At 36.3% G+C, this 288358-nt stretch overlaps 12 protein-coding genes and 2 long non-coding RNA genes across 32 annotated transcripts; 7 read left to right on the top strand and 7 right to left on the bottom strand.

Moving 5' to 3' along the window:
* The first annotated feature begins 27676 nt into the window (after positions 1-27676).
* LOC121235195 lies at positions 27677-28718 on the top strand. Its single transcript, XM_041131476.1, has 2 exons — positions 27677-28143; positions 28488-28718. Exons 1-2 carry the CDS (start codon positions 27935-27937, stop codon positions 28579-28581), a joined length of 303 nt encoding a protein of 100 aa, XP_040987410.1. The 5' UTR covers positions 27677-27934; the 3' UTR covers positions 28582-28718.
* Positions 28719-39835: 11117 nt separating this feature from the next.
* On the bottom strand, positions 39836-47011 carry LOC121235194. The gene is made up of 3 exons (XR_005934530.1): positions 46560-47011; positions 45200-45267; positions 39836-39848 (listed from the first exon to the last, which is right to left on the bottom strand). It is a non-coding gene; the product is annotated as an uncharacterized LOC121235194 (long non-coding RNA).
* Positions 47012-85720: 38709 nt separating this feature from the next.
* On the top strand, positions 85721-87482 carry LOC121234100 (alkane hydroxylase MAH1-like). The gene has a single exon (XM_041129913.1). It carries the CDS (start codon positions 85816-85818, stop codon positions 87397-87399), a length of 1584 nt encoding a protein of 527 aa, XP_040985847.1. The 5' UTR covers positions 85721-85815; the 3' UTR covers positions 87400-87482.
* Positions 87483-90658: 3176 nt separating this feature from the next.
* Positions 90659-92637, bottom strand: LOC121234581 (protein FAR1-RELATED SEQUENCE 4-like). 5 transcript variants are annotated; one of them, XM_041130551.1, is made up of 3 exons: positions 91284-92637; positions 91049-91190; positions 90659-90937 (listed from the first exon to the last, which is right to left on the bottom strand). In XM_041130551.1, the coding sequence occupies exons 1-2, from the start codon at positions 92635-92637 to the stop codon at positions 91168-91170; spliced, it is 1377 nt and encodes a 458-aa protein (XP_040986485.1). In that variant the 3' UTR covers positions 90659-90937; positions 91049-91167. The 5 variants fall into 5 exon arrangements, with proteins under 5 accessions (XP_040986485.1, XP_040986484.1, XP_040986483.1 ...); XM_041130550.1 differs by having other exon boundaries at positions 90659-90935; positions 91054-91190; XM_041130549.1 differs by having other exon boundaries at positions 91049-91194; positions 91287-92637.
* LOC121234582 (sine oculis-binding protein homolog A-like) lies at positions 92375-184888 on the bottom strand. 9 transcript variants are annotated; one of them, XM_041130555.1, is made up of 13 exons: positions 184591-184888; positions 184434-184476; positions 183964-184018; positions 183681-183724; positions 183250-183322; positions 94236-94328; positions 94068-94157; positions 93867-93995; positions 93708-93797; positions 93543-93632; positions 93380-93469; positions 93119-93308; positions 92375-93044 (listed from the first exon to the last, which is right to left on the bottom strand). In XM_041130555.1, the coding sequence occupies exons 1-13, from the start codon at positions 184601-184603 to the stop codon at positions 92695-92697; spliced, it is 1350 nt and encodes a 449-aa protein (XP_040986489.1). In that variant the 5' UTR covers positions 184604-184888; the 3' UTR covers positions 92375-92694. The 9 variants fall into 9 exon arrangements, with proteins under 9 accessions (XP_040986489.1, XP_040986494.1, XP_040986493.1 ...); XM_041130560.1 differs by lacking the exon at positions 184434-184476 and having other exon boundaries at positions 184591-184887; XM_041130559.1 differs by lacking the exons at positions 183681-183724; positions 184434-184476 and having other exon boundaries at positions 184591-184886.
* On the top strand, positions 136252-137981 carry LOC121234578 (alkane hydroxylase MAH1-like). The gene has a single exon (XM_041130546.1). The coding sequence runs from the start codon at positions 136361-136363 to the stop codon at positions 137942-137944; it is 1584 nt and encodes a 527-aa protein (XP_040986480.1). The 5' UTR covers positions 136252-136360; the 3' UTR covers positions 137945-137981.
* LOC121234584 lies at positions 139528-142623 on the bottom strand. 4 transcript variants are annotated; one of them, XR_005934419.1, is made up of 6 exons: positions 142546-142623; positions 142383-142472; positions 142123-142312; positions 140291-142048; positions 140061-140204; positions 139697-139952 (listed from the first exon to the last, which is right to left on the bottom strand). It is a non-coding gene; the product is annotated as an uncharacterized LOC121234584 (long non-coding RNA). The 4 variants fall into 4 exon arrangements; XR_005934420.1 differs by having other exon boundaries at positions 140068-140204; XR_005934422.1 differs by lacking the exons at positions 139697-139952; positions 140061-140204 and adding an exon at positions 139528-139594.
* On the top strand, positions 151250-152996 carry LOC121234577 (alkane hydroxylase MAH1-like). Its single transcript, XM_041130545.1, has one exon. It carries the CDS (start codon positions 151335-151337, stop codon positions 152916-152918), a length of 1584 nt encoding a protein of 527 aa, XP_040986479.1. The 5' UTR covers positions 151250-151334; the 3' UTR covers positions 152919-152996.
* On the top strand, positions 179288-180979 carry LOC121234579 (alkane hydroxylase MAH1-like). The gene has a single exon (XM_041130547.1). The coding sequence runs from the start codon at positions 179378-179380 to the stop codon at positions 180956-180958; it is 1581 nt and encodes a 526-aa protein (XP_040986481.1). The 5' UTR covers positions 179288-179377; the 3' UTR covers positions 180959-180979.
* Positions 184889-195266: 10378 nt separating the features above from the next.
* LOC121234615 (coenzyme Q-binding protein COQ10 homolog, mitochondrial-like) lies at positions 195267-200233 on the bottom strand. Its single transcript, XM_041130615.1, has 5 exons — positions 200093-200233; positions 199642-199988; positions 198432-198627; positions 197340-197471; positions 195267-195561 (listed from the first exon to the last, which is right to left on the bottom strand). Exons 2-5 carry the CDS (start codon positions 199923-199925, stop codon positions 195439-195441), a joined length of 735 nt encoding a protein of 244 aa, XP_040986549.1. The 5' UTR covers positions 199926-199988; positions 200093-200233; the 3' UTR covers positions 195267-195438.
* A 5259-nt stretch (positions 200234-205492) lies between these two features.
* LOC121234614 (protein IWS1 homolog 1-like) lies at positions 205493-210493 on the bottom strand. The gene is given in 12 exon segments (XM_041130614.1): positions 205493-206007; positions 206742-206895; positions 207033-207098; positions 207191-207282; positions 208140-208217; positions 208301-208363; positions 208459-208588; positions 208694-208911; positions 209045-209164; positions 209627-209977; positions 209980-210112; positions 210201-210493. Coding segments are annotated over 12 exon segments (1524 nt in total). The 5' UTR covers positions 210221-210493; the 3' UTR covers positions 205493-205908.
* Positions 210494-214585: 4092 nt separating this feature from the next.
* On the bottom strand, positions 214586-217949 carry LOC121235094. Of its 2 annotated transcripts, XR_005934510.1 has the most exons (3): positions 216007-217949; positions 214984-215249; positions 214586-214864 (listed from the first exon to the last, which is right to left on the bottom strand). XR_005934510.1 is itself a non-coding variant. In XM_041131327.1 (2 exons), the coding sequence occupies exon 1, from the start codon at positions 217872-217874 to the stop codon at positions 216012-216014; it is 1863 nt and encodes a 620-aa protein (XP_040987261.1). In that variant the 5' UTR covers positions 217875-217949; the 3' UTR covers positions 214586-215249; positions 216007-216011. The 2 variants fall into 2 exon arrangements, 1 of the variants encoding a protein (XP_040987261.1); XM_041131327.1 differs by having other exon boundaries at positions 214586-215249.
* Positions 217950-224492: 6543 nt separating this feature from the next.
* On the top strand, positions 224493-238337 carry LOC121234753 (bZIP transcription factor 16). Of its 3 annotated transcripts, none has more exons than XM_041130839.1 (13): positions 224493-224870; positions 225191-225311; positions 225416-225472; positions 225561-225635; positions 229697-229786; positions 229864-229923; positions 230022-230191; positions 230732-230786; positions 233215-233257; positions 233370-233659; positions 237103-237180; positions 237284-237409; positions 237881-238337. In XM_041130839.1, exons 2-13 carry the CDS (start codon positions 225231-225233, stop codon positions 237995-237997), a joined length of 1242 nt encoding a protein of 413 aa, XP_040986773.1. In that variant the 5' UTR covers positions 224493-224870; positions 225191-225230; the 3' UTR covers positions 237998-238337. The 3 variants fall into 3 exon arrangements, with proteins under 3 accessions (XP_040986773.1, XP_040986771.1, XP_040986772.1); XM_041130837.1 differs by having other exon boundaries at positions 225137-225311; XM_041130838.1 differs by having other exon boundaries at positions 225117-225311.
* Positions 238338-256095: 17758 nt separating this feature from the next.
* On the top strand, positions 256096-259447 carry LOC121235283 (probable xyloglucan endotransglucosylase/hydrolase protein 30). The gene is made up of 4 exons (XM_041131606.1): positions 256096-256529; positions 256752-256852; positions 257261-257469; positions 258913-259447. Exons 1-4 carry the CDS (start codon positions 256322-256324, stop codon positions 259436-259438), a joined length of 1044 nt encoding a protein of 347 aa, XP_040987540.1. The 5' UTR covers positions 256096-256321; the 3' UTR covers positions 259439-259447.
* The last annotated feature ends 28911 nt before the right edge of the window (positions 259448-288358 follow it).

Here is a 288358-nt window from a genome sequence, read left to right as displayed (position 1 = left end):
TGGCCGTATCTTGCAGTTGTGTCTTATGATCAGGAGGGGGTAGACCAGTAGGTTCAGCAAACACTCCCTTGAAACTGTCCAAAACTGGTTGTACTTCTGGTGACACTTTAGCCTTTAAATCTTCTCTGTTTCCATCCATAATTTGCAACCATAACGCTTTGGCAGTACCCTTTTTGAGCTCTTTAATTTGGTCCTCATCTGCAATACTATTGGTAGGTCTTTGGATTCCTTGCAACTTCATAGTTTGATTTCCCCACTGAAATCTCATGGTTAGATCAGAAAAATTCCATAGAACTGAGCCCAAGCCTCTTAACCAATCAACACCAACCACTACATGAAACCCTCCAAGGGTTAACAAATAAAGATTAGCTATGAATGCAAAAGCTTGTAACAAAAGAGAGTATGCCTTACAGTGACTAAAGCAAGGAAGAGTGGCCCCATTGGCCACCTGAACTGTTAAGTGGCTATCCTCCCATGACAGGTTAGCCTTTCTTGCTACATATGGATTTATAAAACTATGAGTACTACCTGTGTCAATCAAAACAAGCACTTTTTGATGATTAATTTCCCCTAGCAGCCTCATAGTCTTATGAGCTAGAGATCTAGCTATAGTATGTAGTGATATACCCAGTAACTCTCCAACTTCTTCATTCTTAGACCCATTAAATTGGATCATAGCCAAAGCTCCCTCTCTCTTCTTTTTCCACTTCCTCTTCTTCTTCTTCCTCAACTCCCATACCCTCAAGAAGGAAAGTTTTTGGTCTATTACATCTATGCCCTGAATGAAACTTTTCATCACAGTAATAGCATAAACCTTTCTCCCTTCTCTTCTGCATTGGAGTGGGGGTAATTCTTTTGATAGGAAAGTCTGGTTTTCTGGTAGGGTTGGATGGTGGAGCTCTCGGGTTTTGTATATTAGGTAGTGGAGGTAGTCTAAGTATGGGGGCTGGTGCAGGCAGTTTGAGTTGGGTGTTTGAACTGAGGTTGTTGTAGGGTTGGTATCTAGGTAAGTGACCTTGGGTACACCTCACTAATTCTTCCTCTTGTAATCTGGCTAACTCGAAGGCTGCTGATAAGGAAGAGGGTTTGAACATGGTCACTATGATTCTTAAATCATCTCGCAACCCACTCGAAAATGTACTGATTCTAAATTCTTCAGTTATGTCACTTATTTTATTAGATAAAGCCTTAAACTGAGTTTGGAACTCCTTTGCAGTCCCCTTTTGCCTTAGTTTTGTGAACTCCCCCATCGGATCCTCATTGGCTGAGGGTCTAAACCTTACTTTCAAGGCAGTGACAAACTCATCCCATGATTGCACTGGGCTTGAGTCCATTAACCAATAGTACCACGAGAGGGCCTTGCCCTCCATGTGGAAAAAAGGTATATGTAGCCTTTGGTCATCTAGTGTGTAATAGTAAGCAAAAAATTGTTGTGCTAAACCCATTCTATAGGATCTGCTCCATCAAACTTAAGAAAATCCAACCTAAGTGACCTGTCCTGTATTCCCTCATTCCCTTCAAACAATGGATTGTTACTAACCTTGGTATTTTGATTCGAGGACCCCTTTCCAAAATTATAGTTTGCTGCCAATACTGCTAACTGCTCATAACTTGCTACCAAATTTTAATATGTTGCAATACTGCCTCTAATGTATTCTTCTGTCTCTCTTACTCTTCCCGCAGATGCACACCTTCCCCTTTCAAGGACGCCACTGCTTCTACCAACTGGGCCTACCGAGTGCCACCTGCCATGTCGCAGGAACGCAGCTTTGAGACCACTATTAGGATTGTAAATATGGAATTATAAAAACTTGTAAAGATGTATTGGAAATTCGAGGTGTCAAGGCCTCCTGTGCTCTCAATTGAACTGAAAATACCACGATACTTCATTCATTCATCTGCTGGCAAAATAAATAGACTACAAATTAATTGCCCACGTGATAGACGTGGCAACAGGCCCACTAAGTAACTGACTCCAACTAAGTAATTGACCCACTAATGCTTAACTTACTAACTGACCATGTTGTGGAAGACCCAGTGCACTGACACAATACAATAATCAAATGACACCGGTTAAGGAACATAAGACACATCAATGAAACATAAGGGTCAAAACCCTAAGTCACATAACAGGCGTGTGGCAGAGAGGATTTGAACAACCATTGTTGAATGAAAAAGAAGATGAGAATGCATTCGATGGAAGGATTTGTGTATTTGTACACATTTATTCACGTTCAAACGACGTATTAAACATTCAAACAAATCATTTGAAGTAGTTCGAACGGTCTAAACCAATTCAAATATATGTAGATATATTTATATAAATATATAGATATGTATATATCTAATATATAATGAAAATATGTTGAATAATTATAAAGATTAGTGGAAATCATCTTCCTAATATCAAACATTTTGAGAAAGATTTTCATATTTTCTTGCCAACGCTTAAAATTGACTCCTCCAAATTTTTCGTGTACAATAAGTTCTTTAGAAGTCATGATAATAACCAATCAATTAACAACCTTAGTTAATTTTTTCCAAGATTCAACAACGTTGATTCTTGATAATCTCATATTCGGTGCAAAAAAAAAATATGATCCTCGAACCCAAGATAAAACAGCTAAAGTCTAAAGAAAGAAAGACATAAAATGAAGGAGGAAGTGTTTCTCTAATTTTCTAGAGATTTTGGATTGTTTAAATTCGTGTGTGAGGTTTCTTATTTATAGAAAATGAAACCGCACTTATAAAAAATACAATTAAAATGAAAGAATAGTTGTGAAAAGTTAAACTTTTCAATTTAACAATGACACATTTAAAAGGTTTATAATTCACCAAAGGGGGCAACTTCTCATTTAGTGGCCAAGCGGTTGAGGCTCTTATCCCCAAGACTCAAGAGGCATGCATTGATTCAAGTTATAATGATATATTTTCATTTAAAATTTCGACTACCAAATAGACATATTGAACAATGACAATGGTTCACATTATTTTTTATTTAACAATAAAAACCTTTCAAACTTCTTTATGGATTACTGTAAACCAAAAAAAGAAGAAAATGTTGGATACAATACTTTAGTATAGTATAGTACTTTAATACAATATAGTATCTAATATTACTAAACCATGCAAGAGGCAGGCTATCGAAATTAATTATATCTAGTCTCGAACATTGAGTTATATATATTTAAAAAATAATATTTACATAATTACTTCATAATTTTGATGCAACTCTTCAATAATTTTTTTTTTAAATTTTAATTTTAAAATATATTTAAATCTTGTTTTATTTTGATGAATTTCAATTTAATAAAAAATTATTAAAATCTTGTAAAAAATGATAAGATAATTATATTTGTGCCATTTCCCAGTAAATTTAGATTAATTGGAATTCATCGAGTGCCTGCCAAATCTATATACACATGACCCCATCAAACACCAACCACCATCCATCATCATCCGGATTCAGAAACAACTGTCTCAGTGGCAAACATTGGGAATTTTCTCAGGTAGAGTTACTGGGAAATCCGGGCCCCACGTTAGATTGATTTTTATAAAATGATGACATGATGTGATGTCAATGCATTGGTGATGGTTTGCGTTTAGTCACTTTTAGATGTTGGAATGAACGATCCGATCAAATCATGATAGAAGTTTTAAATATTAATTATTTTATTTTTTATATTTTAAGACTTGTACAAATTAATTTTCTTGAACAAATAGTATTGACTAGTGTTCTTTTCTTTTCAAGTTACGTTGATTTGATTTTTATGTAATGTTCCTCTAAAGTATTCTTGGTTGATTCGTTTAGAACTTTTTTTTTTTTTTTTCTTGTATAGAGTTGAGGTAAGAATTCTTGAATTTATTGTAAGGTGTTATTTGGATAATGAGATAAGATAAGATAATTTTAGATGAAATTAAAAATTAAATAAAATAATATTAAAATATTATATTTTAATATTATTATTATTTTAGAATTGAAAATTTTGAATTATTTATTATATTTTATGTGAAAATTTAAAAAAATTATAATAATTAGATGAAATGAAATATTTTTACCATTCAAACGAGACCTAAACCTTCTAAAGTAAAAAAATGGTTCATACCATAATAACTTATTTCGACTAACGTTCTTACCAATATTTATATTCTTAATTTATTGCCTATTAAGATTGAAAATTCGTATTGTCATTTAAAAGGTTACTGAATTAGCTTCAATTTGATTATTTGAGTCGTTCAATTAAATGCTGAATAAATAGGTTAAGAAATAATTTATACAAATTTCAAATAGATAAATTTTGCAAAAGTCTTTGTAAAATGATGGATCTATTTTAAAAAAAGAATTTTGTTATTCATCATTCTCAAACACCACACACCACATACCACATTTATTTTTATTTTTTTTAGTTTTATTATTCCTAAACTTATTGAATTGATCTTCTACGTATTATCCATACATCATACATTTGATAATAAAAAAAATTAAAAATTAAAAAATTATATGTGGTGTGCTGTGTGAAGATAATGAGTATAATTTTTTATTCTTTTAAATTTTAACTCGTGCTTACAACTTGTTTGTTGAAAAAATAAATAAATTGTAATCAGCGAACAATTGAAATGATAATTATATACATATATATATATATATATACACGCACATATTACTCCAACGAAAAAAAAATGAACTAGATTGAGAAATTAATAGGAAATATATAAATTATGATTTTATGAGTGGAAACAATCATAAAATTGTCACTATTATCAGTTTGAGAGTGTGTAAACTCTCTCAATCTCTCTCGCTCTCTCTCTCTCTCACTCTCTCATGCACAAGCGCCAACACACCAGCTCTCTGCAATGATGATTTCTCACCTATTTATTCAGCATTCATATCTATAATTCCTCTTTTCAGATGTTAGATAAGGGCAGGGTGGATCAATCCAAAATTAGCTATAAATAATTAAATTGTTTTTAAGAAAAGAAAAAGATTTCAAGAAACTAATTTTGAGAAATATATTGTGAGAATATAAAGAAAATATTGCGAATCAACCAAACCATTAAAAACATAGATTAGACATAGCCTCCACTTATTATCGACAAACATAGAAAACAATTCTATCATACATTTCATATATCTTATTCGCCGGTAGGACAATACCAAACACACATCGTGGAGGATCACCGGCCGGCCGCAAGCTCACTAGCTTAATGTATCAAATCAAACGTTTCAAAATAAGGAGGATAATGATAATCAGAACCACAACAGTACGGATCACGATGGCAACAAGGATCTTGTGCTTGCGTGCTTTTGATGAAAGCAATAAGTGCCATCAACACAATGATCACGAGAAATTTCATCAAAAATTGCTTTGATCCTTCCATTATCACAACTTGTTCTTGCACTTTTCCAAATAAATGGGTTTATAATATTGGACCCCAACAAGAAGAATATCTAAAACTTTTTTGGAGCTCATCATGTATGGGAGACATGAATAAATAGGTGGAGACAAATGCTTACAATGGAAAATTCTTGGGTATAATTAAATAACTTGCTTGATATATCGTATACAACCAATTATTCTTGTCATCATTATTCCATTAATTAGAATTAATATTGCTACTATAGCACATAACGGCATAATATGAAGATTAATAATCCAAATCCATTTGTATAAATTTAAGTTTTTCCTCAAAATGTTAATGCATTAATTGTTGTAATTTATAATTTGGATTTAAATCCTGATTAGAACAAGTAGGAGCTATTGATGTAGGAGATTGCTCAATCAAATACCAAAGGGGAAAATGTGATATGGACTAATAAAGTGTATTTAGCCAAATCATGAGTAATGAACTTATCAAATTTGCCTCATGATTTACATAATTATTGACTGATGAAATTTGGGTAGAAATTATATCGTTTTACCTTTCTAGGTTTGCAAATATTTTATATTCAACCTAATTTTAATTATTCGTAACAAATTGGGTAAGGCACAAGGATTCTCCTATTCAACTTGATCATGACTAGAGGGGCACAAATTAATTTAACCGAGAAGGCCTAAAGACACTTAATATAAAAGTTCCATCACACCATATATAATGAAACTTCACGGGGTAACTTGAAGGGCTTTAATACCACCATAAGGGCTCATGGGGTTCCACCCTAGGCCTGGGCCATGAGAGCCAACAAGCCACTTAAGGCCTAGACACCCCCTGACCCAATAGGTCCCAGGTCAGTTCCTTAAAGGGAACGTCCGCCCACTTTTCCTAGGACCGTTAATATATTCACTCATTCAAAACAAGTGGATAACCTAAAGGAACTGAGATTCAAATTACAAATAGTGGGTAAGGAAGTTAATCTAGGTGATCTTAAGAAGATAAACCCTCTATTTAAAGCGGCCAGGTATGCTATTGAAACTCTCTGAAAACAATTGGCTCTAAGACTACTGATATCCTTACTGACTTAGGCATCAGGAGGGTTCCTTTCAGCCCCTAAGCCCTCTTACTCTTTGGTTGTAGGAGATAGTGAGTGCGTAGCAGTGAACACGTCCTCAATTATTGGTGTCGTCTATGGGATATTCAGCTATCTTGCAATTAATGTGCTTTCACATGCCCACCACCACTCAATTTTAGGCAACTAGAGATCAGGAGGAAATGTCGCGGAACATGGAAGGAAGGCTTACAGAAATGGAAGAAGTAGTGAGGAGACTCACCACCGAGATCGAGTCGTTACGAAAGGAGAATGAGGTTCTCAAGGCAAAGAACGGGCCATCAAGAGAAGACACGACACCTAGTTAGGCTGACAGGGTGGAGATGGAGGCTCACATCGTAGGTACAGGTAAAGCCCCTCGGGAGAATGAGGAAATAAAGAAGATGCACCAGGATCTACGCAGCCTGATGAATAAATACGAGGGAATGGCCAAGAAGATAGGAACCTCATCTTCAGTTGATCAGCTGCTGACTAGCACCAACTTACCAAACACCTCAGACATCATGGCAGTGCCCCTACCACCGAAATTCAAGCTCCTATCGATAGCCATGTATGACAATTCTAAGGACCCGTGGAACACTTGAAGACTTTTAAAGCGCACATGATTCTCCATGGATTCCTATGAGAGATCGCATGTAGGGCTTTTCCTTTGATGTTAAAGGGAGCAACTCAATGTTGGTTAGGAGCATTGCAGTCAAGCTCTATTGAGAATTTTGAGGAACTGTGCAGGTAGTTCATCACCCAGTTTATGGCCAGTCGACAATGGAGGCAACTTGAAGCACACTTATTAACAATAAAGCAGAGGGAGGAGGAGAGTTTGAAGGCATATTTGACACAATTCAATAGGGAAAGAATGACTGCTGGAGATCAGGACGAGAAAATCATGTTGGCGGCGTTGCTCGGGGGAATTTGGCCAAGGAGTTCTTTCATGAACGAATTGGCAAGTAAAACCTCATCCACTTCAGGGGAATTTATGGATCGGGCAGATGACTTTGTAAACGTTGAGGATATGTTATCACCCTCACTGCCAGGCCAGGGCCAAAGGAGGAAAGTACGTCGAAGGAAGGCTCTAGGAAGGCCCGAGAAAGTAGTCTAAGGCCAAGGAAGGATCAGTACGAGGGAAAATGAGAGGCACACACGGGGTGATACAATAGTAACTATGTACACTATTCTAGTGTGCAAGACATGACAAGGTGAAGGGAACTAGGCATGAGGAAGACTGTGGGCGAGGACTCTAAGGTATTGTACGTACCATAGGGTGAATGGTAACCAAAACGAGGACTGCCACACACTCAAACAGAAAATTGAAGAGATGGAGATCAGCAGGGAAATAGAATGCGTTGTCACTGAAAACGCCTTTCCACCACGGCGTCTAGATGATAGGAGATAGGAGCGTAAGACTAGACGAAGCGAGAGCCCGAGGTATGAGGAAGTATACATCATGGAAAGGCCTGTCAAGCAGGCATGAGTGCAAACCTCACCCCCAATTTCTTTTGGCAATGAGGACACTCGAGGGATAGTATATCCACACTATGATGCAATGGTAGTAACAATGTTGGTAGCAAACTACATGACGTGGAGGATATTGATAGATAATGGAAGTTCGACATACATCCTATTTTGGGATGCTTTCACAAAGATGGGGTTGAGTATGAGTCAACTTCGTTTGAAAAATGAAGTTTCCAACGAAAACGGGAATTGTCGAGGTGCTTGGCAAACAGGTGCTTGCCCGAGAGTGTTATGTAATGGAACTGAGGAAAGGAGAGCAGGATGTAAAAACAGCAGAGCCGAGGGGAATATGGCTATGGTACCCTCCCACCGCCTCCACCTAAAGTCTTCATGACGAAGAAAGAAACAAAGGTCGAGGATATGATGAGACAAGGAGAAGTCAATGAGCCACTGGAGCTAGTTCCCTTTGATCCGACCTAGCCAAATAACCACGTGAGGATCAAAACTACAATGATGAAGGAAGAAAGGACTCGGTTATTCCAGCTCCTCTTGAAGTACAAAGACATCTTTGCATAGAATCATCAGGATATGCCAGGAGTAAGCAAAGTGGTGATAGAGCATCGACTGAATGTCAACTCGAAAATAAAGCCTGTCAAGCAAAAGAAGAGGAATTTCAGCACTGAGAAATACAAAGCGATTGTAGAAGAAGTGGATCGATTGTTGGCAGTAGGATTCATCAGGAAAAATCAATACCTTGATTGGTTGTCAAACGTTGTGTTAGTAAAGAAGTCCAATGGTAAGTGGCGAATGTGCATAGACTTCAAGGACCTCAATAAAGCCTCCCCAAAAGATAGCTTCCTTCTCCCCCGGATAGATCTAATAGTTGATGCCACGACGGGTCACAAGGTGTTGAGTTTCATGAACGCCTACTCTGGGTATAACTAAATTAAAATGGGCCGTGCTAACCAGGATAAGATGGCATTCATAATCGATCGGGGCCTGTACTGTTACACGATCATGCTTTTTGGACTGAAGAATGCATGAGCAACCTACGAAAGGCTGGCCAACAAAATGTTCAAGAATCAGATAGAAGGGAACACGGATGTGTATGTGGACGACCTTTCGGTGAAGAGCATAGAGTTTGGGCAACACTTGGAAGACTTGAAGGAAGCTTTCAGTGTGCTGCGATAGTACAAAATGAAGCTTAACCCAACCAAGTGCGCATTCGGGGTTTAGTTGGGCAAGTTCTTGGGCTTTATGGTATCTAAGAGAGGCATCGAAGAGAATCCCGAGTAACTTAGGGCGATCAGCAAAATGAAGCCACTCATGACTCTTAATGAAGACCAAAAACTGGTAGGGAGAATAGCGATGCTCAGCAGGTCCGTGTCCCGCTCAATGGACAAATGCATGCCCTTTTTCTAGGTATTGAAAAGACTTAAGAATGGGATGTGCGATGTGAGGAAATGTTTGTGCAGCTGAAAGAATACCTAACCCACCCACCGCTGCTTAGTCAAACCAAGCAGGGAGAACCCTTGTCGCTGTATCTGGCGGATGCGGTTTCCGTTGCTCTAGTTAGAGATGAGGGCAAGGAGCAAAGGCCGTTGTATTATGTCAGCAAAGCCTTGAGAGGGGCTGAGAAGAGATATCCAAAGATAGATTTGATCGCTTCACCCTTGTGATGTCGGCATGGCGATTACGACCTTATTTCCAAGCCCACCCCATAAAGGTCATCACTTCCACACCCTTGCAGAAGGTGCTTCAAAGGCCTGACACTTCGGGGCGATTGGTGAAATGGTCCGTCGAGTTGAGCGAGTATGACATCAGTTATGTTCCCAGAACCACTGTCAAGGGACAAGTCTTGGTCGATTTTGTTGCGAAACTAACGAACTTCCCTAAGGAGACACCGAAGGCACCCAAGAAGGAATAGTGGCCAGTGCAGGTCGATGGCTCATCCTGTCGGGTAGGAGGAGGCGTGGGCGTCTACATGATAACAAACGACGGTGTGGAGTCATTTCACGCTGTCCAATTGAACTTCAAGGTGATGAACAATGAAGCGAAGTATGAGATAGTGTTCAAGGGATTGGCCGTAGCTGAAATATCAAGTGGAAGGTCAGTAGTAATGAAAGCGGGCTCCCAGGTGGTGGTTGGCCAAATCATGGGAGAATATTCAGCGAAGGGACCAAAGCTAATAAGGTACCTCTGTCATGTCCAGGAGAAATCCCGTCAGTTCCAGTATTTTTGGATTGAATGAATTCCTAGAGGGGATAACTGGAAGGCAGATATGTTGGCATGAGCGGCGTCGGTAGAGTAGGAGCAGATGTTGCCATGGGAAGTAACCCTTAGGACAGTATATACTACATCATTAGGGGAGGAAGTTTTTGAGATCGAAGGAAGCTTACCAGGATGGGCAGATGACATCACTAGGTACTTGAAGGATGGGGAGCAATCCGCTTCCAGGGAGGAGGAGAAGAAAGTTAGAAACAGGGTTGTTCGGTTCACCTTGATAGATGGAACACTGTACAAGTGGGGTTTTTTGAGTCCTTTGCTAAGATGCATATCAAAGGAGGAGGTTGAGTACGTAATGAGGGAGATACACATGGGCATTTGTGGGAACCATTCAGGAGGAAGATCACTGGTGGCGAAAGTCATGAGAGCAGACTACTATTGGTCCAATGCCCTACGAGACTCAAAAGAGTTCGTGAAAAAGTGTGTTGAGTGCCAGTTGCATGCACCAGTCCCGAGCATGGCCCCTGAAGAACTAAGTTCGGTAACGGCCCCATGGTCGTTTGCCCAATGGGGGATAGATTTGGTTGGCCCTATGCCCTTGAGTAAATGAGGAACCAAACCCATCATCGTCGCCGTCGACTATTTCACAAAGTGGGCAGAAGTCGAGGCAATGGTGACTGTAACTGCTCAAAGTGTGACGGAATTCATATAGAAGACAATCGTGTGCAGATTCGAGATACCACAAAGCATCGTCTCTGATAATGGCAAGCAGTTTGATTCAGTACATTATTGTAGGTGGTGTTCAGATCTCAGGATCAAAGTCAAATACTCATCTTCCGGACATCCACAAGTAAACGGAGAAGTCGAAGCAACTAACAAAACCATAGTAGGGATATTAATGAAGAAGGTAGACGAAAAGAAGGGGGCTTGAGTGGACGAACTCCCTGAGATCTTATTGGCGTACAAGACAACACCCAAAACATCAACGGGAGAAACTCCTTTCACCTAGCGTATGGAACTGAGGCCATGATACCTATAGAAGTGGGAATGTCAAACCATAGGAAGCTCCACTTTGACACTGATGAAATGGAAGAAAATTGGAAGAGCATCTAGACCTGCTAGAAGAAAGAAGAGGGAGCGCCGAGACAAGGGTGGTTGCCTACAAAAGGAAGAGAGTGCAGTATTTCAACAAGAGAGTACGACCGAAGTCTTTAAAGGTTGGCGACCTGGTGTTAAAAGAGACCGGGGTGACCAATGCAGAAGAAGGAAAGCTGGGCTAAAGTTGGGAGGAGCCATACGTGGTCATAGACACTAGTCGCGAGAGAGCCTATCGCCTAAAGGACACAACAGGGCGTGAATTGCTTTACCCATGGAATGCTAAACATTTAAGAAAGTTTTATGTTTTAAATATTGTTGAAATATTATTCTTACCAAAGGATTTTATTTTTGGTAAGCTCAGTTATTCATATCGTATTCTTGTTTTTATTATTATCTTGACACTTTAGAAACCCCACCACACCTTCCCGCCAAAGTTAAGTGGTCGAGCAACTCTCTCGCTATACTCTACTCTCCAAGATTATGCGGTCATGCAACTCTCTGGCTACACCTTCTCACCAAAGTTAAGCGGTCGAGCAGCTCTCCCCCTATACTCCACTCGCAGAAGTTATGCGTTCAAGTAACTCTCACACCACACCTTCTCACGAAAGTTAAGCGGTCGAGTAGCTTTCCCACTATACCCCACTCGCCAAGGTTACGCGGACGAGCAACTCTCCCGCCACATCTTCTCGCCAAAGTTAAGCGGTTGAGCAACTCTCCCACTAGACTCCACTCACCAAGGTTACGCAGTCGAACAACTCTCCCGCTACGCCTTCTCGCTAAGGTTACGCGATCGAGTGACTCTCCCGCTACACCTTCTCGCCAAAGTTAAGCGGTCGAGCAGCTCTCCCGCTATACTCCACTTGCCGAAGTTACTCGGTCAAGCAACTCTCACACCACACCTTCTCACCAAAGTTAAGCGGTCGAGCAACTCTCCCACTATACCCCACTCGCCAAGGTTACGCGGACGAGCAACTCTCCCGCCACATCTTCTCGCCAAAGTTAAGCGGTTGAGCAACTCTCCCACTAGACTCCACTCACCAAGGTTATGCGGTCGAGCAACTCTCCCTCTACACCTTCTCGCTAAGGTTACGCGATCGAGCAACTCTCCCGTTACACCTTCTCGCCAAGGTTACACGATTGAGGAACTCCCCGCCAATTGCCAGACCATATACTGAATTTCGGATAAGTTAATTCCATCTTTAATTTTGGTTTCTTTGTTTAACTCAACTCCACATGACTAAGACTAAAACAGGCTACGCTCATACTCCATAAATCAATTAGAGTCAGCTTAAAATAAACCATGGCTCAAAATTCTTCAATTGCAAATATCCATCTTACTTAAAATAAACCATGGTTCAAAATATACAATTACTAAAGGGCAGTTGCCTGAAATGTAACAAAATCAAGAAGTGCTAAAATAAAACATCAAAGTAGATGAGGATGGGGGAAGGCATTCGGCATAACATCTCCCCCAGTAGAATCAAAGTATGGTAGGTGGCAAGACAAACTCCGATCTCCCTCCACCTCAAGTTGTGGAGATCTGTCCTAGGATGTGCAAGTAGAAGCTTCTGCAGTTGCTTAATCCCGAGCTTGAAACCAAGGCCAAAACCACGGTCTCAAGTTGCGCAGATAGAGTTGATTTGAGGAATAAGGCAATTAATCTACTCCTGCGAGTGGCCTTGCTCCTAATTCAGCTCAAATACTTTTGATTCAGAAGCAACCAAGGTTTTCTTGTAGGTCTCCCATCTCTGATTCAATGTTAAAAGATGGTGATAATGCTCTTTAAGAGAACTCTTAGCAATGGCCAAATCCTGCTCTGCTTTAACTTTCTCACCTTGAGCTATGCTCAGCCAGATATTAGTTTCTCGGCGTTCTTCCTCGGAGGTAGCTAGGCGCCTACTATAGTAAGCTTTCACCACCTGCAGTTCCTCTACTTCTTTTTCCACCTCACTGAGGGGCGGCTAGACTACCTCATTCAGCCTCTTTATCAGCAATATTAGCCTCGTCCAGTGTAGCTTCTCCCAATGCACTCACCAACTGGGATTGGAGAGAGGTAATCTGATCTTGAAAGGTAGCTTCAACTTTAGAAAGCTCCCCAGCCATCTTCTATTTATTTGCTCGAGCAGAAACAACAGGCTCGTGGGCTTTACCAAAGAATGAGTGCATGGAATCATTTTCCTCCTCGAGCTCCATACGGTCTTCCACCAGTACAATAGCCAACTTGTCAACTCCTTATAAAAACCCGGTCAGGACAAAGAAAATAATAGCCCAATGAAAAGTTAGACTAAAAGGAGAATGAAGCTCACTGGTGAAAGGATGCTACGTAAGTTGAGGACAGTGGTGCGGAATGCCTTGTCGTGACGCGATCTGAAGGCTTGAGAAGAGTCATCAGGCCGAGAAGAGGAAGCACTGCACCTAGCACCTGGAATCTGAAAGGAGACCCCAGCAGCATCCTCCGAGGTCAATGGCTCCTGAGTAATGGGAGGCCATGGGTCACTACTCACTTGAGCTGACGTCCCAACTGTTTGGTCGACTTGGGGAGCAGTGACACCCTCTTGGAATGGAGACCTGCTGGGAGGGCTAATTCGACGATCACTGACAAGAAAAGTTGGAAAAGGTTCCCCACCCCCTCTCGGGGAAGTGTTGAAGGGCAAGGAAGGAATCGACACCCTGCTCCCGCTAGCGAAAGATAGGTTTGGAAAAACTAAGGGCAACTCAAGAGTGTCCCCACCCGAAACCGTCAAGGTAGCAGGAGACGGCTCACCAGCATCTCCAAGATGAAACGAGTTGCCAAACTCATCTAGTAAGGAAGGAAGGTCACCCACAGGAGGTGCATTGAGAAAGTATGGGTTCATAACAGAGATAAGATCATCCCCCTCTTGAGGAGGAGCATCTTCGGGTTTGACTACTAGCCCAGAAGTCTTGGCTTCTTTTAAAGAATGAGCCTCTTACCTCAAGGCCTCCTCAACTTCCAGAATAAAGTCCAACTCAGCGTCTGCCTGATCTATGATGTCATCTAACAAATTAGACCTGGCTACTTGAGGGTCCCTCGACCCCTCCCCTTGCCTGTTCGCGGGGAGGGGGTGGGGGGAGGTGGAACATCCTTGGAAGAGCTGGATGCATCCGATGACTTCACCACGAGGCGAGCTTTCTTTTTCTTTCCCCTGCCTCTAGGGGTGGTCCCCTTTTTAAGTTTTCCACCGGCAATGGGGCACCAAGAATTTTACGACCAAGCACATGGGCTCAGCTGGGTACCATCAAGAATTTATCAATATTAATAGGCATCAAGACGACGTCAGACCAAGTGGACCTAAGGTTAGCCATTGTCCAAGATTGAACCAAGCGGATGTGAGCTTCCTCTCAGGGAGACAACAAAATCTCAAGACGGCGTCAGACCAAGTGGACCTAAGGTTAGCCATTGTCCAAGATTGAACTAAGCGGATCTGAGCTTCCTCTCAGGGAGACAACAAAATCTCAAGGTCACGTTCGTCGGGAATGGGCGACCAAGATGCTCGAATGGGGAATTCTCAATGTGAGACCTCATTCGCCAGAAATTCCCACCCCCTTCCCGAAACAAAGAAAAATTTCTTTGACCAGTCCTTGGCATGGGAATATTTATGCTCAAGCTGCACCATTTTGCTATGTGATCTAAAGCTACACAGATTCCCATCTAAATGCCTAAACCCATGAAGGGAGAGGAATTCCAGAGTGGTAAGGACGGGATAATCATCACCAGTGGGCTCTAGGACCTGCCGCTACAGAACGAAGCAGGCCATCAAAATACGCCAGGCATTGGGCACCAATTGGGCCGATACAAGACCTAAGATGTCTAAGATGTCATGAGTAGGCCGCACGAAGGGCAGACAGAGCCCCATTGAGAACATAGCCAGATAAAAGACAACAGAGATGGCCATACCTCTAATGTCAACGACTCCCTGCCATTGGCCGGGCAGCAACAGCCCCACCGAATCGGGGATATTGAAATGATTCCTTGCACCATCCAGTTCGCAACATGAAAGGGTGCAAACCCAGCGATGGCCCTCAAAGATGGAACGGGAAACATCTCCTTCAACACTAGGGCTAGTCGTGGCGCCTTCACGATGGGCAGAAGGCTCGCAGGGTCGCGAAGAACCACCACCTTGAGAGGGGCTTGCACCTTGGTCCTTGCCAGAAGCCATGGAAATGCCGAGAACAAAGGAAACTAATGTAGGAAGAAGGAGGAGAAAGTTGGAAGGCACGAATGATTGGATGCAAAAGAACATGAAGCTTGCGCGAGAAGACAGAAAGTGAGGGAAAAGAAAAACAAACAGCATTCCACAATAAATATTGGCAGCATCTGATAAAGGGAAGAATGTGTATCAGCTTCTAACATACATACTGGGGGAATAACGAAATAGAACCCCAAACGTTGCCCCAAAAATGAAGCGCATGGAAGGGACTCGTGGGGGTAACCGGAGTGGGTTTTGGCCCAACTAGGGGTGCTACCGGTATTCGGGGGTGGGGTTGAAACCGCACCTCGCCCTATCCCCTGCTCAACCCAATGACCCATTGGGTCTATAATTTTTTTTTGGATCAAAAAGATTTTTTTAAAACCAAATTATAATATAATTTAAATTATAAATTAAAATTTATACATTCAAAAAGAATATAAACTAGAGTTGTATTGGATTGCATTTGCATTCTAGGCCAACCTTTATATAGGAGATCAATGCAATACAATAATCATATTTAAGTAATGTGAGACTTACTGTTAAGGGGTCAAAATTTTTTGACCTTTATATAGGAGGTCAAAAATTTCCAGCTGGGGTTAGCCCGCCCCCGCTGGGGATCTTCCATATGGAGCGGGGCCCTGCTACCCACCTCTAGGCCCAACTCGCAAGGCCCAACACCTTGTGGTTTAAAAAGGCCCATCGCAGGGCACACGATGAAGCTTCGCGGGGTAATTGGAGGCGCACAAATTAATTTAACCGAAAGGGCCTAAAGATACTTAATATAAAAGTCTCATTACACCATATGTAATGAGACTTCGCGGGGTAACTAGAAGGGCTTTAATACCACCATAAGGGCTTGTGGGGTGCCACCCTAGGCCTGGGCCATGAGGGTCCAACAAGCCATTAAAGGCCTAAACACCCTCTGACACAATAAGGCTCAGCTCAGTTCGTTAAAGGAAATGCCCGCCCACTTATCTCGGGACCGTTAAGATATTCACTCATTCAAAACAAGTGGATAGCCCAAAGGAACTGTGATTCCAATTTCAAATAGTGGGCAAGACAGTTAATCTAGGTGATCTTAAGAAGACAAACCCTCTATTTAAAGGAGCCAGGTACGCTAATGAAACTCTTCGAAATCAATTGGCTCTAAGACTACTCATATCCTTACTGACTTAAGCATCAGAGGGGTTTCTTATATGCTGTTTTTTTATGATCTCAAGTTGGTGAAATTGTTTGCCCAGTTGTTATGATGTTGTAACGACCAAGTTCTTTGTCTAGAACATATTGATTCTATAAAGATGTAATTTGTTTATTACTCATGATTTGGCTAAATACACTTTATTATATAGTCCATATCACATTTTCCCCTATGGTATTTGATTGAGCAATCTCCTACATTAATAGCTCCTACTTGTTCCAATCAGGATTTAATTTAAATTATAAATTACAACAATTAATGCATTAACATTTTGAGGAAAAACTTAAATTTATATAGATGGATTTGGATTATTAATCTTTATATTTTGCCGTTGTGCTATAGTAGCAATATTAATACTAATTAATGGAATAATGATGACAAGAATAATTGGTTGTATACGATATATCAAGCAAGTTATTTAATTATACCCAAGAATTTTTCATTGTAAGCATTTGTCTCCACCTATTTATAGGTCTCCCATACATGATGTGCTCCAAAAAAGTTTAAGATACTTATTGGGGTCCAATATTATAAACCCATTTATTTGGAAAAGTGCAAGAACAAGTTGTGATAATGGAAGGCTCAAAGTAATTTTTGATGAAATTTCTCGTGATCATTGTGTTGATGGCACTCATTGCTTTCATAAAAAACACGCAAGCACAAGATCCTTGTTGCAATCGTGATCCATACTGTTGTGGTTCTGATTATCATTATCCTCCTTATTTTGAAACGTCTGATTTGATACGTTAAGCTAGAGAGCTTGTGGCCGGCCAGTGATCCTCCACGATGTCTGTTTGGTATTGTCCTACCGGCGAATAAGATATGAAATGTATGATGAAATTGTTTCCTATGTTTCTTGATAATAAGTGGAGGCTACATCTAATCTATGTTTTTTAATGGCTTGGTTGATTTGCAATATTTTCTTTATATTCTCACAATATGTTTCTCAAAATCAGGTTTCTGATCTTTTTCTAAAAAACAATTTAATTATTTATGACTAATTTTAGATTGACCCTGCCCATATCTAACATATGAAAAGAGTAATTATATACAGGAATGCTGAATAAATAGGTGAGAAATCATCATTGCAGAGAGCTGGTGTATTGGCGCTTGTGCATGAGAGAGAGAGAGAAAGAGAGAGTTTGCACACACACAAGCTGATAATAGTGACGATTTTATGATTATTTCCACTCATATAATCATAATTTATATATTTCCTATTAATTTCTCAATCTAGTTCATTTTTTTTTATTTCTTTAGAGTAATATATATATATATATATATACACACACGTATATAATTATCATTTCATTTGTTCGCTGAATACAATTTATTTATTTTTTCAATACACAAATTGTAAACTCGAGTTAAAATTTAAAAGAAGGTAAAATTTTATTCATCATTCTCACACAATACACCACGCATAATTTTTTAATTTTTAATTTTCTTTTATTATCAAATGTATGATGTATGAATAATGAGTAGAAGATCAATTCAATAAGTTTAAGAATAATAAAACTAAAAAAAAATAAAAATAAATATGGTGTATGGTGTTTGAGAATAATGAATAGAAAAACTCTTTTTTAAAATAGATCTATCATTTTACAAAGGCTTATGCGAAATTTATCTATTTGAAATTTATATAAATGATTTCTTCACCTATTTCTTCTGCATTTAATTGAAGGACTCAAATAATCAAATTGAAGCTGATTCAGTAACCTTTTAAATGACAATACAAATTTTCAATCTTAATGAATAATAAATTAATAATATAAATAATGGTAAGAACGTTAATCGGAATAAGTTATTATGCTATGAACCATATTTAATTTTAGAAGGTTTAGGTCTCGTTTGGATAGTGAAAATGTTCCATCTCATCTCATCTTATCATTATAACTTTTTTAAATTTTCATACAAAATATAATAAACAATTCAACTTTTTCAATCTCAAAATAATAATAATATTAAAATATAATATTCTAACAATATTTTATTCAACTTTTAATTTTATCTAAAATTATCTTATCTCATCTTATAATCCAAACAACTTTAATAAATTCAAGGATTCTTACCTCACTTTATACAAGAAAAAAAAAAGTTCTAAAATAATCAATCAAGAATACTTTAGAGGAACATTACATAAAAATCAAATCAATGTAACTTGAAAAGAAAAGAACACTAGTCAAATACTATTTGTTCAAAAAAAATTATTTATACAAGTCAAAGTATTAAAAAGAAAAATTTACATTATTCTAATAACATTTAAATATTTTAAAAAAATTTATCTATTTAAAATTCCTGTCAATCGTTCCTTGCTCTTTTCGCGTTATTCCCATGATTTGATTGGATCATTCATTATTCCTACATCTAAAAGTGACTAAACGCAAACCATCACCACTGCATTCACATCACATCATGTCATCATGTGTGTACCTTATATTTATAGAATTGGTGTAGGCCCCACGCACTGAATTGATTGAATGCCTCCAAATGATAAAAATCAATCCAACGTGGCCATCAATTCGATATAAGGAGTGGCAATATATGACACGATCTGTTAATTTAATATAAACATAATAAGATAAAAGTGAGTTAGAATTTACCCTTAACGAGTTCGGATCAAAACGGGTTGACACGTTAAGACACGATAGTTTAACGGGTTGATCCGTTATGATCCGTTAAGAAAGTTAAAGTTACAATTATACCCTTATACCTAAAAAATAAAATTGTTGAGATTTTAACTTTGATATTTTTATTGTTTAGATTGTAATTTTAGATTTGTAGTTAGTTCTATTTTTTTTTATAAATATTGTGATTTTAACATTTATACAAAATTATGTTAAACTTAACTAGATCAAATGAATTAATTTTGAGTTTGTTCAATCCATTTACATAAATGGGTCAAAACGGGTTGACACGACACGACCCGTTATGTTAATGGGTCGTGTTAGGGTTTGAAATTTTGACACGATAAGTTTAACGGGTTGGGTTAGGATTGACCTATATAGTATAATATACATGTCTTAACACGACACGAACACAACCCGTTAACACGATTTGACACCCCTAACCTTATATCGCTTATGCCTCTTGGTGGTGGCGCATGGAACATAATTCCCAATGTTTGGCACTGTGATAGTTGTTTCTAAATCCGAATGACGATGGATGGTGGTTGGTGGTAATGGAGTCATGCGTATGTAGATTTGGGAACCTAATAATTTATCGGACGTCGATGCTGTCAAATGGACATATCATTTGGAAAAACATGAAATGGATCGATTTTTATTGGTTCTGAGAAAAATGAAACCGATACAGGACTGGGCAGAATTCGGTACCCGTACCGGCATTGGACAAAACCCACCAATTTGGTCTAGTATGGCTCATTTTAACGATTCATTAGTTTTTTTTTTTTTCATCCCTAACCACTACCATGTTTTTCCGTATAAAACACAATTTCTATAAAATTGTGGTGGATCAACCAGGTTACTAAAATGAGCAAATGATAAGAAAAAACATTATGTTTTAATTTTTGGAACTCGAATTACTCAAATCAATCAGTGAACCCGCAAGTTAATCCAACACAACTTAATTGTTAATAAGGTCAAGTTAGAATCGATCCAAATTGATCCAAACCTGATTATACGTAATCTTAATCATATATTTTACATTTTGGATTAGCGGATCATATTAAAAGCTGATCACAACCTTAGTATGAGAGTAATTGTAACATCTAGAGCTAAGCTTTTGTGAGAATGAACTTGTTAAATGGACATGAGTGGAATGCAATCAAAGAAATTGATATAGTTAGAGGTGTAAATTGATATAGAAGGAAAGACTTGTGGCAGGCACTCGATGAAGTCCAATTAATCTAAAATTACAGAGAAATGGCACAAATATAATTATCTTATCATTTTTACAAGATTTTAATAATTTTTTATTAAATTGAAATTCATCAAAATAAACAAGATTTAAATATATTTAAAAAAAATAAAAAAAAATTATTGAAGAGTTGCATCAAAATTATGAAGTAATTATGTAAATATTATTTTTTTAAATATATATAGCTTAATGTTCGAAACTTGATAGAATTAATATTGATAGCCTGCCTCTTGCATGGCTTAGTAATATTAGATACCATACTATATTAAAGTACTATACCATCCTAAAGTATTGTATCCAACATTTTCTTTCTTTTTTTCTTTGGTTTACAGTAATCCATAAAGAAGTTTGAAAATTTTTTATTGTTAAATAAAAAATAATGTGAACCATTGTCATTGTTTAATGTGTCTATTTGGTAGTCAAAATTTTAAATGAAAATATATCATTGTAACTTGAATCAATGCCTACCTCTTGAGTCTTGGGAATACGAGCTTCAACTGCTTGGCCACCAAATGAGCAGTTACACCCTTTGATGAATTATAAACCTTTTAAATGTGTCTTTGTTAAATGAATAAATCTTTACATCAGCCTAGGGGTGGGCTCCGACTCCGACGGAGTCGGAGTTGTCGTTTTCAACTTCTGGCTCTGACAAAAGTCAAAGTCGAATTGCAACTCTGACTCTGACTCCGAACTGGAGTCGAAGTCCGACTCCGATCGGATGTCGGAGCTCTGACCACAGTTCGGAGTTCCGATAGGATGTAGGAGCTCCGACCTCCGATAGGAACTCCGAACGGTGGTCGGAGCTCCGGCATCCGATCGGAACTGCGAACTGTGGTCGGAGCTCCGACTCCGAATTTAATTTCCGAACTCCGTTCGGAAATAAATTTCTAGTTGTTTGCTATTTTTTTTTTCATTTAAATTTTGTTGTTCAATTTTGTTTCAGATAGTGAGCAACATATATATTTTTTTATAAGTGAACCATCTACACATATTTGGTTTATTCAAGAGTTTTCAATACTTTAAATATTCCTTCTGATTTTGTTACTGAATTTTGATTATATCTTTAAATTGTTTTATGTCCACCTGAAATTTAGCATTAAAAGTGCTCATGACTCATGAGTCGAAAATTACACAAATTTTTAACTGACTTTAACCCTTGGGTGCACTACAAATTGCAATTGTTTTGTTGTAGTTAATTTACTAGATGAAAAAGCAGTGGTTCTATCCCATACAACACCTAGAGGGGGTGAATAGGTGCAGTTTAAATTTTCTAATCTAATAAAATTTAATGACAAGAAGCAATTAAAAGATAACACAAATCATACAAATAATCAACACAAAGATTTGGTCACGAAGTGAAAACTCATTTGAAAAATGTCTTCAAATTCTAAAACCACTTCGGGTGTAAGTCACCGCCTAAAATCCACTATAGAAAAAGTTTGTTACAACCAATATAGAGACACTAACAAACTTTTGTAGTTCCTAAACTTGGCTTGCAACATCACGAGTGACCCACTCGATCTCTACACGCATGTAGTGTTGGAACTCCGACCTTTCTATAGCATCCCACGAGAACCTCTCGATCTCTGCATCAACAGCAGCTCCGGAAACCTTCCGGCCAAACAAAACGTCCACTTCAATAGACTTTGAATAAGATTTGATCTTGAGTGTGGTGTGGTGGAGATGTGTTTGTCCAAGAGAGATTCACAATGTAAGGAAAGGTTTCTCTCTATGACTCTTGAAGTAACTAGGGTTTTTGCTCTGTTTCTTCACACCAAAGAACAAAAACAAGCTGTTCTATTTATAGTCCCAGCAAGACACAGCGCTCAAAATCATAAATTTTAGGTTGTCTTGAACATTGGTTCAAGCGAAGTGTCGAGCGAAGGTCGAGCGCACGTTGTCTTCTGAAACCGCTCGAGTGAGAATTCGAGCGCACATCGAGCGAACCACTCTGTATAGGTTGTGCTCGAGTGCCACGTCGAGTGTATATCGAGTGAACCTCTCTGGATGGGTTCTGCTCGAGCGCCACTTCGAGTGCACATCGAGCGAACCACTCTGTATGAGTTCTGCTCGAGCGCCACGTCAAGCGCACATCGAGCGAACCACAATTATGGGTTCCGCTCGAGCGCTGAGTCGAGCGCACATCGAGCGAACCTCTCTGGATGGGTTTCGCTCAAGCGCTGATCGAGTGCCAGTTGAGCTATGTTGAGCACACTTCAATCTTTTTCATATTACACTGCTTCAACACTTGTTACAACTCAATTTTATACAGATTTTTACAAGAATATGCCAATCAACTAATTTTTCCCTCAACACTAGAGTATGGAGGCTTGTTGTTGATGCAACACTTGCTTTTTCAAGACTTTTGATAGGCATAATTTATCCCTTCAAATCTGTTCACATCACTAGTTGTACTTTTAGACCACAAGTATGCTCCATATGCTGAGACAAGCTTAGATGATGTATGTATATATAGAGAAGAATGATGGTACAAATTTGTATAATTCGATTAATTTCAGTTGGATAATAAATTATAAATATTTGAGAGAGGATGGATAAATACTAATAGAAATTATAAAATAAAGAGTACTTATCCCACGGCTTTGCTCGGGACATAACTACATAAATAGTTTAAAAAGTAAATAACATGTATGATGTAGCCATAAGTTATAACAGTCTCATTTATAACGTAATAACAATATGACTCAGCCTTGAAATATAACTACATAAAAATTAAACACGGATTTCACTCAAATACTTTTTGTTCCATTGGTCATGCCTGAAATGAAGATAGAAAGTTACAATCAATAAATGAAAAAAAATTGATAATAAAAAATTGAAAAGGGTAAAAAAATAATATGATTCTTACCAATAAAGGGGGTTCTCTCAACTCCATCCCAACTCTCAAGTGGCGTCCGTTCCATACTCTCAATCATCGGCAATTATATTAGGGTTCACAATTAGATCTATAAAATCATAAAAAAGTAGAAGTTAGAAACATTAAAAATAATTAAATCATCATTTAAAAGTATATAAACTTACCCGATTCAAGCCTATAGCTCTCGGCATCAACGCCAACGATATCTAGTCCAATGGGTGTTTCACTTATCCAATTCTGTGTGCAAACGAAGGCCTCCACGGTTGACGGTGACAATGAACTCCGATAAGCATCCAACACGTGACCTCTAGTGCTAAGTGCCAACTTTAAGGCAACCGTAGTGACAGGAATGGCTAGCACATCTCGGGCCACACGGGAAAGGACTGGATACTTGGTGGAATTAACTTTCCACCAAGTTAATAATTGAAATACATCACTAGGTGCCTCGACAGCTTCCATAAAATATCGTTCAACCTCAGATGTACAATGCATAATATTCCTTGTTGACATGAGCTGATGATACTGCCGTATAATACGATTGCCTCTAACCCCTACAGATGGGTCAGTATCACCTGAGGAAACTGTCGATCCCGTCGGCCTCGAATGTGAGGAGCTACCAGCTGCGGATGAAGGCTGACAACTATTACTGTAGTGATTATATAAGTCATCAACATCACTTTTTAGCAATCTAATAAACTCTGCAGCCTTCACTGTCCTGAGGATGGAATTTACCCAAAATTCTCAAACGGCCAACTTAACTCGGGGGTCAAGGATCACAGCCACAAGTAGCAATCTATTTATCTTCTCAATATTCCTCCAATATTTATCATATTTGATCTTCATCCTCGTAGCCATAGCAGATAACAATCCAGCAGAGTCAGTACAACTATTTTTCAACTAGAAGTGAAGCTCTGAGAGATCGCTGAAGAATGAGTTCGTAGTCGTATATTTGGATCCAGATAGCCGCATTATTATATCATAAAAAGTTCTTAAAAATTCAACAAAGTAGCTCACACTGGTCCAATCATGTGCGTCCGGCGCACTGAGCCCCTGTCCTGGTGGCTCCAACAAAGCATACCTCAGGCCCCCATCCTCGACCTCCATCCGCTCGAATGCTTTTTGATACTTCTGTGCCACATCCAACATCATGTATGTAGAATTTCATCGAGTCGGAACGTCCAAGCACAGCATACTAGAACATTCAATCTTAAGATCTTTTGCTATTGCCTTAAACTTGGCAAGCCTTTGAGGGGAACCCCCCACATATCGTACAATGTTGCGGACTTGGGTTATGGAATCATCAACCTCTTTTAACCCCTCAACAACTATGAGGTTAATGATATGAGCACAACATTGAACGTGAATAAACTCGTGGGCCCGAATGACGTCATCTCTCACCATCGTGTTTCGCTTAAACCAATCAATTGTTGTTTCATTCGCACTGGCATTATCAATTGTAATACACAACACTTTTCGAATTCCCTAGTCCTTTAAACTATCATCCATCTTCGCCCCAATGGATGCACCTTTGTGATCCACAATTTCTTTAAAACCAATAATTTTTTTATGCAAAATCCACTCACTGTCAATGTAGTGTGCTGTGATACACATGTAGTAGATGTTCTGTATGGAAGTCCATGTGTCAATCGTAAACGACACTCTCTGGCCAGTAGTAATAAACATCTTCCTCATCTCCTCCTTGTCCTTCGCATGCCTCTTCATACAATCTCGCATCACTGTATACCATGATGGAATAGGAAATCGTGGCTCAACAAAATTTAGAAACTTTCGAAAGCCTATTTTCTCGACTGTGGTAAATGGCATCTCATCAGTAATTATCATCTCTACAAGCACATCCCTCAACATCTTCTCACTATATTGAAGGATGACCAATTTCTTACTTTGTGTATCATCAGTGGCTGTAGAAGTTTGGTAACTGAGGTTGGTCTGATCAGTGACTTGCAATCCATTGACTATCTTATATCGTTGGCAACTATTTAGATGTGCTATTAACACATTGGTACCTTGCTTCTTCGAATGGCATCCACAAAGTGATCCACAGTAATGACATCTTGCTACTGGATTCACAACATCACCAGGAATTTTGGTAAAATGCTCTCATGTCTACGATCTCTTTTTAGAAGGCCGTGGTGGTTGATCTTGCTCAATAGGCATCTCTTCCTCTTCGTTGAACATATCCTCATCCTCTATATCAACTGGGAGTGGGAGTCGACTACTCGCACAAGAAGTAACTGCTCTAGATGTAGCTGCTCTAGATGTAGCTGTCCTAGATGTGGCTATAGGGGTGGAAGTACCCACCGGTGTAGGAGTTGTAGCATTGGCATCCACTACATCTCCTTGTGGACGATCCATGTCACAATCAAAGAAGTTGAAAAAATAATAATGAAAAAAAAATAGTCTAATAATCCAAATGAGATTTTAATCTCGTCACTTCAGAAAACGCCGAATAAAACATCAACTAATGTTTCCTACTTCTTTTTGGAATTATGCCACTAGCAACACATATTTAACTAAAAAATGTCCTCTCCTCCAATGTCGATGTTAAGAGGTTACACTACTCACTTCAGGCCTCAAAAGTTTATGCATTAGGACATTATGAAGGAGATCCTATGCGATACCCCATTATGATAAGTGATAAGAATTACCCACACCTTCATATTTATGCCACTTCGTTGTCATCACATTTGCCACAGGCCTCTCACTTGTCACATAATTTCGTTTAATTTTAATTGAAAAATTTTATGAAGTTTACAGTAACTTCATCTTCTATATTGTAAATATGTAGTTGCAAATAATCCAGCCAAAGCAATAGGAATTAGACCTAAGACAATTCCAAATAGCAAAACTTCAATCCTTTCAATTTGTTTGAAAGGAGAAAGAGAGGGGTAATATCTATTCTTAAATATTATTATGTATTGCACATGAAGCTTTTTTTTTAATCAGTAAATAATAATTTTACTAAAAATAGGCAAAGCCAATTGCACATGAATCTTAATGATCAAGAATTTGAAATTGACACGGTAAGAAACAAACGATTGATTCAATAAGTTCTCGTTCTTGTCATCAACCATGTCAACTAATTAGAAACATTAAACTAAAAGCTCATACAAAATGAGCTCCAGAGACGACCAGTGACAAATGTGTCCACCCAGCTATAGGGTAAAAGAAATGGCTGTTCTTGGTAATTCTACCAACACCTATCTTACCAAAATTGATGGTGCACTTTTTGTGAAAACCATTTTAAACGCTCAGTACAATCTTCCACACACAAATTAGAAGTGATAGGCAAATAAATTTTGGCAGAACTTGGAAAATAAGTCTTTTCATACCCATCCATGTCAACACACTATGATCATCGACATAAAGACACTACCAGCAGTTGGGTGGTTTCAATGACTTTTTTTATTTGTTTTACATGTAAAGAAAACAACGCAAATGAACCAGCTTGACTCTATGCCCATCTCTTGACTCTTATACATCTCTTACACATTTTATCAAACACTATGCATGCATACAAAACAAATTACAAACACATCATACATTTCATTAAATACATTTCCTTACTACAAATTTACAAAATCAATTCATAGAAATCACAACAAAATATCAATTCACAAGAGAGTGAGAGACGTTTACATAAAATTAATTAATTAATATACTAAATTTAATTCTAGGGCTCGGAAGTTCGGAACCCGTCACTCTCACCGTATGCTGAAGCTCGGCTTGAAGTCGCATGGAGGAGCAACGACGAATGGCGGCAACGGAGATGCGAGACACGAGAGAGACGTGAGATGCAGCACGGCAGCAGATCGCGGACGCAGCAGAATCGCAGATGCCAGACGAGAGAGAACAGAGAAGTGAGAAGGAAGAAAGAAGAAGGGAAGGGGGCTCCTGCGTTTTGGCCCCCTCCGTTCCATAAAATGACGTCGTGGTGTCGTTTCTTTTAAGAAAACCCCAGATGCAAAACGACGTCGTTTTAAATCTAGGTTTTTTTTTTTTAAATTTCGGAGTTGGAAGTCGGAGCTCCATAGAGCTCCGAACTCCGACTCCGACTCCAAAACTGAGTTCGGAGCTACTCCGAACTCTGACTCCGAAATCCGACCACTCCGACTCCGTCGGAGTCGGAATCGGATCGGATGTCAAGCGGAATCAGAATTTTTGGAATTTTGCCCAGCCCTACATCAGCCTACTGTTAACGGCAGCCATAACACACCTGACGTGTGGACCGGATTCAGTAAACACACTGAACCGGGCTCACTTACACGCACATTCACAGGCTCTCAGCCCTCACACGGAGATGAAATCGTCTCTCCTCTCAGTCCTAATTCTTGTTCGAGAGTCTTCTCATTTCACACCTCCTCCGTCGTCTTCGATCTCAGCGCAATCAAGCCAAGTAACAAACCACCCTTCAGCAATTTGGTGTATGTATCCTAAATTATAAAATCACCTCTCAAAAATTTCAGATGGGTGAGAACGAGTTGGGTTTCTGAATGATGCTCGCTAACACAATGAGCTCCTCTTCTGCTGCTGCTTCATCAACTTCTTCTCAACTCACTTCCTCCAAAGACGAATTTTTCTGGGGCTACCTTTTCGTTGCAATCGGCTTTGTCTTCTTTGTCAATTTTCTCTTTGCAGCCGTTGTGTCCAAGCTCCTTTCCTCGTCCAACAACGCCCTGATCTCTGCCATTCAAAACGACTGGTAAACAATTTATTCCTACAATTTGATCTTTCTTTCTCCTCTCCTTACATTCTATAAGGTCTAGCTAATAGGCACAAATTACAGGTTTTCTTAGATCGGTATGTATTTCTTGGCGTATAGTTTGCTTTCTTTGTTTTCGATTACTGTTTCTTAAAATCCGATTGTTTTGGAGTTGCTAAAAGTTATTGCTGCATTTTGTTTATGCCGTTCTGGGTTTCATAAATTTTGGTGCATTTTGCTGTGTTGAATTACCTATGTAAACACTTCAATTATTGGGTCTATTAAACTTTTTTGTCATTTATATTTGCTGGAGTTTCATTTTCTTTTTGTTCATGCTTTGATAGGTTTTACTGCTTCTTAGTGCCTCTGACTCTCCCTGTCCTTGTGGTTGCTGTATATTTTCATTGGCTCAGTATGAAATTGTTCAAGCACGCATGATTTTTACTTGAAGCCATCAGGTCTGAAATCTCTCTGCTTATTACTATTTTTTGAAGAACAAGAAACTAAAATTATGTCTACTTATTTCCTTCACAAAGTACGCAACATTTAATTTCATACTCATTGATATTTACATCTAATTCGGGATTTATTCCTCCGCTTTATGATCCTATTATGTTGTGGTGATGGGCTTCCTGAACGAATCTTATATTTCTGCGATTGTGCTTCTCAACTTAAAGTTTGGTAGAAGAAAAAGTTCTTACTACGGCAGTTTTCATAGAAACTTCCAACTTTTCTTCTCTAAAGGGATAGAGCGTATGGTTTGTTACATGAAAGTTGTCCAAGATCTTTACTTTGATTTGGGTCATCAGACTGATTGTGTTTGTTCTGCCTGAGTGTTGTGGTCTGCTGTACTCAATGCTCTGCTGATTCCCTCTCTCTTTCAAACCATCTTTACTGAGGAAATTTTAATGAATATGGTTTCATCTTCATCTATCTGTCTTACTGTCTAGGAGTTCGACCTCTTCTGTATAAGATGCCATGCTGTCTCTTTTGCATGTGTGAGAGCTCTAAAGCATTTTACTAGACAAATCTTATTTCTAATCTTTCCTTTCCTAGGTACATTAACATTGCAAAAGGAGGATTTGAAGTTCGATCCCTTGACAATAGACCCTTGACAATAGAAGCATAGATATCCTGATTATGAAGGCATCCAAAAGAATAATTGCAAAACAATTTGTTCTGCACAGTAGCTAGATGACATTACATACAAGTGAATCAAGTAATTGTTCAGCGTGTGAGTTTCATGCCAAAAGCAGATGTAAAAATTGTTTATCTGTGGTTGGAGGTAGATTTGGGCAATAATTCTGCTTGTAAAGCAGTCGATTGGTCTATGTTCAAACTTCCACTAGAAAGCCTTCAATGAGTCATGTACTGTTGGACCGGAGTGCTGAAGGCAATGAGACTGAATATGAGAGACTCAAGGAGAACACAACAATTCAATCCCTATAGAGACCGAGATCCCAAAATAAATACCCACATTGAGAGAAAGATGCACCAATATTTACATGGCTCCAATCAACACACAACACATATCAAGAACATGTATCAACAGAAAGGTATTCTGCTGAGTAAATTTCTTATTAGCCTATTTAATTAAAAATATACTAGTGAGAGAATGTAACTACCATGTTCCTTATACCACTTTGGGGTTAGCCTTTCCTCACAAATGTTTCCTTTGAACTCCATTTTTGCAAGAACTACAAACTACCGTAGATCTTTAAATGGACTTATGAGAAAAATGCTGATATAATTGACCGAGCTTATTTCACAAAATTGTGGGATAGGTTTGGATATACTGAAAAAGTGATAAGAACATCAGGAAAATTTAATCCCACTTCACCCAAAAGTGCTACCCTAAAACTCCAGGATCATCACCCTTGAGGTTGTCATAGCAGAGTCTTGATACCAATGAAGCAAGAGCTTCCAGGTGAATGATCAGCTTATTCACTAGGTTAATCCCACTCTATTTTTTGGTGATTTAGATTCCATGATATAATTGAATAAGCACTACAGCATGTCATTGTCGTTTCATTTTTCCAAAAAACCTTCATTTTTTTGTTATAAGAAAGAATAATTTTTCGTTTTTTTTTTGGGAAAACCTTCATGAACAGAACTGTAGCTACAAAGTTCTGTGATTTCTTAATAAGAAACTGACATACAACCCAAAATTAAAAAATAAGGAATAAAGATCTTTGCTTTCCATTTCATCTATTTTTTGTTAGCCATGTTCAAACCCTCTACCTTATCAGTGGCCTTCGAGTTAGCCATATTACAAGAGAAAGAAGTAGTGAGGCGTACCCAAGGTCACTTACCTAGATACCAACCTTACAATAACCTCAGTTCAGACACCTAAATCAAACTGCCTGCACCAGCCCTCAGACTACCTCGACTACCTAATAGACCAAACCTGAGAGCTCCACCATCCAACCCTACAAGAAAATCAAACTTTCCCATCAAAAGAATTACCCCCACTTAAATGCAGGAGAGAAGGGAGAAATGTTTATGCTATTACTGTGATGAAAAGTTTCATTCAGGGCATAGATGTAATAGTCCAAAAAGTTTCCTTCTTGAGGGTATGGGAGTTGAGGAAGAAGAAGAAGAGGAAGTGGAAATAGAAGAGGGAGCTTTGGCTATCTAATGGATCCAAGAAGGAAGAAGTTGGAGAGTTACTGGGTATATCACTACATACTATAGCTGGATCTCTAGCTCCTAAGACTATAAAGCTGCTAGGGAAAATTAATCATCAAAAAGTGCTTGTTTTGATTAACACAGGAAGGACTCATAGTTTTATGAATTCATATGAAGTAAGAAAGGCTAAGCTATCAAGGGAGGATAGCCACTTAACAATTTAGGTGGCCAATCTTCATAGCTAATCTTTATTTGTTAACCCTTGGAGGGTATGATGTAGTGCTGGGTGTTGATTGGTTAAGAGGCTTGGGCTCAGTTCTATGGAATTTTTCTGATCTAACCATGAGATTTCAGTGGGGAAATCAAATTGTGAAGTTGCAAGGAATCCAAAGACCTATCAATAGTATTGCAGATGAGGACCACATTAAAGAGCTCAAAAAGAGTACTGCCAAAGGGTTATGGTTGCAAATTATGGATGGAAACATAGAAGATTTAAAGGCTGAAGTGTCACCAGAAGTACAACCAGTTTTGGATAGTTTCAAGAGAGTGTTTGCTGAACCTACTGGTCTACCCCCTCTTGATCATAAGACACAACTGCAGGATAAGGCCAAACCGACATGTGTAAGGCCTTATAGGTATCCGTATTACCAAAAGGAGGAGATAGAAAAGCTGGTGGCTGAGATGCTACGAAGTGAAAATATAAGAATCAGTTAAAGTCCATACTCCTCACCTATGTTACAAGTGAGGAAAGCAAATGAGAGCTGGCGATGTGCATGGATTATCGTGCCCTCAACAAAGATACGGTTAAATATATGTATCCAATTCCTAACATTGATGAATTGCTTTGATGAGTTAGCGGGCTGAAATATTTTCTAAGTTGGATTTACGATCGGGATATCACCAGATAAGAATGAATCCTGATGACACCCATAAGACTGCCTTTAGGAACCATGAGGGTATTATGAATTTTCGGTAATGCCCTTCGGGCTTACAAATGCACCTTCAACCTTTCAAGGGTTGATGAATGGAGTGTTTAGGCCATATATGAGGAAGTTTTTACTTGTATTCTTTGATGATATCTTAATCTATAGCAAGTCTATGCAAGATCATGTACAACGTCTTACACGAGTGCTATAAGTTTTACACAGGCTGAAATGTTTTTGGCAAAAAGGTCAAAATGCATATTTGGTAGTAGGGAGGTGTAGTACTTGGGACATCTCATTTTAAAAGAAGGTGTAATGGTAGATCCCTAGAAACTTATTACAATGCAAGACTGGCCCATTCCTAAAAACTTCAAGGCATTGAGGGGTTTTTTAAGGCTTATTGCGTATTACAGGATATTTGTACAAGGGTATGGAGCTATAGCAGCCCTACTTACTTCTCTCTGGAGGAAGAATGCTTTTCTTTGAAATGAGAAGGCCCGAGAGGCATTTGATAGACTCAAAGAGGCCATGGCAAGTCCCCATATTCTAAGGATGCCTAATTTTGCTAAAACTTTTATTGTGGAATGTGATGCATCAAGAGAAACTTTGGGAGCAGTATTAATGCAGGAAGGGCAGCCTATAGCATACTCTAGTCAAGCTCTTAAAGGGAGAAATTTGAGTCTTTCTACCTATGAAAAAGAGTTGTTGGTTATGGTAATGGCACTGAGGAAATGAGGGCACTACTTATTGGGATAGTCCTTCAAAGTACGCATTGACCAACAGGCACTTAAATACCTATTGGAACAGAGGGTTGGACACCAGCACAGCAGAAATAGATTTCCAAATTACTGGGGTATGCGTTTGCAGTGGAATATAAAAGTGGAAAAACCAATGTAGTGGCAGACGCCCTCTCACGTATCTAGTACCAAAACCCAACAGATTTAACCCTATATCCATCCCAAACCTCAAACACAACCACCACAATCCCTTCCACCAAAAACCAAGCCCCAAACACCACAACCAGAAAAGGTACCATGCAATTTTAGGCACTCAGTATATTACAAGCACAGTCGGTAGATGAGTTGAATAAAGTTTACCAACAGGACCCCATATTGCAGCACCTAATAAGCTACTACCATCATGGAGCCCTGGACCAATCTCGTTACCAAATCCGAAATGAGCTCCCTTTTTACAAAGGGAGGCTACATCTCAGATCCGTGATTCCTTTTCAGCAGCAGATCCTGCACCATCTTCATATCAGTCCATTTGGGGGCCACACTGGAGTACAGAAGACATAAGCCAGAATAAAAAAAATAAAAAAAGAAAAAAAGAGGAGTTTTACTCACTTGGCTTAAGAAGTGATGTTCGAGCACATGTTCGAGCAAGGTTGAAACCCTCCACCCAGCGGGATTGCTTCATCCCGTGCCAATACCTATAAAAAACTAGAAAGATATCAGCATAGATTTTATTGAGGGAACGCCTCTTTCAGGAGGTAAAACTGGTGGTTTTGGTAGTAGTGGGCAGATTGAGCAAGTACGCACATTTCATGGCCATTACACACCATACATAGCAATGACAGTGGCTAGGATTTTTATGGACAATGTATTTAAGTTGCATAGGATCCCTCAGATCATTGTAAGTGATCGAGATCCAGTGTTTACTAGCAATTTTTGGAAGGAGTTATTCAATATTTGTGGAACTGAAATTTTACTCAATACATCATATCATCACCAAATAGATGGCCAGATAGAGGCCATGAGCAAAGTGCTCGAGTGTTACCTCAGGTGTTTTTCAAGTGATAGACCAAAGGACTGGGCAAAGTGGTTACCTCTAGCATAATACTCACACAATACCTCAGTTCACACATCAACAAAGGTTTCACCCTTTGACGTTGTGTATGGCCAACCTCCTCCCCGGATGTTGCCATACAAGTTGGGATCTACAAAGGTACAAGATGTGGATGAGGAGTTAAGGACCAGTGAGTTCATCGTTTCGCTCATCAGAGAGAACCTGCAAGAAGCACAAGGAAAAATGTTTTTTTTTTGCAGATTTAAAAAGAAGGGACAAGGAGTTCGAGGAAGGAGACTTTGTTTACTTGAGGTTACGACCCTACAGGTAGATGACGGTGGCCATGCGACGTAACCTCAAAATCGCGCCGGGATACTACGTGCCCTTCAGGGTGGTTTGCAGAGTTGGGAAAGTGGCATAAGAGCTAGATCTACCTCGTGAGGCACGGATTTACCCCATATTCCATATTTCTTGCCTCAAGAAGAAGCTAGGAGAAGGGATTCAACCGTGTGCAACCTTGCCAATCGTCACTCCAGAAGGGGCTCTTACGCCCGAACCAGAGAAGATCTTACAAAGGAGGCTTAAAAGAAGATGAAATACAACAGGGGTAGAGGTTTTGGTGCAATGGACAAGTATGAGAGAAGATGATGCAATGTGGGAAGACCTCATCTATCTCTGATAGCGTCACCCTAACCTTGAGTGCAAGGTTTTCTAAGGAAGGGGATCTGTTATGTGCCTTAGGGTTTTGACCCTTGTGTTTCAATGATGTGTATTATGTTCCTTAACCAGTGTCGTTTGCTTATTGTATTGTGTCCGTGGACTGGGTTATAATGGGCCAGGGGCTTGTCGTGGTCAGTTAGTAAGTTAAGCATTAGTGGGTCAGTTACTTAGTTGGAGTCAGTTAGTTAGTGGGCCTATTACCATTTCTATAATGTGGGCAATTAATTGGTAGTCTATTTATTTTGCAAGCAGATGAATGAATGAAGTATCGTGGTATTTTCAGTTCAATTGAGAGCACAGGAGGCCTTGGCACCTCGAATTGCCAATACATCTTTACAAGTTTTTATAATTGCATATTTACAATCCTAACAACACCTCCATTCTCGCCCCCGCCGTCATCCTTCATTGCTGCAATGAGATAAGTTCTACCTCTATTTTTGGATAAATGCTGCATATTGAATGATTTTTCGGCCACCAAAGAAACATGGAGATTCGTTGGTGTTTGTTTTGGGAGAGATTTGACTCAACCATTGATGTCTTCTGGTGCTTCCCGTTCGAACGTATTTTTCGGGTGTTTTATGGCACCCCTTGTAGTTTTCTGGCGAGGAACCATGGTGCTTAAGATGCGAGCCAGTCAGCTGTATCCCTTACGTTCTCGTGAAGATTTTGTGCGCATCAGTTGTGCTCACTTGTTTAATGCGAATCATAGTGAAAATATGTAAAGAGGATTAGTTGGAGACTAATCTATTAGCACTAGATAAGTGCACAAGTACTATTTTAACAGTAATAGTATCAATATGTCACTACTTCTTCATCCCAAATATAATAACACCATCATAACATAACGAACCATAGAGTGTTCATCATCTAATTACAATAACCATTAAAAATACAACAACTAAATGAAAGCAGGCCTCTGTAACTATTTCTCAGGTTGGGCTTGTCTTTCTTCGTCGAGGACCCGTGATAACTCTCTTGGGCTAAATTTGTATCAAAGTCTATGATTCCAAAGAATGAAACCGTATGTGGGACCACCACAGTAAGATTTTCATGAAATCTTAGCAGGTTAAAACCCATAACAGTACTAAAATGAGAGACAGTGTGATGAATATGCATGCACAAGCTCAAATAAATAAAGCTAAGATCACACATATTTTAGAATGGTGATGAGTCACCTTATGAGCAAAGCACATGTATTTATAAGAATGACAATGAATCACCCTCTAAGAAAAACACATGTATACATAAGTATAGAGATGAATCACCATCTGAGCAAAACATACACACACATACATATAATAAATATGTATATATATATATATATAAGCATGGCAAGGAACTAGCCTCTATGCAAAATACATATACATAACAATCACAAGAACACTAAGGATGCTAATCACTCCACTCATCCGATTGGTTAGATTCCGTTAAATCTTAGTCTAGAGATGAAAAAATTATAGGTTTACAACGAGAGAAACAAACCAACCAACCCCAAGCCCTAGAGAGAAACAATGAGAGATTAATGGAGAGTAAGAGATTCAGAGAGAGTCACCAGTGTCGAGAGGAGGGGAGAAGACACAGCAGTTGAACCGACAACATACGCGAGGGGGATTGGTGAAGAAGGAGGGAAAAATAAAATGCAAACAATAAATTATTAAAAACTTATTGCGGCGGTTCATTTGTCACTATAATAAGACTTTTAAAGTAAAATTAGTTCGGCGAAGTCTTTTGCGGCAATAAAATGTCGCCGCAATAAAAATTTTCTGCGGCAACTTTGGACTTGCATTGCAATTTAGCAAGTATCTGCCGCAATATAATACTTATTGTGGCGATACAATTTGTCACAAAAACTATTTTTAACGGCAATTTTTAACTGTTGCCGGAAGTTTTCACGCAAATAGTAGAAATGGCCTATTTCTGGTGAAATTTTACTCGCCGAAAATAAAATGAGCCAGAAAAACCCCTTTTCGTTGTAGTACCTCATGGACTTGGGCTTAATTTTTTAGGAGTGTTTAATAACTTTAATTAGTGAAGCTAGAAGGTTAAGACTTTTTCTAAACACATATATAAAACGTCCTTGAAATATTTGGATGTGTTTATGTGACAAACAATTTAGATTTACTCCCAACCCCCTTGATGGGAGTTCAGACAGGTAATGCTTGGTACAATCCTCAAATAAACAAATCTCATATAAGCCATTTGTAAAAAAAGTTGGACCCACTAATAAAGAATAGCTTTTTTTAGGTAGGGTCTACTTTTTTACAAGAGCTTGTCTATTTTAGGCTTGTACAAATCATTTCTGTTCACATTAGGGTAAATGTTGGTTTAGGCTACTAGATATTTGTTTTTAAATTTATTGGATATCTTATGGTTGTACAATAGAAATTGCTTCTTAATTTATGATTAATTTTTATGGCTATTGTTTGTCATTTTGGCCATTTTAAAATCTATATATAAAAGTAAGAAATTATTTTATTAGACCAAACAAAATGTTTTAATTGCTAATAAATGAAAGAAAAATAAAATATATAGTTTTATATTTCAAAATGAAAGAAAACCCTCAAAATGAAAGAAAACCCATAGTTTGTATATAGTTTTTATTCTCTTTAATCCTTATTTAAGTGTTTTTTTTAATAAACAATGCATACTGTTTTATTCATTAGAAAAAAGAGATTACATCATTGCATCATGTCAGACGACTTGTGAAACAATTTCTAAAAAAGAGTCTCACCAAATCACTAGATCATCAATATGCCATGAATGTCTTGCCAAACAATGGGCAACTACATTGGCCATTCGACCTCTATGCTGGACTATAACCTTTGGAAATCTTTGTAACATTCTCCTAGAATATAAACTAGAATATAATTGACAAAAATGAATTTTTTTTTTTGTGATTTAGTGATTTATTCATTATAATTCATTCGTGCTAAAATAGGAGGGCGTTAATCATCATCATAATGTATTTTACAGTACCATTTTGTATTGAGTTTAGTCATTTTAATTAACCTATTTGTTAGAATAATTTGTTAAAATAATCATTAACTTCATGATAAATAGTATATTAAAAGACTAAAAGTTGGACTGAAATTGAAATCTCAACTTCTCATTCTCCATTATGATCGATGATTCCTAATCGTCTATCGTCTTTAACACAAGAAGTTCTTCTCGATCGTAGCCAGTCAATGAACATAGTTGGATTAGAGCAAACTGTAACACTATAGTTCTCAGTGTATAAGTTTTTATCTGTAAAATGGTGGTCTGTAAATGATAATTGGCTCACTTAGAGGTTGAGAACCTCCTTTGATAGAGTAGAGAAGAGAGAGAGAGAGAGAGAATGTAGGGAAGGAATAACAAACTTCTCATATGATTTTGCATAAAGTGTCAAGGGTGCAGACATTCCACCCAAATAGGTCTGACACAACAGATGTAACAAACTAAATTCCTTCTAGAAGATTAAAGCTAAAAATGACACTGCTTAATACAGGAAGCGACAATTACAATAAAAGATAACTCGGCTGTAAGGCCATAACCACTTACTGCAAATGGGCCCTACTTCTACTTAAAACAACCCAACATCTTTCAAAGAAGGCCCACGACTTGGCCCATGACCCCACCTGAAAGATGCAAAACATAACCCACAACACCTAGGGCACTTCAATCCTCCAAATTTCTTCTGAAAGTCCCGAGTTCTTCGTGTTCCTCCTTGGAAGTGTGACAAAGCTTCCCCCATCAGAGCACCTTGCCCACAAGGTGCGGGTAAGATGGCTTTAGTTCTTTATAAGCTTCCCATGATGCGTCTTCTGCATTTTGACCTTGCCATTACACCAAACATTCGGTCAAGGGTTGATTGTGGTGTTTCTAAATCTTGCGATGGAGGATCTTTTCAAGTTCAAGCTTAAGGTTTCCATCCGTGGGTTGAAGTGTAGGTAAGTACACATGCCTTTGTCCCAAAGTTTTTTTCAACTGTGACACATGGAACACTAGGTGTATTGTCGAGGTTGGAGGGAGTAGAAGCTTATAAGCCACGGATCCCACTTACTAGATGATGGGAAAGGACCATAAAAACATGGAGAGAGCTTGAGGCTTCTGCGATGAGCCACACTCATCTGCCTATAGGGTTGTAGGCGTAGGTAAACGATATCTCCCACTTCAAACTCTTGCTCTTTTCTTTTCAAGTCATAATAATTCTTCATGCGATTCTGGGCCTTTTGAATATTGTGCTTGAGTAAGCTGTTTATGTGTTCCCTTGTTTGTAAATTTTCTTCAACTGCCTCCACTTTAGATAGGCCTGGTATGTAACTGATTAACTTGGGAGGTTCACACCCGTATAATGCTTGAAAAGGTGTGATTCAAATATATGAATGTTGGGTAGTGTTGTCCCACCACTCGGCTAAGGGCACTCATTGGGACCAATCACGGGGTTTGTCACCATCATAGCACCTGAGAAAGTTCTCCACACACTTGTTCACAGGCTCAGTCTGCCCTCCTGACTATGGATGGTATGCAGTGCTGAAGGCTAACTGCGCTCCCTAGGACGGACTTGAACAACTCCTGCCAGAAGGGGCTTGTAAAAGTACTGTCACGATCAGACATTATAGAGTTGGGTAGTCCATGCAGTTTTAGGATGTGTTTGGTAAAAAGTTGGGCTATAGTTTTGGTAGTATAAGGGTGGGTTATAGGAACAAAGTGGATGTATTTTGTAAACCTATCAACAACTACCTATAGGCTATTAAAACCATGTGAGGTTGGTAAACCCTCTATGAAATCCATAGAGATTTGGGTCCATGGTTGAGAAGGGATTGGAAGGGGCTAAAGTAGGCCACTCGGCTTTGTCTGATCAATTTGAACACTCTGGCAGATTTAACAGTTTTTGATGTACTACTTCACAGTTTTCTTCATACCCTCCCAATAAAAATCTCTTCTAAGCCTGTGTAGGGTCTTATCATACCTGAGTGTCCCTTCATAGCACTAGAATGCACAAGCTATAATAGTTTTTGTTTAAAGGCCACATCCTCTGCCATTACTAGTCTCTGCTTGTAAAAAAGCAGGCCTTCCCTTACTGAGTAGCTCTGAGGTAAATCACCTCTCTCAAATCTTTCCACCAATTCCATCACTTTAGGATCCTTCTTATACCCTTCCTTAATCTCTTCTATCCAATCCAATGTTTGTAAGAAAATGACAACATGGGTGGCTTCCACTCTTTGCTCTTCTCCATTTCCTCTCCTAAACAAGGCATCTGCTGCCTTGTTTTCCTGGCCTTTCTTGTACTCCACCAACATATCATACCCCAGCAACTTCGAGGTCCATTTTTGCTGCATAGGATTTCCCACTTTCTGCTCTAACAGATATTTTAGACTTTGGTGATTGGTCCTCACCACAAAGGGGTGGCCCAACAAGTACAGTCTCCACTTTTGCATTGCCATAACCAGTGCATAAAGCTCTTTTTCATATATGGACAGATTTAGGATTTTGCCCTTTAAAGCCTGGCTGTAAAAGGCTATGGGCCTGTTCTTTTGCATCAAAATTGTTCTAATGGCTCCTCCTGAAGCATCACATTCTATCATGAAGGGAAGGAAAAATTGGGAGAGCCAACACAGAGGGTTGACTAACTGCCTTTCTGAGAAGCTGAAAAGCTTCCTTTGCCTCCTCATTCTAAGCAAACTAATTTTTTTGAGCAGTTGAGTCTAAGGGGCAGCTATGCTTCCATACCTCTCTATGAATCGACGATAATATTCTATCAATCCTAGGAACCCCCTCAATGACTTCAACGAAGTTGGAAATGGCCAATCTGTTATAGCAACCAGCTTATCTGAATCTGCCCTCACACCTCCAGTTAATATCACATGGCCAAGATAAGACACCTCTGAAACCTCAAACCTAAATTTAGAATTCTTAGCCAGTAGGCTATGCTACTGTAAGACCTCTAAGGTTAGCTGTAAATGCCTGAGATGATCATCCAAGTTAGCACTATAAACCAAAATATCATCGAAAAAAACTAGTATGAGTTTTCTCAAGTATGGTCTGAAAACCTCATTCATGAGACTTTGAAAAGTGCTAGGAGCGTTTGTTAACCCAAAAGGCATAACTAGGAACTCATAGTGCCCTTCATGAGTACTAAAAGCCGTTTTTGGAATATCTTCAAATTTGACCGTTCTTTGGTGGTACCCAGACCACAAGTCCAGTTTTGAAAATAGTCTAGAACCGCCCAATTCATCCAATAATTCCTCCACCACAGGGATATGAAGCTTGTCCTTAATTGTTACTTTGTTCAAGGACCTATAGTCCACACACGTGAACAATGTCGCATCTGCCTTTCTCACTAACAACACTGGTGATGAATAGGGACTTTGACTCAGCCTTATTACCCCTGAGGACAGCAGCTCCTTCATAATTTTTTCTATCTCATCCTTTTGAAAATAAGGATATCGATAGGGTCGGACTGAAATGGGCTGAGTGTTTAGTTGTAGGATAATGTTGTGATCATGGGTTCTTATGGGACGTAGGCCTTTTGGTTCCCCAAAAACTACTTGGAATTTGTTTAGCGACTTCTGGACAACTGGTTGTAATTCTAGTTTTGGTTCTTGACTTTCCTTCGCTTCCACTAACTGTAACAATACTCCATTTTTCTCCAATTTATTGTTTTTGTTCAAATTGCCTTCTTCAATCAAATTGGCTGGACACAAGCCCTGCAATTCTATCACCTTGCTGTTATAGTTAAACTTCATAAAGAGTTCCCTAGAATTCCAAAGGATGGAATCCAACTCATGCAGCCATAGCACTCCCAACACCATATCACAACCTACTAACACCAACACAAATGCTTCAGTGACAAAGGCAGTTCCTTGCACCCTCACTCGTAACGAGGCACAACTTCCCTCACTCAAAATTATCCCTCCATTGGCCACTTTTACCTTAATTATTTTGCCACTGTCCACTAGAATTTCTCCCTTTTTAATCACAAAAGGGTTTATGAAATTACGGGTGCTGCCCAAGTCGATTAAAACGACCACCTCTAGGTTCTGAACTCTACCCTTAACCCTTATAGTTCTAGGGTTGACTGAGACAATTAAAGCATCTAATGATATTTTTGGTTGCACTGAATTTGTAACAAAATCCAGCATCTCCCCTCCATCTGCCACTTTTTCCACCATCAAGAATCACTTGGATCATCCTCAATCTCCTCAATGAGGAAAAGCTTGGGTTGTTGGCACTTACGACCCATATTCCACTTGGAATCACAATAGTAACAAAGACCCTTATCTCTATGGTCTTTCATTTGTTGTGGTTTGATTTTATGGACTGGTATAATGGCTTTTTGTTGGTTATTTTGGTGGTTATGGAAGCTGGAGTTAGGGATGTGTGGGGGTTTTTTGGTTATTGTGAGCATATGCACCGGCAGCTTATCTCGTCCCTCAAACCACTGAGACTACAACTCAATTTATAGCCCTCATACAGCCCTTTGAGTCTATTGTACAAACCCTCAAAACTGGTTTTATAATCTTCCACCGAACCAGTTTGCTTGAGTTTAGTAAGAGACTCCATTGGATCATCATAGGAAGATGGTTGCTATAACAGAGCTTCGAAGAACTAAAGAGAAGGTTAACCACAACCCCTATTTTAGCATTACTGGTGCCCCACAAACCATTCGTGGTATATTTTGAAACATCTAAATATGGACTAAGATGTGTCCTGATCCAAGAAGGAAGGGTAGTGGCTTATGCATCTAGGTAATTGAAGGACCACAAGAAGAACTACCCCACTCATGATATGTCGTTAGTAGTTGTGGTGTTTGCCTTGAAGATTTGACGACATTACTTGTTTGGAGAAGCGTGTGAAAAATACATGGATCATCAAGTATGAGGCATCTCCTTACCTGAGATGCATGAGACAATAAAGATGACTGGAGACTATAAGCGACTATTGTTGTGAGGTCAAATACCACTAAGGAAAAGCTAATTTAGTAATAGATACGCTAAGTCGTAAGTCTAGGTCTAAGGATGTAGGACGTTCAACATATGTGAGCTCACTTCTTGAAGGAATGAGGTAATTGTTAGTGAAGGACTCACCACAGGAGGAAATTCTAACCGCGATGCACGAATTGAGACTGAGTGACTTCGATTAACTTAAAAGTCAATAAAGGAAGGATCCAAAGCTACTAAAGATTCGGCAAAGAGTCCAAAGATGGAAAGGACCTTTGCATTGTAGTTGGGCGAGAATGGAACCTTCTTATATTAAGGGCAAAGAGTAGTTTTGGCTAATTAGGGAATTCTAGAAAGAATACTAGCTTAAGCTCATTCCTTGCCATATTCAATACATCTTGGAGCCACAAAGATGTATCGAGATCTCAAGAAGGGTTTTTGGTGGGAAGGAATAAATCGAGATATCACTCACTTCATCAAGAAGTGTGCAACGTCTAGGAGAGTAAAGGTCAAGAAACAGAGATCATCCGAGAATTTAAACCCTTACCCATTATAGAGTGGAAGCGGGAGGACATAATTATGGGCTTTGTGGTCGGATTACCCCAAACCCCTGTGGTAAGGATGTGATTTTGATAATTGTGGATAGATTGACTAAGATTGCCCACTTTCTACCTATTAGTACGATGGACACTTTGAATAAGTTGTAAATTCAACTGTATATAAGGGACATAGCTAGACTTCACGGAGTGTCCAAGACCATAGTGTTAGATCGAGACTCGAGGTGCACATCTCATTTTTTGAGAAGTTTGCAAACGGCAATGGACACTCAGCTAAGGTTCAATATTGCATACCATCTCCAGACCAACAGACAATTGGAAAGGACAATTCAGATGCTGGACGACATACTAAGAGCGTGTGTGTTGGACTTTAAGGGACCGTTTGGGAACACAACTATTCTCAAATCTCTTACTATTTTACTACTATTTACAAATATTTTAAAATATTCTTAGTATTCAAACAGGCTCTAAAGGTCCATGTTAAAGCCACGTCCCACTCATCGAGTTTGCCTACAACAATAGCTACCGGGCGATCTAAATATAGAATAACATCATGCGTCTTGATGAATGCTACCGACAGTGGGACGCCGCACACCAGGGAGATAAAGGGCACAAGAGACAAGGGCACGCTGAATGAAAGGGGAAGAGGGAAAAATAGGGTTATCTGGGATTGAAGAATAATTGGAGTTGCTTTCAGCTTTACAGTTATGTTTAATTACAACTAAAATAGGCTTATTTTAGTTCTTTTTATTGTGATTAGTTTATTAAATTAATTATTTCTTGCCTTGATTAATTTATTGTTTAGTTCTTAATTTCTTATTTTATTTTACAACTCATCTTTTTAAACTAGTTTAGAATTTATGTGGTTTATATTTGATTGGTTTCCTACGTTTTTGAAGTCTCTATGGTTTCGACCTCGTTCTTGCTAAACTATATATCGATACAGTTCGTGCACTTGCAAATACAATTAAAATTTCACAAGACTTAGTATGCAAGTTTGTTTAAATATGAAGTTATTGAGTCTGCAACCATTAGGATGTGAGTTTTGATCAAATCTAAATTATAGATTTAGAGACTTTAAGAAAAGACTTTTTTTTTAATAATATTTAAAGGTATTGATTCTGCAGGCTTTTAAAAATGATTGTATCATATACAAAGTTATAGAATGCACATAGTTTGGAAAATGATTATTATCAGATTTGAGGTTATAAGGCTGACAAATTTTAGGAAATGATTCTGATCATATACAAGGACACCTCTGGCATAAGCTGATCGTTAGTATGTATGTAGGCATATGTAGAGTTGAGGAAACAACTTCAACTTTATTTGCTGCGAATGCTTTAAACGTCACTACCCTTGGAAATTGCCCTAATTGATGTCAGCTTGACTCTTTCCCACTATTCAAATATTCTTACGCTCATACTTGTTACACTCCTCAAAACAGACCCTTCCATGAATTCTTTGCAAAATGGTCCGTGTGGCATGACTTGGCATATTATTGGGTTATAGTCCATTTCTTTTAAAAAAATGAAAAGTTTCCAAGTAGTAATTTTTTTATTTCCTTTGGAAATTGATAGGAAGGAATCAATGGGAATGAAAAAACTTTTGCGTCGGTTATTGTGGATGAAAAAGAAAATTTTAATGTTTCCATCTCTGTCGCAAATAAGGAAGTAGGCGCTAGAAAAAAGGTCTCCAACTGTCGCGCCCATTTCGCTGCAAAATCCTTTTTGCATTGTCAATAAATCGCTAGGAAAAAATTTTATGCGGCGAAATAGAGGTTCTGTGGGGATAAAAGATCGCCAATAAAAAGTTTATTTATTTCCGACGAATTTTAATCGCCAGAAAATGTTTTTCCAAAAATTAAAAAAAACAAATGCACAAAAACGGAAAATGATCTCCTAAGCAAAAAATACAAAAGAGACCTCTTTGCCATATCACCTAGATTTTAATGAAAGCATACTTTGTAACTAGAAATGAGGGATGAAGTGGATAGCAGACAGACGTGACAACACAGTAATATAAAGTCAGAAATCATAATCTGCATTCACTCACAGCCATAGAACAGATCAATGAGAGCATAGGAAAATGATATGTAGGCACTCTTATTCACAATAAACATGAATGGAAGAAATATTTTCAGGCAACAGAAAACCAGAACAGCAGCAAGTTCTTTTCTTTCTCAGGTTCTTCAAGTTTTCAACATTCTTCCCTTGATTTCTTAATGAATTATAGCTATAAAACATCCAGAAATGATTGCTAATGGATGCAGCACGAAGCAGTATTTGGGAGTGTTAAGAGTACCATCGTTACTTCAACTCTTCTAAATCAATTACAGTCAAGCAAGTCTTTAAAAGAGAAAAGAACAAAATCAAGTACTGCCTAAACCATCACAAGCAAAAACGAGTTTATATATTATTATCCATGTATGTATTCCACCCCTTTCTAGGTGACTGAAAGTTAAATCCATGACTTGAATATAGATATCAATGAAGACAATTTAGCATAATAAAGCACCAACCTGTGTATATCCTATTTGATTCAACATTAAAACATCAGAGGAGACACATCCCTGTAAAGAACACCATTCTGAAATACAAGAAAAAAATAGGGAAGAAATTATAATAAATATACAGCAACAAACAAGAAAATAGGAAAAGTAAACAATATATAGACATCAGACCTCGTACAGATGGTCCTAGCATAAATTTTTAGTTTGTGATCAAATCAAAATCATCTTAATAGGTGATATTGCATAATCCTCCCCAAACCTTCAGATAAAAAAACGCCATACACCATGTGACTTACATCTTATAGGCTGACATTGCAACCAAGGGCATAAGCAATGGGCTTTATCGAATTGAAATTATTCAATCGCCATAGCATGTTCTATCTATGGAGAACATAATAATGAACAATAAATAATAAAAATTGTTTCCATCCAATGATTCAAACCTTTGACTTGAAGAGGATAATTTCCAAGGCCAAGACCTTACCACTTGGGCCAACCCCTAAGAGTTAACAATATTAGATGCATTATATTCACAGAAGTCCAAAAGAAAAATGTATTCGCCCAGGACAGAGAAAAATAACTTCAAAATCCAAACATCTTTATAATTAGTCCATTTTAAGCAACTTACAACATCTTCAATTCTATCAACTCTCCAATATAAACTAGGATTGAATAAGTGATTAAGCAATTCCTAAGCACCTTGAGGGCACAGAAATAAGAATTCTTAGTATTAAGTTTTTGTAATTTTTTTTTTCCAACCTAAACAATTGATCTCTATGATAATGGCAAAAGAGGCATAGGCTTTGCGGATCCAAAGAAATTATCCATAGCAATTGTAACAATAGTGCTAGTGAAATCAACAGAAGAGGAAAAAAAAAATAGGGAGTAAAGAATAGTTCACAATCTGCATTAAACTGACCATTCGTTTCATATTCATATATAAATAAGATGTTAGCAGACATGTCTTCATGCACCATACCAACAGGCAACATTCTTGTCAACACAATGGGAAAAAGAATGATATGATCCTAAGAGATTGTCTAATCAAAGATATCATTATTGATAATAGGTCCAATTATCAGAGACAAAATATGAAATTTCAATGTACTCTCAACCTCAATGAGAGTAAACCACAGCTTGTTCAAGAATAATAGATGTAACTGCACTGGGAGGAAGCTGAGAAAGAGAGGATGAGGGAGGGAACACATTAGCTAAAAAGGAAAGTGGAAGGCATTGCCATAATAAACAAGTATATTTTGTATAGTTCAAGAATATATTGCCAAAAGAAAAACAAAAGTTCAACAAAAAATAAAACCAAGTTTTCTAAAAATTGAGGTAAACAAAATTAGAGATAATACAAGAAACTTACCATCAGAAGTGTGGATAATCAACTTCCTACAAATTCATTGGCCTAAAGTATACTTGTACAACCGATCCTTCTGACATATCCTCAACTGCATAAGCATATGCAGTAATACCAGATGAGTAATGTAGTATTAAAAGCTTGATAGCATCTTTGATTGCATATAGGACTGAGTTAAAAGCAAGAAAATTGCAACAATACAAAACGTAATTCAAGCATCTATACAGCACCACACAACCCATCTATCAAGCAAGGAAAGTGAAAACATGAAGAGTATGACAAAAAACGTAATTCATATAGCAATAATACAAAACCATACACATAAAGATTGTAGTACCACTGCAGGTATATATTATGAGCAGCAATAGAAGAAGAAGAGCAACAACAATAATATCAAAGTTCAAGGTTTTAGAAGTGGCTCACCAGTCCTCATCACCAACAAAATTGAAGGAGTTAGAGCATTCATACCTGCTGAGTTCTTGAGCTGCATTCTATATAATATGTAGCACCAATCTGTTTAGAGAGTTCGACACCCTAATTATATGAAAACCATTACCATGAATGGAACCAAACATTACCATCAAGGTATAGAGAGCAACTGATGGGGAAAAAAGCACACCTGTGTAGTTGTCACAAGCATCAATCCAGGGTGATCAGCCAAATAGTGCTTATCATCATCACAGAGATTTATTTGTGCATTATAAACCACATTAATTACAGAATTTAGTTAGTCAACATAACAAAAAAGATGAATGCCACTACTAATGAGAAAGCTAATACAAAGACATCTGCCCCTCTTTAGCTCAATGGTCTTAATCTATTGTAATCCTCTTGCCCTATGAATTTTAATGAACACAGATGAAAAATTAACAAACATGCCCATTTTGCCAACCTATTTAATAGCAAAAACAAATCTATATGTGCAAACTCAAGGATCAATTCAAGACACAATAAAAAAAACACAGCAGATAAATGATGAAGCTAAATGCGCGATTATAAGCATCAAAGAAATTACACCAGTCGTGCCCCAGAGACCTAAGTTGACAGTGGTGCCTTCAACTACCACATTTGCAATGAAGTTATCAAACACCGTTGGTATATAATCTTGATTAATAGAAGGCAAAATCAATTTGAATCTAGAAAAGCTAAGAATGAAAGAGTTTAAGATAACAAGAGGAACAACAACAGCTACATTTTTTTCCTCATTTTTAGAGTTGAAAAATTAGTTGAAACCAAGATAACTATTTCATTAAGAATAATGAAGTCCTAAGAATACCAATAATCATCTAGTAGTAGACGTGGGTCGCGAACAAAGCAAGGGAGAAAGGGAAGGCCTTGGGTTGCTGGGCCAGGCGTGGAGGAGAATGGGGCTCCAACGGAGAACTGGCGACGACGTCGAGGTTGTTGGAATCAAGATAGAGACAAAACAATAAAAGAGGAAAGAAGCACTCTATACGTCGATACTCTGTTTTTCTACTTACATCAAATATTGTTTTAGTACATCAACATATAAAACCAAAAGAAAATTCTGGAAATTAAATTAATGACATTTATGGCCATTCAAATTTACTAGACAATACACACCTAGGTACAATGAAAGGAAACTTTTTCTAGTTTGTACATATCTTGTAAATGATCAACTTAATAAATTGTGGCCTCTTGCAATAAATCAAGTTTAATCTTCAACACTCTCCCCTTAAACTTGACATCTTTCCAACACCGATCATCATCCTCAACTTCTGAAATGTATCATATTTGAGAGGCTTTGTAAACATATCAGTAGCTTGGTCAAGTGACTTCACATACTCTACCTCCACGTACCTATTCTCAATGCATTAACGAATAAAATGATACTTTGTCTCAATATGCTTGCTTCGATCATGAAACCCGAGGTTCTTTGCTAGAGCAATAGCTGACTTATTGTCCATCATGATCTTGGTAGCTTCACTTTCCTCAAAATGGAGTTCCTTCAATAATATCTTTAACCAAATTCCATGACAAGCACAAGTAGTAACAGCAACGTACTCAGCTTCACAAGTTGAAAGAGTGACTATGGGTTGTTTCTTAGAACACCAGGAAATTACATTATTTCCCAAGAAAAAAAAAACCCAGTAGTACTCTTCCTATCATCAATATCTCCAGCATAATCACTATCACAATAGCCCATTAACTTGAACTTATTTGAAGCAGAGTAAAAAATTCCATAATCAAGAGTACCTTTAAGATAACGAAGGATCCTCTTGGCTACCTTCATGTGTGTTTCAGATGGATTTTCCGTAAAGCGACTCACAAGTCCAATTTAAAAAACAATTTTAGGTCTAATACAACTCAAGTATCTCAAGCTTCCCACGAGACTTTTGAACAATGTTGGATCAACTTTCTCCTGTTTTGAAAGTTTAACTTCACACTCCATAGGTGTATTAACAGGATTACAATCCAACATCTTGAACTTCTTTAGCACTTCCTTTGTATAGGCTTCTTGCGAAATGAAAATCTCATCCTTCATTTGCTTAACTTCAATTCCCAAATAATAAGACATGAGTCCCATATCACTCATCTCAAACTCTTGAGCCATAGTCTTCTTAAAACTTTCAAAAATCATTTGATTGTTTCCTGTGAATATAAGATCATCCACATAGACACAAACAAATAATAAATCTTCATGTTCCTTTTTCACATAGAGTGCATATTCATGAATGCATCTAGTGAAACCATTCTTTTTAAAATACTTATCAAGATGGCTATTCCAAACTCTTGGAGCTTGCTTTAATCCATATAAGGCATTTTTAAGCCTAAGCACTTTATCTTCATAACCTTCAATAACAAAACCGGGAGGCTGTTCAATATAAACCTCTTCCTCAAGATAACCATTCAAAAATGCGGACTTAACATCCATTTGATGGATCTTCCATTGATTTTGGGCTGCAAGTGATAGTAGTAGTCGAATTGTCTCTAAACGAGCAACGGGAGCAACAATTTCTTCATAGTCAAAGCCATGTTTTTGCTTGTAGCCCTTTACAACAAGTCTTGCTTTGTATCTTTTCACTTCACCCTTGGAATTCTTCTTGACTTTATACACCCATTTGACTCCAATTACTTGATTACCACTTGGAAGTGAGGCTAGCTCCCAAGTGTCGTTCTTCTTAATGGCTTGAATTTCTTCCTCCATGGCTTGTATCCATTTTTTTTTTTTTATCTTTCATAGCTTCTTCAATATTCAAAAGCTCATCACTAGAGTATAAGCTTAATAAATTCTCATCTTCTAAGCTTTCGGTTTCTTCATAGAAATCCTCAATGCTTTGATATTTTTTAGGACCTTCACTTGAGCTAGATGAAGAGGATGATGATGCTATTGAGGATGATGTTGGCATCGTTGGAGATACAATTTCATCTTGGGCTTCTTGTGTTGAAGTTTCTTCATCAAAATAGGGGAGAAAATCATAAGCAGTTTCATTTTTTGTACTCCAATCCCATGTTGCATCTTCTTCAAATTCAACATATCTACTAATAATGACTTTGTTGTTGCTTGGATTGAAGAACTAATAGCCTTTTGAGTTCTCATCATAGCCGATAAACACAACCTTCATATTCCGATCATCAAGCTTTGATCTCTCTTGCTCTGGAACTTGAATATAGGCAATAGACCCAAAAACTCGCAAGTGTGTCACATTTAGCTTCCATCCATTCCATGCTTCTTGTGGTGTCACATCCTTCAAACTTTTGGTAGGTGAGCGGTTAGAGATGTAAACTGCACATGCAACCGCTTCAGCCCAAAACTCTTTTGGCATCGACTTGCTTTTCAACATGGTCTTTGCCATATTGAGAATTGTTCGATCCTTCCTTTCAACAACTCCATTTTGTTGTGGCGATCTAGGAACGGTCAAGGGACGACGAATTCCATGTGTCTCACAAAAAACCTTGAATTCTTTGGAAGTGAACTCATCACCTCTCTCGATTCTTAGAGATTTGATTTCATAGCCACTTTTTTTTTCAACACGAGCTTTGAACCTTTTGAATGCCTCAAAAGCCTCACTTTTTCTTCAAAAAATAAACCCACGTTTTTCGTGAATAATCATCAATAAAGAGCAAGAAATAAGAACTTTTACCAAGAGATGGAGGCTTGATTAGACCACAAACATCTGCATGTATAAGTTGAAGCGGCTCGGTAGCTCTTGAATTGGATTACTTGGGAAAGCTCTTTCTTGAATGCTTCCCTAGTAAACAATCTTCACATAAATGATCAGGATGATCAATCAATGGAATACCTTTCACCATCCTCTTTGCTCCCAAATCTCTAAGCCCTCCAAAATTAAGATGCCCATATCTCATATACCAAATCCATGATGGATCTTTAATACAGGTCTTTAAGCACATGGCTTCGTTAGTCTTCATATTCAACAAAAACATTCGATTTCTTGTCACAGAAGACTTAGCAATAAGGTTCCCTTCTTTATCTCTAAGCCAAAGAAAACGATCTTCCATGTTTATTTTGCAACCATTCTCCATAAGTTGCCTAATACTCAAAAATTATTTTTCATCTTAGGAATGTAATAAACATTAGGAAGAATCTTATGGCTCCCATTCTTTGCCTCAAACAAAATTGTACCTTTGCCTTTAATCTCCACCTTTGATTCATCACCGAAGCATACATGGCCCATCACTTTGGTGTCAAGTTCCACAAATTTGCTTCTATCGCCCGTCATGTGGTTGCTAGCTCCATTATCTAGATACCGCGTATTCTTCTCACCATTGTGTTCTTCATTAAGCACGAGGAATAATACGGGCTCCTCAACATCTTACTTGTGCAAAATGAGCTTTGTCTCATCTTCTACTTTCTTGGTTTGAAACTCCCATGTTAGAAAACACAGTGGAAAAATACCTCAAGCTCAGCTTCCAAAATTGCTCCACAAGTTTCTCCAGATTGACAAATCACAAGCGTTTCCTCTTAGTGGCAAAGTGTACTACGTAGTATAAAATTAGAGTAGCACTTAACAAATCCATAGCTTAAATATCTTATCAAAAGAGAACAAAAAGAGAGATAACTTTTATGTATTTCAAATAGTTCCAAAAACCAATTAAGGATGACTATATATAGTCCTCCTATACACTGCTGGCCTTAAAGGCCAGCCTTCAATTGTCAAATTGAATGGTAGTAACGCATGCTTTACACTGCAGTTAAGGAGAGGTCAGCCCCACGTGGGCGCCCCTCCATCTAACATAAGAATAATGCCCATATTTTCTACAAGAATAACATTCAATTTGACTTTTGTCATTCTTTACCTCATGATTGCCTCTTCCTCTTCCTCTTCCTCTTCCTCTTCCACAACCTCTTGAAGAATTTTGATTTCTTCCCTCTTGATAAAAACTTTGCTCTACTTTTCCTCTTCCACAACCACATCCTCCTCCATGGCCTCGACCTCTTCCACGTTCTTGGTCTCTTCTACCATTTTCAGAAGCTTCTCCTTTATCTTTCAAGGAAAGCCTTGCTTGCAAGGTTTGCTCCACTTGCTCTTGCTTGCCTCGGTTCATCCTTTCTTCATGAGCCCGTAAGGATCCATTTAATTCATCAATGGGCATGATCTCCAAATCTTTAGATTCATCAATGGCTACAACTGTACGGTCAAATTTGAAGTTGAGAAAGCGGAGAATTTTGTCAACAACATGAACATCTTCTAATTTTTCTCCAAGCCTCTTCAATTGATTCACCACCATCAGAACTCTTGTGAAGTAATCTGAGATGGATTCACTCTCTTTCATCAAAAGAGATTCAAACTCAGCCCTTAGAGTTTGAAGATGCACTTTCTTCACTCTTTCAACTCCCATGACGGAATTTCGAAGAATATCCCATGCTTGCGTGGAGTTTGTTTCGTTGGCCACTTTCTCTAATATGTCATCATCTAAACCTTGATAAATGACTTTGAGGGCACTTTGATCTTTCTTCCTTTCTTTCTCCAAGGCTTCCTTTTGGGCTTGATTCAAAGACTCCTCATTTTGAGGTTGAACAAAACCTTTCTCAACAATCTCCATAATCCTTGGGAGCCAAGGATAGCCTTCATTCGGATTGCCCAATTCTCATGATTGAGCTTAGTGAGTTCTGGATATTGGAAAGAAAGAGAGGTTCCTTTAGAAAACATTTTCTTGAACCTATGCTCTGATGCCACTCTGTTGGAATCAAGATAGTGACAAAACAATAGAAGAGGAAAGAAGCACTCTGTACGTTGAAACTCTGTTCTTCTCCTTGCATCAAATATTGTTTTAGTACATCAACATATAGAACCAAAAGAAAATTCTAGAAATTAAATTGATGACATTTATGGCCATTCAGATTTACTAGACGGTACACACCTAGGTACAATGAAAAGAAACTTTTTTTAGTTTTCACATATCTCGTAAATGATAAACTTAATAAATTGTGGCCTCTTGCAATAAATCAAGTTTAATCTTCAACAGAGGTGTGGGTGGTGGCGAATGGCGCCCCTAGCGGGGACAATATAAAGAAATCTGAGAGAGAGAGGTGAGCCCAAATTCGGGGGAGATCGGCATCTGCTGGAGGGGAGGTGGCCGATGAGGTGGGGTCATTGGCGATGGGCTCTGTGCTTGAGGGAGAAAAGGGATTGGGGGAGAGAGAGGGGGTAGGGGGGAGACGGCTGGAGGGAAATGTTAAAGGAAAAATGTGCAGGTGAATTAAATTTTATTAGCTTTTTGCGGCGAGTTAATATCGCCGAAAAATCTCAAATCAACATTGCAAAAGACAAAAAGCTCATTTTCAACAAATAAAAAATGGTTGAAATTGCTCATTAGCGGCGACTAAACTTCAGTTGGAAATAATCTTATACAAAATTTCCATAAATTTTGTATAAAGCTACTTCCAGCTTTTTTTATTCGTCACTAATAAGTTTTAATTGGCCGCATAAAACTTTTACGGTGACAACATTCACCGCAAAAAGTATCTATTGTGATGATTATCTTATTCGATGGAAAAAGTATCAAAATAGTTTTTTGCGGCGAAACAAATCGCCACAATAGGTACATTCTCCCTCAGCATTTTCCAAATTCGTACTAGAATTTAGCGGTGAAATTGAAATCGCCGCAAATAAGGACTATTTGCAGTATCTTTTTTTTTTTTTTTTTTGCCTCGATCTCAAAGTCATGGGAAATGACATATTTTCTTGTTGTGAATGGAATAGACAAGCTTATTACCAGCCCTAAAGATGTATTCTAATTTAAATGGGCAAAAACATCATTAATTAATAATTTTTCCGATTAAATAAGTTTGATTTATATAAGAAGTTTGGGTTGTTTTATCTATATTAATGTTGTCATTCTTTTGCCGACGTTTATGCCTTATTGTATTTATCCGTTATCGTTCAACATATATACTTAATGAATCTGTATTGCCTAGGCAAGATTGTATGCAAAAACATTAAAGATACATTGAGCTAAAATTAGAGAAATATTTTTTTTTAATATTTATATTTATATATCGTTCCTGGCAGGCTTGGGCCCAGCCCAAACCTCATCCCTCGGCATCTAGATGCACATCTACCCGCCCCAAGTAGGGGTAGGACTTCCCGGAGGAGCAAACGGACCGGATGCGGTGGCCTGCCGCCAACCCCTAAAGCTGAGCACATTTGTCTCTAACTCTTTTGTCAATCAACTAATTGGCTCTGCTGAGCCATCGATCCGATACGTACATTGCGATAGCCATGGTGCAATGAAGGGAATAGCCAAGGTTAGCCGACGTGGAATTGCTGCGATCAGGAATTAATGCCAGTAGCCAGCTGATTCCACCATTTTCAAATATGGGAGTTATAAATCCTCGAGAAGATTATTGGTTATATGAGAATTTGTTTGATCTCGTGGAGATCAAAATTTCCTGCTACGTATGTACCTTGAAAATGTGTGTGTGTGTGTGTGTGTGTATATATATATATATATGCATGTCACCTTATATATAATTCCTCTTTCAGATGTTAGATAAGGGTAGGGTGGATCTATCCAAAATTAGCCATAAATAATTAAAATTTTTTTTAGAAAAAGAAAAAGATTTCAGAAAACTAATTTTGAGAAATATATTGTGAGAATATAAAGAAAATATTGCGAATCAACCAAGCCATTAAAAAACATAGATTAGACATAGCCTCCACTTATTATCAAGAAACATAGAAAAAAATTCCATCATACATTTCATATATCTTATTCGCCGATGGGACAATACCAAACACACATCGTGGAGGATCACTGGCCAGCCACAAGCTCAGTAGCTTAATGTATCAAATCAGACGTTTTGAAATAAGGAGGATAATGATAATCAAAACCACAACAGTACGGATCACGATGGCAACAAGGATCTTGTGCTTGCGTGCTTTTCATGAAAGCAATGAGTGCCATCAACACAATGATCACGAGAAATTTCATCAAAAATTGCTTTGAGCCTTCTATTATAACAGCTTGTTCTTGCACTTTTCCAAATAAATGGGTTTATAATATTGGACCCCAACAAGAAGAATATCTTAAACTTTTTTGGAGCTCATCGTATATGGGAGACTTGAATAAATAGGTAGAGACAAATGCTTACAATGGAAAATTCTTGGGTATAATTAAATAACTTGCTTGATATATCGTATACAACCAATTATTCTTGTCATCATTATTCCATTAATTAGAATTAATATTGCTACTATAGCACATAACGGAAAAATATGAAGATTAATAATCCAAATCCATCTGTATAAATTGAAGTTTTTCCTCAAAATGTTAATGCATTGATTGTTGTAATTTATAATTTGGATTTAAACCCTAATTGGAACAAGTAAGAGCTATTGATGTTGGAGATTGCTTAATCAAATACCAAAGGGGAAAATGTGATATGCACTAATAAAGTGTATTTAGCCAAATCATGAGTAATAAACTTACTAAATTTGCCTCATGAATTACATAATTATTGACTGATGAAATTTGGGTAGAAATTATATCGTTTTACTTTTCTAGATTTGCAAATATTTTAAATTTAACTTAATTCTTAATTATTCGTAACAAATTGGGTAAGGCACAAGGATTCTCCTATTCAACTTGATAATAACCGGAGGGGCACAAATTAATTTAACCGAGAGGGCCTAAAGACACTTAATATAAAAGTTCCATCACACCATATATAATGAAACTTCGCAGGGTAACTTGAAGGGCTTTAATACCACCATAAGGGCTCATGGAGTTCCACCCTAGGCCTGGGCCATGAGGGCCCAACAAGCCACTTAACGCCTAGACACCCCCTGGCCCAATAAGGCCCAGGTTAGTTCGTTAAAGGAAATGTCCACCCACTTTTCCTAGGATCGTTAAGATATTCATTCATTCAAAACAAGTGGATAGCCCAAAGGAACTGGGATTCAAATTACAAATAGTGGGCAAGGAAGTTAATCTAAGTGATCTTAAGAAGATAAACCCTCTATTTAAAACGGCCAGGTATGCTATTGAAACTCTCTAAAAACAATTGGCTTTAAGACTACTCATATCCTTACTGACTTAGGCATCAGAGGGGTTCCTTTCAACCCCTAAGCCCTCTTACTCGTTGATTGCAGGAGATAGTGAGTGCATAGCAGTGAAACACATCCTCAATTGTTGTTGTCGTTTATAGGATATTCAGCTATCTTGCAATTAACGTGCTTTTCATATGCCCACCACCACTCGATCTTAGGCAACTAGAGATAAGGAGGAAACGTCGTGGAACATGGAAGGAAGGCTTACATAAATAGAAGAAGTAGTGAGGAGACTCACCACCGAGATCGAGTCATTATGAAAGGAGAATGAGGTTCTCAAGGCAAATAACGGGCCATCAAGAGAAGACACGACGCCTAGTCAGGCTGTCAGGATGGAGATTGAGGCTCAAAGTGCAGGTGCGGGTAAAGCCCCCCAGGAGAATGAGGAAATAAAGAAGATGCACCATGATCTGCACAGCCTGATGAATAAATACAAGGAAATGGCCAAGAAGATAGGAAACTCATCTTCAATTGATCAGCTGCTGATCAGCACCAACTTACCAAACACCTGAGAGATCATGGCGGTACCCCTACCACCGAAATTCAAGCTCCTGTCGATAGCCATGCACTATAGTTCCAAGGACCCGTGGAACACTTGGAGACTTTTAAAGCCCACATGATTCTCCATGGATTCCTAAGAGAGATCACATGTAGGGCTTTTCCTTTGATGCTAAAGGAAGCAGCCCAAGGTTGGTTAGGAGCATTGCAGCCAAGCTCTATTGAGAATTTTGAGGAACTAGGTAGGCAGTTCATCACCCAGTTTCTGTAAGTGAGAGTTTCATACCCGTATAATGCTTGAAAATGTGTGATTCGAGTAGATGAATGTTAGGTGGCATTGTATCACCACTCTGCTAAGGGCACCCATTGGGACCAATCACGGGGTCTCTCACCAGCATGGCACCTGAGAAAGTTCTCCACACACTTGTTCACAGCCTCAGTCTACCCATCTGACTGTGGATGGTATGCAGTGCTAAAGGCTAACTACACTCCCTGGGACAGACTTGAACAACTCCTGCTAGAAGGTGCTTGTAAAAGTACTGTCACGATTAGACACTATAGATTTGGGCAATCCATGTAGTTTTAGGATGTGTTTGGTAAAAAGTTGGGCTATAGTTTCAGCAGTATAAGGGTGGGTTATAGGAACAAAGTGGCTATATTTCATAAGTCTATCAACAACTACCCATAGGCTATTAAAACATTGTGAGGTTGGTAAACCCTCTATGAAATCCATAGAGATTTCCTTGGCTGGGAAGGGATTGGAAGGGGCTGAAGTAGGCCACTGGACTTTGTCTGATCAATTTTAACACTCTAGCAGATTTCACAGTTTTTGATGTACTCCTTCATAGTTTTCTTCATACCCTTCCAATAAAAATCTCTTCTAAGCCTGTGTAGGGTCTTATCATACCTCGAGTGTCCCCCCATATCACTAGAATGCATAAGCTGTAACAGTTTTTGTTTAAAGGCATCATCCTCTGCCACTACTAGTCTTTGCTTGTAAAAAAGTAGACCTTCCCTTACTGAGTAGCTCTGAGCTAAATCACCTCTCTCAAATTTTTCCACCAATTCTAGCACTTTAGGTTCCTTCTTATACCCTTCCTTAATGTCTTCTATCCAATCCAATGTTGGTAAGGAAATGACAACAACAGTGGCTTCCACTCTTTGCTCTTCTCCCTCTCCTCTCCTAGGCAAGGCATCTGCTACCTTGTTTTCCTGGCCTTTCTTGTCCTCCACCAACATATCACACCCCAGCAACTTCGAGGTCCATTTTTGTTGCATAGGTGTCCCCACTTTCTACTCTAACAGATATTTTAGACTTTGGTGATCGGTCCTCGCCACAAAGGGGTGGCCCAACAAGTATAGTCTCTACTTTTGCACTGCCATAACTAGTGCATAGAGCTCTTTTTCATATGTGGATAGGGGGTTGACTAACTACCTTTTTGAGAAGTTGAAAAGCTTCCTTTGCCTCCTCATTCTAAGCAAACTGATTCTTTTTTAGCAGTTGAGTCAAAGGGGCAGCTATGCTTCCATACCCCTTTATGAATCGACTATAATATCCTGTCAATCCTAGGAACCCCCCTCAATGACTTCAATGAAGTTGGAAATGGCCAATCTGCTATAGCAACTAGCTTAGATGAATATGCCCTCACACCTTCAGCTGATATCACATGGCCAAGATAAGACACCTCTAAAACCGCAAAACTGAATTTAGAAAATCTTAGCCAGTAGGCTATGCTGCTATAACACCTCCAAGGTTAGCTGTAAATGCATGAGATGATTATCCAAGTTAGCACTATAAACCAAAATATCATCGAAAAAAACCAGTATGAGTTTTCTCAAGTATGGTTTGAAAACCTCATTCATGAGGCTTTAAAAAGTTCAAGGAGCGTTCGTTAACCCAAAAGGCATAAGTAGGAACTCATAGTGCTTTTCATGAGACCTAAAAGTCGTTTTTGGAATATCTTCATGTTTGACCCTTATTTGGTGGTACCAGGAGCGCAAGTCCAGTTTTGAAAATAGTCTAGACCCACTCAATTCATCCAGTAATTCCTCCACCAAGGGGATAGGAAACTTGTCCTTAATTGTTACCTTGTTCAAGGACCTATAGTCTACACACATGCGCCATGTCTCATCTGCCTTTCTCACTAACAACACCAATGATGAATAGAGACTTTGACTCGACCTTATTACCCCTAAGGACAGCAGCTCCTTCAATTCCTATCTCATCCTTTTGAAAATAAGGATATCGATAGGGTCGAACTGAAATGGGCTGAGTGTTTGGCTGTAGGATAATGTTGTGGTCGTGGGTTCTTATGGGAGGTAAGCCTTTTGGTTCCCCAAAAACTACTTAGAATTGGTTTAGCAACTTCTGGATCGCTGGTTGTAATTCTGGTTTTGGTTCTTGACTTTCCTTCACTTCCACTAACTGTAATAACACTCCCTTTTTCTCCAATTTATTGTTTTTGTTCAAAATGCCTTCTTCAATCAAATTGGCTGGACACAAGCCTTGTAATTCTATCGCCTTGCTGTTATAGTTAAACTTCATAGAGAGTTCCTTAGAATTCCAAAGGATGGAACCCAACTCATGCAGCCATTGCACTCTCAACACCATATCACCACCTACTAACACCAACACAAATGCTTTAATGACAAAAGCATTTCCTTGCACCCTCACTCACAACGAGGCACAACTTCCCGCACTCAAAATTGTCTCTCCATTGGCCATTTTTACCTTAATTATTTTGCCACTGTCCACTGGAATTTTCTCCCTTTTAATCAGAAAAGGGTCTATGAAATTGTGGGTGCTGCCCAAGTCGATTAAAATGACCACCTCTTGGTTCCCAACTCTACCATTAACCCTCATAGGTCTAGGGTTGACTGAGCCAATTAAAGCATGTAATGATATTTCTGGTTGCACTCAATTTGTAACAAAATCCAGCATCTCCCCCCCCCCCTAATCTACCACTTCTTCCACCTTTAAAGAATCACTCGGATCATCCTCAATCTCCTCAATGAGGAAAAGCTTGGGTTGTTGGCACTTATGGCCTATATTCTACTTGGAATTGCAATAGTAACAAAGACCCTTATCTCTACAGTCTTTCATTTGTTGTGGGTTGATTTTATGGACTGGTACAATGGCTTTTTGTTGGTTATTTTGGTGGTTGTGGAAGCTGGAGTAAGGGATGTGTGGATTTTTTTGGTTATTGTGGAAGCAGGAGTTAGGGATATGTGAGGTTTTTAAAATCCCAGGGTCATGGTTATAGCCAAGTCCTCTAACACCATTTCTAGCCAACCCAACATTCTCTTCCTGAAGTTTTGCTAAAGTGTAAGCTGTCAACAAGTTCTTAAGACTAAACATATGGATCGATAGCCTGATCTCGTCCCTCAAACCACTGAGAAAACAACTCAGTTTATAGCCCTCATACAGCCCCTTGAGTCTATTGGACTGCCCCTCAAAACTGGTTTTATAATCTTCCACTGAACCAGTTTACTTGAGTCTAGTAAGAGATTCCACTGGATCATCATAGGAAGATGGTCCAAATCTCACTAATAAGGCCTTGGTAAACCCTTCCCAATCTTGGATGTTCCCAAATTCTTCTAAATCTTGGAACCGTACAAGGGCTAGACCTACCATGTGGAAAGAAGCTAACCTTAGCTTGTATTAAGGCATTGTATTGTAGTATGTAAAATAGTGATTGGTTTTGTACAACCAACCATTGGGGTCATCCCCATGAAAGTAAGGAAAATCAATCCTTACCTGTCAAGGTTGCAGCTCCTGCTCATGGTCACGTTCGTGAAAACTTTGCTGCTAGTTGTCCGAGGTACTCCCTTCCCTCTGCTGCTCATTAGTACATATTTGTAATTCCACAGTAATTGTAGCTAGCTATTGCATGACCAAATCAGATTGCCTTTTCAAAGCTCATGTTTCTATTTATAAATTTTAACAATCATTTGAATGGTATTATATTTCATTCCAGCTGAAAATACATTTGGCGCCAGATCTTTTACATGGGCGGGAAGATTACCCACTTTAATGCACGACTCGAATGGAATATTCAAACGAATATGACTTTCTGTTGGTTCAAACATAAAAGCAGTTTGGTTCAAATGGTTATGACCCTAAAATAAAGCGTGCATATCTTGGTACAATAAAGGAAAAACTTTTCATGTTCGAATTGATAAGTTAGTGTTCAAACATCAGTCTCATCTATGATGGCAATGAGAGTGGAAAATTTTGTTGCATTATATATTGATTTGGACTAAAACGACGATGTTCAATTATTAAGTTCTCTCACAATGTTGACTAGGAAGAACACCAAATTCATTTGGACCGAGAAGTGTGAGCAGAAGAGCTTTGAAGATCTAAAGAGAAGGTTAACCACAACCCCTGTGTTAGTATTATTGGTGCCTCACAAACCATTCGTGGTATATTTTGACATGTCTAAATATGTACTAAGATGTGTCCTGATGCAAGAAGGAAGGGTAGTGGCTTATGCATCTAGGCAATTGAAGGACCACAAGAAGAACTACCCCACTCATGATATGTCATTAGCAGTTCTGGTGTTTGCCTTGAAGATTTGATGACATTACTTGTATGGAGAAGCGTGTGAGAAATACATGGATCATCAAGTATGAGGCATTTGCTTACGCAGGAAAACCTCAACATGAGACAACGGAGATGACTGGAAAATCTAATTTAGTAATCAATACGCTAAGTCATAAGTATAGGTCTAAGGATGTAGGAGATTCCACAGGTGTGAACTCACTTCTTGAAGGAATGAGGCAATTGTTAGTGAAGGACTCACCACAGGAGGAAATTCTCACCGCAATGCAAGAATTGAGAGTCAATGACTTCGATTAACTTAAAAGTCAGTAGAGGAAGGATCCAAACCTACTAAAGATTCGGCGAAGAGTCCGAAGATGGAAAGGGCCATTGCATTTTAGAGAATGGAACCTTCTTATATTAAAGGCTAAGAGTAGTTCCGACTAATTAGGGAATTCTAGAAAGAATGCTAGCTTAAGCTCAAACCCACTGTGGTAAGGATGCAATTTTGGTAATTGTGGATAAATTGACTAAGATTGCCCACTTTCTACCAATTAGTACTATGGACACCTTGAATAAGCTGTAAATTCAAGTGTATATAAGGGACATAGTTAGACTTCACGAAGTGTCCAAGACCATAGTGTCAGATCGAGACCCGAGGTGCACATCTTATTTTTTTAGAAGTTTGCAAACGGCAATGGAAACGCAGCTAAGGTTCAATATTGCATACCATCTCCAAACCGACAGACAATAGCTACCAAGCAATTTGAATATAGAATAATGCTATGCGTCTCGATGAATGCTACAGATAGTGGATCTCGTTATTATTTTTTACTTAGTGAATATTTTTTTAATGATATTGTAAATTTATTTTTTTTAAAAATATATTTAAGATTATAAAAAAAATGTATGAAAAAAAGGCCAAATATATATACACACAAAAACTCATAGAGGAGGGCACGCCGCACACACCAGAGGGATAAAGGGCACGAGAGACAAGGTCACGCCGAACGAAAGAGGAAGAGAAAAAAATAGGCTTATCCGGGATTGAAGAACAATGGAGTTCTACTTCCAACTTTACAGTTATGTTTAATTACAACTAAAATAGGCTTATTTTAGTTCTTTTTATTGTGATTAGTTTAGTAAATTAATTATTTCTTGCCTTGATTAATTTATTGTTTAGTTCTTAATTTCTTATTTTATTTTACAACTCATCTTTTTAAACTAGTTTAGAATTTATGTAGTTTATATTTGATTGGTTTCCTACGTTTTTGAAGTCTCTATGGTTTCGACCTCGTTCTTGCTAAACTATATATCGATACAATTCGTGCACTTGCAAATACAATTAAAATTTCACAAGACTTAGTATGCAAGTTTGTTTAAATATGAAGTTATTGAGTCTGCAACCATTAGGATGTGAGTTTTGATCAAATCTAAATTATAGATTTAGAGACTTTAAGAAAAGACTTTAAGAAATTTTAGGAAATGATTCTGATCATATACAAGGACACCTCTGGCATAAGCTGATCGTTAGTATGTATGTAGGCATATGTAGAGTTGAGGAAACAACTTCAACTTTATTTGCTGCGAATGCTTTAAACATCACCACCCTTGGAAATTGCCCTAATTGATGTCAGCTTGACTCTTTCCCACTATTCAAATATTCTTACGCTCATATGAAGGAAATCCATCATTTTTATAAACCTTTTTTCTTAGGTTGGACTTGGGGGAAACAAAAACAATATATTCATTATTTTGTTTTTGTCTGTTCACTTTATCTATTTATTTTTGAGAAGTCAATATCTTTGTCCAACTTAATGAAAAAAATTTGGCATCTCAGTTTGTGCTTTGACAATAGTTGTGGGACTAATTTTGACAAATTGTAAGAACTTTATTTTCCTTATATTTGTGAAAAAATGGGCTTTTCGTGGAAGGACCAACCTTGATCCCAACTACTTTGTTGCAACTATCCCATTTCCGGTGCAAATCCATCTGTTTTTTCGTTGCTTGCTGAACACACCTTTGGTACCAATATATGATGAGCTCCTTGAAGGGGATTTCATATAATGTTGACTTCATTCATTAGATTATGTTTTTTTTTTTTTTAATCTAACTGATAGAAAGCATACGAGTAAATTCTAACTCTTGATGCCTTGTTTGGTTTCGACCTACTCCTTTCAAACCACACAACCCTATTCACCTCTTGTGCTTGACTATAAGTGTGTAGATTTTTGAGTTCTTAGATCACTTTAAAGAAAATCGTTGGCAAGAATGTAATGGGTAGACCATTTTAGATCACCCCTTTTAGCGTCAAGCTTTACCCCGTCGATATGGCAATATTGATTTTTCCATGCTTGTCGTGCTTGGGTTGATGAATTACTGAGCATGGGGTCATTAATCATGGAGGTGTATTTAAAGATTATTGAATATAGCTAAGGATGAAAGATACCATCTAGGAATATATGTGAGTGTGTATGAATTTGTGAGACAAGAAGTCTTTATTTTATTAGAGCTTGGAAGGAGTTTCCTTGATTGGTGTTAAAGTGGATTAGACATAATAGTGATCTATTTAAGAGATCTTAGCCTTAGGCATTATGGTGAAATTACCAGAGTGTACAATAGAAGCATGGTTCTTAGTAATATGATGGTGTGAGAGTAAATTTGTGAAGATATTGAGAAATTAGTAGTTACTTGAGACTACTTAGGAATTAAATTTGAAACAATACAATTCGTGGTAAGTTGATCATATTGTAGTACAAATTAATAGTTATTAATGGTTAACATTGGAAGAGATTAGGAGATGACCAAGGTAAGTGCAATAGAGATTTAGAAGTTGAAGCTTAGGCGTCAATAGTGGACAACTTAATGTAAATTAAGAGGTAAATTCATCGAGATTGATGGGTGTTGTAGGATATGTCCAAGCGAAATTGGGGATTTTGGATTGCATAGGCTACGTTAGGACTTTAGATGTGATACACTATTTAAGGAACTAGTTATGGTCATAATGGAAGAACCTATGAAAGTAGAGGTGGAGTTTATTGACTCTATAAGTCTCTAGGGATTAGTTATAGTCACATGAAGCAAGTTTTGAAAATGAAATTTTTTTATGGGGGGAGAATGTCATGACCCAGCCCAAACCCTAGGCCCAAGACCTGCTAAGCCCAGCCCAATTTTAAGGCCCAAATCCATCAAAAATCCTAAAAAACATTTCTCTTTTCCTTTTCCCCTTCCTCCCGAATCTTCCTATTCCCTAGCGCCTGACCTCTCTCTATCTATTTGAGAAAATCCACACTCTTTGTGTCGACTGGTTTTTTTTAAAACAAGAAAAAATCAAAAAAAAATTTCTTTTATTCGAATCTCCCCCCTGCATTCTCCCGCTCGTTGCAATTGGTCTCCACCCCCTGTGTTCTCCACTGTCATTTTCTTTTGACCGATTGCAACACCCTCTCCCCAAAAATCATCGCTCATCTCACAGACAATGGCTACTCCTCATTGGTGCACGCGAATTTTTCCCTTATTTTTTTTTTGGTTCATTACGAAGAATGTAAAGCATGTAATCATTAGTCATTGAAATGGTTGTAGGATAACGTTCTTAAGTTCTTTATTCCAAATTACTCATCTTCAACGATGCAAATGTTGAGAAGCAAATTACCAAGCACTACAAATAGTAAGAAGGTGAAGACTTCCCCCCTCCTTAAGAAGGTTCTAAATGGAATAGATTATTTTGTTTTGGGATAACAGGTTTATGAAAACTATGACATACACAATTATGAAGGGTTTTATTTCGAGTTAAACCTTTGGATTTCATCTATGATTTGTCTATTCACGGAATGATTTCAAAATGACAGGGGAGAACACTGGGGGTGGAGACCGATTGCAGAGGGAGGGAGAACGCAAAAGGGGTGTCCTCGAGTTGATCAAGTATATCTCAATTTATGTTTGATGATTTGGAACAAGCGAGTTAGCTTGCGCATTGGCTAGGTGAGAGTAAGTCCCCGAGTTGAACGATGAAGTGATTCCCTACAGTATTTATATGATGAGATATGATGAATTTTATGTGCTTGAAAAGATGGTGAATCTTTGCCTTGGTGATAAATACGTATACTTGAGATTTGCACAGCAGGTAATTCTTCAAAGGGTGATTCCTCGTCATGCTTATATACTTGTGTTTTATTCCGAAGGTGGTTCCTCACCAGAACTATGAATGCATGTGTTTTTGCCTAGAAGGTGATTTCTCGCCACATATAAATATGTGTTCATAGATCTTTTACATGAGACTATGCATTACATCTTTACGTGCATTATCTGTCATTAGTAGTTTTGTTTATCGGAACCGTAAGCTATGATGTAGAGGCAACCACAATAAAGGTTTCTGAAGAATAAGGACTAAACCCGCCCATGTGATAGTAATGGGGGCTTGTCTCTGTTAATAATCATTTGTATTTTTGAGATGTACTATTTAATTAGGCAAAAAATCATGTTTGGTGTGTCGTATCTAGACGTAGGAAATGAACAGATGGTACTGTGTAATATTATTTGAGAGGTGATAGTGATATTTGAATATTTGTGTTTTAATGGATGACATGATTTCCGGTTTAAACCTCTGGTACAAATGGTATGTAGTCTTTGACTAAACCTTTACTTATTTCGATGTGATATACATACACATGTCTATTTGCTTACACATGGACTTCTTTGAGAAAATTGAATGCATATTCCCGATCTAAAATCTGGAGTGTTGCTAACCGGCTGACACCCTTGGCACCACGGATCCTTGCCAAGTTCTATACTAAGTAACAAGGTGTTATAACTTTGGTTTCAAATTGTGTCCATAACTAGTTTTACCCTTATTGATATTTGGACTTCTGGTGTAATATGTGTTATTTGGCTTTCTACAATATTTGGCTTTGACTGGAACCCATAAACCATGGGTGGGTTAGAATCATTTTTCACGTGTTATTCTTAGATCCTAATGGATGAGATCAAGGTTTTCGTAGTCACAACTTCAGTCTTATTTTTTAGAGATAGGCCAAAATCTTTTAATGAATGATGCAACTTGTCTATTGAACAAGCAACTAGAAAATGCTCGGTAATACCCATTTCTCATTGGTCCAATTCATGATAAATGATAGCTAACTCATGGGCTTACTCTACCATGGATTTGGAATCATCAATCATAAAGTCAAGAAATTGGCTTGCGGTGTACTTATCTATAGTGTACGCTATATTTCTTATCAAAAGCATTCCAAATCTCTTTTACAGATTTATTGTGTAGATAAACATAAAAAATGTATCACTTCATTGATTTGAAACTTGACATCTACACAAACTATCTTCTTTGTGTAAGTTTGCAAATCAACAGCACGTGCAGGTTCATGTAAATAAAAAGAATGATGCTCATTTTTAATAACAAAATATAATCTAAGCATGGTAAGAAAGATTTTCAACTATTCTTGCCAACGCTTAAAATTGACTCTTCCAAATTTTTCAAGTGCAATAGATTCTTTAGAAGTCATGATGATAATCAATCAATTAACAACCTTGGTTAATTTTTCCAAGATTCAACAACGTCGGTTCTAGATAATCTCATATTTGGTGCACACAAAAGAATGATCCTCAAATCCAATATAAAACAGCTAAAGTCTAAAGAAAGAAAGAGAGAAAATGAAGGAGGAAGTGTTTCTCTAACTTTCTAGAGAATTTGGAGCGTTTAAATTCGTGTGTGAGGTTTCCTTTTTATAGAAAATGAAACCGCACTTGTAAAAAATTTCAATTAAAATAAAATAGCACTTGTGAAAAGTTAAACTTTTCAATTCTAACAAAGACACATTTAAAAGGTTTATAATTCATCAAAGGGTGAAACTCCTCATTTGGTGGCCAAGTGATTGAGGCTCCTAATCCCAAGACTCAAGAGACATGCATTGGTTCAAGTCTTCATAATATATTTTCATTTAAAATTTTGACTACCAAATAGACAAATTGAACAATGACAATGATTCACATTATTTTTTATTTAACAGTCAAAACCTTTCAAATTTCTTTATGAATTACTGTAAACCAAAAAAAAGAAAATGTTAGATACAATACTTTAATATAGTATAGTATCTAATATTACTAAGCCATGCAAGAGGCAAAGTGTTGATATTAATTGTTTCTAGTTTCGAACATACTATATATATTTAAAAAATAATATTGACATAATTACTTCATAATTTTGATGCAACTCTTCAATAAGTTTTTTTAATTTTATTTTTAAAATATATTTAAATCTTGTTTGATTTTGATGGATTTCAATTTAATAAAAAATTATTCAAATCTTGTAAAAATGATAAGATAATTATATTGGTGCCATTTCCCCATAATTTTAGATTAATTCAGTGAAGTTCTATTTATAAAAAATAAATAAATAAATAAATTTAGATTAATTGGAATCCATCGAGTGCTTGCCACAAGTTGTCAAATGTATAAAATATAATTGAATAGATTCGATAAGGCATCGACATCCGATACATTATAAGATTCTCAAAGAAAAATGATAAACTTACGAGTAGTTTATAATTAATTTATTATTTTACTTAAAATAACGAGTAGTAAATAAAATTAAAATTAATGTTTAATGAAGTGCCACAATTATATTGGTTGATTTAAAATAACTTATAAACTAATTGTAATTATATCACCCTAATCTATATACGCATGAGTACATGACCCATCAAACACCTACCAACTCAGTCATCTCAGCGCATGGGGCCTACAACAATTCAATAACTATAAGGTACACCCATTGACATGATGTGATGTCAATGCTTTCTTTTACAATATTATTTTCAAATAAATGTAACATGTTTAAAAGTGCTTTAAATATATAGTCACTAAATAGTAAATAACTTTTTAATAATAGAGCTTATTACTTAAAACTCTATAACTAAAAGCCCTAAAGCTAAAAGCTATATTACCCACATCAATCCCAAATATGCACTAAATTACATAATAGTTTTGTGCTTCAATTACCTCACTTCTCATATTATCATTCAATATATATATATATATATATATATATATATATATATATATTATTGTGTTTTCTATTAGTGTTATATTTTTTTTTAATCACAATGAATAACAACAATTGGTGCATTGAATATGATAGGCTTACAAGTAACAAAACCCTTTATAAATATAACATTCTTTATTCTCGTATAAATCATTCAATATACTATGTCTATTTGGGTTTTATTTTAAATTTTTTAAGTCATGATGAGTACTAGTAATGAGTTATAATGATGCGTGGGAATCTCAACTTGCAAGTAGCAAAACTCTTGAAAAACATAATTAATGTGGTTAACTGAGTAGGGGTGCTGGGTGCCCTATCTGAATGCTGGGAATGGATTGACTAGTCGAAATCTACCAAACAATCTAGAATTTTCATCAAATCCATAGATCTATCCCTAAAATCTACAAACCCATCATCAAACAACAAATATACAAATATAGATCCAAAAAGTATCATCTTAAACAAAAAAAAAAAAACTGCAAGTGGCAAGACTATGACGTCGTCGTGGGTCTGAGCAAAGAATCACAACCACGACTGGTCGTTGGTCTCTTTGCCAACCCACAGCCACGACTGCATGGCTCGTGGGCGTCTCACAACCTTCAAGAAGAAAAAGTGGAGGAGGAGGAGGAGGAGGAGAAGACGACTCCTACCTGCTGCTAGGTTGGGGCGGTGATAGAGGAGGAGATGAAGAATAGAATAAGAGAGAAGGGGAGGTAGAAGTTGAACAACAGAGGGAGAGAGAGAAGATATGAGAGAAAATGATTTAGGATTTTGTGACTTTTTCTTAAAAACAACTCAAGTAAAATACCAAAAAATGTCGTTTTATTAAAAACAAATATATTTAGTATATATTTATATATATTGGTTCAGGCGGGCTTGGGCCCAGCCCAGACCTCGTTCTTGGTACCCAGATGCTTGCTCACATCTGGGTTCTTGGTGCTCGTCCTAGGTAAGGGTTGGACTGGCACGCGAGGCGGGGGTGGGGGGAGGTGGACGGGCTGGATGCAGTGGCCTACAGCTACCCTTAAAACTAAGCAGTTGTCTATAACTCTTTTGTCAATCAATTATTAGTTGTAGCGAGCCATCAATTCGATACATTTTGATAGCCATGGTGCAATGAAGTGAATAGCCGAGGTTAGTCAACAAGGAATTATTGTGATCAGGAATTAATGCCAACAGACAATAGATTCCACCATTTTCAAAGATGGGAGTTATTCTTGAGAAGATTATTGATTATATGAGAATTTGTTTAATTTCTTGGAGATCAAAATAACTTGTTTCCTGCTAAGTACGTACCCGCTTTGTGTATATATATATATATATATATATATATATATGCATGTCACCTTATATATAATTCCTCCTTTCAGATGTTAGATAAGGGCAGGATGGATCATTCGATTGGATCACAGCCAAAGCTCCCTCTTCTTTTTCCACTTCCTCTTCTTCTTCTTTCTCAACTCCCATACCCTTAAGAAGGAGAATTTTTGGTCTATTATATATGTGCCCTGAATGAAACTTTTCATCACAGTAATAGCACAAATCTTTCTCCCTTCTCTCCTGCATTTGAGTTGGGATAATTTTTTTGATGGAAAAGTTTGGTTTTCTAGTAGGGTTGGATGGTGGAGCTCTTGGGTTTGGTCTATTAGGTGGTGGAGGTAGTCTAAGTATGGGGGCTGGTGCAGGCAGTTTGAGTTGAGTGTTTGAAGTGAGGTTATTGTAGGGTTGGTATTTGGGTAAGTGACCTTGGGTACACCTCACTACTTCTTCCTCTTGTAATCTGGCTAACTCGAAGGCTGCTGATAAGGTAGAGGGTTTGAACATGGTTACCATGATTCTTAAATCATCTCACAACCCACTCAAAAATGTATTGATTCTAAATTCTTCAATTATGTCACTTATTTTATTAGATAAAGTCTCAAACTGAGTTTGGTACTCTTTGCAATCCCCTTTTGCCTTAATTTTGTGAACTCCACCACCAGGTCCTCATAGGTTGAGGGTCCAAACTATACTTTCAAGGTAGTGACAAACTCATCCCATGATTACATTGGGCTTGAGTCCATTAACCAATAGTACCACGAGAGGGCCTTGCCCTTCATGTGGAAAAAAGGCATATGTAGCCTTTGGTCATCTAATGTGTGATAGTAAGCAAAAAATTGTTGTGCTTTCATAACCCATTCCATAGGATTTGCTCTATCAAACTTAAGAAAATCCAACCTAAGTGACCTGACATGTATTCCTCCATTCCCTTCAAACAATGGATTGTTACTAACCTTGGTGTTCTGATTTGAGGACCCCTCTCCAGAATTCTGGTTTGCTGCCAGTACAACTAAATGCTCATAACTTGCTGCCAAATTATTAATCTGTTGCAATACTGCCTCTAATGTATTCTTTTGTCTCTCTTGCTCTTCCCGCAGATGCACACCTACCCCTTTCAAGGATGCCACTGCTTCTACCAACTGGACCTACCAAGTGCCATTCTCCATGTCGCAAGAACACAGTTTTGAGACCACTATTAGGATTGTAAATGTGCAATTATAAAAACTTGTAAAGATGTATTGGAAATGGTGTCAAGACCTCCTGTGCTCTCAATTGAATTGAAAATACCACGATACTTCATTCATTCATCTACTGGCAAAATAAATAGACAACAAATTAACTGCCCATGTTATACACGTGGCAACCCACTAAGTAACTGACTCCAACAAAGTAACTGACTCACTAATGCTTAACTTACTAACTGACCACGTTATGGAAGATCCAGTCGACGGACACAATACAATAATCAAATGACACCGGTTAAGGAACATAAGACACATCAACGAAACATAAGGGTCAAAACCCAAAGTCACATAACATGCCTGCGGCAGAGAGGATTCAAACAACCATTGTTGAATAAAAAAGAAGAGGAGAATGCATTTGATGGAAGGATTCGTGTATTTGTACACATCTATTCACATTAAAATGTCATATTAAACATCCAAACAGATTATTTGAAGTAGTTCGAACGGTCTAAACCAATTCGAATATATATTGATATATTTATATAAATATATAGATATGTATATATCTATTATATATAATGAAAATATGTTGAATAATTATAAAGATTAGTGGAAATCATCTTCCTAATATCAAACATTTTGATAAAGATTTTCATATTTTCTTGTCAACTCTTAAAATTGACTTCTCCAAATTTTTTGGGTGCAATACGTTCTTTAGAAGTCCTGATGATAACCAATCAACTAACAACCTCGGTTAATTTTTTTCCAAAATTCAATAACGTCGGTTATTGATAATCTCATTTTCGGTCCAAAAAAAAAATGATCCTCAGACCCAATATAAAATATCTAAAGTCTAAAGAAAGAAAGACATAAAATGAAGGAGGAAGTATTTCTTTAAATTTCTAGAGAATTTGGATTGTTTAAATGAAACCGCACTTGTAAAAAGTCACAATTAAATGAAACCGCACTCGTAAAAATTCACAATTAAATAGCATGTTTCCTATTGATAGAAAATGAAACTGCACTTATAAAAAGTCACAATTAAAATGAAAGAGCACTTGTGAAAAGTTAAACTTTTCAATTTAAGAAAGACACATTTAAAAGGTTTATAATTCACCAAAGGGTGTGCAACTGCTCATTTGGTGGCCAAGCGATTGAGGCTCCTATTCCCATGACTCAAAAGGCATGCATTGATTCAAGTTACAATGACATATTTTCATGTAAAATTTTGACTACCAAATAGACACATTGAACATTGACAATGATTCACATTATTTTTTATTTAATAATAAAAACCTTTCAAACTGAAAATGAAACCGCATTTATAAAAAGTCACAATTAAAATAAAAGAGTACTTGTGAAAAGTTAAACTTTTCAATTTAAGAAAGACACATTTAAAAAGTTTATAATTCACCAAAGGGTGCAATTGCTCATTTGGTGGCCAAGCGATTGAGGCTCCTATCCCCATGACTCAAAAGGCATGCATTGATTCAAGTTACAATGACATATTTTTATGTAAAATTTTGACTATCAAATAGACACATTGAACATTGACAATGATTCACATTATTTTTTATTTAACAATAAAAACCTTTCAAACTTCTTTATGGATTACTGTAAACCAAAAAAAAACAGAAAATGTTGGATACAATACTTTAGTATAGTATAGTACTTTAATATAATATAGTATCTAATATTACTAAGACATGCAAGAGGCAGGCTATCGATATAAATTATATCTAGTTTTGAACAATGAGCTATATATATTTAAAAATAATATTTGCACAATTACTTCATAATTTTGATGCAACTCTTCAATAATTTTTTTTTTAGTTTTTTTTAAATATATTTAAATCTTGTTTGATTTTGAAGAATTTGAATTTAATAAAAAATTATTAAAATCTTGTAAAAATGATAAAATAATTATACTTATGTCATTTCCCCGTAATTTTAGATTAATTGGACTTCATTGAGTGCCTGCCACAAGTATTTCCTTCTGCTAGTAGGGACCCCACAGCATGGGCATTTGATAAAGTAGAGCATTGCTATTCATAAGCTTCATACATCATAATTTCTTTTATTTTTTTATTATTATTTTTTTATTTTTTTTTTTTTGCTTTATTTTTTTTAAAATAATTGAATTTTTCTACTCATTATTTATATATCATACATTTAATAAGAGAAAAATTTAAAAAATATCGAAAAAAAGTAGCATGCGGTGTATTTATGTATAGAATTTTTCAATAAATTATAGGCTCCCAAATCTATATACGCAAGACCCATCAAACACCAACCACTATCATCGATTCAGAAACAACTTGTTCTGTGGCAAACATTGGGAATTGTGTTCCACGCGCCACCACCAAGAGGCATAAGCGACATCAGGTAAAGTTGTTGGGAAATCTGGGCCCCACGTTAGATTGAGTTTTATCATTTGGAGACATTCAATCAATTCAGCGCGTCCGGTGATATCTTGCGTTTAGTAACTTTTAGATGTTGGAATGAACAATCCAATCAAATCATGGGAATAACGTGAAAACAGCAAGGAACGACTGAAAGAAGTTTAAAATAGATAAAGTTTTTTATAAAAAGATTAAATGTTTCTAGAATAATAATAATAATATAATTTTTTTTTTTTTTTAACTGGCTTTTACAAATTATTTTTCTTAAGCAAATAGTATTGGCTAGTGTTCTTGCTTTCCAAGTTACATTGATTTGATTTTTATATAATGTTCCACTAAAGTATTCTTAGTTGGTTCTTTTAAAACTTTTTTTTTCAAGTGAGGTAAGAATTTCTGAATTTATTATAGGTGTTGTTTGGATAGAGAGATGAGATGAGATAATTTTATATAAAAGTTAAAAATTAAATAAAATATTGTTAAAATATTTTTTTTAATAATTTGATTTTTATGTAATGTTCCACTAAATTATTCTTGGTTGGTTCTTTTAGAACTTTTTTTTTCCTTGTATAAATTGAGGTAAGAATTCCTGAATTTATTATAGGTGTTGTTTGGATAGAGAGATGAGATGAGATAATTTTATATGAAAATTAAAAGTTAAATAAAATATTGTTACAATATTTTTTTTAATAATTTGATTTTTATGTAATGTTCCACTAAAGTATTCTTGGTTGGTTCTTTTAGAACTTTTTTTTTCCTTGTATAAAGTGAGGTAAGAATTCCTGAATTTATTATAGGTGTTGTTTGGATAGAGAGATGAGATGAGATAATTTTATATGAAAGTTAAAAGTTAAATAAAATATTGTTAGAATATTTTTTTTAATATTACTATTATTTTAAAATTTAGAAATGTTGAATTGTTTATTATACTTTGGATAAAAATTTAGAAAAGTTGTAATGATAAGATGAGAAGAAACACTTTTACTATCTCAACGAGACCTAAACCTTCTAAAATAAAAAATGGTCCATACCATAATAACTTATTTTGGTTAACGTTCTTACCAATATTTATATTATTAATTTATTTCCTATTAAGATTGAAAATTCATATTATCATTTAAAAGGTAATTGAATCAGCGTCAATTTGATTATTTGTGTTGTTCAATTAAATGTTGAATAAATAGGAGAAGAAATAATTTATACAAATTTCAAATAGATAAATTTTGCATAAGTCTTTGTAAAATGATGGATCTATTTTAAAAAAGAGTTTTGTTATTTATCATTCTCAAACACTATGCACCACATTTATTTTTATTTTTTTAAGTTTTATTATTCCTAAACTTATTGAATTGATCTTCTATTCATTATTCATACATCATACATTTCATAATAAAAGAAAATTAAAAATTAAAAATTAAAAATTTATATGTGGTATATTGTGTGAAGATGATAAGTAGAATTTTTCCTTCTTTTAAATTTTAACTCTGAGCTTACAACTTGTGCTTTGAAAAAATAAATAAATTGTATTCAGCGAACAAATGAAATGATAATTATATACGTGTATATATATATATATATATTACTCCAAAGAAATTAAAAAAATAAACTAGATTAAGAAATTAATAGGAAATATATAAATTTTGATTTTGAGTGGAAATAATCATAAAATTGTCACTATCATCAGCTTGTGTGTGTGTGTAATCTCCTCTCTTTCTCTCTCATTCGTGCACAAGCGCCAACACACCAACTCTTTGCAATGATGATTTCTTCACCTATTTATTCAGCATTCTTATTTATAATTTCTATTTTTGGATGTTAGATAAGGGCAGTGTGGATCGAACCAAATTATCCATAAATAATTAAATTCTCTTTTAGAAAAAGAAAAAGATTTTAGAAAACTAATTTTGAGAAATATATTGTCAAAATATAAAGAAAATATTACGAATCAACCAAGCCATTAAAAAACATAGATCAGACGTAAACTCCACTTATTATCAAGAAACATAGAAAACAATTACATCATACATTTCATATCTTATTCGCCAGTGGGAGAATACCGAACACACATCGTGGAGGATCATTGGCCGGCCACAAGCCCGCTAGCTTAATGAATCAAATCAGACGTTTCAAAATAAGAAGGGTGATGATAATCAGAACTACAATAATATGGATCACGATGGCAACAAGGATCTTGTGCTTGCGTGCTTTTGATGAAAGCAATGAGTGCCATCAACACAATAATCACGAGAAATTTCATAAAAATTTCTTTGAGCCTTCCATTATCACAGCTTGTTCTTGCACTTATCCAAATAATGGGTTTATAATATTGAATCCCAACAAGAATAATATCTTAAACTTTTTTGGAGCTCATCATGTTTGGGAGACCTGAATAAATAGGTGGAGACAAATGGTTACAATGGAAAATTCTTGAATATAATTAAATAACTTGCTTGATATATCGTATACAACGAATTATTCTTGTCATTATTATTCCATTAATTAGAACTAATATTGCTATTATAGCACATAACGGCAAAATATGAAGATTAATAATCCAAATCCATCTGTATAAATTTAAGTTTTTCCTCGAAATATTAATGCATTAATTGTTGTAATTTATAATTTGGATTTAAACCTTGACTGGAACAAGTAGGAGCTATTGAGGTAGGAGATTGCTCAATCAAATACCAAAGGGGAAAATGTGATATGGACTAATAAAGTATATTTAGCCAAATCATGAGTAATAAACTTACCAATATCATATTTAATTAGTGTATTTAACCAAATCATTAGTCCATATCACATTTTCCCCTTTGATATTTTTTACATCCCGCTCTCCTTTCCTTAGTTTCTATACATAACATTCTCGGGCAAGCATATGTCAGTGGGACAAAGTTATTTCTCACCAAAACATCTCGTGGCTAGCTTGTGGGAAATAATCCACAAATATATATATATATATATATATATATATATATTATTTCCCACGAAAACTACATTTTGTCTGAATTAATGACGTTTTCTTTTGAGACTAGTAACGGAAAAAAAATAATTTCATGGTGGGAAATATAATATCATTTGGTTGTGAATCATTGGAAAAATGTACTTCTCACAAAATACTTTTATAATGAGAAAAAACTACTACAAATGTCTCATATGAAGAAGTGATCATCAGATCATCACCGGTAATAATAAGATTTAAAATTAAAAATAATATTTCTCTTAGTGTATACAATTCACCAATAAATGGCCTCAAAATCTTATTGTACATTGGAGGGACACGTAAATGATAATTGGCTGAAGCTTCCGATCATATTCTCTCGAGTCATGTAGTATCAACGTACAAGATCAATAATAAAATTCTACATAAAAAGCTTTTGCAACATTTGATTATGATATCAAAGCTAGTTTGTGTAGATGTAGGGTTTTAAATTATTTAAGTGATACATTTTTTTAATGTTTATCTACACAATAAGTCTCTCAAAGAGATTTGGAATGCACTTGATAGGCCAATTTCTTAGCTTTATGATTGATGATTCCCAATTCATGGTAGAGTAAGCCTATGAGTTAGATATCATTTATCATGAATTGGACCAATGGGGAATGAGTATTACCAAGCGTCTTCTAGTTGCTTCTACAATAGATAAGTTGCATCCTTCATAAAAAGATTTTGCCTTATCCCTCAAAAATAAAATTGAAGATATGACTACGAAAATCTTGATCTCTTACATTAGTATCTAAGAATAGCACTTGAAAAATAATCTTATCCCACCAGTGGTTTATGAGTTCTAGTCAAAGCCAAATATTGTAGATGGCCAAAGAACACATACTACACCAGAAGTCCAAATATCAATAAGGATAAAAATAGTTATGCGCACAATTTGAAACCAAAGTTATGGCGAATCATTCCTCAGTAAAGGACCAGGCAAGGATCCTTGGTGCCAAGGGTGCCAAACGATTAGCAACACCCCAAATTTTAGATCGGGAATATGCGTTCAATTTTCTCAAGGAAGTCCATGTGTAAGTGAATAGACATGTGTATGTATATCACATTGGAATAAGTAAAGTTTTAGTCAGAGACTACATACTATTTGTACCAGATGTCTAAACCAAAAATCATGTCATCCATTAAAATACAAATATTCAAATATCACAGTCATCTCACAAATAATATAACAGTACCATCTATTCATTTCTTACATCTAGGTATGACAGACCAAACATGGTTTTTCGCCTATCTAAATAGTACATATCAAAAAAATACAAATGATTATTAACGGAGATATGCCTCCGTTATTATCACTTGGACGAGTTAGTCCTTCTTCCTCGGCAACCTTTATTGGGGTTTCCTTTGCATCAAAGTCTATGGTTCTGATAAACAAAACTGGTAACGAGAGACAATGCACGTGAAGATGTAATGCATAGTTTCATGTAAAAGATCTATAAACACATATTTATGTGTGGAAAAAAATCACCACCTAGGCAAAAATACATTCATTCATAATTATGGCGCGCAACCATCATCGGAATAAAACACAAATATATAAGCATGACCAGGAATCACCCTCTGAGGAATTACCCTCTGTGCAAATTTCAAGTATACATATTTATCATCGAGGCAAGGAATCACCCTCTTCTCAAGCACATAAAATTCATCATTTCTCATCATATAAATCCTGCAGGAAATCACTTCACCGTTCAAGTCGGGGACTCACTCCCACCCAGCCAACGTGCAAGCTAACTCGCCTGTTTCAAATCATCAAGCTCAAATTGAGATATACTCAATGAACTCAAGGACACCCCCTCTGTGTTCTCCCTCCCCCGACAATTGGTCTCCAATCCTTGTGTTCTCCCCTGTCATTTTGAAATCACTCCATGAATAGACAAATCATTGATGCAATGCAAAAATTTAATTCGAAATAAAACCCCTGTTAATTGTGTATGTCATAGTTTTCATAAACCTATTATCCCATAACAAAATAAACTATTCCATGTAGAACCTTTTTAAGTGGGTGGGTGGGGGGGGGGGGGGGGGGGGGGGGGGGGGGGAATCTTTACCTTCTTACTATTTGTAATGCTTGGTAATTTGTTTCACGGCATTAGCATCGTTGAAGTTGTGTAGTCTGGAATAAAGAACTTAAGAAGGTTATGCTACAACTATTTCAATAACTAATGATTACATGCTTTACATTCTTCTTAAGGAATAAAAAAAAATTGAGGGACAGACTCGCGTTCACTGCAGAGGAGCAACGATTCTCAGTGAGATGATCGGCAATTTCTGGTGAAAGGGTGCAGCAATCGGTCGGAAGAAAATGATAGGGAAGAACACAAGGGGTGGAGACCAGTTGCAGTGGGAGGGAGAACGCAGGGGGAGATTCAAATAGAAGGAAAAAAAATTTGATTTTTACTTGTTTAAAAAAAAAGCCATGTCAGTATAAAGAGTGCGGTGTAGGAATAGATGGGGAGGCTATGTAGATTTTCTCGAATAGATAAAGAGACGTCAAGCACTAGAGAAGAGGAAGATTTCGGGGGGAGAGGGAGAAGGAGACGAGAAATGTTTTGAGGGTTTTTGATGGATTTGGGCCTTAAAATTGGGCTGGCCTTAGAGGGTCTTGGGCCTAGGCTTTGGCTTGGTCATGACATTCTCCTCCTTTAAAAAATTTCAGTCTTCAAAATTTGCTTCAAGTGACTAGTTAATCCTTAAGGACTTATAGAGTTAATAACCTCTACCTCTACTTCCATAGGTTCTTCCATTATGACAATAACTGGTTCCTTAAATCGTGTATCACATCTAAAGTCCTAAGGCAACCTATGCAGTCAAAAATCCCCAATTTTTCCTGGACATATCCTACAACACCTGTCGATCTTGATGAATTTATCTCTTAATTTACATTAAGTTGTCTATTGTTGATGCCTAAGCTTCAACTTCCAAATCTCTATTGCACTTACCTTGGTCACCTACTAATCTCTTCCAATGTTAACCATTAATACCATTAATTTGTACTACAACATGATCAACTTACCATGAATTGTATAGCTTCAAGTTTTATTCCCAAGTGATCTCAAGTCACAACTAATTCCTTTGCACTTACCTTTGTCTAATCTCTTCCAATGTTAACCATTAATAAGCATTAACTTGTCCTACAACATGATCAACTTACCATGAATTGTATTTGCAAATTTAATTCTTAAGTAATCTCAAGTCACTACTATTTCCTCAATATCTTCACAAACTTACTCTCATACCATCATATTACTAAGAACCATGAATTGTATACTAATTCCTTGGTAGCATTCATCGAGATGCATGACATTATTCTATATTCAAATCGCTCGATAGCTATTGTTGTAGGCAAACTCGATGAGTGGGATGTGGCTTTGGCATGCACCTTTAGGGCCTGCTTAAATACTAAGAATAATTCAGAATAACTGTAAATAACAATAAAATAATTTGTGAATAATAATGAAATAGTTTGAGAGATTTGAGAATAGTTGTGTTCCCAAAAGGTCCCTTAATGTCCAACACACACGCTATCAGTATGTCCTCCAGTGTCTGGATTGTCCTTTCCAACTGTCTGTCAGTCTGGAGATGATATGCACTATTGAAACTTAGTTGAGTGTCCATTGCCATTTCCAAACTTCTCAAGAAATGAGATGTGCACCTCGGGTCTCGATCTGACACTATGGTCTTGGACACTCCGTGAAGTCTAACTATGTCCCTTATATACACTTGAGTTTACAGCTTATTTAAGGTGTCCATAGTACTAATTGGTACAAAGTGGACAATCTTAGTCAGTCTATCCACAATTACCAAAATTGCATCCTTACCACAGGGGTTTTGTGGTAATCTGACCACAAAGCCCATAACTATATCCTCTCACTTCCACTCTGTAATGGATAAGGGGTGTAAATTCTCGGATGATCTTTGTTGCTCGACCTTTACTCTCCTAGACGTTGCACACTTCTTGATGAAGTGTGTGATATCTCGTTTTATTCCTTCCTACCAAAAACCCTTCTTGAGATCCCGATACATCTTTGTGCCTCTAAGATGTACTGAATATGGCAAGAAATAAGCTTAGGCTAGTATTCTTTATAGAATTCCTTAATTAGCCATAACTACTTTTTGCCCATAATATAAGAAGGTTCCATTCTTGCCCAAATAAAATGCAAAGGTATTTTCCATCTTCAGACTCTTCTCTAAATCTTTAGTTGCTTGGGATCCTTCCTTTACTAACTTTTAAGTTAATCGAAATCTCTCACTCTCAATTCCTACATCGTGGTGAGAATTTCCTCCCATGGTGAGTCATTCACTAACAATTGTCTCATTCCTTCAAGAAGTGAGTTCACACCTGTGGAACCTCCTACATCCTTAGACCTGGACTTACGACTTAGCATATCGATTACTAAATTAGCTTTTCCCTAGTGCTACTTGATCTCACAATGATAGTTGCTTAGAGTCTCCAGTCATCTTCGTTGTCTCATGTTGAGGTTTTTCTGGATAAAGAGATGCCTCATACTTGATGATCTATGTATTTTTTACACGCTTCTCCATACAAGTAATGTCGTCAAATCTTCAAGACAAACACCATAACTGCTAACGACATATCTTGAGTGGGGTAGTTCTTCTTGTGGTCCTTCAATTGGCTAGATGTATAAGCCATTACCCTTCCTTCTTACATCAGGACACATCTTAGTCCATATTTTGATGTGTCAAAATATACCAAGAATGGTTTGTGGATCACTAGTAATGCCAACACAGGGGTTGTGGTTAACCTTCTCTTTAGTTCTTCAAAGCTCTGCTCACACTTCTCGGTCCAAATGAATTTGGCATTCTTCCTAGTCAACATTGTGAGAGAACTTAATAATTGAACAATGTCGTTTTAGTCCAAATCAATATATAATGCAACAAAAATTTTCCACTCTCATTGCCATGATAGATGGGACTGATGTTTGAACACTAACTTATCAATTTGAACATGAAAAATTTTTCCTTTATTGTGACAAGATGTGCGTGCTTTATTTTAGGGTCATAACTGTTTGATCCAAATTGCTTTTATGTTTGAACCAATAGAAAGTCATATTCGTTTGGATATTCCATTCAAGTCGTGCATTAAAGGGTAATCTTCTTGCCCATGCAAAGATCTGTAACCAAATGTATTTTTAGTTTGAGTGAAACATAATACCGTTCAAATAATTGTTCAAAGTAATATGTATCTATTGAATAGATAGTGTTGGGGTGTTTTTTAAGACTTTCTAGCAAACATAGTTGTTTACAAATCATTAATGTATAGATTAATAAAATGTTGGTATTAGGAACATGTAAAATGTTCACAAATGTTTGGTATTTGAAATGTTTGGCATTAGGAACATATAACACATATATGTTATATATGTCAAATGTTTGGTATTACATATACGTGTGTGTGTGTGTATTATAACAAACATAGTTATAATCATTCAAGTACAATGTTATGTATAGATTAGTAAAATGTTTGGTATTAGGAACACGTAAAATGTTCACAAATGTTTGGTATTTGAAATGTTTGGCATTAGGAACATATAGCACATATATTTTATATATGTCAAATGTTTGGTATTACATATATATATATATATATATTTGTATGTTATAACAAACGGTTATAATCATTCAAGTAAAATGTTTGATATTAGGAAGATGATTTCCACTAATCTTTATAATTATTCAACATATTTTCGTTATATATATTAGATATATACATATCTATATAGATAAATCTATATATTTATATAAATATATCTACATATATTCAAATTAGTTTAGACCGTTCGAACTACTTCAAATAATTTGTTTAAATGTTTAATACGTCGTTTGAACGTGAATAGATGTGTACAAATGCACGAAGCCCTCTATCAAATGCATTCTCCTCTTTGCTTTTATTCAACAATATATGTTTGGATCCTCTCTGCCGCACCCCCATTCTCGCCCCCGCCGTCATCCTTTATCACAACAATGAGATAAGTTTTACCATTATTTTTGGATAAATGTTACATATCGAATGGTTTTGATTGGGTATTTGGGGGTTTCGAATCTCATGTATGGATTCGAAATCTGTTAGTTGATTTTTCAGCCACCAACGAAACATGGAGATTTGTTGGTATTTGGTTTGGGAGAGAGTTGACTCAACCATTGATGTCTTCTAGAGCTTCTCGTTCGAACGTAGTTTTTGGGTGTTCTGTAGCACCCCCTGTAGTTTTCTAGCGAGGAACCGTGGTGCCTAGGATGCAAGCCAGTCGGTTGTATCCCTTGCATTCTCATGAAGATTTTGTGCCTGTCGATTGTGCACACTAGATAAACACGAATCGTAGCGAAAATATGTAAAGAGGATTAGTCAGAGACTAATCTATTAGAACTTGATAAGTGCACAAGTACAGTTTTAACAATAATAGTATTCATATGTCACTATTTCTTTGTCCCAAATATAATTACACCATCATAACATAATGAACCATAGATTGTTCGTCATCTAATCTAATTACAATAGACATCTAAAAATACAACAACTAAATGAAAGCAGACCTTCGTGGTTATTTCTCAGGTTGGGCTAGTCTTTCTTCCTCGAGGACTCGGGGTAACTCTCATGGGCTACATTTGTATCAAAGTCTATGATTCCGAAGAATGAAACCACATGTGGGATCATCATGTTGAGACTTCAATGAAATCTTAGCAGGCTAAAACTCATAACAGTACTAAAATGAGAGACAATGTGATGAAATGCATGCACAAACTCATATAAATAAAGCTAAGATCACACATATTTTAGAATGGTGATGAGTCACCCTATGAGCAGAGTACATGTATTTAGAAGCATGACAATGAATCACCCTCTAAGAAAAACACATGTATCCATAAGTATAGCGAGGAATCACTATTTGAGCAAAACATACACATACATACATATAATAAATATATATATAAATATATATCTAAGCATGACAAAGAATCAGCCTCTAAGCAAACCACATATATACATAACAATCACAAATGAGTCTTTTATCATCTTAATTGATTGATATAGGACTTTGGTTTCAAATTGTGCCCATAGCTAGTTTTATTCTCATTGAATTTGGACTTCTAGTGCAATGGATTCCTTTGATCTTTGGTCTTCTACAATATTTGGCTTCGACTGGAACTCATAAACCAACGGTGGGATAGGATCAGTTTTTAAGTGTTGTTCTTGGATCCTAATAGTAGAGATCAAGGTTTCTATAATCACATATATTCAGTCTTATATTTGAGAGATAGGCCAAAATCCTTTTATAAATGATGCAACTTGTCTATTGTACAAATAACTAGAATATGCTCGGTAATACCCATTTTGCATTGGTCTAATTCATGATGAATTTGAGACGTTATTACTTTTTTATAATAAAACAATTTATAATCTCACATCAATTTATAAAAAAATTTTTTATAAATCATACATTTCATTTAAGAAAATAGAAACATATATTAGAGGTACTTACACTTTTACAATTTCTATAAAATATATATATATAAATCATACTATTACATATACTTACATTTTTATTTATAATTTTTTCTTAATTTTTTTAAATTTAAATTTTTATAATTTTTTAATATATCAACAATTGATATGTTAAAAAATAAATTTTTGTAAAAAAAAAAAATTAACTACATTTAACATTTTTTATATTAAAAGTACTTGTGCCATATAATTGCCGCCACGTACGCACGGTGTATTCAAGGACCTATGCCATTTGTCACCCACACAGAATTCTGTTGCGCGCGAGACTGGCCCGACTTTGGTCAGAGACTTGTACTTAATAGCCTGTCTCCCAACTTACACTCAAATATTTTTAAAATTTAAAGAGACTAGCCAGTCATAAAATATATGGTTATTGTAACTCGCCTGACTTGGATACAATTCCTTGATGATTTTAATATATAACATCAATCCACACGTAAATTTAAAGAGACTAGCCAGTCATAATATATATTTAATTAGAGAAAATAAAAAATTAAAAAATTATATGTGACATGTGTACGTGAATAATGCATAGAAATTTTCTTTTATTTTAAAAAAATTAGAAACATATATTAGAAGTAGTCGTGCCGTATAATTGCTGCCCACGTATACATGGTGTATTCAAGGTACCTGTGCAATTTGTCACGTACACAGAATTCTGTTGCGCGAGAGAGTTGCTAGCTGTAAGTTCAATGCACGGCCCGACTTTGCTCAGAGACTTGTAATTAATAGCCTAGCGGTTTCTATATTGATTTGATTTTGCAGTACCATTTCAAGATAAAAATAAGAAAAATTTAATTGTAAACGATTCTGTGTATTAATAAGTGTATTTATTTAATATGATTGATCAGAAAATAAATTTTAATAAAAAAAATACTAATTTGAATTTAAAATATGAAGAAAATAATATTAATATATAGATTAGTATCCAAACTTGCTGGTACATAGCAAAGCTCTAAGAATAATATTAGAGTTGGTGGAACTACCGCAGGTTCTGGCGTGTATATTTTTGTGTAGTTTTTTTAATTTTTTTTTATATAAGTTTTTTTAATAATTTTAAATATTTTAAAAAAATAAAAAAATTCATAATATTATTAAAAAATACTTCTTTATTTAAATAATTTTTTATTTTACTTTCTTATTAATGAAGTATTTTTAATGATTTTTTTTACTTTATAATTAAGAAAGTGTTTTTTAATAATGCTCTAAATTTATTTTATTTTTTTAAAATATTAAAAAAATTTCTATAAAAAATAACTGAAAAAATGTATAAAAAAAACACATATTAGAGCCAACGAGAGCTACCAACGGTGGCTCTAGCAGTAGTGCTCTTCAAGATAATGAATTAAAATGAGATTTTGAACATTTATTTGTATTTATGAATTTTTTTAAATAATATTAAATATTAACTAAATAGTATGAAATCCGCGTTAATGAATTAACGATCGAGTAGTGTTTTGTTGTTGTATTCTTTCTTCTTATTAATGTTTTTGATAACTTAATTAATTTGATCGCAGCATTCCAACAGATCTTTTAAAAAAAGAAAAAGGTTCCAGGGATCCCAGGAAACCCAGCCTCTGGCTAGCTAGCTTGATCCCCCAGGAGTTGAATCATGTTTCCCCTAGACCCTACCAATCAAGGAATTCAAACATCGAATTTAGATCGTAAGGAATTAAGACAACTGTGAAATTATACTAAGAAAAAAAAAAAAAACGTACGAGATTTAGATCGTAAGACATATTTAACATTATCGTATATCTTTAAACATTTGACTTAGCTCACGCTCGATATATATCAGTTCTCTGAATGACGTAATATGTGGTGCTCCTTTCAAATATCGGTCGATCATTAATTGGTTTGAATCTTGACTTGTTTATTTGCCCTTACTTGTACGTAAATAATGGCCGGCATAATCCTCAGCAATAAGCTGCTTAAACAAAAGCTGCGCCGGTCGTAGTAATCAACCGAACAAGGTCAAACAACGCGCGCTACCTACCGGTCATACTCCCGATGCTATGACATAATATGAAACCCCAGGGCCAAGGGGCCAGGCCACGACAGATGCACTATAAATAGAGGAAGTTCGGAAACCAAAAACATCTTATATCCCCAAGTTCAAAATTTAAGAAACCCAGGTGACGTACCTAGCCTGCTTTATATTTCACCTACAAACATTCATCAAAAGCTTATATTGTAATCATGAGCGCCATGCTAATTGATGTCGACTTTCTTGTTCAGATACTTGTGGCGTTTCTTTGTTTTCTCCCTCTCTACCTGATCTGGAGTTGGAAGAGAACAATTACTCCAGTCACGAACTGGCCTCTTGTTGGAATGCTGCCTGGACTTCTTTCTAAGTTATCAAATATCCATGAATATGCAACCCAGGTTTTGAAACAAAATGGTGGTACTTTTGAGTTCAAAGGGCCATGGTTTGCTAACATGGACTTTTTGGTCACTTGTGACCCCATGAATGTGCGCTATATATCGGCAAAAAACTTCACCAACTATCCTAAGGGACCCGAGTTCAAGAAGCTTTTTGAGCCTTTTGGAGATGGGATTCTCAACTCTGACTCGGAGTTGTGGAAATCCTATAGAAAGTTGATTCACTCGCTCATTAAACACAGGAAGTTCCAGCTGTTTCAAGAGAGATCTATGCGGCAAAAGGTATCGCAAGGCCTGTTCCCTGTCCTTGAGCATGTGTCGAGACAAGAAACTATAGTTGACTTGCAAAATGTCTTTCAGCGGTTCACCTTTGATAATACCTGCCTTTTGGTGATGGGTTTTGATCCAAAGTGCCTCTCTGTTGAATTACCCGAAGTTGATTACAGAACGGCATTTGACGAAGTAGAGGAGGCCATATTTTACCGACATATTGTGCCGAAAAGCATTTGGAAGTTACAAAAATGGCTTAACATAGGAGAAGAGAATAAGTTGAGAAGAGCCACGGAGATCTTGGATCGTTTCTTGTACCAGCACATTTCATCAAAGAAAGGAGAATTTCTAAGACGCAGAACGTCCCAAATGGAGCAAGTTGAGTATGAGAAGGACGAGGACTTTGATTTACTAACAGCTTGCATGGCAGAACAAGAAGAAGAAGAAGTGAAAGGAGAAGTAGCACAGACGGATGATTATAGAAGATCTGACAGATATCTAAGAGACATTGCATTCAATTTCATGGCAGCTGGGAAAGATACTGTAAACGCAGGTCTCACATGGCTTTTCTGGCTTATTGGCACACACCCTACAGTAGAAGAAAAGATACTAGAAGAGATCAAAGAAAATTTGTTGGCCAAAGATGATGGAAAGTGGAGGCTTTTCAGCATAGAAGAGCAAAGCAAACTAGTTTATCTCCATGCAGCCATCTGCGAGGCTCTTCGGCTATACCCGTCAGTACCTTTCAATCACAGACTTTCTGTTGAACCAGACGTTCTTCCGAGCGGCCACCACGTTGTTGCGAACACAAAGATTATGGTGTCACTTTATTCAATGGGAAGTATGGAAGGAATATGGGGAGATGATTGCTTGGAGTTCAAACCCGAGAGATGGATTTCTGAGAAAGGAGGAATAGTGCACATACCATCTTACAAATTCATTGCATTCAATACAGGACCTAGGAGCTGCTTGGGTCAAGACCTAACTTTCTTTCAGATGAAAACTATTGTTCCTGCAATTCTTTGGAATTATCGTATTCAAGTGGTTGAAGGGCATCCTATTTCTCCATGTCTCTCTGTCATGCTGCATATGAAACATGGCTTGAAGGTCAGGGTTTCCAAGAGATCATGATGATCAAGTACGTACGTACTAGTGTTGGACCATGAGGAGGAGGAATATTATTATAAATAATTTTGTTATCATCTTCACACATCACATATGTAACATCCTTTTATTATGAATAATTTTCTTTTCGTCAAGTCTTTGTAATAGTTTTAATTTGTCATTCATTAAGATTCTTTTACATGCAGTTATATTTATATCCATCCGTCTCAAATAGTTTAGGATATATAATGTTGTAAGTAGACAACATGTTTCTCTATTTTTATATTAAAAATGTATGGGTCGTATATATATATATATATATATATATAGAGTGATTCGACGAAAGTAGATTTTTTAAACGAATTTTCGATTTTTTTGATATATCAGATCGTAGAAATGCATGACTTTCTATCGTATAAAATTCTAACCCCGTATCGCACTTAATTTAAAAAATCGGAGTATATACTATTAGGCCATCAAACTAAGGCCTCGTTTATTTTTAAGAAACATCTCATCTCATCTCATCTCATCTCACTTCATCATTATAACTTTCTCAAATCTCCACACAAAATAAAATAAATGATTCAACTTTTTCAAATCCCAAAACAAAAATAATATTAAAAAATATATTCTAACAATATTTTATTCAACTTTTTAACTTTAATCTTATCTCATCTCATATCTGAAAACAAACGAATCTTAACTTTCCTATCAAAAATTAATATAACTATTTAAAAAAATAGTAATTAATTCGGGGTTATTTAGAATTCATCTATCTATCTTTCCTAAGTTTTTTTTTCTTTATATACATATATAAGCAATATGTTTAAGATACAAGTTATCCGCGCGATTCGTTCCTTTCCTTTTTTTTTTTTTTCTCTCAAATATAAATATTTCTTGACCAATATTTAATTTCTAGAAAAATTAATAAAATCTCAGACCGAGTTTGCGGATCAGTAGGGCAGGCTTTCGTCTGTATTCGTTTGGGGCTTTTCGCTTGAAAAGTGAGACCGAGAATAACCAGATTGCGTATCGCACTGCTGTCGACGTACGTGACTCCAGAAAATAGCAAGAGCGTGTTGAAGTCTTTGCCGCAAACCCGGAAAAAGAAAAAGAAAAGAAAAATGCTCCACTTCTACATACTTCTCTCTGTGGTGACATCATGTTGACTTGTCTAAAAAATATGTACTGCTACTACATCTTCCGAGAGATATAGTTCGAGAACCACCGAAAAGGTAAAAATGATTTTTTTTTTATATATTTTTTTAATCATTATAAATATTTAAAAAAATAAAAAATTCATAATATCAATAAAAAACACTTCTTTAATTATTATATATAAAAAAATTCATTAGAACATAAATTCGAAACCCAAATTCGAATTCCAAAGCATTGCTAAAAAATACGCAAAAGTCACTTCCCACATTTTTGGATGTTGACATCATTTTAATTTTATTTTAATATTTTAACATCACTCAAATATAAATATTTTTTAATTTTTAAAATTTTCATTTAATGATTACAATTTTTTCAAACTTCTAAACAAAACAAAAAAATTAATTTTTTAAAATTTCAAAATAAAATTATATTAAAAAAATTATATTTTAATAGTATTTTAACTTTATATATTTTTATTCAACTTTTGTTTTCTTCTTTCTCAAAATTCTATAAAACATCTTAATTCAATTATCTCACTATTATTTACAAAATATTTTATTACTATTCACATGATATTCACCATCGTATCTCATCTCAACGTCCAGACAAGGTTGTATATGATTAACTTGTCCAAAAAAATAATTAAGAGAAATGATATTTACAATCTTAGATGTGTAAGTTTCACGCATTCTTTTTATAAAAAATAAATAAATTTAAAGGTCACCTAAAAAATTATTTTTTTAATAATAAACTTTATTTTTTTTTTCAAAATAAGTACACAAAATTTATAAATCTTAAAATTATATCTTTACTCAAAAAGTAATTAAGGCGAATGGGTACTATTGATGTTTTGAAAAAGCAAAAATGATTATTGTTAAAAGACTGTCCAAGCGATACAAGTTGAGTCAACTATCAATGTGGGAGCTATGCTAGAGTGACCCACAAACAAGGCTTATTGTCTCAAGGAAAAGTCCGTCCAACGTGGCTTTTATTTTATTTTTTGTTTTAAATTTTTAAATCAAAACATTAGGTCTACAAATTAATGAACATAGCAGTTGAAACTCAGCTTGTATATATTCGATTTGAATTCGGCTCATTCAATAAATGAGATATTCTTAGACATTAATATAGGTCTGAATATTAAACAAGTGATACTCGTATAAACTCGACTCGACTCAATTTAGACCCTAAACAACATTCATATAAACTCGACTCACTCGTTTGAGTTAATTTTGGAGCCCGTACTATATGTTATATATGTATGTGATATATTTATTACATGATAGTTATATTTTATATACTATTAATTTATTTATAATTTATATTATTTAATATATTTATTATTTTTCCAAAGTGTGTATAAGATAATAGCATAATAATATATCATACAGTTAGAACTTTTGATTTATTATATATATTAAATAGTTTAGTTTATTACATTTATCTTATGTATTATTATTTTTTGATTATAACTATAAGTTAATTTATATTATAAAAATTTGTACCATAAGTATTTTTTAATCAAACCATTTGGTTGAATAGTTAAACCGTTAAAGAGTTTTTTTATAATTTTTTTTTAAAAATTATTAATTAAAAGATAAGATTCTAGTTTTTCCAAAAAATCTTTGAATTCGAGCTTAGGTCATTTGTTTATTTATAGTCAAGTTAGAGTCAAATTCGAACAACATTAATGGTTAACAAATCCAAGTTAAAATTCGAGTTCGAGCGAGTTCCAACAAATAAACATGCTAATCGAACACATGTATCCTTATTCAAATTCAAGTATGTCGAATAAATTCAAGACTAGTTAACAAATCCAGGTAAATAACAAATTTCAAATACGATCACGATCTGTTATGATCCAGGGGTAATCACTTTATAATAGAGTCGGTTGGGGGAACTCAGTTTCCTGCCACAAAACAGCTAGATTTCATATTATGCCCAAAGACAAATAAAATAGGAGTACTATTAGGATGTAATGTCATTCTGGGTTAGTTTGCTTCCAGCATGCTCTTTGGTGTGGATGCTAATTTATGACATCCTGGACCCTGAATAATTACACTACCCATTACAACGGGCCAACAACTATCAAACGTCAAAATCAAAATCTAATCACACAAATATCATGTTTTGGCATACGGTAGCAAACACAAGCTAGAACATAAAACCCTGCCACTAAAGAGTATCAAAATACAGTGGCAAAGTTAAACAAGAATTACAACTACAACTATAACAAATTACAAAGAACAAGCTACTAATTGCAAATTACATTGCTACCAACTACTCCACAATAACAATTTGATGAAAACAACATAGATTCTAAAATGGCCTCAGCTTCTCCATGAAATGACACCTTTGAGCTTGGAATGTCGATAGTATTACACATGTACAATTTAGTCAAATTTCTGAAACACAAACAAATCAACAATTTCCAACTTTATTAATTAATCAGCAAAAGTTATTAATAATTTCTTGAAAATAATTAATCAAAGAAGAAACTAATAGTAAATGACAATATCACACCTCCTCATTGTCCGATAATGTTAGTTGTGTGACAATACCATGTTGGATTCCAACAACAAAACCATCAACACTAACACAAGTTGAGATAGCAGAAGCTTACTTGAATGGGATTCATCAACGAAGATTTTCCTGCAAGTTTATATTTCAAAAAAAAAAAAAAAAAAAACAAGAGAGACATTTATTAGAAATGATTTCAGTATGTATACAATTGCAAATAAAAAAATTACTACCTGTTTTTTCTCTCTTGGTTGCAACCTTTTCTACAACCGGAACCTTCCTTTTCGTTGGGGTTGTCCCCTTCCCACAGCCAACGTGGGGGCTTAATATCTTTTTACCTTTCTCCACGACCACTTTTTCTTTAACATTGGTTGAAAAGGGTCTTGACTCAAATGTTAAGCCTTCAAATTTATGCTCAAATTCATCTAACTGGCGTAACAAAGCATTGTAATGCTCATCACTTTGGGACACACGTGTTGCTAATTTTAAACATCTTTTCACTACAACCTCATACCTTTGTGCATCTGCATTGCTCCGCAAGTCATCATAACTACTTTTGACCAGTGTGTATCTTCTCTTTAAATCCTTTCTCCATCGATCCAAAATATATTTTTCCGGTAGCACATTAATTTTCTTCATACGACAAACAGCAAATGCATGCCTACAGAAAATTCCCTTCATCTCAAATAATGCACACATGCATTTGAATTCGCATTCCTCTTCGTTGTAGTCAACTAAAAAATGCACATTTTTTAAATCTTCGTCATCAAGCGAAATTTGATCCAAAACAGCAAATGTGGAAACACAACCTTTAGTGCTGACAAGTGTGCAATTACATAAAATCAACCCAAACACCTCTTCTTGGACCTCCTTAAATTTTGTATTTGTATACATCATTTGAAACTGCTTCTCAATGCCAAATGGAGATATGCATGGAATTGTTTGGTTGAAGGAATTGAAATCAACTGTTGCCTCGACTTTCACCTTATTAGTTAGAGCATTGTCAAATTGATCAACAAGTTCCTTCAACGTTGTACTAGAATGCAGAAACCCGTCAAAAAAAGCATTCGTGCTTTTAGACCGTTTTCTAATGCTCATACCAGCCAAAAATACATTTTTCAAGTAAACTGGTACCCAAAAAGTCTTCTCGTTATACAACCCTTGCAGCCATGTATTAGAACCAAGATTGTACATATTAAGTAGTTGCCTCCACTTGTCCTCAAATTCTCCACAAGTTTGTGAATCATATAGAGCACTCTCAATAGAAGTCTTCAACCCAGCGTTGAATTGGGTGTGGGATCCCAATTTTTCTGTCAGCTTTTGCATGACATGCCAGAGACAATATGTGTGGCGAGTATTTGGAAATACAGTAGAAATAGCACTCTTCATTGCCTGATCTTGATTTGTTATAATAGCTTTGGGAGCTCGACCATTCATGCACGTTAACCATGCTCGAAACAACCAGACAAATGTACTTGTGTCCTCACTTGAAATCAAGCTAGTCCCTAACAATATAGATTGTCCATGATGGTTTACACCCACAAAGAGAACAAAAGGCATACCGTACCTATTTGTTAGGTACGTCATATCGAAAGTGATAACATCTCCAAAATACTCATATGTTGCTCGACTACATGTGTCAGCTCAAAACACATTATTTAGTTTGAACTCGTCATTCACATCCATAACAAAAGTAAAACCATCATCCATCTCCCTCATTCTATCAAAGTAGTCATTAAGTGCTTTGACACCTCCTTTTCTAAGCCTTAAGTGTCCGACTTTGTCTATAAAGTTCCGACAATCAACGTAGTCACTAAATGTTTCGCCGCCTCCTTTATCTGCTTGCTTGGCATATTGTTTGTAATAAGGCAAAAGCACTTTCTCAGTGGCAAGCTTCATACCAGATTTTGGTATTTCAACTTGTTCATCCTCATCAGATACATCATTAGTCCCCTCTAACTCTTTAAGTACCTCGGATGTTGTTTCTTTATCCTCTACAAAATGGATGGGATTAGCATTTATATCATATACATTGAGTATGACAATCATTGGGTTTAAAGTGTAATACCGCTATTAATATCATAGCTTTGATCACTTGCGTGTGATGTACCTCCAACATCTGTTTCACTTTCTACACCATTAGGCATGGTGGACGAATCACTTACGCTTTGTGTGGTCTCTTCAGATCCTCTGAACGTTTCCGAATTACTCGATGAATGGTATGGCAAAGTTGTTCCAACAGGTGGCACCGACGGATGCTGCAATTATTTAGATGTGTTAGTTCATTGCTAATGCACAGAGAAAAAAAATTTAAAAAAATTCCATCTACCTTGTTAGTCTCTTGAAATCTTTTGAACTTGTCTGGATTACTCGACAAAGGATAGGGTATAGTTGGTCCAAGAGGTGGCATCAATGGATGTTATAATTAGGCACGGTGTTAAGGGTATTTCTAATGCACATAGAAAAAAAATTTCAAAACAAATACCATCTACCTGACTAGTCTCTTGAAACCTTTTTAACTTCTCTGGATTACTCAACAAAGGGTAGGGTAGAGTTGGTCCAAGAGGTGGCACCGACAGATGCTGCAATTATATAGATGTGTTAGTTAATTGCTAATGCACATAGATTTGTTTTTTCTAAAAAAAAAATTAATCTACCTGGCTAGTCTCTTGAAATCTTTTCAACTCCTCCGGATTACTCAATGAAGGGTAGGGTAGAGTTGGTCTAAGAGGCGGCATTGACGGATGCTGTAATCAAGCATGGGGTTAAGAGTATTTCTAATGAACGTAGAAAAAAATTAAAAAAATTCCATTTACCTGGCTAGTCTCTTGAGATCTTTTTAACTCTTCCGGATTACTCAATGGAGGGTAGGGTAAAGTTGGTCCAAGAGGTGGTATCAACGAAGGGTAGGGTAGAGTCGGTCCAAGAGGTAGCATCAACGGATGCTACAATTATATAGATGTGTTAGTTCATTGCTAATGCATATAAAAAAAATTTAGAAAAAAAGAATTATCTACCTGGCCAGTCTCTTGCAATTTTCTTAACTCCTTGGGATTATTCAACGAATGGTAAGGTAGAGTTGGTCCAAGAGGTGGCATCGATGAATGCTACAATATAGATGTGTGAGTTCATTGCAAATGCACATAGAATTTTTTTTTTTTTTTTTTTTTTTTAGTTCCATCTACCTGGCTACCCCAAGGGTACGGATATGGATTTGGATATATATTTGGAGGCATCATAAATGGTGGGTAGTATGGATTTACGGGACCGTAATATCCCTATAATACACAAATAAATAATAGATTATTTAAATGGAAATATCATACACCAAGACATACAAATGACTAATATGTATCATACCTGGATCAATGACATCGATGTAGTAGGCCTGGGTGGCCTTCCATCATCCCCTTTGCCCATCAGGCTATTTAAACTGAGAATTTAGTTTTAGTCAACTCACAATTATTCAATAGAATCACTTCAGGCAACATAAAACTCTGACCAATATAAAATTCCTAAAATTTTAGGCCATTCAAAACCCATCTCGTCCATTTCATTATATGAGTTGAAACAAGGCCCTTGTAAAATGGTACTCCCTTCCCTGTGTTAATGCAAATATGCTCTTGAGATTTTGGAGGAGAAGAGGTTAACTACTGAAGCAATATGTCGCATTGACAAATAATATCTGTTTTCACTTCCTTGCTTTCTGTTTTTTCTTCACAATATGAGTTCGTGTATTAAGAGTAACCAAGGTATACATTCAAGTGAAATTTTAAAAAACAGGGCCCAGTAAAGACCTATCTGTGGGAAGTTGAAGAAGCTCCAGGATCCCTTCACAACGGTTTAAATATGCAAATAATCTCAAGCTGTGTTTGGTGCAGTACTTCCGTCGAACAGATTGTGGACAAAAACTAAAATATAACCAACTTACAGAGAGGCAGGAAATTTGCATACAGAGAGGCAGGCACACGGGCAACCAACTTACAGTGTAATACCAAGTTCCAAAGCTGTGCCTGAGACCCACGCGTCAGTTAGTCTGTCACTGTTTCAATGCGTTTGTGAGTGAGAGATAGAGGCGAGTTTTCCGGTGAAGAAACCACAGACGCCGTCGGAAGAGGAGATTTGGGGGAGGGGAGAAGAGGGTAAATGACTCGGACGAGGGAAAGACGAATTCGAAATGAAATTTGCTTCTGTTATTTCTCTTAAAAACGCGTCGTTTAGCTTACATACCGTCCCAAAAGATCGCGCGGTTCGGATCGGTTTGTAGAACGGATCAAGAAACAGTTCAGGTCGGTTTGTAAGTAATAATATTTATTTTTGAAAAATGATATTTGCATGGTGTTTACTTCTTAGTTCGTTCCATATATATACCACTTTCTAGCATTGTTCACCCTGGATCCATATTAGGGTATCTAAAAAAAATTTGGATCAGCATTCAGGTATCGCGATTTATAAAATTTGGAAACAAAAACTAGAAATAAATATAAAAACAGAAACTATAATTCAAAATAAAACAAAAAACCATCCAGAGAGGTGGTCATCGAATTATAATAAATTTTCATATGGGTCATCTCTTTCTTTGAAGAATGAGATGAATTAAGTAGGCTATAGGAAGGATTCTTTCTCACTAAGAAAGAGAGTACGAAGTTATTACTATCTGAGGAAGTACTGGCTGAGGCACGAGGTCGAGGAAATGTTTAATGGCATATGTGGTTGATAAAAAACTTGTTAATAGGGAAGCTTCTTGATCGACTATGTCAAAAGTGTGGAAACCAAATAGTTGGATCAAGTTCAAAGAAATCAGGGATAACCTTTATCTTTTTGAATTCCAATTGGAAGAAGATAAAGGGAGAGTGTAAATGGGCAGGCCTTGGAGTTTTGATAAGTTTCTAATATGTTATCAAGATTTTGCTGGTAGTACCCCTCCAAAAGAAATTGATTTCCACATTAAATTATTCTGGGTTCAATGTCATGATTTGTCATTAGTAGTGATGACAAAAAATGTGGGTGACCAAATTGGATCGATATTAAGCAAGGTGATTATGATGGATGTTGATGGTAAGGGTTGTGGACGGGGTAAGTACCTTCTGGTAAGAGTAGAGATGGACATTACTAAGCCATTGGTAAAGGGCCGGAGGCTTCCAATAGTTTGCTTTTACTATGGTGTTATAAAGCACAAGTCAATGAACTATCCCAAGTTCTCTAATGGTGCTCAATTCATGAATTCTCTACAAGAGCCTGTAATGTATCTTCGGCGTTAACGAAGTTATCCGCCTTATCCATGAATTCTCTCAAGATAAAGGGGGTCTTCTCAACCATAAACGGGCTGCGTGGCTAGATCCCACCTAACAGGGTGACTAGAGTAATCTTCTTGTCTTGGACATCTATCGTCAACCTTTCTCTATTAAAGCGGGTGATGTATGTCTTTAAGCTCTCCTCTTCCTTCTGTTTGACGGTCAGGAGGTACGTCGTTGTGCGCCTACACCAAATTATGTTAAGAATTGTCTGGCTATCTCTTCAAAGCTATTGATCGATCACAGCCCGAGTATTCCAAACCATCCTCTCGCAATTCCCCTCAGAGTTAGGGGATAAGATTGGCAGGCGATTTCTCCCGAGAAACCATAGAGTGTGATATGCACTTTGAAGTTCTCAAAGTGATCTACTGGCTCCTTGGACCCATCATACATCTGTATCTGTGGCACTTTAAACTTCGATGGAGCAGCATAGCCATTACTTTGGCGCTATTAATTGAGCTACATTATTGCATATTTTATACATTTAGAATCAATATATTTTTATTTATTTCATTATTTTACTATTGGTTTTAGATAAAAAAAAAATGGTTAAGAGGCATAAATCCAAGTTGTGAATTAAATTGATTCATAGCATAATTTATGCTTGATTTTAATACTTGTGATTTAATTGTGTGATGTTTCTTCATAAACCAAAGGGCCACGAGGAACTTATAGTGTCCCTCATAAGTTCTAAATGATATTTTTACCACATCCCTGGGTACCACTTGGATTTGGTGGTAACCGAACCTCAAATCCAACTTCGAAAAACTACCGACTCGTGCAACTCATCCAAGAGTTCATCAATAACGGGTATAGGAAACTTATCATTTATGGTTTCTAGGTTAAGTGCTCGATAATCGACGCATATACGCCAACTTCCATCCGCCTTGCGGACCAAAAGCACCAGTGACGAGAACGAACTTGTGCTGGACCTTATTACACCGGATTCTAGTAACTCAGTCACCATCTTTTCAATTTCAGACTTTTGGAAGTGGGGGTAACGGTAAGGTCTAGCGGTAATGGGTTGGGTTCCTTCCTTAACGGGGTATTTTATGGTCTTGGGGCCTCGAAGGTTGAAGTCTTTTCGAAATGTCAAACACCTGCGCAAACTGTGAAATCAAATTCTGCACTTTCTCTCCTCCTCCCGAGGGCTTCCCCACACTGGTTTCAGTAACCAACTGCAAAAACAACCATTTTCCCCTTTGCATGGATGTAAGCATGGCTTTCCCCCCTTTTCCATGGTTAGGCCTTCTAACTTCAGTCCCAACATGTAACACCCCGCCCCTTCCTTCTTACGTACGCTTTTTCTTTCTGACGTAAGCAAATTTTGAGGACGAAAATTATACAACAGTCCGTCCTTTCCCTCTAACGACTGCGAGCCTCGTTATGCGTGTCGAACCCCAATGGTTGTTTTCAAAGATACTATGTGACTTCTAAAGTACGCCTAGTGTTTCAAATGCACTGAAAATATTTATATAAAGTATTTCCAGTGTTATTGAACTAAGCTTGATTTTAAATAAGACAATTAAACTATTTTTGAAGAGCTCCAAAAATATTATAATTGTCGAAAATCATTTTAATATCATTTATTAAAATGATTCCAGTTATTTAAAATACTATGTGATTTAAAATTATGTTTAAAACTCTAATTAAATTAAATTATATTATTCCTTAAAGATATTAAATAAGATTTCATCATTTTATCTATGTAACGTCCGTCCTTGTGGTGTGACTTTTTATAAAATGATTTTAGAAAGGACGACGGGAATTACCGTTCGATTTAAAACTTTTTGCTTCCATACTCAGGGTGCAAGACTCTACGTTATAAAATAAAATGTGCTTTGAGAATAAAAGAGGTTTACAACGAAAAACATCAATTTTAACAATAAAAGGCCTCTCATACATTTAAACACTCATGCCTAGACTTCCGTGCTCTTCCCCATGGGCCGTGTCCGTCTTGACCGTACTTCTCATTCAGTTCCTATGGGGGAAGGGCATACATAAAAACTAAAATGAGTCAATGACTCGTAAACATTACTTCATATAGTTAAAATATAATAACATATGATTTCATTCATGTATTCATCATTCCGTAGATACTATACGTACATGCATACGCTTTTCAGTTAGGGGGCAACATTAGGTGCACTACCAGTGCTACTTACCCGGCATTGCAATCTGCCCATTCATTGGTACCATTTCCATTCATTCATATGGTTGTTACGTATTTTCATACATTAAACGTTCAGTCCTTTCATTCAGTTCAATTCTTTCAGTCCTTTCAATCATTTTTCAGTTCATTTCAGCTTTATCCTTTCAGTTCACGAGAAAACGTCATTTAAAAGCATAGACTTAAACATCATCTTTCATGGTATCCGTAAAACATCAGTTCATGGTATCCACAAAAGCATCTGTTCGTAGGAACCTTTTAAAACAACATACTTTTTTCGCATCGTTTAAAGCATTAGTTAAAAAAACATTGATTTTCTTAGAAAATATAGACAATAGATACAGTATATAGTCATCCATTCATATGCGTACAATTAATACTTTGGGTGCGTAAACAGGGGCTGCCAAAGAGGGGCTGTACATACTTATACCTTTGAACACTTAGCATGTTTTCTGTAAAATATATTTCGTGTCGTTTTGCAAGGAAAAAGAGTTTCATTTTCATTTCTCGTATTTTAGAAAACTCTAGAAGAGTATGAACGTAATACTTACCTCGACTCCATGCTACTTTTATATCATGCAGTCCATTCATGTGCGTGTCAGATGGCAACCTACATGCATACACATAACCTTAATGTCATTCTCTATCTTGTGCATAAACAACTTAAACTTAGAAGAGATAAGCTACACTTCACTTGGATCACTCTCCTTCTATCTCATGCTCTTATGTGCCCTTTACTATGCTAAATCCTTCGGGGACCACTTACGGTCACTACCTCTTCCAAACTCAAGGTCTTAGCTTGAGTGTCCATTCACTAAAGTGAACCCATAATTCACCTTAGAATTAAGACATTAAGACCTTCATCTTACTCTTCTTGTTGACCACATTCCGACGCATGATTTCGACCGACGGAATCATGCATCCCAATCCTGGATAATACACCCGTTATTGTCTTCATGCACTTGAGCTCACACTAATCCTCATTCCCATCCATACACGCCACACAGCTCTAAGCCAATTCTGAGGCTTAAGCACTGTTTAACTATGTTTAGGACAGTTACCCATTACATATGATAAATCCTTCTAGCACATGTGTCTAAACAGATTACATACGTACTTTACCCCCTTATCACTTAAGACCAACATATAACACGTTGATCACCTGCTTGTGTAAATAAGCACCATACTCCGATACCAACCTTCTCTTAACTCGACTACGTGACTTTTCATGCTACCCATCCCTTTTGACATTTCATCACAACACTTAACACGACAAGACTCCATTCACAACCACGCCTTACGTCACATCATATAGCTCGAGATTACTCCCAAGCTACACCGTGACCGTGTCACGTCACCCGACATCCTGCTACGTCATTTCTACGCCAACTCCTAACTCATCACCAGTACGGTTCTTCACGTACTTCTACACATCGTGATATCTCGTCACGATCCCGCTACGCCATTCCTACACTAACTCATCACCTATCATAAGCACGACTGCTAGTAACTATGTCACTTCGTGACATTCCCCAGTCATGCTTCCACTGCGCACTCTTACACTTGTTCTTCTACTTTACCCATACTCCCAACCATGCGTAAACTACACAGTGACACCTGTCACCTCAGACTACAGGCTGCACCATAACTACTTCAAAACACTGTTCCACAGTTCCCGACATTACTCATCACGCTCTACACCTATCAACTACACAATCATCCTTATCTCTGTGACACGCCATACGGTGTGTCACTGCACCTCTTGGAGTACACTCCACATGTACTCCTTTTCACACGCTATGCCACATCACTACTCTGGCGTACAGGTCATATGGTGCATCACTCCATCACATGGAGTACACTCCGCGTGTACTCCCTTGATACATGCTACACCACATAGAATACACTTAGCATGTACTCTTCTCATTCCACATTATGCCAAGAAGGTATATTTTACATATACTCTCCTTCTCCCACACTATGCCACGAGAGTACACACTCTCTTCCCAATCCACATGATGCCACGCCACCATTACATCACATATTCTATAACCACACTACACAACACAATCCACAACACTTCACAGCACACTTTCCAACTACGCCCAACACTTCACTACATAGCACATCACAATACAACGAATTCCAAAATACTAATAGCACAGTCCACAACCTAATCAGCTAATTAACATCTAACATAAATAACGAGGGATATAGGGTTAAACCACCAACAGGATAACCCATGCATTGTTCACTAACCGTCATGGTTGATGATGTCGGAAGGGTGCATTGTCTGTTGACCGTCACGGTTAATGATGTCGGAAGGGTCATACGTGGCGGCTAAACTGCGTATGGTGGCTATCTTGGCCATTGGAGGTGGCTAGAGGTGCGGGTCTAAGTGTAGACGTTCGGGTCGTGGTTCTGGAGTGGTGGTCTCATGGTGGTGCCGAGGTGGCACATGGCAGCTCGTGGAGGAGGTAAGGTTGTGGGTCTCAACATGGGAATTCGGAGGGAGGCTCGGCTGGTCATGGCTGGCCATGGAGGAGCTGAGGGAGGTGCGGTGCGGTGCTGTGGAACTTGTGATGGCGCTGGGGTGGCGCCATGGTGGTCTACGACGGTGGATCTAGGTCGTGAAGTGGAGAGGAGCCGTGGGAGAGTGAGAGAGAGTCAGGGAGCTAGGTGGCTTGGCTGGACATGAGGGTGGCTAAGGGAGGTCGTGGGTGGAAGGGGAAGCCCTTGGTGATGGTGCAGTGGGTATGGAGAACCCGTGCTTTGGAGGAGCTCCGTGCAGCTGAGGAAGAGGCTACTGACTTCAGGTCAGAGGAAAGAGGAAGGGAGAGGTCAGGGGAAGCCCATGGTGGTGCTCGGTGGGGCTGGAACTGGTGCACGGTGGCACTAGGGTCGTCAGTGACCTTGAAGCCGTGCGAAACCCATTTATGGGTTGGGTGCGTGCGTGCAACGGAGAGGAAGAGGGTGGTTTCATGGTGGTTGGGTCCATAAGGGGTGGTCATTGTTGTGAGGTGGTGGAGGTGCGGTGGCCTGGGTGGCCACGTACGGCGGCGTTAGAGGAGACTGGTGGTGGTGGGGGAGAACAGTTGCAAGGTGGGAGCTGGGTTTGCCAGCGGGAGCTCGCCAGCGTGAGAGGAGACTGGTGGTGGTGGAGGTGAGAACGGGCGGCGGACGGCGGCGTCGAGCTGACCTATGGAAGAATAGGGTGAGAGGGGGGAGGCGTACGTCGTACGCGTGAATGAGAGGGAGGAGAAAGAGAGGGGAGGGAAAGTGAGGGGGCTGGGCATTTAATCCAGTCCCTTTGTCTTGGGATCTACAAAACGATCTAACGATGAGTTTTCAATACTGATTTGAAAATGCATAAACATTAACTTAATTAAAAGTACAAAGAGGAATTAAAGTAAATATTATTTAAACTAAACTTTAGTTTATAAAATAACATTCTTTCATTATTAATAAAATGATGAAGTCTTATTTAATATCTTTAAGGAATAAAATCATTTAATTTAATTAGAGTTTTAAACATAATTTTAAAGCACATAATATTTCAAATAACTGGAATCATTTTAATAAATGATATTAAAATAATTTCCTACAATTATAATATTTTTGGAGCTCTTCAAAACTATCATAATTGTCTTATTTAAAATCAAATTTAGTTCAATAACATTGAAAATATTTCATATAAATATTTTCAGTATATTTGAAACATTGGACGTACTTTTGAAATCACATATTATCTTTAAAAACATGCTTTCGGGGTTCGACACGCATAAGGAGGCTCACAGTCATTAGTGGGAAGGGGTGGACTGTTGCATAATTTCCATCCTTAGAATTTGCTTACGTCAGAAAGAATGAGCATACGTAAGAATGAATGAGTGAGGTGTTACACAATAGCTCCACATTCTTCCTAAATTACACAAATTTCATAGACAGTTCATGGAAATCCTAAACAATAGGCCCAAGTGTCTCCAACCAATCCACCCCGAGAACTATATCGCAACCACCAAGGGGTAAAACATAAAAAGAGGGTTGAAATGATATACCTTGCACCTTGAGTTTGGCGTTGCTGCAGAAGCCTAGGCCTTGTACCATTTGCCCGTTAGCAACTTTGACAGCAAATTTTTTCCAGCTTGGCTGTTTGAGCAATAGAGAAGTCCACAAAACTATGTGTTAACCCAGAGTCGACCAAACAAACCTCTTATTTGCGCCACATCCACCCCATGAGTCACATAGTCTTAGAACTAGGGGTTCTCGTAATTGCATTTGAGGAAATCTCTGGTTCAACCACAATCCCTTTTTTGTTTTAAGTCCCCTTTAATAGGTAATTCAGCAACCATAGCAATTTCCTCTTCACCTTCCTCCATCGCCTCCAACTCCTCAACTCTTTGTAGAAGGTATACCTTAGGGTTTTTGCAATTGTGGTTGGGGTTCCATTTTTCATCGTAATGATAGCACAACCCTTTTTTACACTTCTCAACCCACGTCGTAGAGAAAAAGTTTTTGATAGGAGGGCTGTATTTTTTGTTGTTATTCCCACTAACACCACTATTCCCATAAGAAGTATAAGTGTTATTGAACTAAACTGCCCCTTCTCATCCAAGAACTTCATTGGCTTCTTAGCACTATTAAGGTATTCTTCTTGAGTTCATGCTAATTCAAATGTTATCGTTAAATTGTGTGGGTTAAACATGCGAAGAGGTAACTGTATCTCATCCTTTAAGCCGCTTAGAAACAACTTAGCTCATGGTGTTCTGATAGGCCCCTCACTCTATTTGATAGTGCCTCAAAGATGGCCTTATAAGTTGCCACCATAGTGACTTGCTTCAACCTAGTTAAGGTCTCCATAAGGTCGTCATAGGTGGTTGGTCCAAAACTAATCAACATAGCCTGCACCAAAGTCTCCCAACTCACAAACTGGGCTATGTCTAAGGCCTCTTGATACCATACCAAGGCATCCCCTTCCATGTGATATGAGGCTAACAGTAGCTTTTGGGCAGGGGTGGTTTGATGGTATTCAAATTATTGGGAAGCTTTAAAAATCTATGCGGATGGGTCTTCTCCAGTAAAGTGAGGAAAGTCTAAACGAATACCTCTTAAGTTTGGCCCTCTTTGCGGCCCATGCTCATTATCTTGCTGGTTTTACAAGTCTCGCGCCATGTTCCCCTGATGAGCAACGAAGGTTTGAGCCATTTTTGTGAGCTGGTCCAGCCTCTCATCAGCCATGGTTGAAGGCTTATTGGTTTCTATTATGGCTGTGTATAGTTTTTCTGGTTTGTATGGTCTAGAAGCTGTTTGTGGTATAGTTTATGGGATGAGATTTCTAGGTTGTTGGGATGGTGTTTGGTTGTATGTATAGTTGTAATTTCTGGGAATGTGGTTTGTATGGTCTAAGTGGTTAGAAAGCTGTTTGTGAGGATGAGATTTCTGGGTTGCAGGGAAGGTGTTTGGCTATATGATTGGAGCTCTAGTATTTAGGAATGGATTTAATATTTGGAAGGATCATCTGATATATGATACCAATTGTTAGGACCTTTGTAATGTCCACTGTGACTTACGGTAATGTAATAGGAATGGGTAGAACAGAATGGTTGCTGCGATGCACCAAGGAACAGATTGCACAATGGATGTTTGATGAAATGGAGCAGAGACAATAAATGTGGAGAATTCATTCATTCATGGATAGAAGGTCAACTTTGGAACCATTCGAGGTGTTCCTTCCTCCTACTACAACTTATTGCTATCACTACACGAATTATGGCCTTTTGCCATGAATTTTTTTTCCAAGACTCACGGTCGTGGTAAATAATTACCAAATCACATGGAAACCATTCATGAAAAATAAAACAAGCCTTTTCCCACGAAATATTGTCGACAAGTAAACCTTTGTGGGGAAAAGATATTTTTACAGCAAAAAATGATTTATTGCGGCAACTTTTTATCTCCGCAAATAGTTTGGTCAGAAATTTTGTCCGTTTGTGGGTTATTATCTTGTTACGATGAAGTTATTGACTTTTTGTGTCACCACAAATGAACTTACATGAATTAATTATTCTATTATGGGTTATTTGGTTTTCACAGTGATATTATCTTATGTTGCGGCAATTAAAATTCGTTGCAAAATATAATAAAATTAATACTCATGTTTTTCCCTTTTCCCTTTCTTCCCCATCCCTCTCACCCCGCGTCGCTCTCGTCTCTCTCTCTCTCCCGGCGATTGCGAGCCACAACCTCACCTCTCTCTCCCTGCGACTACGAGCCTCTCCCCCTGCCGCGTGACCTCACCTAGTCACCTAGAGCCAGTCCCCCCCTCCAATCGCGACCTCACCCAGTTTGCCACCCTTCCCCAACCACCTTCGCCTGTCGTAGTCTAGTAGACGCACTAAGTCGACACAGTGAGCCTCTGTCTCTTCTCCCTTCCTCTTCTCTCTTTATAATTTGTAAATTTGTGAAATTTGTGTTGATTCTATTGTGAAATGTGTAATCTGTGTAATTTGTGAATCAGTATACATGACAATTTGATAGATTGGATTAGAGAAAATTCTTTAGAAAACAAAAAAAAAACTCAGTATAAAGAAGACTTTTATCTAAATATAAATATCTAACCATGGTTAACACCCATGACAATTTTGCAAAAGTCATAGTGCCAAAAGACATAGTGCTCAACTGCTACTTGCAATGAGAAAGCTTGGGTTATGAAGTAACCGTGTATTATCTATCCTTCCTTGTATTAGCATTGCACACAAACGAGGAATCTCAAGTACTCTTCTAGAGCTAGATTTTATCCGTATACCTAGCATACTTGCGAGAGATCCAAAGTTGGAGATATGCATTTTTGAGCTTTTTGAGTGAAGATGACAATGGCGTTTTACATTGGTAAATTTAGATTTTAATTTCAGTTTAATTTGTAGTTAGAATTTTATAGATTTCATCCCAAAGTCTGGGTGATTTTTTTATTTTATTTTTCACGATCTAGTTCAAAACATCTACGTTATATCAGTTGAGCATGCATTAAATACTATCTTGAAAAGGACCTATAAAAAACGTAAGAATTATAGCCATTAAAAAATTAAGAACCTCCCTGTCAAAAAAAAAAAAAATTGCAGAACCTTGCTTGGGGAACAAAACTATATACATAGAAGCACTGGAAGCTTTTGAGAAGGACTAATTTTACTTGCATCATTAGACTAATGGCAACCTTGATTTCTTGTTTGACCAAACTATTATCAAATGAAAACAGACGAGCCATAATATGACTTAGTTGTTTAAAATCTATCTATGAAGAGGATGATATATGGTTGTGTAAAACATATTTCCATAAATTTTGAAGACTGAAATCCTGTATTTGTTTCTGATTGAAAGGTTATATACTAGGGAAGGACTGAGTCTCATATTATTGCCAGTTTTGTGATGCTTTGTTTCTACACGTTTCTCCTAAAGACAGATCCTTCAACCATTTTGCTTGTACCTGACCCCAAACCATTTTGTTGCATTTGCCCATTCCCCTTCCAACCTTTACCACACAACTCTCATACTCTTTCTACAATAGAATCGTAGGGTACAATACAATAATTATAGACAAGATCACATGTATCTTACCAAATTTCAAAACAGATTGGTACCATAATGCAAGGTTTTCAATTTTAGTATACTCCATGTTAGATTGCTATGAGGGTTTATCTCTATACTTGGACCACCAACCAGATGAGGCTTAATGTGTCTCTTAGGGACCGGTTAACTTACCTAGTTATCTTCGCGGATGATTCAGAACAGTGGCATTATTTTTTTATTTCTTTTGGGTGGCTATTGTTTAGAGCCTACCATCAATTTGAACTGGGAAATGTACATAGGATCTAGGATACGAGCATTATAATACTAGAATGAAACCTAGCATGTGAGATAGATGACTTTGACAAGCTTATTACCTGGCAATTTGATATCAAACCAGTTTATTTCCAGCAGTAATCCACAATCCTCTCTTTCTAGCACCAACTTTGAATACGTAAAGTTTAACCAGCAATGCCTTAATTAACATCCACTGTTTTTCATTAACATCCATTGTAAAAATAACATTCCATTCAACCCTTAATTCTTTAATCCCCAAACCACCACGTTTTTATTTGACAAACCTTCTTCCCACTAACCAAATGAAACTCTTTTTCCTCACCTTTGCACCCCATAAGAAGTTCTGAAATAAACTCCCAACTCTCTTTTCAACCCTTGCCGGAGGAGGAAGATCAGCTTGAATTCCTTTTGGTGAATGCTCATCAGTTACATTGACTCTTGTCTGTATAAAAAAAAATGTGGGATTTCATGTCCCTTATTCTCATGTTTGAAGAATAACAAAAAAAAAAAAAAAAAAAAAAAAAACTCCCCCTGCGGTTCTACATTTTATACCTTCCTTTTTACCAATATGTACATTATTGGGGAGTATGCAAAGCATGTTTTCACACAACAGATTTTTTAAGTCCTGAAAATACTACCTAGGTAAAACTACTAAGCATAAATCACACAGAGCATACCTTCCTTATTACCAATATGTACAATACGTGCAATAATCTTATAATTAGTGGATAAGCTTTAAAATGAATTAAGTTTAAATTACCACCCTCAATGGGACTCTCGTTGTCATATCATCCACCACTAGTATTATTTGTTTAATATATGACTCAGCTGTTCATATCACAACTCAAGTGAAAAAAAAAAGGGATCAATGGTGTATTCTAACTCATAAAATTAACACAAATTTATACAAATATTTAATCCACTAGAGTGTTTGTTGCATTGTGATTCACGATTTGTCTTCTTTAGGTCTATGTACTTGTTAAGCTATAGTAGTCATTTATCCACTTCAGACATTAGACTTACAATTGAGCTAATTAACTTTATATAAAGAAAATGCTGTAAACTATAATATTATCCCACCATTATCATATTTATTAATGTGATCATGGTGTTTAATAACTTTCAAATGATTAATTAATCCTCGTTTGTTTTTAAGTGAAAATCTAATTAAATGCTGACTTATCAGCCAAGGTGAGATTATTGTGAGATATATATATATATATATAGTGGTGTAGTACTTTCTAGCTACGAAATACTTAATAAATAATTTTTTTGTGAAAATTATCCTCAAAACGTATTAATAATAACAGATGGTTTTCCTGGTTCTTATGCTTGTGTAGATTGTTCTTCCCTCTATTGAAAATCATACTTTTTTCCCTGTGGGTTGGGTTACATAGTAAATACTTCGTACACCCACTAGTTTTGAAATCTAGAGCTATTACCCAACGAAATAGCTATCTCAACCAAATTACTGTGTCTATTTTCCATCAATATCATTATATTTCTTGTTCTACTGCAGCCCTTTCTCAATTGGATTTTCCATCTTAAAACTTTAGTATTCCAAATCAATATCATAGGACGGATGGAGCTACCTTATTTCATCTCTAAGCAAGACGACTGTTGAATTTGTGGTTTCCCTTCAGATTTGTCATCCACCATGTCCTCGTCATTGTGTTTAAAATTTGTAGTTTAACCTTGTTTCCCTGTGTCATATGTTGTTGTTTTGGTACACAAACTTTTATTAAATTGTACCCATAATAGTTATCACTTATAAAGCATTTTGGAAGAAAGGAAAAGCGTGCAAAAGACAAATGTGCAAGGCCATCTTAAATACTCTATGTTTACATCATAATTCATGAACCATCGACTAACTTCGCCAGAAGCTACAACTACTAAGTTGGGCATATCATCAAGAGACAATTATTTGCCTTCTCTATTCTGAAACAGCTTTTCACTTAATTTCGTGAAAAATTATTAATTTAATACTTACTAACTTGAACAATTACCCGATGGATGAGGTTTGGATGCATATTGAAGATAGATTGCAAGACAACAAATACGCTGAAGGCGTTAAACAATTTATAGATATGGCAAAGGCGCATGCACCTGGTAGAGACTACATTAGGTGTCTATGTAGGAGATGCCGAAATGGAAGTTTCCATCCTCCTACTATGGTTAAGGATCATTTGTTCATCGTAGGAATAGATCCAACTTATACAGAATGGATTTTCCATAGTAAGAAAGAAACTTTGCTAGACGCAACATTTTTCAGACGAAGAATGTGATGGTGTGAATAACTATAATGACTATATTGATGATGTCGACGAGATGCTAGATGACATCCGTATGGGATCCTTTATGGAAAATTCTGGTACACCATCTGCTAATGCAGACAACGGTCACCAAGGTCACACTTCTAATGCTCCAATCAACCTTAACTTTGAAGAGTTGCTTGACGACACAAAATGTCCACTTTATCCAACATGTGATAAGTTCCCAAAGTTGTCATTCAAAGTCAAGTTGCTACACATAAAGACAATTGGTGGTTGGACTGTGAAGTCATTCGACATGGTTATAAAGCTTTTGCAAGCTGCATTTCCTGATACATTGTTCCCAGCCTCATATAACGAGACTCGCCGCTTACAGCATAGGTTGGGCTTTACTTACACGAAGATACAAGTATGTCCAAATGATTGTACCTTATTTTGGAAGGATAATGCTGAGAAAGATGAGTGCCCTAAATGTAAATCATCTAGGTGGGTATCAAGTACATCATACCCACAAAGAATTCCCCGAAAATTCCTCCGATATTTCCCTTTGAAGCCATGGTTGCAAATGTTGTTTATTTCAAAAAAGACTGTCCAAGCCATGAGATGGCATGTAGAAGATCGTGTTGACGATCCAAGCTATATGAGACATTCGGCAGATTCTAGGGTATGGAAAGACTTTGACAACAAATATGGTTGGTTTGCCGCAGATCCACGTAATGTCAGACTTGGTCTAGTGAGTAATGTGTTCAACCCATTTAATAACATGAGCAAACCCTACCGCATTTGGCCAATGCTACTTGTCCCTTACAACTTGCCCATTTGGTTATACATGAAAGATCCATATTTGATGATGTCATTGTTAATCCTTGGACCTAAGGCACCAAGGAATGATATTGACGTGTTCATGCATCCACTAATCGATGAGTTGAAGGAATTATGGCATGAGGGAATTCGAACATATGATGTACACAAAAGACAAATGTTTTCATTGCATGCAGCGTTACTTTGGACTGTCAATGACTTTCCCGCATACGCCAATCTTTCAGGTTGGAACACAAAGGGTAAGACGACGAGCCCTACATGTAAGGCTGAAACAAATTCGTTGTGGCTGGTGTATGGTCGTAAACATTGTTATTTGGGTCATTGTCAGTGGTTGGCTTCAGATCACAATTGGAGACGAAAAAAAAATATTTTTAATGGCTAGGAAGACCATCATCTCGAACCAGAAATTATCACAGGACAGACATTACTGGATCAATTACATGAAGTCTCAAATGTGCAGCTGAGTAAATCTGCAAAGAAAAGGAAACATACGCCCACTAAACTTAACTGGACGAAAAAAAATATTTTCTTTGAGCTTCCTTACTGGTTAGACTTGGGATTGAGACATAACTTGGACGTCATACATATTGAGAAAAACATATGTGATAACGTGCTGGAAACCTTGATGAATATTGAAGGCAAAAGTAAGGACACCGCCAATGCACGAAGGGATTTGGAAAATCTTGGCCTAAGGAAAGATTTTCATTACAACATGATGGTAATCATATGTCTATGAGTCTTGCAGTTTACATGTTAAATGTAATTGAGCGAATGAGTTTTTGTATGTGGTTGTCAAAAGTCAAATTCACTGATGGTTTTGCCTCAAATATTGTTCGGTGTGTCAACGTTAAGGAAGGGAAAATCATGGGAATGAATAGCCATGATTGTCATATCTTTATGCAAACATTGTTGCTGGTTGTAATTATTGGGTACTTACGACCTGATGTGTGTCAAGTTTTGTCCGAGTTAAGCTCGTTTTTCAAAGAATTATGTTCACGAACACTGTAGAAAATGACATTAGAATGACTTCAAGCTAATATCCCCATAATTCTTTGTAAATTGGAAATGATATTCCTACCTGCATTTTTCGATATCATGGTGCACCTTGCTATTCACCTGCCAGAAGAGGCATTACTAGTCGGCCCTGTGATGTACAAGTGGATGTACCCTTTCGAGAGATATATGGGTAAGTTCAAGAGGTACGTCCGCAATAGAGCAAGACCAAAAGGCTCAATTGCTAAGGCATTTGTTCATGTCGAGTACTTTACATTTTGCTCTATGTATTTTAATGATATCGAGGCTAGGCACAACCGAGAGGAATGCAACAATGATGTTCAATATGTCTCTCTACAGCCAAGTGTATCCGTTTTCTCCCAAAAGGTTCGCCCGTTTGGGGGAGCAATCTTAGAAAATATGCCCAACACACTGTTGGCCAAGGCCGAGTGATACGTGCTTAACAATTGCACAGAGATTGAGCACTATATAGAGTATGTGCACCGTCAAGTATTTTGTTAGCAATTCATTTTTTTATATTGTAAGTGGATCACCTATTAACACATGTATTCCTATAGTGAACACTATAACAAGATCAAAGAAGAGGACCCGAATAACATCGAGTGTAGGCATCAAAGTGAATTTCCAACCTGGTTCAGATCACGCATAAGTTTTTATATTGCCCTTCCTATACATACATATCTCTCTATTTTTTATTATAATTAGTAATTGTGTTCTCTTTTGTGAAATATCCATGTTAGATTGTCGATTTACATGCAATGACTCCCCCTGAGGTGACCGATGACTTATATGCATTAGCATGTGGTCCAGATCCAGTAGTCGCATCATATTCCGATTGTATAATGAAAGGAATTCGGTTCCACACGATGACCGATGACTTATATGCATTAACATGGCGACCATCAAGGTTTGGCCGTTGACTTTTAACGATGTGTTGGAAGATATTATAGAATTACGCTACATGGGTTGGCGTAAGGTATACTTGTTTAAATGTCATTGGTGGGACATGGCGACACGAGAAGGGGATACATGTTGGGAATCACTTCGCGAGTGTGAATACTTCTAGGCAATGGTACAAATATGAGCCTTTCGCCTTAGCATACCAAGCGTTGCAAGTGTTTTACCTAAAGGACCCGAGTTTGGTCGGAAGTTGGCAAGCCGTACACAAGATAACAAATAGGAATGTTTATAACATTCACCATAAGACCTCAATGGAACATGAGGATGATGATGATGAATTCTCTAATGTTGTTGCAGAAGACGATGATGACACTTATCTTAGCAACTATGGTTTAGTTGATGAAACTAACCCAACCATGGTCAATCCACTGACCCAAGTCGATGAAGAGCACTTGTCTGTTGATCCGTCAACCATTGCACGAGAGGTGCTATCCAGAGAAAGTGACGATGAGGTCTTCATTGATGATGACCTAGAGTATAACGAAGATTTGAGGATGGAGAACATAGATGATGGGGAGGACAATGATAGTGAAGCAACACGTCATTTTGATGATTATGCAGATGATGATGATGATGGTATATCTTATCATATATGTTTATTATGAGTTCTCTAATTATATATAATGTTTATCTCATCCACAAAGCTATTTAGTTAAAAAACATAGCTTCCATTTTGCATCGACCATACATGCAAACTGGAAATGTGGATTTGACAAATAGACAAACTAATTTTTTAATAGAAATGTAAATTCCTACATGCATTTCCATTAATTAATGTTTGGTCATGGATTATATAGCTCTCTGACTTGGTGCAAATTAATTATATTTGTAGAAAGCTCGTGTTAGTTGCTTTGACGGACTCGACGAATCTAGATAAGCCACTGCATCGATGTTGACTTTAGACTTTAGCACCCACAGCTACAATCCTTGTCATGTCTAGTGCTTCCCCATTATGGTGTAAATTTACAATCATGTGGCCTGGGTTTTAGTGTTTCCACATGCTTCATAGAATTGGCACCAAAATTGCATTCACCCATATTTTTTTACATGTGCCCGTGGAATTTATTCGTGTTCATGTTGTCTAACATGCTTAGAATTTCTAATAACATACCCAATATATAACATTAGAAGAAAAATCGCAGTTGGTGAGCAAATTTGGCTAGCTGGGAAAGTATAAAGTGATGATTGGGTCATGATAAAATTATTTGTGACAACCAAAATGGATGTAAGAAATCTGCCAAAATTAAGGTGATGATTGAGTCATGATAAAATTACTTGTGACAACCTCAATGGATTTGAGAAATCTGCCAAAATTAAAGTGATGATTGAGTCATAATAAAATTACTTGTGGCAACCTCAAAGTGTTGAATGTACTAGTATTCTTCCTCTTTTGCCTTGTTATCATGCCCAAATAATGATAATATGCACTGGCAATATCATAAGCAGTAGTAAAAACGGGTGTGTATAACTTGTACATGCAAATGAAAAACTCCTACAATTATAAAGACCAAATCTATTCACATGCAATCTATTTTATATATATATATATAAAGCAACATGCTTTTATTTAGTGCAAATATTATATGGTACAACATGAACCAGAAAAAGTTTAAAATGTAAGAATAACAATTTCCATGCATTTATAACTTAAAGATATGTCCAAAAAACTCCATAACCATAAGGTTTTATAATAGAAAAAGTTTCAAAAAAAAATTTGGTGCAATTATAAGTCCTTGAACCACTAGAACCTAATCTTTCCAAACAATATTAGAAACATCTCCACATGAATCCACAAGTCACACGTACAAGTCTCCACAGAAGTAAAAGGTAGGATTTTAAGAATAGGAAATGTGAACTGGCGGGATCTCTGATGGTACAGTGGTTACATCAGTAGCTCTTGGTTACAGTGTTGAATCTACTAGTATTCTTCCTCTTTTGCCTTGTTATCATGCCCAAACAATGATGATATGCCCTGGCAATATCATAAGCAGCAGTCAAAATGAGTCCTCTTCAGCTTGTACATGCAAACGAAAAACTCCCACAATTATAAAGACCAAATCTATTCACATGCAATCTATTATATATATATATATATAATGCAACATGCTTTTATTTAGTGGAAATATTATATGGTACAGCATGAACCAGAAAAATTTTAAAATATAAGAATAACAATTTATGTGCATTTATAACTTAAAGATATGTTCAAAAAATTCAATGAGCAGGTTTTAGAACAAAAAAAAGTTTCATAAAAAATTCAGTGCAATTATAAGTCCATGAACCACCAGAACCAAATCTCTCTAAACAATCTTAGAAACATCTCCATATGAATCCACAAGTCACATGTACAAGTTCCCAAAGAAGCAAAAGCCAGGAATTTAAGATTGGGGAGTTGTGAAGTGGCGGGATCTCTGATGGTACAGTGGTTACATCAGTAGCTCCTGGTTACCTTAACTTACTTGTGATGTCATGCACAAAGGGTAAGTAGGCTAAAGAAATAATCGGCTGAGGGTTCTTTAGATACTCCAGAGGGTTGTTGACAGTGTTAAGAGTACTATAGGGGAGTGTATGCACAACCTAGCCCTTTCTGGAGTTGAAGTGGAGCATCTAATTTGTTCTTCATCCAATGTGAGCAGAGGCAGTTTCGAAGGAAGGGAAAGGTAGATTTTTTTTTACTCATCCTCATCTTATTTCCTTGCATATTTCAGAGCCTTTAATCTATGGTATTAATGTGTGTTTTAACCTAATAAAAATCAATACTTTCAAGAGGAATGTGACAAGTGTGAAAACATGTGAATGTTTACCTCTGGGTAAAAAATCTTAGGGACTGTTGTTGTGGGTTTGACAGTCAGTGAAATATTTAGAATATTGTTGTTGTTGGAGACAGTAGTAGCCCAAATATTTTCACCTTGTTTGTTTGCTTCAGCTGAATAAGGCTCATGTGATGTTCAACGTCAAAACCAAAATTTGTACCTTGTTTGGAATAAATCTTTCAGCTATCTCACTTTCATAACAGTGTTCACCAGTTGACTTTACTCCCAGTGCAAGGGTTTTATTTTATTATATCATTAACTTTGATCAGACCAGATTTTGTAATACTTTTGTTTGGATTTTGATTTATTCAAATATATGTGCCTGTATTCCCTGGTTACCTTAATATTTGTACATTATATATTAAAGTGTTGAATCATATTCATCTTAAAACTCTAGCCAGAGGAAGTATCATATCATATTCCTCTTGCCGTTTCATTACATTGATTAATAAGTTGAATCGTGCGACCTTCTAGCCACTCGATCAATAAGTTGTTTTGTAAGGCATACTATGGTTTATTTGTAGTAGGCTTGTTTTGTTTGATTATTAACTTGACAAGTTTATGATATTACAACAATGATGACATTTGTAACTCGAGGACAGAGGGACTACTCTACCCCGACATCCATTTCGACCCCGGCATTCATTGATAGTATCAAGCCATATCGATGAAGCTCCAGCTGCACTGCCTCCGACAAGGAGCCTAATAGATGAGGCTGAGGATCCCCAAGCTAATGAGTCACCTTAAGTGGTACCTGAAGTGGGCCAACAAGAGTTGAACGATGTACAAAATGATGAATTTCAGGGGGATATTATCACAGGTGCGGTAGTTAAATACATGATGTCATATTGTTTTTAGCTTGTCAATTTATTAGTTAGGGGATAATATCTTCTTGTACATATCCATAACTCAATTACTAATTTCTTATTATAGTTACACTCATAAAAAAAAAGAGGCCGATGGACTGCGAAGGGTACAACATTTGAAAAGTTACGTAAGTTGGGTAAAATTCCTTTAATTATAAAGGATGGGCACACGGGTCCATCATGCTATAATGCTGCTGTCTTCAGTAGTCGAGTCAGCTGGATAGTTAAAGTACATGCAGAAATTTAGCATGCAAGTTGGAGCACTGTAGATGACAAGGAGAAGCACAAGCTCGTCAATCGTGTTAGAGTAGGGGTTTATAAAATATACCCATATTTTGAATTTTATTCACTACAGAATTTTATTTTTTATTGTGACAAACCATATGTGATTCAGATTTTAGTTTTGTAGGCAGATTTGGTGTTGGACTGGACAAAAGAAAACCACCGTGAAGCTGTGGTAACAGCTCTCGCTGATAAATACAATGCATACCACTACGAACTGCACAAGCACTACCTCAAATATGCATCGCATGAGGAGGCACTATCTGGTGAGATGTCCTTGGTAGAGAAACCTGTTTGGAAATGATTATGTGAAAGGTGGGCTAGCGGCCCATTCAAGGTACTTGTGACTAGTATGGATTTTGGAATTATCATGGTCATGCCATGGTGAGGGCTTTTATTTAATTGATATGTCTTTGATGATAACTCTGATGTTCTATTAATGGCGTGGAACAATCATGTACAGGAGCATATTGACTTAATAAAAAATATCAACTCCATGTTGTTTCAATATGTAAGTTGATTTAATATTGCCTCATAGTACATAAGAACCAAGACATGGTTATGTTTACATGGTTTATTTGTTCCCAAATGTTTGAAGAAGCTAATAAGCAACAAGGCATAAGGCCCCACAAGGTACTTGGAGTGTTTTGTAGTTTGACTTGGATTATTCAAGTATATTCAAAATGATTAATATGCCAGTTTACATGACCATTACACTTGAGTCTAAAGATAAAACAAAAGGAGTTGTCATCTTGGGACCTGAAGTAAGAGACACAGTTGTGTATTATGTTATCTTAATACTAATTACCACTTCTCTTTGCTTTAATCTTTGGAAGTTATGATTTGGCTGGTGTGTTAGACTATGCTTCGAAGTTGCTATCCAAATTTTTTGAACCAGATTTTTTTACTGTTATAGCAGCCCATATCCAAGCATTATTTGTTGTATAAGTGTTCGATTTCAAAAGTGTTGGTGCATGACTTTATTTATCTTGTTTCACAATGTTTCGGGAGAAGTCCCGAAGAAATACTACTAATAGGAAAAGACAAAAAGTGAAACATACCGGTGGGACAAATTCATTTGTTAGAATTATGGAAGAGAAGGTAAGACATATAGTGTGCAGTATAATATAAGTGTTTTAATCAAAGTGGAGTTTGATAGTTACATTTTACATACATTTTCTGTGAAGAGTGAGGAGGCACCAAATATGATTGCTTTTTATAAAGAAACACACTGGTCTAGGTAGAAAGGGAAATTCATAAATGCAGCAAGTGAACACAATTATGTGAGTTTGTAAAAAAAAAAATTATCTATTTTAGTTTCAGCCTAATTTTTAATGGACTATGCGTGACTAACAAAAAATGTTCAATTCTTCTTGATGATATTCATAATCTTATGGTAGAGAGATTGAATGAGATAGAGTCTGAGGATGATGTTGATGCTACGGCTGCATCTATTTTCAAAGAGGTCTTAGGGTTCAAATCTAGATATGAACAAGGGATGGGGTACTCTATGATTCCTGAGCCCTTTCCTTCGCTAAAAAAAAAAAGGCATTTGTGCGATTGGCGAAGGAAAATGAAAGAAACAAGACTTCTGCAGACATTTATAAGATAAAATAAAGTCACTTTTGGCTGATATAGCTGCTCCGAAGAACAATTTTCTAAGCATGACAAACAACTAAACATGATAACATCACAGTTGGAGTCAAGTAGGGAGTCTCAAGAAGAGCCTCAGGGAGATGCTTAGGCATCTCTAGACTTGGAAAGCTTTTTGGAGTGTAGGGCTTTTGTGTTTTGTATTCCCCCTGTGCACATGACAGTGTGTCAAATGTACATAAATTTTGATGTTCCCTGTGGGAAGTGTAGGGGTGTTATATTAAGGGAAAAGTGGCAGGTGGTTGTATAATATATATTTTGTGTTGGGAATATATAACTTGGTATCACCATGGAAGTCTTTTACAATACTTTGGTGTTGGTATAGTGCAGGTAATGGTATTTGTGATGATGTGAGTTATATTCTCCTATATAATTCGTCACCTGATTTGTGAAAGTTGATTTAATTTTTTACCTGAGTCCAGCTGGGTCAAACTTACAGATTTTTTTGTTGCAGGGATATACCAAGATGCATGTACGTAGCTGTTTTTGGCAAGGGTTCCAGTAAGGAGAGAAGCAACTCGATGGAACTACACTGTGTCGTACCAGATGGAGAGAATTGACAACCACCAATAGAAGTGAAAAATATAACTAGATAGGAGTAAGTTACCAATATTCCCAATGTTACTTTGAGCTAAAATTTCCCCATTTGCGGTTCATAGTTTATATAGTTGGGTTGTAATGCATCTAAGTGATTTTAAAAATAGTTTGTTTATAATATAAATAGGTTGGTCATGGCTGATGTATACCAACACCTTTTGCAAATTAATAAAACAAATTGATGGTTATGTAACTGGCTAAGCTAGCATTAAACTCCAATGCCACATATTATTTATAAAGTGTAAACAACTAGGTGTTTGCTAAGGATTGGTTTTGCATCAAATCTAAAGGATCTGTTAAGGTGCACATTGTGGTCCATGTTTATTTATGCCTTAAAAAATATTGGAGTGATGGTTGGAATTATGGGAACTTTGACTTGATAGTATACTATCTTGTTTAAACACATGGTCTGAAAAGCTACAAATGAGAATATTGATATTAAGCCATATTTTTTGGTAGTGGAATCCATTGTACAAAGATATTCCCCATTATTTTATATAGGGCTTGAGCTAGCCAATACTTTTCAGGGCCTAAAAGATAATTTTTCTTCAACACCATGCAGATTCGGTTGACACAATATTAAATATTACTTTAAAACCTTTCAGTCATATACTTGTTATTTGATTTTAAGTTTGCTGGAGGATCTTGACCCCCTCATCGTGAGTTTGTCTGTGGCTATAAATGACCAGTAGTATAACTCAGAGATTTATGCCATGAAATATGTGGATACAGACATTTTAAGCAATAATAGCAGTATGGAAGCCTATTATTGCTGAGGCACACCTTGCTTTCATGGGCTAACATATTTTTGCTTTATTTTCAGGTCTCTATCAACCCTCTCATGTGTGGATGAAGAGGATATTTGGTGGTGATCTGGGCAGATCAAAAGTTGTTGAAGTACATCACAAATTCAATAAAGCTGTGTTTAATTTAGAGTCAAGTTGTAGTATCATATATGCATATTGATGACCTTCCTGTCGTTCCCACTCAAGAAACATTAATCATGTATTTCCATGGCCTTAATTGAACAATAGTCCTTATTGGAATTTGTTATAACATATTGATATATAATTATGTTATAGTCTTGTGAGTGTTTATTGCAGTATGTTACATAATAGATTGAATTTGATACTTAAGTGATCACATAATTTGAGTGTTTGCATAGATTATTGTTGTCTAGAATATTGTTTGCAAAATAGATTTTATCGTGTATATATGGGTGGTCTTAAGTGAAAATGCAAAGCTTGAATGCATTGATATAAGAATATGGAAAAAGTACTAATTGGCTAACAATTTGTGAGAAATGTCACAAATCTAGGCTATTATTTATGCACGATAATAGTTTAAAAAAAAAAACCCTTTTTCCCACAAGCTACTGTTTGTACGTAAAAAGTAGTAGCTAAACTCAACCATCAAAATTATTTCCTAGAACATTTATTCATGGACATTAACTATCATACCCACATAAGTGTCTATGGTAAGAAGATAAATAGGTAGGAAATGTAGCAAATTATTTCCTATAGGATAAATTCATGGTAATTAATTATTACCGACGGATCAACTAGTTTGTGAGAAAAAACTATTTCAGATCTATGAAAAACTATTACCTATGGGATGTAATCATGGAAAATACAGTATTTCCTACAAAAACCTCGGTGGGGACAAGTTTGGTCATACGTTTACTGACGAACCAAGCCGGTGGGACAAAGTGTTTTCCCCACCACATAATCACGTGGGTCATACTAATACCCACGAAAAGAACCCATAGAAATTGAACATTTTCCACGAAAATCGATTAAGTCGAATGTGCTAATTGTGGCGAGCCACTTGGATTTTGCCTCGAGATGTCTCGTGGGAAAATATATTTATTGGCCACGACTTAAACCTTTCGTGGGATATAACACTTTTTCTTGCGAGTTTTATCCCACGAGCTTCCCACGACGAAATTTTGGATTGAGAACTTAGAAGTATTATATATTGAGTTTTATAAATATGTATTTTAACTTTTTAATACTTGCATTGATGTTATTTTGAAATATAATTTATATATATAATTAATTTATTATATATAGACTATCCCAAAATGGTACCCAAAACGGTATTAGTACCGAAATATTTCATTTCAGTGCCTTAACTGAAACGGCCACCGAAACGGTATTTAAAACTTTGTCTGGGACACCTCCGATGCTTAAATCAGCAATAAGTGAGAGATACTAATTCAAGAGTGCTCAATCAGATCATTCGAGGGTTACCAGTTGCCCCTATATATATAGGCATGGAGAATATTGAATGAGTACCATAAACTGATTAACTTTGCATAATGCTGAGCCATTAGAATGTTTATCCCTCATGTATCGAAATTATCTAATCACCACGTTACCCATATTGATAATGTGATGTTTATCCCTCCCTAATAACAAGGCGGCTAGGGTCTGTGTTAAGTTACACGACTCCTTTGAGTAGCTATCCTTCATGGGCCTTGGGCCCCTAGTTTGGGCCAGACCAATATTAACTCCTCCACTATAGTTATGAGTTTTTGAAATAGTATTAAATATTAACTAAAATTGTATGAAAATCGCATTATTCTATAACTATATATCACTCTCTTGTCGTTGATCTACATTTATTCAAATATAAATTCTAAAAGGCCAAATCTTGATAATAAGTGTTTTGTAGGACTGTTCATCTGGGCTGAATTTTTTCTCGGCCCAATTCGAGTACTAGGTTTTAAACCCGGAACTCGATTTTACAACCCGATACCTAGTTTTTTTTATTATTTACTTTTTATTTTTTATTATTTTTATTACAGAGAAAACATATGTCTATAGTTTTGAACTGAGACGCAAACAAGACGGATGGGCGATTTTCTAAATGGTCCAAATCAGAAGGATAGATTGAGACATAGATACACACTTTAGCAACGCTATACCTGCTAGCTGCTATACCTACTCATATATGCTTTATGAGCATAAATTTATATAAGAGACGATGGAAATGAAGCCACGTGACGAGAGAGTAGCCTGGGATTGCGCTATTGATGGGACCTCCTACTCCTCTCACACCTCCTGACCCTTGTCTTGTCTGTCCCTCTCCCTAGTGATCCGAGGACTCATAGATTTTGAGAGCCCAATTCTCGTACCTGTGGCTAGGCCCGCACAATGGTCTACCCAATAAAATTTTGGCCTGACCCGACTTGGCCTGTAGGCTAATCCAAAAAAAATCTAAATCGAGTAAGAATTATCGGTTGTTGTTGTTTTTGTTTTTGTTTTTTTTAAGACCAATGGAAATGACTGGTGGTTCGAGAATGTTGGGGATAAAATTGTTATTATCCTAACAATAGTTAGGGTTAAATCTTTATCCTAGCTGTACATGATCTAATATCAGTCCCTAAAAACGGGGTAGCCTGGTTAATGAATCGACTAGGATATATATGCAAATAGCCTCCATTATCCCACAATAACCAAAAAAAAACTTGTTAAAAGGAAAAAGCAATTCAATCTAAAATAGAGAGAAAAAGAAAACCGAAAACCATATCTCTTATAGACACTCGAAGTTCATAAACGAGTACAACCCAGAAAAGTGACAAACTCAGCCTCACAAAACTTCATAATTTAACACAAATGGGTCCCAAATGATTGAACAATAAACCTCCATCACATAAGAAATTCATTCATTATTGTTAGAAATATTAGGACCCATCAAAGGAACCCCACATAGCTTTTCAGTGTCAACAAACAATCCTCAAACAGGAATCTTTAACAACAAAAATAGATTGTGCAGACCAAATGCCTTGAATCACTCCTCACCAACATAAATAAAGTTTGATTTGGAATCAAACTCTGAAAGAAAAATATTATTAAATGATACAAAAAAAAAATATTATGAAAATTTTTAATAAATATGTAAGTAAGAAATGTGCTCATTACCCGATTCTGCCTCAAAACTTTCAACATTGTCCTAGGTGGCACGAAGATCAATAGGTATTAGATCTTTTAACCAATTCTAAGTACAAACAAGTGCCTCAACTGTTCTTGGAGATAATGAACAACGAAATGAGTCAAGCACACGACCCCCTGCACTGAAGGCTGACTCAGAAGAAACAGTAGAAATAGGAATGACCACCACATCTCGTGTAACTCTCGCCAAAATAGGATACTTCATGATTTTCCACTAATCCAAAATATCAAAATTTGGAACTCGGGCCTCACAACCATATTCTAAGTATTGATCAATCTCTTATTTGTTCCTCAAATCACATTTAATAATTTCTTACTCATACTCAACCCAAAAACTTTGCTGAGAATCAGAATCAATCGTATTAGGATCAACTGAGGAAAGAGGCTCAGAGTATGAAACTTCACTTGAACTCCCATACATAATACTATACTCCACGTACATGTCAATCATCAATTATTTCACTTTTGCAATTATTTCTTCAACTAAATTACCACCATATATTTTTTTGAACAAAAAATGTAAAAGACTAAATTTGCATCTTGGATCAAGAACTACAACAATGAATATCAGCAAGTTACTCTTTTAATTAATCCTAAATATTTGTCATACTTATTCTTCATGCTCATAGCCATACCTTTCAACACTAGATCATTACTTTGACTCATTTTTTATAAATGTGATTGGATGCCACAAAGCTCTTAGCAATATGCATTAGATGTAACATACAAAGAGTCAGAAAGTCTCACAGTAGCATTATAAAAAATCTTAAAAAACTTAACCATTATTTTAAGTCTCACCCAATCACTAGAGCTTTGGGGGCTCAAGCTACCACAATAGTGAGAAAAATAATCATCATCATTCTCCAATTGCAAAAATGGCTTTTGAAATGTTTCTGCAACTTCTAGCATAAGATAAGTAGAGTTCCATCTGGTGGGAACATCAAGGCACAACAATTTTGAACAGCTGATTTTCTCCTTCTCTATACACTTTTTTTTTAATTTTTACATTCTTGCAAGAGATGATCTAACATACTTAATCGCATTGCGCACCCTTATGATTGAATCATTACAATCTTTTAGCCCATCATTCACAATAAGGTTCATAATATGGTCGCAACACCTTATGTGAATATACTTCCCCTACAACAAATGACCTCCCACAAACTTTTTTAAGTAATCGATGGCAACATTGTTTGAGGAAGCATTGTCAACTGAAACAGTAAAAATCTTATGAATTCCCCAATCCTATAGACATCTACATGCTTTCCAATAGTATCCCCTTTGTGATTAGGAATCAAACAAAAATTTATAATTTTTTTGTGTAATTTACATTCACAATCAATAAAGTATGCAGCAAGACACATATAATTGAAGTTCTAATTGGACGTCCAAGTGTCAATAGTTAAATTAACCTGCCCAACTACCTTAAATACTTTCTTCAATTTCTCCTTCTCTTTTTTAAATAGTTTAATATAATCTCTCACTGTAGTGGTTCGAGATGGCACTTGGAATCTTAGTTCTAGTGATTTACATACCCTCCTAAATCCTTAGGCTTCCACCACTCTAAACGTAACCTCATCACAAATTATCATCTCTGCAATTGTCATTTGTACATCTTCTGGATCAAATTTATGTGTAGTTTGTTGATTCATGGGTCTAATTCTATTAGGATTTTTCCTACAAACACCAACATGATGCAACATACTTGATGTACTATGTTTTTTGGGTTGACAAGCGTAAGTCTTGTAGCAATAATTACACCCCGCTTTTGTGTCTCTTAATGAACATCCAGCTATTTTTGTGAAATGTTCCCACACCACTAAGGGGTTCTTACTTGCCTTCCTTTTGGGAGGGAGGATGGTGTTACTACTACTAGACAAGTTAATGTTTGAAGCTAAAGAAGCAGTAATCTCATCGTCTCTTAAATATGTAGAAGTGTCACTTCTGAAGGAATCCATGATATGAACTAACATATAATTATCATATAAAAACATGAGAAAATATAATAATTTGACATGAGCATGCATTATCTAAAGATTATATGCCTAGAATCCAAGAACACAAATACCAGCAAAACAAAATGGTTAATGACAAGTACCTAGCTAGTTAATGGATTCTCTAGACAGGTACCTAGAATTTAAACTCGTCTCTTATTTTCCTAAAATTTACATTAGTTTTCGTTCCGAAAAGTTTTGGTTCTGTACCCTTATCGCCATGGACTTAAGTTGTTTTATATGCCTAGTCCCAACAATTCCACATGTTTGTGGATTTTGAATGTACCAGAACTCAATGCTGCAGAAATTTTCTTCAAGCTGCTATTGGCTATATTTTTCATGACCTGGAGTAACTTTCAAAGTAAGTTATGGCATCACCAACTAGATATCATTTATGGAATAGAAAAAAAAATCTATTTGTAAATTCACCTATTGCAAAACCAAGCACATTGCTGCTGTGAAAGCATTGTCACGTGGTAATTGCATTTGACTTTTCTTTAACTGTTGTCCAATAGTAAGTAGTGTGTATACAAAATACTAAACTAGCACACTCAGGAGATGCTCTTGTTAATATACATAGGCTTTTGCCTGATCAACAATATTTTATTTTATTTACCAATACAAAAAGTAGTATGTTTACGTACAAGCTTACAACCAACAGAACTCTTCTCTGTCTAAAATATGTCTTTGAGGCACCAATCCTAAAAACTAGATATATAAACATTTCTGTAAATCCAAAAGTGAGGCTTCTAAAATGTTATTATGTTATACATAATTTTGTTCGATCTAAAATGCCCTAATCAAAACTCTAAAGATTTGTATACTTTATAAATCCGCACGGTGTTTGAATTGTATCCTTCAAGAAGTGTACGTGCTGCTTAATTAGTTTTGTTTGGTTCTGCTTTTATTGTTGGGTTTGGTCATAGCTGCGAAGTTTCTGTTGGTTTTTTAACTTAGAAATGATTAAAATATTTAATGTAAAGTAAAAATAGTATGAACCATTATCTTTGTTCAATGTATCGATTCAGTTATCTAAATTTAAATGAAAATGTATCTTGGTACTTGAACCAATGTATGCCTCTTGGAGATATGAGCTTTAACCGCTTCCCAACCAAACAAAGGGGTGTCCTTTAGTGAATTAGAAACATTTTCAATATATTCTCTAATATTTGAGAAGTTGTGACTTCTCAAAAGTGCTCCTTTATTTAAGTTGTGACTTTTCACAAGTACCATTTTATTTATGTGATGTGACTTTTCACATGTACCCTTTCATTTTAAAAAGTTGTGACTTTTCACAAATACCATTTCATTCTCTATAAATAGGAAACCTCACCCACAAATTTATTAACTCCAAATTCTCTACAAAATTAGAGAAATACTTCCTCCTTCTTTTTGTCTTTCTTTCTTTAGGCTTTGGCTATTTTATATCGGGTTTGAGGATCTCCTTTTGTGTGCACTGATAAGGAGATTAACGGGAACCGACGTTGTTGTATCTAGAGAGGAGACTGTCAAAAAGCCTAGTGCATGTTTAAATTTGGAGGCGGCGGAATCTACTATAAGGAAAGCATCTATCATAACATGCCTCAACATCGGGTTCTCTCTTTCTAATTTATTCTTGTTATTTTACATATTCTCTAATTTACAAAGCATTTCAAAATATTTCCCAACAGTTTCCACACAAAACTCTTCCGAGTTTTGTTTCCTCAATATTTTCTTAGCAGCCCAACAAAACTTGAGACAAGCCTTGTGGTCAAACAAATTGGAACCCTAGGAAGTTTCTTATAGTTAATCTTTCCAACAACTTAAGCAAGAATAAAAACTCTAAGAGAGAGAACAAGTCACCGGGAAGGAATTGGAGAGCTCGCTCGAATCGGTGGGGCTGATCATACACGGCACAGACCCAAATTTGAGCTCGCTAGAATCGCTCGAATCACTCAAAGCAAGAATAACAACACAAATATCTAAACTAGTCTTAGAGAGCACAGACCTAGAAGAACAAGGTGGCAAAAAACAACAAAAAACAATATGGGAATTCAGACCCAGACAAGCTGGAGAAGTCGACACTAGTTTCTTAGGGGTGCGATCGAGGAGAGAGAGAGAGAGAGAGAGAATTTGTGGCGCCCCCAATCCCCCTTATATAAATACACAGGGATCGAGACGCCAGGATGGTGACAACACGGTCACACATTCCAACGAAGTGCCAGTGTGTGTACATGCAACAGTGTTCAAATAAAATAACGCAGCGGATAGTCAACTAAGTACCAGAATATAATTACAATCAAACATCAGTAAAGATTTAAATAGCAGTTATACAGTCATCCATAAAATAATTTACAATAGTTTTGAATGTACAAACGAGTGATCCCAGATCACTTCTCAGGCGGAGCCGTCTCCTCAGGCTCGCCCTCCTCCTCCTCATCAGCATCAAAATCTGCGACACCACAAAATGGTCTCGCAGGTAAGTATAACCCAAACAACAACGTAATATAAAATGCATTAAACGCAACTAACATGCATGCACATGAAAACATGCATTTTTCCACAAAACATCATTTTCTCCGAAAATGATAAATTTCCAACACACACCAAAATCTCATTTTGGTCCAAATTATCCGTAAATCATTTTCCCAGAAAATGATTTACCCAAAAATCAACTCGCACTATTTTCCCAGAAAATAGTGCATTAATCCCAAATGCACCATGCATTATTTCCATATGCACCATGGTCTCCCCTATGGACCATCCGCACGTCCTGGCTTCGCAGCGGTGCTCAGTTCCGCGCCCAGCGCGTACATGGCCAAGCACTCACACTACGCAACGAGCGATGCCCAGTTCCGCGCCCAGCGCGTACGTGGCCAGACATCCTCTAGTCCCCGCCAGCAGAAGGACCACGGAGTCGGCACGAGACCATCTCGTCCGATCCCATTGTCGCCCGGCGACAATCCAGGGGACGTTACTCAGTATATTCCGCTCCCGAGTAACCAGAGGAACTCCACCGAGTTAATGCCCCATCTCGGCTTGGGGTCGTGATACACACGCACCGAAAATATCATCACATAAAATCATAGCTTTTCAAATCACATGAACATGAATGCAATACACGAAAACCCAGTTTTCTTTTACAAACATGATCATGCATGAAATGATGAAATGCACATGTACCAACACAATATCCAAACCAACAAATCCAACCAACCCATCAACAACAAATATCCAATTCAACCAAATCAACCAAACAACTCCTATCACAAATCCATCCGACCCCCGAACTCCTCGGACTCAGTCCGGCATGCCAAAAACACAGTGAAATGGGTTAGTGCAAAAATACATTTAAATTACGAAAGTTCTTTGGAGAAATACTTACAGTGCAATATAATAATTTTCTGAGGATGACGAAATTGAAAAAGGCGACGTTTGAGCAACACCACAGTGTAAAATACACTGTGGCCGTGGGTCACAAATACCAACTTTTCAACGAGGACAAACGAAGACCCAAGATTGATAGGGTAGGGCCTAGGGAGGTCGGTGAAGCTAGTGGTGGTGGTGGTTTGCCGTGGGTGGCGGCGCAAGGGGTGGTTTTAGGCCAAAAATGTGCGAATCGGAGATGGACTTGGTGGGGCTTCACCGGTGACGGATCGGAGCTGGGGTTGGGTCCAATGGGTTGCCAAGAGGCCGGGGATGAAGTGGTAGAAAGATGGTGGCCGGAGGTGGCGCGACGGCGGCGCAGTGGTGCATGGAACGCCGCGGCTTCAATGGGTTCGTGGTGGTTAACAGCGGCGATGGAGGAGCTGGAAATGGAGGGAGGTGATCGCCGGCGGCAGGGGGAGCGGTGGAGCCGGGCGGTGTCGACCACCGCCGGCGCACGGCGGCGGGCTGGGGAAGAAGCCACGCACGGCGAGAGAGAGAGAGAGAGAGAGAAGAACTCGCGCACCCGGGGAGGAAACCGGGAGAAGAAAAAGAAAAAGAAAAAAAAAAAGAAAAGAAGAAAAGAAAAAGAAAAGGAAAAGAAAAATAGAGGGAAAAGAAATGAGGTCCAATCCTCATAACTTGGGTCACAAAAAAATGATCCAGCGGAAACGATTTCAAAACCTCAAGTTCAATAAAATAATTTAAATATAATGGTAAAGTCAAATTGAAATAATTAAATCCCACAGTAATTAAATAAATATTAAAAGCAATTTAAATGCATAACAATAAATAAATATTAAGAAAGCACATAAAAATAATTTTCACCAAATAAAAATCATGGAAATAAACTCATTCAAAATCCAACCAATTTAAAATAAGAGAATAAATTTTAATTACATAAAAATAATTCCTTCAGTAAAAATACACTAAAATAGGGGGTGTTACATCCTCCCCCCCTTAAAAAAAATTTCGTCCTCGAAATTGGCAAGGTCAACATTAAGACTAAGACAGGAATAAGATTCAACTAAGAGCAGACTAAGAACATACCGCCAAAATAGTCCGGCAAGGCCACTCTATAAGCAACAAGCGCAACCTTCTCTACGATCTGAAAATGGCCAACATATCTTGGACATCAACAATCGCCCAAATTGAGTTCTTCCCACTAGGAGTCCTCGGCAACCCTACCACAAAATCCATAGAAATATCATCCCACTTCCACTCTGGAATAGGGAGAGGTTGAAGTCTACCTTGATGCTCAACCTTAACTAGACGGCACGTGGCACATTCCTCAATGAGCATGGCACTATCCATCATACTCATTTTTGTCCCCCAATGACACATCACGACCAGTATTCCTAGAGTGACTGCTATCCAAAAATCTCATTTCCTCGAGAACCTTAATACAACATCCAATAAATTCCAATGATCAAAAGCCCTTACAATAATGTGTGCCAACTGCAATCAACTCCTATGCTCCAACTTCTAAACCTTTATTGAATTCTACTATTGGAAACCTAATAGCCACTTCCAATGTTAACCATCAATAACAAATTACACAACCAAATGATTAATCTCCAATTACAAATATCTTCCCAAAATTCAAGTCACCATTAATTCTTCAAATCAGCACAATTTGAACTCCTGACTACAACAAAAATACCACGCTTCTGCTGCGCACTCTGATATTCGCCACATGCATAAAACATTACGTTCTCATGAAACTAACACCATCGAGTACAAGGTGGCTCCATTCCTACTAACCAAAACCCTTATCACAATTTGGTAGAAAAACACTCTCTCCCAAAACCACGAGTTATAACTCAAATTCCTCGCTGCCTTGATCAAAATCAAATTCTATAAAATACAACCATGATCAAAGACAGAAACCCAATATCAAACAACCTCAGCATCCCAAATTGAAAATAAACAACCTCAACCCAAAATACACTCATCTCCTCTAAGATAAGAAACATCCCTTAAAAGACTCAACTCCAACCTAGCGAATCAAAAAGAGTGCCTAGAGACTTCTACCTAACAACCTAAACCCGAAAGCTCACCATCTACATTCTAAACATCATCTAATCTAACGGTGACTAAACTCACAGCGAACCACCATTGACTTCACCAAAACATTAACAAAACTTCCTTGGTAACTCGCCCACCTATTTCTACTCCAATAAGCTAGTATTAACACAACTAGTTCCTTCAATAGCACATCACTATTAAACCTCAGGGCAAACCATACTGATCAAATCTTCAATCTACCAAAAGCCATTGCAAAGCACCCAAGGATCCTAATGCTTTATTACCCCCACATACTTGATCATATCATTCATCGCTAACGTCTAAACTTCAACTTCCAAGATCTTATCATATACCATACGTGACATCCTATCAATATCTCTTCAAGTTAAATAACAATGTCCTTCATTCAACCAACTAGATGCTCAAACTCCAAAAGAAAGTATAACCTTAAAATTTAAATTCCTAGGTAACCTCAAGTCACAATTAATTCCTGAAGATAATCACAATAACTATTCCCAACCATGATTCATTGAGTAACCCACTTCAATTGCACACTTCGATCGACTCACCAAAAACTCCAAGCCAAGGTCTCTTGAATTACTACTATGTGTCGACTCCTCTTCCACACCTACCAAAACCACTTCTTTCAAACCAAAATGAGACTAGGACCTATACTCTCCGAAATCCATAACCACTCACCACTACTATACATCAATCTTACGCACCCTTAGCCAAAACCAATAATCCTCCAAACGTGCAGGTGGTCATCATTACCATTTCCATCACTAAACCTATATCCTCGAAATCAATAAGAATCATTTCTTTAATCGTCACCATCTATTATCTTTAAAATTGATATGGATTAAATCCTCAACCTGACACTGTAACCTCAAGCTAAAAACAATTATTAACTGAACTAGATCAACATCCTCCATCTCCAAAGAAATTCTCCCCTAAAAAACTTCTCATATCAATAACTCAACTCAGATCAATCCTATTTTAATTCAGCCATTCAACTCTGCAATTCTAAAACCTTAACCCAGATATAAATCATTTCCTGAAATCCTCAAGATCGATGAACTCAAATCTAAAACATTCGCCTTATAAAACTTGTAAATTCTAAAACCCCAAATATTATCAAATTGCTTATCGAGGTCGGCAAGATCAAAAACTTCTAGTCTAAGTAATCTCTTAATTGCTTGTTGAACCTACCAGCTTAAATCCCATTAACTTATTTTCTAAAAAAAAAAAACTATGGGGCCACAAACCTTAGATGAACTTCTCATAAACCTAACATTGACATTCGTTGAACTTACAACCTCCTACCCCAAAGACTCATTACCTAAATTCTACGGAACCTAAATCCTCAATTATCCTAAGCAATTAAAAACTATTCCCCTCCTTAGCAGCAACTTGAGTACCTAATCCAAAGAGTTCTCCCAGACCCTGATGTTCGAGCCTTGATATTAAAACAACCAATCACCAAGAGTACAGGCCTACTATACCAATGTTTAAGCCTAACAATGGCCTTCTCAGTCGTACCATTTTCCTGTCATAACATAACCCTTAACCCGCCTTTCAATTTCGAACAAAACAAAATAAAATAAAATTTCATAAATAAAATAACATACGACAAAATGCATAAAACCAATGAAGTAGTTCACCATAAAATAAATATAACAATAAAATAATCCGCCATAAAATAAAACAATTAAATTAAAATGACATACAAATAAATAAATAAATAACAAAATTATTATACAATAAAATAAATAAACAACAGAATTATTATACAATAAAATAAATAAAACCAATAAAACCATACTCAACCAAAGGTAAACACTAATTAAAGCAATAAAATCAAATAAATCAAATAACATCAATTAACATAAAATAAAATAGCAATAAACTCATAATATAAAATAAATAACTTAACTTACACCACTTAAACAAAAATTTTATTATTTTAAAATAATTTTCTGGTACTATCCTAAAGGACATGTGGTTTTACCCAGAGCCGAACTGCTCTGATACCACCTGTGGCGCCCCCAATCCCCCTTATATAAATACACAGGGATCGAGACGCCAGGATGGTGACAACACGGTCACACATCCCAACGAAGTGCCAGTGTGTGTACATGCAACAGTGTTCAAATAAAATAACGCAGCGGATAGTCAACTAAGTACCAGAATATAATTACAATCAAACATCAGTAAAGATTTAAATAGCAGTTATACAGTCATCCATAAAATAATTTACAATAGTTTTGAATGTACAAACGAGTGATCCCAGATCACTCCTCAGGCGGAGCCGTCTCCTCAGGCTCGCCCTCCTCCTCCTCATCAGCATCAAAATCTGCGACACCACAAAATGGTCTCGCAGGTAAGTATAACCCAAACAACAACGTAATATAAAATGCATTAAACGCAACTAACATGCATGCACATGAAAACATGCATTTTTCCACAAAACATCATTTTCCCCGAAAATGATAAATTTTCAACACACACCAAAATCTCATTTTGGTCCAAATTATCCGTAAATCATTTTCCCAGAAAATGATTTACCCAAAAATCAACTCGCACTATTTTCCCAGAAAATAGTGCATTAATCCCAAATGCACCATGCATTATTTCCATATGCACCATGGTCTCCCCTACGGACCATTCGCACGTCCTGGCTTCGCAGCGGTGCTCAGTTCCGCGCCCAGCGCGTACATGGCCAAGCACTCACACTACGCAATGAGCGATGCCCAGTTCCGCGCCCAGCGCGTACGTGGCCAGACATCCTCTAGTCCCCGCCCGCAGAAGGACCACGGAGTCGGCACGAGACCATCTCGTCCGATCCCATTGTCGCCCGGCGACAATCCAGGGGACGTTACTCAGTATATTCCGCTCCCGAGTAACCAGAGGAGCTCCACCGAGTTAATGCCCCATCTCGGCTTGGGGTCGTGATACACACGCACCGAAAATATCATCACATAAAATCATAGCTTTTCAAATCACATGAACATGAATGCAATACACGAAAACCCAGTTTTCTTTTACAAACATGATCATGCATGAAATGATGAAATGCACATGTACCAACACAATATCCAAACCAACAAATCCAACCAACCCATCAACAACAAATATCCAATTCAACCAAATCAACCAACAACTCCTATCACAAATCCATCCGACCCCCGAACTCCTCGGACTCAGTCCGGCATGCCAAAAACACAGTGAAATGAGTTAGTGCAAAAATACATTTAAATTACGAAAGTTCTTTGGAGAAATACTTACAGTGCAATATAATAATTTTCCGAGGATCACGAAGTTGAAAAAGGCGACGTTTGAGCAACACCACAGTGTAAAATACACTGTGGCCGTGGGTCACAAATACCAACTTTTCAACGAGGACAAACGAAGACCCAAGATTGATAGGGTAGGGCCTAGGGAGGTCGGTGAAGCTAGTGGTGGTGGTGGTTTGCCGTGGGTGGCGGCGCAAGGGGTGGTTTTAGGCCAAAAATGTGCAAATCGGAGATGGACATGGTGGGGCTTCACCGGTGACGGATCGGAGCTGGGGTTGGGTCCAATGGGTTGCCAAGAGGCCGGGGATGAAGTGGTAGAAAGATGGTGGCCGGAGGTGGCGCGACGGCGGCGCAGTGGTGCATGGAACGCCGCGGCTTCAATGGGTTCGTGGTGGTTAACGGCGGCGATGGAGGAGCTGGAAATGGAGGGAGGTGATCGCCGGCGGCAGGGGGAGCGGTGGAGCCAGGCGGTGTCGACCACCGCCGGCGCACGGCGGCGGGCTGCGGAAGAAGCCACGCACGGCGAGAGAGAGAGAGAGAGAAGAACTCGCGCACCCGGGGAGGAAACCGGGAGAAGAAAAAGAAAAAAAAAAAAAGAAAAGAAGAAAAGGAAAAGAAAAATAGAGGGAAAAGAAATGAGATCCAATCCTCATAACTTGGGTCACAAAAAAATGATCCAACGGAAACGATTTCAAAACCTCAAGTTCAATAAAATAATTTAAACGTAATGGTAAAGTCAAATTGAAATAATTAAATCCCACAGTAATTAAATAAATATTAAAAGCAATTTAAATGCATAACAATAAATAAATATTAAGAAAGCACATAAAAATAATTTTCACCAAATAAAAATCATGGAAATAAACTCATTCAAAATCCAACCAATTTAAAATAAGAGAATAAATTTTAATTACATAAAAATAATTCCTTCAGTAAAAATACACTAAAATACGGGGTGTTACAGAATTGGTTTCTACTTTATTGCAGGAGCGATCGAGGGGAGATGAAGCGTTGCAACAGAGATGAAACAGGCTGGCTATAGGAGAGAGAGATGAATGGTGGTAGGGTTTGAAAGAAGAAAAAATTTACATAACCTCTTACTATTCAGACAAGCTCCACACACTACACTTTTTTTAATTTTAATTTTTTTTCTTTTATCAAATATTTAATATATGAATAATGAATAGAATAATTGAACTAGTTTAAAAAGAATAAACTCAAAAAAAAATTAAAAATTTTATAAAAATGTGATATGTAGAGGTTGGGAGGTTGTGTAGTATTGCTCTTGAAACAAATATGAAGTGGATGAAGCGGACGGGCTACTATTTCGCTTGATAAATGTTGTTTAGTTGAATCCGAATTTAACAGACGGGTCACATCGGGTTAATCGAGCGAGTCGGGTCATTACGTTCTTTTGCACAAGCCTACCTGTGGTACTATTTTACATATTCTTTCTATACATGAAAAGTCACTCAAAAATGAAAATGAGTGTATGCCAAAGGCATATGATCTCATGGCATAATAACCAAATTTTTAAAATAGAGGTATTGGGTTCGACTCCATCTCCAAATTAAAAAAATAAATAAATAAAAATGATTGTCCCTCTCAAAATCCGAAATTCGAAATCCTAATTTTAAAAATTTCATTCAGGTTTCAGCTCGAATCTAGCTCGGTTTAATTCGGTCTAGATTCCAGCTCGGCTTTAAAATTTAGATTTAGATCGGGGTATATCTAAATTTCTAGACCGCAATCCTAGTGTTTTGTTGTTTTTTTTTTTTTTTTCCCTTATCGGGGTATAACTTTGATCGCAGCATTCCGGCAGATATCTTATAAAAGAAAAAGGTTCTGGGGATCACATGAGAAATTACCCAGCGGCTAGCTAGCTAGCTTGATCCCCCAGGAATTGAATTATATTTTCCCTACCTAACAAGGAACTGTAACTATACATGTAGTTGGTGTGTAAATCACACTTTCACTATCGCTGACAAGATTTTATTTATAAACTTAAAATTTAAATTTCTATTTTCATGTAAATAGCGTGAAGGGTAGCGCTCTAGCCACTTGCTTTACAATTAAGATCCAGCTTTACAATTAAGATCCAACCCTATTTTGTTTTTACAATTTACATCAACTTATCTTATCTTATTTTATTTAATTATTATAATATTTTTAAATTTTTATATAAAATACAATAAACCATTCAATTTTTTTAAATCTCAATTTAATTTTTTTAAATCTTAAAATAAAAATAATATTAAAAAAATATATTTTAATAATATTTTATTCAACTTTTATCTTAACTCATTTCAAAAAACAAACGAGGTCGATATAGGGTGGTGCAAGAGACACCAATAATTTTTAAAGTAAATTTTATATTTTTCCCATTTTTCAAAATGGAGACTGCAATTTAGATGCTTTAATATTTATACAAATTAATTCTCATGTATGTATGGGTGTGTGTATATTTATATATATATATATATATATATATATATATATATATAATAAAACATGGTCCCATGAGTTTGTCCTTTCAAAGTATTATTTAGGTATTTTATTTTATTTTATATTTTTTTAATAGTTAAAGAAGTGACTATTAATGAAGTGATGTATTTTTTATTTTTAAAAAATATTTAAAGATTTTTAAACAATGTTTGAAAAATAAGTAAATAAAAATTACAATTTGTACTAGTGGTAAGTTTGAAAGGACAAATTCACCAAAATGAGCAGCAACACCTTGAAAGAAAAAATAATTCTACTTAGCATCCCACAAATCACACACCACACATCATTTAACTTTTTTTTTTCTCATAATAAGTATGTGGTGTATGAATGATATGTAAAACAATTCAATTAGTTTAATAAGAATAAAATAATAAATAAATAAATAAATTTTTAAAAAAATATATAAAATATGTAGTGTCGGATTATAAATAGTATCCCTCTAAAAGAAATGGTTTGGTAGACATCTTATCTAATAATATAATAAACAATTCAATTTTTTGAAATCTCAAAATAAAAATTATATTAAAAAATTATATTCTAATAATATTTTATTCAATTTTAAATTTTTATATCATCAAATTTGTAAAACCAAATCAAGCTAGACACCAAAAGACTATCACTATAACATCACTATATATTAAAAACATAATTCAAAATTTGATTGTTTGGATGATGAGTTGAGATAGTTTTAAATGAATTGAATAAAATATTATTAGAATATTATTTTTAATATTTTATTTATTATATTTTATTTAAAAATTTAAAAGAATTATAATAAAATAAAATAAAAATAATTGAGGTGAGTTTCAATAGCTCAGTTCTCAATATATATATATATTTATGTTGATTACAACGACAGGCACAACTTTATCTTGAGGAATAGCGGTGGTGTAGGGGTGAAGGGGTCCGTCACTATTTAATTTTCATACCTATAATTTTTTTTTTATACGGGGTATCGAGGTAGTAACCTCTTTTTTTCTTTTTCTTTTTTTCTTTTAAGTATGATATAGAATAGTGAATAATAGCATAGAAATATACGTCATACTCTTTAATTGATGATCATTAATTGGTTTGAATCTTAAATTGTTTGTTTGCCCTTACTTGTACGTAAATAATGGCATGTCTGCTATTATTCACTATTCTATATCCTATTTAAAAAAAAAAAAAAATTACTACCTCGACACTCCGTATAAAAAAACATTATAGATATGAAAATTAAATAGTGACGGACCCCTACACCCCTACACCACCACTACTCCTCAAGATCAAGTTGTGCCTGTCGTAGTAATCAACCGAAAAAGGTTGAACAACATGCGATGCCGGTCATACTCCCGATGCTATGATATAAAAACCGGCGCACACGCCAGGACACATGCACTATAAAAAGAGGAAGTTCGGAAACCAAAAACATCATCCCCAAGTTCAAAATTTATGAAACCCAGGTGACATACCTAGCCTGCTTTATATTTCACCTACATAACATTCATCAAAAGCTTATAAGATCGATACAGCTCCGGCCAATATTCTAATCATGGGCGCCATGCTAATTGATGTCGACGTTCTTGTTCAAATACTTGTGGCGTTTCTTTGTTTTCTCCCTCTTTGCCTAATCTGGAGTTGGAAGAGAACAATTACTCTGGTCACGAACTGGCCGCTTGTTGGAATGTTACCTGGGCTTCTTTGTAAGTTATCGAATATCCATGAATATGCAACCCAAGTTCTGAAACAAAATGGTGGGACTTTTCAGTTCAAAGGGCCATGGTTAGCCAACATGGACATTTTGGTCACTTGTGATCCCATGAACGTGCGCTATATATCGACACAAAACTTTGCCAACTACACTAAAGGACCCGAGTTCAAGAAGCTTGCTGAGCCTTTTGGAGATGGGATTCTCAATTCTGACTCGAAGTCATGGAAATCCTACAGAAAGTTGATTCACTCGATTATTAAACACGGGAAGTTCCAATTGTTTCAAGAGAGATCTATGCGTCAAAAGGTATCGCAAGGCCTAATCCCTGTTCTTGAACATGTGTCGAGACAAAGAACTGTGGTAGACTTGCAAGATGTTTTTCAGCGGTTCACCTTCGATAATATCTGTATTTCGATAATGGGTTTTGATCCAAAGTGCCTTACCATTGAATTACCGGAAGATGATTACAGAATGGCATTTGAGAGAGTAGAGGAGGCCATATTTTACCGGCATATTGTGCCAGAAAGCATTTGGAAGTTGCAGAAATGGCTTAACATAGGAGAAGAGAATAAGCTGAGAAGAGTCATGCTGATCTTGGATCCTTTCTTGTACCAGTGCATTTCATTAAAGAAAGGAGAATTTTTGAGACGCAGAATGTCCCAAATGGAGCAAGTTGAAGATGGGAAGGACGAGGACTTTGATATGCTAACAGCTTGCATGGCAGAACAAGAACAAGAAGAAGCGAAAGGAGAAGTGGCACAGACGGATGATTATAGAAGATCTGACAGATATTTAAGAGACATTGCATTCAATTTCATAGCAGCTGGGAAAGGCACTGTAAACGCAGGTCTCACGTGGCTTTTCTGGCTTATTGCCACACACCCTTTAGTAGAAGAAAAGATACTAGAAGAGATCAAAGAAAATTTGCAGGCCAAAGATGATGGAAAGTGGAGGCATTTCAGCATAGAAGAGCAAAGCAAACTAGTTTATCTCCATGCAGCCATCTGCGAGGCTCTTCGGCTATATCCATCAGTACCTTTCAATAACAGATTTTCTATTGAACCAGACGTTCTTCCGAGCGGCCACCTCGTTAATGCGAACACGAAGATATTGGTGTCACTTTATTCAATGAGAAGTATGGAAGGAATATGGGGAGAAGATTGCTTGGAGTTCAAACCCGAGAGATGGATTTCTGAGAGAGGAGGAATAGTGCGCGTACCATCTTACAAGTTCATTGCATTCCATACAGGACCTAGGAGCTGCTTGGGTCAAGACCTTTCTTTCTTTCAGATGAAGACTATTGTTCCTGCAATTCTTTGGAATTATCGTATTCAAGTGGTTGAAGGACATCCTATTTCTCCATGTCTCTCTATCACGCTGCATATGAAATATGGCTTGAAGGTCAGGGTTTCCAAGAGATCATGATGATCAAGTACGTACGTACTAGTGTTGGACCATGAGGAGCAGGAATATTATTATAAATAATTTTGTTTATGATCATCCTCACACATCACACATCATATTTTTTTTTATTTTTTTATTTTTTTCATAATAAATATGTGATGTATAGATGATAAATAGAACAATTCAATTAGTTTAATAAAAATAAAATAAAAAATAATTTTAAAATATATAAAATATGTAACGTGAGAAAATGATAGCATCCCTCTATTATGAATAATTTTCCCTTCGCCAAGTCTTTGTAATAGAGATCATTAATTATGAATAAATCAAAATTGTTGTATGAGCAGCAAGTTTTTTTTTTTTTTTCTTTATATACATATATAAGCAATATGCTTAAGATACAAGTTATCCGCGCGATTCGTTTCTTTTCTTTTGTTTCTCAGATATATATAAATATTTCTTGACCAATATTTAATTTCTAGAAAAATTAATAAAATCTCAGACCGAGTTTGCGGATCAGTAGAGCAGGTTTTCGTCTGTATTCGTTGGGGGCTTTAAGCTTGAAAACTGAGACCGGGATTAACCAGATTAGGAAACTTGATTTGCACTGCCGTCAATGTACGTACGTAACTCCAGAAAATAGCAAGAGCGTGTTGAAGTCTCTGATATTTCTGCTCCTGAGAGAGAGAGAGAGACGGATAGAGATGGAATAGACTTGGCTAAAAAATACGCAGACTTCCGCCAATATCCTTTGATTAAGATCAAATCTCCCTCCCTAGATATAAATAATAATAATACGCAGACTTCCGGCAAGTTTGGATGTTGAGATCATTTTAATTCTTCTCATTTTATTTTATCTTAATATTTAAACACCACTCAAATATAAATATTTTTTAATTTTTAATTTTTTCATCTAATCATTACAACTTTCAAACTTTCAAATAAATCACACTAAAAATTCAATTTTTTCAAATTATAAAATAAGAATTATATTAAAAAATTATATTCTAACAATATTTTAAATTTATATATTTTTATTTAACTTTTTCTCTCTTCTTTCTCAAAATTTCATAAAACATCTTAATTAAAACATCTTACTACTATTCACAAAATATTTTATTAATATTCACATAATACGCATCCTATTTCATCTCAACATCCAAATAAGATTAGATATGATTGACTTGCCAAAAAAAATTAAGATAAATGATATTTACAATCTATGGTTTGCAAGTTCACACATTCTCTTTATAAAAAGTAAATAAATCTAAAAATTACATGAAAATTTATTTTTTAATAATAAACTCTAAATTTTTTTTAAAATAAATACACAAAATTTGTATATCTTAAAACTATATCTTTACTCAAAAAGTAATTAAGGAGAATGAGTACCTATTGATATTTGAAAAAGCAAAAATGATTATTGTTAAAAGAGTGTCCAAGCGATACAGAATTAACACACCCTAGACACACCTATCAATGTGGGAGCTATGCTAGAGTGACCCACGATCAAGGCTTATTGTTTTAAGAAAAAATCTATTTCGAAGTCTTACATCACACACCGTCCAATGTCGCTTTTATTTTTTAAATCAAAATGTAACGTTATTCTGGATATTTTTGCTTCCAGCATGCTCTTTGGTGTTTGGACGCTAATTTATGACATTCTGGACCCTGATTAATCACACAAACCATTACAACAGCCAACAACTATCAAGCATCAAAATCAAAAGTTAATCACACGAATATCATGTTTTGGCATACGTGGCAAACACAGGCTAGAACATAAAACCCTGCCACTGAAGTGTGTCAAAATACAGTGGCAAAGTTAAACAGGAATTACAACTACAACTATAACAAATTACAGAGCACAACAAGGTACTAATTGCAAATTACATTGCTAGCAACTACTCCACAATAACAATTTGATGAAAGCAACACAGATTCTAAAATGGCCTCAGCTTCTCCATGAAATAGCACCTTTGAGCTTGGAATGTCGACAGTATTACATAAGTGCAATTTAGTCACATTTCTGAAACACAAGCAGATCAACAATTTCTACATTTAATAATTAATCAGAAAAATAAATTAATAATATCTTGAAAACAGTTAAACAAAGAAACTAATGGTAAATGACAACTTCACACCTCCTCATTATCCAATAACGTTGGTTGTGTGACAATACTATGCTAGATTCAACCAACAAAACTATCAACACTAACACAAGTTGAGATAGCAAAAGCTCACTTGAATGGGATTCATCATCGAAGATTTTCCTGCAAGTCTATATTCCAGGAAAAAAAGAGACTATTGGAAATGATACCCATGCAGTTCAGTATATATACAAATTGCAAATAAAAAAGTTATTACCTGTTTTTTCTCTCTTGGTTGCGTCGTTTTATACAACCGGAACCTTCCTTTTCGTTGGGGTTCTCCCTTTACCCTGGACGTGGGGGCTTGATATCTTTCTACCTTTCTCCACGACCACTTTTTCTTTAACATTGGTTGAGTAGGGTCTTGACTCAAATGTTAAGCCTTCAAATTTATGCTCAAATTCATCTAACAGGCGTAAAAAAGCATTGTAATGCTCATCACTTTGGGATACACGTGTTGCTAATTTCAAACATCTTTTCACCACAACCTCATACCTACGTGCATCTGCATTGCCTCGCAAGTCATCATAACTACTTTTGACCAGTGTGTATCTCCTCTTTAAATCTTTTCTCCATCAATCCAAAATATATTTTTCCGGCAGCACATTAATTTTCTTCATACGACATACAGCAAATGCATGCCTACAGAAAACTCTCCTCATCTCAAACAACGCACACATGCATTTAAATTCGCATTCCTCTTCGTTGTAGTAAACTGAATAATGCACATTTTTAACATGGTCATCATCAATGGAAATTTGATCCAAAACATCAAATGTGGAAACACAACCTTTAGTGCTAACAAGTGTGCAATTACATAAAATCAACCCCAATACCTCTTCTTGGACCTCCTTAAACTTTGCATTAGTATACATCATTTGAAACTGTTTCTCAATGCCAAACGGGGATATGCATGGAATTGTTTGGTTGAAGGAATTGAAATCAACCTTTGCCTCAACCTTCACCTTGTTCCTTAGAGCATTGTCAAATTGATCAACAAGTTCCTTCAATGTTGTACTAGAATGCACAAACCCATCAAAAAAAGCATTCATGCTTTCAGATCGTTTTGTAATGCTCATACCAGCCCAAAATACATTTTTCAAGTAAACTGGTACCTAAAAAGTCTTCTCGTTGTACAACCCTTGCAACCATGCATTAGAACCAAGATTATACATATTAAGTAGTTGCCTCCACTTGTCCTCAAATTCTCCACAAGTTTGCGAATCATATAGAGCACTCTCAATAGAAGTTTTCAACCCAACGTTGAATTGGGTGTGGGATCCCAATTTTTCTGTAAGCTTTTGCATGATGTGCCAGAGACAATATCTGTGACAAGTATTTGGAAATACAGTAGAAATAGCATTCTTCATTGCTCGATCATGATTTGTTATTATGGCTTTGGGAGCCCGACCATTCATGCACATTAACCATGCTCAGAACAACCAGACAAACGTACTTGTGTCCTCACTTGAAATCAAGCCAGTCCCTAACAGTATAGATTGGCCATGATGGTTTACACCCACAAAGAGAACAAAAGGCATACCATATCTATTTGTTAGATACGTCGTATCGAGAGTGATAACATCTCCAAAATACTTATATGCCACTCGACTACGTGCGTTAGCCCAGAACACATTTTTTACTCTGAACTCATCATTCATATCTATAATAGAAACAAAACCATCATCCATCTCCCTCATTCTATGAAAGTAGTCACAAAGTGCTTTGCCACCTCCTTTACCAAGCCTTAAGTGTCCGACTTTGTCTATAAAGTTCTGACAATCAGCATAGTCACTAAATATTTCGCCACCTCATTTATCTACTTGCTTGGCATATCGTTTGTAATAAGGCATAAGCTCTTTCTCAGTGGCAAAATTCCTACCTAATTTTGGTATTTCAATTCTTTCATCCTCATCAGATACATCATTAGTCCCCTCTGACTCTTTAAGTATGTCGGATGTTGTTCCTTTATCCTCTATAAAATGGATGAAATTAGTATTTATATCATATACATTGAGTATGACAGTCATTGGGTTTAAAGTGTAATACCGCTATTAATATGATAGCTTTGATTAGTTGCGTGTGATGTACCTTCAACATCCGTCTCGCTTTTTGCACTATTAGGCATGGTGGACGAATCACTTACACTTTGTGTGGTCTCTTCAGATCCTTTGAACGTTTCCAAATTACTCGACGAATGGCAAGGCAAAGTTGGTCCAAGAGGTGGCACCGACGAATGCTACAATTATATAGACATGTTAGTTCATTGCTAATGCACAAATAAATTTTTTTTAAAAAATTCCATCTACCTGGTTAGTTTCTTGAAGTCTTTTGACCTCTTCCGGATTACTCGATGAAGAATAGGGAACAGTTGATCCAAGAGGTGGCATCAATGGATGCTACAATTAGGCACGATGTTAAGAGTATTTCTAATGCATATAGAAAAAAGATTTCAAAACAAATACCATCTACCTGGCTAGTCTCTTGAAACCTTTTTAACTTCTCTGGATTACTCGACGAATGGTAGGGTAGAGTTGGATTATTCTATAACTATATATCACTCTCTTGTCGTTGATCTACATTTATTCAAATATAAATTCTAAAAGGCCAAATCATGATAATAAGTGTTTTGTAGGACTGTTCACTTGGGCTGAATTTTTTCTCGGCCCAATTCGAGTACTGGGTTTTAAACCCGGAACTCGATTTTACAACCCGATACCTAGTTTTTTTTATTATTTACTTTTTATTTTTTATTATTTTTATTACAGAGAAAACATATGTCTATAGTTTTGAACTGAGACGCAGACAAGACGAATGGGCGATGTTCTAAATGGTCCAAATCAGAAGGATAGATTGAGACATAGATACACACTTTAGCAACGCTATACCTGCTAGCTGCTATACCTACTCATATATGCTTTATGAGCATAAATTTATATAAGAGACGATGGAAACGAAGCCGACGAGAGAGCAGCCTGGGATTGCGCTATTGATGGGACCTCCTACTCCTCTCACACCTCCTGACCTTTGTCTTGTCTGTCCCACTCCCTAGTGATCCAAGGACTCATAGACTTTGAGTGCCCAATTCTCGTACCTGTGGCTAGGCCCGCACAGTGGCCTACCCAATAAAATTTTGGCCTGACCCGACTTGGCCTGCAGGCTAATCCAAAAAAAATCTAAATCGAGTAAGAATTATCGGTTGTTGTTGTTGTTGTTTTTGTTTTTGTTTTCTTTAAGACCAATGGAAATGACTGGTGGTTCGAGAATGTTGGGGATAAAATTGTTATTATCCTAACAATGGTTAGGGTTAAATCTTTATCCTAGCTGTACATGATCTAATATCAGTCCCTAAAAACGGGGTAGCCTGGTTAATGAATCGACTAGGATATATATGCAAATAGCCTCCATTATCCCACAATAACCAAAAAAAAAAACTTGTTAAAAGGAAAAAGAAATTCAATCTAAAATAGAGAGAAAAAGAAAACTGAAAACCATATCTCTTATAGACACTCAAAGTTCATAAACGAGTACAACCCAGAAAAGTGACAAACTCAGCCTCACAAAACTTCAAAATTTAACACAAATGGGTCCCAAACGACTGAACAATAAACCTCCATCACATAAGAAATTCATTCATTATTGTTAGAAATATTAGGACCCATCAAAGGAACCCCACATGGCATTTTAGTGTCAACAAACAATCCTCAAACAGGAATCTTTAACAACAAACATAGAATGTGCAGACCAAAAGCCTTGAATCACTCCTCATCAACATAAATAAAGTTTGATTTGGAATCAAACTCTGAAAGACAAATATTACTAAATGATACAAAAAAAATATTATGAAAATTTTTAATAAATATGTAAGTAAGAAATGTGTTCATTACCCGATTCTGCCTCAAAACTTTCAACATTGTCCTAGGTGGCACTAAGATCAATAGGTATTGGATCTTTTAACCAATTCTAAGTACAAACGAGTGCCTCAACTGTTCTTGGAGATAATGAACAACGAAATGAGTCAAGCACACGACCCCCTGCATTGAAGGTTGACTCAGAAGAAACAGTAGAAATAGGAATGACCACCACATCTCGTGTAACTCTCGCCAAAATAGGATACGTTATTTCATTGATTTTTCACCAATCCAAAATATCAAAATTTGGAACTCGGGCCTCACAACCATATTCCAAGTATTGATCAATCTCTTATTTGTTCCTCAAATCACATTTAATAATTTCTTACTCATACTCAATCCAAAAACTTTGCTGAGATTCAGAATCAATCGTATTAGGATCAACTGAGGAAAGAGGCTCAGAGTATAAAACTTCACTTGAACTCCCATACATAATACCATACTCCACGTACATGTCAATCATCAATTATTTCACTTTTGCAATTATTTCTTCAACTAAATTACCACCATATATTTTTTTGAACAAAAAATGTAAAAGACTAAATTTGCATCTTGGATCAAGAACTACAACAATGAATATCAGCAAGTTACTCTTTTAATTAATCCTCAACATTTATCATACTTATTCTTCATGCTCATAGCCATACCTTTCAACACTAGATCATTACCTTGACTCATTTTTTATAAATGTGATTGGATGCCACAAAGCTCTTAGCAATATGCTTTAGATGTAACATACAAAGAGTCAAAAAGTCTCACAGTAGCATCATAAAAAATCTTAAAAAACTTAACCACTATTTTAAGTCTCACCCAATCACTAGAGCTTGGGGGGCTCAAGCTACGACAATAGTGAGAAAAATAATCATCATCATTCTCCAATTGCAAAAATGCCTTTTGAAATGTTTTTGAAACTTCTAGCATGAGATAAGTAGAGTTCCATCTGGTGGGAACATCAAGGCACAGCAATTTTGAACAGCTGATTTTCTCCTTCTCTATACACTTTTTTTTTTTAATTTTTACATTCTTGCAAGAGATGATCTAACATACTTAATCGCATTGCGCACCCTTATGATCGAATCATTACAATCTTTTAGCTCATCATTCACAATAAGGTTCATAATATGGTCGCAACACCTTATGTGAATATACTTCCCCTCCAACAAATGACCTCCCACAAACTTTTTTCAGTAATCGATGGCAACATTGTTTGAGGAAGCATTGTCAACTGAAACAGTAAAAATCTTATGAATTCCCGAATCCTATAGACATCTACATGCTTTCCAATAGTGTCCCCTTTGTGATTAGGAATCAAACAAAAATTTATAATTTTTTTGTGTAATTTCCACTCACAATCAATAAAGTATGCAGCAAGACACATATAATTGAAGTTCTAATTGGACGTCCAAGTGTCAGTAGTTAAACTAACCTGCCCAACTACCTTAAATACTTCTTCAATTTCTCCTTCTCTTTTTTAAATAGTTTAATATAATCTCTCACTGTAGTGGTTCGAGATGGCACTTGGAATCTTAGTTCTAGTGATTTACATACCCTCCTAAATCCTTAGGCTTCCACCACTCTAAACGTAACCTCATCACAAATTATCATCTCTGCAATTGTCATTTGTACATCTTCTAGATCAAATTTATGAGTAATTTTTTGATCCATGGGTCTAATTCTATTAGGATTTTTCCTACAAACACCAACATGATGCAGCATACTTGATGTACTATGTTTTTTGGGTTGACAAGCGTAAGTCTTGTGGCAATAATTACACCCCGCTTTTGTGTCTCTTAATGAACATCCAACTATTTTTGTGAAATGTTCCCACACCACTAAGGGGTTCTTACTTGCCTTCCTTTTGGGAGGGAGGAAGGTGTTACTACTACTAGACAAGTTAATGTTTGAAGCTAAAGGAGCAGTAATCTCATCGTCTCTTAAATATGTAGAAGTGTCACTTCTGAAGGAATCCATGATATGAACTAACATATAATTATCATATAAAAACATGAGAAAACATAATAATTTGACATGAGCATGCATTATCTAAAGATTATATGCCTAGAATCCAAGAACACAAATACCAGCAAAACAAAATGGTTAATGACAAGTACCTAGCTAGTTAATGGATTCTCTAGACAGGTACCTAGAATTTAAACTCGTCTCTTATTTTCCTAAAATTTACATAAGTTTTGTTCCAAAAAGTTTTGGTTCTGTACCCTTATCGCCATGGACTTAAGTTGTTTTATATGCCTAGTCCCAACAATTCCACATGTTTGTGGATTTTGAATGTACCAGAACTCAATGCTGCAGAAATTTTCTTCAAGCTGCTATTGGCTATATTTTTCATGACCTGGAGTAACTTTCAAAGTAAGTTATGGCACCACCAACTAGATATCATTTATGGAATAGAAAAAAAAAAAATCTATTTGTAAATTCACCTATTGCAAAACCAAGCACATTGCTGCTGTGAAAGCATTGTCACGTGGTAATTGCATTTGACTTTTCTTTAACTGTTGTCCAATAGTAAGTAGTGTGTATACAAAATACTAAACTAGCACACTCAGGAGATGCTCTTGTTAATATACATAGGCTTTTGCCTGATCAACAATATTTTATTTTATTTACCAATACAAAAAGTAGTATGTTTACGTACAAGCTTACAACCAACAGAACTCTTCTCTGTCTAAAATATGTCTTTGAGGCACCAATCCTAAAAACTAGATATATAAACATTTCTGTAAATCCAAAAGTGAGGCTTCTAAAATGTTATTATGTTATACATAATTTTGTTCGATCTAAAATGCCCTAATCAAAACTCTAAAGATTTGTATACTTTATAAATCGGCACGGTGTTTGAATTGTATCCTTCAAGAAGTGTACGTGCTGCTTAATTAGTTTTGTTTGGTTCTGCTTTTATTGTTGGGTTTGGTCATAGCTGCGAAGTTTCTGTTGGTTTTTTAACTTAGAAATGATTAAAATATTTAATGTAAAGTAAAAATAGTATGAACCATTATCTTTGTTCAATGTATCGATTCAGTTATCTAGATTTAAATGAAAATGTATCTTGGTACTTGAACCAATGTATGCCTCTTGGAGATATGAGCTTTAACCGCTTCCCAACCAAACAAAGGGTTGTGTCCTTTAGTGAATTAGAAACATTTTCAATATATTCTCTAATATTTGAGAAGTTGTGACTTTTCACAAGTACTATTTTATTTATGTGATGTGACTTTTCACATGTACCCTTTCATTTTAAAAAGTTGTGACTTTTCACAAATACCATTTCATTCTCTATAAATAGGAAACCTCACCCACAAATTTATTAACTCCAAATTCTCTACAAAATTAGAGAAATACTTCCTCCTTCTTTTTGTCTTTCTTTCTTTAGGCTTTAGCTATTTTATATCGGGTTTGAGGATCTCCTTTTGTGTGCACTGATAAGGAGATTAACGGGAACCGACGTTGTTGTATCTTGAGAGTAGACTGTCAAAAAGCCAAGTGCATGTTTAAATTTGGAGGCGGCGGAATCTACTCTAAGGAAAGCGTCTATCATAACATGCCTCAACATCGGGTTCTCTCTTTCTAATTTATTCTTGTTATTTTACATATTCTCTAATTTACAAAGCATTTCAAAATATTTCCCAACAGTTTCCACACAAAACTCTTCCGAGTTTTGTTTCCCCAATATTTTCTTAGCAGCCCAACAAAACTTGAGACAAGCCTTGTGGTCAAACAAATTGGAACCCTAGGAAGTTTCTTATAGTTAATCTTTCCAACAACTTAAGCAAGAATAAAAACTCTAAGAGAGAGAACAAGTCATTGGGAAGGAATTGGAGAGCTCGCTCGAATCGGTGGGGCTGATCATACACGGCACATACCCAAATTTGAGCTCGCTAGAATCGCTCAAATCACTCAAAGCAAGAATAACAACACAAATATCTAAACTAGTCTTAGAGAGCACAGACCTAGAAGAACGAGGTGGCAAAAAACAACAAAAAACAATATGGGAATTCAGACCCAGACAAGCGGGAGAAGTCGACACTAGTTTCTTAGGGGTGCGATCGAGGAGAGAGAGAGAGAGAGAGAGAGAATTGGTTTCTACTTTATTGCAGGAGCGATCGAGGGGAGATGAAGCATTGCAACAGAGATGAAACAGGCTGGCTATAGGAGAGACAGATGAATGGTGGTAGGGTTTGAAAGAAGAAAAAATTTACATAACCTCTTACTATTCAGACAACCTCCACACACTACACTTTTTTTAATTTTAATTTTTTTTTCTTTTATCAAATATTTAATATATGAATAATGAATAGAATAATTGAACTAGTTTAAAAAGAATAAACTCAAAAAAAAATTAAAAATTTTATAAAAATGTGATATGTGGAGGTTGGGAGGTTGTGTAGTATTGCTCTTGAAACAAATATGAAGTGGATGAAGCGGACGGGCTACTGTTTCGCGTGATAAATGTTGTTTAGTTGAATCCGAATTTAACTGACGGGTCACATCAGGTTAATCGGGCGAGTCGGGTCATGACGTTCTTTTGCACAGGCCTACCTGTGGTACTATTTTACATATTCTTTCTATACATGAAAAGTCACTCAAAAATGAAAATGAATGTATGCCAAAGGCATATGATCTCATGGCATAACAACCAAACTTTTAAAATAGAGGTATTGGGTTCGACTCCATCTCCAAATTAAAAAAAATAAATAAATAAAAATGATTGTCCCTCCCAAAATCCAAAATTCGAAATCCTAATTTTAAAAATTTCATTCAAGTTTCAGCTCGAATTTAACTCGGTTTAACTCGGTCTAGATTCCGGCTCGGCTTTAAAATTTAGATTTAGGTCTGGGTATATCGAAATTTCTAGACCGCAATCCTAGTGTTTTGTTGTCTTTTTTTTTTTTTTTTTTTTTTTTTTTTTTTTTTTTTTTTCCTTATCGGGGTATAACTTTGATCGCAGCATTCCGGCAGATATCTTATAAAAGAAAAAGGTTCTGGGGATCACATGAGAAATTACCCAGCGGCAAGCAAGCTAGCAGCTAGCTTGATCCCCAGGAATTGAATTATATTTTCCCTACCTAACAAGGAACTCATGGTGTGTAAATCACACTTTCACTATCGCTGACAAGATTTTATTTATAAACTTAAAATTTAAATTTCTATTTTCATGTAAATAGCGTAAAGGGTAGCGCTCTAGCACTTGCCTTACAATTAAGATCCAGCTTTACAATTAAGATCCAGCCCTATTTTGTTTTCACAATTTATATCAACTTATCTCATCTTATTTTATTTAATTATTATAATATTTTTAAATTTTTATATAAAATACAATAAACCATTCAATTTTTTCAAATTTCAATTTTACTTTTTTAAATTTTAAAATAAAAATAATATTAAAAAAATATATTCTAATAATATTTTATTCAACTTTCATCTTAACTCATTTCAAAAAACAAACGAGACCGATATAGGATGGTGCAAGAGTCACCAATAATTTTTAAAGTAAATTTTATATTTTTCCCATTTTTTAAAATGGAGACTGCAATTTAGATGCTTTAATATTTATACAAATTAATTCTCATCTATGTATGGGTGTGTGTATATTTATATATATATATATATATATATATATATATAATGAAATTTGGTCCCATGAGTTTGTCCTTTCAAAGTATTATTTAGGTATTTTATTTTATTTTATATTTTTTTAATAGTTAAAGAAGTGACTATTAATGAAGTGATGTATTTTTTATTTTTAAAAAATATTTAAAGATTTTTAAACAATGTTTGAAAAATAAGTAAATAAAAAATACAATTTGTACTAGTGGTAAGTTTGAAAGGACAAATTCACCAAAATGAGCAGCAACACCTTGAAAGAAAAAATAATTCTACTTAGCATCCCACAAATCACACACCACACATCTTTTAACTTTTTTTTTTTTCTCATAATAAGTATGTGGTGTATGAATGATAAGTAAAACAATTCAATTAGTTTAATAAGAATAAAATAATAAATAAATAAATAAATATTTTAAAAATATATAAAATATGTAGTGTCGGATTATAAATAGTATCCCTCTAAAAGAAATGGTTTGGTAGACATCTTATCTAATAATATAATAAACAATTTAATTTTTTAAAATCTCAAAATAAAAATTATATTAAAAAATTATATTCTAATAATATTTTATTCAATTTTAAATTTTTATATCATCAAATTTGTAAAACCAAATCAAGCTAGACACCAAAAGACTATCACTATAACATTACTATATATTAAAAACATAATTCAAAATTTGATTGTTTGGATGATGAGTTGAGATGGTTTTAAATGAATTGAATAAAATATTGTTAGAATATTATTTTTAATATTTTATTTATTATATTTTATTTAAAAATTTAAAAGAATTATAATAAAATAAAATAAAAATAATTGAGGTGAGTTTCGATAGCTCAGTTCTCAATATATATATATATATTTATGTTGATTACAACGACAGGCACAACTTTATCTTGAGGAATAGTGGTGGTGTAGGGGTGTAGGGGTCCGTCACTATTTAATTTTCATACCTATAATTTTTTTTTTTTATACGGGGCATCGAGGTAGTAACCTTTTTTTCTTTTTCTTTTTTCGTATGATATAGAATAGTAAATAATAGCATAGAAATATGCAGGCAAACAAATAATTCAAGATTCAAACCAATTAATGATCATTTATTAAGGGCAAACAAATAATTCAAGATTCAAACCAATTAATGATCATTTATTGAAGAGTATCACATATTACGTCATTATATATATATATATATATGTATATATATATATATATATAAAAGATTACTGAATGAAGTAATATGTGATACTCTTCAATTGATGATCATTAATTGGTTTGAATCTTAAATTGTTTGTTTGCCCTTACTTGTATGTAAATAATGGCATGGCTGCTATTATTTACTATTCTATATCCTATTTAAAAAAAAAAAAAGTTACTACCTCGACACTCTGTATAAAAAACAATTATAGATATGAAAATTAAATAGTACGGACTCCTACACCCCTACACCACCACTATTCCTCAAGATAAAGTCGTGCCTGTTGTAGTAATCAACCGAAAAAGGTTAAACAACACGCGATGCCGATCATACTCCCGATGCTATGATATGAAAACCGGCGCACACGCCAGGACACATGCACTATAAAAAGAGGAAGTTGGGAAACCAAAAACATCATCCCCAAGTTCAAAATTTATGAAAACCAGGTGACATACCTAGCCTGCTTTATATTTCACCTACATAACATTCATCAAAAGCTTATAAGATCGATACAGCTCCGGCCAATATTCTAATCATGGGCGCCATGCTAATTGATGTCAACGTTCTTGTTCAGATACTTGTGGCGTATCTTTGTTTTCTCCCTCTCTACCTGATTTGGAGTTGGAAGAGAACAATTACTCTGGTCACGAACTGGCCTCTTGTTGGAATGCTGCCTGGGCTTCTTTCTAAGTTATCGGATATCCATGAATATGCAACCCAGGTTCTGAAACAAAATGGTGGGACTTTTCGGTTCAAAGGGCCATGGTTAGCCAACATGGACTTTTTGGTCACTTGTGATCCCATGAACGTGCGCTATATATCGACACAAAACTTCGCCAACTACACTAAAGGACCCGAGTCCAAGAAGCTTGCTGAGCCTTTTGGAGATGGGGTTCTCAACTCTGACTCGGAGTCGTGGAAATCCTACAGAAAGTTGATTCACTCAATTATTAAACACAGGAAGTTTCAGTTGTTTCAAGAGAGATCTATGCGTCAAAAGGTATCGCAAGGCCTGATCCCTGTTCTTGAACATGTGTCGAGACAAGGAATTGTGGTAGACTTGCAAGATGTTTTTCAGCGGTTCACCTTCGATAATATCTGTCTTTTGGTAATGGGTTTTGATCCAAAGTGCCTTACCATTGAATTACCGGAAGATGATTACAGAATGGCATTTGACGAAGTAGAGGAGGCCATATTTTACCGGCATATTGTGCCGGAAAGCATTTGGAAGTTGCAGAAATGGCTTAACATAGGAGAAGAGAATAAGCTGAGAAGAGCCATGGAGATCTTGGATCCTTTCTTGTACCAGTGCATTTCATTAAAGAAAGGAGAATTTCTGAGATGCAGAACGTCCCAAATGGAGCAAGTTGAGGATGGGAAGGACGAGGACTTTGATATACTAACAGCTTGCATGGTAGAACAAGAACGAGAAGAAGCGAAAGGAGAAGTAGCACAGACGGATGATTATAGAAGATCTGACAAATATTTAAGAGACATTGCATTCAATTTCATAGCAGCTGGGAAAGACACTGTAAACGCAAGTCTCACGTGGCTTTTCTGGCTTATTGCCACACACCCTTCTGTAGAAGAAAAGATACTAGAAGAGATCAAAGAAAATTTGCAGGCCAAAGAAGATGGAAAGTGGAGGCTTTTCAGCATAGAAGAGCAAAGCAAACTAGTTTATCTCCATGCAGCCATCTGCGAGGCTCTTCGGCTATATCCATCATTACCTTTTAATCACAGATTTTCTGTTGAACCAGACGTTCTTCCGAGCGGCCACTGCGTTAATGCGAACACAAAGATATTGGTGTCACTTTATTCAATGAGAAGTATGGAAGGAATATGGGGAGAAGATTTCTTGGAGTTCAAACCCGAGAGATGGATTTCTGAGATAGGAGGAATAGTGCGCATACCATCTTACAAGTTCATTGCATTCAATACAGGACCTAGGAGCTGCTTGGGTCGAGACCTAACTTTCTTTCAGATGAAGACTATTGTTCCTGCAATTCTTTGGAATTATCGTATTCAAGTGGTTGAAGGACATCCTATTTCTCCATGTCTCTCTGTCATGCTGCATATGAAACATGGCTTGAAGGTCAGGGTTTCCAAGAGATCATGATGATCAAGTACGTACGCACTAGTGTTGGACCATGAGGAAGAGAAATATTATTATAAATAATTTTGTTTATCATCCTCACACATCACATATCATATTCATTTTAAATTTTTTTTTTATTTTTTCTATAATAATTATGTGATGTATAGATGATAAGTAAAACAATTCAATTAGTTTAATAAGAATAAAATAAAAAATAATTTTAAAATATATAAAGTGTGTGACGTGAGAAAATGGTAGCATCCCTTTATTATGAATAATTTTCCCTTCTCCAAGTTTTGTGATAGAGATTAATTATGAATAAATCAAAATTGTTGTATGAGCAGCAAGTAGTTTTAATTTGTCATTCAATAAGATTCTTTTCATGCAATTATATTTATATCCATCCGTCTCAAATAGTTTAGGATATATAATGTTGTAAGTAGACAACGTGTTTCTCTATTTTTATATTAAAAATGTTTGGGTCGTATATAGAGTGATTCCACGAAAGTAGATTTTTTAAACCAATGTTGTTGATTTTTTTATATATCGTAGAGACGCATGACTTTCTCTCGTATTAAATTCTAACCTTGTATCACACTTCATTTGGAGAATCAGACTATTTAAAATTATAACTATATAATTATGTGATGTATAGATGATAAGTAGAATAATTCAATTAGTTTAACAAGCATTAGTCGTTTGTTTATTTTTAGTCGGAGTCAAATTCGAACAACATTAATAGTTAACAAATCCAAGTTCAAACTAGGAAATTTGAGTTCGAGCTGAGTTCAAACAAATAAACATGCTAATCGAACTCATGTATCCTTATTCAAATTCGAGTATGTCGAATAAATTCAAGATTGCTTAACAAGTCCAACTAAATAACAAATTTCAAATACGATCACAATTTTTTATGATCCAGGGGTAATCACTTTATAATAGAGTAGGCTAGGGGAATCCAGTTTCCTACCACAGAACAGATAGGTTACATATTATGCCCAAAGACAAATAAAATACAAGTACTATAGGATGTAAAGTCATTCTAGATCTGTTTGCTTCCAACATGCTCTTTGGTGTGGACGCTAATTTATGACATTTTGGATCCTGAATAATCACACTACCCATTACAACAGCCAAAAACTATCAAGCATCAAAATCAAAATCTAATCACACGAATATCATGTTTTGGCATACAGCAAACACAGGCTAGAACATAAAACCCTGCCACTAAAGACTATCAAAATATAGTGGCAAAGTTAAACAAGAATTACAACTATAACAAATTACAAAGCACAAGCTACTAATTGCAAATTAACTACTACCAACTACGCCACAATAACAATTTGATGAAAACAACATGGATTCTAAAATGGCCTCAACTACTCCATGAAATAACACCTTTGAGCTTGGAATGTGGATAGTATTACACGTGCATTTTAGTCACATTTCTGACACAAAAGCAAATCAACAATTTCTAAATTTATTAATTAATCAGAAAATTTTATTAATAATTTCTTGAAAACAATTAAACAAAGAAATTAATGGTAAATGACAACCTCACACCTCCTCATTTTTTGATAATGTTGGTTGTGTGAGAATACTATGTTGGACTCTAACAACAAAACCATCAACACTAACACAAGTTGAGATAGTAGAAGCTCACTTGAATGGGATTCAACAACGAAGATTTTTCTGCAAGTCTATATTCCAGTTAAAAAAAGAAAAAAAAAAGACATTTATTAGAAATGAGTTCATTATATATACAATTGCAAATAAAAAAATTACAACCTGTTTTTTTCTCTTTGTTGTGACATTTTCTACAACCAGAACCTTCCTTTCTGTTGGGGTTGTCCCTTTCCTACGAACAATGTGGGGGCTTGATATCTTTTTACCTTTCTCCATGACCACTTTTTCTTTAACATTGATTGAATAGGGTCTTGACTCAAATGTTAAGCCTTCAAATTTATGCTCAAATTCATCTAACTGACGTAAAAAAGCATTGTAATGCTCATCACTTTGGGACACATGTGTTGCTAATTTCAAACATCTTTTCACCACTACCTCATACCTTTGTGCATCTGCATTGCTCCACAAGTCATCATAACTACTTTTGACCAGTGTGTATCTACTCTTTAAATCATTTCTCCATCGATTCAAAATAAATTTTTCGGGCAACACATTAATTTTCTTCATACGACAAATAGCAAATGCATGCCTACAGAAAATTCCCCTCATCTCAAACAACACACACATGCATTTAAATTCGCATTCCTCGTTGTTGTAGTCAACTAAATAATGCACATTTTTAAATGGTCGTTATCAATGGAAATTTGATCCAAAATAGCAAATGTGGAAACACAACCTTTAGTGCTGACAAGTGTGCAATTACATAAAATCAACCCAAACACCTCTTCTTGGACTTCCTTAAATTTTGCATTTGTATACATCATTTGAAACTACTTCTCGATGCCAAACGGGAATATGCATGGAATTGTTTGCTTGAAGGAATTGAAATCAGTCGTTGCCTCGACCTTCACCTTATTCCTTAGAGTATTGTCAAATTGATCAACAAATTCCTTCAACGTTGTACCAGAATGCACAAACCTGTCGAAAAAAGCATTCATGCTTTGAGACCGTTTTGTAATGCTCATATCAATCCAAAATACATTTTTCAAGTAAATCGGTACCCAAACAGTCTTCTCGTTGTACAACCCTTGCAGCCATGCATTAGAACCAAGATTGTACATATTAAGTAGTTGCCTCCACTTGTCCTCAAATTCCTCACAAGTTTGTGAATCATGTAGAGCACTCTCAATAAAAGTCTTCAACCCCTCGTTGAATTGGGTGTGGGATCCCAATTTTTCTGTCAGCTTTTGCATGATATGCCAGAGACAATATATGTGGCGAGTATTTGGAAATACAGTAGAAATAGCACTCTTCATTGCCCGATCTTGATTTGTTATTATGGTTTTGGGAGCCTAACCATTCATACACGTTAACCATGCTCGAAATAACCAACCAAACGTACTTTTGTCCTCACTTGAAATCAAGCTAGTCCCTAATAATATAGATTGACCATGATGGTTTACACCCACAAAAAGAACAAAAGGCATACCGTACCTATTTGTTAAGTACGTCATATCGAGAGTGATATCATCTCCAAAGTACTCACATGCCGCTCAATTGCATGTGTCAGCCCAAAACACAGTTTTTACTCTTAACTCGTCATTCATATCCATAACAAAAACAAAACCATCATCAACTCCCTCATTCTATCAAAGTAGTCACTAAGTGTTTTACCACTTCCTTTACCAAGCCTTAAGTGTCCGACTTTGTCTATAAAGTTCCGACAATAAACGTAGTCACTAAATGCTTCACCGCCTCCTTATCTTCTTGCTTGGCATATCGTTGTAATAAAGCAGAAGCTCTTTCTCAGTGGCAAACTTCATACCAGATTTTGGTATTTCAACTCGTTCATCCTAATCAGATACATCATTAGTCCCTTCTGACTCTTTACGTACCTCGAATGTTGTTTCTCAATCCTCTACAAAATGGATGGGATTAGCATTTATATCATATACATTGAGTATGACAATCATTGGGTTTAAAGTGTAATACCGCTATTAATATCATAGCCTTGATCATTTGCTTGTGATGTACCTCCAACATCCATCTTATTCTGCATTATTAGGCATTAGGGCTGTGCAAAATTCTGTAATTTTCGACTCCGCCCAACCTCCGCTCTGATTCCAACTCTGAAGGAGTCGGAGTGGTCGGAATTTGGAGTCGGAGGTTGGAGTAACTCTAAATAGGGAGTCGGAGTTCGAAGCTCCATGAAGCTCTGAACTCCGACTCCGAATATTTTCAAAACAAAAAATTAAACGACGTCGTTCCACATCGTTTCATCACACGGGGGTTCCAAAATGCAGGACCCCTTTCCCTTCTTCCTTCTTCCTTCTTCCTTCTCCTTTCTCCGTTCTCCTTTCTCTCTCGCGTCTCACGTCTCGCATCTCTGTTGCTTCCATTCCTCTTTGCTCCTCCGTGCGACTTCAATCGGAGCGTCAGCCTCCGTTCAGCTTCAGCCTACGGTGAGAGTGAGGGGTTCCAAGCCCTAAAATTAAATCAAGCAATTTAATTTTATGTACACGTCCCTTGTGAATTGGTATTTTGTCGTGATTCTTGTGATTGGTGTTGTAAATTTGTAGTAAGGAAATGTGTTTGATGAAATGTATGATATGTTTGTAAGTTGTGTTGTATGCATGTAATGTGTTTGATAAAATGTATAAGAGATGAGCTCTCTGCATTTAAGGATCACATAAGAGACTTCCTTATGATTCCAAGGAGCTCAAATTATAACCTAGAAGTGGCTTGGATGTTTCCTTAAATTGTTACAAATGGTATTGGTCCCACATTTGTAAACCATGTGGCACTGCGTACTCAATGCAAGGTGGCCTCAACAAGGACATTAGAAATTAAAGTGGGGAAGACCATGATTACCCAATAAGTTCAACATTGGGTGGGAAGAGATCTATGACAAAAAAGCATTGAGTGTCAAATCCCATATTAGTTCCTTACTATGTGGAACTCAACTTTATAAAATTATTCAGAAGGACTCTAGATAGGGCATGGATTTTTTCTTGGCTCTTTACATCAATAAGTACTTTTTTTTTATATAAGTAAGAAATAACATCAATAGCTAGTACTTGCAACCTTTTTCATGTTAGTCAACTTGCAGTTGCATTATAGGGCTAGTTTAGTCACTAATTGAAGCGAGTGAAAAGAGAGAGACGGCAGTGCCAACAGGAACTAGCCATGAAAGAAGATAGAGCACAGTTTGTACCACAAATATGCCTAACATTTGATGTCCTTACCATCACAAACATGGATCCCTCTGGTTTGTTTGGGCAAATAATGCAAGGAATTTCCTTAATTCTATCATAACATGTACATGCAGAAGGGTGTCAATAGTTTTTTAAAAGAAATCCTCCCCAGATATTTCAAGGATATGTGGAATCGCACCCTGATACATAAACAACCGTTGTTACATTTCAAGTAAGAGAAGGCAAAGAAAAACACAAATGACTATAGTATTGCCCTGTTATTATGTCAAAGAAAAAATGCACAACGATAATGACCAGATAATTCTTGAAACAAATTCTTGTATGTAGCCACATAGTGGTTGAATCCACCCATCCTTCTAGCCAAAGAGCCATTTAGCCTAAACCCTACGTATAGAGTAAAATCCTGGTTGGGTTTAGAGGTAATAGGAGCTTTCAATATCACTATTTCTCTAATCTGCTATCTAAAGAAATTCTTCTATATTGTCTTTTAGGTAAATTTTCATGAACAGGAATTAAGAAATAAAGACTTTATTTCTTAATTCCTGAAGTTGACCCCCGAAACCAAACATTTTGGCAAAATAATTTACTTGATTATGACTTTTGAGAGCATGCAACACATTCTTTTTATTGCACTAGGGCTATGCATTACACTTTTATAAATTTTCCAGTGGAATCTATATTGGAAGATCACATATATGTTTGCGTTAATTTAAACGTTTAATATAGCCTAGTTATTTTTTAAACTAATTTTTTGCTTCTAATTTATTTTTTCAGCTTTTTTGATTGTGATATGGATCCTAGAACTAGTCGAGATGATCGACCACAAGGGAATGTGGTGGATGCCAATACTACAACTCCTACGCTAGTGGGTACTTCCACCCCTAGAGCCACATCTAAGCAGCTTCATCTAGAGCAGTTACATCTTGTGCGAGTAGTCGACTCCCACTCCCAGAGGATGAGGATATATTCAACGAAGAGGATAAGATGCCCATGAAGCAAGATCAACCACCGCGGCCTTTTAAAAAGAGGTCGTGGACATGGGAGCATTTCACCAAAATTCCTGATGATATTGCGAACCCAGTAGCAAGATGCCATTACTGTGGGCAACTTTGTGGATGTCATTCGAAGAAGTAAGGCACCAGTGTGTTAATAGCACATCTAAATAGTTGCCAACGATATAAGATAGCGAAGGGATTGGCGGCCACTGATCAAACCAACCTCAGTTACCAAACTTCTACAGCCACTAATGGTACACAGACTAAGAAATTGGTCATCTCTCAATACAGTGAGAAGATGTTGAGGGACATACTTGCAGAGATGATAATTACTGATGAGATGCCCTTTACCACAGTCGAGAAAAGAGGCTTCCGAAAGTTTCTAAACTTTGTTGAGCCACAATTTCTCATTACATCACGGTATACAGTGATGCGAGATTATATGAAAAGGCATGCGAAAGACAAGGTGGAGATGAGGAAGATGTTTATTACCACTGGCCAAAGAGTCCCGTTTACAATTGACACGTGGACATCCATACAAAACGTCTGCTACATGTGTATCATAGCACACTACATTGGCAGTAAGTGAATTTTGCCTAAAAAAAATTATTGGTTTTAAAGATATTGTGGATTATAAAGGCGCATCCATTGGGGCGAAGATGAATGATTTTTTAAAAGACTGGAAAATTCAAAAAGTGTTGTGTATTATAGTTGACAATGCCAGTGCCAATGAAACAACAATTGATTGGTTTAAGCGGAACACGACAGTGAAATATGATGTCATTCGGGCCCACGAGTTTATTCACATTCAATGTTGTGCTCATATCATCAATTTCATAGTTGTTGAGGGGTTCAAAGAGGTTGATGATTCTATTACCTGAGTCCACAGTATTGTACGATATGTGAGGGGTTCCCCTCAAAGGCTTGCCAAGTTTAAGGCAATAGCAAAAACTCTTAAGATTGATGTTCTACTATATTGTGCTTGGGCGTTCCGACTCAACAGAACTCTACATACATGATGTTGGATATGGCACAGAAGTACCAAAAAGCATTCAAGCAGATGGAGGTCGAGGATGGGGGCCTGAGGTTTGCTTTGTTGGAGCCAGCAGGACAAGGGCTCGGTTCACCGGACGCACATGATTGGACCAGTGTGAGGTACTTTGTTGAATTTTTAAGAATTTTTTATGACATAACCATGCGGCTATCTGGATCCAAATATACGACTGCGAACTCATTCTTCAGCAAGCTCTTGAGCTTCACTTCCACTTGAAAAATAGTTGTACTGACTCAGGTGGATTGTTATCTGCTATAGCTATGAGGGTGAAGACCAAATATGATAAATATTGAGGAAATATTTGAAGATAAATAGATTATTATTTGTGGCTATGATCCTTGACCCCCGATATAAGTTAGCCGTTCTAGAATTTTGGACAAATTCCGTCCTCAGGACAGTGAAGGCTGTAGAGTTTATTAGAGTGCTAAAAAGTGATATTGATGACCTATATAATTAGTACAACAATAGTTGTCAGCCTTCATCTGCAGCTGGTAGCTCCTCACCTTCGAGGCCTACCGGGTCGACAGCTTCCTCAGGTGATACTGACCCATCTGTAGGGGTTAAAGGTCATCGTATTATGCAGCAGTATCATCAACTCATGCCAACAAGGAATATTATACAGTATACATCTAAGGTTGAAGATATTTTATGGAAGCAGTCGAGGCATCTAGTGATGTATTGCAATTATTAACTTGGTGAAAGATTAATTCCACCAAGTATCCAGTCATTTCCCATGTAACCCGAGATGTGCTAGCCATTCATGTCACTACGGTTGCCTCAGAGTCGACATTTAGCACTAGAGGATGCGTATTGGATGCTTATCGGAGTTCATTGTCACCGTCAACCGTGGAGGCCCTCGTTTGCATACAGAACTGGATAAGTGAAACACCCATTGGACTAGATTCCATTGGCATTAATGCCGAGAGCTATAGGCTTGAATTGGGTAAGTTTATATGCTTTTAAATGATTATTAAATTATTTTTAATGTTTCTAACTTCTACTTTTTAAGATTTTATTGACCTAATTGTGAACTCTAACATAATTGCCGATGACTGAGAGTCTGAGACGGACGCCCCTTGAGAGTTGGAATGGAGTTCAGAGAACCCCCTTTCTTGGTAAGAATCAAATTCTACTGTTACCGTGTTCAATTTTTTATTACCAATTTTTTTCATTTATTGATTGCAACTTTCTATCTTCATTTCAGACGTGACCCATGGACCATTGAGATTTGAGTAAAATTCGTGTTTAATATTTATGTAGTTATATTTCAATGCTAAGTCAATATTGTTATTACATTATAAATGGGACTATTATAATTTATAGCTACATCATACATGTTATTTAGTTTTTAAACTATTATATTTAAGGGTTTTTTTTTTTATCTTTTCAGTATTTTTTTTTATTTTACAGGTTTGGACTTGGGCTTTGGTGATCATATTTATGTAGTTATATTTATATAGTTACATTACATTGTGCTCGATCTGAGCAAAGACTAAAACAAGGACCCACCACATGATTGATGATAGTCTTATTTAGGCCGCATTAATTTTTGTCTTTTTCTTTTTCATATTCTCCAATATTAATTATCTTCTTTGCAATTTGGATTTTGGCCAATTGAGTCATGTTGCTTAAAACTTTTATTAGTATCAGAATTCTTTTGCCGCATGTAAAGTTTTGAATCTTTTGATATATATGGTAGTACTGGCGCCCCAAAAGCATTTTAATTTGTCTCCACAACATCCTATATACACAAAACAAACGTCCTAAGCCAACGTACAACTCGATCTGTAAGAAACGTAGAGAAACAAACAGTTGGACTCCGATCGGAGTTCGGAGAAGGACACTTTAGCAACGCTATACCTGCTAGCTGCTATACCTACTCATATATGCTTTATGAGCAGAAATTTATATTAGACCGTGGAAATGAAGCCACATGGCAACAGAGCGGCCTTGGATCACGCTACTAACGGGACCACCTACTCCCCTCACACCTTCTTACCCTTGTCCTGTCTGTCCCTCTCCTAGTGATCCAAGGACTCATAGACTTTGAGTGCCCTATTTTCATCCCTGTGGTTAGGCCTACACAATTGGCGAGCCCAAGAAACTTTTGGCCCGACTTGAGTTGGCCCGCAAGCTTATCCAAAAAAATCTAAACCAAGTAAAAATTATCAGTTGTTGTTGTTGCTTTTTTTTTTTTTTTTTTTAAGACCAACGGAAATGACTGGTAGAATATTGGGGATAAAATCGTTATTATCCAAACAATGGTTGGAGTTACATCTTTATCCTAGTTGTACATGATCTACTATCAATCCCTAAAAATGGGGTAGCCTGGTTAATGAATCGACTAGGATATATATGCAAATAACCAAAAAATAAAAGTAAAATAAACTTGTTAAAAGGAAAACGCAATTCAGTCTAAAATAGAGAGAAAAAGAAAACTGAAAACCAAATCTCTTCCACACACTCAAAGTTCATAATCTTATCTACATCTTTATTTTATATGCATAATTTTGATGAGCACTTTGGGTATTTGACCGTAAAATTTTCATTCTCCCATTAGTTTAGTATGAGGTAACTGGAGTACAATAAACGAGTACAACCCAGAAAAAGTGACAGAGTCAACCTCACAAAACTTCATAATTTAACACAAATGAGTCCCAAATGATTGAACAATAAACCTCCATAACATAAGAAATTCATTCATTATTGTTAGAAATATTAGGACCCATCAAAGGAACCCTACATGGCTTTTCAATGTCAACAAACAATCCTTAAACAATAATCTTTAACAACAAATATAGAATGTGCAGACCATATGCCTTGACTCACTCTTCATCAACATAAATAAAGTTTAATTTGGGATCAAACTCTAAAAAAAATATTATTAAATGATATAAAAATAAATATTATGAAACTTTTTGATAAATATGTAAGTAAGAAATATGTTCATAACATGATTCTGCCTCAAAACTTTCAACATTGTCCAAGGAGGCCCGAAGATCAATAGGTACTGGATCTTTTAACCAATTCTGAATACAAACAAGTGCCTCAACTGTTCTTGGAGATAATGAATAACGAAATGAGTCAAGCACACAACCCCCTGCACTGAAGGCTGACTCATAAGAAAGAGTAGAAACAGGAATGGTCATCACATCTCATGCAACTCTCGCCAAAATATGATACTTTATTTTATTGATCATCTACCAATCCAAAATATCAAAATTTGAAAGTCGGGCCTCACAACCATGTTCCAAGTATTGAACAATCTCTGATTTTTTCCTCAAATTACATTCAATAATTTCTTGCTCATACTCAACGCAAAAACTTTGTTGAGAATCAGAACCAATCATACTAGGATCAACTAAGGAAGTAGGCTTAGAGTATGAAACTCCACTTAAACTCCCATACATAATACTATAATCCTCGTACATGCCAATAATCAATTGTTTCACTTTTACAATCATTTCTTCAACTAAATTACCACCATATATTTTTTTGAACCAAAAATGTAAAAGACTAAATTTGCATCTTGGATCAAGAACTACAACAATGAATATCGTCAAGTTAGTCTTTTCAATTGCTTCTCAATATTTGTCATACTTACTCTTCATGCTCGTAGCCATACCTCTCAACACTAGATCATTACTTTGACTCATTTTTTATAAATGCGATTGGATGCCACAAAACTCTTGAAAATATGTATTAGATGTGACATACAAAGAGCCAAAAAGTCTCACAGTAGTATCATAAAAAATCTTCAAAAATTTAACCATTATTTTAATTCTCACCCAATCACTAGAGCTTGGGGGGCTCAAGCTCACACTATGACAATAGCAAGAAAAATAACCATCATCATTCTCCAATCACAAAATGGCTTTTGAAATGTTTATGCAACTTCTAGCATGAGATAAGTGGAGTTCTATATGGTGGGAACATCAAGGCATGCCAATTTTAAACAGCTAATTTTCTCATTTTCAATACACTTTTTGAATTTTTCAATTCTTGCAGGAAATGATCTATCATACTTAACCGCATTGCGCACCCTTGTGATTGAATCATCACAATCTTTTAGCCCATCATTCACAATAAGATTCATAATATGGATGCAATACCTTATGTGAATATACTTCCCCTCCAACAAATGACCTCCCACATACTTTTTTAAGTAATTGATGGCAACATTGTTTGAGAAAGCATTGTCAACTGTAACAGTAAAAATCTTGTCAATTCTCCAATCCTGTAGACATAACTCTACATGCTTTCCAATAGTGTTCCCTTTGTGATTTGGAATCAAACAAAAATTTCTAATTTTTTTGTATAATTTCTATTCACAATCAATAAAGTGTGCAGTAAGACACATATAATTGAAGTTCTGATTGGACATCCAAGTGTCAGTCAGTAGTTAAACTAACCTGCCCAACTACCATAAATACTTTCCTCAACTTCTCCTTCTCTTTTTTAAATAGTTTAATACAATCTCTCGCTGTAGTGGTTCGAGATGATACTTGGAATCTTGGTTCTAGTGATTTGCATACATTCCTAAATCTTTATGCTTCCACCACCCTAAACGTAAACTTATCACAAATTATCATCTCTGCAATTGCCATTTGTACATCTTCTAGATCAAATTTATGTGTAGTTTGTTGATCCATGGGTCTAATTCAATTAGGATTTTTCCTACAAACACCAACATGATGCAGCATACTTGATGTACCATTTTTTTTGGGTGACAAGCGTAACTCTTGTGGCAGTAATTATACCCCACTTTTGGGTCACTTAATGAACATCTATAAATTTTTGTGAAGTGTTCTCACACCGTTGAGAGGTCCTTACTTGCCTTCCTTTTGAGAGGGAGGATGGTGTTACTACTATTAGACAAGTTAATGTTTGAAGCTAAAGGAGTAGTAATCTCATCATCTCTTAAATTTGTAGAAGTGTCACTTCTAAAGGAATCCATAATATGAACTAACATATAATTATCATATAAAAACATGAGAAAATATAATAATTCGACATGAGCATGCATTATCTAAGATTATATGCCTAGAACCCAACAATACAAATACCAGCAAAACAAATGGTTAATGACAAGTACCTAGCTAGTTAATGGATTCTCTAGACAAGTACCTAGAATTTAAACTCCTCTTATTTTCCTAAAATTTACATTAGTTTTCCTTCTTAATATTCTTTGTCTAAAATATGCCTTTGAGGCACCAATCCTAAAAACTAGATATATAAACATTTCTGTAAATCCAAAAGTGAGGCTTCTAAAATGTTATTATGTTATATATAATTTTGTTCGATATAAAATGCCCTAATTAAAACTCTAAAGACTTGTATACTTTATAAATCCATACGGTGTTTGAATTGTATCCTTCAAGAAGGGTACGTGCTGCTTAATTAGTTTTGTTTGGTTCTGCTTTTATTGTTGGGTTTGGTCATAGCTAGGAAGTTCCCACACAAAATTCTTCCGGGTTTTGTTTCCCTAATAATTTCTTAACAGCGCAACAAAACTTGAGACAAGCCTTTGTGGTCAAACAAATTGGAACCCTAGGAAGTTTCTTATAGTTAATCTTTCCAAAAACTCTAAGAGAGAGAACAAGTCACCTAGAAGGAATTGGAGAGCTCGCTCGAATCAGTGGTGTTATGGACGTATTTCACAGCCACCACCTCACGATCACCTGCAACTAAAGTGTAGAAAGCACGGGAGTTCGAGAGAATGCCGAAATTTGAGGATAACAATAATAATAACAAAAATTCGATCCCTTTACTTACATAGGTTTTTCCTTTATATAGAGCTCTATGAGTTATCTTTGTTTCCTCTTTGGATAGTGATTATCCTTCATTTGAATTCAAATTTAGAGATGAGGATTCATCTCTTAGTAACTTTGAATAATAACTTCCTTCATCTTTTGCCATCGACTAGATAGTTATCCCGTCGGTACTGGCTTATCCAGTCATTATTGGCCATGGGCTGGGCTCTAGGCTGGACCTCTCGATCATGATATGGGTTTTAGTCGTTCGAACTCTCATTGCGCGTGGCATGATGGGACTTGATTACTAGGTGTCGTTTCTTTCTTTACGGCGTGTCTGTGCGCCGCTTCGTTTCCTCAACTCGGGCACGTAAACCGTCACTTCATTTCAACTCTTATTTATTGCCCATTTTCCCTCTTCTTTTGCTCTCCTGTCACGTTTTCTTGTCTTCCTCTTCGTCCCTTAAGTTGTTGCATTTCTCTTCTCTAGGTTCTTGCCTCTTGTGTTTCTTGCGATTTCTCTCAACCTTCCATGGCTTCCTCTTCTTCCAAAGGTAAGGCAGTGGTGGCTGCTCCGGACTCTTCTCCACCCCGCAACTCCCCTCCCCAAATTGTTGTTGCTCTACTGGCTTCCATTTTAGCAAGTTCTCGCTGGTCCTCCGTCATCACTTCGTGTGAGTTGGAGAATGCCCGAAATAACTTCAACATCCCTGATTCCATTTAGTTGGAAGCTCCTACACCCAACTAGAAACCTATCGACGCCAAAGGTATGGTTGTCTTTGTTGCCCTTTATCTTGCTATGTTTACCATGGGGCTTCGATTGCCTTTTGTGCGCCCCTTTCGTGATGTGTTAGATGTCTTAGGGCTTGCTTCGGCTCAGTTAGTGCCCAATGCTTGGAGAATCTTGATGGCCTGCTGCGTTTTGTGGGCGATGAATACCCAGACCTAACAGCCTGCGAGTTTTTGTCCCTTCAAGGGTTTAGGCGTCTATAAGGGAATCTCTACAGTTTTAAAGCCCGTCGGGCCTTAGTTGATTTAGAGCATAAGTACTCACATGTGAAGGAATGGACCAACAAAATTTTTCTCATTGCTAGCTCTAGCTGGGAATTTCCCACCAATGAAGTTCCTAATCGGGAATTTTCTATTAAGGCGTGTTGGTCTCCTGTCCCCGAAGGGGATGACTATGAAGTGATTTTTTCCCTCTGTGAGGAGGCCCGGGTTAGGCTAGTGGAGTCTTGGGCTCAAGCTCACCCCAAATTGTGCCTCTCTGACGCGCTTTTGACCCCTAGTAACATTGAGAGGTTCATGATGGTTCCCAATCGGGCCCATATTTTGGGACTTGAGTTTTTGGATCCTCCCCTGCCGGCAAGAGACTTGAAGAAGAAGAAACATCCTCGTGAAGGCAAGAAGAAACAAAGAAATTTTGAAAAGGCTCATGTCTCACCTCGTTCAAATGAGTCTATTTCATCCAAAGGTGATTCTCTACTTCCGTAGGTGATGAGTGGAGATACAAATTGGTACCTCTTACTAAAAAATAGAGTGGGCCAAGTTGAGTTCTTTTTAGGAGTTGTCGAGTAAAACTGCCTCCTAGAAAGGTGGGAGCACCTTGGCTACTTCTCAGGAGAAACTGAGAGTTATGGCCGCCTCTATGGATTCACTACATCTTTCTTTGGATGATGCCATGTTGCAGGCCGAGGAAGATCTTGACAGTATGCTCACTGTAGAGGCGACAACCGAAGCTGCTGCACAACCCTCGACAGCTCCGACTGATGATTCCCAATAGCAATGTGATGATACTCCAGTGGAAGAGGACTTTCTTATTTTGAATCTCGTCCTCCTTACAACGCCTCTTTCCACTCTTATGAGCTTTCCACCCTTTAAAGCTTTTACGCCTCTACTGACCTCGCCCACGATTGGAGGGGGGCGAAGAAGGGAGTGTTCAAGAGTTAGTTGCGGCGCCTAGTTCCCCCTTGCCTCAACAACTTCAGGAAGGGTTACTCCGGATTCGCCATTTGTTTTTCCAGCCCTTTCCCTTACTAGTGGCAGCAATATTTCGATTCCTTCACCAGGGGGATTTTGCAAATGTTTCCTCACCGGCTATCAAACCGAGAGGTTCCTCTAGCTCCCATCTAGTGGCTTCCCGGCCTCCTTGCATACTCGATGAGCAGAGGTCATCAATGCCTTTATTCAACAGCTTCGTATTGTTTTTACGCCAATATTGTTACGTTCCCCTTAATGCTTTAGTCAACAATTCCAAAGAACATATTTCTAATCCTCTCTCTCTCTCTCTCTCTCTCTCTCTTTTTAAGGGGTTGATCGCCTTTCTACTGACTTGGTGGAGCATTGGTTGCATTTGGAGGGCGAGAAAAACCAACTGGCAGACAAGTTGGCTCAATTTAAGGCTCACTCTCATTCATCCAATGACGAGTTAGTTACCCTTCGTGCCCAAGTTGCTTCACTCTAGAAAGAGTTGGCGATTTCTGCTATGGATGCTGACCACTACCGTCGGGAGGTGGTAGCAATCAGGAAAGAACGGGATGAGCTTACTTCTCGCCTAAATGAGGCAGAGGGAGCTGTGCGGGAGAGGGACAACTTAGTTGCCCATGCAGAGGCTTTTAAGAAAGAACGAGATGAGTTGGCTGCTCAGGTGGAGCGTGTCTTGAAAGATCGAGATGGTTTCGCCACCAGCTTTGATCATACGGACTTAGAAATCGAATGATTAGCTAAGTCCAAATCCGAATATGCTTCTCGCCTATCCACTCTTGGTAACGAGAAAAGAGAGTTACTTATAAAGCTGGGGGCAACTGAAGGGATGAAAGCTGAAGCTGAGAAGAACTTGGCTGAGGTGAATGGCCTTCTTAAAGATAGCGATCGTCAATACCTTCAGCTTGACGAAGTTATTAAATCTGCCAAGAAAACAATTTCTATCCTGGAACGTCGATTGGCTGAGAAGGGGTCGCCTTGGAGGATTCCCAAAACGATCTTAATTGGGTCCTTCCCTAATTGGCTACTGCCCCCAAGATTCAATTACAAGCCTGGGGTATAGGCTTCAAGTTGGGAGTAAAACAACTACGTGAGCTTCTTCATCATGAACCCACAACAAACATGCATACCTTGGAATGGAAATCCATTCAGGCTAGTAAGGTTGGCATTCATTTCTATGACTTCCTTGACTGGGCCGAGATGTCTGACGCTTTTCACCACCCATCCTGACGCCTACTTAGCTTGGACCTTTCTCATTCCCCTCGGGATTCGGTTTTGTTTCTTTTTTTTAAGCCTTGTAAATGACCGAACTTCAAAAACCATTTTTTTATTTGATTTTCGTAAGTCATTTTTTAGGCTTTTGAACTTTGTTTGTTGGCTGTGAAGTATTTATTACTGCTCCTGTATCATGATGTCAACTCATGTTATTCATACCTTATCTATTAGCCTTATGTTGTTCATGATTTCAACAACACTTCACCCATCGACAGGAGACTCTCTTGACCTCCTTTAACCCTTTAGGGCTAGCGAGATAGTTCCTGATCTAGGGATTGATCAGGCTGTACCTCGTCAGGATGAAATTGGTGAGATGGGGAAGGCAAAAAACTGCTCAGGCCCTCCTGCTGAACCATCTGTTTGCTATCCTTTGTTTATCGCCACTAAAGCCGCCTTTCCTCAGGGGGATTTTGCAAATGTTTCCTCGCTGGCTATCAAACCGAGAGGTTCCTCTAGCTCCCATCCGGTGGCTTTCCTGGCCTCCCTGCATTCTTGATGAGCAGAGGTCATCAATGCCTTTATTCAACAGCTTCACAGTGTTTTTACGCCGATATTGTTACATTCCCATTAATGCTTTGGTCAATAATTTCAAAGAACATATTTTTAATCATCGCTCTCTTTTTTTTTAGGGGGTTGATTGCCTTGCTACTAACTTGGTGGATGATTGGATGCATTAGAAAAACCAACTAGCCGACGAGTTGGCTCAATTTGAGGCTCGCTCCCATTCATCCGATGACGAGTTGGTTACCCTTCGCGCCCAAGTTGCTTCACTCCAGGAAGACATGGCGATTTTCGCTGTGGATGCTGACCATTACCGTTGGGAGGTGGTAGCAATCGAGAAAGAACGGGATGACTTTGCTTCTGACCTAAGTGAAGTAGAGGGAGCTGTGCGGGAGAAGGACAACTTAGTTGCCCAGGTAGAGGCTTTTAAGAAAGAACGAGATGAGTCGGCTGCTCAGGTGGAGCGTGTCTTGAAATAGCAAGATGGTTTCGTCGCCAGCTTTGATCGTGCAAACTTAGAAATCGAATGATTAGCTAAGTCCAAATCCAAATATGCTTCTTGCCTATCCTCTCTTGGCGACGAGAAAGGAGAGTTACTTATAAAGCTGGGGGCAACTGAATGGATGAAAGATGAAGCCGAGAAAAACTTGGCTGAGGTAAAAGGCCTTCTTAAAGACAGTGATCGTCAATACCTTCAGCTTGACAAAGTTGTTAAATCTGCCAAGAAAACAATTTCTATCCTAGAATGTCGATTGGCTGAGATGGGGTCTGCCTTGGAGGATTCTCATAACAATCTTAATCGGGTCCTTCCCCAGTTGGCTGCTGCCCCCAAGATTCGACTACGAGCTTGGGGTATAGGATTCAAGTTGGGAGTAAAACAACTACCTGAGCTTCTTCTTCAGGAACCCACAACGAACCTGCATACCTTGGAATGGAAATCCATTCGAGCTAGTGATGTGTCCTTCATTTATGTGACTCCATTTACCAGGCTAAGATGCCTGACACTTTTTGCCGCCCATCCTGACGCCAGCTTAGCTTAGAGCTTTCTCATTCCCCTCGAGATTCACTTTTGATTTTTTTTTAAAGCCTTGTAAATGACTGAACTTCGAACGCCATTTTTTTATTGGACTTTTGTAAGCCTTTTTTTAGGCTTTTGAACTTTGTTTGTTGGCTGTGAAGTATTTATTACTGCTCCTGCAGCATGATGTCAACTCATGTTATTCATACCTTATGTATTAGCCTTATGTTGTTCACGATTTCAAGCGTCACTTCGCCCATCGGCAGGAGATTCTCTTGACCTCCTTTAACCCTTTAGAGGTAGCAAGAAAGTTCCTCGATCATGTCGTCTACTGGCAAGAAGGTGTTAACGGGAAATTTCCTCGACCGTTTTAACTTTTAGATTTTTAGGCTCGTGAGAGATTTCCTCGACCACATCGCCTTTTGGAGTGAAGGTGTTAACAGGAGAGTTCCTCGACCGTTTTAATCTTCAAGATTTTAGGCTCGTAGGCGAATTCCTTGACCACGTCGTCTTTTGGCGTGAAGGTGTTAACGGGAGAGTTCATCAACCATTTTAACCATTAAGTTTTTAGGCTCGTGGAGAGTTCTTCAACCACGTCGCCTTTTGGCGTGAAAGTGTTAACGAGAGAGTTCCTCGACCGTTTTAACCTTTAAGTTTTTAGGCTCGTGGGAGAGTTCCTCAACCACGTCGCCTTTTGGCGTGAAGGTGTTAACGGGAGAGTTCCTCGACCGTTTTAACCTTTAAGTTTTTATGCTCGTGGGAGAGTTCCTCGACCACGTTGCCTTTTGGCATGAATGTGTTAATAGGAGAGTTCCTCAACCGTTTTATAACCTTTAAGTTTTTAGGCTTGTGGGAGAGTTTATCGACCATGTCGCCTTTTCCTTTCTCCGTTTTTTTTTTTCAAGTCTTGGTCATTTATTGAAAAGCCAAAAGGAACAAAACCAAAGAAAAGGTGGAAGAAACCTGCCAGAATTTATTGAAAATGATAATCATACGTAAATCAACAAACGAAAAAAATAAAAGAAAACTACATATATTTCCTTTAAATGTAGTACTTTCGTAGGTGCTCCTCGTTCCATGGGTGAGGTAGCTGGCGTCCTGAGGCATCCTTGAGGTGGTAAGTTCCCAGTCTGTGGCTTGCCACTACAACGTAAGGTCCTTCCTACCGTGTGCCTAATTTCCCTTCTTCTCCGAGGTCACTCTGGTCTCCTTCAACACTAAGTCGCCTGCTTTAAAAGATCTGGGCCTCACTCACTTGTTAAAGTATTGTTCTACTTTCTTTTTAGAAGCTGCAACTTTAACTTCTGCATCTGCCCTTATTTCTCCTAATAGGTCTAGGCTTTCTTCTAACCCTGCTACATTTGCTTCTGGGTCAAAATTTCTTCTTCTGTTGCTTGGTAACCTGACCCATATTGGTGCCATTGCTTCACTCTCATAGGCTAGGGCGAAAGGTGTTTGGCCTGTTGAGGTTTTTGCTGTGGTTCTGTAAGCCCACAAAACTTCCAAGAGCTCGTCGGCCCATAGTCCTTTTCTATCGCCTATCTTCTTTTTTAGTATTCACATGATGATTTTATTAGTTGCTTCCACCTATCCGTTTGCCTGGGGATGGCTTGGGAAAGAGTACTTGACTTTGAGTCCTAGTTATGCACGCCATTGGCGATAATGTTCGGAGTCGAATTGTCTTCCGTTATCATAAATGTACACTGAGGTATCGCAAACTTGCACACTACTGCCTTCAAATGAACTTTGTCACACTTTAAGCAGTTATTGTAGCCATTGCCTCAGCTTATGCCCACTTTGTAAAGTAATCAATGGCTACGATAATGAATTTGATTCCTCCCTTGCTATGGGGCATAGGGCCTACCAAGTCTACTCCCTATTGGGCGAACGACCATGGGGATGTTACGGACCGCAACTCTTCAAGGGGTGCACCTGGGACTGGTGCATGAATCTGGCACTAGACACATTTTTTCACGAACTCCTTCGCATCTTTGAGTGTGTTTGGCCAATAATACATTGCCCTTACAATCTTTGCGGTGAGTGATCGTCCTCTTGAGTGACTCCCACAAATCCCCTCTTGTATTTGCTTCATCACGTACTCAACTTCTTCCTCTATTACGCATCGCAACAATGGGTTTGAGAAACCCCGCCTGTAAAGTACTTCGTCAACTATGGCAAACCTGGTCACCTTACTTTTTAACTTTTCGCCTCTTCCCGAGATGGGGGAAGTTCACCTATCTCCAAATACTTTTTTATATCATTGGCCCATCCTAGCGTATTCTCCCTGATGTGCAAACTTTCCTCTCCTACCGCTGGTCAAGCCATCGTTCGTATATCAACATTTCATGGTACTGTTTTTTCTTCCTTTGCTGAGGCTACGCGCCCTAATCGGTCAGCTTTGGAATTGTCTCCCCGAGGTATCTTCTCAATTTGAAAGTATTTGAGACATTTGCTTTGCTCCTGAACTTGGTGAAGGTATTTTGTTAGCTTAGACCTCCTCGCCAAATATTTCCTTGTGATTTGCCCGACTACCACTTGTGAATCGACTTTCATCTCGACTTCTTCCCCTCCCAATACCTCGCGATCGCCAAACCATCGAGTACTACTTCATACTCTACTTCGTTGTTTGTCACTTTGAACTCCAATCGTACTGCATGGTACGACTCTTTCCCCTCACTGGTTACTATGTACACACCGACTCCCTCACCTGCTCGACAAGCTAACTCATCTACATACACTTGCCATGGATTCTTCTTAGGTGATTTGTGGACTTCTTCTTTAAAATTCGAAAATTTTGTTACAAAGTTGGCTAGTATCTGCCCTTTCACAACGTTTTTTGGTATGTAGCTGATGTCGTACTCATTTAGTTCAATTGACCATTTGACTAACCGTCCCAAGGTGTCTGGTTTCTACAACACATTTTGTAGAAGCGCCAAAGTGATTACCCTTATTGGATGGGCTTGAAAATAAGGCCATAATTGCCTTGCTGCTACTACTACAGCAAAGGCGACCAACTCAACCTTTGGATACTTGGCCTCTACTCCTCTCAATGCCCTACTTACGTAATATACTGATTTTTGCTCCTTCCCTTCCTCTCATACCAACGCAACTGATACTGCGTCTGGAGTTACTATTAGGTACAATGACAATGGCTCTCCCGGCTTGGTGTGATTGAGCAATAATGGCTTAACTAGATACTCTTTCAACTGAGTGAATGCTTCTTCGCAATTGGCATCCCACTCTCATGCTTTCTTTAGCACCTGAAAGTAATGAAGACATTTATCCATTGATCGGGACACAATCCTATTCAGAGCTGCAATCTTGCTTGCCAGTTTTTGTACTTCGTTCAAGTTCGTGGGTGACTTCATCTCTATTATTGCTTTGAGTTTCTCGAGATTTGCTTCGATTCCTCTCTCTGACACCATAAAGCCAAGTAATTTTCCCGACTTTACTCCGGATGCTTATTTAGTTGGGAAAAGCCTCCCTAAGGTCTTCTATGTGTTGGTCAAACTCCCTGCTTTTTACTAGTAGACCATCAGCATATACCTCCATACTTCTTCCGATCTGGTTTTTAAACGTTTTGTTTACCAACCTCTGGTAGGTTGCCCCAATGTTTTTCAAGCCGAAAGGCATCACCTTATAGCAATATAGTCCCCGGTCAGTTATAAAGGCAGTTTTCTTCTGATCAGCCTTCTTCATCTTGATTTGCTTGTATTCCGAGTAGGCATCCATAAAGCTTAACATTTTATGCTCTATTGTTGCATCTTCTATTAGATCTATCCTAGTAATGGGAAACTATCTTTCGGGCAGGACTTGTTGAGGTTGACAAAATCCACACATTCGCTACTTCCCTTTAGACTATTTTACCAACACCACATTAGACAACCACTCTGGATAATGTGCTTCTTTGATGAATCAAGTTGCTAATAACCGATCTACCTCATCCGCGATTGCTTCATACTTGTCAGTACTAAAGTTTCTCTTCTTTTGTTTTACTGGGCGTACCTTTGGGTCTACGTTCAACTCATGTTCGATGACTTCATCGCCTATCCGTGGCATATCTTTATGACTCCATGCGAATGCGTCTTTATGGTCTAAAAGGAAATCTATCAGTTGTTGTCTTTCTTCTTGTGTCAATTTTGTCCCGATCTTCACATGGCTTTCAGGATGATTCTGCTCAAGAGTGACTAGCTCTAGAGGCTCATCTGCCTCCCCATGCTTCAGAGTATCTTCATCTCTAGTTTCTAACTCTGTCGCCATTACCTGTGGTCCCAGTGGGAGGACCGTCTGCTCTTCAGAATCCATAATACTGACCTCTTCTTGCCTTTGTCTGAGTTCCTGCACATAACAATCTCTGGCCAAGACCTGCTCGTCACGTACATTGCCTATTCCTCTTGGTCTGTGTACCTCACTTATTAGGAACTTCATTTTTAAATGATAGGTCAAGGTAATGGCCTTTAATGCATTCAACGTGGGCCACCCAATGATCGCATTTTATGCCGACCGAGTTCTCACTACTAGAAACTCAGTCATCGCCGTGGCGACATAAGGGTTTGTGCCTACACATATTGGTAATGTAATGAACCTCATTGGTTGCACCGCATCTCCAATGAACCATTTCAACGTAGTTGGTGCTGGTTTTAACTGTTCTTCGCAGATTCCCATTTTGCTGAAAGCATCTTAGAACAAGATATCCGCCGAACTTCCATTGTCAAGCAATATTCTTCTGGTGGTAAAATTTGCCACCAACATTGTTACCACCAAAGCATCATCATGGGGATACACAACCCCTCAGAAATCTTCCTCGTCAAAAGATATCGTGGGGGATCCTTGTACTCGGGCTGTTTGACAAGCCTCTCTACGTTATAGACTTCCTCATATCTTGCCCACCTTGTATAGGCCTTTCTTCCTAAGGAAGTTGGACCACCTCCTGCATATCCACCGGCGATAGTGTGAATCTCACCCAGAGGTTGGTTTCTTCAGTTTTCATCTACTCTCGTTCTTCGGTCCCTAGGTTCATTTGGCCTCATCTCCCTTTTTGGTGATTCCCGCCGCCTGTGGCTCTTACTTCTTCGTTTTATGTGCTCATTCTTTCATTCATTTGTTCACCTTGGGGGGTCATGTTCTGGGCAATCAATCACTCCAACCCGCCATTGTACCTCATTTCTTCTACTTTTCATTTCAGGTTGTAACAATCCTCGGTTCTGTGTCCCCTTGTCCTATGATAAGTGCAGTACTTCTCGGTTTGCCATTCGTTCTCAGTTGGTTTTTCTTCCTTTGTTTTTTTTCTGAATAGTGTACATAACCACCACTATGCCTTCTTACATTACCATCCCACCTTTACTCTTGTTGGTCTCTCTTTGCATTTTGACCTTCATCTCGGTCTTTCATCTATCCTCCTTTCGTTTTCCACTCACTCCTTTCTAGTTGGGTGGTTAAGGCGATCAAGGTGTCTTCAGCATTAACAAAATCATCAGCCCTGTCCATGAACTCTCGTAAGGTGGAAGGGGTTTTTCGAGCCAGCTCGGCTATGAAAGGGCTTCTCGGCCAAACATCTCCCAATAGTGCTGCTAGCATGATTTTCTAATCTTAATCATCGGTCATCATCTTTTCTTTATTGAAGCGTGTTAGATACGCTTTCACACTTTCATCCTCCCATTGTTTGACAGTTAACAAATATGCGGCAGATCTTATGCGCTTTCTACTCACCATGAATTGGGTCAAGAACTATCGACCCAGCTATTCGAAACTCTTTATGGAGTTTGGTTGCAGTGTACCAAATCATTCTCTCGCCGATCCCTTTAGAGTCAAAGGGAAAGCTTCACGGGATCTTTCGACCCATTGTATAGATCCATTGATGGTACTTTAAATTTCACAGGCAGGGGCATCGTCACTATTTTCATAGAAAATGGTATATTTGTACTAGACAGCAACTGATCGACCGAAGAAGATGTCCCTATATTTTTGGCCATCTCTTCATATTTATCCATCAAGCTACGTACATCGTGGTGCAATTTCTTCGCTTCCTCGTTTTCTTGATGGCCTTTTCCCACACTATTTGCCAACATCTCTACCCTGTCGGCCTGAATGGGTGTCGCATCCTCGCCTAACAGCCCATTTCGTGACTTAAGAGTCTCATTTTCCTTATGCAAGGAATTCACCTCTGTGGTAAGCTTCTTTATCAAGTGGCAGCAATGAAACACGTACATAACAGGTGGGGCTGACCATACACGGCACAGACCCAAATTTGAGCTTGCTAGAATCGCTCAAATCATTCGAAGCAAGAATAACAACACAAATCTCTAAGCTAGCCTTAGAGAGCACAAACCCAAAAGAGAGAGGTGGCAAAAAACAATATGGGAATAAAGACCCAGACAAGCTAGAGAAGTCGGCACTAGTTTCTTGGAGGCACGATCGAGGAAAGAGATAGAGAGAGAGAGAATTGGTTTCTACTTTCTTGCAGGAGCAATCGAGGGGAGATGAAGCGTTGCAACGGAGACGAAGGGGACGGGCTGTAGGAGAGAGAGATAAATGGGGGTAGGGTTTGAAACAAAGATGAAGTGGATGAAGCGGACCGGCTGCAGCTGTTTAGTTGAATTCGAATTTAAAGGACGGGTCACATCGGATTTATTGTGCAGGTCGGGTCATGATGTTCTTTTGCACAGGCCTACCTGTGGTACTGTTTTATAGATTCTTTCTGTACATGAAAAGTCACTCAAAAATGAAAATGATTGTATGCCAAAGGCATATGGCCTTATGGCATAATACCCAAACCTCCAAAATGGTGGTCTTGGTTCAGCCCCATCCCCAAATTAAAAAAATAAAAATAAATAAAAATGATTGCCCCTCCCAAAATCCGGAATCCGGAATTTTGGTTTTAAAAAACTCTGAATCATCCGGGTTCCGACTTGAGTCTGACTTGAGTTAACTTGTCCGGGTTCTAGCTCGGATTTAAAATTAGATTTCGGTCTGGGTATACCTAAATTTTCAGATCGAAATCCAAATGAACAATCCTAATTTTTTTTTTTTCTTTTCTTTTTTCGGGTATAACTTTGATCTAAGCATTCCCGCAGATATTTTATAAAAGAAAAAGGTTCTGGGGATCACATGAGAAATTACCCAGCGCTTAGCTAGCTAGCTTGATCCCCCTGGAATTTAATTATATTTCCACTACCTAACAAGAAACTGTAACTATACAAGTAGTTGGCGTGTAAATCACACTTTCACTATCGTTGACAAGATTTTATTTATAAAAAATTTAAATTTCTATTTTCATGTAAATAGCGTGAAGGGTAGCGCTCTAGCCACTTGCTTACAATTAAGATTTAGATATAGGGTGGTGCAAGAGCCACCAATAATTTTTTAAGTGATTTTTTATTTTCCCATTTTTTTAAAGGGAGACTGCAATTTAGATGCTTTAATATTTATACAAATTAATTCCCATATGTGTGTATATATATATATATAAATAGAAAATGATAGTTGATCTCATGAGTTTATCCTTTCAAAGTATTGTTTGGATATTTTATTTTTTTTATTTTTTATTTTTTCTTAATTGTTAAGGAAGTGACTATTAGTGAAGTGGTGTATTTTTTATTTTTAAAAAATATTTAAAAATGTTTAAAAATTGTCTGAAAATAAATAAATAAAAAATACAATTTGTACTAGTGGAAATTTTGAAAGGACAAAGTCACCAAAATGAGCAGCAACACCTTTAAAAGAAAGAATAATTCTACTTAGCATCTCACAAACCACACACCACACATCTTTTAACTTTTTTTCCAATTTCTCATAATAAGTATGTAATGTATGAATGATAAGTAAAACAACTTAATTAGTTTAATAAGAATAAAATAATAAATAAATAAATAAATTTTTTTAAAAAATATATATAAAAGGTGTGGTGTGGTGTGGATGATAAATAGTATCCCATTGAAAGAAATGGTTTGGTAGACATCTTATCTAATAATATAATAAACAATTTAATTTTTTTAAATTTTAAAATAAAAATCATATTAAAAAATTATATTCTAATAATATTTTATCAAACGTTCGAGTTTTATATCATTTCATTTGTACAACCAAACCAAGCTAGACACCAAAAGACTATCACTATAACATTACTGTATATTAAAAACATAATGGAAGTATTCAAAATTTGACAGTTTGGAGAGATGAGTTAGATGATTTTAAATGAGTTGAATAAAATATTGTTAGAATATTATTATTATTTTGATATTTGAAAAAATTAAATTGTTTATTATATTTTGTGTGAAAATTTGAAAAAATTGTAATGATGAGATGAGATGAGTTAAAATAAATTGAGGTAATTTTCGAATCATAAAGACTTAGCTAGCTCACTTCTCGATATATACAGGATTTGAAAAAAAATATTCGTAACTGTAAATTGTGTAACTGCCGTGTAATCTTTTTTAAAAAAATAAATAAAATATGAGATCTATATTAAATAAATTAATTTTTTAATAATAAATCATAATTTTTTTTAAAATAATTACATGACGTTCATATTAAATATAGAATTACTCATCAGATTAATGAATGACTTAATATGTGGTACTCTTCAATCGATGATCCTTAATTATTTTGAATCTTGACTTGCTTGTTTGCCCTTCCTTGTACGTAAATAATGGCTGGCATATTCTCCAACTATTATTCCCTATCCAATATCCTAAAAAAAGAACATTCCTACCTTCTAAAGGAAAAAAAAATATAGATATGAAAATTAAATAGTGACGGACCCCTACACCCCTGACCACCACTATTCCTCAAGATAAAAGCTGCACCTGTCGTAGTAATCAACCAAAAAAGGTTTAACAACATGCGATGCCGGTCATACTCCCGATGCTATGATATGAAAACCGGGGGCACAGGCCGGGACACATGCACTATAAAAAGAGGAAGTTTGGAAACGAAAAACATCACCTCCAAGTTCAAAATTTATTAAACCCAGGTGACGTACCTAGCCTGCTTTATATTTCACCTACATAACATTCATCAAAAGCTTGTAAGATCGATACAGCTCCGGCCAATATTCTAATCATGGGCGCCATGCTAATTGATGTCGACGTTCTGGTTCAGATACTTGTGGCGTTTCTTTGGTTTCTCCCTCTCTGCCTGATCTGGAGTTGGAAGAGAACAATTACTCCGGTCATGAACTGGCCTCTTGTTGGAATGCTGCCTGGACTTCTTTCTAAGTTGTCAGATATTCATGAATATGCAACCCAGGTTCTGAAACAAAATGGTGGGACTTTTCAGTTCAAAGGGCCATGGTTAGTTAACATGGACTTTTTGGTCACTTGTGATCCCATGAACGTGCGCTATATATCGGCACAAAACTTCGCCAACTACACTAAAGGACCCGAGTTCAAGAAGCTTTTTGAGCCTTTTGGAGATGGGGTTCTCAACTCTGACACGGAGTCATGGAAATCCTACAGAAAGTTGATTCACTCGATTATTAAACACAGGAAATTTCAGATGTTTCAAGAGAGATCTATGCAGCAAAAGGTATCGCAAGGCCTGTTCCCTATTCTTGAACATGTGTCGAGACAAGGAATTGTGGTAGACTTGCAAGATGTTTTTCAGCGGTTCACCTTCGATAATATCTGCCTTTTGGTAATGGGTTTTGATCCAAAGTGCCTTACCATTGAATTACCGGAAGTTGATTACAGAACAGCATTTGACAAAGTAGAGGAGGCCATATTTTACCGGCATATTGTGCCGGAAAGCATTTGGAAGTTGCAGAAATGGCTTAACATGGGAGAAGAGAATAAGCTGAGAAGAGCCATGGAGATCTTGGATCCTTTCTTGTACCAACGCATTTCATCAAAGAAAGGAGAATTTCTGAGACGCAGAACGTCCCAAATGGAGCAAGTTGAGGATGGGAAGGGCGAGGACTTTGATTTGCTAACAGCTTGCATGGCAAAACAAGAAGAAGAAGCAAAAGGAGAAGTAGCACAGACGGATGATTATAGAAGATCTGATAGATATCTAAGAGACATTGCATTCAATTTCATGGCAGCTGGGAAAGACACTATAAACGCAGGTCTCACGTGGCTTTTCTGGCTTATTGCCACACACCCTTCAATAGAAGAAAAGATACTGGAAGAGATTAAAGAAAATTTGCAGGCCAAAGATGATGGAAAGTGGAGGCTTTTCAGCATAGAAGAGCAAAGCAAACTAGTTTATCTCCATGCAGCCATCTGCGAGGCTCTTCGGCTATACCCATCAGTACCTTTCAATCATAGATTTTCTATTGAACCAGACGTTCTTCCGAGTGGCCACCGCGTTAATGCGAACACGAAGATAATGGTGTCACTTTATTCAATGGGAAGTATGGAAGGGATATGGGGAGATGATTGCTTGGAGTTCAAACCCGAGAGATGGATTTCTGAGAAAGAAGGAATCGTGCACATACCATCTTACAAATTCATTGCGTTCAATTCAGGACCTAGGAGCTGCTTGGGTCAAGACCTAACTTTCTTTCAGATGAAGACTATTGTTCCTGCAATTCTTTGGAATTATCGTATTCAAGTGGTTGAAGGACATCCTATTTCTCCATTACTTTCTGTCATGCTGCATATGAAACATGGCTTGAAGGTCAGGGTTTCCAAGAGATCATGATGATCAAGTACGTACGTACGTACTAGTACTCTTTGATCACGAGGAGTAAGAATTTTATTATAAATAATTGTAATTATCATCTTGATACATCACATCTATTTTAATTTTTTTTTTATTTTTTCTATAATAATTATGTGGTGTATAGATAATACCTAGAACAACTCAATTAGTTAACAAAATTAAAATAAAATAATAAATAATAAATAATAAATAATAATTTTAAAATATATAAAATGTATACTATGAGATGATGGGTAGCATCGCACTCTATTATGAATAATTTTCCTTTCGCCAAGTCTTTGTAAGAGAGATTAATTATGAATAAATCAAAATTGTTGTATGAGCAGCAAGTATTGTATTAATTTGTCATTCATTAAGATTCTTTTACATGCAATTATATATATATATATATAAACAATGTTTAAAATACAAGTTATCCGCACGATTCGTTTCTTTCCTTTTGTTTCTCAGATATAAATATTTCTTGACCAATATTTAATTTCTAGAAAAATTGATAAAATCTCAGACCGACTTTGCGGATCAGTAGGGCAGGTTTTCGTCTGTATTCGTTTGGGGCTTTAAGCTTGAAAACTGAGACGGGAATAACCAGATTAGGAAACTTGATTTGCACTGCCGTCAATGTACGTACGTAACTCCAGAAAATAGCAAGAGCGTGTTGGTCTCTGATATTTCAGCTCCAGAGAGAGAGAGACGGACAGAGATGGAATAGACTTGGCTAAAAAATACGCAGACTTCCGCCAATATCCTTTGATTAATGGGCAATACTTAGATTTTTCATCAAGAGAGTTAAAGGATCCAATCTCTCTCCCTATATATATAACAAAAAATATGCAGACAAGAAGTTTGGATGTTGAGATCATTTTAAATCATCTCATTTTATTTTATTTTAATATTTAAATACTGCTCAAATATAAATAATTTTTAATTTTTAATTTTTAACTTTTTTATCTAATCATTACAACTTTCTCAAATTTTCAAATAAACCACACTAAAAATTCAATTTTTTCAAATCTAAAAATAAGAATTATATTAAAAAATTATATTCTAACAATATTTTAAATTTACATATTTTTATTTAACTTTTTCTCTCTTCTTTATCAAAATTTCATAAAACATCTCCATTAAAACATCTTACTACTATTCACAAAATATTTTATTAATATTCACATAATACTCATCATATCTCATCTCAACATCCAAATAAGATTGTATATGATTGACTTGCCAAAACAAAAAAAACAAAAAAAAAATTAAGATAAATGATATTTACAATTTTATAGTTTGTAAGTTCAACACATTCTCTTTATAAAAAATAAATAAATCTAAAAGTCACATGAAAAATTATTGTTTTAATAATAAATTTTAAATTTTTTTTCAAAATAAATGGACGAAATTTGTACATCTTTAAATTATATATATACTCAAAAAGTAATTAAGGAGAATGAGTACCTATTGGTATTTGGAAAAGCAAAAATGATTATTGTTAAAAGAGTGTCCAAGAGATTCAGAACTAACACACCTAGACACACCTATCAACGTGGGAGCTATGCTAGAGTGACCCAAGATCAAGGCTTATTGCTTTAAGAAAAAACCTATTTTCAAGTCTTACATTACACACCGTCCAATGTGGCTTTTATTTTTTAAATCAAAACATTTATAGGTAGGGCTAGAAACTAATACAGCAGGTTGAGCTCAGCTTCTATATACTCTATTCGACAATGCGACATATTAGTCACTAGCCTCTTGAGATCTTTTTAACTCTTCCGGATTACTCAATAGAGGGTAGGGTAAAGTTGGTCCAAGAGGTGGTATCAACGAAGGGTAGGGTAGAGTCGGTCCAAGAGGTAGCATCAACGGATGCTGCAATTATATAGATGTGTTAGTTCATTGCTAATGCACATAAAAAAAATTTAGAAAAAAAAAAAATTATCTACCTGGCCAGTCTCTTGCAATTTTCTTAACTCCTCGGGATTATTCAACGAATGGTAAGGTAGAGTTGGTCCAAGAGGTGGCATCGATGAATGCTACAATATAGATGCGTGAGTTCATTGCAAATGCACATAGAATTTTTTTTTTTTTTTTTAATTTCATCTACCTGGCTACCCCAAGGGTACGGATATGGATTTGGATATATATTTGGAGGCATCATAAATGGTGGGTAGTATGGATTTACGGGACCGTAATATTCCTATAATACACAAATAAACAATAGATTATTTAAATGGAAATATCATACACCAAGACATAGAAATGACTAATGTGTATCATACCTGGATCAATGACATCGATGTAGTAGGCCTGGGTGGCCTTCCATCATCCCCTTTGCCCATCAGGCTATTTAAACTGAGAATTTAGTTTTAGTCAACTCACAATTATTCAATAAAATCACTTCAGGCAACATAAAATTCTGACCAATATAAAATTCCTAAAATTTTAGGCCATTCAAAACCCATCTCGTCCATTTCATTATAATATGTGTTGAAACAAGGCCCTTGTAAAATGGTACTCCCTTCCTTGTGTTAATGCAAATATGCTCTTGAGATGAAGAGGTTAACTACAGAAGCAATATGTCGCATTGACAAATAACATCTGTTTTCACTTCCTTGCTTTTTGTTTTTTCTTCACAAGATGAGTTCATGTAATAAGAGTAACCAAGGTATACATTCAAGTGAAATTTTAAAAAACAGGGCCTTGTAAAGACCTATCTGTGGGAAGTTGAAGTAGCTCCCAGATCCCTTCACAAACCTAGATGTAATTAAATAGAATGATTATTCTTATATACCAGAAAAAGGAAAAAAACTACTACTTGTTCCTGGAAGAACACAACTGCCCTTGCTTCACATTTTATCTTAATGGCTATGAATCAAATATTGCCTACTACATTTCTTATCTTCATTTTGTAACTAACAGAATTCAAAAGACCACACATATAGAGAAAATGCATAAATGAAGCAAGGAAAAGCCATTATCATAAATGAACTTACCAGCTTTATATGGGCTTTAATAGATGCAATTAAGCAAGTATACTTCTCTATTTGCCTGCATAACAGAATCCAGTATTATATTAAGTTCAACTGTAATTACATAAATAGAAAAGAAGCTTAAATATAACCACCAAGCTATTAGGATAAAATATATATATATATATATATATATACACACACACACACACTCCTCTAGTGTAGCTGATGACATGTGCAACATTCAGTAAAGGATGGACTACTATATTGGTGAAGACTGTAAACATCACATTCTATTAAGTATTGGAATGCCATGAGAAGAGGCATCTCTGGTGGCCAGAGAAAGATATTGTCTACAGGTAATATGAATGGCTTAGACAATACTCACTGGGGCTTAGACAACGGTTTAAATATGCAAATAATCTCAAGCTGTGTTTGGTGCAGTACTTCCGTCGAACAGATTATGGACAAATTCAAAAATATAACCAACTTACAGAAAGGCAGGCAACTTGCATACAGAGACCCACGCGCAACCAACTTGCACACAGAGAGGCAGGCACACAGATATAGATCAAAAAGAAACTGGCACACAGAGATAGATCAAAAAGAAACTTGCACACAGAGAGGCAGGCACACGGGCAACCAACTTACAGTGTAATACCATGTTCCAAAGCTGTGCCTGAGACCCACGCGTCAGTTAGCCCGTCCCTGTTTCAATGCGTTTGTGAGTGAGAGATAGAGACGAGTTTTCCGGTGAAGGAAACCACAGACGCCGTCGGAAGAGGAGATTTGGGGAGGGGAGAAGAGGGCAAATGACTCGGGCGGGGGAAAGACGAATTCGAAATGAAATTTGCTTGTGTTATTTCTCTTAAAAACGCGTCGTTTAGGTTACATAACGTCCCAAAAGATCGCGCGGTTCGGATCGGTTTGTAGAACGGATAAAAAAACAGTTCAGGTCGGTTTGTTAAGAGCAGTAGTTATGGGCTTAACAAACTTTAGCCAAAATTTGATTAAGAAATTTACTTTTATAAATTTAGTTAGCTACTTTTTAACATCATCAAATAACAGACTCAACAAATCTTTCGTTATTCTAATAAAATATTAATTTTGAACTTTTCATTTATTTTAGTTATAATTATAATTTGAATATTCATTTGTTATTAAAAAACTACCTATTAATTTTCTAACGTTTATATTATTCCAATGGCTATATTTCTTCAACGGATATATTTTTTTAACTTATATTTCTTTAATAGATATATTTCTCTAACAGTTATATTTCTCTAACGGTTATATTATTCTACTATAAAACATAACATTTCCTCAACAATTTTATTCACTTCAACTCAAGTGAATATTTTAGTCTAAAAAAATTATTTGGCTAGCACCTTTAGCTCAACACATTTGGCTAGTGATTTAACTTGTAGTTAAAATTACTATTGATTTGTTGAGCCAATTGTAGCATATTATATTGCATTTTAGCTATTCTTTAGCTATAATTTAGCTTTGTTGAGCCCATAACTGGTGCTCTAAGTAACAATATTTATTTTTGAAAAATGATATTTACATGATGTATTTACTTCTTAATTCTTTCCATACATATACCATTTTCTAGCATTGTTCACCCTGGATCCATATTCGGGTATCTCGATTTATTAAATTTGGAAACAAAAAATTTAAATCAGTCCTGATATCTAGATTTTTAAATCTCGATTTATAAAATTTGGAAACAAAAACTAGAAATAAATATAAAAACAGAAACTATAATTCTAAATAAAACAAAAAACCACCCAAGAGAGTTGGTCATCGGATTATGACAAATTTTTTCATACAAGTCATCTCTTTTTTTGAAAGGTGAGATTCTTCTTTGCTAAGTGCAAATGTTTAGTCTCTTAGACTTTCTAAAGGTCTGAAAGAGAGTAGTAGTTAATACTATCTGTGGAAGTATTGGCTGAGGCACAAGGTCGAGGAAGATTATGTTTAATGGCTTATGTGGTTGCTGAAAAACTTGTTAATAGGGAAGCATCTCGATCGACCTTGTCAAAAGTTTGGGAACCAGGTGGCTTGATCAAGTTCAAAGAAGTATGAGATAACCTTTATCTTCTTGAATTCCAACTGGAAGGAGATAAAAGAGAGAGTGAAAATGGGCATGCCTTGTAGTTTTGATAAGTTTCTAATCTGTCTTCAAGATTTTGATAACAGTACCCCTCCAAAAGAAATTGATTTCCATTCTAAATTATTCTGGATTCAGTGTCATGATTTGCCATTAGCAATGATGACAAAAGATGTGGGTGGACAAATTGGATCGATATTAGGCAAGGTGATTATGGTGGAAGTTGATGGTAATGGTTGTGGATGGGGTAAGTACCTTCGAGTAAGAGTAGAAATGGACATTACTAAGCCATTGGGAAGGGGCAGAGGATAAAAATTGGTGGGAAGTTATGGTGGATTTCTTTCAAATAGGAGAGGCTTCCAATGGTTTATTTTTATTGTGGAGTTGTAAAGCACAAGTCAAAGAACTGTCCCAAGTTCTCTAATGGTGCTCAATTCTCAGAGAGTATCTAGCCTCAATATGATGCATGGCTGAGAGCATCACCTTCAATTGACAATGTCTCTAAATCTAGAAAGTATGGAAGATATAAAGAGCAGGCTAAATTCCATGGCCGGTGGCAATGGAACTCAAAAGAAGGGTACCATAAGGAATTTCAAAGAGTTCCATTAAATCAATGGATAATTATGTAGTATCCTCAAGAAATAAGGAGTTGTTGGTACAAAATCCTATCATTGTTTTGAATTCCCCAATAAGTGGTGATATAATAACTGAACATGAGGAAATCAAGAGACTGGATAAGGCAAAGAAGGAACTATCAATAGAATTGCAGGAGGTTTGTGGAAACTAGGACTCTGATTAAACAGAAGTGATGGTCGACAATTCTGTAAGTATTTTCAAGTAGAACATCTCTAATAAGAAGAAAGAAGTCATTGCTAGGAAAAAAATTGTTAGTTGGAAAAGAAGAGCTCGATGTAATATGGATAATTCACATATGGGAAATTTTAATGATACTAACATGATATTAGATATTCTTAAAAGGAAAACAGGTGAAAAGGTTTTTGAAGATGTTAATATGTTAATGTCTGCTAAGAAATAATCAAAGACTGAACCCTTACCTGAAGGGGAGTATAAACCAAGATGCATTGGTGGAGGCTGTGAAGCAGCCCCACCAACAGCCATGATTTGTCTAAGTTGGAACTGTCTGGAGCTTGAGAATCCTCAGTCAGTTCAAGAACTTCACTCATTGGTGAAGTCAAAGAGCCCAGACTTTGTTTTCCTCATGAAAACAAAGTGTAAAAGAAATAAGGTGGAGACTATAAGGAGGCAATTAGGTTTTTACTGCAATTTTGTGGTAGATAGTAGAGGTTTAAGTGGAGGGTTAACATTTCTATGGGATAGTGATATTTCTGCTTGCTTAGACACATTTTCACAGAATCACATCTCTTGAGTGGTTAACCATATGGAATTTGGGGAAGAATTCATGTTAACTGAGTTTTATGGTAACCCAATCACTGCTAAAAGAAGAGAGCTGGGCGTTATTAAAAGCTTTGATGCCAAAGGAAGGAAAAGCTTGGATGTGTATGGGAGATTTTAATGAAGTTCTGCATTTCAAGGAGAAGTATGGTTCAGCTAATAGGCCTTACAGTCAAATGGAAAGGTTCAGAGAAGCTGTAGAAGACTGTGGACTAAGTGACCTTGGTTTTTTGGGTTCTTAGTTTGCATGGAGTAATAATAGAGAAGATTTGTTGTTCACAAAGGAAAGGTTAGATAGGGCTTTTGGAAATATTTACTGGGCTAATCTCTTTGAGCTCACAATAGTAAGAGTTTTGGCTGCTCAAACTTCAGACGACAACCCTTTACTTATCTTTATGGAGAAGGGAAGGGATGTTAGAAGGTGTAGAAAGAAAATTTTCAAATATGAAGCCATCTGGTCTAAAAGAGAAGAATGTTATAAGATAGTGGAAGCAGAATGGCAATCACAAGTGAGATCAATCAATAAACTAGTGAATGAATCTGCAGGGTTGGAAAAATGTAAAAACTGTATGAGTACATGGAGTAAAGAATCGGCTAAAGGCAATAAGATGACAATAGAAGTTAGACTTCCCCAAACAGCACAAATGCAAGACAACAACAAAGGTGTACACTCGAGAAGTATAAAGGAACTGCATGAGAAAGTTGATGATTTACTTGAAGAAGATCATATCATATTGAAATAAAGGGCTAAGCAGAATTGGCTTAAAGATGGGGGCAGAAACACCAAATTCCATCATATGTGTGCAAACCAAAGGAGAAATTCAAATGCTATTCACAGCATTGAGAGGGAGGATGGATCTGTAGCCACTTCTCCAGTAGAGGCTAGTGCTCTTTTTAATAATTTTTATAAAAAAATTATTTACCTCTACTAGCCCAAAAAACATTGAAAACTTTATTAGCTCTTTGCAACCAGAGATTACTAAGGAAATGAACTGCCAGCTTATAATGGAATTCACTGATTTGGAAGTGAAGGATGTTATATTCCAGATGAACCCTTTGAGTTCACCTGAACCAAATGGGTTCCCTGCAGTATTTTATCAAGACCACTGGGCAATTGCTGGAAGGGATGTGTGTGTAGTTGTACTCAAATGTCTCAATTCTAACAGTGATCTTAGTCACATAAATGTAACGTATATTACCTTAATCCCAAAGGTAAAGCATCCTAAAAAGGTCTCAGATTTCAAGTCAATCAGTTTGTGTAATGTTATTTACAAGATTATATCTAAGGTGTTGGCTAATAGGTTGAAGAAAATTCCACCTGCTTATTATATCTCCCACACTTAGTGCATTTATACATGGAAGGTTAATCATGGACAATGTAGTGGTTGCTTATGAGGCTATGCATTCTATGAACAATAGGAAAACTGGGAAATCAAGTTATATGGCAATGAAGTTAGATATGAGCAAGGCATATGATAGGGTTGAATGAGAATTTTTGGAAGCTATGATGTTTCAAATGGGATTCAATGGAAGATGGATTGATCTTACAATGAAATGTATAAAATCAATATCCTATTCCTGACTTATTAATGGCTCTCCTCAGTGTTCCTTTAAGCCAACAAGAGGAATGAGGCAGAGTGATCCCTTTTCATCCTACCTATTCATTATTTGTTCTGAAGCTTTAAACAGGTTACTTATAACTCAATAGAGTTGAAGCTACTGGACTAATCTCTAGTATTCCAATAGCTAGAGGCCAAAATTGCATTAATCATTTATTCTTTGCAGATGACAGTTTGTTATTTTGCAAGGCTAATTCAATAGAGTGGACACATTTGATTGCAAAACTTGTCACATATGAAAGAGCTTCAAGACAAAGAATGAACAAAGACAAAACTTCTATCCACTTCAGCACCAATACTAGTGAAGATTCAAAGGAAATAATTATGAGCATTGATGGAGTTAAATCTTCTTCATCCTATGAAAAGTACTTAGGGTTACTGAAGATCTCGAGCTCAAGCTTTTAGAAGTATACTGGAGAGAGTGAGGAGCAAAATAAGCAACTGGAAGACTAAGTTCTTGTCACAAGTAGGTAAAGAAATTTTGCTAAAATCAGTGGTTCAAGCCTTGCCTACCTATTGCATAGGTGTATTCAAGCCTCCCAAAGTTGTTCTCAAGGAAATAAGCCAATCGAGTCTAAAACCTCAAATCCCATCAAATTCCTTATTATAGTATACAGAATCTCAAGCCTGGCTTTCGGTCAAACTAATGTCAATTTCAAGATCTACACCTTAAATCTAAAGTTACTTCTTAAAACCCACATATATTTAAATCTCATATGCTTATAGTCTGTAGAATCTCAAACCTAACTCTGATACCAAATATAATGCCCCGTATCCGGATGGGTCGGAAAAATTACTACCTGTTACTTATAAACTTGTATCTGATACTATTTGTAACACCCAAATGGAATACTTAAACCACATAACTTATACTCCAAAAGGACTAGTCAATAATACAATTGGAGCCACATTGGAACCTTATAAAGAGCAATAACTTCTCATTCCCAAGCAATATAGGATCCCCATACACCACCTACCCTTATTTTTATTATATGGGATATCACACAAATGGGGAAGGCAAAAAAATTAGAGGACTAGAATTTGGAGTTTTGGAGAGTTTCAACTTGGCAATGCTAGCTAAGCAAGGGTGGAGGTTAATTCAAAGGCCTGGCTCACTTGCAACAAGAGTACTTAAACTAAAATATTATCCAAGTACTTCATTTCTCCAAGCTAAAGTGGGATACAGACCATCTTATGTTTGGAGGAGTATTTTGGCAGCTAGGCATCTAGTGGAAGAAGGATTTATGTGGAGGATTGACAATGGGCAAAGTGTTCAAATATGGAAGGACAAGTGGATAGCTCGACCTAGGGGTGTACAAAAACTGCCGAAACTGGCCGTGAACCGATCAAACCGACCGTAGGAGCATGGAACCGGCCAGAACCGACAAAGAATCGGTCGGCGGGTGAGAGGAATTGAGGGAAAACCGATATCAGCAGTTCAGCACCAGTTTGAACCCCTAGGAAACCGCTGAACCGGCCAATCTGATCTATTTATATTATTTTTTTGAATATATGTAGATAAAACGGTGTCGTTTCACTTAAATGAGTGAAATTGCGTCGTTTTAGGGCCTGAAAGTTAAAAAAATATAATATAATAGAACAAATCAATTGATAACCCCCACCCCCCACCCCCCCACCCCTCTTCTTCTTCCTCGTGTTGCCTTCTTCCTATCTGCAACTTTCTTTTAGATGACGGCAAGATGCTTCTTCGTTCTTCCTCAGTTCCTCCTCCTTCACAGAAGACATCGACAGTAGACCGAAGACCGCACTGATGCACATCGAGATCAATATGATCGATTTTCTCTCCCCAAACCCACAGTTTTGGCCAGTTCAATATGCTCATGGCAGACATCGGTGGCGTTTTGCACTGAAACCAACGACAAACCCATCGGTGTACAACCCTACCTTGACCTACAACATAGAAAGTTCAAAGTGTTGCATAAATACTCAATGAAGGTGATACAATTGAAGCTCTAACTGACCCAGATACTAAGCAGTGGAATGTTGATCTAATTGATGGAATTTTTTCCAATGATGAAGCTACTATTATAAAAAAGATCCTTATTAGTCTATCAAATAGTGCAAATAAGCTTATATGGAGAAGCACAACAAGGGGACAATTTGCTATTAGAAGTGCATATCAGTGCATATTGTCTACAAATTGAGATATTAGAGAGAGCAAAAGGACAATTTTCACACTCAGGTAGCAAGGAAGATGTGTGGTACAGAGTTTGCAGATTAAACATACCAAATGTTGCAAAAGTCTTTCTCTAGAGAGCTTGCTTAAAGGCATTACCTACAAATTCAAACCTCTTCAGAAGAAAAGAAGTGAGGTCACCAAATTATTTAATATGTTTGGCAAATGAGCAAAATACCATCCATGTTCTATGGGAGGGTATAAAAGCTAAAGATGTATGGAGTTGATGTTCTAAGAAGATATAGAAAAGTAATCTCTTATCAGGTTGCTTTAAAGATCTTTTTACAGCTATGGATGAATCTTTTGATGAGAAGCAGATGGAAGAGGTAATGCTAATTGCAAGAAAATCGTGGCAAAGAAGAAACATCTTTGTATTTGAGGATAAATTCTTTCATCCAAACCAGGTGTTGCAGCAAGCGAAAAACTTACTGCAAGATTTTAAGGAAGTAAAAGCCAAGATATTTAAACCAGGAGAAGGTGGGGAAAATGAGATAAACAAATGGGAGCCTCCTGTTGGGGGTTCTTTAAAATTAATTGGGATGCATCATTAAGTAAATCTCTTGGCAAAGTTGGCATTGGTATTATAGTACGAGATGGAGAAAGGAAAGTAATAGCCACTAAAAGATTACAACGAGGCTTTTTCTATGATCCATTGCTAGCTGAATGCTATGGAGCTTTACAAGCGACTATCTTTAACATGGAATTGGGTTTGAGAAGAATCGTGTTGCAAGGGGACTCTTTTCAAGTGATTAACAGTATCACATAACATGATTCAACTTGGAATTGTGCAGGGATGATCATATCTGATGTAAAAACTATCTTATATTCTTTGAGAGATGGGATGTTAAGTATGTTAAAAGGGAAGTTAATAATGTGGCTCATTGTTTAGCCAAGAGTGCACTAGAGTTAAAGGAGGACTCTATATAGATGGAGGACTCCCATCTTGTATTCTTGATATTCTTTGATGGATATTATCAATAAATTTCATTGTTTAAAAAAAATAAAGGTGATCTTCGTTGTAAAATAAGTGTATTCCTCCACCACAAATGAGTCTTATAAAATTTACTTGTACCATCATTTTTTCTAAAAGAAACTTGTACCATAATCTAATAATTATAATGGGTAATACTACATACTAGGGCTATAAAACAACCAATGAAACTGGCCGACATCGACGCAGCCTATCACCAAGGCATGGAACCAGCCAAAATGGGTAGAGAATCGGTCGGCCGGCGGTAGAAATTCCTTAAAACTAACATCAGCCGGTTTGGTTTCGGTTTGAACCTGGTTCAAACCGCCAAACTGGCCTATTAAATAGTTTTTTTTTATATATATCATAGTTAAAATAATGCCGTTCAACTTAATGTTAAGTGAAACGACGCTGTTTTAAACCTAATGTATACAAAAAAATATAAGAGAAACAACACTGTTTGGTCTTAAACCAAATGACGTCCTTTTATTTAAACCAAATGGCGTCGTTTCGATTTGAGCTTGTCTTCTTCCCTTCTCATATTCTTCTTCAATTTCTCTCATTCTCTCTATCCTCTCTCAGACTACAAGACTTTCTCTCTCTACTCTCTCAAACGAACCTCACCGCTAGGGGGATCAAGAATCGCCAAAATTGGTACGGCCGGTATTTCTCCTCCCCATCGGCCGGTCCAGTCGATTCTCTCATGAAAATTCCCTATCGGTCGATGGCAATTTTTGTCAAAAACCACATTGATATGGTCGGTTTTCACCCCTACTACATACTACACTTTTATTTCACTTTCAATCTATTTATATATTATTTTTAAAGAAAAATTTAAAGATTGATGGACAATATAAAAGTAAAATGAGAGTATACTATTTAGAATCTTCCTATTATGCTATAAGGATGAGAGGTATATTTCAAAGAGTTTTGTTAATCATCATTCCCACACGCCACACTTATTCTTTAAATTTTGTTGATTTTATTTTTTCTAAACTAATTGAGTTCTTCTACTCATCATCCATACATCACATATTTAGTAAGAGAAAAACTAAAAAATTATGTATAGTATATGGTATGAAAATGATAAGCAGAATTTTTTTATTCCGAGTGGGGAAAATGCATGTTGGTTCTGGATGAATGGGATATTTTGTTATGGCTGCAAACTTTAAGGTATCGCTTCTTCTAAGCCTATGCACGAACAGGTTTTATAGAGTTCTAAGAAGAGTATTGCTATACAATCTATCGACTGTAGCACAACCTCCACACACTGCTGCCTGTATTTTTTTTTTTTTTTTAAGTCAAACGTGCATTTTAATTCCGTAAATAAAAAAATTTTTTATTTCCCCCCACCCCCCTCCCCATAGCTTTCTCACTCCAGTTTTGCAGGTTCTTTTCTGTACGGCTTCGTCCCACGGCCTGTAGTATAGTACTTTATGCAGTTTTTGTTTTTGGATTAAGTAAATCCATTCAGGCAGGTGGTTGCGTCTTCTAATTGCCTTATAATATAAGTTGGTAAAAGGTCTCAGAAACTCTACTGCACAAATGCGTGCAAGCAAACTATTTTAATTTTAGCAAAGAAGCCATTATACATTACATCCAGTTGGACTCTTTCCAGGTGCTTCCATGGAAATCTTTTCCCACAAGGAATGCAGAAACTCGTTTGCAGAGTCTCATAATGTTTAGAAGGACAAATACCGGTAACATACCAAGAAATTGTGAAAATATTGATGGAGCCTCTAAACATAATTTCATTCTTCAGTCAATATGGAGGCTCAACAAAAGTTTATCTTCAAAGTGTGCATTGTTTTACATAAGTGATGGATGCCTTCCCAAATTGAAGAAACTCTGGCAGTGTTCTTAAAGTGACGAACTTTTCAGAAAAAATTAGACAACAATCTTATGTTCTTTTTGTTCCTTTAGTCATTGCAGTGATGCGGGTCATGTCAGTTTCTATATATGTAAGCAAGAGTCCATCCTGTAAGTTTGATTTTTTGTAACATATTTTTTTATTGAATGGGGTTCGGTGTTCGTTTGGGCGAGTGAGAATTGAGGGCTTCAGTGGTAGTCTTCGTCTGGGAGGGGCTACGCAGAGCAGAGAAGTGAGAGTAAGGTCTTCTTCTGGGAGGGGTAGAGCAGAGAAAGGAGAGTGAGATCTTCGCCTGGAGGGGTTGCATAGAGAAGGGAGTGAGGGAGAAAGGCAGACTGTGACATGGCGATGAACCAGGTTGATGAGCAGTAAGTGTGTGGTGTGTGATAGGCAGACCGGAAGTTGAATATAATTTTTGTTATGAGAAAGGAGATGGATGTACAAAATGAGCACAACCCAATTTGAATTTGAAAGATTGAGGAAGGCAGAGGAGTGTGCCACCCTCTTGTCACCTTTCATCATATTACCAATTATTAAATACATTAAAAAATATTTAGATTTAAAATTCTACTAATTACCCACCTTTTAGTTCAAAATTGTAAAATAAATAAAATAATAAATAAAAAGATTATTAAGTGTATCAATACTCAACAGTAACGATTTCGAATCACTTGATATTTCATGACTTGAGAATAATCTGGCGTGACTATCGATATTTTTATCAAACACATTCAGGTGCTGCCACATCTTGACAAGATACCACGTAATTTTTTATTTATTTACTTTTAGTTAGATACTACTGTACTAGTGAGCCTTCGTATAAGCATTTGTAACAATGAAAGAAAATAATAATAATAATAATAATACTTAAAAGTAGTTGAATGATACACAATTTTTTATAGAAAAATTATAAGATTACTACTCCTTACTACTCATTTACTATTTTTTATATTTAATTTTTTTTAATTTTTTATTTTACTTAATAGTTAAGAAAGTACTATTAGTAAACTTATATATTTTTTAAATTTTTTCTTAATGATTAAATATGTTAAATAAATACTTAAAATAAAATAATAAAAAAATAAATACACTATAAATAATAAATAAATAATGGATGAATAATAACCCTATCAGTGTCTTTTTTATAACATGCACAACAATCCCTTCTTGGGATTTAAGGCTTTGATTGAATGAATAATTAAAAGATCAATGGGACCACCGGGCAGCAGACAAAAAATAAAAAATAAACACCCAGTGGCTGGTGTAACAGTAATTCTATGCCCTATTATATGCTGCTAGCCTCTATATATTCATTTGTCATGTGCTTTGACCATATGAATTTTCAAGGATTTGGACCCCTGGTCCATATACCAAACTGCAGCGCTGGCTGAATGATCGTACCAGTTGACTGGCCACCTCCTTGAAGAACATGGATGCCACCTGAAAAATCATAATGTCATTGCCACAGTTAGAATGCTTAAGGCTACTCTACAATTACATCACAAGATTTTTTTTTTTTTTATAAGTACCCTACATCACAATATAAAATTCCAATCTCAAATATCCAAACCTTATGCCTGGTATGTTCACAGAAAATGCATATAACCATTCTGAACCCTAAATTAATGGACTCCTAAAAAAGGGATTAATCCAGAATAGCCACAAACGACAGGCACGTAGACAAGCGCAAAATAAAACTATAATCACGACATATAGTAATCACCGAAGCTGCAATATCTTAGGACATTGATATAATGATCATATACTGCCATAAGATATCAGAACACATCAAATTCAAAGCTCAACCAGACTATCGTTGTAGTCTTGCTAGACCCTTTCTCTCCGTCTCTCTATCTGTCCCTATCTCACAATGACATTATTACAATCACACATCGACTAAGTATGGATTGGTTGGTGGTTTATATACCCCTAGGCACCCTTCCCTTGTAAGCCGGTTTTCAAGGGTGAGTTCTACCTAATGGGTTCATAACAGACAACAGTTCCAAAGAACACCTACATGCAAAGTATGTTGGACACATTGGCAGTGTGCCACACCAATAGATGATACGACTCAATTAAGTTGTCACATGCATTTCTATTTGAAAACTATTAGACTAAATTAAAACTTATTGAAAGAGAAAAAAGAAAATTGGCAAAATGCAGACTAACAGAATTAGAAAATTAGAACAAAGAAATGCCTCAGTATGAAAGCTTTAAAGTAAGGAATAATCAGTTGTTAAAATTTCCATCCAAGAGATACCGAAGAGTAACAAAAAGAATATTAATGAATTCAAAACCAAGGCTAATGATCATTACAAAAAGAATTAATGAATTCACCTCAGTTAATGATAGATATTACAGAACCCAAGGTGATCACACAAGTCATGGTCATGTGTCAAGGTGGTGGTGGAGTTGGTAATGATGCAAATTAGCAGTCAAAGCTGTGACAAGGTGTTCATAAAATGAGAGCAGTGACAACTGGGAAGTTTGATGAATGATCATATGGAGGTGGGAGAGTTTAATTAAATTTGGATGGGTGCTGGTTGGGGAACCCAGTACAGAGTGGAGGAGGAGGGGTGGTGAGGAATGAAAGGGCACAACTGTTGATGGCGTCTGCCCATCGCTATGGCGAGGGCACCAACACAGGAGCGGAAGTGAAAGAATTATGGGATGGTTTGAAGCTATGAGCCCAAAGGAACCTGTTGGATATTGAGGTGGAATCAGATTCCAAAGTACCAATAAATTGGTTGCGTGGGCATGTTAGCTGCCCCTGGTACCTGCATGATATATGGGAGCAAATAGTTGAGCTGAAAGGTAGTTTCTCAATCAGTTTCCATCATGTTTACCGGGAAGTGAATCAAGCGGCCGGTGGTTTGGCAAAACTAGGTGCACAAGGAGTGGTTTGAATCTTTGATAGTCGTAATGACCTACCATGTGAAGTTAGAGTAGCATTAATATTTGATAGAGCTGGAATTCCTCATCTTCATTGTAAATATTCAGGTTTTGTATAGAAATAAGTCTGGTTTCTATAAATTAATTTTTCATTCCTTGGTTTCGGGTTTCTTATAACCCCCAAGGTGTTAATTGTTACCACGGTATTCCTCCGCCATAAGTGAGATATTTTAATAAAACTCACAGGGTACTGTCTCTTTTATTAAAAAAAATCATATGGAGGTGGCAATCACATGGAAATTATTCATGAGCTAAAGGATCATCACCTGCCGGTAAAATGGTGACTGGAACTTAAAATCCACCAAAAAATGAAGGTTGCAAGTTCCTGGAGCTGGTCCAGGATTGAACTCCCATATGGTTATCAGGTGGTCAAACAAGGCGCTATCCTTTGCAGTTGTCTGAACACAAGATAGAATATATAATAACTTCATCAAAGAAACCACAAGAAAATCAAGCGTAGAGAACTAATGTAAAATCAAATGTAGAGGACTAATTATAGTTAACGCTCCAATAAACCACTAAAGCCTCACAGACAGGGCAGACAACAACAAAGAAACATTTTTTTTTTTTTTATAAGTAAACAGTTGTATAAATAAGAATAGGCCAAGCCCAAGTATACAAGGTGGAATACAAGAGATAGGACCTATATAGTTGCTAAAAAAGAAAGAAGAAAATCATGTACAGTTAGGCCATTAAAATCTACAGCACTAGCTCACAGAAGTAAGGTGCGGTAAAAGAAAATTCTAAGATCCTCTAATGTCAGCTCCTTATCCTCAAATGTCCGCTCATTACGCTCCCGCCATATGCACCACATAATACAAATAGGAACCATCTTCCACACAGCTTTGATTTGTGGAGCACCACCCGGCATTACCCAACAAGCCAATAACTCTACCACTGTAGCAGGCATGACCCAAATCAACCCTATACGTATGAACACATCGCTCCACAATGCCCTAGCTATCTCACAATGTAGCATAAGACTTTCATTTTAAATAGACTCTCACAATGTACTTTCATTGTGAGACTCTCACAATGTAACAACAAAGAAACATTAAAATAGACTTTCATTTTAAATTCAATAACCAACATGACACCCATATTTGATTCAAATCCCCACAAGTCAAGTTCATATTCATTTAAACTAATTTTTAATCCCCCACATGGGTTGCCCAATCCTGTTCATGCACATTATGAAATAGAAGAAAAGTCAATATATCTAATGTTCTTTCTTAGAAGCTTTCAGATCATACAAAAGCTATAATAATTAGCTGTAAATGATTAATTTTACATTATAAGAACAGAGAAAATACTATTAAGTAAAACAACCACCCAATAATTGAAAGAAAGTTGGTCACCTTTATGAACTTAGGCCTGCTCAATTCTACATGGGAAATGTAACTCTCAACAAGAAATTTGAAACCAATCTCTAGCTCAGCATCGAAAGACCCATTGGGATATTGTTTAATTATCTCAGACCGCTGACACCAGGGGACAAAACCATGATAAAAGTCGACGGCTGCAACTACATCAAACAATTGCTCTGGAGAATACCTAATGAACAAAAATTCTGTCAGCTCGAGTCTTTGTGATTAGAAATCAAAATGGTTCATAATGCAACCATGAGACATCAATATTCAATAGACACATTTATCCTTTCACAAGGATGAATTGAAAGGATAAATATCAGCTCATTGGCTGGTATCTGACTAATTTTAATCTCATTGAGAAGTTTCAAATGCCACACATGAGTTACTTTGAATGCAACTTAAATAGCTTCAGAAGCAAAAAATAAACAAATGTTTAAGTTCATGAAATGGTTCAGGAAAAGTGCTAGTCACTAACCCCAAAAGGTTAAGTCAATTTGAAGTTTCCCTATAATCGCTAATAAAGCCCAGTTTCCCCTAATAAGTGGTCAATGCCAGGTTTAATACTTATGACTATATTTATAACTTTTAGCCACGCAATGTGAATTAGTCATTTTCCCAATGTAAGACTCGGGTGTTACAGTTCAAGTCGTTTAACCTACGGTTTAAAAATTGCACTTCATCCACACTGAAATCATTATATTAGACATATTTCAGTCCCAAATCAATAAGAACGCAATTGCAAATCACGAGCCTTGCAATGGGAAGCAAGAAGCACAATATCAATCTCACTCTAATGGAAATCTATTGAACGTATGAACTAAAGGAAAACGAAATCAGAGCTCAGGTGGGTAAAGTAGAACTCTTAAAACCGCAGGTTGACAACTCGAAATTGACCTAAACTTGAAGTAGGTAATGTGTAATCTCCAAGAAATATCACAAATGTGGCTTGATATCAAAAGTTGATATGTACCCTAGTCTATTTGTATTTGTGTGTATATATTCCAACAAACGAGAAAATTACTTAGTGCAAAATACCAGAGAGAAAGGAATAGAATAGTAAAAATGGCAGCTATCATATACCAAGAAGCTACAATTTTTAACAGCAACTTTTACATGCCAATAAAATGGGAAAACAGTCACACAAACAATAGAGGTCGTCAAAATGTGATTCCCAATGGAAGGTGTTGAAAAAAATTACCCCAAGACGCGCTTCTCCTCGTAAACTTTCGAAAGAAAACCGCCCTCTTCACCGTCTCCACAACCCAGAAACCGCCTCGTTTGGACAGTGTGACTATTATGAAACAAATTCCTGAGAGAAAATCTGAGACCACCGAGCCCATTGACGGAATTAGGGACCAACGGCAATGGTGTATCGAAAGCCGCGATGGTACGAAAGCATCGCCTCTGATAAAAATTCTTCAAGTGCCTGGCGTTCGTAACGGACCTAATAAAATGTCTGAGACTGCCTTTGGAGGTCGACATGAATGGCGGCGTCGTTAATTATGATAATGCGAGAACACCCAAGATGTTGGTTACTCCCGGGAGCTGCAAATTTTTTGGAGAAATGAAACAGAATTAATGGGTAGTTTTTAACATCTTTCTCCGTTTACTTTTCGGCCATAAAATTCAGAGATCGAAAGCGAACGAACCTGGACTGGACTTCTCCTAGAATTGTGGGTCTCGTCGATGAGAGAGGTGGAGGCCGGGGGATGGATACAAAAGGGAAATCCAAATCCCATGTATGATATATTTTTGGGGTCAAAAGATTCCAGAAGTTTGGGTTGGGTGGCTTTACCGCAAAAAAGAGCTTGGTCATTTTAACACGGGTCTTTTCATTTAGCGTGTTTTTTTTATTCCCCATTAATTTAGCATTTTTAAAATTATAGAAAAAAAAGTTATAAAAACTTGCGAATCGAGTCCTTTCCATCGAGCAGGCCACCTAACCTCGGCATATTCTCCTATCCTAACTAATATAAAAGTTGGAAGAAAAGGGCAAGACAGGTTTTCATGGATAGGGCTACAGAATTGACTTCTAGGAACACATCTTTGAAGACTTCAGATAGCAGAAAAAGAGAGACATCAGAAGATAGCAGAGTTGATCAACAAGGTACTTCCAAGAAATCAAAATTATTGCTCAAGCCTGTAAGGAGCTTAAATCAGGATTATAAGGTGGTGGCTGTTGTGCAGCCCTACCAGAAAAAATGAGTTGTCTTAGTTGGAACTGTCGAGGGCTTGGGAACCCTCGAACAGTTCAAGAGCTTTATTTTTTAATGAAGCAAAAGAGCCCAAGGATCCTTTTCCTTATTAAAACTAAATGCAAGAGGGACAAAATGGAAACAATAAGGAACATGATTGGTTTTGATAGAAGTTTTGTTTTTGATAGCATAGGATTTAGTGGGGGAATAGCAATGATGTGGCATTCTAAAGATCAAATAGAATTGGAATCTTTTACTAGATTTCACATTTCTGTGAAGGTAATAGACCTAGAAAATGGAAAGGATTGGATTCTCACAGGGTTTTATGGCAATCCATGTACAGCTCTTAGAGATGGTAGTTGGCAGTTGCTAAGGCTTTTGAAACCTATAGATAATAGTCCTTGGCTTTGTATAGGTGATTTCAATGAAATTTTGAGTCAACATGAAAAGTTTGGGGGAGCTGTAAGACCAAAACACTAGATGGATTCCTTTCAACAAGCCTTGCAAGAATGTGAATTGAATGATTTGGGTTTTATTGGACCAAAGTACACTTGGTTCAATAATAGAAATGGCAGTAATTTTACAAAAGAAAGATTAGACAGAGTTTTTGCTAATGAAAATTGGATCAGTATGTTCTCTAATTTCTCTGTGACCACCATTCCTGCTTGTAATTCTGATCATAATCCTCTTTTTTTAAATATCAAATCACTTTTTCAAGAGGAGAGAAGAAATAGAAGAATATTTAGATATGAGTATAGCTGGAGTTGGCATTTGGAATGCAAAGGTATAATTTCAACTGCTTGGAATCAAGGAAACAACATGACACATTCAGTTACAACTGTTTCTAATAAGCTTATCAGTTGTAAAGATCATCTTCTAAATTGGAGTAGACATCATCAGCAGGAGTTTAAAAGAAGCATTGAGAATAAGAAATTTCAAATTCATATTTTACAACATAGAAATGATGGGAATGATCAGCAGCTTATAAATCAGTTACAAGAAGAGGTGTCAAAACCTTTAGAAGAAGAAAATCAGAGATGGAAACAACGAGCAAAGGAGAACTGGCTTAGACAAGGAGATAGGAACACCAGTCTTTTTCACAATTGTGCAACACAGAGAAGGTAAACAAATCATATTAGTTGCATACAGGATGATGATGGCTTGATTCATAACACCCCACAAGGTATTCAACAGATTTTTCAGAGGTATTATACTACTTTGTTCTCGACTTCCAACCCAACTAGCATGAATGAATGCTTAGATCCTATGCAGCCTAAGGTTACTGAGGAAATGAATAATAAGCTGATGATAGAAGTTACCTTCACAGAGATACAGGAAGCTGTATTTGGCATGAATCCCATGAGTTCTCCTGGTCCTGATGGATTTTCTGCAGGATTTTATCAACAGCACTGGGATACAGTGGGCAAAGAGCTGTGTGAGGCAGTGATCCTGGCATTAAAGACAAACAACTGGGATAGCAACATTAATGAAACATTTATTGTCTTAATTCCTAAGAAGAAGTGTCCAACACAGGTCACATAATTCAGACCTATCAGCTTATGTAATGTAATCTATAAGATCATGGCCAAGGTTCTTGCCAACAGGTTGAAACAAGTTCTACCAGAAATCATTGCTACGACACAGAGTGCCTTTGTGGCTGGAAGACAGATTCTAGACAATGTCATTGTGGCCTTTGAAGTGTTACACTCAATGAACAGTAGAGTAAAAGGGAAAAAAGGTTATATGGCTTTAAAATTAGACATGAGTAAAGCTTATGACAGATTAGAATGGAGCTTTATAGAAGCTGTGATGAAAAAACTGGGTTTTGCAAACTCATGGATAGAGCTCATTCTCAACTGTGTTAAGTCAGTTTCCTATTCTCTTTTAATTAATGGAAGTCCACAGCCTTCTTTCAAGCCTTCAAGGGGGGTAAGACAGGGCGATCCCTTTCACCTTATCTCTTTATATTATGCTCTGAAGCTTTCCCTCAGATTCTCAACAGAGCAGAAAGAATGAACCTCATATCTGGTTTTCCTTTGGCAAGGGGTCAGTTATCTATCAATCATTTGTTTTTTGCAGATGATAGTATTTTATTTTGTCAAGCCTCTTCTATAGAATGGAGCAGACTGCAAGGTTTGATTGGACAATATGAGCTTTCATCAGGACAAAGATTAAACAAAGAGAAATCTTCCTTATTTTTTAGCTCCAACACAAGGCCAGCAGCTATTGATAGCATTCTTAGTATAGCAGGTATGAGATCATTATCTTCTTATGAAAATTATCTAGGATTACCTGTTTTATTAGGAAAATCAAAAGGAAAAGCTTTTTCAACTATTCTAGACAAGGTGAGAGCAAAACTAAACAATTGGAAGTGGAGATTTCTTTCTAGAGCAGGCAAAGAAATACTACTGAAATCTGTCATACAAGCCATTCCTACATATTCGATGGGGGTCTTTAAGTTACCTAAAGGCCTGTTGCATGATCTCAACAAACTGATTAAAGGGTATTGGTGGGGACAAATCAATCAAGAAAGGAAAATAAGCTGGATTAGCTGGAATCAGATGGGTAAATCAAAAATTGCAGGAGGATTGGGTTTTAGGGACTTTGAGAGCTTTAATATTGCTTTGTTAGCAAAGCAAGGTTGGAGGTTAATACAAAACCCAAATTCACTAGCTGCCCAGGTGCTTCAACTTAAGTATTTTCCTCATTCAGATTTCTTTAATGCTAAGTTAGGCAGTAATCCTTCGTTTTTATGGAGAAGTTTACTAGTGGCTAGACCATTACTTCAAGAAGGAGCTATTTGGAGGATTGGGAATGGAAATTCTGTTAGAATTTGGACTGATAAGTGGCTGCCAACTCCCTCAACCTTTAAGCCTCAAAGTGGTTTTCAATTTTTTGACAGAGAGGCTAAAGTGGATATGCTTATTAATCATCAGTCTAGAGAATGGAATACCAATGTTATCAATGAAATTTTCTCAAAGGAAGATGCTGAGTCTATTGTTCAAACGCCTTTAAGTCACTATAACAGGTCTGATCAACTGATTTGGAGGTGTACAAAAAATGGAATGTTCAATGTAAAGAGTGCTTATTATTTGCAGGGAGATATTCTTAACAACAGGCAGGGACAAAGCTCGAAAGGTAAACCAAATAGAGAAGAATGGACCAAAATTTGGAATCTAAGTATCCCTCCAGCCACAAAAAATTTTCTGTGGAGAGCTTGTCTTAATATTCTTCCCACTAAAGATAATCTCTGTAAAAAGAAGATCTTATCTGATAATAACTGTCCCATGTGTTTTTTAGCACCAGAAACCACTACACACATTCTTTGGCAATGTATCTCTGCTAATGATAATTTGGGACAGTGCTCAAAAAAGATTTAGAAGTGTAATAATTCTTCTCAGTGTATGAAAGAACTTCTAGCAGAAATGTTCAATAAATTACAACAAGAGGAAATGGAAGAATTAGCATTGACTCTTTGGAATCTGTGAAAAAGAAGAAATGATAAGGTATTCAACAATATCATGACTGATCCTAAAACAGTTCAACATCGAGTTCAACAGATGCAACTTGATCTTGCAGTAATAGGAGCCAACACAGAGAATCAACATCACAGCAGAAGTTCTTTGAGGACACTAACATGGGAAGCACCCCTTCAGGTTTTTGTAAAGTGAATTGGGATGTGGCAGTGGACAAAAAGCATTTCAAGATTGGCATTGGCATTGCAGTTAGAGATGGGGAAGGTAATTTCTTAGCCACCATGAGAAAGAATCAGGTACTGAATCCAGATCCTTTAATTGCTGAAGCAATGGGTGCTTTGACAGCAGCTACTTTTGCTCTCGAACTGGGTATGAACATGATCATTTTGGAAGGAGATTCTGAGTTAGTAATATCAAGGATTCAGAAGCAAACACTAGATCAAAGTTATTTTGGGATGATCACATCTGACATAAGGTCTATAACTAGTATGTTTGATGTTTGTATCACTAAGCATGTTAATAGAGAAGGCAATGTAATAGCTCACACTCTTGCAAAAAATGCTCTTCTTGTTTCAGATTGCATAGTGGATTTGGAGGAAACTCTCCACTGTGTAAGAGAGATGTAATAGTTTCAGTATCAATGACATGAGTTTGTTTCAAAAAAAAAAAATATAAAAGTTGGTTTTCTTTATTAAAAAAAAATGAAAAAGAAATAAAATTGACGCCCGAGGAACATTCAGCTGCAATGGTAAAAGTTGGGATCTGGAAGTTGATTACGTTTTCCCCAATCCCAACAGCTGGCGATGACGAGTCACTCTTTTCAACCCCTTTTAGGTTGGACAAGACAAGCGGAAAGAAAGTGGTGGGTATATACATGGTTAGTTTACCTTCCTTCATCCTAGCATTAGTACAGAGTGTGATCTTTAAAATTTGATGAATTTATATTTAAAATTAATTTATTAGATTCAACATATATTTAAATCTTTAATTTTAAACTACAGTATTTTTAAATTTATCTCCAAATTCAAAAATTAATTATTCACACTATAATTATTATTTTATTTATTTAAATTATTATTTTCTAATTTTAAATCACAATATATTTAAGTTAAAAAACAATAATTTAAATATCAAATTAAATTATTAATTAATATATAGTTAATATAATTATAAAATATAAAAAAAATAAATTAAAAATATTATTACTAAAAAAATAATATTATATTATTATTTTAACCGATTATGGTTTTGAATTTATGACAAACATATACTTTTTATCAAATTTTAAAGATAAATTTGATAAAACCAATACGAATACTCTCAAAGGTCTACACTGGGAAGAGTAGAAGTTGATTCTGCATTGTAACTGCTCTCAATATTCACAAGAAAATGTCCCATTCATTTGGAGCCAAATGGCGCATCAATCACCAATCTTTCTTGAAAAATGATAACAATTCAGTTTCTTGATGATGAATATGTCATATGTGTATAAATATTTTGCATACATGTTGAAGCTAAATATTACAGTTTGGATCAGAAAGGAAGTCATGTCACTTCCTTAAAACCATTATTAATGAAGCTACACTCAGCACCAGTATGCCAGACTGCACCTCATGCCATAAGAAGGGGGGGAGGGGATGAAGAAAACAGTGCAACCTTCAGCATTTGAAGAAGCTCTTGCTACTAAAACTTCCTTTCACATTGATATTTCAGCAGCATGAGCCATCAGTATATCATGATGATATTGGCCACACAATGCACCCTTCTTGTCAAACAATTAAGTGAGTTGCAACATTACAGATATTTGAGCATGCCGCGACCCTCCACACTAAGCTTAGTGGCTTGGAGCTGCTTCTTTTTTGGAGCCTTCAACTGCTGCAACTTCTTATTCATCTGCCATTAACAAGTACTTGCAGGTTTAGAATTACAGTAAAAACACAATTCGCTATAGACTGCACAAACACAACACCACCTGCACACCAAGCACAGACACATAAAGCAGACTGCCATCTGGGGTAACCATGCCAGAGAAGGCTTGAACTTTCTAAGTTTCTAACAATTTAACACTTCCGTAAGGACACCGTAACATTTTATGCCCACTTGGATGATAAAGTGTCGTGATTATGGTATGAATTGGGCCATCAGACGATCTTTTATAATACAACTTTCAAATCTGATTACCTATGAAGAGATGTCACTACCCAGAAAATGTTCTTGCTCTCAAGTTGGGTAGTAATGTTGAGTTTAGGTTCTACTCTATAACGGCCAAAACCAATAAAAGGAAAACAGAAGAAGAGTGAGGTGGAGTTCAGGTAAAACTGAGGCTTGTCCCAAAAGTGAATTTCACTCTCTCCAAAATTGACGACATTATTGGTTGACCATTGAGACTTGAAATAGGTCATTCAGCAGAAAAAAGTAATAACTAAACACACCCGGATGCTAATGCGTTGCCTCTTCCAGATCTAATAAAACAAAGAAAACCAACTCGTTTGTGTACAAAATTGAAGCGGACTATCTCACCAATTAGAGAAAAACATTTATATTCACCATTCCATTGAAACATACAGGCATGCCCAGAAATGTTTTCTTAATTATAATATTTAACTTTTCAGCAGAAGAAAACCAACCTTCAAACGACGCTGATCTTGTACAATTTGTTTTGCACGTGCTCTAACTTCATCTGGATCAATCTTAGATTGTGGTCGCACCACAAAATCTAAGGGTGTTGCTTCCGGTCTTGAAGCATGCAGTCTGGAAGACGATTGGCCAGACTTGCGTTCCCTGGATTGTAGTAAAAACTAAAATCTTAACATCGTTGGAAATATGAATCACAGAAAATAAAGGAACCAGAACGAAAAAACGACTGTCACCACATGTTATTTCACCTATGAAAAAAAAAGACTGTCATTGCATCTTACCGTGAGAATTCATCCAAGTCAAGATCACCATCTCTAGATTCAATTCCAGCAGCTTTATTAGCCGGCCTAATAAAAATGGAAAACAAATTACACAAAGAACATTGTGTATATGGCAGATACAAGTTGGAGAAACATGCAGAACAAGTCACAATAAGTACTTCTTCAGAGGTGGCCTTCGGTAGGGAACTCTCTCATCATCGACATTTCTCATCTCCTCAAATCTTGTACTCTTATTAAATATTGGTCGACTCTGCACTCAAATTTAGAGTGGAAAATAAAATTTCAATGCCACTAAATATAATAGGAACCCATGTATGAGAACTTCAAGGATTATAAAAGAAAAAGAAAATGGCAACAAAAAAAGAAAATTCTCTCATCATCGACATTTCTCATCTCCTCAAATCTTGTACTCTTATTAAATATTAGTCGACTGCACACAAATTTAGAGTGGAAAATAAAATTTCAATGCCACTAAATATAATAGGAACCCATGTATGAGAACTTCAAGGATTATAAAAGAAAAAGAAAATGGCAACAAAAAAAGAAAATTCTCTCATCATCGACATTTCTCATCTCCTCAAATCTTGTACTCTTATTAAATATTGGTCGACTCTGCACTCGAATTTAGAGTGGAAAATAAAATTTCAATGCCACTAAATATAATAGGAACCCATGTATGAGAACTTCAAGGATTATAAAAGAAAAGAAAATGGCAACAAACAAAGGAAATTTCTGTAGAAGTCACAACTAAAAAATCAATCACTGGCCAAAGACTTGGGAATCAAAATTTCAAATAGGAACCCTTGTAAACAACCAATTGTGTGATCATTGAGAAGTATATCACAACCGAAAATAAATAGTTTGAACATTTCAAATCAAATTTCAATCATCATTGAAGTGTTTTGTATGACCATGGCATGATTCTTGAACAGAGAGAAGTATATCCACCATCACTTTTTTTTCTTCTGTAAATAAGGATTTTATTGAAGAGAACTGCAACTTTTAATACCACTCTCTGTCAAATGAGTAATATAAAAAGCAGGATGAGCATCTCATTTATTTATCAAAACTTTGACGTCACCATTTCATGTTAGAATTTTACATTACCCATTTATCGACCAAATCCTTTGCAAGTTTTCTATTGGATGTGGTTTCCTCGTCAGATTTTGATAGAAACATAATGACCTGCCCAATAATAGAGTACATCAGTCAAAGCCTTTCCTCCTATATCCAAGCTGCAAAAATTATCTAACAAGCTGGTTCCTAACCTTTCCAAGACCACTCTTCTTCAGTTGTTCTCTTCTATCATACTGCTCTAAATCGATGGGAAACTGCATAACAGAAACAGCATATCAAGTGCCACATATATTCTGACTACAACCATGAATACAAATCATAGAATAAATTGCATGAAAATCTGGCATACATCAGTCAAAATCTTCAAAATTGCAGCGCGGATATTTATGTTTGGCAAGCTTCCGTCGGGAAGAGGTTCAAGCCAATTCTTCAATAGATTTAGCACCCCGTGATCTAAGAATTCTTGTTGAAGCTGCTTCCTGCACCAATAGTAGTTGACATGGAATATAATTCTCTAAAAAATCAGGATTACAAATGCTAAGAAAAGAAAGAACTCACAAAGAAACTAATGACAGAGAGCTTACTTTGAAAGGACCTCGGTCAGAAGAGGTAGTTTTTTTAGTTTATTAACAGCAGGCTTCCCCTGTCTATTAAGGTCTGCATCCTCTTCTGCTGTAACCTCAAGCTCGGCCATGACATTCTCAACAAGCAATGCTATGTCCGCTGGGCTTCTGTCATTCTTCTTTCTTTTCTTCCCCATCTTGAAGAGCTGATTAATTTCATCATCTTCACCCTCCTCAGCCTAGAAACATCCAAATGATGTACCAGTAAATGCATCAAAAAAACATCCAGGCACAAAAACAACACCATACGCCATCACTACTTTTATGATATATATATATGGGGAGAGAGAGAGAGAGAGAGAGAGCACTGACCTGAGGAGCATCAGTAGGAGAACGCGGCTCATTGCCACTTCCATACCCGTCAGCAGGATCTACACCAGTGTCATCTATGAAGTTATCATCATCCACAGTCCTGAAACCTTCTTGATCATCCTAATGCATCCAAAAGATAGAAACAATTAAAAAAAAATTAGTAGGAACCAAGAGCATAAACAAGTCATATAGAATCAACTAGTTAAGCATATCTCAGGCCACGCCACATATAGAATAAGTCATATAAGAATCACAACTAATAGGTCATATAGAATCACAAATATAAGTTGTGATACTTATGTATAGAATCAACTAATATAGAATCAACTCGCTATTCTTATATTTTTTTTCATGCGGTTAGTGAATCACAACTAATCAGACATAGAAAACTCGACCCAAACTTCACTAATTTCTTTCCTTTTTTATATAAAAATATTACCCACGCTCATTACCCACATTAAATTCAGCAGGAATCAGAGTCTCTTGCTCAAGAACATAAAACTTGCAGAAAAACTAAAAATGTAAAAGGAAGGCCATCAATTTGAAAAGATTCAAGATCTGGACACCAAAGATTTATTATACCTCAGAGTCGCCACCGGCAATGGTGTCCCACATCTCCTTGACCTCACCATCGCGATCCTTCCCAGAAGAAAACCCTCTCTTGGAGAACTTATTGGACTCACCCTTCCCCGAAGAAAACCCTCTCTTCTCCTCTTTATGCCTCCTCTCCTTCTTCCCACTACTCCCACCACCCTCCTTCCTCCTCTTCCGATTCCTCTCAAAATCCTCAACGTCCTCGTCCTCATCGACCAGGCTAGGAACCACGATCTCCTTCGCCGTGGTGGTGTCGCTCTTCTTAATCAGCCGCTTCCGGGGTTTCGCGTTCAATGACGAGGGGTCCGCGTCGTATACCGGCGTCTCCGACCGCTCTCTCCTCCCCCACCGCGCTGCCATTCGTCCTCGATGTCTTCGTCATCCAATAGGTCCCGTCGAGGCTCCGGAGACAGCTCCCTATCCGACTGTACGTCATCGTAGTCCATCAACGGCTCTCCATCCTCGTCGCGGTACCTGAAAAAACAAACAAAACCCAAATTTTCTAGGAAAGAATCATCAGAAACCCTAAATCCCTCGCAAATAGAAAGAGAGAGACACATACGGATCGTCTTCGTAACCCATCGGCAAGAACGAAACCGGATCTGAGCCTTCTCAAACTCCGCCCACAAGAAATCGAGGGAAATTGGGTGCGCTTACAAATATGTAGCAAAGAAGAAAATTGAAAGAGTAGTTTGGTCTTTGGTGTGCGAGAATTGAGGTTGATATAGAGCTCGCTTCTGGCTCTATGGGGGTATTTTATTGACAAAAGTATTCTGAAATTTGTTTAAATAAATATGAAAATTGTTTTAATTTTTGTTTTTCATTCAAATCACATAAATCAATAAAAATGATTATTAGATGAGAAATATTTTTTTGAAATTGAGGTTACGTTTAGATGTTGAAGTGAGTTGAGTTGAGTTGAGATAATAAAATATTATTAAAATATTATTTTTTAATATTATTATTATTTTAAAATTTGAAAAAATTAAATTATTTATTATATCTTATATTAAAATTTAAAAAATTTATAATAATGAGTTAAGATAAATTGAGATGAATTAATCATTCTAACGAAGTCTGAAAGATGGAATGTGAGAATTTATTTTAGAAAAAGTTCTTATTTTTTCTGAAACTACTTCTTGTCAAACAAGCTAAGCTCTAGCTAAGATGCATAAAGCCTTCTCTTTTTTTTTAGAGAAAAATACTTTCTTCTTTTTTTTCACGCTTAAGGGACCATACTTTACATTGTATTAAATAAATTACATCTAATCATAAGGGATGGTGTGATATATTTTAAGTAAAATTTTAGGACAACAATTTAAACCAAAATCATCAACAATATATCACGTAAACCAAAATAATAAGAGTGATACTAGCGTGCAGTCCAACTTTGATGGTTGGTCGTGCCTATAAATTCTATTTTTTATTTTTTTATTTTTTTTCTTTTCATATTTTTTTAAAAATAAAAAAATATCTTAATACACTAAATCACTTTTTTAACCATTAAATAAAAAAAATATAAATATATAAGTAGTCAAAATAAAAGGATAAAAATAGGTGGCATACTAGCATTTTTCAGATAATAATATTAGATAAAATTCTTAGATGTATAAGTCTTGTACAGCTCTTTATTAAAAAAATACAAAAAAAATCCATGAAAAGGGTAATAGATACAAACATACAGTCTTTAAGTGTGCTATCAACCTATCTCCGTGTAATCCTTTTGAGAAAAAATCATGTAAGTCTCAAAATTATCCAATTTTTTTAAAAGAAATATGTGAGACTTGCATATCCTAAAACTATAAATATCATTTCTCTATAAAAAATAGCAGTGCCCATTTTTATAAAGGGTCTAACCTGCATACTTGGATTTGTTCAAATCACTACTCAAACCAAATATGATTGGATGACTTATTTAATACAAGTAGCATTTTTTCTACAATTCTACTAGAGGCAGTCGGCCCTTGCAAATGGTGGGCAGTCGGCCCGACGTGGCAATTGCCACGTCAATTAAAAAAAAATTAAAACAAAAAACAAGAAATGCAAGGAAGATGCTATTTTAGTTTCTTCTTTAAGTTTTTTTTTTTTTTCTTCTGAAATATTCTAAGCTCTGGATTGGAGTGGAAAAAACTTTCACATTGTGTTTGCTTTGATTGTTGAAAGAAAGTGGAAAAAAAAATTGGAAAAAACAATGAGTTCAGTCGCATGGGGTAAACGTCATCGTCTTCTTCTGCGTTTAGTCTTCGGCGTCGTCGTCTTTAAACAAATCGGTAAGAAATCACGGTGGGTCTTTGTCTTCTTCTTCACAGTGCTCTACCGTGTGGGTCTTCGTCTTTTTCCTCTCGAAGACAACTAGACATGGAAGTTGGATCAACAATGACGCACCTGCTCCCTCTTCGTGTGAGTCTCCCTGCAGTTGAGAGTCACAAAACTTCTTCGAAGCCACTAAAGTTTTCTAAGAGAACACCGGAGTCCAAGACACCTATTTACAATCCTAGGAAAGGTAAAAAGGAAGAACTTCCTGCTTGGTTCCCAAGAATTTAAGAAAATGAACAATTGAGTTCCCTTTGGAAACTAAAAATAAAAAATAAAAATAAAAACATTCACTTCAATGAGTGTAATAATTACCATTGTGCAAAGTTTACGGTCATATTTACTTTTTTTTTTCTCAGCAGCCTTAGGATGGTGTTCTTCAGTAATTGGTTTCGTTTAATGCTAATGGAGAAAATGAAAACTTCTTGTTTGAAAAGAAAAATCACAAAGGGGGAAATAAATTTGGTCTAAAAAAAGTTGCAAAGAAATAAGGATGCAGAAAAGTTTGGAAGAATGAAAAATAATTCAAAACGTTGCGTTTGGTCATGTTTGCCACATCAGCAGACGCTTACGTGGCACTTACCTTACTCGACTAAACTCGGCATTTTTCTTTTTTCTAATGTTTCTGAATTTCCTTCTTTTCCATAATAATGTCTGGTATTATTATCTTTTTTAAGCCTACTGGATATCTTTCAGAAGCTGCAATTCCATGATTCTCTCGAGTGTTGGAGACAATGTTTCAACTAGGCCTGTGCACATGGGCCGACGAACTGATTGATCCGATTTATTCAATCCGATCTGTCCGACAAATTGACGGGTCATTACAAATCGGTTCTCAACCCGCTTAATGTCGGATTTTTTCTTCGGGTGTTAATTCTACCGACTCTATAAATTTAAAACTTGCCACCGAGGTTAATGCATACGAGTACGACTCTCGCAACTTTTTTCTATTGGCTCTGACACCATCTTGCATTGTCTTTCATATATTATATCTCCTGTAAAGCTTCACCATTTATGGCCGTTGATATGCCTCGAAAAGCACAAGTTCTGAATGTTTTCATTCTTTGGCTTTTACTCTCTCTCTCTCCTCCATTGCCTTTGCAGCCTTTAACTCATCTCTTCCAATTTCTTTCTTTTTTGCATTAAAAGCCTTTTCTCTCATGGCGAAGACTCCATTAAAACGCCATAAAGAAGAAACCCTTTAGAATGTGTCCCGTCTCTATTTTTCTAGCACTGTTTCTCCTCTCAGGCTTGAGCAAATATCATTATTTGACCGTTGATTCCTCAAACCCAAACCATGAGCTGCCCACACAGCCCACATGAAGGTTCACCATATAGAAAATTTGTGAGATGAAAACCAGATATGAATTAGGAGAAAGAAAAGAAATTAATTAGAGATACGAAGAAAAATTCGCCATGAAAGCAACTCATCATCCTTTGAGCTTCTTTCTTATTCTTCTGTCTTTCGCTCCCCCACTAGAGACTAATCCGCCTCCTCCACTACCACTACCACTATTGAACCCAAGCTTCGAGTACCTTTTCTTCCATGAAGGAGGGTCTCCCCTTGATCAGATTCAGCATGCCGTTTACAGATCTGGTTCTCTACCGTCAGTGTAACTTTGCTTGAGCTAGACGCCGCCGTTTGTAAATTTGTTGCCACTGTTGGTGCTAGGCAGGTCGAGGCTTGGGATGCCTCACCTCAGCTCGAGATCTTCTCCTTCAATCCCAAGACCCCTTCTCTCTCTTCCTCTCCCGTGGTTTGTAAACCATTGAATCGGTTTTCATTTTTTTTTTCCTAAGCGAATCGGTTTTCATTTTTGGAAGCATGAAAACGACCTTGTTTTTAAAGGTCGGGTCATACGGGTTCGACCCGGTTTGATTTTTTTGGGTCGAGTCGGTTCGAGTTAGCACCTTATATGAAAGTTCTCGGGTCGGATCGGGTGCAAACTGGCTTTACCAAGTCGGGTTGCAGCCCTAGTTTCAACTTTCAAGATCTGTTTTTGAGCAAAGATTCATTCAAGATTCACACCGTAATGGACTCTAGAAATTGATCTCAAATAGGAAGATCAACAGGAAAAGACATCGTATATTTTTACTTGATTGTGTTCAAAGAAAAATCTCATTTATTATAGGAGCATTGCTACGTTCACCGAAAATACATCCCCAATAAACATCCCGAATAAGCTATTTCACTGTTTTTTTTCATGTATTTTTTTAATCATCATAAATATTTTTTTAAAAAAATAAAAAATTAACAACATCATTAAAAAACACTTCCTTAATCACTAAGTAAAAAAAAAAAAAAAAAAAGTCATTCGGAACCCATTTTCAGGATAAAAAGTATTTCTCTTATTATAGAAATCTAGAAAACTCCTTCAAACATAAATTTGGAATAAATCCCAAACTCAATACAAATCGCAAACGAAGACTCAACATTTTATTAGACTCCCAAATGAAGTAGCGCTCAACTCTCTTTTGAAAGGAAACAATATCACTGCTAAATAAAACGACTCCCAAATAACAGATATAATCACTGCTTTTCCTATGAACAATTCTCATCATTGCAATACAGCTATAGGTACTTGAATTTTTCATTCTTTCTCATAATGCGTACCTGCAAGCAACACACCAAACTAAAGCCAGAACAGAAACTAGAATGCATATAACTCTCAGAAATGCAGTATTGTCAACATGCAGTGAGATTAAAACACAAGTCGATATATATTTTCCACAATCCAATCATTCATTGTCTACTTCCCTTACTGTTTTTTTGTCAAGTACCGACACCTACAATTCTTTTACAACTATATTACATACAAGTTTATCATTTCTACTCACACTTTCGACTCAGATGAAATCCACTTTGAATGATCCATGTCACCATGTGTTGTCATCATGTGTTATGGCCAGCACCTGACCAATAATACCGAAACAAAAAAAATTGTCCTGTATGTGCAAGAAGAGTGGATAAACCGTGGTCAATTTGTTACGACAAGCTGTCTTTAGGCTTCTGAGATTGGAATGGGTAATACCTTAACGGGCAATAGATCTTCTATTGTGCTCTAGTAACGTCAGTTTGATAATCAACAAAGGAAAGCTCTATGGAAAATGATCTTCTCAATCTGTCAATATGGTGCATATCGATGCAGAGAAATAATAAGGAAGCTGAGAAGACTGGAATAGCTTTAAGAGTTTCTTTTTTCAGAACACTTCATCATAGTTTGGCTGCATACACGTCCTTCCAACTATAGCTTTCAGGACTTCTTTGTCAAGACCGTAAGAGCTGAGAAGACTATTGCTGCACACATCAAGACCAAAAGATAATGATGACAATTTTTAGAAAGCATTAACACAAACGAAGATGATAATTTATAGAACATTAAGGTATCGTTTGAATTCGAAGATGAGTTGAGATGGGTTGTGAATAGTAGTGAGATGAGTTGTGAATAGTAGTGAGATTTGTGAGTTAAAGTTGATGAATAATAATGAATAATAGTGAGATGAGTTGAAATAAGTTGAGATGACTTGCGAATACAAACTGGGCCTAAGCCTGGTTTGGTTGCAAGACTCAGTTCAGCTGGATTTTCAATCTAATTTTAAGTTGAGTCTAACCTCCAAACACCCAACTCTCAAATTACTAAACTCATCTCAACTCAAAACCTCCTTATACGTGGGACTTATAACCTTTTTCAACTTCCCATAAAAAGAACTAAACTCATTTTAACATCCAAACACACTTTAAACTCAGTTTAAATAGGTTCCACATAACTCCATCCATTACTCAACTAATTATTATTAATAAAGAACTGACCTCAGCTCAACATCCGATGCGCATTAATATTATGATTTTGGGTACTTAGGATACCAGAGACAAGATAATGTAATTAGAAACTGATTATATTGTCTTTAAGGAGTACTGTCATTTTCTAAAAAAATCAGAAACAGTGACTCAATCATAATTAGTTCACAAAGAGATCTTTGATGTACATTAACATGCTGCATTTAAACGCCTAAATTAATGTAAAGCTATACACACAGCAGTCAGGTTTCCTAACCAGAATTATCTCTTCCAGCCAATGCCAAGCAAATCTGGAGGAAGAGAAGCAGGATCAAGCTCCCAACAGTCTTTCAAAATCTCTGGAGCCTCATCACTAGAAAGTTTCCTGGCAGGAATCTGGTGTGAAAACAACCGGAGATCATGTTTTTCAAGCAATCTAATAGCATGACACCCAATCTCCCTTCTCTTAAATATTGTCTTGAACCCATCAACCTTCTCAAGATATGCCATGCTTAAACCATACATCTCACTATAACTTGTCATAAACAAAACTATGTCATAGCACCGCTTATCTTTAACAGAGAGATTTCTTCCTTCAGCATCCACTGCTGCCTCATTATATAGAGCCCACACCGAACCCTTCCTTGGATAAATTCTATATACCTCTCTTGCTTCTTGTTCACAATCCACAATATGTGAAAATACGTTCAGCGAGTTAATGGAATTCTTCCAAGCAACCTTGAATTTCCCACAGGAAATATGAAATCCCATTTTCTCCAAACATATCAGCCCCTCATCCCCATTACTTTGAAGATCCAACCAACTCATCTTCACCTCAAAAGGAATCACTGAAACAATTTCATCAATCAAACCATAATGCCTTGGCATTCCATCATCGTCATCATAGATGGCCCATACTTGTCCTTTCTTAAAACTCCTCTCCACTCTATCCTTGTCAAAATCATAAAAATCAGAATCCTCCACCGACATAATCTCCAAATCCCCACCTCTAGAACTCCTGCGTCTTTCAATTTCCAAACCCACGCTCTTCTTCCTACGCCTCTCAATATCTGAATCTCCACTCTTCTTTGAACTTCCCCGTTTCTCGATCTCTAAATCCCCACTCTTCTTCAAATCCCTTCGCCTCTCCTTCTCTTTCTCCTTCCTCTTCTCTCTTTCATCCTTCTCCTTTTCCTTCATTCTCTCTTGCTGCACCTTCCGCCTTGCTTCCTGCTGCATTTCTGCCAATGTCATCGTCTCCTCCCCAGTTTTTGCCCTCTTCGGCATTGACCTCTCCAACACCTCCCCTACAGTTCTCATCCTCCTCTTCAAGCCCCAACTCCTCAACCTTCCACAACTCCATATACCATCACGATCAACACCATCTTCTTCCCTCTCCAATTCCTCAGCTCTCATTCCACTGCCCATTAAACCACTACCCATTTTAGTCTTCGAACCCAAAACTCCAAATCTCTCAACCACACCCACATTTCTCTTCCTCAGTCTCTCACTCCTAACCCTAACCCCGGCGTCTTCCCCACCAGACTTATTACCATCATCGGTCTCAACCTCCACAGCCTCAAAGCTCTTCTTACAATTGGGACACACCAAATTATGCCCCAAATACCTCCTCTCAAACTTGTGCAACAAACGGCACATCGAACATGCCGTCCAGAACGTCTCCGCAGCCGCCAAACCCACAACGTTCTCCTCCTGAATCCTAATCCTGAGCTTCATGTCATACTCTTTCCTACGAATCCTATCCGACAAAAACCGAAAGGCCTCGCTGACAAGCTTAAAGGCTTCTTCAGACCCGGCATAAGGGTTTTTGTCGGGGTGAAGGACTAGGGCGAGTTTCTTATACTGTTTCTTGAGGGTGTTGATGTGAGCAAAGGGTTCTACCTGGAGTATCTTGTACCAGTCGGGCGAGGGGGTGTCGGGGGATCGGGCAGCAGCGACGCGGAGGATCTTGAAGGAGGTGACCATTTCTGACAGGCCGTCGAGGTTGGGGGCGAGTCGCTGGGCTCGCTTGGCGTACTTGAGGGCGGACTTGAGTTTGGAGTTGTTGTATTTGGTCTCTGCTAGCGCTTTGAGGCGCAGCGCTTCTTGTTCTTTGTCCTGCATTTGCTCTGTTTCAGCTGCCATCCTGAGGCGAGAGGGACGGAGAGACGCGAAAGGCTGGGCTTTTGCTAGGCTTTGTGGCCGTGCAGGATCGGTTATGAAAATATAAAATAAAACTGCGTTTTCACATATTATTTAAAAAATAAAAATTTTTCAAATTTTCACAAAATTAAATTAATAATTCAATTTTTTAAAATTATAAAATAAAAATAATATTAAAAAAATATATTCTAATAATATTTTATTTAACTTTTAACTTTAATCTCAATTCATCTCATCGTATCTCATTTACAAAAACAAACAAGACTAAAAGATAACTTATTTCATAAAATTAAAAAGATAAATGAGAATTGCAAGAGAACTAGAAGGAAAACCACGCTTTGTAGCTAAGCTAGCACAATATATAAAAATAAAAATAGTAACTATGAAATGAAATTTGGGGCAAGAAATTGGTACTTACTCATTTCCTATCTTGGTCAAATTAAGAGAGTTTTTGTTAAGAACCTTCTGGATTGCTAACAAAAAAAGATAAGCTAAATAGTAAAAGGAATGCATAGAAGGGAAATGAACTCTCATAAATTCATATTGTTCTTGAGATATAATCGGTATTCAAGATACCCTTCCTCTAGAGAAATTGGTCCACTGATTCATTTGTTGACGTTCCCAAAATACAGGGCAGAAGCTTGGGTGGGGGATCATACAAAGCTTCAAACGGAGTGAACTTAGTTGAGGTGTGGTAGCTGCTGTTATACCATCATTCAGCTGAAGCGAACCATTGAGATCATTTCCTTGGTTTGTTGCATGTGTAACACCTCAAATAACCTTCTAGACATTTGTTTAGAGACTTCTGACTGTGAATGGTAGGCAAAGTTGTAGTTTAGAGATAAACTCTATAATGAGAAAGGTGTTTTTCAAAATGAACTGAGGAGTATAGGGTCCCTATCTAAAACTATGCTTCTCGGTGGCTCATGCAATTTGAATACCGAGTTTAAGAACACGTGCCACAGTAGATGCTATATAGGGGTGAGCTAGGGCCATAAAATCCCCAAATTTCATAAATTTATCCACTACTACAAAAATGGTACTATAGCCTTGAGATATTGGAGGCCCTCTATGAAATCCATAGAGATGTCTGTCCACTTGATTGGGAATAGGCAAGGGTTTTCAAAGCCCTGCAGGTGGTGTGGTTTCATATTTTATAGTCTAGCAGATTATGCATTTCCTCACCAATTTTTTTATGTCCATTTTCATCTCTGTCCAATAAAAATCTCATTTGGCACTTTGATATATTCTTAAATATCCAAAATGCTCTATCAATGGATGAGCATGTATATAATGAAGAACTTTCTCTTTGAAGGGTGAATCCAAGACTATGACAATCTTCCCCCTCTTAAGAAGCAACCCTTGTTGCAATTGGTAGCCACATTCTCTGTTTTGCCCTTGAGATAGTTTGGTTACAACATCTTTCATCTCAGTTGATAGGTCATAAGTAGACTTGAGCTCCACAACTCAATCTGCATTTGGGAAAGAAATCATAGCTAACAACCCTTCTATTTTACCCTCCAACTCATGCTTCCTTGAGAGTACATCTGCTACCTTGTTTCCCTTCCCTTTTTTTGTATTGGATAACAAAATCATACCCGATTAATTTAGTTGACAATAGTGCCAACCAGCTACTCCAATAGAAATGTTAGGGCTTACTGATCTATTTTAATAATAAAAGATTGGCCTAAAAGATAATGACGTCATTTGTGGATGGCCGCTACTAAAACTAGTAGCTCTTTTTCATATGTGGATAGTTGTAATGCTTTCCTTTTAGAAGCTTTCTCATGAAAGTAATAGGTTGGCCTGATTGCATCAAACTGCCCCCACTCCTCTCCCACTTGCGTCACATTCAATCATGAAGGGTTGTGTAAAATCTCGTAGCCTGAGAACATGTGGCTGTGTAATTGCCAATTTAAGGTCATTAAAGGCCTTTGTTGCCCTATCATCCCAATCAAAAGCATTCTTCTTCTGTAAATCTGTTAGTGGGGCAGCTATAAGTTCGTAATTTCCTATAAGTTTTATGTAGTACCCTCTAAGGCCCAAGAAACCTCTAAGCAACTTTGTATTCACGGGTAGCGGCCAATCTAACATAAAGGAGATCTTGGTTGGGTCAACCTTGACTCCCTCACTAGTATCATATGCCCAAGTAGTCAATCTCCTTCATTCCAAACTTACATTTAGTCAACTTGGCAAACAACTTGTGTTGTTGTAAAATTTTCAAAACCCTTCTCAAATGAGTTAAATGCTCCAACAATGTTTTATTATAGACTAAAATGTCATCGAAGAAAACCAATATAAACTTCCTCAAGAATGGTCCAAAACCTTGGTTCATCAGCCATTGAAATGTCGAATGGGCATTAGTAAATCCAAAGGACATAATGAGAAATTTGTAATGCTCCTCATGAGTATGAAATGTTATCTTCTCAATATCCTCTTGCACTACCCTTATTTGATGGTACCCGGAGCGTAAATCCAATTTAGAAAACACCTTAGAACCGTGTTCTTCATCCAGCAACTTGTCAATGACGGGTATTGAAAATTTATCATTTATAGTCTCATGGTTTAAGGCCCTCTAATCAACTCATAAACGCCAACTCCCATATGCCTTTCTCACCAATTAAACATGGGATGAAAAGGGATTTGAACTGGGCCTAATCACCCATGATTGTAGCAATTCAATAACAATCTTTTCAATCTCCATTTTCTGATAGTAAGAGTAGCGGTAAGGTCTAGTGGAAATGGGTTGTGTCCCTTCAGAACAATTTTATAGTCATGAGAATATGGGGGTGGCAGCCCTTGGGGCTATTCAAACACCCCTTTGAACTCACTCAACAACTTACTAATTTCTGCATCTATGGGCTCATTTTTTCATTCATCTCCTCATGGAATAATTGTAATAATAACCTCTTCCCTCTGTATATGGATTTTAAGATGGCCTTGTTCTGACCCTCAAATGAGATATGCTGCAAACCCAACCCTAGCAACCATACCCTTCTTTGGCCATATAAAAATTCTATTAACAATTTTGAAAAGTCACATATTATAGGACCTAGAGTTTCTAACCATTTAACTCCTAATACAACATCACAATCCCAAGAAAAGTACGTAGAACGAGGTCAGAAAATGATGCCCTTGTACCTTAATATTCACCTCATCACAGAAACCTTCACTGCAAATAATCTCCCCATTAGCAATTTTCACCAAAAGATGCATGTTATTATTGATGTGTAATCTGGTTTTGTGAGCAATGGAAGGGTCTAAAAAATTGTGTATACTATCAGAATCAATTAATATGACTACGTTCTCATTACCAATTCTTCCTAAGGTCTAACGGTACTAGAGCTAGGAGTACCTAAAACTGCATTCAACGAGATTTCAAGCTCCCCTAAAGCTGGTGTAGACATCACGGTCTCCTCTTCTTCAGTGACGTCTGTTCCTCCACCTCTATATGGCCTTCTCCCGAATCCTCACTACCTTGTAAAAAATAGATTTTAGGGCTTTTGCAATTATGTGAGGGATTCCATTTCTCATTGCAATGGTAACATAAGCCATTTTTTCTCTTTTCATCCGTGTAACTTGAAGAAACTTTCCTCACTAGTTGGTAATTTTTCTAACATCTACTGTTGTTTTCTCCATGTGGTACTTACTGTGAAAGAGCTATTGGTGAAGGTGAGGACGATTTATCTGAGATTTGCTTGAGCCCTCTCCTATTACTGTGCAAGTACTCCTGAATTTTGGTGAGCCTAAAGGCAGCACTTAAATTGATCGGGTTCAACGTCCGAATGGGCAAGCAGATTTCATCCTTCAAACTGTTTAGGAAGCAGCTGAGCTTCTAGTGGTCGGATAGCCCTCTCAAGCGGTTAGATAAGCTCTCAAATTGAGCTTTGTAAGCTGATACTGTGATTGTTTGCTTGAGACGGGTGAGAGCCTCCATAGGATCGTCGTAAGCTCTACGTCCGAATTGAATGAGCAACGCTCTAATGAAGGTTTCCCATGACGTAAACTGTCCTGCATCAAGGTCATCTTGGTACCATACCAAGGCCTCACCATCCATATGGTAAGAGGCCATTAATAGATGATCGGCTGGAGGCATTTGCATAGAACTCAAAATATTGAGTTGCCTTGAACACCCAACCCATAGGATTATCACCCTCAAAATGAGGGAACTCCAGTCTAACACCACGGTTGAAGCCTCTTCTGGAATCATAGTCCCTCAGCATCATGCATCATCTGAAGCTCTCTACTAGGGGTATTGTTTTGATTTGCCATAAAAATTCTTACTATGTTTGTAATCTGATTCAAGTGTTCCCTCATCTCCAGAATACCTTCCTCATGGGGGCACCAACTTGCCGCTGCAATGCCTCTTGTTGTTGCTTGGAATGAGTATCGTCAGCTATGGGATCGTCGGTTCAATGATACCAATTGTTAAGAACCTTTTGGGTTGCTAATAAGAAAGGAGATGCTAAATAGTACAAGGATGGATAGAATGGAAATGAACTCTCATAAATTCATATTATGCTTGAGATACAATGGGCATTCAAGGTACCCTTCGTCTAGAGAAAATTCACTGAGTTACAAGCTCAAAGATACCTCTGCTCATTCTCTGACTTTCCCCTTAGACCCGTCCCCCAACACTTACAGAATAACAACTTGTAACAGAGAGCGGGAAATGATAAAATGACTGTAGGAAATACTAGCTACATAATAGACACCAAAATGCACAACCTAGTTAAAACGCAAAGTTTAACTAAAGATAAAATGCATAGTTTCTTCCACTTCCAGACGACATCGTTTCCTTCTTTAATTAGACGACGCCGTCCCGACAAACTCATATATTCTTCTTCAACTCTTCTTCCCTTGGGCCGACCAAACATCTCAGTGAGTTCTTGACAGTTTCGATACAATTTGAGTTGAGATTGTGATGCACGACTGGATTGGAGACTACAAGCGGATTGAAATGCGATGCATTTCGATGTCTTAAATTGGCATAGGAAAGACATGTTGGTGTCTTTCTACTAATTATATGGTTGCTAAATATGTTGGTGTCAGACGTGTTACTAAAGGACTTCACTAATTATAAATCAGAAAGTAGAAAGAGGGGATAATTATTACTTAGTTCTGTGATCAAACCAAGTACCTAATAATGAGTGAACTATTAAGTTTGGATGAGAATAAATGGGAAGAGAATTTGGGGTTGTTCTATCGACAAAGTAATATTACTATTCATTTTAAATTTTGTTATTTTTAATTATACTTATTTATATGTACATTTCAATTGACTATTCTATTATCAATAGTAATCATTGATGAAGAAAGTATTAACTTGGTAGAGATAATGTCAATTTAGAAGAAGAAAACATGTTGTTGTGAAGTAAGATGAAATGAAAATTGTATGAATAGTAGTGAAATAATTTGAGTTATTATGTTTTATTGGTTTTTGGAAAATAAGGGAGAAAAAATTGAATAAAAGTATTATAAAGTTAAAAATATTGTTAGAATATAAATTTTTAATACTATTTTTCTTTCAAAATTTGAAAAAGTAATATTATTTTTTATATTTTGTTTAGAAATTTGAGAAAATTGTAATAATTAGATGAAAGAGTTGAAGATTTGAAATTGAAAAGTGTTTGTGTTTGAGTGATATTTAATAAGAAAATTATGAGAATTTTTGAGATGATATGAGATCATCTCAGTCCCTCAACAAGCTTTTAAGGTGCCGTTTGGATAGTAAGTTGAAATGAGATGAATTACAATGAAAGTTAAAAGTTAAATAAAATATTATTAGCATATTATTTTTTAATATTATTATTATTTTAAGATTTGAAAAAATTTAATTGTCTATTATATTTTGTGTGAAAATTTAAAAAAATTGTAATGATAAGATAAGATGAGATGAAACACTTTTACTATTCAAACAGGGCCATAAAAAAATATCAATATTATCCACCGTTGATATCAAGTTATCAACATCATGAACAAAAACGTAAAAATGAGAGGATGACTAAGGGCATAAAAAAAAAAAAAAAACTAAATAATTGATTGAACCAACAGAACCAAATTGATGGATTTGGTCTAGTTTGTAATCAGTCTGATTCTCATTATTAAGAACTGAAACTGATTCATTATCAGTTTTCATATTTTGAAAAGCGATTTGAACTGGATTGACAAATTGTATATATATTTTTTAATTTTTATATTATATTATTTATATATATTATATCTTAAATTACTAATTAATATAACACGTGATTTTAATCTTATTATTCATATTTATTAATCTTATACAATAAAATTAATAAAACATTTAATATAATATAAAATTAATCTTATAAAATTTTAATCTTAAATATAAACATCGTTATTACTAAGTTATTGATATAACCTTACTTTATATATATATATATATATATATACATACGTCTAAAAGATAAATAAAAAAAATTAGATTGGATCTGACCGAAATAAAATCGATTTCAATTTTAATAATAAATTGATTCATATTAATTCTTAAATCCTCAAAATCGACCTATCTCAGTTCAATTCTAAAATTTATATAAAATGCCAAAATGGGACCAAATCCGACAGGATACGTCCCGAAAGATGTCCGACAGTCAGGGGCGAAAAAGAGATTTAGAAAGCACAGAAATGGAAATGAGAAGAAAAAATCCCCCACGGACAGTGGGACACCGCGACACCGTACGGCGACACACAGGATCCATGCCGTGAATCCTCACTCGCTCTCGCCCTCAACAAAACGAACGAAACGCATACCCAGACCATTGAACCCTAAATTTCTGATCCCTCCCCTAATTCCTTGTTCTCCAATTCCTTGCCATCCATTTACCATCTTGGCCTAACCTTTTAACTTATTGACCTCCGTGTTCACTTTCTTCGTCTCCGGATTTCTTGCTACCAAAGTGTTGCAATATTGTTTTGGATCCGATTTGGTTTCAGCTGGTCCGAGTTTTTAATCCGGTAACTGAGATTTTCTTTTTGCTACATGGTTCATATTGCTAAATTTCTGTTATGGTAATTATTTGCATGTAGAATACGTAGGAATAGATAGAATTCGTGTAATTTTGAATGTTAGATTTTCTTTTTCTTTTTCTGTTTGGACGTTCAATTGTGGTCAAGGCGATTTATACGACATAGTTGTTGTTTTTAGTTTCTTGGGGAGCTACTCGGCGTTGAAACACAACATTTTAATTATTTTATTTACAGTGGTTTTCTTTGTTTCATAGGGAACTTCTGGAGGAAGATAGTGCCTAATGATGTAGGTGGTGCTTATGTTGTAGTATGGTGCGAGGAATTTTGGAGAAGTGGTGATCCCAAAACATGGGTAGCAGCGACACGGATAAACAGGCAAAAGAGAAGGAGCCGAAGACACCTCCTGCCACAAATTCTAATACTACGCAGGTACTCGAGTAATTCCTAACTTTTCTTTATTGATAAGCTTGAGGGTAGTCTCACTCTCATATAGATGATTGCCATTTTTCAATCAATTTTATTTTATTTTTCAGGACCAGTCTTCGGCTACTGGCACTGGTGTGGTTAATCCTGACTGGTCGGGATTTCAGGTTCTATAGTGAAAGTCTTTTATTCGGGCAGTTATGTTTCATATCATGTTTGCATTTTAGATGAGGTGGTCATGTTTTTCCTCAACAGGCATATTCTCCTATACCTCCACATGGGTTCTTGGCTTCAAGTCCCCAAGCGCCTCCCTATATGTGGGGCGTCCAGGTATATACATTCTACATGGATAATATAGGATTTTTGCATTGATAATGATTATTGAACCTTTTGCTTATAATATGGAATGGGATAATTTAATAGTATCATTACCTTTGAGACTGGTTTTTATAATTTTTACATAGATTAAATTTGGGTGGTATATTAACCTTTGAGCCTAGTTTTAAGAGATTTTATTACCAAGAATAGGCACAGGCCAAGTACACAAGAAGTATACAAAGGAAATACCAACTACACTCTAGAAGCAGGAAAAAGACTAAAACAGATTCAGTACATTATCATCATCCCTTACAAAAATCCTAGCCCACAAACACAAAGTAGAAAAGAAAAAATTCCAAAGTTCTCCAAGAGAATGCTCTGTCTTCAAAACATCTCCCATTCATTTCCAGCCAAATACACCACATTAAACACGAAGGAATCATATTCCATCTGGCAGCTACACATTTTTTTCCCTCAAAACCTCTCCAACATGCAAGAAGATTTACAACTTCCTTTGGCATCACCCAATATAAACCTGTCCGACTCAAAACCTCATACCATAAAGACTTTGCCACCTCGCAATGAAGAAAGAGATGATTTATAGATTCACCATCCTTCTTGCACATGACACACCAATCAGCAATGCACATGCCACGTTTTCTAAGGTTATCCGTGGTCAAAACTTTCCCTAGAGCAACCTCCCAACTGAAAAACACCACCTTAGTAGGAACCTTCACTCTCCAAATGGTTTTCCAAGGGAAAGCACAACCAGAATGACAAGTCATCACCTTATAAAAAGAACTAACAGAAAATATGGACTTTCCAGCATGGTCCCACAGTAAACTGTCCTCTCTTCCCTGCATCACTTTTGAATTATAAATTCTTCCCAAAAAATCTGAAACATCATTCACTTCCCAGTCATTTACCTCTCTGATAAAGTCAACATTTCACAGAATATTATTATCCGTATGTTGGAAATAATCTGCCACAGCAGCATTTTGATCCCTTGCAATCCTAAGAAGAGAGGGAAAATAAAATTTGAGAGCTGATTCCCCACACCAAATATCATGCCAAAAAAGAATCCTCTTCCCTTCCCCCACCTTAAATGTAATATGTTTCAAAAACTCCCCCCAACCTTTCCTAATGAACTTCTATAAACTCACCCCATAAGCTCCTCTAACTTCATTAGAACACCAATCCCCCCCACTCACTCCCATATTTTACAGTAACAACATTCTTCCATAAAGCATCTCTCTCTAAATGATATCTCCAAAGCCATTTCCCAAGAAGTGCTTTGTTAAACATCCTCAAATTTCTCACCCCCAATCCTCCACAAGAAATTGGTTGACAAACCTTGTTCCAACTAACCAAATGAAACTTTTTCTCCTTCCCTATACCTCCCCATAATAAATTGAGATAAATTTTCTCAATTCTTTTTGCAACCCCTGCTGGCAAAGGGAAAAGTGAAAGAAAATACGTGGGAAGATTAGATAGCGTACTCTTTATAATTCGTCCCCCTTTAGACAAGTATAGCTTTTTGCATCCAACCAACTTATCATTTTTTCATTGTTTCAATCTAAGTTATCTTTTTTTATTAGTAAATAATAATTTTATTAAAAAAGGTGAATCCAAATACACGGGACATAGACAAGAGCAACACCTATGCATGGTTGTCTAAAGATACAAGGAAATCATGTACGTTCATGGCATTAAAGTCTATTACAATTGACCAATGGAATAAAGTATGAAGAAAAAAGTTCTAATCTTGTCCATTGTCCGTTCACAATCCTTAAAACTTGACCATTCCTCTCCATCCATATGCACCACCAATACCATAGAAAAATCGGTATCATCTTCCACATAGCTGCAATTTGAAAGTTACACCGAATCCCTTGTTAGCTGGCCAAAAAATCGACAACCCTTCTGGCATCACCCAATGATGCCCCACTCTAGCAAAGATATCATTTCCCAAACTCATGGCTGCATCACAATGCAATAATAGGTGATCCACAGACTCCCTACTTGTCTTACACATATGACACCAATCCAACACAATGAGTCCGCATTTCCTTAGATTATCTAAGGTGAGAAACTTCCCTAGTGAAGCTGTCCAAAAAACGAGTCCTTAGTCTACCATATATTCTTCCATGAGAATGTTCTTGTAGAATGTTTCATAAGGGACTTATAGTACGACTGTACAGTAAATTTTCCCTTCTTGGAAGTGACCACAAAATCGTATCAGCTCCTCCATTCACTCTACAATTATACACAAGATATTCCATTGAGGAGAGCCACTAGATAGATCCATGAGCTATGCTACTGAAGCCTCCCATCTTTGTGCGATGTTTTTTTTGATAAATTCCTATCTTTGTGCGATGTTGTATATTGTTGGGTAGGCTTCCTTAAGGATTCGATCTCCATGCCATAGATCATTCTAGAATTTAATTATGGAACCATCCTTAACTGCAAAGTGTGTGTATTGATGGAAGTTTGTCTAGCCTCTTCTTATGTGTTTCCAAAGCCCCACCCCATGTGGTCTGCTCACAATCTTCCCCACACTCCACCATATTTTAAATCTATGATAACTCTCCACAATGCTCCCCTTTCAGCCTGTATCTCAACAACCACTTACCCAATAAAGCCTTGTTGAAAACCAACAAGTTCTGAATTCCCAAACCCCTTCACGTATTGGGCTACAAACCGTAGCCCAATAAATGAAACTTGATTCTTCATTTAAACACCCCCCCTCCACCATATTTTAAATCTATGATAACTCTCCACAATGCTCCCCTTTCATCCTGTATCTCAACAACCACTTACCCAATAAAGCCTTGTTGAAAAGCAACAAGTTCTGAATTCCCAAACCCCTTCATGTATTGGGCTACAAACTGTAGCCCAATTCACCAAATGAAACTTGATTCTTCATTTAAACCCCCCCACCCCCCCGGGCCGGGAAAAAAAAAAAAAGGAAAAGGAAATCTCGTTGCAACTTCTCTAGCCGGTATGCGACCTTACATGGTATTGGAAATACAGATAAGAAATAAGTAGCCAGGTTGGATAGAATACTTTTTATCAACGTAACTCTACCACATTTGGACAAATACATCCTCTTCCAACTCGCTAGTTTCTGCTCCATTTTTTCCAACACCCCATCCCAGAGGGACTGCGACTTAAAGGAAGCACCCAAGGGACCGAGATACTTTATTGGCAAGGTAGAGACTTTTCACCACATAATGTTGGCGAAGCTCAAAACACATGGAACATTTCCAATTGGAACTAATTCTGACTTGGAAAGATTCACTTTCAATCCCGATGCTGCTTCAAAGCAAACTATAAGAGCCCGCAAAGTTTGAATGTGATTGTGATCAACACCACAGAATATAAGAGTGTCATCTGCAAATAAGTGGTGGGTCATCTCAAGTGTGCCAATTCTTGCATCCCCTACTACAAAGCCAGATAGAAATTCACCTTCCACAAGACCCGTGATCATTTTACTACAAGCTTCCATTATGAAAACAAACAGTAATGGAGATAGGGGATTGCCTCAATCCCCTCGAACTTCCGAAAAAGCCCATTGGAGTACTGTTCACCAAAATGGAGAAATGTACGGTAGATATACAAAATTTGATCCAAGAGCACCTTCTCTCTCCAAGTCACCTTTCAAGCATGTGTAACAAAAAGTTCCAGTTAACTCGATCATATGCCTTCTCCATGTCAAGTTTGTATAATAACCCTATATTGTTCATTATCAAAAAATGTTTCAATCTAGAGGTGAACATGAACCAGTTAGGCTATGTGGAAGTTCTACGTTTAAAGCTCTATTGAGCGTAATTATCATTTAGTTCAATGTTCATTTGGTGTTTGACAAGTCAATATTCTAAGCCTAACTTTTTTTTGATAAGTAATATTCTAAGCCTAACTCACTTCAAAAGTTTATATGCTCCATTGTTATTCCTTGTTCACTTTTAATGATTTGCATCTATGACTTTCTCTTGATCTTGGCAGTATTGCAGAAAGTCTGTTCATGTTCTTCTGGCTGGAATTATTAAGTTTAACATAATTTTTTATTGCAGCATATAATGCCTCCCTATGGTACCCCTCCACATCCATATGTTGCAATGTATCCCCATGGTGGCATATATGCTCACCCATCTATTCCTCCGGTATTTTCTTGTACAAAATGGTTTAGTTGCAGTCTCAAATTTTTACTATAGTCTCATGTTCTGTGTGTGAATAACAGGGACCTTATCCTTTTAGTCCTTTTGCTATGGCTCCTCCAAACGGCATGCTTGAGGCTACTGTGAGTTTCCTACACTACTGTGTTTTATGTTTTCGTATTGGAAAGGCATGCCTTTGTTTGTTCAAGTACATGATAAGTAACTTTGAATTCACTCTTAGGGAAACACAACTGGCAACATGGAAACAGATGGTAAACCATCTGAGGTGAAGGAAAAGTTGCCCATCAAAAGATCAAAAGGAAGTTTAGGCAGTTTGAATATGATAACAGGGAAGAATAATGAGCATGCTAAAACCTCAGGTGCATCTGCTAATGGGGTTCATTCTAAAAGGTAAATGAGCTATGCGTATTGATAGGATGGTTCTAAACAATTTTTTTAGCAATCAAGCTATGCTTAGTGTTAGGATGATTTTGACTATTGACTAATGTTTAAGGGTCCAAGCTAATTATTATTGAATGCTTACTCTTTGAGACTTTTGGATAGGAGGGAAGGGGGTTTGGGGATTCTCTCTTCACTTCCATCCCCAATACAGTTCATGAAAATTCATGATTGTTGTTAACTTATATACCTCTTATGTTTTCAGTGATCATATGTTATAGTCTTCATGGTTATAGGGCCTGAGAATCTTTAGTTGCGGTGATGATTCATGTTCCTTTTTTTGATAAGTAAAAGAAACAAGCTAAATGTTCCTTTACATATATATATATATATTTATATATTGCCTAAATGGACCTGTCGTTACTGAAAAAGTTGATCCTGTTCTGATTGTGCATATTGCTGAGTATGTTAACATCTAATTGTCATTGCTGTATTTAACATTGTTACAAAACAAAGTTCTTTAGCTTACGAGGAATAATTTGGGACATGCAGTGCTGAAAGTGCAAGTGAAGGTTCGAGTGAAGGAAGTGATGCAAATTCTCAAAGTGTATGTGCTTTTTCACTTAGTTCATTTATTTTGCATACTTGCTACACTTTTTTATTGATTTGGGTGGGCTAGGACCATGCTAATTGCATCTCTTTTCTGATATGTAACTTTCTGTGTCATGAGTATATTGCTCCTATCTTAGTGCATCAGTGAAGTTTTGGTTTTTAATATTGACCCAATGGGAGGGAATACATGACATGGACTTTCTTTGTAAATTTAAGGAAAGCCCAAACTACATTTTAACGTATATTTTCTTGTAAGTATTTGAATATTTTTTTATTAATGTGAGAGGCGTATCCCAAGTACACAGGGAAATATACAAGAGGAACACCTAACTAGATATAGAAAACAAGACGAGAAAATCATGAAACTCAGCCCTAAACTCCATCGAAGTTGCTCAAAGGAACCATATTTGGGATTGTATTCTAAATAGACTGATCAATGTCTTAGTTAGAGATCCTTGGAAGCATTATAAACTGCAAGAAATTCTCCCTTTCAAGCAATGCGAGATCCTATTTAGCATGCCTGCATACTTGATCCAAGTATTACAATATCCTCCTCATAAACCTTCGAAGTCCTCATGAGGTCATTCGTTGTACATGGCATGGTTCAAGTATCACATCTCTAATTGCTAGGACTTCGATACCATTTGTAACGTCCTAAATAAAATGAAAACGATATAGGCTTATATTAAAAAAGGACTAGTCACTGTTACATTTGGAACCCCTATGAATCATTATAAACTGTAAGAACCTTTCCCTACTAGGTAATGCTCAATTTCCGTTCACCACCACCCTCCTATACCCACTCCTGGATGTTACATTGCTCATTGTGTTGTATTGCTACCACTAATATGCTGAAAAATTTTCTTTGTATGAGATCTTGATGGTGGTTGGTACATTATTGATTTCTATCTTTTTTCCTGGAAGAATTGGTTTTTCACTTTGTTCTTTTTCCTTATTTGAGCTAGAGATATTGACCTTTTTGACGATAAAGCTTGAATTTGAGTCATCTTGGGCTTTATTATGTCCAATTTACTAGATGTTGTTGGCATGTTTTGTGAGCCAGAGTTTCTTTGGCTATGTGTATGTGGTGTTAATCCTTCGGCATTTCGAAACAAACTAGTATTCTGACAATCAAAACATCTAGGTGGGTCTCTGATCTAACCATATAACTACCCATATTTTGGTAATCTCATATAACTACTACTAGATCTTGATGAAAAATTGCTCTAGTTGAGTTGATGCTTCAGCTGTGTAAAAAGATCTATGTGGAATTGGTTGATATAAAGGCTTTAACTGAGTTGGATTTAATGATCGTCGCCTCCAACGCAAGGCTGTCACCTCTAATGAAACAACCCATGGGTGCGGCTGTGGGTTGTTTAGTCTCTACACCCACGGCAGTGCCGTGGGTCTCTATCTCTGATACTTAGACCCACGGTGCTGCCTTGGGTCTGAGATTTGTTTTTAAGATAAGATATATTCTGATCTTGATCAGATTTGATAGATCTAGTCACATATCTGTGTGATTTAGATGGATTTTGGTTTGTTGGATTGTTGGTTGTTTTTGGACTTGCAAATTCCGGATGGTGGGTATGGATGGGGCAGGGGGAAAAATAGCCACCCTGCCCAAGCAAGGATGGGGGGTGGGGAGGGTAGCACCCTAGTCCAAAGCCTTGCTAGAAATGATTGCTGATTATCCATCCTGGTGGTGGTAACACATGTATTATGCGTGAACTGCTTTGTGGTGCTTTGTGTTAGTAGTTATTTTCACTAGTTCTTTGGAATACCAATTTTACTTTCATTTTTGAGTCATTTTGCTACTTGTGTTTCATCTATAGTTTGTCTTCTTAGTATTAAGGGGGCAAAGCATTAATTAAGGTGTCGTGCTACACTTATGCAAGGCTAAGCATCAAAGTATGAGGTGCAGACACTTCGAAACACTCTGTGAATGGTGAATATTGATAAAAGGAGTGGTAAAACACAGAAAATAAATTCATAGAAGGTTTATGTGGAGAGGTTAACTTTAATTCTTTCTTAGAAAATGTAAAAGTACCTTATATTGTTTAATCACTATTTTTCACAACTGAAAGCATAAATGAGAACAATAATGATTAATTATAGTTTCAAATAGACTATTTCAGTTCTTGATCTTTTTTATTTATGCCAACGTGCTTTTTTTAGGTGTATGCTAAGTTAGCCAAGTCTTCTTTGACTACCTTGCTTTGAGGTTAGTTTAGAGAGATCTTCTTAAGATGCATTCCACTGATGGTCACCTAAATTGGCATGTTGTTATTTGTCCAGATTAATGTTTGTCTGTCATCATCACATGGGGAAATCTCGTGTAGTTGGTTGTCTTTTGTGCTCCTCTTCTCTCTCTTTCCGGTTACAGGAAAAGTCCTACATCTTAATTTCTTTGGTTTTTGTAGGACTCACAACCGAAGTCAGGGGGTGGTCAAGATTCTTTTGAAGGTTCAATAATTTTCTAGTTTTTAAAGAAAAAGACGTGATAATAATATTTTCTTCTGCTGTTCTATAGCTGCAATGATCTGTGTTAAAGAAGAATTCATGTGTCTTTTTACAGCTGAAGCATCTCAGAATGGCAATTCCGTGCATGGTCCTCAAAATGGAGGACCAAATACACCTCATACAATAATGAATCAAGCAATGGCTATGGTGCCGATGTCAGGTGCAGGTGCTGCTCCCTTAGCTGTTGCTGGTCCCACGACAAATCTAAATATCGGAATGGATTATTGGGGTGCTCCAACTTCATCAGCCATACCTGCAATGCGTGGGAAGGCTCCTTCTACTCCTGTTGCAGGAGGAATTGTTACTGGATCACGGGACAATGTTCAGCCACAGATTTGGCTACAGGTGAATCCGAATCAATGAAGTTTTGATACTTCACTTTGCTTGCTTAAATCATGGTTATCTTCAATTAGTAAAAAAACTTATGAATCTTCTCTATGGACAAAGTAAGAGAATTATATGAATTTTCCTATCCAGAAGTTGGGAGTGCTTGCTATGAAACATGGTGATAACGGAATATATTATCTTTCTCGTTAAAAGGAAAAAAGTCTCTGCATGCTGAAAATATTTAAGTTGCTTGATTGTCTTATTTGGGTGTGTTAAATCACCAATTATTCCAAAAGCTTAAGTTGATGGGAATGGACGGATTTAATCATTTTAATTATATTCTATCACTCTCTCTCAAGCGTGGGTCAATATATCCCTTAATAAGTGAACCCAACACGTGGAATATTTAATTGAAATGTCTTCCTAATGCATTTTTACTTAAAAAAAGAATATTTAATTAAAATGTGAGGTGAAATGTGGAGTCAAGGTTTAGGCTCAAAACCTTTGTTCTAATACCATATTAAATAACTAATTGTTTCGAAATCTTAGGTTGACGGGAAGAGGTGAATTTAATTATTTGACGTATATTCTAATAGGGTGCATTGATTTTTAAAGTTTTATTTTCCTTGTCAATAAATCAAAACAAGTTACTTATAAAAAAAAATTAAATCAAAACAAGTTTATTAAAGTGATTGTTTCTTATGGTCTTCATGGTTCTGTTGAGTAATGATTTCAATATAGATAGGCATTTTCATGTCGTGTGAATTTTCCATAATGGGTTGACTTGCATTAAACAAAACAGTGGCAGTGCTATAAGAAAGAATGGTTTTAGTGAGTTGACTACTTGACTACCATGAACTGATGATATATGTGGTGCTTACAATATTATTTTTCATTTATTTTTCATTTCGTCTCATCTCAAGACTTCTCATAATTTCCTTCCCCAAGATCACTCAAATACAAACACTTTTCAATTTCAAATTTTCAACTTTTTCATTTAATCATTACGACTTTCCCAAACTTCCAAATAAAACACAAAAAACAATACCACTTTTTGAAATTTCAAACCAAAAATAATATTAAAAAATAATATTATAAGAATATTTTAAATTTATAATATTTTTATTCAACTTTTTCTCTCTCATTTCCCAAAACCCAATAAAACATCTTAACTCAACCATTTCACTACTATTCTTAGAATTCTCATCTCATCTCACTTCCTAAACATGCCCTTAATCTTTTCGGGGAGTATTATTAAATGTATCTGTTGCAAGGCTTCTTTAAAGCGTTGGAATTGCCAATATTCTCACTTTCAGGTTGTATTGAATTGAGATATTGATGTATTTTCTTGTGGAAAAAAATGTTTATCATCTATAAGTTTTAACTTTTCATTTTGAATGGTGGCAAAACTGGCACCAGGTTAAAGATTTAAGAAATAATTTTGACTATTGTAATGTGTAAATTTGGTTTATTTAATTCTCTCTCGCACACTAAACTGAGTCTAGAATATTGACGTCACATCTGGATTCTAACTTTTTAAATGAACTTTGGGTGCTCTGCTCTTTTGCTTATAATTCATATATATATATATATTGTGTTTACCTATCAATATATATATATATATATATATATTTATCTGTATTATCTATATTTATTCTGTATGTAGGTGTGTCTATATATATATATATATATATATATATATATATATGTATGTAATTTTAGATTGTTTTCCTAGCAAGGGATTTCAGGACTGGCCAATAGGTATTTTGCAGCAAGAGATTCATTTTTGAAATTTCAAGATGTGTGCTTAAGCTCCTGTTTAAACTCTTAAAAAGCAATGTTTTTGTGCAATCATTGCATAACTTTTAGTTGGATTTAACGCAAAAATGAGCTAGCAAAACCTCAGTTGGTATAGAAAGGGATAAGAGAGAGTATAAATAATAAGGAATAAATAATCTATATTTTTAACCAAGCTGCAAGTCAAGAGTTAGCAGTTTTATTCTGTCTTTCAAATTTGATTTCATGTTTTATTGATGCTTGTGATGGATTGCGAATGTTATGGACGTAACCATGGGAAGTTTTCCATTTGGATCATCTTCACAGTGAGATATGTCATTTAAGGTTTTTTTAGTGAAGTGGTCCTGTCTCTTATGTTTTTATCACTTCTTAATATTGATACTCCTTCTGTTTCACTAAGTTTGTCCCCTCTGCAATTTTGGTTACTCCCACATGTTGACCATTCCGATTTCCTAAGCTATTCATCCCACAAGTCATCTTCCCCTCTTGTCTTATAGTAGAGGTAAACAATGGGAGGAATTTTTTTTTTTGATAAGTAATAAACTTTATTGATCGAATGCAACTAGGCAAAGCCCATGTACACAGGAAGTATACAAAAGAGACACCTAATTACACTCTAGCAAGCTGAAAAGAAAGCAAAAACTCATGAACATTCCCTCCCTTTAGTACAATAGCAGAAAACCATTGAACCAAAGAAAATACAAAAAAGTTCCAGTTTTGCCCCACTGTTCTCTCCTTGTTGTTGAAGCATCTCTCATTTCTTTCCAACCAAATACACCGCAATAAGCACAAAGGAACCATCCTCCATGTCCCAGCCAGCTGAGCCTATTCCAACATGCTAGGAGGTCCACCACCCTCTTGGGCATAACCCAAGTCAACCCAGATAATGCCATCCCATAATGGGAGGAAAATGTTGGAGAAGAAAATATAAATAAGACTTTTATAGAGGAAAATGTTAACGGCATGGGATGTCTGCTTTATATGTTACAAATTGTATTATAATCATTAATTGTGTATCTAGTTTCTTTTATTCTTACCTATCAAAAAAAGTGTGTATCTAGTTTCTGTGTTGATAATATTGAAGGATACCATGTTTCCTTTAAGTGAACACCGAAGCTCTTTAGCTTTTTCACCCGGTGATCAGCAAGTTGTTATGGCAAACAACCATTAGTTTTTATCCCTTTTCTTCCTTTCTGGTTCTTGTTCATGCTTTTCATTTGGTTCATTGCAAGCTAAATTTTGAAAAAGTTATCTTGGTATTGTTACAAGTTCATAACTTCTAGTGAAGTTATAATACTAGGTTACCACTTTAATTTTGAAAGTTTGTTGAATATAATGCAAATTTGATGTTCTAAATGGTTTGTTTTGCATCATGCAAAGCTTCTTTTCTTTTAGTGGGCAAAATAAAAAGTTAGTTGCTATCCGGGATTCAAATGTTGTGATGATTTTTCATGCTAAGGGCCGGGTGGGTGGGATAGTCTGTGTGTGTGTGTGTCGGCTTTGTCTCTCCTCTTCATTGCTTGTTATTGCTTAATCCTTGGTCATTAATTGGATCTAAATGGAACGGCAACTATTTTTCTTCCAAATTGCAGCATTTTCTTTTTCTAAACCCTTGCTGTTGTATGTATGTTATGCTGCGCATCTTATCCATTTTGTGGATTCAGGATGAAAGAGAGCTTAAGAGACAAAGGAGGAAGCAATCGAATAGGGAATCTGCTCGTCGATCCAGATTGCGTAAGCAGGTAAGGAAGCTGTCCTTATATCTGTTTATCCTATCTGGCTACCCTGGATCACTTGCTGGCCAATGAATTCAATGATTATTATATGTGCATGATTTGGAGTCAGGCGGAATGTGATGAGCTGGCCCAGCGTGCTGAATTGTTGACAGAAGAAAATGCCAATCTCAGATCAGAAGTGAGCCGGATCAGGAGTGATTATGAGCAGCTTCTCGCGGAGAATGCCTTGCTTAAGGTGATGGTCGGGTCATGGTTTAATTTGATGGGTTTCTTTCACTATAAGAAAACTGTTTATTTGCTGCTAATTATTTTCTGTCAAAATAAGTCTATTCTCGTCACAAATAGTCATTTTGTCGTAAATAACTCGTCATAAATGTTCATTTTTCTTATAGTGTTTGGCTCTTGTGTCCTTACCAGACTTGACCTAGTCCCTGTCCATGCCACAAGGAATGAATTGACTCTAGGTTTGGTTTGTAAGTAGTATGGCAGAAGTTCATAACTGTTTGGATGGTTGGATGCCGTATATCACCGGAGCGTTATTTAGAACACAATTGACCAAAGCTGATGGAGTCCTAACTATTAACATCAAACGCCCACCCATCCGCCCCCTCCCTTTCCTTTCTTCTCTTCCCCTAAAAGTTATAAATAAGCTTCTGCTTGCTTAAATTTGCTCACTCGCTCATTTTTCAGAACTTTGTTTTTGCAGGAGAGACTTGGGAAGGTTCCTGGGCATGAAGATCCAAGGTCTGGCAGGAAGGACCAACACTTGAGTAGTGACACTCAACAGACTAGGCAAACAGAAGTTGTGCAGGGTAGCCACTAGGATGAAGCTACCTTGCTTTACGCAGCTTTCCGGGAGTATAACCTAACAAAATTTAGTAATAGGAAGTTCATATTTTGCATAGAATGTAGTTTAAACTATTATATCTGACCTTATAGCGTTAGGATCCGTTTGTTTCATATCATTCCTCATTTGTAATTTAACCCATCTGTAACATTACAAGACCCGGATGGTGTGTCCAGCGTGAGACTTGTGTCACTACCCATAACTGTTTTCAAAAGGGTAGTTTTCACACTTATCTCGGTAATAGAATGGTTAATGCAAGTGCAACTTGGATGGATGGAAATGGAATTAATGAACTCTTTATGGTTAACTACTAAAAGCTGAATTAATGAAAGGTATTTTCTCCTTTATTTTTTCCCTGATTCCATGGCAGAACCCAGGTTCTATCACTTTCTTTCAGACTTTCTAAAAGTAAAGCACACCATCTAGTTGCGTGCAAGAGCTTCAATTGTGTAAAATGAGTTTGTTGGGTTGGGGTTAGGTTCCTATTGATTCTTGTATGCTAGAAGCAACTTTACCATTGTTATTGATTCTTGTATGCTAGAAAGAACTTTACCATTGTACCAAATATTTTTCTTGAACAGGTGGGGATTGCTTTACATCATGTCGGCCGAGAGTCAGAAGAATGTCTGTTGTAAAAATCCCTTTTGCTCAAGTCGGGCTTCTTATGGCAATGCTGAGTGGGTATTGCCCCCCCCACCATTATTTGATGGATGTCTTGTCTGATACCTCTCATTATTCCCTTTGACAAGAGTTGCTAACCTACTACTGATCAATGCATTGCTTGCCGATATGATCTTCTGAATCCAATGTTCTTTGGAGTCTTGTACCTCTTTAGGCCAGCAACACATTCAAGAAAATGAATGGTCCAGCTCGCTTATGTGATGTTAAATGGGCTTGGTTGTTTGTAATGTTGATGCCTTTTTAAATTCTAGAGATCCCCAGCTAAATGCTCTGAAACATGTTGTCAACTCAATGAAAAATGTTACAGATTATTTTTCTGCAAATTTCAATTTTCCAAGCCGAACGAGAAAACAAACAAAAAAGAGCCTTCAATGAAGAGGAAAGGCTCAATAAAGGATGTCCTATTTCAGCCCATCTACGGAGATGTTGGTTATTAAACTTGACCCTTATTTTCCAAATACTAATCATGTTAACTCAAGGTCTTATCTGATTATCCCATCGATTCAGCACACGTAACAATGCTAACTATTTAGCACACAGTCCTACATAATGGATCGCTTATAAAAATCTTTAGGTCCGTTTGGATTCATAAATCATTTTATTTTATTTCATCTCATTATTATAATTTTATCAAATTTTTATATAAAATATAATAAATAATTTAATTTTTTCAAATCTTAAAAAAATAATAATATTAAAAAATAATATTCTAATAATATTTTATTCAATTTTTAATTTTTATCTAAAATCATATCATCTTATCTCACTATTCAAACTAACCAAAAGTCTATATGCAGAATTAAGTAGAGAATCTCACGTTACTTTAGAACCATCTTGTATAACCTTTGGCCTCTTATATATAGGCCATATTGTGTAGCCTTAATGAATAGAATTGAGTAATACAAAGAATTGCATTACATTTCTAACATGATATGAGAGCATATACACTAACAACATACACACTAGCATTTAGAAATAATTTCTACTAATATTCTCCCATCTTTGTAATCAAAAGCTGCCATATCGGCGTATCGCATTCCATGTTGGTTGCAACTCGTAACTAGATGAAGGCACTTGTGATTATTTAAAATATTAACCTAATTAATCCTTGTCTACCCTGAGTTTGGATAAAAAAGAAAATCAACACATTTTAAAACTCTATGCATAGATAGATTTTAGATGGATCTGAAACTTATTTCTCAGACTAAGCTGAAGTCACTTTTTATAAATATAGTTTGAGACAAAATTTTAAGTGATTAAAATCTTGCTTGAATATATTTTAAAATTCAAATCCAACTTTTAGTTTATGTCCCAAATTGAATATTTGAATTTTAAAAACTTAAATCCAAATCCTCCCTATCCATTTATCCAAAGTTAACATCAACATTTATTTTTAAAAGGATGTTGTTAGATATAGTTTAAAGTTTGTAAATCTTGTACGCTCTTTTTGAAAAAAATAAGCTCGCCATTAAAAAATATATATTTTCATGTACATCTTAAATTTGTCCTCATTTTTCAAATGGATTACGGGAACTTTGCATACCCTAGAATTATACAAATTATTTTCTTTTTTTATAAGCTTGGCAAGAAAGTAGAGCACATAAAAGATTATTAAACTCTTTTTGAGTAATAATAAAAACACACCTTTTTTACAATTGTGTTTTAAACTGAAAATATTTTTATAAAAAGATGATACTTTCATAAGATATTTTATAAAAGGAAAATACTCTAGTTTGATATGATATGTCATATTGTAAAGTTACTTTTATTGTAAATTAGATATAACAAATCCCATAAAACTACATCAATTTGTGTTAAGGACGTGTTTCACAACTTCTCACACACGATCACCTGCAACCAAAGAGGAAAGAGGGTTGGAGGTTCGTGGGAATGCCTTCGATGCCTAAGTCAGTGGGATCTCTCCAGCAATCCATTCTGATAGGTTCATAATCATACATGAATGGTATAAATAAAGCTCACGACGCTTCCTGTTAATTCGCGATAACTATCTCACCCGTTATTTGAAATTCAAGCCTTCGAGATATTAGGGCTTAGCTTATCTTTGAATGACTCGATTGCTCTTTTATCCCGAAGTTCTCGGGTAGTTGTTCCCTTGGCACTAGCTAGAATATGCTTGGATTGGGTTAGGCCTTGGATCAACTAGATTATCAGGCTGTGCTATAGCCCAAGCCCGTGATAAGACCTAGCAGGCCCCCAGGAGAGGATTAAGCCGATTCCAATTACCCTGCGAAGTCCCATCACGCTATGCATGATGGGACTTGTAATTATGGCGTCGTTTTATTGTTTGGGTTTTTCATCATTTCATGCCCTTCTGTTAGTCGCTTCGCCTTCATGCCCTTTCGCATATCCCACTTAACTATTATGGTTATTTATCATTTTCAGGCATCCCCTTTCGCATATCCAACCTAATTGGTACGATTATTTATCATTTTCAGGCATCCCCTTTTTCCCACTTCTTCTCTTTGGCATTCCCTCTCCTTTTTCGAGCGCTCTGCTTCTATGCATTGTCTCTCGGTTTCCCTTGTGAATTTGTGGCTTTTTCTAAAGGTAAACATTTGTCTTCTTCCCGCGGAACCAAGTCTTCACGACCCTGCGACCCTCCCCCTTGCTTGGAAGAGGCGGTGACTAACCCTACTGTTGGAGAGAGGGCTACTCCTCGCTTAGTTTTTGAGGCCATCGATGGTCCTCTACCATTTCCCGTCGCGAATTGGACTCCGCAAGGGACAACTTTAACATCCCAAACTCGGTGGTTCTGGGTTTGCTAGACCAGGGTAGCAGAGCCATCGACGTGAGAGGTATGACAGTTTCTGTTGTTTTGTACTTGGCTATGTTCACGATGGGGCTTCGTTTGCCCTTTGTTAGACCCATTCATGACGTGTTAGACATCTTGGGTCTTGCTTCGGCTCACCTTGTGCCCAATACCTGGCGGATTCTAATGGCTTACTACATTCTCTGGCGGTTCGTTTTGGAGCCCATGGGTGATAATTACCCTGACCTCACGGCTCATGAATTTCTTTCTTTGCATAGTTTCAAACGCTTGGAAGGAAACCTTTGTAGCTTTAGGTCTCACAACAAACTAGTTCAATTGGAGTGCAAATATTTCCATGCCAAGGATTGGCAGAGGAAAATTTTCTTCGTTTCTAGGGACGGTTGGGAATTTCCTGCTAATGAGACCACAAATCATGAGTTTCCCATTATAGTTTCATGGTCCCCGGTTCTCGACGAGCGTGATTTCGAGATTGTTCATTTGCCCAAGAGGAGCCTCGAATCCAGTTGGTACAATCTTGGGTAGACCAGAACAACAATTCCACCTGGTCAGATATTATTTTAACCTCCTCTAACATTGATATGGTGCCTAGCAGGGCACGTGTTCTTGGTCGCGAATTTCTGGGCCCCCTGTTACCAGCGGGTGGTTTAAAAAGGAGGCATCATCAACGGCTGGGGGCAAATAAGAAAGCTCTTTTGAGTGTAAAACCTTTAGATGAATCCAGTTCCACTAGAGGTAGGCCCCACCACCTTTGGCGAGTGGTGGAGAGGCTCAGGTTGCCCTCAGTACCCATAACCAACTCTTTTGACGAGCTCATGGCCCAAGTTGAGGTTGATCTGGAGTTGGTGATAGAGGTTGAATCCACATTGTCAACGAATGTCCCTTCTAAGGTAGCTCCACAGACTTCCCCGCACATGGCAGCCTCAGAAGATGACCTTCATTTGGATGAGTGCAATGTCATTGCGATCTTGAATTTAGACTTCCTAAACGTGCCCCGTACAAGCAGTTTTCCACCTTTTTTAGATGGCTTTGGGGAGTCTTTGCGAGTTGAAGATGTTGAGGGCTCGTCGGCTGGGGCTTCTGCGGTCGTATCTAGCTCGCTGATTGCCTTAACTGTCTCAGGCGAGATCAGCCTCGAGATGCCCTTTGTCTTTCCAAACCTATCCCCCACTAGTGGCATTTAGGTGTCGATACCTTCCTCACCCTTTAGTTTCTCTCCCGCAAGGGGTGGTGAACCCTCTCCGACCTTTCTGATGGATAACCCCTTTCATCGGCCCTTCTTGGGAATCACTTGCTCGGGAGGATGAAGCAGTGATCCCCCTTGATCAGATAGCAAGAACATCTACTTAAGTGAATACAAGTACTCCACGTCCAATCTCCTCTAATCCTTCTATGGCTCCAACTATGTCTGTCCAGGACACTATTACCCCGGAAGGTGCTGTTGGTGTGTCTTTCGTGTTCTCGCCCAAGTGGTTCTTCTTCTCACCTAGGTGGTTCTTCTCGGGCTTCATGTTCACACCGAGAAGAGGCTTTTCATTCCATTGTTCACAATCTTCAGAACATCCTTTCATCGGTAAGTTCCTTTGGTTTAAAGATCTTATTTTCCTTACCCCGCTGCTTTTGGCTTGGTTGGGTTATTAGGGAGTTGACTAATTGGCGGCTGCATTCGTTGAGGAATGCTTGGAGCTGGAAGAGGAGAACCAATCCATGAGATCTTTTATCGGTAGTGTTCATGGTGTTGTTGTTGCTGCACGAACCTAGAAGGAAATGATGGCTGAAGAATTCTCTCGAGTCAAATCCTGCTCTCGTAAACTTGAGGATGAGGTTGCTTCCTTGCACGATCAGGTTGACTCGCTTAGATCGGAGGTGGAGAACTCCTTACAAGAAACCAACCAGTACCGATGTGAAGCAGAAGCCAATGGAGCTGAACATGATAGTCTGGTTGCTTGCCTCAATTAGATGGAGAAAGAGATTGAGGAATTTAAGAAAGCAAAAGCTGATTACGCTACTTGCCTGCTGAACTCAGAAGAAAGACGTCGGGAAGAAAAACCCGACTAAGTATAGCTGAGGGTGAGAAAGCCAAGGTAGAACAGGATTTGGCAGTAGTGAAGAAAGAGCTTAAGGAACATGATTGCCATTACTTACAGTTGAACCAAATCTTGGAGTCCCATAAAAAAATAGCTATCTGGGTCGAAATCGAGGGTGACCGAACTGAACGACGAGTTAGCTATTTCCCAAGGTGAGGAGGTTGCTCGTATTCTTCTTTACCTCAATGCCGCCTACACAATTCGAGGCTGAGCCTGGGGTTTAGGTTCAAGCTCGGGTTAAACATTTGCGAGAGTTCCTGCTTAATCATCCTTAGGCAAATCTTTGCACCTTAGACTGGAAATCAATACGACCTAGTTTTGCTGCTTACCATGTCTTTGATTCATTTGAGAGAGGCACCATGTCTGACGCCTTTCTCCCTCCTCGCCGCTCTTAAAAATTTAAACTTTTTTGCGTTTAGTGAAAAATGTGTGTATGTTAGACCCAAAAATGTGTATGTTCTGAAGAACTATTTTGATATTAAGCTTGTGTTTTGTTGTTTTGATGTTCCGTTGTGCTTTTGGTTCCATGGTGGTTGGCTCTCTTCTCTATTTTTTTTTTTTGGGTGTTTTTCCTTTAGATAATATTGGCTAAAAGAGTGAGGCGGGAGAATGCCTCGACCGTGTAACTCTAGCGAGAGGTGTAACGGGAGAGTTTTTCGACTGTGTAACCTTGGCGAAAGGTGTAGCGAGAGAGTCTCTCGACCGCGTAACCTTGGCGAGAAGAGTGTGGCGGGAGAGTGCCTCAACCACGTAACTCTAGCAAGAGGTGTAATGGGAGAGCTCATTGACCGTGTAACCTTTGGGAAAGGTGTAGCGTGAGAGTCCCTCAACCGTGTAACCTTGGTGAGAAGAGTGTGGTGGGAGAGTGTCTCGACCACGTAACTCTGGCTAGAGTTGTAATGGGGGAGTTCTTCGATCGTGTAACCTTGGCAAAAGGTGTAGCGGGAGAGTCCCTCAACCATAACCTTGGCGAGAAGAGTGTGGCGAGAGAGTGTCTCGACCAGGTAACTCTGGCAAGAAGTGTAACAGGGGAGTTCCTCGATCGCGTAACATTGGCGAAAGGTGTAGCGGGAAAGTCCCTCGATAGCGTAACCTTGGCGAGAAGAGTGTGGCAGAAGAGCGCCTCAACCGCGTAACTTTGTTGAGGGTGTAACAAGAGAGTTCCTCGACCGTTTAATTTTGGAGAAAGGTGCAGCGGGAGAGTCCCCTGACCGCATAATCTTGGCGAGAAGAGTGTGGCCGGAGAGTGCCTCGACCGCGTAACTCTAGCAAGAGGTGTAACGGGAGAGTTCCTCGACAGTGTAACCTTGGCGAATGGTGTAGCGGGAGAGTCCCTCTACCACGTAACCTTAGCAAGAAGAGTGGGCGGGATAGCGTTTTGATTGCGTAACTCTGGAGAGAGGTGTAATGGGAGAGTTCCTCAATCGTGTAAACTTGGCGAAAGGTGTAGCACGAAAGTCCCTCAACTGCATAACTTTGGCGAGAAGAGTGTGGCGGGAGAGTGTCTTGACTGCGTAACTCTGGAGAGAAGTGTAATGGGAGAGTTCCTCGACTGTGTCACCTTGGCGAAAGGTGTAGCGGGAAAGTCCCACGACCACATAATCTTGGCGAGAAGAGCGTGGCAGGAGAGCACCTCGATCGTGTAACTCTGGCAAGAGGTGTAACGAGAGAGTTCCTTAAACATGTAACCTTGGTGAAAGGTGTAGCGGGAGAGTCCTTCGACCACGTAACCTTGGTGAGAAGAGTCTGGCAGGATAGTGCCTCGATTGCGTAACTCTGGCGAGAGGTGTAACGGGAGAGTTCCTCGACCGTGTAACCTTGGCGAAAGGTGCAGCAGGAGAGTCCCTTGATCACGTAATCTTGGCGAGAAGATTGTGGCGGGAGAGTACCTCAGCCACGTAACTCTACCGAGAGGTGTAACAGGAGAGTTCCTCAATCGTATAACCTTGGCGAAAGGTGTAGTGGGAGAGTCCCTCGACTGTGTAATCTTGGGAAAAGGTGTAGCGAGAGATTCACTCGACCGCGTACCCTTGGTGAGAAGAGTATGGCGGGAGAGTGCCTCGATTGCGTAGCTCTAGTGAGAGGTGTAACGGGAGAGTTTCTCGACCGTGTAACCTTAGCGAAAGGTGTAGCGAGAGAGTCTCTCAACCGCGTAAGTTTGGTGACAAGAGTGTGGCGGGAAAGTGCCTCGACTGTATAACTCTGGTGAGAGGTGTAACGGGAGAGTTTCTCGACCGTGTAACCTTGGCTAAAGGTGCAACGGGAGAGTCCCTCAATCATGTAACCTTGGCGAGAAGAGTGTGGCGGGAGAGTACCTCGACCGCGTAACTCTGGCGAGAGGTGTAACGAGAGAGTTTCTCGATCGTGTAACCTAACCTTGCGAAGGTGTAGCGAGAGAGTCCCTCGATCGAGTAACCTTGACGAGAAAAGTATGGCAGGAGAGTGCCTTGACTGCATAGCTCTGGTGAGAGGTGTAATAGGAGAGTTCCTCGACCGTGTAACATTGGCTAAAGGTATAGCGGGAGAGTCCCTCAACCACGTAAACTTGGCAACAAGAGTGTGGCGGGAAAGTGCCTTGACTGCGTAACTCTGGTGAGAGGTGTAACATGAGAGTTCCTCGACCATGTAATCTTGGCAAAAGGTGTAGCAGAAGAGTCGCTTGACCATGTAATCTTGGCAAAAAGAGTATTGACTAGGCAACTACTAAGGCAATGGGATAAAATAAAGCAATCGGAGAAAACAAAGTGTTATTCAATCAAATTAATGAACTTATTGTACCGAAATTAATACATCATAAGTTTAAACATAATATCTTCTTAAATGCTCCTTGGGTGGGGCAGTTTACTTCCTGTGGTGTCTTTGAGGCGATAACTTCAGGACGATGACTGGCTACCACAACGTATGGCCCTTCCCATCACGGCTCTAGCTTCCCCTCTTCTACTGTAGTTACTCTGGTCTCCTTTAGGACTAGGTCGCCTACTTTGAAGGACCTTGGTCTCACCCTCTTGTTGAAGTACTGCTCTGTCTTCCTTTTGTAGGCTGCCATTCTTGTTTCGGCATTTGCCCACACTTCCTCTAGTAGGTCCAAATTTTCGTCCAGCTTTTCATCATTCGCGCCGACATTGAAGCCATTCCTCCTATGGCTTAGCAACCCTACTTCCACCGGTATCATTACTTCTCTCTCGTATGCCAAGGCGAAGGGTGTTTCACCCGTTGAGATTTTTGGTGTTGTCCTGTATGCCCATAAGATTTCTGGGAGCTCATCTGCCCACCTCCCTTTCTTCTCGCCTACCTTCTTCTTCAGTATCCCAACAATAATTTTGCTGGTCGCTTCAGCCTGCCCATTAGCTTGGGTGTCCCAAAGATGAATATTTGATCTTGATCCTGAGTTCTACGCACCACTTGCAATAATGTTCGGAGTCAAATTGTTTACTGTTGTCAGAGATAATGCTTTATGCCACCCCGAATCTGCATATGATAACTTTTCATAAGAACTCTGTCACGCTTTGGGTAGTCACTGTTGCCATTGCTTCAACTTCTAGCCCACTTGGTAAAATAATCGACGAAGACAATGATGAACTTGGTCCCCCCCCCTCTTTTCTCGGTGGCATAGGGCCGACCAGGTCTATGTCCCATTGAGTGAATGGCCAAGGGGAGGTTATCGACTTCAGTTCTTTGAGAGGGGTATTGGACTGTGCATGTAGCTGGCATTGGATTCATCTTTTTACGAATTCCTTTACGTCTCTTAGAGCGTTTGGCCAGTAGTATCCTACTTTCATGATCTTCGCAGCGAGTGACCTTCCTCCTGAGTGATTTTCGCATACTCCCTCATGCACCTTTTTCATTGCATATTCGGCTTCCTCCTTCGAGATGCACCTTAACAATGGGGTTGAAAAACCTCGTCTGTCTAGTGTCCCATCTATCAGGGTGAATTGAGCCACCCTGCTTTTGACTTTCCTTGCTTCCTCTTGAGAGGTGGGAAGATTTCTGGTTTCCAGGTACTTGATTATATCATCTGCCCACCCTGGTATGCTCTCTCCAACCTACAAGGCCTCTTTCCCTATGGCCAGTGTGTTAATAGCCCAGAGGTTGACCTCCCACAACAAAGTTTCTTCCTTCTTTGCCGAGGCTATTCATGCCAACCGATCGGCTTTCCAATTGTCTTCTGGAGGAATGCGCTCGATTTGAAAATATCGAAGGTGATTGCTCCCTTCCTGATCCTGATGAAGGTACTTTATCAGCTTTTGTCCTTTCTCCAAATACTCCCCTGTGATTTGGCCAACCACAACTTGCGAGTCTGCTCTCATCTCAACCTCTTCTCCGCCTAAAGTCTCTGCTATGGCCAATCCCACAAGCACTGCTTCATATTTGGCTTCGTTGTTTGTCACTTTGAAGTTCAGCCGTATTGCATGATTCGACCTAACCCCGTTGTCTGTCACCATGTGGACACCTACGCCACCTCCTGCTCAACAAGATGATCCGTCGACATACACTTTCCATGGCATCTTCTTGGGTGCCTTGGGCACTTCATCTTGAAAATTCATAAATTTCGCTACAAAGTAGACCAAAACTTGTCCTTTGACAGCAGTTTTGAGAACATAACTGATGTTGTATTCGCTCAATTCGATGGACCATTTAACCAGTCACCTCGAGGTGTTAGGCCTTTGCAGCACCTTCTATAAGGGCGACGAGGTAACAACTCTTATCGGGTGGACTTGAAAATAGAGGCGTAATCGCCGCACAGCTGTTACAACATCGAAAGCAATAAGTTCTATCTTCGGGTATCTCATCTCGGCTTCTCTTAAAAGCCCTGTTTAGATAGTATACATGTCTTTGCTCTTTCCCTTCATTCTTTACTAACGCGGTCGGTACAACATCTAGGGTAGTGGCCTAATATAAGGACAAAAGTTCCCCTTACTTGGTCTAGCTAAACAGCAGTGTGTGCGCCAAGTATTCCTTCAATTGTGTGAACGCCTCTTCACATTTGGAGTCCCACCCTTGGGCCTTATTCAGCACTTGGAAGAAAGGGAGGCACTTGTCTGTCGATCGGGACACGAATCTGTTGAGGGCCACTATCCTTCCTGCCAACTTCTGGACCTCATTCAAATTTGTGGGCGACTTCATCTCAATGATCGCTTGTAATTTTTCGATGCCTTTCTCTAACACCATGAACCAAGGTTTTAAATACCGTGTCATACCGGCTGGTATTTACCATGCTAAACCAATAATTGGTACGGAGGAGATAGGTGTTTCATACCGGGTCAAATACCGGCCATTTTGGTGCGTTTCGGTCAATACCGACCTATTTTCGGTGTACTGGCCATTTTTAGTGTGCCGGCCAAAATTTTGTATTTTTATATTTTCAATGTATTTTCATAATTTTCACTCCAATTCTCACATCTGAAGATTATTTCTTAACTTTTTTTAATTCCATTTTCTCTAGAACTGAAAATCAAATCTCTACTCCCATTTTCGTGATGAAGATGAGTGATTTTTTTAATACTTAGATTGAGAATTTAGAAGTATTATAAAGTTTTATAAATAACTTTTTAAGACTTGCATTGATGTTATTTTGAACTATAATTTATACATATATAATTAACTTATCTATATATAGACTATCTCGAAATGGTACCAATACCGAAATATTTCGTTCCAGTTCCTTAACCGAAATGGTCACCGAAACGGTATTCAAAACTTTGCCATGAACCCAAAAATTTGTCCGATTGTACTCCGAATGCACACTTAGTTGGATTAAGCTTCATCTTGTACTGATGTAACACGCCGAAGGCTTCCCTTAGATCCTCTGCATGCTGTCTGAACTCCATACTTTTCACCAATAGGATATCCACATACACCTCCATGCTTCAGCCTATCTGATATTTGAACATCTTATTTACCAGTCTCTGGTACGTTGCTCCTGCATTCTTCAGGCCAAAAGGCGTGACCTTGTAGCAGTACAATTCTTGATTGGTTATGAAAGCTATCTTTTCTTGGTCGGCCTGACTCATCCTAATTTGGTTATACCCTGAATAGGCATCGATGAAGCTTAATACTTTATGCCCGTTGTTGCGTTGACTCTCAAGTCTATTCGCGGAAGAGGAAAGCTATCCTTCGGGTAGGCCTTGCTAAGGTCTGTAAAGTCCACGCACATCCGCCAATTCCCGTTAGACTTTTTCACCAACACTACATTTGACAACCACTTAGGGTATTGAGTTTCTCTGATGAACCCGGCTGCTAACAACCGATCTACCTCCTTTGCAATCGCCTTGTACTTCTCGGAGCTAAAATTTATTTTCTTCAATTTGATTGGCCGTGCATCTGGGTTGACATTCAACTTGTGCTCTATAACATCCTCGCCAATTCCTGGCATGTCCTTATGACTCTATGCGAAGACATCTTTGTGCTCGATGAGGAGTTGTGTCAGTTTCCTCCTTTCCTCTCTCATTATTTTGGTTCCAATCTTTACATAAATCTCTGGTCGGGCTGGATCAAAGTTGACAAGCTCCAAGGGTTCGCCTGCTTCCTCTTGTCTCAAGGCATCTTCGTCTCTTGTTTCTACCTCGGTCATAAATATTTCTGGTGATGGTGGAAGGACCGCGATGACACCTTCTCGCAGTTCGACTACTTTCACATCTCTCTCCCAGTGCCTTAGCTCCTAAACACAGCATTTTAGGGCAAGTACCTACTCACCACGCACTTCACTAATTCCCGCCTTCGTGGGGAACTTCATTTTCAGATGATAGGTAGAGGTGAGATTTCCCTTAAAGCATTCAACATGGGTCAACCGACGATAATGTTATACGTTGATCGTGTCCTCACCACTAAGAATCCTGTCATGGTGGTGGCAAGGTGGGGGTCTGTCCCTACTGACACTAGTAGCATGATAGACCCCATGGGTTATACTGCTTCCCCAGTGAACCCTTTCTACGTACTTGGGGCTGGGCGTAGCTGGTCTACATTGATTCCCATTCTTATGAAGGCGTCCCAAAACAGTACATCTGCTGAACTCCCATTATTGATCAATATTCTCCGTGTGGTATAATTCGCTACCAGCATTGTCACTACTGACGCGTCATCGTGCAGGTAAACTACTCCCCAACAATCATCATCGTCAAAAGAGATTGTGGGAGAAGAGAAACTTGTATTTGAGGCTGCTTGACAGGTCTTTCTACGTTTTATACATCCTCGTACCTCGTCCACCTAGCATACGCCTTCCTCCCGGAGGAAGTTGGGCCACCTCTGGCAATCGTTCGTATCTCTCCTAGTAGTGGATGTATTCGATCTGTGTCCTTCCTAGGACGTCGACCTTGCTGTTCCTGCAATCTCCTTCCTCTTTTTGGTGATCCCCTCCTTCTTGGGCTTTCACTCCGTTGGGGCTTGTGCTTTTGTTTTTTGTTGCCAATATGCTGTGGTGGAATAGCGTTCTGAGCAACAATACGTTCTAGCTCGCCATTGCTCCTCATCTCTTCAATATTTTATTTTAGTGTGTGGCAATCTTTAGTTCTATGTTTGCTTGCATTGTGGTACGTGCAATATTTCTGGGCCTGTTGCCCATGATTCTCCCCCACGCCTGGTCTCTTTTACCTTATCTTGATTATGCACATTAGAATAGTGTACATTATTGACGTTATGTCGCCCTATGTGAGTTTCTCGCCTTCCTTCGTATTGGCCTCTCCTCGCCTTCTGTCCTCCTTCCCGATCTTTTTTTGGACCCCCATTCGGCACATGCTCCTCATTTCATTCCTATCTAACAGTTAAGGCGATTAACGTATATTCAGCGTTGACGAAATCATCTGTCTTGTCCATAAATTCTCGTAAAGTGGAGGGGGTCTTCCTCGCCAACTCGGTCACGAAAGGACTACTCGGCCAAATACCCCAAGCAGAGCAGCCAACATGATCTTTTCATCTTGATCGTCAGTTGTTATTCTCTCCTTATTGAACCGTGCCAGATACGCCTTCAAGCTCTCCTCTTCCCTTTGCTTTATGGTCAATAGGTATGCTGCCGGCCTCCTTTGCCTTCGACTGGCCATAAACTAGGTTAAGAATTGCCTACCCAATCCTTTGAAGTTGTCTATGGATCCCGGCTACAATGCCCCAAACCACTCTCGGGCCATTCCCTTCAAAGTCAGAGGGAAAACCCTACATGCAATCTCTCCGGGGAACCCATGGAGTGTCATGTGAGTTTTGAAGGTTTCCAAATGCTCCACTGGGTCTTTAGATCCGTCGTACTTATCTATCGATGGGACTTTGAACTTTGGTGGCAACGATATCGCCATGATTTCTGCGTTGTACAGTAGATTGGTGCTGGTCAGCAACTGATCAACCGAGGAAAAAGTCCCTATTTTCTTGGTCATCTCCTCATACTTATCCATAGGCTACGCAGGTCATGATGCATCTTTTTTGTTACCTCATTTTCCTGAGGGCTTGCTTGCCCCAGCTTCCATCTTAACCCTATCGGCCTGGCTAGGCGCTATGTCCTCCCTTGATGGCTTTTTCTTTGCTCTATGGGCCTTGTTCTCTTTCCACAGTGACTCCACCTCGATAGTAAGTTTCTTCACTACTTCTTCCATCTTTAGGAGCCTTCCGTCCATATCTCACAACATCACTTTCTGGTCTCTGGTTGCATGAGATCGAGTAGTAGTGGGAATGTGAAAAGCACGCTGGCTGTAGGACAAACAAATCCCATAGATGGCGCCAACTGTTAAGGACGTGTTTCACAACTTCTCACACACGATCACTTGCAACCAAAGAGGAAAGAGGCTTGGAGATTCGTGGGAACACCTCCGATGCCTAAGTCAGTGAAGGTAATGGGATCTATCTAACAATCCATTCAGATGAGTTCATAATCATACCTGGATGATATAAATAAAGCTCACGACGCTTCCTGTTAATAGGCGATAACTATCTCACCCGTTATTTGAAATTCAAGCCTTCGGGATATTGGGGCTTCACTTATCTTTGAAAGAGCTGATAGCTCTTTTATCCTGAAGTTCTCGGGTAGTTCTTCCTCTAGCGCTAGCCAGAATATGCTTGGATTAGGTCTAGCCTTAGATCAACTAGATTACCGGGCTATGGTATAGCCCAAGACCATGATACGACCCAGCAAGCCCCCGGGAGAGGATTAAGCCCCTTCGTGAATTTATTTTTGTGTAATCTATTTATATATATATATATATATATAACAGGTCTTTTTATAAAAATATTCATTATTTAGATATAATTACATAAGATAGGAAACCAGTGGTGTGCTTATCATTTTTCTTAGATAAGAAGAAAATGGCATGGAAAACAAGAGGCAACAGGAAATAGCAAGGTGTTAATTAACGTCTCTGTTAGTCTCGGAATGTAGTTTTTCGGCACCCAAATAGTAAAAATCTTCCACAAGAAACTTTCTAGTCTTCTCTTCCATCTCCCACTTCAGAGTTCAGACCGTTACCCAAAGACCAAACTCACATTCAGTTTCCAAAATTGCCCTTCAACGCCCAACAATAATGCCCAGTTACTACCAACTACTTTATTTTGTATTGAGAAATGATTTGTACAAACTCCAAATAGACAAGTTTCATACAATCCCTTATATATATATATATATATATAAAAGTGGACCCCACTTAAAAAAAAAGTGTAAAAAAACATTTTCCTTATTAGTGAGACCCACTTTTTTACAAATGGCTTATATGAAACTTGTCTATCTGAGACTTGTACATAACATTACTCTTTAGTATTTACCCTAACCTTTGATCTCATTCCAAAGAAAAATTCTACTCATCACACCATACACCACACGTGATTTTTTAATTTTTAATTTCTTTCCCTTACCAAAGCATGTGTGATATATAGATGATGAGTAGAAGAACTCAATTAGTTTAGAAAGAAATAACTAGAAACATTTTTTAAAAAAATTTAAAAAATACAAATAAGTATAGTGTGTGGGATGATCAATAGCAAAACTCTATTCCAAAACCAACCCCCTCCTACTTTTTTTATTTTTTGAAAAAAAAAAAAGAATGTAGGTTATTCATTATGGAAAATGCTATTTTGTCTCAGGATTTGACTCAATTAATTGGAAAACCAGCTCTTTAAATATCTTGCAAGCTTCACAGTATTGCTAGCTAGATTTAAAGATTAATTTCCATACAATTTACAAAGGATTGAGTACTTAGCATATATTTTAAGATAGAAACACTTGAATTCTATATTTAAAATATGCTCGATCTTATCTTTTGTTTTCAAAGAGATCATCAGCAGTAGCTAGAAAAGCCTTCATTGGTTAGAATCCCCACTTGCTACTTCATTGCCCATGCAAGATTTAAAATGTATCACCCATTGCGGAAAATTCTCCACTCTTGCCTCCCGTAGAAGTCTGGGCGGTGTCTCAGTTCTAGTTAGGCCTGTGCAAGAAACAATCTAACCCGATCCGTCTGCTTGACCTGAACCAACCCGCACTGGAAAATACGAGTTTGAATGATGCACAGGTTTGACCTGTCCAACCCGCTAAATCTTAGCAACCCGCTAATGTCACTCAAAATTAACCAGTCTTTCGACTTCTACTTTTGCAAATAAAGAAGGCATGGAAAAAAACGCAGATCCACACAAACCACTGAAGATCGAAGTCGGGTGGAAGCTAGCTAAATTGGCCGAAGCTATCGGTGCCGATAGCAATTACCATGCTCGAAATCCTACCCACCGAAGAAGAGGTCGTGGCTGTGAATTTCATGTTCGAGCTTCATGAATTCAATGAAATTATTGCAGTTTCAATATTTGTGGAGCAAGAATCCCAAGATCGTTGCGTTGGTCCCTTCGACTCAAGACCTGATGATGCGATCAAGCTCTTTGGGAAGATGATCCCGGTGCCTGAGATCCCAACCAATGGGTCCATAGACTCCTCCGGAGCTCCAGCTCCGTCGTCGGTTCCTGTGGTTGACGATAATATCGATCAGGACCGTGCCTGTTCGACCAACTCTTCGCCGGAGGCCAATACGAACAGAGATGGAGAAGAGCGAGCGGCTGAGAAGGTTAGGGATACGGTTAGCTGCTTTTGACTCTGAGAGCGACCCATTATGCTAGGCATATTCATCGCATATATAAAAACAAGTGACCCAATATCGGGTCGGGTCGGGTCGGGTTGCGTTTCTGGTGCTTATACGGGTCGGGTCGAGTCGGCCCAATATGCTAAGCGGTTTGGTCGAGTTGCAGCCCTAGTTCTAGTGTGGCTAATCATCCTCTCGTATATGTTCCTTTTGTGTTTACATTAATAATGGTAATAATAATAAGAAGAAGAATAGTAAATATAGTAATTATAAATGCTAACTTGTATTAGAATATATACAAAGATATAATAATTGATCATTACTTTACTTAGTTGCGAAGCCATATATATATGTTGCCTTTGATATTAAATAACACCAATATTTGCTATAGTTCTCATTCCCCGGCCAATAGCTGAAACTTATTCATTATCCTTCCCAATATGAAACCATGCATGCATTTGCTACATGGAATTTCCTTCACCTTATACGCAAGAAACCCATATGAATTTCCTTCCCTTGACTTTCGACCCCAAAGAAAGAGGAAAAGACAACCCTACTTCCATTGTTGGCACTTGCATGACGTAAAAGTACTCCCAATTAAAAAAAGATACTATTAACGCGCGTACCCTTCTTTGATAGAGATAAGATTCAATCATTATAAATAATCCATCAATAATTATAAAACACTAAAAAAGAGGATTAAATTAATTAATTATATATATATATATATATATATATATATATATATATATATATATATAACCAACCACTCATGCATACTCGATAACCCTCCCCAAGTGGCCCCTGATCGTAAGGACCATATAAATAGCTTATTCATCATGCAATATCATATTATCCAATCCCATATTTGATATATTATTAACACCAATGATTAAAAATAAGAAAACTTTGTTTAAATAGCAATGCGTTATTTGAACTTAGGATTTTGTATCTTTTTATTTTTAGCAATAACTCTTTATTTTCCAATATATATGAAGATAAATGATATAATTTGTAATCTTAGGATGTGTAAGTTGTTCATACTCCTTTTAAAAAATGAGTGAATTTAGACTCATATGAAAAATATTTAAAGATGGATTCTAGTTTTTTTTTTTCCTAAAATAATTATACGAGACTTGTATGTCTTAAAATTATACCTAGTAATATTACTTGTACTGTGTACATGTACAAAAACTTTTGCTGCATCGTACGATCAGGATTTCTCCCGTAATTTTTCGGTGATTAGATGATCAAGACTCTTTATTCTAGAAATAAGATCTAGAGAGTAGCCAGATCATGAAACCCGTGGTGATCAACAGGAGGTTATTGCCAAAAGGATGGGCTGTCCTAAATCCGAATGGAGATGTTGGAACAAAATTTCCTAAAAATAATCAGAAATTTCCAACAATATTTATCCTCCACAGTGGCCTCTGGCCACACCATATAATATCTCAGCATTACAAGGGCATTCTCGTACATAAAATCAAGAAACTTCAGCAGCCAAAGACCTTTTCTTTTTCTGTTCTTTCTCTCCCTCTCTCTCATGTCTCTCGTCATATCGATCCTTTGTTAATTCGCATTTAATTTCTTCCGTTGTTGTTGCTGTTGTTCTGTGTGTATATAAACTTGCAGAGAACGCAAAGCTAGAGAGAGAGAGAGAGAGAGAGAGAGAGAGAGAACGTAGGAAATAGAAAACAAAAGGGAAAAAAACATGGATCGTTTACGTTGGTTTGGACGCTCGGATACGTTGTTCGTGTTCCTTGCCATCCTTCTCCCCCTATTTTTCTCCATTGCCAACTCAGCTTTCAACGTCACCACCATTCCTTTCAATCAAGGCTACCTTCCTCTCTTCGGCGACGACAACCTCGTTCGCTCTCCCGACGGCAAAGGCGTCCGCCTCCTTCTCGACCGCTTCACAGGTACATATATATATAAAACTTAATTAACATCTCATGTATCATCTCATATTCATCTATATTTTTTTTTACGTATGTATTTCTATATTTTATATTTAACAGGATATATAGCTTTTTCTTCTGATCATAAGGAAAAAAAGAAACAAAGAATCAAGTTTGTTTGTTAATTTTCCTGATCATGATCAATTAATTCCGGGTTTTTATAAATTTTTTGTTTTTTTATAGGTTCGGGCTTCATCTCCTCCAAACTATACAAACATGGGTTCTTCAGCGCGAATATCAAGTTGCCGTCCGATTACACCGCTGGCATCTGCGTTGCGTTCTATGTAGGTGATGACATCGTTAATTTAGTTGATCAGCTTCGACTTAATTTTCCTTTGGTAGATAATAGTTGTCGGAAAAGGAAAAAGTGTTCCAGATTAATTACTCTTACCCTTTGTTTGTTTGTTAAGATAACATAAAAAAAATAAAAAAGTCTTTTTATTTATTTATTTAAAATACCAGATTCTATGTGTCCAAACACATACCAACACGTAACGTTCCAAAGCCTTCTCTGGCTAGCTAGCTTTCCATTGTAAACATAAATCTTTCAAATCTTAAAAGTAATTTTTTTTTCTCTCTCTTTTGTCCAACGTCCTGCCCATGCCCTGCTCAACAGTAATCATCCGTAATGATTACAAACCACAATCGTCGTTGATTTTTCTTGATATCCTCTTCCATTAATATTATGACAGACATCGAACGGTGACGTATTCGAGAAGAGTCACGACGAGCTGGACTTCGAGTTCTTAGGGAACCTTGAAGGGAAGCCATGGAGGTTCCAGACTAACTTGTATGGAAATGGAAGCACAAACCGTGGGAGGGAGGAGCGTTACCGCCTTTGGTTCGATCCCACCAAGGAATTTCATCGCTATAGCATCCTTTGGACGGCCAAGAACATCATGTGAGTGCATATATAATTCTTTTGATTTCGTTCCCAACTTTGACTGTTCTTCCTGCTTTTGGAAGTTTTGGCAGTACTGGAGATTAGTCGTTAACTCTGTACGTACGCCTTTATATATATCATTAATTCGTTGCATAAATATTGGTTTGACATCACGAGTGGGAGACTAAAGTGTTTGGCTTTGCGTGTACGTTTGTATAGCTAGTGGACAAGTGTCGTTTCATTATTGAACATGAAAAAGATATATATCGGTTAGGCTTAATTAATATTTCCTATTCATATCAAGTCATCCTATTTATTTTTGAGTGATATTACGTGTAATTATAGAGTGTGTAAGTATTATATAGTAATTTTAAAAAAGAATAAGATTTATTGTTAAAAAAATTAATTTTTTTATATGGATATTATATTTATTCATATTTTTTAAAATGATTATATAACTCTTACACATTCACAATTGTAACTATCATTTCTCTTTATTTTTTCCTTTAACTTTGTCAAATCTTTTGCAGTTAACTAATTATGATGATCATCATCAATATTACCAATTTTTTTCGAATTTTGTTTAATATAATTTTCTTATTTGTAAGTTTGCATGAAAAATCATGCTCCCCACTTTTGTTTATATGTCAAAATTTGTTACAAATTAAATTTTATCATGTCAACAGTATAAAGGGTCTTATTATTATTTGATACCTAGTGTTAATTCGTCTCAAATCCGAGTTGGATCGAACCTGCAGCATACTGCTCGATACTTATAACATGCATGTTTGTGGGGAGTAATATTATAGATATTGCAAATATAATATATATATATATATATATATTATATAGTAAGATGAAAACAAGACGGTAGTGTAATATATAGAATTTTATGTGTGTGTATTATGCATGCTATATTCAGATCGGAAGGTGCAGTCAAAATTTGGCCGTGCAGTACTCAACATTTGGTAAACGTACACCCCCTCCCCCTTGGGAAAGAAGCAAGGAATTACAAATTAGTGCACATCTGGTCTATGTAGGCATGTGATTTTATTTAATGTATTGGGCTAGCAGCCTTGCTAATCTATATATATATATATATATATATATATATATAGCTTATATTCCTATGTAACAGTGGCAAAAAATCCACCTACCTGCCGATACTTTTTTCAAACTTTATCAATCTACGAAAACGGCCTTTAGACTTTATCAAAATTGAACTTATTTTGCAAGCTGGCATGTTCACTTCACATAACGATTCAAACATTATTAACTCTTTTTTATTTTTCCTTACCTAATACATGATTTTATAAGTAGAAAAATTGTTATTGACATTATAAATTTCAGCTTTGAATATAGAACTTGCATGTGTTTTTTGACTTTCCAAATTACATAGAACTTGTGTTGTTTGCATAAATTAACTTCGATCTAAGTGTTTTTTCGAATGATGATCAACAGATTTTACATTGATGAAGTTCCTATAAGAGAGGTTGTAAGAAATGATGCAATGGGCGGTGACTACCCATCAAAGCCAATGTCTTTGTACGCCACCATATGGGACGCTTCAAATTGGGCCACATCTGGCGGCAAATACAAAGCGAACTACAAGTATGCCCCCTTTGTAGCCGAGTTCAAAGACCTTGTCCTCGAGGGTTGCCCCACGGACCCTATCCAACAAGTCTCGGATGCTGGAGTTTGCATTGAAAAAGATATTGTTAACCTTAACAGTCAAGACTATGCCATTGTGACGCCTGAGCGTCGTCTCACCATGCGGAAGTTTCGTCAAAAGTTCATGTACTACTCTTATTGCTATGATACGTTGAGATATCCTGTGTTGCCACCAGAATGTGTTATTATTCCTTCAGAGAAGCGGCGGTTCAAAGACACCGGAAGACTTAAGTTTGGAGGAAGCCACCACCGCCAGTCGAGGCGGAGGAGTCGGGCTCCAGTCACTTCTAATTCGGAGTTTGATTTGAATATGTGATATGTTGATTTTTTTTTTTTTTTTAAAAAAAAAAAAGTTAGGGGTGTTTTTTGTGATTTTTTAATATAATTTTTTCTGTACTAAAGCAAAATATATAAATCCTTATTTGAGTGTGCTACCTTTACTTTTTTAAATTTAATAAAGGAAATATATATTTTCAAACATACATATAATTCCTAGTATTTTTTATTATTATTGTATTCTGGTTGTCTCCATATATTTTGTGCAGGAAATTAAAGCTCGTAGCTTGTGAGAACATATCCACCTGAGCTTAAGGTCGGCCGATGATCCCAATATATATGGCAATATCTAGCTAGCTAGCTTGTTCTTTCAATATTTTCTTTTATAGTTGACCAATTTCTTTTAGTGCATGATTATTTCTAGACCTATATATAAATATATATATATATATATAGTTTAATTTGTCCCTTTGGAAAAAACCAAAATCTCTTTTAATTAAGTAATTCGATTGATGTAATTGAAAAACGTTAAGTACTGGCCTACTCCAATCTCTTTTACTTATAATCACAATAATCAATTTTGGGACCAGTTTACGTCTATGATTACATCAATATAAGGATTGAACTTTCAAAATATAATAATAATAGAGAGTTAGAATGTCGTAATCATCATGCATGTATCATATTCAAGCTGATGGCAGACTAGGGATTATGATCAACGTACACCACATGATCTTCTTGATCTTTTGCATGCATGAATGGTTATAATAGAAAGTCTAGAACAAAAACGACATTAGTTTTGGGCTTATCTTTAGAGTAGTGATATCGAGCAAGACCATGTCATTAATCTATTATATTTTGAAAAGGATGCTTGCTTGCAATATCAATTTGAGCTTATCTTATATATAGATCATCATGATCAGTACTGGCGGGGAGAGTCGTAATTAATCTCTTATTTTGACAATTAAATTAGGATGCATGCATGCTAGATAGCTCTCTCATTAGTCCAATATATGCATACATACATCGTCATAGCTTATAAACTATATACTGCTTTTTGAATGAGTATCATGTTAAATACAAAATTTGATATAAATTATAAAATAATAATGTTATTTCATAAACTACAAATTTTTGTAATTAATTGATTTCAGTGTTATATATATATATTATATATAGCCTGCTAATTTATCATATTATATATCTATTTTTTTTTTCCGTCTGCAACATTTTCCCTTTCTTTAATCGCACAAATCATCATATTATAGCAGAAAGCTCGATCATCGGATGAAGTTGTAAAAAAATGCGGCGGCCAATATTATAGCAATATTCCCAATTTTAATTTCAATTCTGTTATTTGGTGTACTGATCTCTATTATTATTATTATTATTTATAAGCAAACTTTCATTCATAAGAAATTAGTACTAGCAACTTGATCAAACCAAATTGCATATATGATCCACAAAAGCTGGGACATCATGTTCCCACCACAAAGGATATCATCATTCCAAGCAAAACGTGCCAAGCCTACCCCATTGCCTTCCCTATAAACATGTTGAACGTGCATATCTGTAAAATGTATCATCAGGTTTTTAGCATCCTTTATCATATTACCATTTGAGGAAAAAGACTCTTAGAGTAGCTTGTAATTCCTGCACCAATAATAAACAATATGTCTCTACCACCAGTCTTGGTATCCCAAGTGGAATACAAAGTTGTAAGCCTCTCAACAGAGCTAACAATTCGATAGTAGCAGGTTCATCAACAACATCTTCAACTTTGGTCGCCGCCATGACTACTTTACCATCTTCATCTCTTAAAACCACATCTACACCAGCTTTCCTCACATCATCAAACACTGCACCATCTACATTTAGTTTTAAGAAACCTGGTGAAGGTGGTTGCCATTTACAAATTTGTTCTCTCTCAATAGCACTAGAAGTCATCAGCTATATAAAAGTTCCATGAAGAGATAGAGCATGATTAACAGCTGTCATATGTTCAATCATAGTTTTCTCCATTATCATCTTATTGCGTCTGAACCATAAACTCCTTCCAATCAGGAAAAATAAAGTAAAATCCACCTCATTTCCTCTTTCCACAACAAACCTAACAGCTTCCAAGAAAGTTAACTGTTGTTGAATTTGATGCACTAAAGGAAGAAGTTGCTGCCATAACAGTCTAACATGAGAGCAAACTACAAGAGCATGTGCCACATCCTCCCCACTCGCCTGACAGAAACATCATACATTAGCCACATCAATTTTTTTATGTTTCAAATTATTCAGAGTTGGCAGAATATTTTTACAAGCTTGCTATGCGAAGATTTTTATTATTTAGCTCTGGAACATTCTTAGAAAAAACCATAGCAGTCTTTGTTTTATTAACCATTTGACCTGAGGCTAACTCGTACTGTTCTAGCAAATTCTGAATGTGAGAAGTTGTTTGAAGATCAGCTTTATAGAAAATAAGCCTATCATCCGCAAAGAGAAGATAATTTACACTAGGAGCCCTTCTACAAACTTTTATGCCTTTCACTACATTTCTCCTCTCAGCATCTTTTAGCAAAGCAATTAGCCCCTCAATACAAAAGAGGAATAGGTAAGGGGGTAAAGGATCCGTCTGCCTAATGCCTCTAGTAGGAACAATATGCCCCAGAGACTCACCATTCACTAAGATGGAAAAAGAGACTGTTTTTACACATTCCATAACCAGATTTATAAAAGAAACTGCAAACCCCAACTTCAACATAATTCTTTCTAAAAACAACCAATCCACTCTATCATATGTTTTACTCATATCCAATTTGAGAGGCATATAACCTTTTCGATCAATTCTTTTGTGCCTCAGATAATTTACTAGCTCATGTGCAACCAACACATTATCAGTAATTAGTCGAGCCCCCACAAAAGCACACTATGACTCAGATATAACATTAGGCAGCAAACTTTTCACTGTATTAACAATCACTTTTGACACTAGCTTATACACAATGTTACAAAGACTTATGGATCGGAAATCAAAAACCAACTCACATGCCTTCTTTTTCGGAATTAAGCTAATTAAAGTATGATTGAGATCTTTAGGAATCATTCCTTAATTAAAAGTATGCAGCACAACTTGAGTCACTGAAGTTCCAACAATATGTCAATATTTATAGGAAAAGAGTGGAGACATACCGTCAGGTCAGGAGCCTTTGTGGGATGCATTTGTCGAAGTGTCATCTTTACCTCCTCTCCTACATAAGGTTTAGTGAGCTGCTGGTTCATATCTGCTATGATTTTCCTATCCACACAATCTAAAACTCCATGCTGACCACTCTTCCCCGATGTTGAAAAAAGTTGCTGGAAAAATCCAACAATTAGATCATTCTTCTAATTTCCTTCTAGCCATTCACCTTGATCATTTTTTAGGCATTTAATCTAGTTCCTCTTCCTTCGAATATTAGCATGAGAGTGAAAAAATCGAGTGTTTTGATTCCCTTAATGTAACCACTGCACTCTAGATCGCTGTCTCCACATCACTTCCTCCTGTTCAAGCCACATTTGCATATCCTCTCTAGCTTTAGACAATCCCACTAGATCAGGTTGCTCAGCAGCTTTAGCTTGCATATTCACAAGAGTTTGCCTTGCTGCATCAATCTTTTTTTTTTACATGACCAAAAGACGTCTTGTTCCATAAAGCCAATTGAGCACCACAACCTTTAATAAGCCTCATTACCCCTCTATATTATTACTTCCATTCCCATATCCAGCAGTCCAAATATTCTCAATAATGTCAGCACATTTTTTCTCCCTTTCCCACATTGCTTCAAATCTGAACTGTTTCTTTTTTCTTCCTCCAACAAAAGAGCCCTCAATTCAAACCAAATAGGTAAATGGTTAGAATGTGCAGCCACACCATGCTTCACCACCACTTGAGGAAACAAACCAAAGAAACTGTTATTACCCAAATAATAATCCAGTCTTTCGCTAATTGCTCCATCTACATCCATCCCAATCGACCAAGTATACTTAGGTCCATGAAAACCTAAGTCACGCAAAGAACAATCCATCAACATTTCCCTACATAGGTAATTAATAGTACTACATGATACGATCATATCATGTATGTTAAAAATACGACCAATTCCATTTTCAAATCCCAATAAAATATTAATTCATTCCCATGACCCTTTCCACATAACTTAACGTCCTATACAAAATGAGAGCTATAAGCTGTTGGTGATCTGCATGAATTTCTTCGAATTAACTCATACGTTGTTGTAAGAAAGTACAACAGAAAATACCTCAAGCACAGCTTACTAAGTTGCTCCACAAATTTATCCAATTTAGCAAACCTCAAACATCTCCTCTTAATGACCAAGTTTAGTACGTAGTATAGACTAGAGTAACACTCAACACATCCACAGTCTAAATATTATTTCAAGAGAGAACAAAAAAAAGAAAGAGCTTTGTCTTTCAGATGATCCAAAATAAGCAACTGAGGGGGGCTATATATAGCCCACCCCCATGGCTGGCCTTAAAGGCCAGCCTTCATTTTGTCATTTAAATGGCAGTAACATATGGCTTTAAGCCATGCGTTACAAGCAAATAACACATGACTTAAAGCTATGCGTTACAATATAAGAGAGGTGAGGGTCAGCCCACGTGGGTGCCCCTCCATCTAACAGTTGTCAAAGGCAAATGATGAATAAATATTGTTCAAAAGCAATTAATTCAAAGAACACATGAGAAATACATACGACTTGCCTTAATTTTTTTTGTGCAGTTTGACCAGACTAAACAGGAAAAATGAAAGAATACAAAATTAGATAAAAAAATCTCATCGGAAACATTGATCGATGATCAGTACTAGTACTCTGCTGTGACGATTTTGAATTTGTGATAGTCCTGAAACCGTCACTAAAAATAATTTTCTGTGATGGTTTCAGGAAACCGTCACTAAAGGTAGATGAAAAATGGTTATATGTTCGAACTATAATAATATTTCTTTCGAACGTCACTCAGACGATGTCGCTTTGGAATGATTACATTCGAACGTATAAATTATTACGTTCGAACGGTTCATGTACATTCAAACATTAAGTCCATGAACGAGTAAGTTGTTCGTCCAAACGTTCGAACGATAGTCATTAACGTTTGAACGTGAAATGTTTTAAAATTAAAAATGGAATTTCAAAAGATTGATAATTGAAATACAAAAACACTAGATATATTAAATAATATTGATAGAAAAATATATATATTAAAATATAAATACAAAATATGATAAAAGTGCAAAACAGTAAGAATGAGTTGTTTACAAATGTACGAAACTCCTTAGTCAATATGTTGACCTTTTCGTTTAGGATATCTAAATGATGGCCAACATCGGTGACACTTTGTTGTACGTGCACAATCTTTCGGTCGATGTGCACAGTAATATCTAAAACCATCGCATCAATCCAAGCAGAGTGTGCATCCCCTACAAATTTACCCACCGATTGCTGACTAGTACTCTCACTATGGGAGCAACACCGACCCCAGACTAGGTCAGAGAAATAAAATCTGGTGTAGGTCCAAGCTCACGCCGAGCACGCCCCATTCCTTATCTAATCCTCCGACGATGTTAGGTCATGTCTAGGGGGTTCATCCAAGGTTTTGAATTTTGTTTCATATCGACAAGTATAATCGAAATATACCGTACTAGCTGGGTAGTCAGTACAAAGAAGGATATAGTTTCGTACCGGTCAAAATTTCAACCATATCGGCCTGTACCGACAGATATTTCAGATTTCAGCCATTACTTTTTTTTTCATTTATTCAAACTGCAAACTCATTTTTGGACCCCCAATTCAGACCAGACTATTTATAATTTTTATATATAATTTATTCATATATAGACTATTCCAAAACGATATCCAAAACGGTACCGGTACCAAAATATATTGTTTCAATGCCTCGACCGAAATAGTCACCGAAACGATATTCAAAACATTTGGTTCATCTGCTCAGTCAACCACTCATTCGCTTGGGGTGACACTCTTCGGTCTAGTAATAGCCGAGTAATAATCACCCCATATGGGAGGTTGTTAGTAGAGTTGATGCTCATCTCGTAATGGATCCTCTCAAATATCCTTAATGGCAAGTCGATGGGCTCTCTACGTGCCACTCGTATGAGGAACTGTGCGCGAATCCGACTAAATATGGCCTTATGTGCCATAGGATCCACGTTTGTAGATGTAACATGCGGAAAATAGTAGCAGCAACATTTGGGAGAACGTGTTCTTCTTATTGAACGGTGTGCTGTATCTCCCAGTGAGGATGAAAAAATCCTCATCCCAGTCGTCATCCTTAGGATGATCAGTCCCCTCGCCCTCCAACCGGTCCACATCTCTGGCCATAGACTCGACTGGGCCAGTAGATGATGCAGATGTTCCTACATCTGGTGCATCCTCATCCTGAGCATCCATTGTAGTCGATGCCTCAGATACACGATGGACCCTGAGTAGCTCGACGATTACATATGTTGAAACCTCGAACTAAACACCCCGTACAATTACGATGTGAGATAATGCATCTTAAGGAATGGATGACATCTCCATGTAAAACTCTCAGACCATGGAGGGGTATATCCTCCTCCTTAGTGCGTAAATGTTGGTCCAACCTCTGAAAATAAATACGAACCTTAGACTCTTCTCCGTCTATGTAAACTCGTTGAACTCGTTGATATGCACTTCGCATTCGGCCATAACAATTCTACAGCCTATCCGAGAAATGTTCTGGGTTCCTTCCCTCCCTCATTTCCTAATTGTCAGAGAATAAGTCATATTTTGTAAAAAAAAGAAGAAAAATTAATATGCATATATATAAAGGGGAACAAATTAAATATTTTTTTGAAATACGTTCGAACGTAAAAGGATAACATCCGAACGTATAGGTAATCACGTTCGAAAGTTAGGAGTCAAAAGAACCACAAAATGTTATATTCGAACGTTTCATGTAAGTACGTTCGAACATATTTAACTTAGCGTTCGAACCTACGCAGGTATACATTCGAATGTTAAGACTAAAATGTTCCACGAGACCTTACATTCGAACGTTTTATGTATACATTTCGAATGTAAACATAAACGTTCAAACTATAAAAATATTACGTTCGAACATTAGGGATTCAAACGGCCAGGAAAATGTTACATTCGAACGTTTTAGTGTATAAACTTCAAACGTAATAGTACATTTGAACGTAGACTAAGATACATTTGGAGTAAAAATGATCGTTCAAACGTTGACTATGGGAAGTTCGGACGTTTAAACCCAGAAATGGCTGATTCGACTCAGCCATTTTCGATTTTCTAAAACAAGACATTAATCTTTTAATGACCACCGTAAAAATGAAGTATACACACAGTGTTGATTATCTATTGTGGTCATTTGGCCATTAGTAATTCATAGTAGCCGAAAAATCAATAATGAACTCCGATCACTCAAATAAGTTTTGGTTCATATCGAAACCTCCTATATTCATTAAAAAAACACAATAAAAGGGAGAGAGATAGACACTAACCTCTTATGTGACGGTTGTGTTGGCGATTGATGGTGGCATGTGACGATTTCGATAGCAGAGTGAGATGATTTGAATTTTGAATGTGGGTTGAAATGCCATGAGATGTTTGGACACACAACATATATACACTTAACGTGCAAATGTTACAACTAATACATTCGAACGCTATGTTATTTCCCGCACCATTCGAGCGTGTATTGAAAACGTTCGAACGTAAAAGGAATGAATTTTTTTATATATATTCTATTTATATGTAAATATTACATAAGTATATTTTTCCAAATATAGATCAACAAAGAAATACTATATGAAGTTAGTATATATTGTAATATAGTAATATAATATATATATATTATATATTTATATTATTTTAATATAATAATATATCATAATACAATATATGGTAATATTGTATTAGATTATAATTTTATTAGATATATCTAATAGCCATTGGCTATTGATATTATTTATTCATTTATTTATTTTATTGTTGTTATGATATCTATTGTTTTTATGAAATATTATTTTGCTTATAGTGTTGGTTATCGAGATTTATATTATTTAAGATGTATAGATTATAATACAAGACTTGAATTAAAAGTAATGAGGGATAATATAAAAGATCTTAAGAGAAAATAACAATTAATGAAATAAGATTATACATTAATGATGACTAAATATCATATATTTCAAAGTAAACAAGCGGCATTAGAGGAATGAGAAAATCATTGCGAATTTTTACGAAAAGAAATTAAAAATATAAGATACAATTTGAGTATCTTTCCTTTATAAAAATAAAAAATAAAAAAATTCACTGATACAAATTTTTAACAAAGATGACTTATAGAAAAAGAAAATGAAGTATATTGAGAAGTTTGTATTGGTAAGCCATGAAAAATCAGTTGGTCAGCTCATTTATGCTGAATAGCTTTAAGGGTGATCCCGGTTGTGTTTCCTCAAGATCTTAATCTACTTATTTCTCTTTAAATATAGGAAATCTTTGCTTTAAAAATATGTCTCAATGAATTCTTTATTTAAATCCGATGAATCTACCACTAGTATTCCCATAGAGCCTGATAACATCAACTAAGAGGATTATAGTATAATAGATATAGAAAGAAATTTACAGGATTGGACAATTCATAATGTTCTGAAAAATCAAATATACAAACAATCAAATTTTTCTTCTAAATTTTCATTTCTTACTAATTATACTATTAAAATAGTAGAAAAAACTATTAGTTTAAATAATGATTATGAATAATTACAATTATTAACAAAAGAAGCAATTAAACATCATAAAGAACAAAAATAATGTTTCATATATATTGGATTAATACAAGTGACAATAAAACCACTCATCAGAAGTGTATTAAATGCCTCAGTATTACTCTGTCTAAGAGACGAGAGACACTATAATTTTTATGATTCATTACTTAGTATGGTAGAATCTAGCCTGTTTCAAGGCCTAGTTTATTTTAATTGTTATTCTAATTATTCTCTGTCATTATTTGATACTAATATCCTACATGCTTTAACATTAAATATTAAAACAAACGGTTATCATATGATGAAAGGATCACATCATTTAACTGTAGTATATAGGATCCATTATAAACTGATACTTTAACAACATTAGAGCCACAAGCTCTTATTAGCAGTCTAAAAGGATATACATTATTATTACAATCTAGTACACTAAATTCTAGTATACAAGTTCCTAAATAGATTAATTAGAATCGAATTATTCTCCCTAATGAATGACAATTAGAAAATATCACTCTATTATCTAAAATAGAAAACAATTCTAAAGATGATCCAGAATACATAGATTAAAAAACGGATGGAACCGTCCGAATTGCTTTTCAACCTTTTAGAAGATCGCCTTCACTTCATTCTTTTTCAGCACCATTTAGTTATCATACAACCAGATATGTTCTTACGTCATTTCTCAAAATATATCTCAAAACTTTGACACCAGATCCCAGAATCTGGACACTCAGATCTGGGGAGTTATTCCTGAAAATATTATTAACACACCAATATATACTGTTAATCATCCTAGTATAGCATCTACCTCTCATCCTGAACAAGTAAAAGAACCTTCTTCTCCAATATATACACAAATAGTTGGATATGATGTCTAAATATACAACCTTAATAAAGAAAAATTTAAGATTAATAAAAAATATCTCAAACAATATTATATAAAAAAATAAAATAATAATAAAAGATTCATATTCTTCTCAACCTTTACAAAATTAGAACGAGATTACATCCAAGAAAAATATTATGAGTACTTAAAAAGTATACAAATTAATATACATTTCTTTACATGGTTTGAAATCTATAAATCAAACCAATTATCAACAATAAACATGATTACTAATCATGGATTAAGGAATAAAGTAATCAAATTGTTTATAAAAAATACCCCATTTTGAAGCCATTAAGTATAATCAAAGAAGTACTCAAATATTAGTTTCACCAATAAAAAAAAATATAATACTATAACAGAAAGTAAAAACACTGATAGTTAATCCAACAAAAAAATTATATCAATTTATATCTAAACACCATGATAAAAAAAATTAGAGAGAATTGAAATCCAACTATTTTTTATTAATCTTACCATTGAAAAAGCAAAAAAAAAAACCTCTTTATTTGTTTCCTATGAAATCTCATCTAATCTAAAAACAATAAAAAATGATTTATTAGAACAAATCTATAATAAATTAGAAAAATTAAGCATTATTAATTTCGCATTTACTTCAAAACAACCTCATATTAATGTATTAAGTAAGACAGACTCGCCAGTCTTATCCGATTCTGAAATTAATAATATTAAAAATCAATTTAAAAATTTAGATTTACAAATAAATAAGATTAGAGGAGATCATGTTAATAGTTTTTCGTTTAGGGCTTGTAAACATCATATTTCTATTACTCATAATTAGTATCCGAAACCAACTAGTCCACCAGATATACAATTCGAAAAAAGATAACATATAGTAAGATTTACTTTTTCACCAGATGTATTATATGAATGGAATAAAAATGAATTATCTGAGTATGAAATATTAAATCATTTCCAAGAAATGATTATGGTTACTAATGTTTATAAAAGTAATAGAAAAACTTATCATCAAGTGGCTAAAATTATTGTTACAGGTTAAAAGGCTAGTGGGATAATTCTCTTTCACATGAACAAAGAATAAAAATTTAACTCAATGTAAACATGATGAAAATATGCAAATCATTAAAATAGAAGATGGTCAACCAATGGAAGATGCTATTAATACTTTAATATTTGTATTAACCAAGCATTTTGTTGGTGATCCTATTCAATTTAAAGAAAAAACTAGTAATTTGTTAATTAATTTAAGATGTCATCAATTATCTAATTTTCGTTGGTATAAATATGTATTTTAACTAAAGTTATGATAAAAAAATGACTGTTAACAACTATACTGGAATGAAAAGTTCATAACCAGACTTCAATATTGCGTCGCCTCAAATGTACGAAAATCATTAATAAAACCAAACGGTACTAATGATTTTGTTAATTTCACATATGGTGATATAATAATTATTATTAATAAAACTGGTTTAATTATGTGTAATGATCTAATATTAAAAAAGCAAATGAATAAAGAAAAGAAGTTTGTTAAGAAAGAATTAAATGCCTTTTGTAAACAGCTTAGTTATACTCCATTATTGGCTCCTTCAGGAAGACGCAAAAAGTGAAAAATAATTTATAAGAATTATTTTAACAAAAAATGAAAATATAAAAGATCATATAAAAGGACAAAAGATAAAAATATATATATATAATAAACCAATAAAAAATACAAAAAAGTATAATAAAAAGAAAAACAGATTGTTTATTATAGATGTGAAAAAATTGGACATTACAAGTCAAATTTAAGGTCAAATAACAGATTAATGAACTAGATATACCTGAATCATTAAAAAAATTATTAAATATCTTTATAATACATTCTAGTGAAGGAAATGAAAGTTTTTCAAAAGAAAAAATTTATCAATTAAAAGAGTCAAGTTTTTCATAGCAATTTTCTGATAGTGAATCAGAAGAAGATGAGGTATATGTTTGTAATTGCCTAGATAAGAATAATTATATTTATAATAAAACCATTAATGTACTCTCAAAACATAAAGATATTAAATTAGAATTAATTGATAAAATTAATGATTCACAAGAAAGAAAAGATTATTTGGTAAAACTAAAAGATACTTTTACTAATCAAATCATTTCAGTAACCACCTCAGCACCTTATGATTTTTCAGAAATAGCAAGTAGATTTAAAACAGAAAAATAAAAAAATTACATTACAAGATTTACAACAAGAAATTAATGAAATAAAACAAGAAATTAAAAATTTGAAAGCATATAATCTTAGATTAGAGGTTTCAAATGAACAATTACTATAATAAATTATATTATTCAAAATAGATAAAAACATAAATCTCCTGATAAAGAACACGAGGAATGTTCAACAATAATTATTAAAGATGAAACAGATAATTTTATTAATATACTTGATAGGATAAATTTTCAGAAATGATATACTGAAGTAATAGTATCTATTAATCAAGAATTTTCTTTTACTACAATTGCCTTAATAGATGCATGAGCAGATTTAAATTGTATACAAGAGGGATTAATTTCTTCTAAATATTTTGAAAAAATAAAAAGACATTATCCCAAGCTAATGCAACAAAATTAAACATAAATTATAAATTATCTAATACACATATTTGTAATAATAGAATTTGCTTTAAAACAACATTTATTTTAGTAAAAAAATATTAACAACAAAGTAATATTGAAAAATTCATTTCTTACCTTACGTTACCATTTTCCCTGTAACGGAAGAATGAATTTCTACTAAACTACTTGGACAAAAAATTCAATTTAAATTTTTATTTCCTTCTATATCAAAAGAAATTAACTCCCTAAAGGAAGTTTCATTAACCAAATAAATTAGTATTTTAACAAAAAATAAGATTAAAAGAAAAGAAAAACAGATAAATTTCTTAAAACAAGAATTAAAATATAAAAGAATTGAAGAATAATTAAAAGATCATTTATTAATTCAAAAAATTAATAATTTTAAAATTATAATTGAAAAAGAAGTATACTCTAACTTGCCTATTGCTTTTTGGAATAGAAAACAAATTATAATTGAATTACCTTATGAAAAAGAATTTTCTGAAAAGAATATTCCTACTAAAGCTAGACTAATTCAAATGAACAATGAATTATTATAATTCTGTAAAAAAAATTAATAATTTATTAACAAAATTATTAATTAGGAAAAACAAGTCACCATGGAGTTGTGCTGCCTTTTACGTTAAAAAACGGGCAGACTTAGAAAAATGAGTTTCTCAGTCAGTTATCTGCTATAAACCATTAAATAAAGTATGGCAATGGATTAGATATCTAATTCCCAATAAGAAAGATTTACTATCTCGTCTTTATAATACTACAGTACTTTCAAAATTTGACATGAAAATTAGATTTTGGCAAATTTAAATTGTTAAAAAATATCAATATAAAACAACATTCACAGTCTCATTTGGACGTTATGAAAGGAATGTTATGTCATTTGGATAAAAAAATACTCCTAATAAATTCCAAAATATTATGAATGAAATATTTTCTCCTTTCACTCAATTTTTATTAGTTTATATAGATGATATATTAATATTTTTCTCATCTATTGAACAACATTGGAAACATTTAAATACTTTTGTTCAAATTATTAAATAAAATGGATTAATTGTTTCATCACCAAAAATAAAATTATTTCAAAATAAAATTCAATTCCTTGGACAAGATATCTATCAATGAATTATTACACCAATTAGTAGAGTAATAGAATTTGCTAATAAATTTCCTGATAAAATAAAAGATAAGCAACAATTACAAAGATTTATGGGAAGTCTATATTATGTTGCAAATTTTCATCAATCTCTCATGTCATTATGTAAACTATTATTCAAAAGATTAAAAAAGAATCCACCCCATGAATAGAAAAGCATACAAATATTATAAAACAAATTAAGTCCCACTTTAAGAAATTAACATGCTTAGGACTCTCATTACCACATACTTGTAAAATTGTTGAAACAGATGCCTCTGATCTTGGTTATGGAGGAATTATGAAACAAAAATTATCAACTAATTTGGAACAGATTATTCAAATCCATTCAAGATGTTAGAATCCTGCCCAAAAGAATTACAATAGTATTAAAAAATAAATTTTAGCTATTATATTATGTATTTATAAATTTTAAGATGATTTGTTGAATTAAAAGTTTTTACTTATAATATATTGTAAATCAACTAATGAAGTTTTGATTAAAGATGTGAAAAACTTGGCTACTAAACAAATATTTGCTAGATGGCAAGCTATATTAAGTATTTTTTATTTTGATATTGAATATATTAAAAGAGAATCTAATTCTCTTGCTGATTTTCTATTCCAAGAATTCTTACAGGGAAAATCATGTCATTCTCGAAGTCAAGAATAAAGTCTAAATCTTCTTGTGTTAGGCCACCATCTTCTCTCTATCATTTACCTTGTCCTTCTGTAACTTCAAAACCATACACGGTATTGGGGATATTACCACAAATTATTAGGTCATCATATTAAAAGAGAATCTAATTCTCTTGCTGATTTTCTATCCCAAGAATTCTTACAGGGAAAATCATGTCATCCTCGAAGTCAAGAATAAAGTCTAAATCTTCTTGTGCTAGGCCACCATCTTCTCTCTATTATTTACCTTGTCCTTCTGTAACTTCAAAACCATACACGGTATTAGGGATATTACTACAAATTATTAGGTCATCTTACAATCCATTCTCACCATTAACTTCTCCAAAATTACCAACATACTCTAAAGCTATTTATCCTTCTTTCTCTACCCCTTTTCAAATTATTAATCTTTTACTATTATCTCAGTCTTTTACATCCTCTATTATTATTAAAACTCACTAGCATCCAGTCTTCCCCATTGAATCTGAAATCCAACACATGTCTGATCCGTAAAAATTATTTGACGCATTTCTTTTGCCAGATTGACATTATGTCCCACAAAATATTAAGAAAACTCAATATTTTTATGAATTCATATTGGTGGACACAGATTTAATTATTCTCTCCATCTACATCTCCAATTATTATCTTTCATAAAGTGACCATTAAACAAGTTCTCACCTTGGAACAATGAGAAAAAAATCTCTATTTAACAAGAAAGTTTTCTCATCCTTATATGATTATTACGATTATCAGCAGGTATGAAAAAAAAATGTTTCTAAAACAAAATAAAAATTTGCATCATTCCTTGTTCCTCCATTTCGACAAATTACTAGAGATCAGGACACTCTCGCGATGGAATTTACTATGGTGGGATTATTATGGACCTGAACCTCTTCTCCTTCATCTCCCTCTGCAAGAAAGTTTTCAGACTTTTTCTTCACAAAATATTTATCCACTCTCATTAAAGTATTCTCTACCACTTCTTCATTTCTTGCTCAAAACAAAATTAAATTAGATTATGAAGTGAAAATACGTCATCAAACCTCATCACTCTCTCAAAAACATTATATCTTTAGCCCGCAGAGTCTCTGTCAAATGGTGGGAAAATACAATTACGATCATGTTTTCAAAATGTTTTCAAAAATTACCAAAGCTTTGAAAGTTCTAGTCCAGTGGAGTATATTTCAGGCTAAATTAGCATCCATTACCAGCAAAAATGACTTGAAAGAATTAGTTGAGGCAATGTCACATGTCTCAGACATCGATGATGAAGAAGACGCATAACATCAAGTCAGATTATCTCCATTACAACAACTCATATTATCACCAGCTCAACATGCCTCTCCTTCTCAACAGGCCTCTCCTTCTCAGGACAACTCATCCTACCATTACCTCTGATGGATTATCAAGACCATTTAATCTGGAACTAGCAGATTATGACTGTCAGATTATGGGATTCCAAAAGATTACTACTTTCTCAATTATTCAACATGACAAACTAAAGCTATCAGAAGTTGTTTGTCTTCATTCTGTATTATCTCCTCAAAGAATGAAGACAAACAACTTCGTTCATTATCAGATTATTGTGTACTATTCAAAGTCAAGACAGAAGTTACTATTCAAGGTCAAGATTATTATCTATTAAAAGATAAACTACTTTGTATATCTATTGAACTACACTTATTGTTAGTTGACCTAGGAAGATAAAATGTCAGACATGTATTATTAAGAGTTACTGTTTTATTATCTATGAAAGGAGCCTGTAAAGAAGAGGGAGGCATTCAAATACTTTCATTTAAAGTCAATCCTTCTATTCTCTCATCCTTCTCATTTTCTAAAACCTATCTTTTGTAAACCTTCCTTCATGTCTTTTGCTTCCAATCCTTCTAAGAATTAATTTCTTTGTAAGTATTATGTTTTCTATATTTTATATTAATTCATGCATATGGTCGATTATACTACCTATACTAGTTGCTCTCATGCATATGGCTAGTTATACCGCCTATTGTTATTATTGTTAAGCTATTATTAATATATATTACCTTATATATCTAATATATATTACCTAGCAACTATATAGATTATTATAATATGCTATATAGTTTACTAGACTAACTATATAGCTTACTATACTAACTATATAGATTACTATATAATAATTACAAAGGCGTATTAGAATAATTTTGTTTTTTATGATGATCAATAGCCTTTTTTGTTAAGAGTTGTAATGATTCATAGTCATTATTTAAACTAATAGTTTCTACTGTTTTAATTGTATAATTTGTAAGGAATGATAATTTAGAAGAAAAAGTAGAGATTTTGTATATTTGAATTTTTGGAACATCAGGAATTGTCCAGTCTTGTAGATTTCTTTCTATATCTAATGTACTGTAGTTTTCTTGATTAATATTATCAGATTCTATAGGGATGCTAGTGGTAGATTCATTAGGTTTGAATAAAGAATTCATTGAGACAGATTTTCAACAAAAATTTCCTATTTCCAAAGAGAAATAAGTAGATTAAGAACTTGAGGGAACACCACCGGAACCACCCTTAGAGCCTTCTGGTTTGAATGGGCTGACCATCGGTTTTTCTTGGCTTACCAACACAAGCTTCCCAATATACATTATTCTCTTTAGTTATGGGTTATCTTTGTAAAATTTGTATCAGTGATTCCTTACTCTTTTTTCTTCTTTTTTTTTTTTTTTTTTTTTTTTTTTTTTTTTTATAAAGCAAGTATCTTCGAATGGTTTCTTATACTATTAATTTCGTTTCTTAGGAAAGTGCAGTCAGCTTCATAGTATTCTATCGCAGATTGTCTACTTTGATATACATGATATTTAGACATTATTAATGTATAATTTTGTCTCATTAATTGTTGTTGTCTTTTAAGATCTTTTATATTATCCATCAAGATTTGTAATTCCATTATTAAATTATATTCTGTGCATTTTAACTCATACAAATCGCGAAAGACAGTACTATGAGCATAATAGAAATCCATTGAATTGAAAATAGCAAGAAAAATAAGATATAACAATAGCAATAAAATAGCAATAACAATACTAAATAGCAATAACAATACTATCACCAATGGCTCTGATACTAAAGGCGTATATCCCAGGTAGAATAATATGATATTAATTTAGAATAATATAATATTATAATGACAGGTTACTATATACTATATATACTATATAGTAGATTAACATATACTATATACTATATATATACTATATACTAGATTGCTATATATACTATATATACTATATAGTAGATTACCATATACTATATACTATATATATACCATATACTAGATTACTATATATACTATATATATACTAGATTACTAACTAACTATCTCAGGTTACTATATATACTAACTATATAGATTACTATACTAACTATATAGATTATTATATACTATATAATTTACTATATAGTAACTATATAAATTACTGTACTATATAATCATGGAAGTGCTACTATATACATTACTATACTATATAATTAATAATCTATATTAATAGCAATAAAATAAGCAATAAAATAAAATAGTAATAACAATACTATCACCAATGGCTCTGATACCAAAGGCGTGTCCCAGATATAAGATAATAAGGTATTAGTAGAATATAATGTATTATTAAGAATTAATAATTTGGGAAGGAGAAGGAGGAAAAACAGCTTTGGAATAGGTTGGTAATTTTGGAGAGGCTAATGGTGAAAATGGATTGTAAGAAGGTCTAATATTTTGTGGTAATGATCCCAATACCGTATAAGGTCTTGGAGTTGCAGAAGGACAAGGTGAAGGATAGGGAGGAGATGGCGGCCGTGCGTATGAAGATTTGGACTTTATTTTGGACTTTGAAGATGACATGATTTTCCCTGTAAGAATTCTCGGGATAGAAAATCAGGAAGAGAATTAGATTCTCCTTTAATATGCTCAATATCAAAATCAAAAATACTTAATATAGCTTGCCATCTGGCAAATATTTGTTTTGCAGCCAGGTTTTTCACATCTTTAATTAAAACTTCCTTGGCTGATTTGCAATCTATTCTAAGCAAAAACTTTTGATTCAACAAATCATCTTGAAATTTAGAAATACATAATACAATAGCTAAAATTTCTTTTTTAATATTACTATAATTCTTTTGAGTAGGATTCCAACATCCTGAATGGAATCGAACTATTTGTTCTGAGTTGGATGATAATTTTTGTTTCATAATTCCTCCGTAACCTATATCAGAGGCATCTGTTTCAACAATTTTAAAAGTATGAGGAGATGGAAGCCCTAAACATGGTAATTTCTTAATATGAGCTTTAATCTGTCTTATAATACTAGTATGTTTTTCTGTCCAAGGAGGTGGATTCTTTTTTAATCTTTTAAATAATGGTTTGCATAATGGTCTGAGAGATTGGTAAAAATCTGCAACATAGTTGAGACTTCCTAGAAATCTCTGTAATTGATTTTTATCTTTTATTTCATCTAGAAATTTATCAGCAAATTCTATTGCTCTACTAATTGGTGTAATAGTTCCTTGATAAATTTCATGTCCAAGGAATCTAATTTTCTCTTGGAATAGTTTTATTTTTGATGAGGAGACAACTAATCTATTTTGTTTGATAACTTGAACAAAGATATTTAAATGTTTCCAATGTTGTTCAATAGATGAAGAAAATATTAATACATCATCTATATATACTATTGAAAAATGAGTGAATGGAGTAAAAATTTCGTTCATAATATTTTGAAATTCACTAGGGGCGTTTTTTAATCCAAAGGGCATAACATTCCATTCAAAATGTCCAAAGCGGACTGTGAAAGCTGTTTTATACCGATCTTTTTCAGCGATTTGGATTTGCCAAAACCCGCTTTTCATGTCGAATTTTGAAAATATTGTAGCATTATATAATCGGGATAATAAATCTTTTTTATTAGGAATTGGGTATCTAATCCATTGTAATAGCTTATTTAAAGGTTTATAATTTATTACTAAACGAGGAACTCCTCTTTCTAATTCTGCCTGTTTTTGGATATAAAAGGCAGCACAACTCCATGGTGATTTACTTTTCCTTATTAATCCTTTTGTTTTTAAATCATTAATTTCTTTTTTACAATATTCTAGTAATTCGTTATTCATTTGGATAGGTCTAGCCTTAGTTGGAATGTTTTTCTCAGAAAATTCTTTTTCATAGGGTAATTCAACTATGTGTTATTTTCTATTCCAGAAGGCATTGGGTAGGTTAGCACATATTTCATTTTCAATTGTAATTTTGAAATTATCAATTTTTTGGGTTAATAATGGGTCTTTTAACTGTTCTCGAATTCTTTTATATTTTAATTCTTGTTTTAAGAAGTTTATTTGGTTTTCCTTTCTTCTAATTTTATTTTTTGTTAAGAAATTAATTTCTCTGGTTAATGAAATTTTCTTTAAAGAGTTAATTTCTTTTGGTACTGGGGGAAATATGAACTTAAGTTGTATTTCTTATCCAAGAATTTTAGTAGAGATTCCTTCTTCTGTTACAGAGAAAGGGTAAAGTAGTGCAAGAAAGGGATTTCCTAAGATTACTTTGGTATTAATATTTTTTACTAAGATGAATGTTGTTTTAAAGCAAAGTCCATTATTACATATATGTGCATTGGATAATTTATAATTTATATTTAATTTTGTTCCATTGGCTTGGGATAATGTTTCTCTTGTTTTTTCAAAATATTTAGAAGGTATTAATCCCTCTTGCATACAATTTAAGTCTGCTCCTGTATCTAATAGGGCAATTGTAGTAAAAGAGAATTCTTGATTAATTGAAACTGTTACTTCAACATACCATTTTTAAAAATTTATCTTATTAAGAATATTAATGAAATTGTCCGTTTCATCTAATGTTGAACATTCTCCCTGTTCAATATTATGTTTTTCTTCATGGAAGTTTTTCCCATTTTTCTCTATTTTTAATAATATAATTTCTTGTAATAGTTGTTCGTTTGAAACTTCTAATTTAAGATTAGATGTTTTTAGATGTTTTTAAATTTCTGATTTCCTGTTTTATCTCATTGATTTCTTGCTGTATATCTTGAATCGTAATTTTCTGTTTGTCAGTTTTAAATCTACTTATTATTTCTGAAAAATTGTAAGGTGAGGATGAAGTTATTGTAGTATTTTGATTGTTAAATGTATCTTTTAATTGATAAATTTCTTCTTCTTCTGAAGAACTAACCTCATCTTCACTTGATTTTATTATAAAAATGTCTATTAATTTATCTTTTAATGTTTCGGGTATATCTAATTCATTAATTTGTTGTTTAACTTTACAGTTTGATTTGTAATGTCCTATTTTTCCGCATTTATAACAAACAATCTGCTTTTTCTTTTTATTAGTCTTTTTAGGATTTTTTAGTGGCTTATTATATATTTGTTTATCTTTTATCTTTTTATAAGGTTTTCTGTATTTTCGTTTTTTATTGGAATAATTGTTATAAACTCTTTTTCCCTTTTTGTGTCTTCTTGAGGGGGCTAATAAAGGAGTGTAACCAAATTGTTCACAAAAAGTACCTAATTCTTTTCTAGCAAACTTCTTTTCTTTCTCCATTTACTTTTTTAATCTTAAATCATTGCACATAGTTAATCCAGTTCTATTAATCTTACTTATTATATCACCATATGTAAGATTATGAAAATCAATAGTACCATCTGATCTTAATAATGATTCTCGTACCTTTTGGGCGAAGTAATATGGAAGTCCGGTTATGAACTTTTCCTTCCAGTATGGCTGTTGACAATCATTTCTGATCATAACTTTAGTTAGAAATACATCTTTATACCAACGGAAATCAGATAATTGAGGGCATTTAAGATTAATCAATAAATCACTAGTTCTTTCTTTAAATTGAACGGGATCACCTACAAAGTGTTTGGTTAATGCATATATTAATGTATTGACAGCATCTTCTAGGGGTAAATCATTTTCCGTTTTAATTATTTGCATATTTTCATCATATTTATAGGCTGTTAATATACGTGACCTTTCATCATATGAAAGATAATGATCCCACCAACCCTTTAGTTGGCCAGTAAATCCTGTAACAATAATGTGTGCTACCTGATGATCAGTTTTTCTGTTACTTTTATAGACGTTGGCTACCATAATCATTTCTTGAAAATGATTTAGTATTTCGTATTCAGATAATCCGTCTATATTCCATTCGTATAATACATCTGGTGCGAAGGCTGATCTTACTATATGTTCTCTTTTCTCGAATTGCATATCCGGTGGAGTAGGTCTGGGATACCAATTACGAGTAATAGAGACATGATGTTTTGAATCTCTAGCCGAAAAGTTATTAACATGATCTCCTCTAATCTTGTTTATCTGTAAATCTAGATTTTTAAATTGGTTTTCAATATTACTAATTTCAAAGTCAGATATTACGGGTGAGTCTATTTTGCTTAATACATTAATATGTGGTTGTTTTGAGGTGGTGGCAGTGTTGCTAATAGTTAATTTTTCTAATTTACTAGATATCTGTTCCAATAAATCATTTTTGTTTTTGGAAAATATTGATTTTAAATGGGATGGAATTTCGTGGGGAACAAATAAGGGAGTTTCTTCTATTTCTTTAATAGTGGGTTTTATAGGAGATATTTGGGTTTCAATCCTTTCTAATTGCTTACCCATGATTTTTAAATATAAATTAGTATAATTGTTTTGTTGTATTATATTATCAAGGTTTTTTTCAGTATTTGCAATATTATGTTTTTTTATTGGTGTAGCCAGAATTTGAGTATTCCTTTGATTGTACTTGATGGCTTCAAAAGGGGGATATTCTTCATAAATAATTTGGTTATTTTCGCCTTTAATCCATTGATTAGTAGTCCTGTTTATGGTAGATAATTGGTTTGATTTATATATCTCAAACCATGTAAAGAAAGGAATATTGATCTGTATTTTCTCTAAATCTTCGTAATATCTTTCTTGAATATAATCTCTTTCTATTTTTGTAAAGGTTGAGAAAAATGTTATTCTTTTGTGACTATTTTCTTTTTTCATATAATCTTGTTTGAGATATTATTTGTTAATTTTAAATTCTTCTTTATTCAGGGTATATATTTGGGCATCATCTCCAACTACTTGAGAATACGTTGGAGAAGAGGATTCTTTTTCAGGATTTTGGGAGGTAGATGCTCTATCAGGATTCCTAATAGCATATACTGGTGTATCAATAATGTTTCCAGAAATGATCCCTCGAATCTGGGTGTCAAGATTTTGGGATCTAGTATCAAAAGATCTGGTGTCAAAATTTTGAGATTTATTTCTAGAAATTGATGTAAGAATAGATCTGGGTGTATGATAACTGGAAGGTGCTGGAGAGGAATAATGTGAAAAAGATCTTCTGAAAGGCTGAAAAGCTATTTGAACTGTCCCATCCGTTTTTTGATCTATATATTCGAGATTATCTTTAGAATTATTTTCTATTTTGGGTGTTGGAGTGATATTTTCTAATTGCCATTCATTAGGAAGTGTGACTTGATTCCAATTGATTTGTTTAGGAATTTGTATACTAGAATTTTGTGTGCTAGATTGTAATAATAATGTATATCCTTTAGGGCTAGTAATTAAAGCTTGTGGTTCTAATGTTGTTTTCATTAATTTATAATGAATCCTGTAAACTACTGTTAAAGCATGTGACCCTTTCATCATTTGATTGCCATTTGTTTTAATATTTAGTATTAAGGCGTGTAAAATGTTACCATCAAATAATGATAAATAATAATTGGGATAACAGTTAAAATAGACCAATCCTTGGAACAGGCTGGATTCTACCATTCCAAGTAATGAATCATGAAAGTTATAATGTCTTCCGTCTCTTAAACAAAGCAATACTGAGGTATTTAAGCCGTTTCGAGTGAGTGGCTTTATAGCTACTTGTACTAATCCAATATGGATGAAAGAATAATTCTTTTTGTGCTGATCAATAGCCTTTTTTGTTAAGAGATGTAATGATTCATAGTCATTATTTAAACTAATAGTTTTCTCTATTGTTTTAATTGTGTAATTTGTAAGGAATGAAAATTTAGAAGAAAAAGTTGAGATTTTATATATTTGATTGTTTGGAACATCGGGAATTGTCCAATCTTGTAGATTTCTTTCTATATCTAATATACTATAGTCTTCTTGATTAATATTATCAGGTTCTATCGGGATGCTAGTGGTAGATTCATTAGGTTTGAATAAAGAATTCATTGATTCAGATTTTCAACAAAAATTTCCTTTTTCCAAAGAGAAATAAGTAGATTAAGAACTTGAGGGAACACCACCGGGACCACCCTGAGAGCCCTCTGGCTTAAATGGGCTGACCATCGGTTTTTCTTGGCTTACCAACACAAGCTTCCCAATATACATTTTTCTCTCTAGTTATGGGTTATCTTTGTAAAATTTGTATCAATGATTCCTTTACTCTTTTTTTTTTTTTTTTTTTTTTTTTTTTTTATAAAGCAAGTATTTTTAGATGATTTCTTATGGCATTAATTTCTTTTCTAAGGAAAGTGCAGTCAGCTTCATAGTATTTTATTGCAGACTGCCTACTTTGATATACATGGTATTTAGTCATCATTAATGTATAATTTTGCCTCATTAATTGTTGTTGTCTTTTAAGATCTTTTATATTATCCATCAAGATTTGTAGATCCATTCTTAAATTATATTCTGTACATTTTAACTCATACAAATCACGAAATCCAGTACTATGAGCATAATAAAAATCCATCGTAAATATCAGGAAAATAAGATAGAAATATCAATAGCAATAAAATAAGCAATAAAATAAAATATAGATTACAATATTATATTATATATAATATATACTATATACACTATATATATTATATTATATATAATATATACTATATACATTACTATACTATATAATTATATTATATATACTATATAGATATAGATTACTATACTATATAACCATATAATATATACTATATACATTACTATGCTATATAATTATGTTAAAAATACTGTATAACTATAATATATAAACCACGTTCGAACGCGATAGGATTTACGTTGAAACATTAAAATGAATGTTCAAGCGTTCTTAAAAATAATTGCGGAACCTTTCCCTCATTAATTCTATGACATATAAGGGGACCTAATTTCAAATACGTTCACATGTCAACAGTGTTACATTTAAACATTATCCCCGTATGCTCAAAGTGGAATAGTTAAGTTCAAACGTTTCTGTAAAAATTGGTGGGACCTTTCCTGCATTAATTCTATGGAATATACAGTAACCTAATTTCATCTACGTTCGCATGTCGACACTGTTACGTTCAAATGTAATTTGTAGGCGATCGAATATGGAATAGTTAAGCTTGAACGTTTTTTAAAAAAATTGACGGGAACGTTTTTAATTCTATGGCATATAGAGGACCTAATTTTATCTACGTTTGCATGTCAACATGTTTACGTTCAAATGTTATTTTTGTATGTTCAAATGTGGAATAGTTAAGTTCGAATGTTTGTGAAAAAATTGGCAGGACATTTCCAGCATTAATTCTATAGTAGATATGGGGACATAATTTCATACACGTTTGCATGTAAACAGATGTACGTTCGAACGTTACATAGGTAAACAGACTTGGCGAGACACTTAGCGGGATTGAAAGATTTTATAAAACGTTCAAATGTTTACTTTAAATGTTTAAATGTTACGGCAATTTGATGTGACGACTTTACATTTAAAAAGTCGCTACAAAAGGGTCATGTATTAAACAGAAAGTCATCATTTTGTTTAGTTTAACCTATTACATCGATAAAAGTCGCTACAATAGGTGTAAGATTTTGAAAAAAAAAAATATTGAAATTTGGAATCAAATATACATTAAACACACTTTACATATCTAATTTAAATCAACATCTTAGATTGATAAATAATTATATCTAATTTAATTTCAAATAATTTTAAAATGCATGGAAATTGTAACTATAACAAATAACTAACTCCACATATTATATTTAGGACAAAGCATACTAAACTTTTTTGGACACCTCAGAAAAGACCAACAATGAATTTTTTATTGAGGCTGCCAAAGAAGTTTAGTATGAATATACATTACTTATATGTTATAGCTTGTGTGTTATAGCTATATGTTATAGCTTCTATGTGTGACATTGCATGAATAACCTTAGACCTGTTTGCGAATTAGTGTACACTCAGGTGTTCACTAATTTCTAAATTATCCAGCGTGAACAGTTTAAGATTATATTATCTATATTGCACATTTTCATTACTTTTTCTTTACAAGTTCAAGATGGAATTTCTGTGTCTTCTTCATTTGTTCTTTGAATATGTTGTTCGTAGGATGACAATCTCTCTCTACGACCATGTATACTTGGAGAACTATAGGAGGTGCTGTTGAAATTTCTACTGACGCAGAGAGTATAAGAGTGACAAAACTTGTGCAATATGAATGATATAATCTCGAATGGAATATGACCAACTACCTTTATCTAAAGAACATGCGAAACTGAATTGGAGCATGTGATGTATGTAAAATTGGTTACTAACTAATCCGTAGGTATTTTTAGAAATAGACAAAAGTTGGATGTGTCTTGACAGTAGACTTGGAAAAGACTACATTTTGTATGCACGTGGAGTTAAAAACTTTATTGACTTTGCTCGGGCCTTTGCTGATAGTCGAGGTTACATAAAGTGTCCACATCAAGGGTGCAAAAATCTGTGCGCTATAGGATTGGATGAAGTAGAAAGTCATATATTTGTGAATGGTATGGATTTTTGATATATTCGATAGGTATTACATTGTGACCCATATGAACAATCTGCCGATATTTTGTTCGGTGATAGTATTGAAATGATGCACATGGATGACGATAATGAGCGAGATGGCGATAATGAGTAAGATAAGATGAATGAGATGTTGGGTGACAATGGAGCTGGAATGTTTATGGATGAAATTGACAATGATGTCTCAAGTGGCCGAAGGATTGAGACAGAGAAGTTCTCTAGAATGTGGGAAGATGCATAAACGTGAGTTTTATCCTAGCTGTACAAAACATAGCAAAATTTCGTTTATTGTGCGGCTAGTGCACATTAAGTCATTGCGTGGGATGTCGACAAAAACAATCAACATGGTATTGGATTTATTTAATGAGATACTCCATAAAAGTTCTACATTGCCGAAAAATTTTTATGAAGCAAAATAGTTGAGAAATGGGTTAGGGTTTGAGTACAAGTCGATATATGTATGTAGGAATGATTGAGTGTTGTTTTGGAAGGAGAATGAGAAAAAACATGATTGTCCCGTATGTGGAGAGTCGAGGTGAAAGGGTAAGAAAAATATTCTGGTAAAAATTTGCGTTATTTTTTACTCAAAACAAAATTACAAAGACTATATGTGTAGAAAAACAGCTCAATATATGAGGTGTCACGAGAAGAAACGAGTCAAGGATGAGAAATATGTGAGGCACCTAGATGACTCAATTGTGTGGCAATATTTTGATAATAAATATCCAGATTTTGGCTACGAAGCTCGTAACATGCATCTAAGACTAACAACAGATGGATTCAATCTGTTTGGTAATATAAGTACAAGTTACAGCACGTGGCCTGTAATATTGATTCCATATAATATTCCACCATGGAAGTGTACGATGGCACCAAACTTTCTGTTAACTTTGCTTATCCCCGGCCTAAGATCACTTGGAAATGATATCGACCTATTCATGCAGTCGTTAATTGAAGAGTTGAAAGATCTATGGGAAAATGGTGTCTGAACTTTTGATGCATACACGTTAACATCTTTTCAAATACATGATGCAGTATTATGGACGATAAATGATTTTTCAACATATGACAATTTTTCGAGTTGAAGTACTAAAGGAAAGTTGGCGTGTCCCACATGTAATAAGGAAACTACAAGTGAGTAGCTAAAATATTTGCAGAAGATGTGTTTCATGGGCCATTGACGGTATTGTCAGCAAATCATGAATTTTGAAGGGACTTTGAAGAATCAGAAGAATCAAAACAATGAGAAGAAGAAGAAGAAGTCGATGAAGAAGACAAAGAAGAAGATGATGATGAGGAAGGAGATTACTAAGATGTTATTGAAGGAGATTCTGAAACAATCATGGAAAATACATATGGAGATGAAAAATAAAAGTACTAAATGTTTTATTTACATAAATTAGGCTATTAAATTTTTCATAATTATCTCTAAGCTAGTTTATTAAAAATAATAATGCTTTAAAAGGATGTCACCAAAACAACAACGAAAAAATGTGTCTCCTCCTCCAGGTCCCGAACCAATTGAGGACTCTCCAACTGAGAACTCCACTCCTGATCAAGTTGATGCGTAAGAGGCAGACAGCCAAACCACACCTACTAGTAAGTAAATTCTTATTGATAATTAATTATATTTGAATACTCAGGGAGAAACTGATTTTAATAATTTTAAATATATTAGCTGATGTCTTATCACGTCATGGTCGTGCCTTAACACGTAGCCTGACTTTGAAAAAAAATAGAAGGCGTGGAAAAATCAAGGTTAACATCCCCAATAACTCCACTGTGGGTGTTGATGATAGTGTTGCATCGCTTTCCTCCTATGTCGAAATATTAGTTCGAGCTTATACACCGTTTTATGTGCAGTCTTGGCGAGATGTTCCGAATGAGGTTAAGGATCAAATTTGAAGTCGTGTACTGGTGAGTTTATATACCCTAGTTTTTTTAAAGATGTTTTAATTTTATATTTTTGACACAATTCACTTCTTAGAATGAATTCGACTTAAATTTTGGTCGTAGCGAGAAACTACGAACTGTGAATGAGTTAATGACTACATTATTTCGGCGTCACAAGGGACAATGTTATGACCACTTTAAGAAATTTGAGACGTTGGAAGAGGCTGCTCAGTTCCCTTTTCAAAAAATAAAGTTAGACGATTGGAGGAAGTGTTGTGATCTTTTCGCAAGCCTAGATTATCAGGTATTCTAGATTTGTTTCCTATAATTTATTTACATCTATATTGGTCTTATATATTATATTTAATATTGTTAATTTCTCCTGCAACACTTAAGTACTATCAATGCATAGAATAGAACATCTTTGACAATTCACCATAGCACTGGTTCAAAGTCATTCCAACGCCTCGCCGATAAAATGGTAATTACTTACTAAAATTTCGTCAATTTTTTGCATATTCTTTATTTAAGTACTAACATGATTTTTTAAAATTACTATTGTGGCTTTGTTAGAAACGCAATGATCCTGAAAATTTCTCTCGCATTTATGTCTATGCTGCTACTCACACTAATGCGAACAACGAGTGGATTGATCATCTCGTCAAAGAAAATTATGTAAGTGGGGTCATTTTTTGTGAATAATTATGCCAAAATGTGAATGAATATTATGTTTTCTTACTATTTCTTTTAATATGTTATTTATTGTGTGTTTTCTTCCTAGTTGTAGAAAAAAATGATTGAGATGCAGTAAGCCTTTGATGAATCTTCTCCTAGTGACATGGACATATTTACGCAAGTCTTCGGGACCGAGTCTTATTTGGTAAGCGGTTTGGGATGTTCTTTCAAGTGTGTCGGTTCATCCTCCACGGCCTTGACTTCAAAAGTTAATAATCTTACCAAGGATTTGGACACCGCATGCCAAGAAATTGAGCATATGAAGTCGAGACAGCAGGAGTTTGAAGCTCTCTTATCGCTATAGTTCTATTTAGAGATGCGTTTGCAGGAGCAACAAAGAGACTAGGAGAAAAGAATACGCATTGAAGTTCAAGAACAAGTACAGAGGGAGATGTTGGTCC

The sequence above is a fragment of the Juglans microcarpa x Juglans regia genome, chromosome 6D, assembly GCF_004785595.1.
Source record: "Juglans microcarpa x Juglans regia isolate MS1-56 chromosome 6D, Jm3101_v1.0, whole genome shotgun sequence".
Classification (NCBI taxonomy): Eukaryota; Viridiplantae; Streptophyta; class Magnoliopsida; order Fagales; family Juglandaceae; genus Juglans; species Juglans microcarpa x Juglans regia.
The sequence above is the reverse complement of the archived record's forward strand: the minus strand, read 5'-3'. Positions and strand labels throughout refer to the sequence as shown.

Coding starts and splice junctions, on each gene's coding strand:
- LOC121234753 (XM_041130839.1), top strand. CDS start 225,231: ATGGGTAGCAGCGACACGGATAAACAGGCAAAAGAGAAGGAGCCGAAG. Junction 233,660..237,102: donor AGCCACAGATTTGGCTACAG/GTGAATCCGAAT, acceptor TTGTGGATTCAG/GATGAAAGAGAGCTTAAGAG. Junction 237,410..237,880: donor CGGAGAATGCCTTGCTTAAG/GTGATGGTCGGG, acceptor TTGTTTTTGCAG/GAGAGACTTGGGAAGGTTCC.
- LOC121235283 (XM_041131606.1), top strand. CDS start 256,322: ATGGATCGTTTACGTTGGTTTGGACGCTCGGATACGTTGTTCGTGTTC. Junction 256,530..256,751: donor CCTTCTCGACCGCTTCACAG/GTACATATATAT, acceptor GTTTTTTTATAG/GTTCGGGCTTCATCTCCTCC. Junction 257,470..258,912: donor TGGACGGCCAAGAACATCAT/GTGAGTGCATAT, acceptor GATGATCAACAG/ATTTTACATTGATGAAGTTC.
- LOC121234100 (XM_041129913.1), top strand. CDS start 85,816: ATGAGCGCCATGCTAATTGATGTCGACTTTCTTGTTCAGATACTTGTG.
- LOC121234578 (XM_041130546.1), top strand. CDS start 136,361: ATGGGCGCCATGCTAATTGATGTCGACGTTCTTGTTCAAATACTTGTG.
- LOC121234615 (XM_041130615.1), bottom strand. CDS start 199,925: ATGTCGACCTCCAAAGGCAGTCTCAGACATTTTATTAGGTCCGTTACG. Junction 198,628..199,641: donor GAGGAGAAGCGCGTCTTGGG/GTAATTTTTTTC, acceptor TTTGTTCATTAG/GTATTCTCCAGAGCAATTGT. Junction 197,472..198,431: donor GCAGGCCTAAGTTCATAAAG/GTGACCAACTTT, acceptor TCTTGTGTTCAG/ACAACTGCAAAGGATAGCGC.
- LOC121234581 (XM_041130549.1), bottom strand. CDS start 92,637: ATGACGTACCTAACAAATAGGTACGGTATGCCTTTTGTTCTCTTTGTG. Junction 91,195..91,286: donor TGCAACCAAGAGAGAAAAAA/CAGGTAGTAATT, acceptor TTTTTTTGAAAT/ATAAACTTGCAGGAAAATCT.
- LOC121235094 (XM_041131327.1), bottom strand. CDS start 217,874: ATGGCAGCTGAAACAGAGCAAATGCAGGACAAAGAACAAGAAGCGCTG.
- LOC121234582 (XM_041130555.1), bottom strand. Junction 93,798..93,866: donor GATCTCAAGAGACTAGCCAG/GTAAATGGAATT, acceptor GCTTGATTACAG/CATCCGTCAATGCCGCCTCT. Junction 93,470..93,542: donor GGTTTCAAGAGACTAGTCAG/GTAGATGGTATT, acceptor GCCTAATTATAA/CATCCATTGATGCCACCTCT.
- LOC121235195 (XM_041131476.1), top strand. CDS start 27,935: ATGATGCTCGCTAACACAATGAGCTCCTCTTCTGCTGCTGCTTCATCA. Junction 28,144..28,487: donor TCTGCCATTCAAAACGACTG/GTAAACAATTTA, acceptor ATGCTTTGATAG/GTTTTACTGCTTCTTAGTGC.
- LOC121234577 (XM_041130545.1), top strand. CDS start 151,335: ATGGGCGCCATGCTAATTGATGTCAACGTTCTTGTTCAGATACTTGTG.
- LOC121234579 (XM_041130547.1), top strand. CDS start 179,378: ATGGGCGCCATGCTAATTGATGTCGACGTTCTGGTTCAGATACTTGTG.